This window comes from Neofelis nebulosa, chromosome 9, assembly GCF_028018385.1.
Source record: "Neofelis nebulosa isolate mNeoNeb1 chromosome 9, mNeoNeb1.pri, whole genome shotgun sequence".
Lineage (NCBI taxonomy): Eukaryota > Metazoa > Chordata > Mammalia > Carnivora > Felidae > Neofelis > Neofelis nebulosa.
Genome location: NC_080790.1, coordinates 57,701,179 through 57,989,536, shown reverse-complemented (window position 1 = coordinate 57,989,536; position 288,358 = coordinate 57,701,179). Strand labels below are relative to the sequence as shown.

Sequence of the window (288,358 nt, the reverse complement as noted above, 5' to 3'; positions counted from 1 at the left end):
AACAGGTGTGTTTCAGTCTGATGTCTCTGCAGTGCTCTGGGGGTGGTAGGCTGCCAAGCTCTGTCTCTCCAGTTGTTTCAGTCCCAGCCCCTCTGGCAAGCAGTGCCAGATGTTCAAGGGTGTCCTCTGTACGAAGTGCATGCACCTTCTGGGTCTGGTGGGGCAGGGCAGCAGTGGAGGAGCACCTGGCTATGGTGTGCCTGTCCATTGGCTTTCTCAGGGCAGGGGGCCTCAGTGGACAAGCTCTGGGCCAAGTCTGGCAAGGTGGGGCCTCAGGAGAACACTGGGATGCGGTGAACCATGTTATCGAGGAGGATTGAGAGTGCCCCAAATGGCATCTCCCAGCACTGGGCTAGCAAGGAGAAAGAGAGTTAAAAAAAAAAAAGTTCCTGCTAGCACCTCTGTCTTTAGAGAGATCTCCAACAGACCCCTGCTCTTCCAGTCAGTGAGTCTCCTCACACATGGCCCAGGCACTTGTCAAGCTACCACTTTCACATTGGGACTTGTAGCAACTGAGTCTGTGTGTGAGCCCTTCAAGAGTGGAGTCTCCATTTCCTACAGCCCTCCCGCTTTCTCAGATGCTACTCTGTGGTTTTGAAAGCCAGTCATTTCGGGGCTCACTTTTTCAGATCCAGGTCTGACAGGCTAGGGTGCTTGAAGTAGGGCTCAAACCCCTCACTCAGAGAGGAGCCATGCATTTGTGCTATGCCTTCCTCTTGTGGGTAGTTTACACTAGGGGTGGGGGTCCTGACAAGACCACTTTTCTGCCCCTCCTACTTGTTTTGACATGGCTTGCTCCTTCCTTCCTTCCTCTCTCTCTCTCTTTTCCTTCCTTCCTTCCTTCCTTCCTTCCTTCCTTCCTTCCTTCCTTCCTTCCTTCCTTCCTTCCTTCCTTTCCTGTGGAAGAGGTAGTGGAAGAGCTATTCTGCTAGTCTTCAGGTCTTTTTAGGAAAGAATTATTCAAAATGTAGTTGTAACTTTGGGATGTTGAACAGAGAAGGTGAGCTCAGGATTTTCCTACACAGCCATCTTGGACCCTCTCCTTCCTTGGGAATTTTTAAAGTAAATTTTCATTGACATATAACATACAGAAAAGTTCACAGCGCGCACACACACACGCACGCGCGCACACACACACACACACACACACACACACACATCATTAGTGTTCAGCTTGATGAGTTTCTAGGAAGTTCTCATTTTGATGTAATGCTCATAGACCATAAAACGGAACGTTATCACAACCCCAAGAACCCTGTTGTCACTGGTACCAGTCACAATGCTCCCTAAGTTAGTCATTCCCTCCCTTCTGATATCAGATTAGTTTTGCCTCTTTTTAAACTTTATACAGGGGCGCCTGGGTGGCTCAGTCGGTTAAGCGTCCGACTTCGGCTCAGGTCACGATCTCGCGGTCCGTGAGTTCGAGCCCCGCGTCGGGCTCTGTGCTGACAGCTCAGAGCCTGGAGCCTGCTTCCGATTCTGTGTCTCCCTCTCTCTGACCCTCCCCTGTTCATGCTCTGTCTCTCCCTGTCTCAAAAATAAAATAAACATTAAAAAAAATTTTAAAAAAATAAACTTTATATAAATGGACTAATACATTTTGATACCTGGCTTCTCAACTTTAGGTTTGTGAAGTTCATCTACGTGTTGCACACAGCTGTCGTTTGTTGATTCTCATTGATACATAGCCCCTGCCATGTGTGTATACCACAATTTACTTATCCATTCTACCATTGATGGGTATTTGGGCAGTTTCCAGCTTTTGGTTATTATGGATACTTTTGCTTATTATGGATACTTTTGCTATGAACACTCTTAAACCATTGTTTACATATTGAATACATATAGAATATGTATACCTAGGAATGGAATTCCTGGGTAATATTCACAAAATGACATATACACATATGTATACATATTTTTCATATTAGTAGATACCGCCAAACAGTTCTCCAAAGGGATTGTGTGAGCATTCTTGTTGCTGCAGATCTTCACCAGTACTTAGTACTTTATATCTTTTTTTAAATTTTAAGCACTTTTTTTTAACGTTTATTCTTTTTTTTTTTCTTCTTCCCCCCTAATGTTTATTCATTTTAGAGAGACAGAGAGAGACAGAGAATGAGCGGGGAACGGGCAGAGAGAGGGAGACACAGGATCCGAAGCGGGCTCCAGGCTCTGAGCTGTCGGCACAGAGCCCGATGCGGGGCTCAAACACACGAACTGCGGGATGCTCAACCAACTGAGCCACCCAGGCGCCCCTAAGTACTTTTTTAAAATTTATTTATTGTATTTACTTATTCTCTCTCTCCTAGGGAGGCAGGCTCCACGCTTGTCAGTGCAGAGTCCGATGTAGGGCTCAGACTCACAAACTGCAAGATCATGACCTGAGCCGAAGTTAGACGCTCAACTGACTGAGCCACCCAGGCGCCCCTATTTTATATCTTTTTAATTTTAGCTGTTCTGGTGGGTATGTGGTTATATTACATTGTAGTATTTTTTAAAACTTTTTTTGAAACATATACATAGTGAAAAATGCATGCATCATGCGTTCAGAGCTCAGTAAATTTTCATGAACCAAACACAGCACAGCTATGTCATCAGCACCCGGATCCAGAAACAGTACATTACCACTATTCTAAAAGCTTCATCATGTTTCCGTTTAGTCACTACCTTCTCTCCCACAGAGGGATAACTTCTATGCTGATTTCAAACCCACAGATTAATGTTGACTGGTTTTTTGTACCTTATAGAAATAAAATCATACAGAATGCCCCTTTGTATGTCTGATTTTTATCACTCAATACTGGTAGTATAAAAGAATTCTTTCTTTCCATGTGCTCACTAATACTTGGTATTTTCCATCTTTTTAACTCAGTCTCTCTGGTGTATAATATATCACACTCGAATTTTATAGAGGATCACATTGTAATTTTAAATTGCTTTCCTTTGGTAACTGATGAAACAGAACATCTTTTCACATATTTATTGGCCATTTGGATTTCTTTCATTATAAAATCTGTTCAAGTCTTTCCCTGATTCTTCTATACAATTTTTTTTTCTTATTTATTTGTCAGAGTTGATCATTTTCTCATAAAGTTAAACATATTCCTACCCCATGACCCAACTATTCTACTTCTAGGAATTTGCTCAAAAGAAATAAAAACACATGTCTACAAAATGAGTTGTACATGAATGTTCATTGCAGCTTTACTCACAGTAGTAGGACATTGGAACCAGCCTAAATGTCTATTCACCGGAAAACAGATAAAGTATAATATATTCATAAAGTGAAATACTACTCAGCACAACAAGGAATAGACTTTTGATAACATGCAACAATATGAGTGAATTTTTTTTTAATGCTGAACTAAAGAGGCAAACAAACCTACTGAATGATTCCTTTTATATAAAGTTCTAGAAAGACAAAGTTATCAGAATGAAATCAGAAGGGTGATTGTTTCAGGAGGCTAGGGGAGAAAGCACTAACTAGAAGGAGTTACTTTCTGGGGTTTTTGGGGTATGGTTTGTGTAGGTTTATGTGTTTGTCAAAACTGATCAAAATATACACTTCATATCTGTGCATTCTACTATGTAAAATTAAAAAGTAGTATAGGGGCACCTGGGGGGCTCAATCAGTTAAACATCCGACTTCGGCTCAGGTCATGATCTCACACTTTGTGAGTTCAAGCTCCACATTGGGCTCTGTGCTGACAGCTCAGAGCCTGGAGTCTGCTTCAGATTCTGGTCTCCCTCTCTCTCTCTGCCCCTTCCCTGACCGTGCTCTGCCTCTTTCTATTTCTCAGAAATAAATAAAACATTTTTAAAAATTATTTTAAAAAGGTAGTATAAAAGTTTTTGTATATAATGAACCTTATTTACATAACCCCAAAAGGGGTGCTTGAAATCAGTTAGGATTAAGAGGTGCCTAGGTGGCTCAGTCCTTTAAGCCTCTGACTTTGGCTAAGGTCATGATCTCGCAGCGATTCCAGACTCTGGGCTAACAGCTAGCAGCCTGGAGCCTGCTTAGATTCTGTGTCGTCCTCTATCTCTGCCCCTCCCCCTCTCGTGCTCACTCTCTGTCTCTCTCTCTCAAAAATAAATAAACATTGGGGAGCCTGGGTGGCTCAATCGGTTAAGCGGCCAGCTTTGGCTCAGGTCATGATCTCGTGGTCCGTGAGTTCGAGCCCCGTGTCGGGCTCTGGGCTGATGGCTCAGAGCCTGGAGCCTGTTTCAGATTCTGTGTCTCCTTCTCTCTGACCCTCCCCTGTTCATGCTCTGTCTCTCCCTGTCTCAAAAATAAGTAAATGTTAAAAAAAATTTTTTTTAAATAAATAAATAAATAAATAAATATCCAAAAAAAAAAAGAAGTTTAAATCAGTTAGGATTTAAAAACCCAGTTACGTGGGGCACCTGGATGGTTTAGTCTGTTAAGCCTCTGACTCTTGATTTCGGCTCAGGTCATGATGTCACTGTTTGTGAGTTCAAGCCCCGAGTGGGGCTCTGCACTGACAGCACAGAGCCTGCTTCGGATTCTCTCTCCCTCTCTCTCTGCTCTTCCCCTGCTCATGCTCTTTCTCTTTCTCTCTCTCTCAAAATAAATAAACTTAAAAAAAAAAAAAAACCTGGTTAGTTGGAGGGAAGGAATTCCAACACCCTTACAACATAAAGCCAGCTCTGGAGGCTAAAGGTGAGCTGTTAAAATGAATCATTTGATAATTGATGTATTTTCTAAAGAAAGGATACATTTCACAAAATTGGGATAATTGGGATAATATACATTATTCTGTCAAAGAAAGAAGAAAATTTACAATTAATACATCAGTTAAGACGTAGTGGCAGCCACTGCCCAGATGGGACTTGACTCCATTGTGCACCTCACTCCATTTCCTATGCAACCCTGCCTGATAAACCTGATATGGCTGAGATTGAGACATTCAGTAAGTCGAAATTGAAGACGACAGAAATGCAAGAGAAAACTCCACTGCCTTCAAAAGAAACAGCTGACTAGGAGAAGCCAGCAGACGAATTGTAATGAGGCGTGCGCTGTACATTCCATAAGCATTGCCTTCTTATTTTACTTCTTTTAACTGTTTAACTTTGTAAGATGCAAAGGGTGTGGATCAAGTTTAAACGGTTGTCCCCTTTTCATATCAAAGAACCAAGAACTACTGACAAGCAAGGCCGGGCCTGCTTCTCCCATCTGACTGGCTGGGAAAGAAAAGAACTTGTATTGTGGTGAAGGAAGAAGCTGGATGGGACAACAATGAAATCTAGAGTAAAAACCAAGCTGGTCCAAGGTGTCCTGCAGGCTATAAAATGCAGTTTAATCGGAGTGGCATTTTTTTGTTCAAATGATTTTAATTATTAGAATGAACACCTTTTAAATATGCAAATAAAAATTGTAAAACCCCCAAACAAAATCAATACATCAGTTAATTACATTCGTAATGTTAACACTTTAGGCAAATGAGAAGAATTCCTGTTCTTTATTACTGTTATAGTCTGCTTTTCAAGGGTTGGGTTTTGGATTTGTAAATATGAACAGTGTTTGTTTGTTTGTTTTCAATTTTATTTTTAAGTAATCTCTACACCCAAGGTGGGACTGGAACTTACAACCCTGAGATCAAGAGTTGCATGTTCTACTGACTGAGCCAGCCAGGCACTTCTAAACAGTGTTTTTGAAAGATTCTAGATAGGCATTTTGAAATAGACCAGGAATTGTTACCTAATTTATATATCAGGTCAGGGATACACATAATAAAACCCTGTGGAAACAGTAAGACCATATAAAGCAAAAGTGGAAGCTCCTGCTATCTTATTGTAATTTCACTTCTAACAATTTATCCCAAAGAAATTATTGAAGCAGAGCAAAAATAAATATTAATACAGCTTTCCTTCCAACACTGAGTATGGTATATTTTTAAAAGTGAGAATAACCTAAGTATACAATATTAGAATAGTTCAGTAAATTATGGTGTATCAACAGAATGAAATATAATAAATTAAAATTATAATCAGAAAGACTTGGAAACATGAAAAGCAGAACATGAAATCAAAAAAATATTATGAAAACTCTTTTTTTAGGGTTTATTTCTCTTGAGAGGAAGAGAACATGAGCAGGGGAGGGGCTGAGAGAGAGAGAAAATCCCAAGCAGACTCCATGCTGTCAGTGCAGAGCCCAAAACAGGGCTCAATCCTATTAACTGTGAGATGACAACCTGAGTCAAAATCAAGAGCTGGATGCTCAACCGACTGAGCTACCCAGGTGCCTCATTATGATAATTCTTTAAGAATTATTTATGTAAGTAAAAAGTGACACACAAAAATTTAGAATAATTGTATTACAGTGGTAGCCTTGTGAATATTTTTTAATGTTTTAAAATTATATCTTACAAATTGTCTAATGAAATTTTTAAAAAGTTTTAAGTTTCTCTTATTCATAAATTTGTACATTTTCAGAGGTTTCACATTTTAATTTTCCTACTAATAGCCTCATTAACATGAGGTATCTTGCCTGGATACATTGGGAATTTCAAAAGAATCAATGCTTATTAAAAATAAGCCTTTGTAAAGTGGGTAGAAGTTATTGATAATCATAGTAATAGCTTTGATAAGCTTGTCCTCCTTGCCATAAACTTGTCATGTAATTAGGGATCCAGTTAAGGTGGCTCAACATCTACTTTGAAAGCATATTTTCCCATGAAACCATTAAGTCATTGGTAATGGTGAATGTGGTGGTTTCTCCCACAACCCTGTACCCCTGCCTCCTACTCTCTATCGTCCCCTAACCTCCCTCAGCACTAGGAAGATTCCAAGGAGCTAGTTTTGAAGAGCACACCCTGTAAACCATCTTCTGACTTGTTTGTGTGGATTTAGAACGAAGAAGCAGAAAAATAAGGCAACTCCTCTACCAACCCGAAGAGCTAAAATAATACTGTCAAGTTTTCCTGCTTTGTTTCAAACTCATATCTCTTTAAATTTTTTTTCTAAACATAACCACAATATCTTTATCATATCTTAACTTTATCTCCAAAATCACGTTCCCATTAGTGACACCCATTTCAGTCCCACTCTGGCTACACATGTGCTCAATCCAAGAGATGCAAATAAATCCACTGCTGCTTAGCAGCCTAATTGGCAAGCTATAGCTTTGGGCTGAAAGTATTGTGCCTCTCCCCCAAAATTAAGAGTGTGTCTGTCTCAGTCATCTTCCTGCCAAGCACCTTGTTCAATCTTTACTTGGTCTTTATAATCGTACCATCAGTCTGGAAGACTAATGTGGCAGAAAGGGAGAGAGAGAATATCCATCTGGACATTGTATAACATAGATTTCAGGTAGCGTGGTCCTCCATGTGGCTCGGACCCATTCATAAATGTCTCAGTCTATCTCATCTCTTACCTCTCATTTTTTAGCTGTATGCTTTAAGGTGATTCAAAAAACTGTGATTTTTTTTTTTTTTTTAATCTGTGAACCTTTCTGCACCATGACCTACTCTAGGATAGCTTGCCTGGTAGGATGCTTGGAAGTCACCATTGCATCAAGTTAATTTCCCACATTATGGATTTAAAGCCAGGCAATCTGATTCCAATGTCCACTCCCTTAGAATTATGCCATACAGACTGCTTAAAGAAATCGTATATGCTCAAATTCTGTTGATTTCCAACAATCAAAACATTTTATTCAAGGGAGGAAAGGGTACTTTCCAAAAACCCAGGTAGAAAAATGAGTGTTTAAGACCATAAGAAGAGTCACAAAGAACTTGGGGAAAGCAAGACATTTTAAAGTGAGATAATAGAATGAGATACATTCCTCAAATGAAACAATTAGAATTTTTGTTTAAAGTAGCTTTCTGGAAAAGCCTACAGATGACTCAGTAGCAAACACCTTGAGCAATTAGATTGTAGTTTCTAAATACAGTTTCCTACTAAAAGGAACAAAACTTCTTGAATAAATGGCTAATTCCAAGTCTGAAGTAGAATATATACACATTGAGACCTGAGATCCTACCAGAAAGCAAAGAAGTTATCAAAGATTAATAGAATCGTGTCAAAATGATTCAGAAGCAAACTTCAAGACATTCCTACTGGCCCAAGATGAAACAATTTAAGCAGCAATAAGAAATAATAGCTGTAATTAATTCAAACCCATGAAATATGGATACATAGTAAGTTCAAACTATTCATTTAAAAAATGTCATTGGCCATCTTTGGAGAGTGCTGGAGAACCAATTCATCATTTCTAAAAAAAAATGGACTGTAGGTAAAAGAGAACCTAGTAAAGCTGATTAATTTAGTTTCAATAAAAACTAAAAAGATCATTAAACATTAAGATGGAGATTATTCTGTCCTATGCTGTTAATAGTTTACTGAATTCTGTAAAAGACACAGGATAGATAAAAATGCTTTTACTGTATTTTAAACAAATTCTTACAGATTCATATCTCAGGTAGTTATGTAAAAATGTGCATAAATGATGACAAAGACAGGAAGAGGCATCACCATACATAGTTAAACAAAACATTTTAGTCTTCTCTAACAGATTGCAACCCACTAGTCATTTATGTTAACTTTCTAGGGAAACCTCCATTTAAATTTGCACTCATGTGGGAGTGCCTGGGCAGCTCAGTCAGTTGAGCTTCTGACTCTTGATTTAGGCTCAGATCATGATCTCATGGTTCATGGGTTCGAGGTTAATGGGTTCAAGGTTCATGGGTGCGAGGTTCATGGGTTCAAGCGCTCCATCGGGCTTTGCTGTGACAGCACAGAGCCTGCTTGGGATTCTCTCTCCCTCTCTCCCTCTGCCCCTCCCCCTCCCCCACTCTCTCTTTTTTTTTTTTTCTCAAAATAAATAAACATTAAAAAAATAAAAGAAATTTTCACTCATATGTTTTACAACTTTCATTAGGGGCCATTATTCCTATATGTTTATAGTAGTAACTGCAGGAGACAAAAATATTACAGCATGACATATTTTTAAAAGGGCCATCCAAATGAGATAAAATGTCATGACCTTTACTTCTCTTTTGTAGGCTTATTTTAAACTATCACTTTATCCTGCATAAAGCAATTTTTCAAAGGGCATGTGATTTTTCCATTCTAATAAACTTCTTTAGACTTGCACCATAAAGAGAACTAACCTGCCTCCTTTGCATGCTACTCTATAATTTTCTATCCTGTCCTGTGGGGGTAGAGATTACTCTATTAACTCGATGCCTTATTAGGTCAAGTCACAATAACTGCCATGGCTATCGTATATGTAGCCATCCCAGAATAAAGGGAGTTTGAGGATGCAAGTTATATCAATTACACTCTTCCAAAGAGGGACAGGAAAATGGACTCTACAATGAGTGAACTAAGAGAAAACAGGCGTCTAGAAGTCTGCTCCTAATTATCAGGTCTTAAAGGGTATACACATGGGAGTGGTCACACCAAGGGTACATATTACACTTTTTTTTTTTTCCATTCCTCAAAGGCAACAGTATTCACAGATAAGAATAAATTCAAGAAAACAAAAATCCCAATGTTGCCAGAAGGTCGTGTCCAGCATCTGTGTTAAACATCACCTTGAAAGGCCCTGTGCTGTTAGAGTTACTAGAAAAAAGGAAATATAATCACTATTCTCAAAAGACTTCTACATATAATGACTAACTTTGAGTGCTTCTCATGTACCATGCTTAGCACCATAAATATATATGTGTATATATACATATATGTGTGTGTGTGTGTGTGTGTGTGTGTGTGTATTAAGGCCTCACTACAACCTCCTCAGATAGGTATTATTATTTCCACTTTAGGGATGGAGAAACTGAAGCTCAGGGAAGTTAAGTGATTTGCCCAAAGTCACACAGCAAGTTGAGTGTTGGACCAGGGTTTAATTTTTTTTTTTTCAACGTTTTTTATTTATTTTTGGGACAGAGAGAGACATAGCATGAACGGGGGAGGGGCAGAGAGAGAGGGAGACACAGAATCGGAAACAGGCTCCAGGCTCCGAGCCATCAGCCCAGAGCCTGACGCGGGGCTCGAACTCACGGACCGCGAGATCGTGACCTGGCTGAAGTCGGACGCTTAACCGACTGCGCCACCCAGGCGCCCCTGGACCAGGGTTTAGAACCTTAGCAGCCTATCCCTGGAGCCTGAGCGTTTAACTATTAAGTTATCTTCCTCACTGCAAGTTTGATTAAAAGAACACTAGTTAAGATACACAGATGGGTAAATTAGAGATTTTGGTTTTAGTCCTTCCTCTGACATTTTAGTCAATTCTCTTTGTGTCTCATTTTCTTCATCAATCAAATAGGAATTCTAATGCTTATCTTACTAATGTAACCTATCTTATGCAATTATTATGATAATGGAGTGAAAGTTCTCTGAAGTCACAAATATTATACAAAGTGCTATATATATATATAACAACAGAGGGTACCTCATCTGTCTCCTGTCTTTGTGGGGTCAAGTGCTTGGTGTTTGTATGAAAAACGAGCAAACCAGATATGGCCACTGCCTTTGTTGAGTGCACAGTCTCATGTCAAAGACAAACATTAAGCACACAAGTACACAAAGATGGGTATAATTTTACATTGTGTCTTGAAAGAAATAAACACCTCATCAGGAAGGAGAATAAGAGGATGGACTTGGAAGAAATGACTTTCGTACTGGTGTCAGGAAGAACTGAAAGTGTGGGGTGAGCCATGTGATGTAGGAGTCAAGGTAGAAGACGCATTAGCACAGGACTAGTCATGCAAAGCCTTGTGGGCACGAGAGTGGGTTTTGTATTTCATCCTAAGGGCGATGAGAAATCACTAATGAGTTAAGAGCTGGGGTCTGGCGTGGTCAAAGAGTTGAAGGTGTTTGCCAAAGTAATTGTGTTGATGAGCCACGTTGTCAGGCCTGAATAAGGGGTCAGTGAAGAGAGGAGGGGACAGCAGGATGGAGAGAGAATGGTGGGTTCGATGACATGAAAGGAGCGTTGCTGGTGGTTACTTGCAAAAGTGGAAGGATAGAGCAGTGTGTTTGAAGGAGGGAAGAAGGCAGTGAAGTTTCTGGTCCATGGCATGATCATGGGAGTGGGTACTGGTGACAGAGTAAAGCGTAGCTAGAGATGTGAAGTCAGAGAAGTAAAAGACCAGGACAGGTTGACTGAACTGGTAAGAAAGTTCCAACTCTCAGAAAGCTCCAGCCTCTGGGTTTTGTACAGGGCTGACCCCTGCTGGTAAATTCTAGGAAGAAGTTCTGGAAGCCACACTGCTGGCTGAGTGGAACCCTCAGAAACTTAGCAAAAACGGCAGCCACAGGCAGCAAAGGAAGACGGCTATTTTTACTTAGACATAACATTTTCACTTTGCGAAATGTCTTTTCCAGGGGTATTGGACTCAGAATGTCCTCACAATTAAAACACTCCTTCTAGATAAGTCCAGGCCCGAGTTATCAAATAAAGAAAATACAATGCATTAATAGTTGTGAGAACATGACTTTCTCCATAAATTTTGTTTTCACTTTCTTTCTTAGTGAAGTGTAACAAACGTTATAAAATGCACAAATTGTAACTATACAGCTAGACTAATTTTTTAAAGAAATGTATGGAACTATCACATTGCAAATGCAACCATCACTCATATTAAATATAGAATATTCAACTAACCCAGAAACCTCTCTTGCCCACCCCTAGTCACTACTTACTATACTATTGTGACTTCTAACAACAAAGATTAGTTTTGTTTGTTATCACACATCATATAGATGGAATCAAAGAGGGTGTACTCCTTTGTACTTGGCTTCTTTTCCTTGACTTAATGTATATCTGTGAAATTTACCCATATTGCATAAAGCAGTAGCTCATTCCTTTTTCAAAAAATTCCATTTAGAAAATACACCACTATTAATATTTATTCTCTTGCTGATGGGTATTGGGATGTTTCAAGTTTATGACCATTACTCTATATGTCTTCTATTGATCATATATATATATATATATATATATATATATATATATATTAGATATATATATATTAGATATATATGTATAGTAGATATATATATAGTAGATATGTATAGTAGATATATATATATATATAGATATAGATATAGATATATATATATATATAGTAGATATATATATAGTAGATATCTAACTAGATTTAGGGTTGCCAGGTCATGTTAAGTAGATGATGTCAAAGGTTTTCCAAAGAGGCATTCCTACCACCAGTATATGATAATTCCAGTTGTTCCACAATTTTTTTTTGTAACACTTGGTATTGTTAGGTTTTTGTTTTGCTTTGTAATCTAATGTGTATGTCCTCCCATGTTAGCCAACTATTGGAGGGGCCTTTAAGGGAACCCCTTGGAGAATTTGACGTGTGTCTCTTGGAGTTTGTGTGGCAGAGAAGCAAGTGCCAAACCTAGTTCTGAAAAAATTCTCCAGGCTAAAGCAGTAAGTGGTGGCAGAGTAGAGAGCGCTACACTAAATGTGGACCGCACTCCCTCTGAGGGCAGGGCAAGGCATTGGTGGTTCTTATGGACCGAATGCAGGTCCTAGGTCTGTCTTGGATTCTGTCCTGGAGAGATCATCAGTTCCCAACAAAGAGGTGGCATGAAAGACGAAAGAGAATAGTCAAGAATGGCAGTCAGAGGAGGGGCATTGCCAGGGTCCAGGGAGCAGTCATCAAAGAGCCCAGCACAGGAATCTCTGATGGACTCAAGGAGGAGGCCCATGAGAGGAAGAGATCTGCCTTCCTCAGTGGGCACCTCCATGAGGTGACTCTCAGTGAGATCTTTCTGTCCCTTCCTATCCTGAAAGAAGAGATGAGTGAGAGCCAAGAAAGAGGAGGAGAACCAAAGTTGGAAAAGAAGTACAGAAGCTGACCATGCCCTGTCCCCACTGTTGCCTTTCCAGCCTAAAGCAAGCCAGAGCTGAGAGAAGGTTCAAATTATGTAAAAGGGTGAAGTTGCGATTAAGACACTAGCCCAAACATTTTCATTACTAAAATATCCCCGATTAACCCCCACATCCTAAAGCTTGCTCTCCCTGCAGAACTGCCTACTTTATTTAATGGCAACACCATCCCCCCAGTGGCTTCAGCCCAGAGCCATCAAGTTATCCTCATGTCTTCTCACAGCCCATAGTCTATCCATCAACAGATCCTGCCATTTCTACCTTAACATGTTCTATGTTTTATTTTTTTATTTTTATTTTTTTAAATTTTTTTTCAACGTTTTTTATTTATTTTTGGGACAGAGAGAGACAGAGCATGAACGGGGGAGGGGCAGAGAGAGATGGAGACACAGAATCGGAAACAGGCTCCAGGCTCCGAGCCATCAGCCCAGAGCCTGACGCGGGGCTCGAACTCACGGACCGCGAGATCGTGACCTGGCTGAAGTCGGACGCTTAACCGACTGCGCCACCCAGGCGCCCCAACATGTTCTATATTTTAAAGAGGGGGAGTGGTCAAGTATGTTTTTGGTGTTTTCTGTACTGAGGATGTCCTGAATTACTGTTGGCCAGCTTTTAAGAAGATAAGAATTAGTACAGTTTGTAGGTTTGCTGTGTTTACAAAGACATGCTCTGTCTCTTCTTTTGCACATGCTTGTACTATTAAAGGCTAAACCATCAAAATAGAGACCAAAACTTAAGAAAGGAACTAAAAATTCATTAAAGTGATATGATTGTGGTTGCTACTAATCCATACAGTCTAATACAAAGGAATTGTTGGTACAGGATATAAATAACATATATCCTAAGGAGATGAACTCAATTCAACTAGTAGATGAAAGTTTGATTTGGACATAATTATGTATGAACATGGGTTTTAATTTTTTTTAACATTTATTTATTTTTGAGAAAGCGAAAGAGAGACAGAGTGTAAGCTGAGAAGGGGCAGAGAGAGAGGGAGACACGGAATCTGAAGCAGGCTCCAGGCTCTGATCTGTCAGCACAGAACCCCACATGGGGCTTGAACCCACAAACCATGAGATCATGACCTGAGCCAAAGTCAGACACTTAACCGACTGAGCCGATCAGGTGCCCCTGAACATGGGTTTTAAAACAAATATACAGCCTTAACTTAGATTTTCATTGTGTTTTATAATCATCACTGCCTTTATGTTTATTTTTTTCTTTCATAATTTTTTATTGGTTGTTCTGAGGATCAGTAAAGACATTTCAATTTGTACAAGGTTCTTTTTTTTAGTTAAAAAGTTTTTTTTTTAATCTTTTTATTTGTTTTTGAGAGATAGAGACAGAGTGCAAGTGGGAGAGGGGTGGAGACAGAGGGAGACACAGAATCTGAAGCAGGCTCCGGGCCAGCAGCACAGAGCCCAATGTGGGGCTCAAACTCATGAACTGTGAGATCATGACCTGAGCCAAAGTTGGATGCTTAACTGACTGAGCCATCCGGATGCCGCCCCCCCCCCTGCTTTTTTTTAAGTAGGCTCCATGCCCAGTGCAGAACCCATCGTGGGGTCTGAACTCATAACCTTGAGATCAAGCCCCTGAGATCAAGACCTGAAATGGGATCAATAGTCGGACCCTTAATCAACTGAGCCACCCAGGTGCCCCCGTGCACAATTCTTAACAGATATACCAAAAATCTAAAAAATCACGTAGTTGTGATTTTTTTCTAAAAGTTATTCCAGTGGGGCACCTGGGTGTCTTCGTCGGTTAAGCGTCCGACTTCGGCTCAGGTCATGATCTCACACTTTGTGAGTTCTAGCCCCGCATCAGGGTCTGTGCTGACAGCCTGGAGACTGGGCCCTTCTTGGAGTTCTCTGTCTCCCTCTCTCTCTGCCCCTCTCTCCTGCTCGCGCTCTGTGTCTCTCTCTCAAAAATAAATAAACATTAAAAAAAATTAAAAAATAAGAACTGCTTTCTCCAATTGACTTGTTACTTTAACCATTCTAAGATTACTTGCAAAAACTAAAATTCAAGGGACTCTCGTTCCAGAATAGCAGCTTGGGGTACTACACGAATCTGTTCCCCAGCAAAATAACTGTAGCTGAAGAAGATTACAAAAACACCCACTTAAAGTCTCTGAAAATTGTGCTACGGTTATACAGCAAATAAAAAAAATAGTTATTCAAGGGAGTCTACTAAATTTCAGTACTAACAGCAAGAATCTGTAGTGCTTGAGCCACAACCTGCTTCTTCTCTCCCCTTCTCCAGCTCAGCTTTGTGGAAGTTCCACTTTAGGCAGATTTGGCCAAGAAGGCAGGGGCTTTCTTTCTCTTTAGTTTCCATTCAAGGAATACAGTATCTTGGCGGGAGGTGCTACCAGTATCTCTCCTGTCCTCTATCTCAGACTTCAGAGGCTATATTCCTGATGAGGATAGCCAAGAAACTGAAGAGTCCTTTCCTCTGTGCAGCTTTTACTTATAGGGCAGAGGCTCTCCCCCAGGGACTGCGGACAGAATAGTGGGGCTCCATCTCACAAACCGCGAGATCGTGACCTGAGCGGAAATCAAAAGTCAGATGCTGGGGACCGCTGGGTGGCTCAGCCCGTTAAGCGTCTGACTTTAATTCAGGTCATGATCTTCCGGTTTGTCAGTTCGAGCCCTGCATCCGGCTCTCTGCTGACAGCTCAGAGCCTGGAGCCTGCTTGGGATTCTGTGTCTCCTCCTCTCTCTGCCCCTCCCATGCTCATGCTCTGTCTATCTCTGTCTCTCAATAATAAATAAACTTAAAAAAAAAAGAAAAGAGTCAGATGCTCAACCAACTGAGCCACCCAGGTGCCCCAAAACTATTTTTTAAAGCAAATTTTCCATATAAATTTCCAAAAGGATGTTGATGATATGATAATTCAAAATAATAAAGAAAATGGTGCTTTCACATAACCTTACTTAAAAGGCTATGAGAAGATTTGAAAAATTATTTGTCTAAGATTTTTGAACAATGAGATATCAAAAATATTGATTATGACATTTTTCCACTTGATCATTTTCTCTCCTCCCCTTTTTCCTTCACTCACCAAATCACATTGTTATGTCTTTGTCTTATACTATATTGATTTCAAAGTCTAGTTCACATCAAATACGACTTCGTGAACAAAAGACATGGAAATAACTGAAGGGAGTTATTTTATTATACATATATACGTTTAAATTATTATACATTGATATAATATGAAAAATGGTTCCAGGTAAAAGGAATATAATAGTTCTCATTTGAATCTACCCTCAAAAATCTATTATGGTATTCAAAAAGTCTAATTTTCCCCACAGGTTTTATCTTTAAATTGGTTTCTTAATGGGAATAAGAACCCCAGTCAGTCAAATGAAGTTAAGGAAATTATTTTTTAAAAACTGATGGTCTGTGCTGTCTGAGAATTATGTATTTGTCTCCTTTGATTAGGTCTAAATTCTCTACCCAAATTATGGCTTTTTCTTTCTAAACTCTCCCTTTATCATTAGCAATTGCCACACTTTCAGAATTGTTAACACTTTGGCTGTACTTTATGGAAGTCTTTTTATTTTAAGCTTATTTAGGTCATCCCCCCGGGGCCTAATAACACTCTAGAATTTATGTAGATTTTCCTTTATATTGTGCTCCAGAAACCAAAACTGAGGCTGAAAAAAACCCTATGAGGCAAAGAAAGTTTTTTCTCTCGTTAAAACTTTTGTAGTTATTATATTTCATCTTCCCGATTCCTGTGGATGAGAACTCTTTCACTGGGGTTTCGTTCTCTGTTACTTTGAGGCAAGAGCATCTGAACATTGGGAATGGCTGTAGGATCCATAAGGAAGGGATGGAGACATGACAAAAAGAGCCTAGAAGGTTGGAAAAGCATGTTCTGCTTCATGGGATTGGAGAAGACAGTTATTGAAAATGACAGAAAGGCATGCTGTCAGCACTGTGAGAGTTTTCTCTCTGGAACTTAAGAGGCATTGACCTGAGAGACAGGAATCATAATAAAAGAAGAAAAGCAGAGCAGAAAAAGAGAGAGAGAGTGGTGGACAGCAGACCCAGAGAAGGCCAGAAATGGCCAGCAAAGAGTAGAAGCCAGGGGGCTGCAGGTGAAGAACACAGTGACAGTGAATCAGGTGGATGTGGTGGTGGACAAAAGAGAAAGCAGCTTTGAGAAGGAGGTTGAGCCTGACCACTGATGGGAGAGAAGAAGAGGCTGAAGCACAGGCAGCAGGTCAATAGCCCTCAGCTGTGGGGAAGGTGAGAGGGTGAAAGGGAAGGGATTGAGGTGCCGCACATACACTTGGGTATTTTTAGCACCGAAAGCGGGACACTCAACAGTTTGGGTGAAGCGGAGAAAAACTGGTGGAGGAAAAGTTTACAGAAGGTTTTGACAAACTGAATGACTCATTCCTCTTCCTAACATTTCCTTTATTATTCGATCTGGGGTTTTGTTATACGGGGTGGGAACAGCATGAACAAAAGGGCAAAGATAGGAAATTGCAAAACATAATGGGAGATAGGGAGTAGATAGATGAATTTAGTTAAAATGAAAGATATTCATACACGGGAGTGACGGCTGAAAAGACTAGAAATCTGGGGCAGAGTCAGGTTGTAAAAGTCCTCAGATATCAGAATAAAGAACCAGTCCCCAGCAAGGGGACAGGAAGGTTTTTCAGCAGGGAAATAAAATAATGAGCACAATGTTTTTGGAAAATAAACTTATCCACAAAAGACAGAATGGAGGGAGAGAGAAACCAGAGGCAGGAAAACACGTTAGAAAGCTAAGGTGTTTTTAGCCAGGAGCAAAGGCCTGAAAGATGTAGCTATGAGGCAATTCTGCTTCTGGGAATTTACATCCTAAGGAAATAATTATGTATACAAAGATTTAACTACCAAGGATGCTTACTGCAACATTGTTATAAAACATTTATAAAATGTTTCTAAAAACACTTTAAAGAGGATGTTTAGCAGCTAAATCGTTGCCCGCATTCCTCACTGTTTCCAAAAGCTCAGTCTGCAGAGTAAACATCTCCAACCTTACTAATGAAAATAAATCATCATCTTTCTTAGTTCCACAATACTAAAATGACTGACAAAGATATATCTACACACACACGCGCGCACACACGCACACACACACACACAGTGCTATATAAACTCCTGAAGATGGAAGTATCAATGTATTGTTCATAGTATTGGTATTGGAATCAAGAAGAAATTACAATGTCCTATAGACGTTGGAGGTTTCCTGCATAACCACCATTTAAATTTACATAGAAGCAGGGCAAGCGGTTAAGAGGAGGACAAGAATCCTTCAGAGGGGATGTCAGGAGAAATTACTTAAATTAAATTTTCATATCTATATCTCATTTCTAAACTACACTGTAAATTCAATGAAAGTTGAGCTATAACACAATCCAAATAAAACAGAAATATAATTTTTTCAGATTTTATTTTTAAGTAACCTCTACACTCAACGTGGGGCTCCAACCCACAATCCCAAGATCGAGTGGCACACTCTACTATGTAAGCCAGCCAGGTGCCCCCAAAAATAGAATTTTTAAATCTTCAAAATAAAGTTTTTTCCCTCATTGGGCCAATCCTGACCCAATTCCAGTGGTCAGCCAATCCCATGCAACTGGCTTCTATTTAGATTATCTAAATCAATGACTACTACAAAGGGAGGAAGAATTACCCCGATTGAATTAGACCCCTCAGACCCCTCCATGGGACCTGGAGATTATGATCCATCCATATGTCCCTGGAGTCTTATAGCTGGTACCTTATTTGCAAGATGTGGATGGATGTTGGTAGAATAACTATGTTAAAGATGAAATTGAAGCCTATGATGACAGAAATCAAATGTCAAGAGAAATGGCACTGGATTGGAATAAAAGACTTTGCAAACATGATCACAAAACTGCTAATCATGATTTGAGAAATCTTAAACATGAAATATAGAAAGACTGGACACATGTCAATAGTATTATAAGGTGTGGGGAAGGGATGCTGAGGATCCAACTCCATCAAGTAATATATCAGCTTTAACTATATGACAGAGGTTCTTAATTTTTTGGTATCTGTGAGACTTTTGAAAATACTACAGTTCTGGGCATCTGGCTGGCTCAGTCTGTTGAGTGTTGGACTCTTGATTTCTATCCCAGCATCATGTATGGCTCTGCATTGAGCTGTATTGGGTTCTGCATTGAGCGAGGAACCTGCATAAGATTCTCTCCCTCTCCCTCTCTCTCTCTCTCCCTCCCTCTCTCTCTTTTCCCCTTTGTCTCCCCCCCCCCAAATAATAAACAAAAACCCACCAGAGTTCTATTCTTTTTTTGTATGAAGTATCTTTTTATTGTGTGGGTTTAGTAACACAGGGGTTCAAATAATTTTATCCTTATCCCTAGCTGCCAGTTTGTAATGGGCTTAAAAATGGTTCGTAATAAGATTATACTGTATTGGATTTTGTTTTCAATTATCTTTTAAAATTTTAATTCCAGTATAATTAACATACAGTGGTATAGCAGTTTCGGGTGTACAATACAGTGATTCAATAATTCTATACATTACTCAGTGCTCATCACGATAAGTATACTGTTAATCCACATCATCTATTTCACTCATCCCTCCACTGACCTCTCCTCTGGTAACCATCAGTTTGTTCTCTAGAGTTAAGAGTCTGGGTTTTTTGGATTTTTTTATTTGTTCCTTTTCTTATTATTTTTTAAATAATCCTACTTTCATTTTATTTATTTATTTATTTATTTATTTATCTATTTATTTATTTATTTAAAGTAGGCTCCATGCCCAACATGTAGCTTGAACTCATGACAGCAAAATCAAGAGTTGCATGTTCTACTGATTCAGCCATCCATGCGCCCCTCTTTTTTTCTTTGTTCATTTGGGGTTTTTTCTTGCCCATTTCTTTTTTTCTTAAGTGATCTCTTTAGTTTTTTAAGTAGTATCTTTATTTTTAAGTAATCTCTACACTCCACGTGGGGCTCAAAATCACAACCACAATATCAAGAGTCACATGTTCTACCAACTGAGCCAGCAGGCATCCCTACGTTTGTTTTGTTTCTTAAATTCCCCCATGAGTGAAATCATATGGTATTTGTCTTTCTTTGACTGACTTATTTCACTTAGCATTTTACTCTCTAGATCCATCCATATTATTGCAAATGGCAAGATTTCCTTCTTTTTTATGGCTCAGTAATTCATTGTGTGTGTGTGTGTGTGTGTGTGTGCGCGTGTGTGTTGAGCTGTATAAGTTCTTTATATATTTTAGATACTAACCCTTTATTGGATATGTCATTTGCAAATACCTTCTCCCATTCTGTAGGCTGCCTTTTAGTTTTGTTGGTTGTTTCCTTTGCTGTGCAGAAGCTTCTTATTTTTATTTAGTCCCAATAGTTTCCTTTTACATTTGTTTCCCTTGTGTCAGGAGACATATCTAGAAAAATGTTGCTTATGGCCAATGTCAGAGAAATTACTGCCTGTGCTCTCTTCTAGGTTTTTATAGTTCCAGGTCTCACATTTAGGTCCTTAATCCATTTTGAGTTTTTGTGTATGATGAAATAAAGTGGTCCAGTTTCAATCTTTTGCATGTAGTTGCCCAGTTTTCCCAACATCATTTGTTGAAGAGACTGTGTTTTTCCCACTGTATATTCTTTCATGCTTTGTTGAAGCTTAATTGACCATGTAATTGTGGATTTATTTTGGGGCTCTCTATTCTGTTCTATTGATCTATGTGTGTGTGTGTGTGTGTGTGTGTGTGTGTGTGTGTGTGTGTGTCAGAACCATAGTGTTATGAATACTACAGCTTTGACGTATGTCTTGAAATCTGGGATTGTGATGTCTCTAGTTTTGTTCTTCTTTTTCAAGATTGCTTTGGCTATTTGGGGTCTTTTGTGGTTCCATGCAAATTTTAGGATTATTTCTTCTAGTTATGTGAAAAATGCTCTTGGTATTTTGATCAGGATTGCATTATATCTGTAGATTACTTTGGATAAAATGGACATTTAAACAATATTTGTTCTCCCAATCCATGAGCATGTAATATCTTTCCATTTGTTTGTGTATCTTCAATTACTGTCATCAGTGTTTTATAATTTTCAGAGTACAGGTCTTTCACCTTTTTGGTTAAGTTTATTCTCTAGGTGTTTTATTATTTTTGGTGAAATTGTAAATAGGATTGTTTTCTTAATTTCTCTTTCTGCTAGTTCATTATTAGTGTATAGAAATGCAACAGATTTCTGTATATTGATTTTGTATCCTGCAACCTTATTGAATTCACTTATCAGTTCTAATAGTTCTTTGGTGGAGTCATCAGGTTTTTACCATGTATATATATATGTGTATGTTCATTTGGGGTTTTTTCTTGCCCATTTCTTTTTTTCTTAAAAAGATATATATATATATATATATATATATATATATATATATATATATATATATACACACACATATACATATAGTGTCTGGAAATAGTGAAAGTTTTACTTCTTCCTTACCAATTGGGATGCCCTTTCTTTCTTTCTTTCTTTCTTGTCTGATTGTGGTGGCTAGGACTTCTAGTACTATGTTGAATAAAGGTGGTAAAAGTGGCAATCCTTGTCTCGTCCCTGATATTAGGGGAAAAGCTCTCAGTTTCTCACCATTGAGTATGATGTTAGCCATGGATTTTTCATATATGGTCTTTATTATGTTGAGGTATGTTTCCTCTAAATCTGCTCTGTTGAGGATTTTTTTTTATCATGAATGATGTACTTTGTCAAATGCTTTTTCTGCAGCTGTTGAAATGATCATGTCGTTTTTATCCTTGCTCTCATTGATGTGATATATCTCATTAATTGATTTGTGAACATTGAACCACCTTACATCCTGGGAATAAATCCACTTGATAGTGGTGAATGATTTTTTAAATATATTGCTAGATTCAATTTGCTAATATTTTGTTGAGGATTTTTACATCTGTGTTCATTAGAGCTATTGGCCTGTAGTTCTATTCTTTTGTAGTGTCTTTATCTGGTGTCAATATCAGGGTAATGCTGCCTCATAGAATGAATTTGGAAACTTTCCTTCCTCTTCTATATTTTGAAATAGTTTGAGAAAAATAGGTATTCTTCTTTAAACTAAAAAAAAATTTAATGTTTATTTATTTTTGAGAGAGAGAGAGAGAGAGAGAGAGAGAGAGAGAGAGAGAGAGAGAGAGAGAGATAGAATGAGAGTAGGGGAGGGGCAAAGAGAGGGAGTTATAGAATCCCAAGCAGGCTCCAGGCTCTGAGCTGTCAGCACAGAGCCGGACGTGGGGCTCGAACTCACAAACATGAGATTGTGAACTGAGCTGAAGTTGGACGCTTAACTGAGCCACCCAGGCACCCCGCTTCTTTAAATTTATTTAATGTTTATTTTGAGAGAGCGAGAGAGAGAGAGAGAGAGAGAGAGAGAGAGAGAGAGAGAGCAAGCTCTGAGGCGGGGCAGAGAGATAGAGGGAGAGAGAATCCCAAGAAGGCTCTGCACTGACAGTGCAGAGCCTGATGTGGGGCTCAAACTCACAAACCAGGAGATCATGACCTGAGCTGAAATCAAGAGTTGAATACTTAACCGACTGAGTCACCCAGGTGCCCCAGGTATTTCTTCTTTAAATGTGTGATAGAATTCACCTGTGAAGGGGCACCTGGGTGGCTCAATCGGTTAAGCACCTGATTTTGGCTCAGGTCATGATCTCACAGTTTGTGAGTTTGAGCCCCACATTGGGTGAGCTCCAGCCCCACTTCAGGTGAGTATGAGTCCTACTTCAGGTGAGCTCAAGACCTACTTCAGGTGAGCCCGGCTTCTCTCTCTCTCCCTCCTTTTCTCTCTCTCTCTCTCTCTCTCTCTCTCTGCCCCTCACTTACTTGTGCCCTCTCAAAAGAAAATAATAATAATAATAAACAATAAATAAATAAACAAACAAACTTTAACAAATTAAAAAAAAAGAAGTTACCTGTAAAGCATTCTGGCCCTGGACTTTTGTTTGTTGGGAGGTGTTTTTTGTTTGTTTGTTTGTTTTTTATTGCTGATTCCATTTAATTGGTAGTAATCGGTCTGTTCAAATTTTCTGTTTCTTTCTGATTCAGTTTTGAGAGGTTATATGTTTCTAGGAAACATTTCTTCTAGTTTCATTTCTTCTAGTTTGTCCAATTTGTTGGCATATAATTTTTCATAGTATTCTGTCATAATCCTTTGTATTTCTGTGGCATTGGGTGTTATTTCTCCTCTTTCATTTCTGACTTTGTTTATTTGAGTCCTCTTTTTTTTTTTAATGAGTCTAGCTAAATGTTTATCAATTTTGTTGATCTTTCTGAAGAACCAGCTCCTGATTTTATTGATCTGTTCTATTGTTTTTTTTTTTTTAATTTCTGTCTTATTTCTACTCTAAGTCTTTATTATTTCCTTCCTTCTACTGATTTTGGGTTTTGTTTGTTTTTCTTTTTCCAGCTCCTTTAGATGTAAAGTTAGGTTGTTTATTTGAGATTTTTCTTGATTCTTGAGGTAGGTCTGTATTGTTATAAGCTTCCCTGTTAGAGCAGCTTTTGTTACATCCCCAAGTTTTTGGATCATTGTGTTTTCATTTTTATTTGTCTTCATGTATTTTTAAATTTTCTCTTTGATTTTTTGGTTGACCCATTTATTGTTCAGTAGCATGTTATTTTTTTCAAAATTTTTAATGTTTTATTCTTGAGAGAAACAGAGCATGAGTGGGGGAAGGGCAGAGAGAAGGAGAGAGAGTGAGACACAGAATCCACAGCAAACTCCAGGATCCAAGCTGTCAGCACACGGGACTCGAACTCATGAACCATGGGATCATGACCGAGACAGAGTCTGACTCTTAACCAACTGAGCCACCCAGGTGCCCCATTAGCATGTTATTTAACCTCCATGTATTTGTGTTCTTTCTAGATTTTTTTCTTGTGGTGGACTTTTAGTTTTATAGCATTATAGTTGGAGAAGATGCATGGTGTTATTTCATTTTTTAAAAATTTGTTGAGATTTTTTGTGACCTAATATGTGATCTATTCTGGAGAATGTTCCACGTGCACTGAAAACAATGTGTATTCTGCTGTTTTAAGATGGAATGCTCTGAATATATGTTACATCCATCTGGTTGCATGTGTTATTTAAAGCCACTGTTTCCTTGTTGATATTCCATTTGGATTATCTATCTATTGATGTAAGTGGGGTGTTAAAGCCCCCTACTATTATTGTATTACTTTCAATTATTTCCTTTGTGTTTGATTTTAGTTGCTTTATGTATTTGGGTACTTCCATGTTGGGTGCATAAATATTTATAATTGTTATATGCTTTTATTGAATTATTCCCTTCTTTGTCTCTTGGTATAGTCTTTGTTTTGAAGTCTATTTTATTCAATGTATATATTGCTACCCCAGCTTTCTTTTCACTTCCATTTGCATGCTTTTCCATCCCCTTGTTTTCTTTTTTTTTTTTTAATGTTTGTTTATTTGTTGAAAGAGAGAAAGAGAGAGATCGTGTGCAAGCATGAGTGGGGAAAGGGCAGAGGGACAGAATCTCAAGCAGGCTCCATGCCACCAGTGCATAGCCTAACTTGGGGTTTGAACTCATGAACCATGAGATCATGACATGAGCAGAGACCAAGAGCCAGACGCCCAACTGACTGAGCCACTCAGGTGCCCCACATCCCCTTACTTTCAATCTGCATGTGTCTTCAGGTCTGAAATAAGTCTCTTGTAGGCAACATATAGATGTGTCTTGTTTTTTTATCCATTCTGTCACACTGTGTCTTCACTGGAGCATTTAGTCCCTTTACATTCAAAGCAATTATTGATAGGTATGTACTTATTGCCCTTTTGTTACTTATTTTACGGTTGTTCTTGTAGTTTTTCTCTTTCTTCTCTTGCTCTCTTCTCTCACAGTTTGCTGGCTTTTTTTAGTGATGCACTTAGATTACTTTCTCCTTATTTTCTGCATATTTTTTTTTACTAGTTTTTGGTTGGTGGTTACCATTAGATTTAAATATAACATCTTATGCATGTAGCACTCTATGTTAAATTGATGGTCGCTCAAGTTTGAACCCATTCTTTACCCCTCCCCCACACCATGTTTTAGGTATATAGTGTCATACTTTACATCCTTTCATTTTGTGACTACCTTGACTGATTTTTATAGATACACTTTATTTTTCTGTTCTTGTACTTCCGACTTTTCTTATTCCTGCTTATGGTCTTTCCTTTCCACTCGAATAGTCCTCTTTAACATTTCATGTAGGGTTGGTTTAGTGGTCATGAATTCCTTTACCTTTTGTTTGTCTGAGAAACTCTTTATCTCTCCTTCTATTCTGAATAATAGTCTTGCTGGATACAGTATTCTTCGTTGCAGGGTTTGTTTGTTTGTTTGTTTGTTTGTTTCCTTTCAGCACTTTGAATATATCATGCTACTCCCCTCTGACCTGCAAAGTTTCTGCTAAAAATTAGCTGATAGCTTTATGGGGCTCACTTTCTATGTAACTATTTCCTTTTGCTGCTTTTAGAATTCTCTTTATTACTAATTTTTGCTATTTTAATTATTACATGTCTTGGTGTGGGTCTCCTTGGGTTGATTTTGTTGGGGGATCTCTGTGCCTACCAGGTCTAGATATCTGTTTCCTTCTCCAGATTTGGGAAGTTTTAAGCTATTATATATTCACATACACACATACATTTTCTGCCTTTTTTTTTTATCTTCTCTTTCTGGGATTCCCAAATTGCGAATGTTATTATGCTTGAGTTGCCTAAGTCTATTGCATTTTTCATTATTTTTTTCTCTCTACTGTTCATTTTGATTCCTTTGATTACTCACTCTCTCTACCAGGTCACTGGTCCATTCTTCTGCTTCCTCTAGTCTACTATTTATTCCATCTAGTGTATTTTTTCTCTTTTCTAAGAGACAGAGAGCATGTGTGTACACACAAGAGGAGAGGAGGGGAAGAGCAGAGAGAGAGAGAGAATGAGAATTTTAAGCAGGCTCCACACCGAGTGCAGAGCCTGATGTATGGCTTGAGTTCATGATGGTGAGATCATGATCTGAATTGAAATCAAGAGTCAGACTCTTAACCAACTGAGCCATCCAGGTGCCCCCAATAGTGTATTTTTAATTTCAGTTATTGAGTTCTTCATCTCTGATTGGTTCTTTTTTATATTTTCTATCTCTTTGTTAAGGGTCTCATTGAGGTCCTCCATTCTTCTCAAGTCCAGTGAGTATCTTTATGATCATTACCTTAAGTTCTCTATCAGGCATATTAATTATCTCCATTTCGTTTAGCTCCCTTGTTGTGATTCTGTTCTGTTCTTTCATTTGGAACATATTCCTCTCTCTCCTCATTTTGTCTAACTCTCCGTGTCTGTTTCTATGTGTTAGGAAAGTCAGCTATGTCTCCTGCTCTTGAAAGTAGTGGCCTTATGAAGAAGAAGTCCTACAGTGCCCTGCAGTGCAAAGTCCCTCATTCACCCAAACCTGGCATTTTAGGGGTGTTTCATATGTGTGTTGTGTGCACCCTGCTATTGTGATTGAGCCACTTTTATCTTCAGTCCAGTCATCAGCAATGTCTTTCTTTGCCTGTTGTGGGCAGGGTTTGGTCCCTGTGTTGTTAGTGGGGCCAGTCGGGGGCCTTCTTGGGCTTGAGTTGAATCAGATTAGGTGTTTGCCAGAGATGGGGTGACACCAAACTGTGGGGCTCTTTCCCTGTGTTGTCCCCTGAGAAAGTTTCATTGGTGTGTGGGGCCTGCAGTCAGACCCAGCGTCTGCCCCCAGCCCACATCTGGGGCTACAGTTGGACTGGTATGTATGGGTATCTTCCCCTCTCCCTGGGGTAGGAGTCACTTTGCAGTCATGCTTGTCCCTGTCGGGGCTGCTTCTACACTGCCACACTTGTGGAACCGTTTTGGATAGCTCCAGCATGGGGGAAACTGGAGAGGGTAAGTCTGCGGGAGAATTCAGAGCATAGTATTGGTGTTAGCAAGGTTTATGCCTGTTTGCTATGGACAGGACCTGCTGCTGCCAGGACCAAGGAAGGCCAGATTGAAGGGGGCATATGCACAGAAATGTGCTGGGGTGGGGTCCTCAGTATTAGCCAGGTTTACCAAGGTCTGCTATGGGAGGGCATCTGGAGCCAAGGCCTGGGTGGAGGGGGCATGTCTGCAGAAAAACATAGGCCAGTGTGTGCTTTTAGCAAAGTGAGGTAGCAAGTGTTAACACTGTCCTAGTTCCAGCAGGAACTAGTCTATGCGTCCAGGCTTCGAGGGGTGGGGGTGGGGATGGTGCCTGCTAACTCCTTTGTTCCTGGAGAAGTCTCCCAAAGATCCCTGCCCCTCCAGCACATGCTCTGAGATTAGTAAAGAAATATCCCTCCCATATACCTTAGAAAATTTTCAAACTTCTGTTTCTATGCTGTATCTCCACAGGGCTGTTTGTTGTACTATCTCTTTAGAGGCAGGGACTCAGTTTCCTATTGCCTTCCTGGCTCTCCCAAAGCCAAGCCTGCTGCTTTTTTAAGTTCAAAGTGTTAAGCCCTGCTGATTTTAAGAACTCACAAAATTCATATTTTTTTAGGGACGCCTGGATGGCTCAGTTGGCTAACTGTCCAGCTTTGGCTCAGGTCATGATCTCATGGCTTTTGAGTTTGAGCCCCAAATCGGGCTCTGTGCTGACAGCTCAGAGCCTGGAGCCTGCTTTGGGTTCTGTTTCCATCTCTCTCTGTCCCACCCCCACTCATGCTCTGTCTCTCTCTCTCAAAAATAAGTAAACATTAAACAATTTTTTTTTTAAATTTTTTTTTCAACGTTTTTTATTTATTTTTGGGACAGAGAGAGACAGAGCATGAACGGGGGAGGGGCAGAGAGAGGGAGACACAGAATCGGAAACAGGCTCCAGGCTCCGAGCCATCAGCCCAGAGCCTGACGCAGGGCTCGAACTCACGGACCGCGAGATCGTGACCTGGCTGAAGTCGGACGCTTAACCGACTGCGCCACCCAGGCGCCCCAACATTAAACAATTTTTTTAAGAACTCATGAAATTCAGTGCCTCTGGTTTCCCAAGCCAGATGTGATGGGGATTCATCTTCCCATGCAGGTTCCCTGTGCCTGGGGTTCCTGGGGGGAAGGTATGTTTCTCTCCCCTCTCCACACCCTCAATATCCCTTCCTCCCACAGATAGTCCCATGGGTCCATTTGGCTCCCAACTGTATCTCTGCCTTTCCTACCCTCTTCCATGTGGCCTTTTATCTGCATTTAGCTATGAAGAGTCGTTCTACCAGTCTTTGGGTTATTTCCCGAGTTGTTTACACTGATGTGGGTGTTAATCTAGTTGTATCCATGAGACAAGGTGAGTGTAGGGTCCTACTACTCCACCATCTTCTCTGGAAATCAAAATACTACAATTCTTGGGGCGCCTGGGTGGCTCAGTTGGTTAGGCGTCCAACTTTGGCTCAGGTCATGATCTTACGGTTTGTGGGTTCGAGCCCCCATATTGTGCTCTGTGCTGACAGCTCAGAGCCTGGAGCCTGTTTCGGGTTCTGTGTCTCCCTCTCTCTCTGCCCCTCCCCCATTCTCTGTCTCTCAAAAATAAATAAATGTAATAAAAATTTTTTTTTAAATACTACAGTTCTTGATGGTACTTGTGACTGGATTGGAAGGGTCAAGGTTACACGAAACAAGTCAGCAGTAATTACAAGGTAAGAGCTACCCAGGATAAACATGTCTGACATCCATTATGTAGTGTGGACAGCTGTTTTCTTGGTTTTCCATTCTTCTGGCAACATAGCATGCCAGAACACCCAAACAGCCACCTCTCAAGCCATTTGGTTGCAATGCTAGGGGGGCTCCCTAAGTCAGTAAGCAATTCCCATCCTCTTGACTGCAGTGATTGGCCCATGTCTGGCCAAGAAGAATAAGAACCAGGAGTTGTGTTTGGCTGTGGGAGGAAAGAAGCTCTTTCTCTCCTTCTGGATTTGAAGCAGAGGATGCAGAGACGAGCTCCTGCAGTCATTTAGGCTCTGTGGAGTGTGGGCAGAAGAGGGAGCAGTGGAGTCTGGGACTGTCAGGAGCCACCAGGTGGAGCCTGAGCATGATGCAGAGATAATACTGTGTGTGTCATGTCTAGCTACACCAGAAAATTTATTTCCCTGGAATTTTCAGTTACGGGAGCTATGTTGATGTTACTTTCATATTTCCTGTGTTTTGGATGTTCTGGCACTTGGGGCTTTGATCCTGGAGAGACTGCCCCTTCTGGGACTAGCTAATTCACCCCCAAGGCTAGGTACAGACAACTAGAGATCATCCCTATAGTCCAGAGCCTACTGAAATTAATCAAACTATTCAGTCTTTTAAAAAAAATTATTCATTTTAAGAAAGAGAGAGAGGGAAAGAGAGAGAATGAGCGGGGGTGGGGGAGGGCAGAGAGAGAGGGAGAGAATCTCAAGAAGGCTCTGTGCTGCCAGCATGGAGCCCAACGTGGCACTCAAACTCACGAACCAAGAGATCACAACTTGAGCTGAAACCAAGAGCTGGATGCTTAAACGACTGAACCACCCAGTCGCCCCTCAAACTATTCAATCTTAAGATAACTCATTGTACCCACTCTTGCTTTACCCCTTTCTTCTCACAAAAAAACCCTAATAAAGGCTCTGGACCATGCTCTTCCTTCTCACACCTCTCTCCCTCATGACCAGCCCTAGGGCTTCCTCACCTGGCCCTGTGTGGCATACCATGTCTCCTATTTTTAGGGGTCTATGAGTATAAACTTCTTCCTACGTGATGATCATTTCTATGACCGCATGTCTTACCATATCTGATTAAAACAAATCCTGGGTACGTTTTTGAACAGGAGTTAAGAAATTTCTTTCTTATTTTGTGAAAGGCAATTAGAATTTGATTTCTGGTTGTTGTTGTTACTTGTATCTGAAAAAATCCTGACTGATACATATCATTGTTGCACTACGGTGGCCTCCTATGGCACTTTGCTTGTCCGGCACACATCCATTTCCCCTTCCTTCGGTAACCACAATCTGACTTCTTCTTAGGGATTCTTCCTCTTCTTAGTCTATGTGTGGCAAAAGGTACCTTCCCTCAATCTGTGACCAAGACCAGCCAAGAATTGGAATTCCATTCCCCTGATTACAGTGATTGGTTCAGGGCAGGTCATTTGACCAAATTTGCCTAACATGGAGAGAAACTTCTTTTCAACTAACTTTGAACCCAGAATGTTATAGGATGGAGAACTGCTGCCATCCCCCTTTCTTTTTAAGTTAATTTATTTTGAGAGAGAGATAGAGGAGAGAGTGTAGGGGAGTGGAAGAGAAAGGGAGAGAGAGAATCCCAAGCGGACTCTTCACTGTCAGCACAGAGCCTAACTCTGGGCTTGACCTCACAAACCACGAGATCATGACCTGAGCCAAAATCAAGAGTGAATACTTAACTGACTGAGTCACCCAGGCGCCCCTGCTGACATCATCTTACCGCCTCAAGGTAAAAGCCTGCCTGAAATAAAGCCAACACAATTCAAATGTAACCAAGAGATTAAGAGAAATTGAGTCCTGATGTCATTATTTGGGTCCCTGATCATGCTCTGCCTGAAGTCTACTCCTACACCTTTCAGTTACAAGGCAACTATAGATCTTCCTGGACATCCCAATAAACCCATCATAAGTTGAAAATAGATTGAATATACCTAATCAGCCGAACATGGTAGCTTAGCATAGCCTACCTTAAACATGCTGAGAACACCTACATTCGCCTACAGCTGGACAAAATCATCTAACCCAAAGCCTATTTTATACTAGAGTGTTGAATATCTTATGTAACTTATTTGATACTGTCCTGAAAGTGAAAAACAAAATCACGGTATGGGTACAGAGTGGGTGTAAGTGCTATGGGTCGTTTCCTCTCGGGGTCGCATGGCTAAGACCTGCACTCACCACAGCTGCCCTGCGTTACCAGAGTGCCTTACGTGTGTTGCTAGTCTGGGAAATGGTCAAAACTCAAAATTCCGAGTACAGTTCCGCTAAATGCACGTTGCTTTCGCACCATGGTCAAGTAGAAAAATCCTAAATCCGAACCATTGTAAGCTGGGTAGTCTACCGTTCTGTAATTTGAATAGAACTGTTTACTTTTCTGACTTGTAAGCGCTGGAGAAATTTTGATGTGGGTGCCCGGGCTAATTAAGACGAACAAAAGATGCTAACAGAGGGCAGAGGCAAACATCACACAAAGACAGCTCGTTATGAATGTTTCACAGCTAACCTTTCTAGGGAAACCATAACCCAAACCGTTGCTAACACCTTGAGGCAGCACTTACCTAAGGAAAGGAAAACAAAGTTCTTTGTTCCCAGTGTTTTTCTTTTTCATCTCTTTCCCGTTTTCCTTATTCTATAAATCTCATCTGTCGGCGTTTCACTCTTACATACAAATAAAATAGCATGCTAATAATTAATTCATTGAATTGGTTTTTGATTTTTCTTTGACAATCTTATTCTCCCCAAGCTAATGTATTAATGTTCTAAACAGTCTTGCTTTGGTGCCTGCTTTTTGTCACATTATAAGGCAATTATCTCAATGCAAATTGTATGCTGCTTTGTGCTATCTCGTATCACCTTCTTTGCTCCAGGTCATGGCAGACACCATCATGATCATGTATATACTCAGTTATGGAAAATACTAATTCTTTTACATTACTTAAAATTTTGCAGCACTGTGTTTGTTTTAGTACGTAGGATGAGACTGCACCTCCCCCCACACAAAAAATGTGACACAGAATGAATGCTTTATCAGAAATCTTAATAGAATGATATGTAAGCACAGAGGAGAGATATCAAATGCGGCCTGGCTATAACTATTCAACGAACTATTATGTCATCATTACATATGATGCTTAAGAAAATTCACGATAATATTAAAAATGCTTACATAGGTAAAGGGGAAAAGGACACAAAATTATATCAAGATTTTTATCTTCACTATGAAAGTTTAATCAAAAGATGCATAGAAAAGTAGTAGAAGAAAATGCATCTAAATTTTAACAGTGTCTCCGAGTAGTGGGTTATGAGCTATATTTTTTCTCTTACCTTTTTTTTTTTAACTTTATTTATTTTGGGAAAGAGAAAGCCTGCAAGCCGGGGAGGGACAGAGAGAGGGGGAGAGAGAGAATCCTCACTGTCAGCACAGAGCTGGACGTGGGGCTCAAACCCACGGCTGAAATCAGGAGTTGGACAGTTAACCTACAGAGCCACCCAGGTGCCCCTCTCTTATTTTCAAAGCTTTATCCTCACCTGCCATGTTTTCTATTACTTTATAATTAAAAACACTTTAAAATTTATTATAAACTTTGGCAGAATAGTAAAAAACAGCAATGAACTCTCATGTGTTTATCTTCTGGATTCAGTGATTGTCAAGATTTTGCCCATTTGCTGTATCTACCTCCCCCCTCACCCACCCCACCCCCCGAGTATTTACAGAAAATTCCAGACATCATATAATTCCACCTGCAAATACTTTGGTAAGAATCTTTCTTTTGGGGGGCACCTGGGTGGCTCAGTCGGTTATTCTTCTGATTCTTGGTTTCAGCTCAGATCATGATCTCACAGTTGGTGAGTTTGAGCCCCACCTCAGGCTCTGCACTGACAGCTCAGAGCCTACTTGGGATTCTTTCTCTCTCCCTCTCTTTCTCTGCCCCTCCCCCACTTGCTTGCACTCTCTCTCAAAAAAAAATCTTTAAAAAAATGTTTATTTATTTATTTATTTATTTGGGAGAGAGTGCACATGCAGGGGAGGGGCAGAGAAAGTGAGGAAGGGGCAAAGAGAGAGGAAGAGAGAGAGAGAATCACAAGCAGGCTCTGTGCTGTGAGCTCGGAGCCCAATGTAGGTCTCGATCTCAGGAATTGTGAGATCACAACCTGAGCCGAAATCAAGAGTTGGGTGCTTAACCCACTGAGCCACCCAAATACCCCCAATCTCTTTTTTAAAGTGGACATCTTTTCACATAACCACAATTCTTTTAAAGCACTTATCAAAATTAACAATAATCCCTTAGTATCCTTTTATATCATCTAGTAACAGAAAATCCCAATTCCTTGCTCATCTCAATAATGTCTTTTTAAATAATATTTATTTATTTTTGGGAGAGCACAAGCAGAGGGAAGGGCAGAGAGGGGGACAGAAGATCTGAAATGGGCTCTGCTGACAGGCTAACAGCAGTGAGCCCAATGTGGTGTTCAAACCCATGAACCGTGAGATCATGACCTGAGCCATGGTTGGATGCTCAACCAACTGAGCCACCCAGGTGCCCCTGAAAAGTGACTTTTTTACAAGCTTGTTCAGGAGCTCCTGGGTGGCTCAGTTGGTTAAGTGTCAGGCTTCAGCTCAGGTCATGATCTCATGGCTTGTGAGTTCAAGTCCCGAGTGGGGCTCTATGCTGACAGCTGAGAGCCTGGAGCCTGCTTCGGATTCTGTGTCTCCCCTTTCTCTGCCCTTCCCTGCTTGCACTCTGTCTCTTTCTCTCAAAAATAAGTATTTAAAAAAGCTGGTTTATTTAGGGGTGCCTGGGTTGGTGGATTCAGGTTCGGCCGTCATTGGAGTCTGCTTGGGATTCTCAATCTCTCCCTCTCTCCCTGCCTCTCTCCTGCTTGTGCACGCACTCTTTCTCTCTCTCTCTCTCAGGATAAATAAATTTTTTTAAAATGTGGTTTATTTAAATTCAGGTACAAATAAGATCTCATTATAATTGGTTGTCATGTCTCCTAAATTCCTTTTAATTTAGAGAAGTCTGTCCACCCCATCCACACACAAATACATGTACACTTTTTTCATGGCATTGATTTGTCACAAAAACCGTGTTCATTGTCCTATAGAATATTCTACATTATGTATATATCAGTTGCTCCCCTATGGTATCACTTAACTATTTCTCTGTTCCTTTTATTTGCTCTAAATGGAAGTTAATACTAGAAGCCTGATTAGATTCAAGTTCAACATTTTTGGCAGGAATACTTTACAGGAAGTGCTCTAAAAACCCTTGTGTTTGAAATAAGTATCTATCTCAACATGCTGAAATTACGGCCTCAAGTCAAGATGACTTAATTAACCAGAATAAATAAAAAGACACCATTTTAGGTTGAAAGATCAAACTGCAAAGTACAGATTGAGGACACCTTGATTAACAGTCAGGGAAGATATCCAGAAAATTCTGAACCCTGAACACTAATGCAGGCAGCAGCACATCACAGTGGTTGAGAACATGGGTTTCGGGGGCGCCTGGGTGGCTCAGTTGGTTGAGCCTCAGACTCTTGATTTCGGCTCAGGTCATGATCCTGCGGTTGGTGGCACTGAGCCCCATGTCAGGCTCTGCGCTGACAGCGTGAAGCCTGCTTGGGATTTTCTCTCTCCTTCTCTCTCTGCCCCTCCTCTGCTCACCTGTGTGTGTACTCTCTATCTCTCTCAAAACAAACAAACAAACAAACAAACCAAACAAAAGACTACGGTTCAGAATTGGACAGGATGGGTTTGAATTCTGACTCTGCCACTTACTGGCTGTGTGACTTTTGGTAAGTTAGTTAACTTCCCCAATCCCTCACCAGTCATAACAATATGATAGCCAGTGCTCAATAAACATTGATAGCTAGTATCCTTATTACCTCTAAGAACAGGAAATATAACAGTAGAAAAATTTACCCATGTGTACAACAGGTCACATACAAGACTATTCATCACGGCAGGCTTTGTAATAAGAAAACATTGAAAAAATCTAAATGTTCATACATTGGGGAGGGATGAAGAAAATGTGACGTATTAATATATTAGAATCCTATGCGGTAGTTACAACACCTAGGTGTCTATATACAAATTTTGAGTGGATCTCAAAACAAATGTTGAGTGAGAAATCATGTTTGCAGAAGGATACTTCACGATGATAGTATTTATGAAAAAAAACCCCACACAAAAGTCAATACTAGATATTTTATACAGGAACGTAAGTGTATGCAATGGATATGTTTTGAACTTGACTTTTTAAATTTTAAATAATCATAGATTAACAAGAAGTTGTAAAAAATGATATAGAAAGGTCTCATGTACCCATGATCCATTTTTTTGCCAATGATAATACATTGCATAAATGTAGTTTAATATTAAAAACAGGAAAGTGACATTGATATAATCCACAACTTTATTCAGATATCACTACTTTTAAGATCTTTAAAACTTTTTAATTTATTTTGAGAGAGAGATAGAGAGCTTGTGTGTGCACAGAGCAGGGACAGAGAGAGAGAGAGGGAGAGAATGCCAAGCAGACTCTGTGCTGTCAGCGGGGAGCCCAACGTGGGTCTCCGTCCTAGGACCCGTGAGATCATGACCTGAGCCCAGATCAAGAGTTGGACCCTTAGCCAACTGAGCCACCCAGGTGCCCTACATATATCACCAGTTTTATATACACTCCTGTGTGTGTGTGTGTGTGTGTATACTTCCATGCAATTTTATCACATATGTAGATTCATGTAACCACCACCACAATCCAGATAGTCACTCCATCACCCAAAGATCTCTCATGCTACTCCTTTGAAGTCATACCCAATATGCTCCCCAGACCCCATCCCAAACACCTGGCAACCACTCATCTAGTCTCCGTCTCTATAATTTTGTCATTTCTAGAATGTTATATAAAAGGCATCAAATGGTATGTAGCCCTTCTGAGACTTTTTTTTTCACCCAGCATAATTCCCTTGAGATTCATTCAAGTTCTTGTTTTGTGTATTGATAGTTTGTTTCTTTTTACTGCTGTGTAGAATTCCATGATAGGGATGAACCATACATTGTTTGACCATTTGCTTATTAAAGGACATTTGGGTTGTTTCCAGCTTTTGGCTATTGCAAATAAGACTGCTATGAACATTCCTGTATAGGTTCCTTTGTGAAAGTATGTTTTCATTTCTCTGGGGTAAAAGTTAAAGCATGAAATTGCTCTTGCCTGGTAAGTGATGTTTAGGTTCATAAGGCATTGATAGACATATTTTCTAGACTCACTGGATCACTTTACATTCTGGCCAGCAATGTCTGAAAGATCTCATTTCTGCATTCTTACTAGCATTTGATGTTATCGCTATTTTTTATTTTAGTCACTTAATAGTCTAATAGGTGTATGGTGGTATCTCATTGTGATTTTCATTTTCATTCCCATAATGGCTAATGATGTTGAATAGCTTTTCCTGTGTATCTAATGGATCGTCTAAGAATGATGTCTAAGGATCTTCCAAAACTTAAAGCAATGTTATTTCTGAGGAAGGTGAGAAGGAACTGAGATTAATGATGAGCTTAAAGAGGGGACTTCAAGTGTATCTCTAATGCACCATATGTTGAAAGAAGAATGAATTCACATTGTATCTATGTGATTAACTATGAACTAAAACAAACAAAAAGCACAGAAGGATAAAAAACAGCTGCAGTGTTTTATCATGGAAAGAACTCAGACTTCAAATCAGACAGACATGGGTTTGAATTCTGATGTCCCTACCAGGCGTGAGGCCTTCCGAGCTGACTTTAACCTTAGTCTCACTTCTCACCAGTGATACTAGTGGTCACTCCCAGGATTGTCGTGAGAATTTAGTTAAGTTCCGTAGTATATTAAAAGGGCTCGGTGTATGAGGTGCCTAGGTGGCTTCATCAGTTGAGCATCCAAGTTTTGAGATCAGCTCGGGTCATGATCTCACAGTTGGTGGGTTCAAGTCCCATGTCAGGCTCTGCACCGACAGTGCAGAGCCCCCTTGGGATTCTCTGTCTCCCCCTCTCTGCCAATCTCTCTCTCAAAAATAAATAAATACACTTTAAAAAAAATAAAATGATAAAAGGACTATTATATAGTGTGTGGCAGAAACAAGTTGCTCAGTAAACAGTAAGCTATTGTTCCTACTAAGAATGAGACTTTATGATTTTCTTTAGAGCTTTATTTAGACCTTCGACTCCTCTTAACTCCCAATAAGTGGACTAGTGTTCATTTTCAGGAGTAATGTTATGCTATCACATGCTGAGTGATCTCATTCCGTTCTTCCTGAATGAGTAATAGATTGTACCTTTCCGTTGTACAAAGTTGAGAGCAGCAAATCCCTAGTAAACTCTTTTCCTTGAGGTCTTCAAAATTTACAAAACTGTCTATAATGCTTCTCAAAGCCTTTTTCTACATTAATGTGATTGTCAGACCAAATCGACAATGGAAAGTCTTTCATCTTAACCAGAGTAAAGAGCAATCATTCATCCTTAAGAACGCCCAAACAGGTTTGAGCAGGTCTGTTTCTGTGGCAACTTCACATTCCAAGATTAAACCATCCAGATATTCAAAAGGAAATTCAAGTTCTCTGCACTAGGTGTTAAGTGAGAGTGCCATGTTCCCAAAATTATGGGACGGGTCTCCAGTATGAGTTAGTCTACTTGAGCATACTTAGGTTTCTGTGCCACCAGAGATGATGGCACCGAAGGCAACCTTCTCCCAGGCACCGGTGTATTACATTTATAATCTATAGGGAACTCAATTCAAGTGTAATGTGTCAATATCTACATTTACCTGAACAAATATGAAGAAGTGATCACATTTCTAGAAATGTTAATACAGGTCATGGGGGTAAACAGGGAGAATCTTATTCTGCTAATCAAGGGGAAAAGGAAAACAAGGGAAGGAGACTGAGGAAGGAACAAGTATATGAGGAGCAAGTAACGCTCATCCTACTTAGAACATCGCCAATGCAAAAATAAGAGTGGGGGCACCTTGGGTGGCTCAGTCAGTTGAGTGTCTGACCCTTGATTTCGGCTCAGGTCATTATCTCACAGTTCGTGAGTTCAAGCCCCACGTCAGGCTCTGTGCTGGCAGTGTGGATCCTATTTGAGATTCTCTCTCTCCCTCTCTCTCTGCTCCTCTTTCTTTCTCTCTGTCTCAGAATAAATAAACCTAAAAACATAAAAAGTCCGACCCGGATCATAAAGCTAAATCTTCCTAAAGAAGACTAGAAGTCAGGCCTTCTAATTCATGGTTCAGAACGCTTCCCGCTCGATTCTATATTCCATGATATAACTGTATTCGTTATTCCATCATTTAACTCTGTGTGCCTCAGCTTACTCATCTTTAAAATAAGGGGGTTGTGGGGCACCTGGATGGCTCAGTCAGTTAAGCATCAAACTTCAGCACAGGTCTTGATCTCACGGTTTGTGGGTTTGAGCCCGTGTCGGACTCTATGCTGACAGCTCAGAGACTCAAGCCTGCTTTGGATTCTGTGTGTGTCTCTCTCTCTCCTCCTCCCCAGCTCGTGCTCTGTCTCTCTCTGCTCTAAAAATGAATAAATGTAAAAAAATATTTTTAAAATTAAAAAAAAATAATAATGGGGTTGTAACAAATCTGAAGGTAGTCACAGGTAGCTGAGGGCTATTTTCAATATTCTGCAAAAGAACAGTGATACTGTTATTTCATAATAGTGATACTGATTATTTCAGGGTGTGCCACAACAGTTATTGGGGCACATGTCAGATAGTCACCTGCTTAAACTGAGCAGAGAGAGTGTGTGCTCTGCCTGGCAACGCTTTAGAGCAACAGCCAAAATTAAGCAGCAAAGTGTATTCAAAGGGATCTTCCTGCTGAAAAAGTTGGAAACCACGAGACTAGATGGCTAGGATTGTTATGTTGCTTTCGCAGTGGCATCAGAGAGTTAACTCCCTGCTCTGTCCTCCTGCTGTCTACACCTTATCTGAAAGCCAGGTCTGGAGGTGAGTCATCGTGGAAGAGAGCTTACAGCTTCGCGAGGGAGATGTGGGTGAAGATCTCAGCTAGACTCACAAAGACCATAACACAGATAAGTAATCTCAAGAAGCAGAAGAAACAGATCATAAGCCTCCAGGCCAATGGAAGAGGCAGGGCCTGTGCTTAGTCTTATTAGGTTCCATTTCATTTCTATAAACTCACATATTTTTATTTGAGACTTGCTTGTTAAGCTTCAAGGCCTGGAACAGCTTGTGACAAAAGCTGTTCCTCATGCTGCTGTTGGGAGATTTGGGCATTCAACAGATCCCTTTTTAATCTTTCATTAGAGATTTAAATTTATCACTGCCCCCGCAAGCTTCGTGTTTCTTTTCCATAGCAAGCTATTCCATCAGATTTTAATCACAGTGTCGAAGTGGTTGAGTATCTTACATAGGTTAAACGTATATAAATTCTGAATTCAATCAAATTGTATGCATTTTATCTAGATAATTCAAAGGATTCTTAAATTAAAACTTTTGTCTAAAACCTCTAATAATCTTCACTAAAATTATTTGTCATTTTGTAACACACCCTAGAGACACAAGTTTTATCATATATGTTATATTGGATGTGCATTTAGTTTTATATATATGTTATAATATGTTATATAATGTTATAATAAATGTTATACATTTTCTTATAGTATAGATCTTTTTTTAAGTTTATTTATTTATTTTGAGAGACAGAGGGCACATCCAGGTGGGGGAGGGGCAGAGAGAGAGGAGAGAGAGAGAACCCTAAGCAGGCTCCACACTGTCAGTGCAGAGTCTGACACAGGGCTCAGTCTTGTGAACCAGAAGACCATGACCCGAGCCAAAACCAAGAGTTGGCTGCTCAATCAACTGAGCCACCCAGGTGCCCCATACAGTATAGATCTTTAATACAACTTGTAATAAAATTTATGCAATAAAAGAGTCCTTGTGTACCTGTAGGTCAGCAAACCTCAAGGACAAAAAAAATTATACTTGGAAATAGAAACCTGTAAGAATCAACACTAAGTAGCTAAGTTGAGGTAACAATGTATATAATCAAGTTGCAAAAGTTTGTAAAGTGGTGCTGATGAGATTATGCTAGGGTGTCTTCCATATTGTACGTAGAAGTCTAAGGAAGCTCTCAAATCCAGGGTTAAAATTTAATTTAAGCAAAATACAGTATCTCCACTATGATATTGCAATTTATGTTGCAGAGGGTAAAGAAGCTTTGATAAAAATAAAGCCAAAAAGCAAAAAAAAAAAATAAAAATAAAAATCAGCCATTATTTAGTACTGTGTATTCCACCTACATCTACACACACACACACACACACACACACACACACACACACACACAGGTTAAAAAGTCAAATGCTTTTCAGGGAGTTCTGACAGCGGCTGCTGAGTGAGGGTCTGCGGGGGTAACTGACTGGCTGTCTCCATTGTCGGTGTCTCTCCACAGGAGCTATATATTGAAGACAATGTCTGGAAGCTTCTACTTTGTAGTTGTTGGCCACCATGATCATCCAGTGTTTGAGATGGAATTTTTGCCAGCTGGGAAACCAGAATCCAAAGATCATCATCATCATCTGAACCAGTTTCTAGCTCATGCTGCTCTCGACCACATAGATGAGAATATGTGGCTGTCAGACAACATGTACTTGAAAACCGTGGACAAGTTCAATGAGTGGCTTGTTTCAGCATTTGTTATGCAGAGCATATGAGATGTATTATGCTTCATGAAACAAGGTGTGACGATGGAATAAAGAACTTCTTTACTGGGGCACCTGGGTGGCTCAGGTTGGTTGAGTGTCCAACTTCGGCTCAGGTCATGATCTCACAGTTCGTGAGTTCGAGCCCCGCGTCAGGCTCCGTGCTGACAGCTCAGAGCCTGGAGCCTGCTTTGGATTCTGTCTCCCTCTTTCTCTGCCCCTCCCCTGTTCTCTCTTTCTCTCTCTCTCTCTCTCTCTCTCAACTAAAATAAACATTAAGAAAAAAAAGAACTTCTTTACTGGTTTTTATGATTTATACAGAAAGTTTGCAATGAATCCATTTTATGAAGCCATTTCTCCTATTCCATCAAACGCATTTGACAGAAAAGTTCAGTTTCTTGGGAAGAAACACCTTTTAAGTTGAATGCAGAAAAATTTGGAAATAAACAATGTCACTACAATGGGGTATTCTGAGGAATGTGGACATTGTAAGTAACCTGATTAGTCTGGGAAGGTTTTAGGGGAAAAAAAAAGTCAAACAGTTTTACAAAGCTTATAATAATGAATATCAGGTCCCAGCCCTACCCTCTCAACTCTCAGTTTCTGCTTCCCCAAAGCAACTACTTTTAACTCTTTTAGTTGTTTCTTTGGATACTTAACTCCTTATTTCTGAGCATGCTTCTTCAGCTATTTCTTGATCTTTTCCAGTTTAAACATCACCCTTTAACCATCTACTATTAACGATCATTTAACTCCATTACAATTCCTTCCCAACATACACACGCTCCCTCATCCTCCTAGCAGCAACACATCATAATATTTGATTAGATCATTATTTGGGAGTTACACCCATACTGAGCCATGTAGAATACATAATAACATTCCTTTTGTATTACAATTTAGATTTTTTTCCCTGGATTTAATCATTGTCTGGTTTTTCCTCTGTTTAAGAAATAATCACTAGTTTATCACCAAACTCTCCACTAAAAGTACATATTTATAGCTCCCAAAGTCTTAAAATACATCAGATGATCGTGTGTGTGTGTGTGTGTGTGAGAGAGAGAGAGAGAGAGAGAGAGAGAGAGAGAGAGAGAGAGAGAAAGAGAGAGATGGAGAGAGAGATTTCCCTCCTGAAATACCCTGTCCTGATTCAGACTCTAGAGTGATGCACAACAGATTCCTTGGGATTTATGTTCTACCATCAATCATGGAATTCTTATCTTTCTTCTGTCTTGAATCCCTGGTCTCCTAATTCTTCTGATTTCATATTTCTTGAATAACTGCTCCCATTTTCCAGAAGTACATCCTTTAGTAACTTTCTGAGAAATGGGACGTTGTCTAGAAAATTGTTTCTCAGTTCTTAGAATTAATCTTGTCTTATTTCTCAAATTCTTTCTTTCCTTCTGTTTTCTGTTCTTTCTTTCTGTAAATTCCATTATTCTGATAGTAAACATTCTAGCCTGAGCCTCCAATTTAATTTTTCCGTTTTATTGCCTTTTCACTCAACTTTCTGGAAAGTTTCTTGACCTTTATGTTCCAACCTTTCTTTTGAATTTTTCTCCTATCCTGTTTAAAATTTTCTCATCCCTCTCAGGATGCAAAGACATTAATGATATTGATTTTTAGAAGTTCTCTTCTTCCTACATTGTCACTGTTTTGGTTTTTGTCTTAGGTATCAGAGATTTTCCTCAAGTGTTTGACAATCTTAGGCTGTCCAATGATATTTAAAAGAGAAACACTGAAAAACTGACCGGCAGCTGTGTGTTGGGTACTGAGTCTTGCTGACCAGTGGGTATTACTGTAGTGTGATCTAGTAGAGAGGTTTGACTATTTTTGTTAGAGGATCCCCAGCTGTCTGCATCTATATGAAAACTGATTACTAGTTTGTTAGCAGTTCAGTAGGAAGGAGGCTGGGTGTCTTGCTGTTCTGGGTATAGAATTCCCATTAATTTCCCTGTAGTCCCCAGCTGTGTGTGTCCCTGAGTCCAGAGTCCCTTTGGCTTTAACTCACTCTAGAGAAAATCCAATCCATTCCATGACAGAAGGGGTGGTGTGGGGGGCAGGGCAGGGTGTCATCTGGCTGAAAGGGCTAAAGGGGGATATTTAGGAGTCCAACTAATTTTTAACCGATGTTTAATCAATTCCTTTTCAGGTTTCTGCTTCAAGAAGAAGCTTGCTTTTCCCTGCATCCCAACCTCAGGCATTAAATGTTAAGCTTTCTGAGGTTTGTTTATAACTATCATTCCTCCTTCTGCTCTCCAGCTTACAAATATTTGCTGACATCCTTCTTTTATCTCTTTTCCACATTTCTTGCCCTGTAGGCTTTATTCTTAAAAAACAAACAAACAAGCAAACAAAAATTTTATCTCATTTTAGTGAAATTAGTGAGAGAGTGGAGAAAATGTCTTATGCTTAACTGATATCCTCACCATTTCTCCAAATTCAGTTTTAAAACAAAACCTGCCAGTACTCAACACCTTCCAAAAGTGTGCCACTGTGACTGAAATAAAATCGAATCTCTTCACTGTGATCTATAGACTTCTGTTTCTTGAAATCAACCTACCAACCTCATTTCTTTCTCTCTTTTGTTCATTTACTCATTCTTTTTTTTGGCCTCTGGGTCTTTGTACTTGCAGTTTCCTTCACCTGTAAAGATCTTTCCCCCAGATATTTACATAACTGGTCCTTCTCATCATTTAAGGCAAAGATCACTATTCATTCCCCAACATCTCTTCCTTGGAAAGAGAACCTCTAATTTTTAGCTTGGCACATGGCTGTCTAGAACAAAGACTCCATTTTCCAGCCTCTCTAACAGCTAGATGTGGCTAGCCAAGTCTAGCCAGTGAGACGGAACTGGAAATAGCATATGCAACTTTCAAGGAGGGTTCTTAAAAGGAAGATGCTTGCCCTTCTTCACCATTTCCATACCCCTCCCCGCCCTTCCTCTTTTCTGCTGGCTGGCATGTGGAAATGATAGCTAGAGCACAACCAACCATCAGATACCATGACTGAGGATGGGGGAAGGGGTGCAACAAGACATAGGAGACTAGATCCTTGTTACTGTAAAATGTCATTCAACCCCGGGGCGCCTGGGTGGCTCAGTCGGTTAAGCGTCCGACTTCAGCTCAGGTCACGATCTCACAGTCTGTGAGTTCGAGCCCCGCGTCAGGCTCTGTGCTGACAGCTCAGAGCCTGGAGCCTGCTTCCCATTCTGTGTCTCCCTCTCTCTCTGCCCCTCCCCTGCTGATGCTCTGTCTCTCTCTGTCTCAAAAATAAATAAACATTAAAAAAAAAATGTCATTCAACCCTAGAATTCTCACCTACAGACTTCATTTACATAGCAGTGAAATAAACATCAGGGTTTTTTTTAAGTCACTTTTGCGTGTGCACAAGTGGGGTAGGGGCAGAGAGAGAGGAAGAGAGAGAATCCCCAAGCAGGCTCTGCACTGTCAGCACAGAGCCTGACAAGGAGTTAGAATCCACGAACCATGAGATCATGACCTGAGCCGAAATCAAGAGTCAAATGCTCAACTGACCGAACTACCCAGCCACCCCAAAGGTCACTTTTACTCTGTTTTCTGTCACTTACTGCTGAATCTAATCCTAACGGACACAAAGGCTCAGGTTATGTGCTATCTTCTCAGAGTGGGTTCCCCCATCCCAAGTCACTCTCTATTATTTTCCTTATAGCCCTTTGGTTATCTGAATTCATCATGTTTTTAAGTTCATTTCTTTAATGGTGTGTCTCTCCCAACTAAATGTAAGCTTCACGAAGGCCAAGACTATGCCCAGGTCCTAGAATGGGACCTGGCTTATGGTACATCTTCTAAACATAGCTGTTGAGTGAATAACGACACCTGGTTAAGTCAGAGCCCTACTGGTTTTAGGAAAGCAGATGGAAGTGTCTAGACTTTTCCTGCATAGAATAGTTCCTCAATTATTTCTGTTCAGAGTCCACACTTACCTATCAGAATTCTGGTTACTAATTAAATTTCCTAAGTGTTTGAAACTGGAAAATTAACCTTGAAGAGATGATTCAAACCTCTTGGTCAATAGATATGTCTCCCATCATAAATTAATAAGCTGCCATTGTGGTTTGTAAGTGATTAGGAGGCATAGCTTTGGAGGTGGGCAGACAAAAGTATGAACATTTTGCCACATACAGAAATTGAACTTGACTAGTTACATAAATTTGCTAAGCTTTAATTTCCTCATTTGTAAAAAATGGGACTACCAATACCTGATATAAGGACCAGATAAGATAATGTATTTAAGAGATTGAGCAATTTGCTCAGAGAGTCTGAAAGGAGGGGAGCCAAGTTTTAAATCCAAGTCTTTATGATGCTGGATTCTTAGCCCCTAACCGCTACTTTTAAAAAGTCCTCTGTGGCCATGCTCGTCAGTCTTATAGTCCTAATATGTTAGAACATTCCCCCAACTAACTTAGAAAGAACACTAACATTCATCCATTCAATTTATTTATTCCAGACATCTCAGCTTTATTTGGTGAAGCAAGACTCAGCATTTAGGACCTAGAGTGCTGTTAACTCATAGCATTAGAGTGTTTGGTGGGAAGAATAGCTTTCGGAAGGAGTACTGATAGAATCAGTAATTCAAGTTCTAGTCCACCCTTAATAGTAGAGCAATTTGGCCCTGAGTGGAGTACTTTAGCTTTTATCCTGAAAGGTTAAAAAACAGGCTTCGTGGAGAAATTCACTTATTTAAAATATACACAACACTATATGTCAATTACACCTCAATAAAACTAGAAAAAAATAAGTGAATACTACAGTAGAGTTGTGCAACCATTACCACAAGCAATTTTAGAACATTTCATTATCCTAAAAAGAAATTGCATACTGATTAGCAGTCACTCATTTCTCTGTTCCTTCCCCACAACCTACCAACCTGGTCCTAGACAACCATAATCTACCTTCTGTCTCTACAGATTTGCCCATTCTGAGTATTTCATATAAATGGAATCATAAATTACAAATGGAACTGTAACTGGCTTTTTTCACTTAGCATCATGTTTTCAAGGTTCATCTGTGTAGCACACTACCCTCCTCTCTATGGATGAATAATATTCCATTATGCATATTTGGACACCCTATATTTTGTCTGTATACTCATTGGTTGATGGCCATTTGGGCTGTTTACTTTTTTTGGCTATTATGAATAATACTGGTATGAACATTTATGTACAAGTTTTTGTATGGGCATATGTTTTCATTTTCCTGATATATACCTAGAAGTGGAATTGCTAAGTCGTATGTTAACTGTGTTTATCCTTTTGAGGAACTTCCAGCCTGCTTTGTAAAGCAGCAATACCATTTAACATTCCCACCAGCAATGGATAAGGCTTCCAATTTCTCCACATCCTTATCAACGCTTGTTATTATCTGCCACTTTGATTACAACTATCCTGGTGAGTATGAAGTGAAACCTCATTGTGGTTTTGATTTGCCTTTACCTTATGGTTTCTTTGATGCTAATCATGCTAAGCTTCTTTTCATGAGTTTATTGGCCATTCTATATATCTTCTTTGCATAAATGTCTATTCAAATCCTTTTCCTATTTTTTAAAAATTATTCTAGAGAAAGAGAGAGAACGTGAGCAGGGGAGAGGGGCAGAGGGAGAGACAGAGAGAATCCCAAGCAGGCTCCAAGCTAAGCATGGAGCCCACTGTGGGGCTTGACCCAATGACCCCAGGATCATGACCTGAGCCAAAATCAAGAGTCAGGTGCCCAACCAAGTGAGCCACTCAGGTGCCCTCTCCTTTTCCTTTTTTAAAATTGGGTTAGTTATTTTTTATTATTGAATTTTAGACTTTCTTTATATATGCTAGATACAAGTCCCTTATCAGGTGTATAATTTGCAAGTATTTTCTCCCATTCTGTGAGTTGCCTTTTTATTCACTTGATGGTATCTTTTGTAGCACAAATGTTTTCAGTTTTGGTGAAGTCCAATTTATCTATTTCTTCTTTTGTTGCTTGTGCTTTTGTATCACATCTGAGAAACCATTGCCTAATCCAAGGTTGTGAAGATTTATATCCCCTATGTTTTTAAAAGAGTTTCATGGTTTTAGCTGTTGATCCATTTCAAGTTAATTTCTGTATATGGTGAGATGTGGGCAGGGAATATTAACCTTTTTAATGAGGAATATCACAACTAAAATGCCAACTAAAACTATAGCTTATACACACTAAGTGCCTATGAGATTTGTTTTTTTATTTTAAAAATAATTTAATTAACCTAGTTTTAAAACTATAATTCTTCTCTTGGAAAGCACCTGCAGTGGATAATTAGGTCAAAACCTAATAGACTTGGAAATGAGAAATTGTGGGTCAGGCAAACTATACTTGATTGTTTTCTGGTCCAAACAGGCAACAATCATTGATGACTGCTTGAATCATTAAGTGACAAACTCCTGGGGAACTCTGTAATAGATCGGTGAATAAAACCAAAATCTGCTGAATAATGTTAACATCACTAACTGCGGGACATCCACACATTGTGTTTCTTCAAATGTGGTGTGATAGGAATTACATATCACTGCCCATGAAATACTTTCACCAAAATAGTTGAACCTAGATCTAATCAGTCTCCTAGATCTACCAGTTTATAGAAAATATAGAGGCTTGAGGAACAAGAAAAACAACATTGCATGGATACAATCAGCCAAATCCAGAATGAGGACATTTCAGAGGACAAATGATCCAATTTCTTCACCCAAAATATGGTATAAGAAAAGAGAGGGAAGTGTCATGAATTAAAATAGTCTTAAGAGACATATCAACTGAATACAATATGCAGGCCTTATTGAGATCTTGATTGAAAAAAAACAAATGAAAGAGGACATTTTGGAGATGACTGAGAAAAGCTGAATATGGACTGAATATTAGGAGATAATAAGAATTTGTTAATTTTGTTGGCTATAATAATGGTATTGTGATTATGTTTTTCAAGCCTTTATCTGTTAGAAAACATACCAAAGTATTTAAAGGAGGCAAAACATGATGCCTGAGATTTGTTTTAAAATACTCCAGCAAACAAGAATAGCAAAACTGTGTGTGGAAGGAAACAGATGAAACAAGAACAGTAGAAAGCTGATCACTGCTGAAGTTAGCTGATGGGCTCATAGGGTTCATTTTACTATACTTCTATATGTGTTGAAAATCTCCACACTAAAAGCCAAAAATAGTAATCAAACTGATTATTAAAAAAATAACTTAAAGCTATTAAATTATAAAGCACATAAATTCTCCAGAATTCTTTTCCTCCAATACGGAGATGTACTTATGTTATACAGAGCATCCAAAAGCAAGTAAGAGTCTAAATGAAGTCAGGAAAAGGGTGCTTGGCTGGCTCAGTTGGTAGAACATGTGAGGGTCATGAGTTCAAGCCTCACATTGGGTAGACAGCTTACTAAAAACAAACAAACAAACAAAGGAAATTGGATAGTAAAGCATTTAGTTTATTAACTTATTTATTAACATATTATTTATTCCCTTCCCCAACAGAGATATGGAATCACAGATCACAGATCCCTACTTGTGTGTGTGGGGGGGGGGGGGCGCGCACACGTGCGTGTTCATAATAATTGTGCTCATCCTCGGCTAAATCAAGACAATAGCACTATTTACAGTATTGCAAGATTTTCACTTGTTTCTGATATCAATACAAAGCAAAGAATATCCATACAACACACCTTGCCTATAACAAAGTTATGTATAAATGTCATTTAAAATTTAATCGACCATGAGAAAACAATCAGACAAATCCAGAACATGGGACATTTCTATAGCCAGATGATCTGACTTCTTCAAAAAGTTAATTTCACGAAGAAAAAGGGAGAAGACTTTTCTAGATTAAGAGATTAAAGAGACGTAACAACAAAAACAATGTATGAAGCCTGATTGGATCTTGGTTTAGGAAGAAAAACAGCTGTAAACACTGTAGGGACAACTGGGAAAATATGAATATGGACTGAGTGTTAGGTGATATGGAATCTAACGGATTGCTAATTTTTCCTACATATGATGATGCCATGGTTTTGTAAGAGATTGCTTTATTTTTTATAGGCATGCTGAAGAATTTAGGAGTGTAGTAATGTGATGTCTGAAACACTTTCAAATGGATGAACTTACTTCCATCTAATTTGACTCAACACTTCTAACATAAACGTTTCTCTTAGCAACACAAATGAGAAAGACCTGGAAGAGGTTAGATAATTGATAAGATGGAGAAATAATTTTCCGGGATAAATACAAATCTTTTGACTTAGTGACTTTTAAAACTAAATAATTAAATAAATGACATGGATGTCCTCTTCCTGAGTTCTTCAGGTACAGAATATGCTGTAATTGATTTATATTAAAATTAATCAACTGGTAACACTACCAGTTTCTAAAATGAGTAAACATCTTTGGAGTGAATTAGAGTTCTACTCAAAACATCCCTAAGGGGATTTTTTGCTCATTAATTTAGATACTGCAGATACAAATAACAGTATTTTTAAGGAAACCATTCTTTTGAAAAAAATTAAACAATTTTTAATTCCAGTGTAATTAACAGATGGTATTATATTAGTTTCAGATGTACAATACAGTGGTCCAACAATTCTATGCATCACCCAGTGCTCATTATGACAAGTGCACGCCGTGATCCCCATCACCAGTTTCACCCATTCCCCCACTCATTTCCCCTTTGGTAACCATCAGTTTGTTTTCTATAGTTAAGAGTCTGGTTTTTTGTCTTTTTTTCATTTGTTCATTTGTTTTGCTTCTTAAATTCCACCTGTGACTGAAATCATATGGCATTTGTCTTTCTTTGACTGACTTATTTCACTTAGCATTATACCCTCTAGATCCATCTATGTTGTTGAAAATGGCAAGATTTCATTCTTTTTTATGGCTGAGTAATATTCATATGTGTGTGTATGCGTGTGTGTGTGTGTGTGTGTGTGTATGTCTGTGTATATATCACATCTTCTTTACGCATTCATCTATTGATGGACACTTGGATTGCTTCCAAAACTGGCTATTGCAAATAATGCTGCAATATAATAGGGGTGCATATATCTTTTCAAATTAATGTTTTCATATTCTTTGAGTAAATACCTAGTAGTGGAATTACTGGATCATATGATAATTCTATTTAAAAAAATTTTTTTTAACATTTATTTATTTTTGAGACAGAGAGAGACAGAGCATGAACGGGGGAGGGTCAGAGAGAGGGAGACACAGAATCCAAAACAGGCTCCAGGCTCTGAGCTGTCAGCACAGAGCCTGATGCGGGGCCCGAACCCACGGACCGCGAGATCATGACCTGAGCCGAAGTCGGCCGCTCAACTGACTGAGCCACCCAGGCGCCCCGATAATTCTAGTTTTAATTTTTTGAGGAAACTATACTGTGGAAATCATTCATATCTATAAATTCTGGAGAGAAAAGAGTTTATTATTTTTATTATTTTACTTCAATACTAGAAGACATTGTTTTCCTTTTCAATTCAAGCATGATACATATCTAAGAATACAAGTGTATTTTAACATTGTTTTACTCTATAACCATAAAAATATACCAATCCATTTCCACCTAAGCACAGAGGATAAATCAGGTCCAAGTGAAATGCTAGAATTACTCCAGGAAAGTCATCCCCAACTGGGATGCCAAGTGGGGCTTAAGGTTCATGACAGATCTGGAGTTTCCAAAAATCCTAAGGGTAAACAAAATTCAGGCTTTGGAGTCAGCCAGGCGTGATTAATCATAGTTCGGTTATATTATAGTTAGGTGAATTTGGGCAGGTAACTTAATTTTTTAAAACAACTTTGTTGAAATTATAAAATATATTTTACATATCTCAAATGTACAGTGTGATGATTTTTAGTAAATGTATATAGTTGTGCAAGCATCACCAAAATCTAGTTTTAGAACATTTTCATTTCCCTGTAAAGTTCTCTCATGCCTATTCTCAGCCAAACCTAGATCCCAGCCCCAGCAATCACTGATCCGCCTCCTTTATCTACAAGTTTGCTTTTTCTAGAAATTTAATATAAATGGAATTATACAATATGTAGTTTTTTGCATCTGGCATAATGTTTCTTAGGGTCATCCATGTTTACAGTATGTATTGTTTTCTTTTTATTGCTCGATACTATTGTATCGTATGCATATACCACATGGTTTACTCATTCACAAATTGATGGACATTAGAATTGTTTAACATGTTGCCTATTATAGGTAACGCTGCAATGAACATTTGTGTACGAGTCTGTGGAAATATGTTTTCATTTCTCTTGGGCATATACTGAGGAGTGGAATCTCTGGGTATGCTAATTTTATATTTAATTTTTTTAAAAACTGCCCAATTGTTTTCCAAAGTGGCTGCACCATTGTACCTTCCCACCAGCAATGGAGGGCTCCAGTTTCTCCACATCCAACATGTGTTATTTTCTGTCTTTTTGATCACAGATATTCTAGTGTGGGTACGATACGGTATCTCATTATAGTTTTGTTTTTTTTTTACACTTGCATATTTTCCTCACTGTAATGCCTCCAACTACCACGTTCCCCTCAGTATTGGTGGGTCCTCCCTCTGTCAAGTCATAGTATTCTGGGAGTGAGCAGAGATAGCAAGAGGAGTGGAGGTAGAAGAGGCAGGGAAGAGTAAGAGAGACGGGAAGGACACTGTGGAGTGACTGCTGGCCCACCAGGCAGCTGGCTGGGCCCCCAAACCTGACCTCAGCATGGGAATATCATACTGGCAACAGTAAGCGGTGCTCCTTTTTCTCGGCAGCCTTCAGGGCATTGGTCTGCGCAGGTGCCCCTCCACATTGCGCACCTCCATCTTGTCATCCGTTGAGATCAGGATCGCAGACTCCGACTCCTTGTACGTGGGACTCAGCCCTCCGGCAGTGGACCTTGCTCTCCTCCCTTGAGTCCTGATTGGCTCCCCTTTCTTCTAGTTTAGCTTTCGTCCTCCCCTTTCTCCTGAAGTTGTTCACTCTCCAAAACATCAAAGCATTGACGAGGAAGGGGATGATCAGCATGATGATGGCCAGTTTCAGGTCTGAGTTTTCAGGGGACTCAATAGGGCCACCTTTTCCCACTGATGTGTGAAGAGGATGATGAAGACAACAGACTTTTAAAAAGTCTTGATCATGGTGTTAAAGAGCACACTGCCTTAGGCTCTGCACTGCAGAAGGTCTCCACGTTCATCAGAACGGGGACTCTCACTGCTGCCACTCTATCAAGACGCAGACGGACTTGCACGCCCATGTAGGTGAGCAGCATGCCCACAGTTATGTCCCAAGAGGAAGCTGAAGTGAACAAGGATCCTCTTCAATGAGACCTGCTAGGTTTGCAAAGTGGATGGACAGCATAATTATGGCTTGTTTGGAAGTATCTAAAAACTGTATCTTCTTTCATGCTTTGGTTCTTTGGTTTGAGCTTCAATGTGCTGAAGGCCACTGCCCAGAGCAGCCCTGCAAGAAGATGCTGAAACTGCGCAGGAGTGCAAGGCTTTCACCTAGCAGCTCCTGCAGTCCCAGCTATTCCTGGGGAGGCCCTGCATTGACTGCCTGGCAGAGGGGCACCAAAGCCAGCCCACCTGTGGCCTTGCTGCCTGCAGGCCACCACTCTCATTAGGGTTCTCATTTGTATTTCCTCAAGGATTAATGATGTTGAGCATCTTTCCATGTGCTTGTTAGCCATTCATAAAACTTCTTGGGTGAAATGTCTATTCAAATCTTTCACCCACTTTAAAATTAGATAATATGTCTTACTATTGTTGTTCTTACTTTATTCTGGATATAAGTCCTTTGTTGGATATATGATTTGCAAATATTTTCTCCTAGTCTGTGGCTTCTTTTTTTCTTTTCTTTTTCTTAATACATCAATAAAAAGTTTTAAATTTCTGGTAAGTCCAGTTTATCTTTTTTTTTTTTATGAATCATGATTTTGGTGTTGTAGCCAAGCAATCTTTGCTTACCTCAACATCAAAAGATTTTTCTTGTCCTTTCTTCCAGAATGTATAGACTTTTAGCTCTTCCAAATTTAAATCTATGATCCATTTGAATTAATTTTTGTGTATAGTGTGAAATAAGGGTCAAAATTCTTCTTTTATCCTCCACATACAAGAATATCCAATTGTCCCAGCACTATTTGTTAAAAAAAAAGATTACCCTTTGCCATTGAATTGTTTTAGCACGCTCGTTGGAAATCAATTGGCCATAAATGTAAGAGTTTATTTCTGGGCTATTCTGTACCATTGATCTGCACGTCCATCCTTGTGCCAATACCACATTGTCTTAATTACTATAGCTTTATAACAAGTTTTGAAATCAGTGGAAGTCTGCCACTTTTGCTTTTCTTTTTCAAAATCGTTTTGGCTATTCTGATTCTTTTGCATTTCTGTATAAATTTTAGGATCAAACTTGTCAATTTCTAAAATGAAAGAAAGTCTGTTGGGATTTTGATAGAGATTACATTTGAATTTATAGATTAATTTGGAGAGAACTGTCATCTTAACAATGGATGTTCAACCCACGAACATGGTATATTTACTTATCTAGATCTTCTTTGATTTCTCTCAACAATGTCTCAGTTTTCAGTGTATAGGCCTTGCATTTAATTTATTTGGAGTTTTCTGATGTTCTTGGAAATGGAATTGTCTTCTTAATTTCAGATTGTTCACTAATGACATATGAAAATATATTGATTTCTGTTATGTAAGCTTCTATCCTACCACCTTGCTAACCTTAATTTTTTAAAGCCCCCATTTCTCATGTGTAAAATAGGGATATTTACCTAGTAAGATTTTTGTGTGGAATAATGTATGTAAAATCGCCACAGAAGGCTAGAAATGAAGTCTCCCTCCCCTCCCCCCACCAAAATAATTGCCTTAAAATGTATGATCACATTATTTTGAGGAAAGTGAAATGACCAGGTTGTGCCTGGTGTAGAAGGCAGGAGCCAGTTACCAATAGTACTGAATCTGAATTTGCGTAATCAAGGGGTTTGCTGCATTTTCATTAGCGTAGTGAATATTTGTTGATACTTTCTATCATCTGCATGTATTGTTTCTATAATTGTAAGAAAACAAAAATTATAATTTCTTTAAAAATAAAAAATAAAAGTATGAAATTTAATTTCATAGAGAGGAAAATTAAAAGGACACAGAAATGTTTGAGTTCATTTGCTCAGACCAAATAAATATACCTCCAGGAGGAAAATGGCACAGTGCTAGGCACTGGGGCCACAGAAGGAAGATGTGTAGTTTGTGAACGAATGCACTGTTTAGCAGGCTGAGGTACCTTAACCACTACTGAAGCAGGTGCGGGGAAGACATATTTCCGAGGCCTCCTATCCGTTCTAATTTCTCAAACTTCCAACAATTATGGCAGATTTTAATCTATTTTATATGTTGAGGTTCCCATGTAAGATTAAATTAGAATAAAGTCGCCTATGCCTTTATGACAGTGTAGAAACCACTGGTCTAAGAACAGAACAAAGTGAAAATTGAGAGGCAGCCTAGTATTATAATACTGGACTGAAGGGCTCATGATCCAGGTTTTATTCTAGTCCCTGTACATGTACAGCCATATGAAAGGCACAATTCTAGTTCTCACCTCTCAAAAATGATGGCATTTTTTCTAGACAAATTTTAATATCACTCATCCAATATTTGTTGAGTGTGATAAGCACAAAAATGTTATTCACATACCCACGGTAAACTAATAGTGAAGAAAGAGTAAAGAGCATCTTGAGGGTTATCCAGCAAAGTCTTCATAGATGTGACAACTGGGTTTAGAGCATGAGCAGAAGTCTCCTGATTGATGAAAAAGGTAAAGCATTATAAATAGAAAGAACTATATATTTAAAGGTATTTAATTAATAACAAATAGCCACCACTGAATGGATACTTTATGCATTTTATCCTCACAACCACCCATGGAAGTAGAGGTTAGTATTCCTATGCATAAGCAAGGAGATGTCCAAAATCACAAAATTCTTGAGTGGCAGGGCCATATCTGAAACTCGGGTTGTCTGATTTCAAAGCCGAGACTCTGGGTTCAAAAAGTACATACACTCAAGAAGAGTGAAGCAATGTGCTGTTGGAAGGGAGATGGTGAGCGAGGACGCTGAAAAGGTAGGCACCCACTCCTGCTCGCTTGACTATGAGCAAATTGGGTAAAAAGGGGTTGGGCTGGAATTGGGAGACATCGAATATAAACGCATGATTTCATGTGTGTGTATCCATCCCCGCTCTGCTCATTAAAAAGGCCTAAAAGCTATGATACACCAAGCCATGTTCATTGGTCGTCAGCGGGGAAGTCCAGATTTACTTCCCATGCCCTCCGCCCTCCCGGCCGTCTCTCCTCGCTACATTCCACTGCCATCTCGCAACAGATCCAGGGTCTTTCTCCTGCCTGCACCTTTTGCAGACCGGTAAGCGACCCCCTCAACTCCTGCGACCCCTTTGGCCGACGCATCCGCCAGATCTGCCGCCATTACGGCCGGGAGAAGATCCAGGAACTAAAAGCGGTGAGGAAGAACCTGGGTGGGCGGTAACCCGTACGCCTGAGCTGGAACAGAAGCTGAAGCCAGAGTTGTAGGCGGGGCCTCAGTTGTAGGCTCCATCTCTTATTGGAGCGTACTGCTGCCAGTCTCGGCCCCCTCCCTCCCACCTCCACCGCTTCCGTGCAGGCTGTGTCTTAAATGGCGGGTGGGGCCGGGCAGTGACTTCCGGTTGGGGGAAGAAAGTTGGGCTGAAGGAGGGGCTGTGAAAGAGGAGGAGGAAGAGGAAAGGGCCGGGCAGCAGGGGCTGTAGGTCGTTCGGCGGCGGCGGCTCTCTTCCGGGCGCACGATGGACAGCCAGGGCAGGAAGGTGGTGGTGTGCGACAACGGCACCGGGGTAAGAGCCCGGCGGAGAAGCCGTGGCCACAGGCTCGGGCGGGGATGTGCTAGTGGCGCGCCGGCCCTCGGCGCCCAGGGTTGCACCCCTGGGCCCTCCGGCCGCCGGGGCCGGGGGCGCGGGGCAGCTCTTCCGGCCTCTGCGGGCGTGGGGAGCTAGCGGACAGAGTCCAGCCCTGGTGTCCCCGAGCCTGCCACCCCTGCGGCTCGGGGTCAGGGCGGCGGGCGAGGCCGACGCTGGACGGGGGATCCAGTCTGCTGGCCGGCAGGGGCCGGCTCCGCGCCCGAGCGGAGACAGTTTGGCTAAAGGACTGGAGGGGTAAAAAGGCTGGGTAGGTTTGTTCGTTGAGGGTTCCATTCCCCAGGGTCGCTGGTTGTGTCGAAAGGAGAAAGAACCAAGAGGCCTTCCTCTTCCTGTATAGTGGAAGATACCGAACGGGAGGCAGGAAACGGGTTTAAAGAAAAAAAAAAAAGGGGGAAGTGCTGTCATGCAATGAGCCGCAGCCCTTTCGCAGTTTTTAAGGGGCGGGGAGGGGGGGGGAGTTTAGCAGAGCATCATTTACTTTTTGCTCTGCATACTGGGAATTTGGCCCCGGTGCAGCCCCACAGAGACAGTATGTTCCATTGATATTGGGAGATCTAGGACCTTTCAAGGCCCAAGTGTTAATTTGGGACCTTAGAGGAAGTTGATTAGTTTTGGTATTCCCCCCGCCTTCATTTTTTTCCTTAGGTGCAGAACACAGATCATATTAGATGTTAGATTAGATTCTAAAAGGGAAGTGATTATAAACATCTGGCTAAAACACTGATTTAGAAATCACTTGAAAGTTGTTACTTTCAACCCCCCACCCAAAAGAAAACTTACTTAGGGCAGCACATTAGAAGATAGAAATGTTACTTATTCGGGATGAGATCGATAGTGATCATTTCCCCCTACATTACGGTGATTTCTAACCATTTTGGAGTTGCAGTATTTTGTAACTTTCCTCCTCTTTTCCATGAATGTGACATGTGAATTTAAAAAATAGGCTTCCACTTATGGAATGAGTAAATCACAGGGATGACAGGTGCTGCATAGGGATTATAGTCATTGGTATTGTGATAGCATTATATGGTGATAGATGGTAGCTACTCTTGTGGTGAGTGTAGCATAACATACAGAGTTGTCAAATCACTATGTGTAGCCTGAAAAAAAAAATATTTTACTTGAAATTATTTTAGAAACTGGATTGTTGAGAGGAAAAAAGGAGCTGATATTTACTGACGTAACACTGCCTGTACTGTGCTACAGACTTTTACAAGCAATAATTATACTAGTTTTATATGAACTAAGTTGAAAACATGAGAGTAAGAAGAGTTCTCATATGAGACATCCATATAAAATGGCATGCTTAAAAAAAAGATCCACTGCTATGGAAACATGTCTAAGACTTACTGGTTAAGTTTTTAAAAAGTTTTAGAATGATCCCGTTTGTGTGAGTGTTCTTTATTAAATACGTTTATGTAAGACCACAAACTTGTACATGAAAGTTTTAGAGGGAAAGAAAGGTATGTTCGTAGTAGTTACCTGTGAGACTGGGGATAAGTGTGTATTACTTTTACAGTTGAAGGTGCTTTTAAAAAATATAGTAACCTGATTCCCCCCTGTAGTCTCAAATTGACCTCTAACTAAATTTAAAGCTTCAAAGATTGAATTTAAAATATTTTGTTTTGTAAATACGCCTGATATTCTCTTTAGAAATCATGGGGCGCCTGGGTGGCTCAGTCAGTTGAGCATCCGACTTCGGCTCAGGTCATGATCTCACAGTCCCTGGGTTCGAGCCCCGTGTCAGGCTCTGTGCTGACAGCTTGGAGCCTGGAGACTGCTTCAGATTCTGTGTCTCCTTCTCTTTCTGCCCCTCCCTTGATTGTGCTCTGTCTGTCTCCATCTCTCAAAAATGAATAAACATTAAAAAATTTTTTTTTTAGAAATCAGAGACAGTTGTATTTCAATGGATTCCTCCTCTTTGAAGGGTAACCAACCCTGTGTTTTGTAGTGTATGAGTTTTTTGATATTCAATTAGAATAGAAATGTTAGCCATGAATTCATTTATGTTACTATTTTATTGGTTTACCTTTGATAGAAAGCTGATTGTATGTTACTGATTAGTCTTATGGCTAATCCATAATTTAAGAATTTTGTGCCTTAAAACAAAAGCTCAGTTACTATGACATAAAGGAAAAATGTAGTTAATTTGAACAAAAATTTATGTACTGGTGTTATATTTCTAGTTATTTTAATTTTTTTCCAGATTTTTTATAGACATGATTGTCTTCAAGTGAAGAAACAGTTCTGGTGTGATATGTAGCTAGGAATGCTGTGATATTTCTGAAAATTTAGAGAATCCTAAATTTTTTTTTTAATGTTTATTTATTTTTGAAGGAGAAGAGAGACCAAGCATGAGCTGGGGAAGGGCAGAGAGAGAGGGAGACAGAGAATCCGAAGCAGGCTCCCAGCTCCCAGCTGTCAGCATAGAGCCCGACATGGGGCTCAAACTCACGGACTGTGAGATCATGACCTGAGCTGGAGTTGGACGCTTAACCGACTGAGCCATCCAGGCGCCCCATAGAGGATTCTAAATATAGAAATTCTAGATTTCTTACTGCTTATACTTGATAGTCATCTTGATTTTGTTTAGGTACCTGAAGCTATAGTGAGTTATCTACAATTAAATATTACAGAAGATATTCATATGTGAGTAGTTGTTTTCCGAAAGCAACTTGCCTCTTATACATTTTAGGTTTTAAACTTAGGCTATTTGAGAAGTTGATGATTTTTTTTAACCCCTCTGTCAGGCCCTAATTTGAATGCTCTAAGAGTGGGTGAGTTCTTATGATCACGTGCCAGATTTGGTCCTGCCTCTCTTCCTCACTAGCTCCCAACTAACCAGGGTCTCCCTCATTAGGGTAGCCCAGAGGAGGAAAACTCATCTGATTCCAATAATTTATGCATTCCATCTTCATAACCATTCAAACCTAACACAGAGTTAGCTCCCTCTAAATAGAGCTACTGAAAATGGCCAGATAGGTGAAAGTCTGGAGATCTGCTTAGGTTTAGCTGTCTTTCAAGAGTTGGCCCAGATCCCTGATGTGTATTGTTACCAAAGTTGGGTGATTTTATCAGCACTGAGATAGCTCACTGACCAGGAAGACTTCTGTGGCTACTGTGTGACTGGTACAATTTTTAGGATCTAGTGATGCAAAGTAGCTTATAGTGCTAGAATAATTATACTTTCATTTATAATTCTCAGCTTTGTTGTTGTTTATGACCTGCTTCATCAGATTTATGCTAATTTATATGTTGAACTTGAAGTGTAAACAAACCAAAAACAAATTTGACTTCGCTCTGCAAAATGCTTTGGAATAGAATAAGTATTTTGGTGGTTTAAGATCAGAATAGTCACTAGGTAATTAAATTAATGATTATGTCAACACCATCAAACTAAATTAATAAAGGAAAAATACAAATTAAATAAGCCCAAGTGAGGCTTTGTAAATCCCAGTTTATTATTTGAGGGGATAAAGGTACTTTTAGAGCAAATGTAGATGGATTTTTTTGTTTTAATTTTTGCTTGAAAGAACATTATACCGTTCATGTTCTTACCATTTGATGACTCAGTGGCAAGTAAGGGAGCCAGTTCAAACCACAGTGCTATGAAGAGGAAACTATATATGGTAAAATCTATTTCTTAAACACACAATGAGAGAACTAAGTGCAAGTCTTAAAATGATTAGAGTAGGGGAGGTACTTCAAGGATTAAAAGGATACTAATTGAGTAGTTTAGAAAAGACTATTTTCTTTGCATTTTATTACATGAATTAGTTTTTGTTTTTTTTTTTTAAGTACTGACTTTTTGCAAGAAGGGAAATGCTGGATTGTCTGTTCACTTTATGTTATTAAGAAATAGATTATTTTAATTAAATTCTTGTTATCATAGCTATTAATGCTTTCACATTTGAAATAATGCAAAAGAGTGCAGCTATTGTCGTTTTGACTAAGTATCTAATACCCTGTAGGAGCGCTCTCGCTGGATTGCTATGGCAGCATCTGTTTCCAATAAGCTACTGCTTAAGCTGAATAAGTAATTTCATTAATAAGTGATTGATATCTTTGAATTAAAGCCAAATTTCCTTTTGTTTTGTAAAGCACAAATAAGTAGGTTTACAATTGGTTTTATAGTTTCAGAGGGTCTCAAATTTCAGGGAGGTCTTCTTATGTTAGTCACTTGGCAACTATTTTATCCCTTAAAATATGCTCAAAAAAGAATTTTAAGATATAAACCACCCATCTGAACATTTATAATCAGTAAACATTGACTATTGTGATTATTTATGGATTTGCCATGTTGCATGTTCCTGAGTATGTGTAGCTCAGAATGAGAGGGGAGGCATGTCAACCTTCACTGCCTCCCCCCTGCACCAGGACTTGATTTATTTCCTATGCCAGGCTCATCCTCCCACCTCCAGTTTTTAATGATTTCTCTCTTAAATCATTTATGTTTAATATGCTGAAGATGACCCTTACAAGTTTGTTGATTCTTTTTTCAGTCATTCTACAATTTCTTTAAAAACATAGATAAGTGGGGCGCCTGGGTGGCGCAGTCGGTTAAGCGTCCGACTTCAGCCAGTTCACGATCTCGCGGTCCGTGAGTTCGAGCCCCGCGTCAGGCTCTGGGCTGATGGCTCGGAGCCTGGAGCCTGTTTCCGATTCTGTGTCTCCCTCTCTCTCTGCCCCTCCCCCGTTCATGCTCTGTCTCTCTCTGTCCCAAAAATTAAAAAAAAAAAAAAAAAAAACGTTGAAAAAAAAACATAGATAAGTGAGCATTTTCAGCTACGTGAATGGACAGTTTTGGCCCATGCAGTGTCCTTATCTGTTCATTACTTTGAGGTAAACATAAGAATTTAATATCTGCATAGTATTTACTTTCTTTATTTGGAATATAAGGTAAATTATGACCAGTGCTGATACTGGGCTGATGCTCATAACAAATTTTATTTATATAGAAATTTGGGTATGGTTGGAATAATAATGACAAGAGATACTCTGTCCTTCCGTATCATTTCAGTTCATATCAAGTGAGCTGAATTTTGACTTAAGGGCAAAAGAGTTTAGGATTTAGAAGAGTGTGAGAGGTTTTATTTTTTTCCTCTTAATGTACTTGAAAATATTAGATATTATTCATTTCCTCTGTGGCAGTTGTCTTTCCAACTCCTGGGTCTCACTGATAAATATTTGAAAAGACATCTTGTAAAAATGGATTAGCACTACTGAATTCCATTTAACACTCCTTTAGGGTAAGAATATATTGTAGTTCTTCACTGTCAACCACTGTTCAGGTGGAGAAGTAGGTATGAGCAAACAAGTAATCTGTTCCTTATGCCATCATATTGTACTACTGCCTTGAAAGATAATCCAGTAAGTAGTTTTAGAAATGGGTATCTGTAACTGAAAAATTCCCCAGCCTTGGTGGCTCAGAGGTAAACTGACCAGGACTAGGTTTTGTGGGTTTGGAAGAAAATGTATATGAACAGTATGTTTTATGTAGATTCTAGAATGTAAATATGAACTGAGAAGGTAGAAATTCAGGTGGTATTTCAGACAGATTTTTTTCATAACATTAATCTGCATAAGTCATGACTTTAACATATTTTAAAAGCTCTATTTATAAAAGTCTTACAATTCATTTGAAATTCTGGATGGCAGAATGTTCTTGGCTATTTATAATTAAATGTGGTTCATCAAAATTTCCACCAAGGTTGTTGTAGAGATCTTTGAAATAAGAAAATTCTGTATTTTGGGGAGTTAGTCAAAAGTCGGTAAGTTTAAGATTGTTGCTAACTTTTACCACCATCAAATAAAACTGTTCCTTGTAGATAGTAGCTTTCTGTCAAGGGGTAGGTTAAAAGTTTCTGTCAGCCTTTTTGTTATTGCTGTCATGTGTCACATTTGGGTACTGTTTTTCTCCTTAATTCTCGGAGAATGTATGGTGCCTGGAGCCATGAACAATGCACTTTTTCTCAATATGAAACATATGCTCTGTATTAAAATAATCACACGGGGCATCTGGGTGGCTTAGTCAGCTAGGCATCCGACTCTTGATTTTGGTTCAGGTCATGATCTCATGGTTCATGCGATTGAGCCCTGCTTTGGGCTCTGTGCATGGAGCCTGCTTGGGATTCTGTCTCTCTCTACCTCTACCCCTCCCCTGCTTGCTCTCTCTCAAAATAAATAAGCATTTAAAAAAAATAATCGCAGTATCGTACTCGCAAAACAACAGCAAAACTTCTAGTTTTTATTGATCAATTATATAGTATGCACTTAACTATATGCCAGACACTGTTCTAGACACTTGGGATTCATCAGTAGACGCAAACATCCTTGCACATTGAATAGAGACTTGTTAAGGAAGGGAGTAGAGACTATGATTACATATCCTGTTCTGTAGCTTCCTCCTCTTGCCCTGAAGTTTTAATTGCATTTTCCTTGCAATGACTGCTCTTAAAAGTAAGACTAAACAGACTATATTATTGGTATAAGAATTAAAAACCCTTGGTTTGGGGTGCCTGGGTGGCTCAGTCAGTTGAGCGTCTGACTCTGGATTTCGTCTCAGATCATGATCCCAGGGTCGTGGGATTGAGCTCCGCATCAGGCTCCTCTCTCTCTCTCTCTCTCTCTCTCTCTCTCTCTCTCTCTCTCTCCTCCTCTACCCCTCTCCTTGCTTACACTCACTCTCTCTGAAATAAAAAACAAAACAACAAAAAACCTTGTTTCTATTTTCAGTTTTACTGTAGTTGTTAAATTTCCTAGTGTATCAGTTTCTTAAACATTATCAGAGTCAATGTTATGCCCTCATTGAAGGAGTACACTGTCTGAATATAAAATTATGTTACCTGGTATTACTAACCATCTAAATATGAAAATATAAATGGTTAAAAAAAATGCCTAATGGGGCAGCTGGGTGGCCCAGTCGGTTAAGCGTCCGACTTCAGCTCAGGTCATGATCTCACAGTCCGTGAGTTCAAGCCCCGTGTCAGGCTCTGTGCTGACAACTCAGAGCCTGGATCCTGCTTCAGATTCTGTCTCCCTCTCTCTCTGCCCCTCCCCTGCTTGTGCTCTGTCTCAAAAATAAATAAAAACATTTTTAAAAATGCCTAATAAATGTTTGTGTTAACATGATGCTAGCCCAGATGCCATTTCCTCCCCCCGCTATTTTGATAAATTTTTCTTAAGGGAATTGCCAGAGATGAATGAAAGCCTGCTTTAGAATTGAAGCTTTAGGGGGCACCTTGGTGGCTAGTCAGTTAAGCATCTGACTCTTGATTTCAGCTCAGGTCTTTGTCTCATGGTTTGTGAGATTGAGCCCTGAACTGGGCTCTGTGCTGACAGTTTATACCCAGCTTAGGATTCTCTCTCTCCTTCCCTCTCTGTGCCCTCCCCCATCACATTCTGTCTCTCAAAAAAAAAAAAAAAAGAATTGAAGCTTTAGTTCTGTTCAGTTTCTAACGTTTCTCTTTTAAAAAGTTCTTAGCATTTGTTGAGTGAATCTGTCCATTTCCCACTTGCGTGACCACTGTGTGCTGAGATCTCTTTGAGTCATTGGGCTTCACCATGAACTGCTCAGGTTAAGCTCCCTGCTTTCCTGAGACTTTCTCTGTACTGGGAGACTTAAGCACTAATTAAGCAGTTAACTGGCAAATAAACATGAATTCTGGAAGTAGTCACTGCCATAAAGGAAATAAAAGGAGGATGACAGGTTGGGTGACTACTTTGGATAATTTGAAAGCACCAAAAGTTTAAAATATTGCATAAATGTAAAGTGGTATTTTTCAAATGCTGTTTTTATTTTTATTCTTTATTTAAAAAAATTTTTTTTAATGTTTGTTTATTTTTGAGAGAGTGTGGGGGAGGGGCAGAGAGAAGAAGGAGACACAGAATCTGAAGCAGACTCTGGGCTCTAAGCCATCAGCACAGAACCCGGATGTGGGGCTCGAACCCATAAACTGTGAGATCATGACCTTGAGCCAAAGTCGGATGCTTAAGTGACTAAGCCATCTAGGAGCCCCTCAGATGCTGTTTTTAAATGGACATAGTAAATACCTCGACACTAACCCACTTTTACTGTTCTCTTCCAGTTTGTGAAGTGTGGATATGCAGGCTCTAACTTTCCAGAACACATCTTCCCAGCTTTGGTTGGAAGACCTATTATCAGATCAACCACCAAAGTGGGAAACATTGAAATCAAGGTAATATTTGATTTATTGATAAATGAGGATCAAAACTTGTGAGGGGTTCTTTGAATTTGAATTTAGTAGTTTTAAGATATGATGCCATGAAAAGCAAAGAGGGAGGACTGAATTTCTTGTATTTTTAATTTATATCAACACTTGAAGAAAGGCACAAAAACTGAAATTAATTTCATCTGACTTTAAGTATGACTGATGCCATTACTCTCTGAATGGAGTAAACTCTTAATAAGATTTCTATATTGATGTGAATATTATATTAGTGACTCAAAGTTCTGTTACATATAATGTTTAAAAGAAATCAGCCTGATATTTTTATGTCTTTCAATTCCATATATTTTTCATTATATGTTAGTGTCTATTTGGGACCTAAGACTTTTCATGTTCTCATGGCCTGATGTTCCTACTTTTGAATATAGCTAGTCAGGAAAACATAGGATATCAATTTCATTGGTTTCTTTTTTCACTAATATAATAACTGACTTCCATAGTGTGCAGGAGGAAGCCCCGCAAGTCTTTATTTGGCCTTGCATTATTTATCTTCCCATGAGGAGAGAGGAGGGAAAGTTGTCATTGCCTACTCACTGTACTTAACATGAGAGACTGGACATTAAGGATGATAAGACTTTTCTCTGTATTCAAGGGATTGGAAATCAAGTGGGAGTTACGATATTTTAAAAAAAAGAAAGAAAGAAAGAAAAGAAATAGAACAATCAAAAGGTCGTTGGTCACCAATTGACTTAAATTCTTCAGGTGGCCTAGGGATCTGATTATAAACAATGCAGTCGAATTTAGGGGCCTGTTTACTGAGTGAATTGTGAACAAGGTAGCATTGTTGGTCCTATCTGGACAGTCTGGCAAAACTTCAGTTAGATTATGAGTCATTTGAAATAGGAATTAGGATGTACCTCTTTGGAACATTGGTTTGAGATATCTAGGAAGATGATAATAGCTAGTAGAGATTAGCTACTTGGTAGCTCTCTGCCCTTGTTACTAAAGAATTGAGTTACACAGTGAATAAAAATACAACTGAAACTTAGGTTCTATGTTAAATTCTTAAAGACTTAAAATAATGAATGATTCTGGCCCCTGTTTTGTTATTTTCAGAACATTCAGCGTGATAATGGTTTTTTTCAGGGTCTTTTGGGAAATTTAGGGGATACCTTATTCTCTTTTTGTGAGTGCCTTTCATTCTGATTGCATTTAATCTTAAATGAACGAGTTAAAATTTAACTGATAATAGTGATAAGGACAAACTTCTTTTAATGAAGTTGGAAGTCACACTTTTCATTCAGTATCAGGCTTTTAAAGAATGTCTTTTTTATATACTTTATGGATAATAACATTTTTGAGGTGTAAAGATACGTCATGTCTAACCATTTTTATTCTCTAACATGGCAGAAATAATTACATATCTTTTCACTCCCACTTTCTTGCTTTTTAAGGCCAAGTGATAGAAATGAAACTAGCCCATATTCTACGACATTTTTGCTGAGGAATTCCCCAGTAGCATTTGCTTGTATGGTTTGTCATCCTGTGTTCTGTTGGCTCAGTTCTGTTCAATCTGCTCAGTCTTTTAAGTCTCTCAAGTTAATTTGTTCTTCCAGTAGAAAATAGTAAAAGAAATATGTGTCAAGTTTAACCGGACTACTAGCACTTGGTAAAAGCAGTCTAAACTCACCCTCTGCCTACTCAGCTAGACCTTTTCTGTTATCATTTATTTTCCTTATTTAAGATTCTTAAATTCAGTAAAGAATTAAAGAAACTTGACTTTTTGGAATTCCTGTGCCTAGTGGATTGACTTATACTTTTTGTGTTTTGTTAGCTAAAATGTGGTGATAGACTAAAAACTGGAAACTTAAATTGTTTAATGAGTTAATTTTCATTCAGGAGTAATAACTGTCCATGTTACTTTGGCCCTAATTATTAACTCCGTAAAATATAGTACTGCATCTGACCTCTACCTAATTTGTCTCTATTGCTTGTTATGTTTAAAAATTTCAGTGAGGATTTTATTTAGGCCTTTTCTGACTCTTACTTCTACCTTCTCTTTCTTCACCTTTCTTGACCTGTTGAAGTAGAATAACAAAAAGATGGTAAGTGAGGTTACACACATGCTCTCTGTTTGTTTTCCACTTTTGCTTGATGGGACAGTAGTTGTTGTTTTGTGTCCCTGTAGTATTGGGGAGGGGGGTGATTCCATATTTTAATTTTAAGTACTTTGATTTTTAACCTTTTTCATTGCTTCAATTGGGTAGCAACTAATTAAGTCCTGTACTTTCCTGATTGCATACAATGGACCAAACCAGAACTAATTACTAACATAGTTTTGAATTGTTTTCCTTGTGTTTCTTGTAGATGAATGTTATAATTAAAATGGAATGTGGTGTGCATAATATTAGAAACCAAGTAGCTTTATTTAGGATATGTATGATCCAGAGAACTGGGATGAAGTTGTTACATTTGGATAAATCTATTTTATTGATCGATGTTAAATTGAACATTGCCTATCATAGTCTGTATATTTTTGCATTCCAGTTTGGTAGCACATATAGCATAGTATTTAAGAAACTGGGCAAAATTTTAATAAGCAAATGAGCTATAGATAGTAAAAGGGTAGGAAAAGAGGTTGACTTGTTTCCTATACCATTTTTATTGATGAGCAGATTTTACAACATTACTTGAGAATAAATAAGAAAAATGTGAAAGTCTTGAGACTTTTCCATAAACAACAGATCTTCCCCCTAAATAAACACCATTGTGTGGCTCCTTTTTCTTTTGAACTCAAGATGGGCACATCCCAGACAATTCACTCTTTTAATATATATTTTTTGTGATAGTCCTGAAGTGCTTCAGTAGTAGGTATTTTCAGGTTTGTCTGTTTTTGATACTATTTGTGAGCAGCTTTGACAGAGACTTTGGTTTTAAAGTGTGTTCACTGTTTTCCAACTTGAGGTGACATTGTTCAAAATAATTCTTGGCAAATATAAGCTACACTGCCTGCTTTTCATAAAATATAAATGCCTTTGAAACAGCATCTCTGACAGTTACTGTGATTTCTTATTCTTTCAGGTAGTAGGTGATAGTTTAGGCTTGAAGTCCAGTGATGAGATGGGTGGTAAAAATCTAAGGTTCTGAGGTATGAGGGCAAGTTACAAAGCTCTTGGCACTTGTAGTTTTGGAAGTTGAAATGTTCTAGGGATGATTATATGTTTTAGGATATTTTTAATTAAAATTTTTAGATAGAGGTGAATTTTAAAGTAGGTGCTTGAACTATTCACAAATATGTGTACTAATTTAATCGGTTAACACCTGTTTTCCATTTTAACTGTCCCTCCTCTTTGTTCAGAGGATGGTAAAATATTCAATGCCAGATGTTTCTTTCAGTTAATTCTTTATAGTATGTATGTTCTAGAAGTAGATAGATGAGGCTTTTATTTTGAGTTGGTGTTGGGTCAGACATATGTAAGTCCCTATTCCTGCATGGGAAAAAAAGTAAATATTCTGATGAAATCAGATCAGACTTATTCTAAATTTGTTGAACTATAATTGTGAATGTATAATGATTATATAAGCCATCTAATTAATGAATTAATTTTGTGCAACCCGTAGAAAGATACATTCTAGAGGAAAGTAAGAAAATTGTGTATTATATTTGTTAATGGTCAATAGTAATACATGTTCTTGTAGGTATAGATTTCCCCCTTAACATTTTATTAACAAGTATTTAGAATGTATAGCAAAGTTGAAAGAATTTATAGTGAAACCCATATACCCATCACCTAGATTCTGACATTAATATTTACTCTACTGACCTATCACATATTTATTCATCTCTCCATCAGTCTATCTCATTTTTTGATGTATTTCAAAGTATCCATGTACTTCTCCCTAAATAATTCAACATGTGTGTCATTGACTAGAATTCACAGATATGGATTTTTGTTTTGTGTTTTCCTATCAGATGATTTTAAACAGTTAATATTTAAGTTACAGTACATTTGAGTTATGGTAAATTAACTTTATAAGAAATTAGTTGCAACAGAGAAGTTTTAGTGAACATTTCTAGCATCTGCTTTAACTTTGTTTTTCCTTTTTGTTGTTGCTTTCAGTGGATTTTCCAGAAATCTTTTTTCGAGACCTCGCCTGTTTTTAATTATCATTTTCAAAAGTTTTAAACTCCTATATATTTAAACTTCATTTTGAGACATTTTATGTTAATTTTAATGTTTTTTTTTTCATTTCTTCATGTTTTAAACTTAAGGTGTTGTAGCAAATAGTAGCTATTTCTGATTTTTGTTTTTTGTTGAGTTCATCAGTATATGTAGAAATCAAGATTATTTAATATCTTGACTAGCTGATTTCTAAAATAAGCTTAAATTCTAGGACATCATTAGCTCTATTATACATACAAAATTTGACTTTTCAAATGTGGGTCATCTTAAGTGTGCTCTCATTGGAGACAAGACTTGTGAGTACTCCACTTCACGTGTGATCGCATAGTTTTCCAGTATTATACTTTAAGATTGAAAATGTTGCTCATGAGATGATTTTTAAAAATTGTTTCCCTGTGTCTTAATTTTTTTGTAGCTCTACAAATTTTCATTGATCTTGGTGAGGCATGTATAGAAACTCAATTTCAATTCTAACTTAGGTATATGCAGGTAGAAATTTGTGAAATTTGCAAGTTATGTGGTGCATATCTGCATTATTACAGTATAATAAAGAATCATTTAATTTTAGCTTCTTTCATTATGCTTTATAGTCCATTAAAATGTATCATTTACCCTTACCATTTCGATATTTAGTACGAAGAACTGTGCTGCATGCATTGAGCATTTTTCTACAAGTCTTTTTTCCCTGATGTGCTATTTCACATATCACAGGCCTTTTTTTTGAACATTTGAGCAAAAGAAACAGATGAAACCTCATACAAAACCCTCCAAAATATGAAAATGTGGGGTTTATTTGTGCTAATGCTCTTCTTTTGGAAACATATGTATTAAAGGTAAGGTCCATTTATTGATTTAAACCACGTTGTACATAAAAATTTATTATTCATGATTAAACTTTCCAAGGCATTGTTCTTGAAAGAAAAGATTTTTTAAACTTGTGGAATGAAGAACTTTATCTGAAAGTGCCAGAAAGATTAAAATTAATTATTCCCAAGTTTTCCAAAATATCATGGGAATGTAGTTTTCTGAAGATATTTTATGCAAAAATTTGGACTAAAGCTTTGATATTATAATTTTCTAGGATCTTATGGTTGGTGATGAGGCAAGTGAATTACGCTCAATGTTAGAAGTTAACTACCCTATGGAAAATGGCATAGTACGAAATTGGGATGACATGAAACACCTGTGGGACTATACATTTGGACCCGAGAAACTTAACATAGATACCAGAAATTGTAAAATCTTACTCACAGAGCCTCCCATGAACCCAACAAAAAACAGAGAGAAGATTGTAGAGGTAAGTGTTTTTAGGTGGGATATGTACATATGTGTTTCTGTGATGTCATGTTAAAGCAAATGCTCTTTCTTTTATCTTACCATTGTTGTTAAGGATAAAGGGAATAGGGGAACCTGCCTGGGTGGCTCAGTCAGATGAATGTCCAACTTAGGCTCAGGTCATGATTTCACGGTTTGTGAGTTCAAGCCCCACATCAGGCTCTGTGCTTACAGCTCAGAGCCTGGAGCCTACTTCAGATTCTGTGTCTCCTCTCTCTGCCCCTCCCCTGCTTGCTCTCTGTTTCTCTCTCTCTCTCTCAAAAATAAACATTATAAAAAATCTTTTAAAAAATAAAGGATCAAGGGAATAAAAATAATTGTTTCCCCTCAGATCCTATTTATTGAGCACCTAACTAGTCATTATTTCTAAGTAGAATATATCAGTATACAAAACCCTGCTGCTATGGAACTTATATTCTGGCAGGGGACAACCCCCCCACCCAAAAGTGAGTTAATTGAATGGTTGGTTAAAAGATAATAGATGCTAAATGTGGGGAAGTTGTGGGAGATTACATTTTTCATAGGGTGTGGGAGTAGACCTCCCCGAAAAGGTGATATTAAAACAAAGACTAAGGGAGTCAGCCAGGATGTGTGAGGGGAAAGCATTCTAGGCAAAGGAAGTAGCTAGTGTGAAGGTCTTAAAATGGGAATAAGCCTGGTATGTTAGAGAGTCAGCAAGGAAGCCGGTATGGGAGGGCAACAGGAGATGAGGTCAGAGAAGTAATGGAGCCAGATCATACAGGGCCTTGCAGGCCCTTAAAGGGAATCATTCTTTTACTCCAAGTGAAATGAAGGGCTGTTACACAGAAGGGACATGCTCAGATTTAGGTTTCTGTGGCTGCTAGGTTGTGAGTAGACCATAAGGAGGCAAGAGTGGAAGAGAGACCAGTTTGAAGGCTTTCAGTTATCTAGGCAGAAGGTAATGATGGTTAGGATTAGGGTAATAGCAGTGGAAGTAATGACAAGTGGCCAGATTATGTATCTGTTTTGAAGGTAGGGCCAAAGATGTTCTGATCCATTAAATAAATATGGGTAATAGAGAGGAGAGTCAGGGATGACTTCAAACGTCTTGGCTTGGACACCTGGAGGATGACGTACCATCAACCAAGGTAGGAGAAGACGAAATAAGTAAAACAGGATTTGGGGGGAAGGATCGAGAGTTCAGTTTTGGACATGGTAGGCCCTCATTAGACATCCAGTCAAAAATGTCAGGTAGATAATTAGAGGTATCTCCCACTTTTCAAAAGTTCATGTTATGCCACTTTGCTTTTACCAAAGACCTACGCTAGTACCTGTTTTTGCTAACTGAACAAAGTCTGAAGATTTTCACTTCTATGAAAAAGAGGGAAAAGCAAAAATTGGATTCAGCATTGGTTTTGCAGCAAGCTGTTAGAGAGGCAGCGTGCACCCATAGCAGGAGAGTGGTGCTGCCATGCTGGTTCCCCAGGACCACACTCAGCATCTGAGCATCAAGGCGCCCTAGCTTTGAACTGTGTCAGTGAGCATCTGTGCTTTATCTCGTTTTATTTTGTGCATCCATTAGCAAGATGTGCCCTAAGCTATCAGAAGAGCCTAAAAGAAGTTATTTTTGACATCTGGAAGCACTCATAAATTAATTTCCATATAAATTAATGGTCATTGCTTCTTTGATTTACAACATTTCAGCTTCACCAAAGGTTTCATGGGATTACTCTACTTTCAGATAGGAGAAGTCTGTAAAAAAGATCAAGATCAGAAGAAAAGTCTGAGGCTAGACTAGAAACTTGGGAGTCATCAGGATATAGATAATCCATTCACCAGGGAAGAGAGATCAAACATTGGTGAGAAGGCTAAGGACTAAGGAGAGGGAAGCTAGTGAGAGCAGATTGAAGGGCTCTGAGGGAGCAGACACAGAGAGCAAGAAGTCTGCATCCTTCATAGTTCAGATAAGTAACTTTTCAAGGTTGTCTTTCATTATATTTGCTAATATATGAGGTAAAAACTGTCTTTGTTTTTTGTTATATACGAGGTAGAAACTTGCAATAATTATTTCTGTTTTAGGAGCTTTGCAGACACTACTTACTGTAAATATTTTGTTTTGCTCCATAACCATGTTTAGGTGTTGATGGAAATTTTGGAAGGATTTCAAATGAGATGGTTGTGAGACAATATTTTTAAATTCTGGATAAAAATTTACGTTTCATATTAAGTGTTTTAAAATGTTAAAATCCTGGTTTTAGTTAGGAAATCCATGTCATTTCCTTATGGCTTATAACTACTAATACTTTTGATGTATAAGTAGTGATGTGTCATTGGTATTTATTTTTAGCAGTGCATTGTAAGATCAGAGTAGAGGCATTTTTGCATTAAACTGAAAGGTTCCTAAACACGGAAACCTCTTTAGGAAAACAACACAATGTCAGAATTAAAACCAAGTTTTCGTTCAAATCAGATGAAAAGTCAGGGAGACGATGTTATTCCTGGATGCCTCTTCCACTAGCTAGCTATTTGACCAGGACACGTAGTTTTGGGGGTTTTTGTTTTGTTTTGTTTTTTGTTTTTTTTAATCTGCAAGAATGACAAGGATTGGTCTCACTGTGCTGTAAGGTCTCACCTTAGTTTAGTATTCTTTTTTACTTGTGGGTGCAAATTTGGCTGTGACTGATAATGCCCTACTTTAATCTCATCCAGAAAGTTGATTTAGTACTAGAAATACTTTTTCACCATCTTACTGATGAGAACAAATTCTAACGGACTTTCAAGATGACAAATGCAAATACAACTTCACGCTTCCATTTTCTTCTCTGTGGAGGGGGAGTAAAGGATGATGGAATAGAATAATGTTTAGAACATCTAGTTGCTTAATTGATGAATATGTGTTTCAGAGTTACAGCGTTTCAATCCTCTATAAGTCTCATTGTGACTTATAAAATTTCTGAGTATCTAGATTTTCAGAGTGGTAGTCAGCCATGCCAGTCAAGGAGTGGTCACTGTAGACGACAGAAGAAGTCCTGCAGCATGTTCCCAGCCCACCTGGACTACAGAGAATGAGCATGGTTGTGACCAGAGAGGGCACAAGGAAGCTCCTCCCTCCATCATAGCTCAGCTGAGAGCAGTGCCACAGCCAGGGCTCAAGCAGGGAAGGTGGGAGTACCAACCAGCTAGGCAGTTTCTGTATCTGCCAGCCTTCAGGAATTACTGCGTACAGTTTTGTCTTTCTGCCCTACTGTTTTCCTACCTTCCTTTTTTCTTCTTTTTTTCATTTTTTTGACTGCTGAAGGTAGAGCCACAATCTTGGCTCAGCTTAGGGGAGAGGAATCGGAGGGTCAGCAGTTAAGCAATTTCTGTAGTTTTTCCTTGAATTAAAAGATATTTCCATGATGAATCACTGAATTCTCCTCCTAAAACCAGTATTACACTGTATGTTAACTAACTAAAATCTAAATAAAAATTTTAAAAATAAAAGATATTTCCATTAAGGGACATCATTAAGAAAGGCTTGTTTAAATGCAGAAATCTTTCTTCCACTCTAATTATCCATTGACTAAAACACTCAAAAATCTTTGCTTTGGGGCACCTGGGTGGCTCAGTCCATTAAGCGCCTGACTCTTGATTTCAGCTCAGGGCATGATCTCGCGGTTAGTGGGCTCGAACCCTGTGTTAAAGGGGCTCAATGTGGGTGGACGTTGAGGGGTTTTCTCTCTCTCCCTCTCTTTGTGCCCCCCCCCCACCCACGGTCTTTATTTCTCTCTCAAAATTAAAAAAAAAAAAAATGCTTTGTAACACTTATGAAATGCTTGAGAACTCGGTATTTATCCAAAATCTGTTCCCATCATTGGAGCTCTGTGGTAGCTGAGGAGAATGGAGGACTCTTATAGGTCCCTTGATTCTGTCTTGGCAACTAATCCACTCTGTGACAATCAAGAAAGCATAAATATTTATTATGTAACTTCTAAATACCAGTATTTCTTTCTTTCTTTTTGCATTTTCAGGTAATGTTTGAAACTTACCAGTTTTCTGGTGTGTATGTAGCTATCCAGGCGGTTCTGACTTTGTATGCTCAAGGTAGGTGAAACTTAATTTTTAGAACAACAATTCAGACATTAAGTGCATTTTATGTCACAGGAATTTGATTTTATGATAAGTTTTGAATCCCAGAAAAGCACAGTATTATAGATTTATTCAAATATTTTCATAATTTCTAAAATTTGTCAAATAAAATCTCACATATATTTTTATTTCCTTCATTAAACAATGAAAAACCTAAGGTAAGAAGAGAACTTCTCAATTTTTAAGAAGTAGGAGGTTCCCTCTTTTAGACTGTATTAAAATAACGTCTTTTTGTACAGTGGAAAACGAGCATGGGATTTGTCCTTAGAATTGGCAGAGTTAAGGAAAAAAATACAGAGATCCAAAAAAGTTAGTAAAGATCCTGCCTGCCTTATACATGGTAGATGAAATACAAAGGAGAAGGTAGACATTTGGCAGTGTCTTCCTAACTTACATGTTTTCTTGGTGCTGCCGATAGTAACTGCCTTCCTTTCTATTGAGAATAAAAATTGGCCATGTGGGGAGAGCTCTTTACATTCTGATGTTCTGATGGTCTTATGAAGAACTTATGGGGCTGTCAGATATGTGCCACACAGTCTCTTAGGTACTTGAAATGTAAAGATGCCCTCATAGAATATGGAATCTAATGGGGGCAAAGATATTGAAACAGATCATTTTGATTCAGCATGTCAGAGAAGGTTTCTGAAGGAAGGGACACCTGAGCTAAATCTCCAGCCTTAATAGTTAGCAGTGTATGTGACATAGTGCTTAGAAAACTCTTTTTAATATCATGGAGTGCCATCCTATTTTATACATATTTAGTGAAAATCACCTTGTAAAAATACATAATGGCTTATTAAACCATCTTTAGTACTACATAGAGATTCTTAGAAAATACTTACTTAGGGGAATTAAATTTTTAAAGAAGCTTTGTTCATTCACCAAGTGGAATGTACCTTGCACTCTGTTTAGTGCAGAGTATATAGCAGTGAGTAAGCTGGATGTGGTCTTCTTGACCTTTTTTTTTTTTTAACGTTTATCTATTTTTGAGAGACAGAGTGCAAGCAGGGGAGGGGCAGAGAGAGAGGGAGACAGAATCTGAAGCAGGCTTCAGGCTCCAAGCTGTCAGCACAGAGCCTGACGTGGGGCTCGAACTCACAGACTGTGAGATCATGACCTAAGCCGAAGTCAGATGCGCAACCTACTGAGCTGCCCAGGCGCCCCGGTCTTCTTGATCTTAAGGTGATTACAGTCCAGCTGTGAATAATTTTTCCTTTGAGGAAGGAATTAAAAATTACTTGCTACTTTACAAGGAGCGTTTGTATCCAGGTAATTTTATTTCATTTTTAGAAAAATAAATTTTAGAAATTATTTTAGAAAATACCTTGGAAAAAGTAGATATTAAAAATTTTGAATCTAAGCTTCGAAACTGGTGATAATAGTTTCATTTAGGGGGTGAGGATGGGACAGTTCTGCTGAAATGAATTTTTGTTTGAACTATATTTGAATAAATACAATTGACCATAATGGATTTTTCTAGCGATATTCATAAATTTATTTGCATCCAATGGGAAGATACCCTCACTTAATTCCTAATATTTAACCATTTTTGTTTAACTGTTGATTCCTTAGTTTGAGAAATGATAGTCTAGCAATGAACAAAAGAACTCCAATAAAATTCTCCTTGAAGGTAGCTAGTGCTGTCAGTTACAAAAGCAAAGGTAGGAAGAAGTATTCAGCGCTGTGGAAGGGTTTTGAACAAGAGAAGTGACACAGTGGGTTAGGAAGCTATGTTTGACTACACGGCGCACACACAGGACTGAGGAGAATGAAGGGAATTAGGGGATCTGGAGGTTAGAATTGTCAGGAAAGGTGTAAATGAAAAGGTATGAACTAGATTGAATCTTAAAGAATCCGTAGGAATTGAAGTGGAAGGAATGAGTAATCCAGTGAAAAAGAGGGGGGCACTGAAAATGGATCAGATTATACAGGGAAAGGCTAGTGTGTAACCTGGTGGGAGTGGGAGAAAATAAGAAGTTGCATGAGAAGGTCTGTTTGTAAAATATAATGTAAATCCCTGCTTTAGTTGATATTACTGGGAGTATTTTTGAATTAATGATGTGGATTCCTCTTTTTTTCAATGAGAAGTTTCTTGTTGAAAGGAATGCAGCATTAAAAGGTACTAAATGGTTTTTATGAACCTTTTTATGAAGATTTATGTCCACCATCAATCAAGGAGAGACATTATATGAGCCTCCAAAGGAGGTAGATTAAGTAAATGTATTCAAAGACAAATCATTATGATGAAATATTATAGTACATTCAAGTTTGTATTAATAAGAAAGAGGGATTGGGCACCTGGGCGGCTCAGTTGGTTAAGCATCTGACTCTTGATTTCAACTCAGGTCGTGATCTCATGGTTTGTGAGATCTGCGCTGACAGCATTGAGCCTGCTTGGGATTCTCTCTCTCTCTCCCTCTCTCTCCCTTCCCTGCTAGCTCTCTCTCACTCTCAAAATAAATAAATAGACATTTTTTGAAAAAAGGAAGAGGGAGGGGTGCCTGGGTGACTCAGTCGGTTGAGCGGCCGACTTCGGCCCAGGTCATGATCTCGCATCAGGCTCTGTGCTGACAGCTCAGAGCCTGGAGCCTGTTTCAGATTCTGTGTCTCCCTCTCTCTCTGACTGTCCCCCGTTCATGCTCTATCTCTCTCTGTCTCAAAAATAAATGTAAAAAAAAAATTTTTTTTTTTTTTTAAAAAAAAGGAAGAGGGAGAGGTTCCTGGGTGGCTCAGTCATTTGAACCACTGACTCTTAATATTGGCTCAGGTCTGAGATTGAGCCGTGTCGGGCTCCACCGTGGGCATGGAGCCTGCTTAAGATTCTCTGTCTCCCTCTGCTTGTTTGTGCGCCTGCATGTGTGTGCTTGCTGTCTCTCACTCTCAAAAAAAAAAAAAAAAAAATGGAGAGAGCCTCTTCAGGGATGTGAAAATGATAACATAATGGTTAAGAAAGTTACAGACATTGCATATTCTATAGAGTTAAAAAAATTTTTTTTTTTTGGTTAAAAACATTATTAGACTGGGGCGCCTGGGTGGCTCAGTCAGTTAAGCGTCCGACTTCGGCTCAGGTCATGATCTCGCGGTGTGTGGGTTCGGGCCCCGCGTCGGGCTCTGTGCTGACAGCTCAGAGCCTGGAGCCTGCTTCCGATTCTGTGTCTCCCTCTCTCTCTGACCCTCCCCCATTCATGCTCTGTCTCTCTCTGTCTCAAAAATAAATAAACATTAAAACATTTAATGTTTAACATTTAAAAACATTATTAGGCTATTAACTACTAGAAAATTTGAATTAGAAAAAGTTATGTATTTTTTTTCCTGCATTAACCCTTGTGCGGAAGGTAACTTTTGTAGTCATTCCTATCAATAGGAAATTTTATCAATAGGAATTAGAAAAAGTTATGTATTTTTTTCCTGCATTAACCCTTGTGCGGAAGGTAACTTTTGTAGTCATTCCTATCAATAGGAATTTTTCCAAAACATAGTTTTGAATATATGACAAAAATAATAAGTACATTATATCAACAAGCTTCACTATCAACTTGTGTAGTATTTATCTCTCACAATGGTTTTCATAAAAGTTACCATGATGCTTTAGAAAATTGCACTTGAAAGGAATTCGGGGATGAAGATTAAATTGGAAAGAAGAAGAATTGTACTGAGCTTTAAGAGACATTCCTCGGTCTCAGAGTCTGTTTCTTCCCATCTCCTGGGATGGCACATAGACTAAGAGTCTCTCTCACAAGAGACATGTGTGAGAATACTCACTTTAGTGTCCAGATACTAGAAGTAAGCTGCAGAATAGCAAACAATAAAATGCTGGCTTCTAGACCATTCTGGTTGGGGAAGTTTCTAGTTTGGCTTCTCTGCTAATTTTTGAAATTTGCTGGTTTGATTTTTTCTGGTCTGGCTTTTTATTTAAGACTTCATGGTTTTCACACAGGTTTATTAACTGGAGTAGTGGTGGACTCTGGAGATGGTGTGACTCACATCTGTCCAGTGTATGAAGGCTTTTCTCTCCCTCACCTTACCAGGAGACTAGATATTGCAGGGAGGGATATTACCAGATACCTTATCAAGGTAAGCAAAAGAAGATACTGTAGAAATTAGCTTTTGTAGTTTGTGTTTACTGACTTAACACAATGTTTGAATATATCATCTCAGGACCATAGCAGATCTTCTGTACCACTGGAGGAGTGATACATTTACCCCAGTATTCGTATAAAAATCCAAGTAAGATTTATACACATGCTCTCCGGTATAGTAATGAGAATAGAACACATCATTACATAATTATGTTTGCTATTCCCAGGGACTGGGCAGTGAGGTATTTCAAAGATAGAAGAGACCTTAAAACCTCCTTGAACAATAGAGGCAGGCTTTTCTGCCATAAAACCTTTCTTTGACAGGTATATGTTAAAGCCATAATCCTGACTGGGTTGCCTTTTCTTGTCCTTCCCCAGAAAATACAGTGATCGCAAATTAACGATATTTGTTTAAAAACAGGGCCCCGTTGCACCAGACTTTAATATTTAGTAGTTTTCATGGAATTAACCCAGTTTTTAGTGTTTACTATATTAAAGTTTACTTCTGGGTATAATTAGTTATAAACATTGCTGGAGAAAGTGTATAAGGCAATTATTTGGAGGCATGTATATATATTTTAATATTGGGAGAAAAAAGTCTAGTCTATATCAGAATTCTGTTACTTAGAATATTCTCTCCAGGTCAGTGGCTCTCTGCCAAGCTGATGCTGTCCCCCAGGGACACTTGGCAATGTCTGGAGACATGTTGTGGTTGTTAACAGCTGTGTGGGAATGCTACTAAACATCCTACAATGAGTGGGGCAGCCCTCCAACAAAGAATTGTAAGGTCCACAATGTCATTGGTGCTGCTGTTGAGAAACTATTCTAGGGTGATATCTGTGTGATAAAATGGGTCGTATTAAGTGTTTACCTTGACATTGGGTTCTTTTTGTCTCATTTAGAGTAATAATGAGATTAAGTAAATGAGAATTATACTCTCATTCTAGGCCAGAAGTTCTGTCTGAGGACTTTCCAAGGATTTTCTCACAAAGATTAGCTAATGGGACTTATTTTTAAAGTTTTTATATGCAAAGTCCAGTTTGTTTATGCTACATATTATGGTATAGGGTTTTTTCTGTCAGCTACTTGAATTCTTATCATTTATGTGATTCACAAATGCTCTTGCCCATCTAGTACGTGTCAGATATAATACTAGAAGTTAGGGATAAAACTTTCTAAGACCTAGGGATATTTCATGAATATGGCATTGATTGAGCAAGTGGCAGATTGTGGGAGTACAGTACTAAAATAATATGTATTAATACGTAGAGTTTTGGGGTGCCTGGGTGGCTCAGTTGGTTGAGCATCCAGCTCGATTTCCACGCAGGTCATCATCCCAGGGTTGTGGGGTTGAGCCCAATGTCAGGCTCCGCGCTGAGTGGAGCCTGCTTAAGATTCTTCCTCTCCCTCTCCCCTTCTCCCCTTCTCCCCTTCTCCCCTTCTCCCCTTCTCCCCTTCTCCCCTTCTCGTTCTTGCTCCCTCTCTAAAATAAAAATGTTTAAAACTTAAGACTTGATTATTTAACAAAACTGTCTGAACATTGGTACTCAAACAATAGTCTTTTTTTTTAATTAGCTTTTTTTTTTTTAGCTCTTTTACCCATTTATTATTCATGAACTGTTAATAATTCTTTTACTCTTTGTGAAACAAATATATATCCTTTTATGGAAAGTAATATTTCCCATTTCTGAAATATTCAGTGAGTCCTAAGGATCCACTGTCCATTGCATTTGTTATTGACATGAGCTATTTAGTGGGCAGTAATCACTTTTCCAGAGTTGAACTCAATTCAGATTAATTGTCAATTTACTGTTTTTTTTGTACCAGCTGCTTCTTTTGCGAGGATACGCCTTCAACCATTCTGCTGACTTTGAAACAGTTCGCATGATTAAAGAAAAATTGTGTTATGTTGGGTATAATATTGAGCAAGAGCAGAAGCTGGCCTTAGAAACCACAGTATTAGTTGAATCTTACACAGTAAGTATTTCCAGTGTATAAAATGTGTGGTTTTAAAATGGAACACCATGACTATTGGTGTGTGCTTAAAGAGATTTTCTTAGAATCAGTATTTTTGTTTTGAGTTGTTATATATATATATATGTGTGTGACCTTATGTCTTTCCACAATAAGATCTTTGATTTAAGTTATTTTAGGATACCATATAATGTGAAATAAGGCAAGAATCATAAATAGCCTTTCTACCTTAGGCTATAAATTGATAAGAGATGTTATTTTGAGATTCTAATATCTGGAATAGCATTTTCAACATGCACTTTACAGGATGTTATTTCCCTGAGATGTTAAGTATTTTCACAAAAATTACAGTGGAGTATACATTGTCCAGTAAGTTTGGGAGTGTTTCGCTTTACTGAAGGACTTTTCAGAGCCTTTGATGTGCTAATTTGTGTGTGCCTGTGAGAATATAGCATACTGCGTGTTTCTCAACCTTATTAGACTACAGGATTCCAGCATTTCATGAGACTCAAACGTTCTACGAAGCATGCTTTGGGAAGTGCTCATCCTGTAATATTGCTCTAATAATTCACTAGGTGGCAGTGTTTTCCTGACCTTGTGTTTTCATAATGCGATCTTCAAAACATGTTAACTTGAAAGTGTAACTAATAAGAATTAGAACCTAGTTATAGGTTACACCACGGGAGTTGGTCCTACCTGAATTTCAAACGTGTTGTTCTCCTAAGTCTATTATATTCATCTGGGTATAAAGTACTTTCATATCTTGTCTTTGATCTAATTATTACTAAAATAAAAGCAAGTAATAGGCAATAAAAGCAAGTACAGTATTCTTAAACTATTTGATTCATAAAAAAGATAAATAAAAATAAACTATTTGATTCATGTAAGCTCTACATAACACAAATATGTAAAAAATAGTCCTTTTAAAAATAATTATTAATTTTATAAATTATATTGTTTGATTTTTAAACAATACTGATCCAAATAATTGATAAGCAACTTAGTGATCTCACGATTTGCCCTAGGGATTCTTTTCTGAAGCTTTTTTGACAGTTCCTCTAGATGTATAATTTTTCATCTACCTGACTTGTTGGGAAGGAAGAAAGTGGCCTGAGACAAAGGATGAGGGAACTAGAAGTGTACATATGTTTTGTTAATTTCTCCCCTCCTTTGTCAAAGAATTTGAGGTGGGTTACAAAAACATCTACAGTTGACTCTTGAACAGCACAGGGGCTTGGGGCACCAACCCCCCCCCCCCCATACAGTGTGTGTAACTTTCGACTTCCCCAAAACTCTACTAATAGCCTGCTGTTGACCTTGCCAATAACATAAACAGTGAATTAACACTTATTTTGTATGTTAGAGGTATTTTATACTGTATTCTTACGATAAAGTAAGCTAGAGAAAAGAAAATGTTATTAAAATCATAAGGAAGAGAAAATACATTTACAGTCCTGTACTGTATTTATTGAAAAAAATCCATGTGTCAGAGGACCCGTGCAGTTCACACTCATGTTGTTATAACAAACATGTTATACGTAATTCTTACTTATTTGTCATTTGCACAACAAATAAAACCAGTACACTGGTGAAACTGATAAGTAAGTGAAGAGGGAGAAAGGATGGGATAAGATTTGGTGCAAAAAGAGGAGAATCCTACAGTCTTAACAGTCAGCATTTAGAGGTAGGTAGTTCCCAGGCTGGGTGGCCCCACGCTGGCCAGCAGCCAGAGTACAGGAAGAAGCCACTCTGGCAGAGAGGCTGGAAATGGGAGCTACAGAGGTTTTACCAATAAGTGTGCTGTGTAAAGTTTTTCCAAATATCTTAGGTGATTTCATGTGGTTCCTAAACTCACCTGATGGTTTTATTTTGTTAAGAGTAAATGTTTGAATCAGTATCCTTGAGGGTTTTTTTGGTTTTGGGTTTTGTTTTGTTTGTTTAACTTGATACAGTTTATTTAAAGACAGTTGTGGAAGTTTTGAAAAATGTGATTGCTTTTGCACATATCTGTAAACAGTTATAGCAAACATGGAGTAAATGTTTTAAAAGCTTGGTTTGTGGGACTTTGTCATACTGAAAAGTCATTTTTAGAATCTAAATACAATTACTGTATTATAAATATACTGTGAGAAATGTTCATGTAAAACTAATTCTGGTATCTCCTATAGAAATGGGTCAAATGCCAGCATATACAAGCATGCTTAAAACTTAGGTCAATCCAATGAGTTGTGAGGTGGTTTTAAGAGAGGGAGTTTTTGGGATGCTTGGGTGGCTCATTTGGTTAAGCGTCAGACTTCAGCTCGGGTCGTGATCTCTGAAGCCTGCTTCAGATTCTGTGTGTGTCTCTCTCTCTGCCTTTCCCCCACTCACACTCTGCCTCTGTCTGTCTGTCTGTCTCTCTCTCTAAAAAAAATAAGTAGACATTAAGAGAGGGAGTTTTGGGGGGGCACCCGGCTGGTTCAGTCAGTGGAGTAATCTGTCTGCTAATGTTGAGGTCATGCGTTCATGCCACACCCTGGGCATAGAGTTTACTAAAAAATAAAAATTTTAAAAATAAATAGAGGAAATTTTTACTTAACATTTCTCATTTAGTTAAACATGATGTGACTTAAGAGTTTTCTATACAAGGTTATGTTGTAATGATGTCAGACCTGTTGTTTAAATCTTATTTGCTTAAATTAAAATTATGTTTATCCATTATTTAAAATTTAATGGGGGCTAGAGGGGAGCCTGACTGGCTCGGTAGGTAGAGCATGCAACTCTTAATCTCAGGGTTGTGAGTTCAAGCCCCATGTAGGTGTAGAGATTATTTAAAAATAAAATGTAAAAAAAAAATGTTTTAAGGGTGCCTGCTCGGTCGTTTAAGCATCTGACTTCGGCTCAGGTCATGATCTCACAGTTGGTGAGCTTGAGTCCGTGTCAGATGAGCTTGAGCCCCACTCCGGGCTCTGCACTCTCTCTCCTTCTCTCTCTCTCATAAACAAACAAACAAATAAATAAAATAAAATTTATTAACAGGGTCTAGTAAATAGGACACAGAATTGCTTAACAAAAGTAGTCTAGGGGCGACTAGGTGGCTCAGTCAGTTGAGCATTTAACTCTTGGTTTTGGCTTAGGCCGTGGTCTCATGGTTCATGGGATCCCATGGAACCTGCTTGGGATTCTCTCTCTCTCTGTCTCTCTCTCTGCCCCTCCCCCCTTAACCATGCTCTCTCTCTCTCTCAAAAATAAATAAACTAAAAAAACACATTTTTTGGATTAAATGATTTGACAGAAGTTTTACACATGATAAGTGTTTTGATGGCAAAATAGTAATGTTTCACGGTATAATTATTTGGTGAAAGAAATTAACATTTTTAACTATATGTGTCTATGCCACATGGTAAAAATATCCATAAAATCACAGATGTGTTACAATAGAGAAGCAGCATTGACACCAGCAGTAATCCAAATGCAGTGGTTTATGAACATTTCCTTTTTATGCTTAGCTGCACACAGCAAAGGAACGTAATGCACTCGTGCCTTGGTGGTTGTTCCAAGAAATTCCTGCTGTGTTGGAGCATGGTGTGATGGCATGTTCTGCATTGAAAAGCAGAACAGCTATCTAAATATATTTTATTTTACCTTTTTTTTTTTTTCAAGAATTTATTGTGGGAATAATATGTTGCTGGTAATGATTTTGGTTATAGAATAGATGTGTTTAATAGTGTTCTAGAGAACACTGGGAAATTTTTTAATAACGTTTTGCTGACTAATACCTGGTTATTCTTGGTTTCTAGCTCCCAGATGGCCGCATTATCAAAGTTGGGGGAGAGAGATTTGAAGCACCAGAAGCTTTATTTCAGCCTCACTTGATCAATGTTGAGGGCGTGGGTGTTGCTGAATTGCTTTTTAACACAATCCAGGCAGCTGACATTGATACCAGGTACGTTATAAATGATGGCTTCCAAGTTATTTATCAGTAGATGGAATGTGTGTAGTTAAAATGACCAAGTTGTCTATTAGCTCACTCATGTTTTTGAACAGGTAAGGCAAAATAATTTTTTTGAGGGTGGCACTGGGTGTTGAATATATATCATTATGTCTCAGAAACCACTTAAAAATTTTTTTTAATAATTTAAAACTTAAGGAAAACTTTCAGGAATAATACAGATAACTCATGTATACTCTTTTTTCAGTTTTGCATTCTACTGAGTTTAACATTCTGCATGTTCTTTCTGTCATTCTCTCTTTTTTTTTTTTTCAAAGATTTTTTTTTAATTTTTTTATTTTTTTTTAAATTTTTTTTTTCCAACGTTTTTTATTTATTTTTGGGACAGAGAGAGACAGAGCATGAACGGGGGAGGGGCAGAGAGAGAGGGAGACACAGAATCGGAAACAGGCTCCAGGCTCCGAGCCGTCAGCCCAGAGCCCGACGCGGGGCTCGAACTCATGGACCGCGAGATCGTGACCTGGCTGAAGTCGGACGCTTAACCGACTGCGCCACCCAGGCGCCCCATTCTCTCTTTTTTCTTGAGCCATTTGAGAATATGTTGAATGTATAAGTCCTCTCTACTCCTTAATATTCTCTTTTTATTTCCTGAGAACAGAGGTATTCTCTTCTATAGCCACAGTGCAGTTATTGAGCTCAGGAGATTGATAACTGATACACTGTCATGTGCCATCCATTTGTCACTTTCATCTACTGTCCCAATAATGCCCTTTATATAGTTTTTCTTTTCCCCAGGAGATTATCAAATTGAGGATCACACAGGGTATGTAGTTGTCATGTCTCTTGGGCACAGTTCTTCAGTCTTTCATGACATTGACATCTTTTTAGAGTACAGGCCAATTATTTTAGAAAACTTTTCTCAACTTGAGTTTGTATTTTTTCTCATGAATAGATTCAGGTTATGCATTTGGGACTAGAATACTACTTAAGTGATGAGTCCTTCTCAGGGTTTCACATCCAGATATGAGATCTGTTGTTTCCTTTTTGGTGATGTTAGTATTAAGCTCTTAATGAAGTTTCCTGTTTAGTTTTTGTAGTTTTTCTTTCTTAGTTTCTAAGTAATTTGTGGGAAAATACTTTGAGACTGTCTTGATCTCCTGTTCCTCATTAAACTCTGCCCCCCACCCTTTTTAGCATCTATTGATGCTAAAATGCCTAAATGCATTTTTGTTGTGGTTGCAAAAAGGTGATTTCCTAATTCTGTCATTCCTTTTATATGTATTAGTTGACACTCTAGCATAAGGAAGCACTTTTCCTTGTTTTATTTGTTATCAGCGTGGACTCATGATTTTGTATAGTGGATTATAATTCATTACCATTTTTATTTATTTTAATGCTCAAATTGTTCCTGATTTGGCCAGAGCCCCTTCAAACAGGGTCTTGCGTCCTTTGATGTGCTGTTATCTTTTTGAGCACATTGTGTTTTGTGGCACAGGATATTCCTGGCCTTTCTTTAATTTTGTAGGTGAAGCATTACCATATAGTCAAAACTATACAAAAAGTATTCTTTGAAGTATTATTACTCTCCCTGCCCCTTGTTCTCCACCCTAGTCCCCCTCCCTCTTATAGGTAAATGGTCTCATTAGTTTCAGGTTTATCCTTTCTATGTTCATTTTTTCTTACACAAAAGGGAGCATAGTAAAAATGCTTTTTTGCCCTTCTTTCACTTAGTATGTCCTAAACAATCCTGTACCATTTCCTAGGGATCGTCCTCCTTTTTCTAGTATATACATATCCGTTTATTCCATGAATCTTGGTTATTTAGGTAGATTCCAGTATTTGTGCAAATAATGCTGCAATTAATAACCTTGTGTACGCTTTATTTTTGTATTGTTGGGCATGAACATTCTGAAAAAATTTCTAGAGGGGGAGTTGTTGGGCCAAAAGGTAAATAAATGCATGTAGTTTTGTTAGTTAGTGTAGTTAGTTAGTTAGTGTAGTTCCTCACTGTGCGGGTTGTACCTTTCTCCTTCCCACCAGCAACAGGTGAGGGCACCTGTGTCCCCACAGCTTGTTCACAGTGTGGTGACTTTTTAACTTTTATGCCAGTGTGGTGAGTGTAAATGATACCTCAGTGTAGTTTTAATTTGTATTTTCCTTAAGAGTGGAGTTGAGCATGTTTTTCTTTGTTTAGGACTGTTGTTATTGTTCATGGCTTTTGCTTATTCGTGTATGGAATTTTTGTAATATTTTCCCCTCACGTTTTAAAAGTTCTTTTGCTATTATAGCTAGTTCTGTGATCCATTGCAGATACTTCTCCTAATTTTCCATTTGTCTCTTGCTTATGGTGTTTTTGGCTATGCAGAAATTTGTTTTTACGTAGTTATTAAGTTCATATCTTATATTGCATCTAGAATTGATTTGAGTCATATTTGGAAAGCCCTCCTATATAGCTAGGTTATAGAGGAATTCACTCAGAAGCATTTTGTAAAGCAGGTGTTTGCTTACTTGTCTTTTTAACTTTGCATTAAATAACCACCAAACTAATTTTTGTGGGATGGCTGAGGAGCAGGATAATAAAGGAAATTAATAAAAATCGCAGTTGGCTTATAACAAGCTATAAATTTGATGGAAGACGATCAGAAATCTAGACTTGGAGTAGGGAGTAAATTCCCTTAGTAAGGATTAGGTAGACGCTTTTGTCCCTTGATTTAATGATCACTGATAGTAAAATTGCATTTAAAAGTGCATGCCTCTCAGTGGTGATTCAGGCGTTGGCATGCCTGAAACCCTGGACTCAGGTTCGGTACCCTTTCGACGGAGCTGGCATTAGGAAGTGGCACAACTCAGCTGTTTTGTGTTCTGCATTTTGAAAGTGTTCATGTAAACACTAGTGGGTACATGTCACCTCAACTGCTTGGCATAGGCTACGTTCACGTGCATACTTCTGCAGGTAGATAAAAAAATACCGCTCTCCTAGAAGCTGGGGTTAACAAATTGAGAATTTCTTCCACTGAGAACCTAGATGCCAGTTTGAATGAGGCCAAAATAAATGTGACTCAGCTCCTGAACTAACTTTACAATGAAAAGAGTTCCTCAGACCCTCATTCGGTTAAATCACTTTTAGTACATAGCAGTTATTTTAGATTTGATTATCGGTATGATAAAAGCAGCATATTCAAGGAAGAGAGGACTGCTATATGAAGCAAAACACATCAGTCTAACCAAAAATAACAGCGGACAGTCTCAAGGCAAAGGAACAAAAGGGAAAACTACAAAAGGCAAATGTAAACATTGAAAAGCAAGAACTGAAATCATAGTAGAAAATGGTTAATTATAGTAAACAACCACATCACACAGTGGCTCCGGGGAAGCACTGTGATAACACAGTCCGAATATGAAAGTTTGTAATGTGAACTATGGTCGTTATTAAAAGGTTCGGTTACATTTGCAGGAACCTGTGTCAAGTGCTTTAGAAGTATTCTCATTAAAATTATAATTATTTTACATGCAGAGAGGGTTTGTTATAACAGTATTAATAGCAAACATTCAGCCCTGTGATTTCCATGTTGGATTTTATTTAATTCTCCCAGCAGTCCCCTGAAGCTGACAGACAAAAAGGAGCTCTGAGAGACTATTTTCCCCATCTGAAACCCCAAATGAATACCTTTTGTGTCCTTCTAGATCTGAATTCTATAAGCACATTGTGCTTTCTGGAGGTTCTACTATGTACCCTGGACTGCCGTCACGGTTGGAACGAGAACTTAAACAGCTTTACTTAGAACGAGTTTTAAAGGGAGATGTGGAAAAACTTTCTGTAAGTATCAATCAATAATCCAGCTGTTAACATACTTTTAAAACCCTGTAAAGTAGCTTGTGAATCTTGACAACCACCAGAGGGAGCATGAAGTCTTCCTAAACTAATTATTAATACAGTCACTTGCAGCCTTGAAGAGATAAGAGGAAGTGAATGGTTCGAGGTAAACTCTCTTTCAGAATGCTCGTGCCACCTGGTCACCTCACCTACCTGGTCACCTCTGAGTCCAGGGCCAAATGTTCTGATTCATCTGTGACAGCCTGGAGTCAGGGTGCCTCTAAATGCACGGGAAGAGCCTGCCTTATAGGAGTCCCCCCTTTTCTGCGGGGGATACGTTTGAAGGCCCCCAGTGGATGCCTAAAACCGCAGATAGTACTGGATCCCACGTATACGATTTTTTCCTATACGTGAATGCCTGTGATAAAGTTTACTTTCTAAATTAGACATAGTAAAAAACGACGATAATAAAATAGGACAGTTATAACAATATACTGGAATAAAAGTTATAGGAATGTGGTCTCTCTCTCAGAATATCTTCTTGTACTATACTCACTCTTCTGTGATGATGTGAGATGACAAATTGCCTGCGTGAGGAGATCAAGCGAGGTGTTCTACGTAGGCCTTGTGAATGTAGTGATACATCAGAGAGAGGATCATCTGCTTCCAGACCATGGGTAGCAAACCACAGAAGACAAAACCGCAGATAAGAGGGGACTGCTGTACTATGGAGAGAGAAATGCCTCTTTGGGGGTTTTGAGTTTGTTTGTTTTTTTTTACCTTTTTGGATATGTAACCAGCCTTCAGTGCTACCCTTGGACTGTCTCATTTCTGATTCTAGGCTATTTTTCTGGCTGTTTCTTGCATATGTCTTATCTCCCTAATCAGATTGTAAAACACCATGTGTCAAATATTTTGTCTCCCCAGCTATCCTGGCTCTTGAAACAGACTTAAATTGGTAGTTGTTGATGTGTAGAATAGAGAGAGATTTTTAAACTAGTATGTAATAGTTGATGGTTATTTGGGATTGATTTTTCTTCTACAAACACTGGAGTGTGTGAAGTACAGTACGTTTACTCTGCATTCAGCCAGAAGTCATTCAGTTCTGAGTTCTTCTCTTTGTCCCAACAACTTTGATTGGCTGTTAGATAATGAGATTACATATTACAGAGGACTTGTGGAAATTAAATTGAGTACGGACTCACATACATTAAACAAATTAAAAGACTCAAAAGGAGCCATGTTGTCTAAGTACTCCGCTTATTTGTCTGATTTTATTGAGTTATACATACAATTTAAAATTAGCCTCAGGTGATTATTTCCTTATTCAGCAAAAATTTCTTGACATCCTTCTGGGTGTTAAACACTTGTCTTAGGTGCTAGAACAATCAAAACAGTGGTAAATAGAAACAAAATCACTGCTTTTATTCTATGAATAATACTTCAATAGTAATAAGCACTGTGAAGAAAACTAAAGTGAGGTCAGGGGCTAGTAAGTGGTAGTGATTGGGGAGATGGCTTGATCGTTCGTGTTGTGTGGTCAGGGAAAGACTCTGATGAGATCAGTTCTGAGCAGAGAATGGAGTGAGCAGGTGAGCCATGTGACTACCTGCGGGAAGAATCTTCTAGGCAGGAATACCAAATGCCAAAGCCCTGGGTTGTCAGGATGTAGGTCTTTTTCAGACACAGTAAAGGATTTAGCTTTAGTCCTAATGAGATAGAAAGCCTTGGGAGGGTTTTGAGCAGAGAAGTGATAAGATCTGACTTCTTTTTTTTGTTTTGTTTTTAATGGTTATTTATTTTTGAGAGAGAGGGATAAAGTGCAAGCGGGAGAGGGGCAGAGAGAGAGGAAGACACAGAATCTGAAGCAGGTTCCAGGCTCTGAGTTGTCAGCACAGAGCCTGATGTGGGGCTTGAACTCAGCAGACCACAAGATCATGACCTGAGCTGAAGTCAAATGCTTAACCGACTCAGCCACCCAGGTGCCCCGGATCTGACTTGTTTTTAAAGAATCACAAAGCCTGGGTTTGCCTGGGTGGCTCACTCAGTCGGTTAAGTGTCTGACTCTTGATAGCTCAGGTCTGATCTCAGGCTCGTGAGTTCAAGTTGTTTTTTTGTTTTTAAAAAAGAATCACTAAGTCTGGTGTGAATAGATTGTTGGGGGAGGGAGGAAGAAAGAAGGATGTAAAAGGATGCGATCGCAGGCTCAGAGGGAGGAGACAGGAGACGGAGGTTTATGAAATGGAGGAGGAGGTGTGAAATGGTTGTGTTGGAGAGAAGAGAGAAGACATGTAATGGGGTTGCCATGCTGCACTGAGGGACTCAAGTAAGGTAAGCGATGCAGTCAAACCAACACTTTTGAGTTTTTCACCTGTTGTGTTCAGTTCCTTGAGGGCAGCTACAAAGTAGAGAGTTGAACACCCAAGTCGGTGTTTTGAGAGGCAGAGGACAAAGTCACTAAGGATAACACCAGGAAATGGTGGTGAGAGCGTACCCCCATGCACAGTAGGAGCAGGGATGAGAGGAAGAAACCTGGGGGTCCTGTAGGTGACTTGGCAAGGAGGAGTGGTGGATGGAATGGTCTGATAGAATGAGCTTCAACTTTGGAGTTGTAGGGAGGAGGGAGAGAGGCGCAGCAATGAAGAGCAACAGTTGATCAGAACCTCCAAGGTTAGGAAGGTGGTCGTGTGAGGAAACCAGCAGCCAGTTGAGAGAGCTGCAGGGGCAGCAGGGTCTTGAGGGGCCATTATTTTTTTAGTTTACATCCAAGTTAGTTAGCATATAGTGCAACAGTGATTTCAGGAGCAGATTCCTTAGTACCCCTTACCCATTTAGCCCATCCCCCCTCCCACACCCCCTCCAGTAACCTTCTGTTTGTTCTCCATATTTAAGAGTCTCTTATGGTTTGTCCCCCTCCCTGTTTTTATATTATTTTTGCTTCCCTTCCCTTGTGTTCAGCTGTTTTGTATCTTAAAGTCCTCTTATGAGTGAAGTCGTATGATATTTGTCTTTCTCTGACTAATTTCACTTCTGGCTGTTTTTATAAATAAAGTTTTATTGGAACACAGCCAGGCCCCCCCTTTTTTTTATGTAAGTAAACTGGTGTTTTTATGTGTCATATACTATCAGATCTCACAGTTCCATTTATGTGACGTGAAGACAACTTAACATGACATAGTTTACTTGGAGTCTTGCAGGATTTGTGGCACAGTAAATTAAACCATGGCATTTTAAGGTTTCTCTTTGAAGCGTGGACTGATCACACAGATTGAGGTGTATTTTTATTAGGCAGTCAATAGTGGCTAAAGATTATAAAACTTTTCCCACTTATCTTTAATTTTGGTTACTGTTTCGATTTTTTCCAGCATCCCCAAGGTTTATTTGACTATACTTGGTCTTGTTTATTTTGAGAACATTTCATTTCAATTTGAAGCAATAGAAAGTGAGCTTTGCTTATAAGAAAAGAATTTCGGTCTTACTCTTACATGGGACTGCAATCAGAGGCGTTAGACCTTGAAGAAACCATAGAAGTCCTCTTACCCAAACTCTTGACTTGACATCTGGCTAAATGGTTTGCTCATGTGGTCATCACCAGTTGATGGGAAAACCTGCCACAATCAGGACTGTGGTACTTGGGCTCTGTCAGTAGGCTGATCGTGGAATTTGTTGTCCAAATCAAGACACTTCTGAGAGTGACAGAGGGCATTGTTAATAGTGATGCGGCAACAAGTGTAAATCAGGACTGCTCTAAGCACTCTGGGGTGGATGTGTGATCTCCTAGTTGTGAGCTTTTGGCAGATTACAAAAAATATCTCTGTACCTCAGATACCAAATCGCACCGTCCTGCTTACCTCACAGGACTGTTGTGAGAATTCAACAGGAGAATGTATGAACAGTAATTGTCATAAAGCAGAAAGCATTATGCACGAGTGACACTTTGTGATCCCCTCTTTCTCCTTTAGAAATTTAAGATCCGTATTGAAGATCCACCGCGCAGAAAGCACATGGTGTTCCTGGGTGGTGCAGTTCTGGCAGATATCATGAAAGACAAAGACAACTTCTGGATGACCCGACAAGAATACCAAGAAAAGGGTGTCCGTGTACTGGAGAAACTTGGTGTGACTGTTCGATAAACTCACTCCAGAGCTTGCTCGCATCACACCCCTAATGCTTTCTTTTTTCCTTTTTGCCAATCTTTGAACTCGTTCAACTCCAGGACGTGGAAGAGTCCTCTCTGTGCCCTTTGACTGGAAAGGTCAGGTTTTATTCTGGTGTCTTGGGGGAAGCTTTGTTAAATTTTTGTTGAAGTGGGTAAATCTGTTTAATTCAGCCACTTCCCTACAAACACAACGAGAGGGCAAAGGGTCCCCCTGTCTGCTGCTTTGTTTCTTCTAAGTAGGCATTTAGATCATTCCTGTCGGCTTCCTATTTTCACTTTACTGCTCTAATGCTGCTAGTTTTAGTCTTTAGCACACTAGGTGGTATGCCTTTATTAGCATAAGAAAAAAACTTTAACAGGAGCTTTTACATATTATTGGGGTGGGGGTGGTAAGGGATGGGTGGGCAGCTGCTGAACCCTTTATGGCATTTCCTCTGTGGTGTGGTGCTTTCAACAGTTACTGCACAGTTTAAGTACCTTAAAGCTTCTGGAATTAACATTGTAGGGAAATGTTAGGCTCAGAATTAAAGTGTTTGGGATGGGATTTTGCGTGGGGGGAAGGGGTGGTCTTTGGACTTTTTAATTTTTGAGCTTCTCTGCTCTGAGGTATGTAAGATGAAATCTATTTCCAGTCCTTTGATTTGGCAGGTTTTCTTCGACTTTCGGTCTGCCTGGAACTGTTTCCATTTGATGTAAAGAGCAAGTGTAATACTCCATTACCATGTGGCTTAGCGATTTTTTTTTTAATTTTTATTTTTGAAATCAACCATGTTAGCTGGGAATAGACTCCCTAGAATCTATCAGTGGACAATTGACAATTTAAAAATGCTTTTGGAAATTCCAAGTACAGATTAGAAAAGTGCTTAAGAATGCTTCTTTCTATACCAGAAGCATTAAGGTACTCCAGTGCCAAGTACCATTCTTACAGTTACTCTTTGACATAACTGACCAGTGCTGATTTAATAAGAAGAAGTAGACACATATAAATAATTACTGGCGGTAGGTTACAATTTGGGGGTTAAAAATAACATTGAAATATGGGACCTGTTGCCAGTTGGGTAATTTTCATTAGTCTTTTTATTATTTTAATTTGCAGTCTGGAAGTGGAGTATAATTTGACTACTTAAAATGTTGTTGGCAAAAAAAAAAAAATCAAGATTTAAATTTGTATTTGTGCTGAAAAAGGAATCGTAACTAGTAAGTCTCAGTCGTCTTATGCCTGAAAGAAGAATTGTTGGTATTTTGTAAGTGGTAGCAGACTTTTCTGTGTCAGAAAATCATATTTATGAATCTGTTGGTACTGCTTTGTATCTGAAAAAAATATCAAATAGTACTCAGATTTGAATTCTTTCTAAATTTGAAAAATAAAGGAATAAGAAACTCTATCATGCTAAGTACAAAATGCAGATTCTGGGGGAAAAATGTTTTCCTTCATTTCAAAATATTCTTTACTAATAATGGCTTTGAAAGAGGAAGCTTAGTTTTTAGGTGACTACATTTGGAAAAATTATTGACCTTAAGACCTTTTTTGTGAAAAAACTTAAAAGTCAGTTTACATGAAATAAGCAGCAAAAGAAGGTTAGTTTTAATAATGCAGCTTCTGTTCATATTAAGTATTTTTTGTCTGTTTTACCTCACTTTGAACAAGTAAAAGAAGTTAACCTGCATGCTGGACATGCCTCAGTACACGTGAATAGCCTATGAATAAAGTGTACTAGATTTTAGGGACATGGGTGTCAGTCATTTTGGAATTTTCAAGTGTTCCTAAATCATGTTCGAACTCCCCCTAGCCTTTTGAGTCCTGGACTTGTTAAAGGACACACATGTAGGACCAGTACCTACCAGCTGTTCATTTCAGGTAAATTGGATGAACTCTTGGCCTTTGGTCGTGATTTTAATATATGGGGGTAGAAAACAACAAGGACAAGGATGGACTCTTACAACAATGAAAGAGCATTTATCATTTGCCCCTTGAATGTAGAATTTGGTTTTAATTTCAGTATTCTGCTAGCAAACAGGACAGTTAAAATGGTGTATTTATATATATAGTATAATTTTAAAATTCCATTTTCTAATTTTCCTATTCCAAGGCAAAATAATGTATTTAGTTATTTGGGGGGTAGTTGAAATATTAGGTTTGACTGGAGTTGTCAGGTGGAAGTCCCTCAAACTAACATATTTTCTGTTTTAAAAGAGATCTGACTTTTAGCTCTTGAGAGCCATTGTCACTTAAATTTCCAATAATGATTAAAATTTCTTTTTAAATTAGAATTGCCAATGCCTTGACCTTTGAGAAGGGTTTCTTAGAAATAAGTCCTACATTTAAACTTCTTTCTTTAAAACATGGTATTGGATGTTGACTTTTACACAGTTCTGAGCACTGTTAACAATATCTGGAAAGTGTTTTGCGAGATCAATGGAGAGTTAAACATTCTACATTTAACGTGAATACACTTCTTTTTGATTCAGAAAATAAAATCAGATTTTTGAAAGTAAATTTGAATTTTATCTTGGTTTTGCCTGTTAACATTTTTCTCTTTAGTTTCATTTTCGTATTTTTATTCATGTTTTCATTTTTGCTAATGCAACATGGATTGACAATTCCATGCTAGTTGTTACGCCAAGTTCTGTTCAATGTTGTGTTTTTATTTGGCTAAAAAACGTCTTTATCTTTGGTGTGATTTTAAATAAGGAAAGGAAAAAACTAGCAGTAAGAGCAAATTACAGGTACAGCTGTATTAGAGGGTCCCCCCTCCCTCCACAAGCAAACTGTTTTGTTTCCTGAAAGACTTAAGGTGGCTTTTGCAGTATTAGGAAAGCTAGACAGATATATATGTAACTTGACCCTTTTCAAAGACCTTTTAGCTCATTTGCAGACTTTTGGCATATTATTTTTAACACAACTAAAGGGTGAACTTTTTAAAAACTCACCTTCCTTTACTTTCATACTTGTCTTTGAGGATAGAATTTTTGTTTATCCTTCTTCATGAACGTGTACGCTTGGATTTCATTGCTCCCTTCATGGCCACGTTCCCCCAGGACTTCCTGAGGTTTGCCTCTGGTGTCTTACCAAGCTCTTAGTTGCCAGAATAATGTGACAGCCGTCCCCGTGTGTTACAGAGGAAGAAGTTACTGGGCACTGCTCCTTGGTCTCCTTGGTGATAGAATGAGTGTTTTAATGCTCTTCGTTTGTTTTTCTTCACCCATAAACTTTGACCACTGTATAATTACGTGTGGAACTGCACTAACTTTAGAACCATTAGTAAGAGCACCCAACGACAGTGAACCAGAAGCTCAAGGAATTATTTTAGCTCAATATTTAACGTAATCTAATCTTGGACTAATTGACCAACTACCCACAATACCCGGAGTATTTGTAGGCTCACTTTTTTCTCCAGCTCAAATTGACCTATTAAAAGCTTGAATACCTTGTAAAGGCCAAATTGCTGACTTTAACCACTATATTGTATGTAACCTTAGCTATAGAATAGAAAAACTCGTGTTGGGGCTGTAAATAAGGCAGCTGTTGTATAAATTCCACCGATTTTTGTAGTAAGTATTTTAAAAACCTCCTAAAGCATCTTGCTCTTCATTGTTTAAATAACATCTGAAGTTAGGGAGAAAGAAGCTATTAAACCATAGTTACTTTTGTTTAAATCATCTGCACCATGGCAGTGACAAAAAAAAAATGCTTTGTGCCTATTATAAGTATTTTACTTTGTGTTGTGTAAAACGTGTTCTTTTGTGTTATTTGCACCTATCATAAGCATCTCATGTTGTGTTAGATGTAAAATCTCTATCTGGGTAGGGGGAATCCAAATGATTCTTTAGGAGAACAGTTCGTGTCCTGTCTCATACCTAGCCTCAGTTCCTCCCCAGCCACTAGAGGAAAAAGACTGGGAAGGACTGCAAATAATTTTCCTTGAAGTAGAAGCATTAGTACTGTAACTATGCTTACATGTGTCAGCCAAAAGGTTTGGGTTTGGGACATGCAGGAAAAGCAGTCACAAGGTTCGTAAAGTCTGGTTTTTAAGCCCCAGGTAGACTCCCAAGAACACTGCCTCTGGCCATTAACATCAAGTTGAGCTTTTGCCTGGTGGATGCTTTGTTTTAAAGATTAGTGGAAAGGATACTCTCCCAAGCCTCTTTGCTCTTCCTTGAATGTGGGTTTGGAAAAGAGGGCCCTAAGTCTCAAGAATTCAGAGTTCTGTGCACCAATAAAGTAATTATAAATATTTGAATGCAAAGGTATTAATATCGAATGAAGGTTGACATTTTAAGCAAGGAAACTGACGTTAAGACCTGCCACAATATTAATTTGATCTTTTTGTTCATTGACTGCCTTGATGTTGTGTGCAGGGATTGGGGTTTTTTTGGTTTTTGGTTTTTGGTTTTTTCAGGCGTATCCTAAAATACGCACAAAGAAATTGCAAGGCCTGTGTTACTTTAGGAAACCAAATCTAAGGATTTCCTGAGTGAGGAAGACTTCTCTTAACTGCTCTTACATTTTCCTATCTCATGGCAACTTAGTATTTGAAGAGTAAGAAATTTGGACCTTAACTGAGGCTCAAATGTCAAAAATAAGTTGGTGACATACATTTGACCCCTTGATTTGAAACCTTCATTGTGACCTCCATGTGTGTGGGGTTTGTTTGGTTTTTTTTCCTTAGATCTAAAGCTTCTGGCATTAAATTTTAAGAACTGTTGAAAGGAATGTGGGTTTGGAACCTAAAACTCTGATGATTAGGTACAATTCAAAAGACCTTGATGATCAATTAAAGGGCCATTTTGCTTGTTTGTTTTGTTTTTACTTAGAGCTTTAGGCGGAATTTAACATACTAAGTATCCTATAGGAAGTGATATAGGTAGAGTATAATTACCTGAATTTCAAAAATGATTGAATTACTTGCCCCCCTTGATATGCCTTCCTTGATATGAAGTCAATCTCATGAAGTGTTTAAATGTGAAGGTTCCTGGCCTCACTCTGGACCTACCGAATTTGGGGCGGAGGGTCTGCCTGCTTTCCAGCTGCGCCGATGGTCCTGCTCCCCATCAAAGCTCTCACTCCCCTGCGGTACAGGCAGCCCCGGAGAATGGGCCTTGCCCCCGACGCACACCTGCATGCCCTTGCCTCGCTCTCCTCCTGACACCTCGCACAGCCGTCAGCAGATGGGTTCAGAAGTGAGATGGGAACAGGCCCTGGAATCCAGTGTGCTGGTTTCCTCCCCCTCCCCCAGACAAACCTCACCCCTCCCCCAGACAAACCTCACCCCTCCATCCTGGTGGGTGATAGGAGCCTTTCCTCAAAATGCGAATTCTTCTGGGAAGGTTAAAGCACCATTAGCCATTCACACATTTGTGTGAATTAAAAGGAAGTCCAATGACTCAGATTGACACCTAGTGAAGATTACCATCTGTTTGTGATTTAAGGCAAGTTAGGTCTGTAAGTTTGGCCCCAGGAGTGCCTTGGAGAAAACAGGCAGACTCCAAGGAAATGTGAAGTTACTGGTTGATTACCTTTTAGGGGCGGTGAAACAACCAGACTACACGGCTTACTTCAACATTGCTTTGAGAGAGGTTTTCCCCTCACTCTGACTTGCACACTTCCCAGCTCCCCGAACTTAAGCTCCTACGGCTAGTGCTGCAAGTCAGCCATTTGACGGATGAAAATGATTTGTAGACTGGCCAAGCAACCCACCTACCAGATGTAGCTTTACTTCTGCGGAGAAAATACCTGTTGCAACTTCCTTGCAACTGACGTACAAACGAACTTTTGGATGCAGCTTGGAGACCCACCTATATACACAGAGAGTTAAGTTTTGATTTTTTTGAAAGTAGAAACCCAGTTCCAAAATTTGGAAGTTTATGGCATTCTATTATCGTAGAGTGATAGCTGCTAGAGAGAGAAATAAAAGCTTACCTCTGCGTTTGCTCTTTTAGGCAAGGATAATTTTATTTATTTATTTTTTAGTTGTTTTCGTGTTTAAAAGAATACCATAAATTTATCGTCTCACAGTTCTAGAGGTCAAGGTCCAGAATCATTTTCACTGTGTTCAGGTCAGGGTGATGGCAGGCTGGCTTCTTTGGAAGACTACGGGAGAGGAATGATTTCCCCGGGCAAGGATCATTTTAGCCAGAGATTTAAATGAGGAGGAGGGAGGGGGGCGTGCCTCTCCTATACATTAAAATTCAGTAGCTGCAGGTGAGTGCATGCACGAGGAAAATTAAATAAGTGGCTGCAGGTAAGGAGGTGGTTAGTTTTCCGTGTAAGAACCCTCTCTCAGAAGGAGTTTGATGGATCCTCTGGGTGAGTAGAAAGTTACTTTTCTCTTCTGAACCTAATTCTTCTACAGCCCATACAAGAAAGCTTCGGAGCTTTCTCCAGCTGGAGAGTGTGCAGTTGATGCTGGGTTCATTTTCTTGCTCTTTGCCGGCCTACATATCTCCTAGTGTTTTCACCATGAGAGCTTCTCTTAAGTTTTCTGTTTCAATCCAGAGCGCACAACAAATCGCCTCCAGCCTTTCGAGCACCACCTCTGACCGTACAGTTAGCTAAAAATGCATGTAGAGTGTTTATAAGCCTCGTTTGTTCCAAATGTTGACCTGAAATTTGTCCCAAAGTGGAAGTGCTTAACTGCTCATAATGATCAATAGTCCTTTAATGACTGCTATAAATACATTTCTTACCACGTAAAAGCTGAAAAATCACAAGGTCCTCTAAAGCAGAATGCTGTTCATGTGGTATGTTTGGAGGTATCGGTGTTTACTACTTGGCTTTTCTTAAACGGGTGGAAGCGATGTTAGGAAAACTATCTTCTGAGACTTTAAACTACTGTTCTTTTAAAAAATTGTGTGACGGGGCGCCTGGGTGGCTCAGTCAGCTAAGCGTCCAACTTCGGCTCAGGTCATGTTCTCACAGTTTGTGAGTTTGAGTCCCGCGTCGGGCTCTACGCTGACAACTCGGAGCCTGGAACCTGCTTCAGATTCTGTGTCCTCTCTCTCTGCCCCTCCCCTGACTACACTCTCTCAAAAATAAATAAACATTTAAAATTTTTTTTTTAAAATTGTGTGACAAAGTTACTTTGGTTTTGGTTCATTCTGCCAATCTCAGAAAAGAGTTGGCTGAAAATTACCTTTCTCTTTTCCATCTCCTATATGTAGCACCATTTATGCCTTAAACCTTTTTTCTCCTCATACCATTCAAAAGAAACTAAGATTTGTGATGTGAGCCCAAGAAATCATCTCTCAGGTGCTTTTGAAACAACAAAAGACTTCCTTGAACACTCTAAATGAAAGTTTTCTTTGTCTTGTTGCATTCGTGGGTCTTTTGAACAAATACGTGAGGGGAAAGATTTATGGAATGAAATTCCCATGTTTAAGAGTCTAAAGAGGTTTGGATTTATGGTGCCCCCAGCCCCACCGTTGAGTCACTGAGACTGGAAGGCTTTTGAGCAAACTAAACCAAATGGTAGCTCTCTCCACTAGCTGATTTCATTCAGAAGCTGGGGCTGAAGGAGGGACTCTTCCCACTAAATGTCAGTACAGTTTACTACTTTAAAGAATAGGTCCTGTTTTCTTCAGGCTCAGAGCTCGTCTGCTAAAGTCATTAGCTGTGAGGCAGATGGGGGCGAAAGGCGGGACGAGGTTAGGAGAGGAGGAGGAGATCCGCCCCTCTCTGGACTCACAGCTGCCCACCCTGGGAACAGAGCTTGCCAGGAATATCCACCCTGATTTATGGAGGAGAAATGAGGAAACCATTTGCCCCAGATATCTTGGATCTGTGACAATGTCGGCATAAACTATTTTCATTTAGAACGAGACAATTCCAAGTGTCCCAGGTGTTCCCGCCCCCACCTTGGACCCTCCCCTTCTAGTGTTTCTGGCAGCACCCAGGCCAGTGGCTCTCCACACTGGGGCACCTATGGCAGCATAGGTCCCAGGCCCCACTTGCAGGAATTGAGGTGATGGTTTTAGAAGGGCTCCTTTGCACCTGGAAAAACATAAATCAGAAACCACGGTGTTTTGTACAGGATTCAGTTGCAGCCTAAATGCTAAAAACCTGGTTCTGTTTTCCCAAAGGTTTTGCTTAACTTTTCTAAGAGAATGAAGACCAATGCTTTCTGTCTAGAACTTAGCTACCAGGGGCCCTTGGACTCCTGGTTCGTCTCTTTCTCTTCCTCTCTCATTCCTGTTGTGTGCCTTGAGAAAGTCGGCTTCCTTTATTACTCTCAAAAGTGTTGCCAGTCTCCTCTGTTTCAAAGGGCCTTTGTTTCGAACCCCTTTTGGAAAAGGAGAGCATTTTTCTGCCTGGGTTTACTGCCTTTCAGAAAACAAGAATGCATCGTGAGCCAGTGTCGATTGAACTTTTACATTTCCTTGACTTTCTGTGAGCTGAGCCAACAGGGGTCATCAGGCCCAACATGAATTAAAGGAGTCACCTAGAAGCCATAACAATTATGACCCACCAGAAAGCTGTAACGCTCACTGCCCAGGACTCACTGAGTACCAGGGGCCGTACCCTCAGCACTTGTCAAGTACTCTCATGCCATTCAGGGAGGGATTGCTATCCACACTTCATAGATGAGAAAACCTACCCCAAAAGAATAACCAGCACAAGGACTCAGAGCTAGGAAATTGTAGAGGCTGTCTAACTCCTGGGTCTCTGGCTACACAACTTGGCTTCAACCCCCTGCGATGGTTCTGCGTGGTGGTCATCCGTGTCTGTCGGACTCTCTTTCGAAGGTTTGATCAGCTCAGGACCCTATCTTGATTCTACCCTCCTCACTCAACGGCCTTGGGAAAAGCACTGGTCTTTTGTGTGCCTTAATTTAACTCGGGCAGATGAGTAGAGTGCCCTCAGCCTGGAGTGGTTGACGTCCCGAGTGCCATTAGACAAGCGCTTTGATATGAAGTGCCCCATAAGAGCTTGCTCTTCTGTTTATAGCGAACCATTCCCATGAAGAAAATTAAGTGGGAGCTCTGGGAGTGAACAAGCGAATGGTCTTCTGGGCACAGGCATTTAAGTCCAGAGGAGCTTGACACCATTTCAGGATTTACCTAGTTCGGCCTTTAAAAAAGCTTTTTCCAATAGGCTTAATTTTCACCTAGCAGGTGTTCATTCTGGTCCAAGGCTCCGAATTTAGAGCAGAACTGGACAAATTAGTCAGTGGAGTTTTCAGAATCTGTATTCACGACAGGAAGGCGAGAAATGGAAAGAATGTCAATTATTAAGGGTGAGCAGTGGCCCCTGGAATCCAAATGGCCCTTGAAAAGAACGCTTGGGGAGAGGAAACATTTGAATCGCTAAGTCTGCTAAGAACTTGCCCCGTGTGGAATGCTGAGTGGCGAGTACATGAGCAAGCTCTCAGAGTGACTGTCGTCAAGGGGGACAGCCTACTGGAAGGCCGTCTGGAGGGGCTAAAATGCGCAAGGGGTGTTTGTTAACTCTGTTCCCATGTAAGAGCAGCTGTGTGTCACTGAAGCAGCAAGGATTCGCTATCTGAATTCAAGGATGTTGCCCTCATCTCTGTACTGTGAATAGCAGTGTTGTTCAAAATGGCTATTGTTTGCTTCTATCCTTCTTTGGCCAGGAGCAGAGGGAGGAGCCTGGATCTGGGTCTCCTGTCCTGCTGCAGGAGGACATGATTAGTGGTTAGCCTATCTCTCAAAGCCCTGGGGAGCAAAGGACAGGAAGGAAGGAAGGAAGTTGTGTAGGATAAACAAAACAAAGCAAAACCAAAAAAAGCCGCAAGAAAGTACTTCAGATGTGCAAGAATCTATAATTCACATACTCATGGGATAGTTGAGGCTTAGGAACTGGATTAAATACTTTCATATGGATTGGAATACCAAGAAGAAAGCAACCAAGAGTATGTAGTGACTGGCTTGGTCTAAAATCAGCCTGGAAACAGATTCCTCTCCTGTTTCTGGATGTTTAGACCTATCAAGGCCTATATGTGAATTCTTTTTAAATCTATGCAGCAAGTTTTACCATAAGGCCCTTCATATTGTCAGTTTGCCTTAGTTTTTCGTGATAGGATTAAATAGGTTTTGTGACCTTGTTGAAAATAATCCATCACTTAAGAAAAAAACTGCTTTGGGCCACCTGGGTGGTTCAGTAGGTTAAGGGTTCCACTTCCGCTCAGGTCATGATCTCATGGTTCGTGAGTTCGAGCCCTGCATCGCGCTCTGTGCTGACAGCTCAGAGCCTGGAGCTGGCTTCGGATTCTCTCTCTCTAAATATTTTTTTAAAAATTTTTAAACTTTTTTTAATTTTTTAATGTTTTATTTATTTTTTGAGACCAAGAGAGACAGAGCATGAACGGGGGAGGGTCAGAGAGAGAGGGAGACACAGAATCCGTAGCAGGCTCCAGGCTCTGAGCTGTCAGCACAGAGCCCGACGCGGGGCTCGAACCCACGGACCATGAGATCATGACCTGAGCCGAAGTCGGACTCTCAACCGACTGAGCCACCCAGGCTCCCCTTTTTTAAACTGCTTCAAAAGAAGTGAATATACCGATAACAAGTATGAAATGATCTTGAATGTTGATAATCAAAACCCATTCCAAGTGCAGGAGTCTTCATCAGACACTATTTTAGGATAATGGGGCTGCAACCTTGCAACCTTCACAATTCTGTGACTTTATCAAAGACTACATTCCTTGGGACTGATGCTGTGTGTCACACCTCATAGATGGGGTTTTTCAACATCTTGATGGCCCTTTGGATAGAACCAAACACCTTTAGAAAGTAGGAATGGTGGGCATTGTGATAGGCTGGTCAATTGTCTCCCTAGAAACTACGCCAAGGATTTCTAAGCCAAGTGCGGTTGGAAGTTGTCAGCCTTGTGCGGCTGTTCTGGAGAGGGGCTTGCGGGCCAGCTCACGTAGGAGCCAAAGTTTTTGCAAGTTTTGTGTGTGTATATGTGTTAAATGAATGTGAAGTTGAACTTGACAGTGAACCAGAAAATGAAACGAAAACTAACAAAAGAAAAATCAACTCATGACAATGTTTTAGTTTGTGCAAAATAAGCATATTTGAAAGTAAATTGATTTTGTAGGAAAGCTCTTGTTTTCTCCTCGGATAACGTGATTATGTTCTGTAATAACTATAAGTCGGTTATTTTAACGTCAGGCTTGCATGTAAGGTCAGGGGCCCCATTGTTTAAAGATCACGAGCTTTGTTTCCGAGGTCAAATGGCAGCAGAGGTAAAGCAACTTCCTGAGACGGTCAAGAGATTTGAAAGAGACCGAACTCTGCAGTGTCCTGTCCCCTGCCACCCACACCTTCCCTTTTTAAAGCACCCCTCAAAATTGGTCTGAAACCAGTGACATTTAAAATCACTTGTAACTGCATGGGAATCTCCAGGAGTTTTGAATCTGAAGAAATGTTCTGTGGGGTTCTAAGGCACCATGGGGTAACAGCACTTCCCCGAGGGTATTCTGTGAAACCCAAGTCCCAGCAAGGTGCCTTGCACCCCAAGTGTGCTCTGTATGGCTGAGGGAAAGAAATCTCCCTTGCAACATAGGAAAGTCTCCGAGAACTCCTGCAGGAGGGACACCGAGAGGACCTTATCTGGTGCAAAGTCACTCTCGTAATCATCACCTCCTTTTCTGCCTGGCCACCAGCTATTAATACTATGCAGAGCACGCCCGGAGAATCCTGGACCTGGCCAGTAGCACAGACACAGTAGCTGTGGCCCCTTTTCCTAATCTGAGACTGACAGGTTTCAAGGTGCTTGAAATAGTTATTCTAGCCTCTTCCTCAGAGGTCCACATTGGAACTAAGATTCGGGGCTTTTACAGACTTTTTTCATACTCAAATAAGCCTTAGAAGGCCAGAGCAGCAGCCAAGGAGAAAGGACGTGATGACTGAAAACAACAAGCATAGGAGACGAGCGAATGCATAGAAAATCCGGCAACTGGGAGTTTTCCCTGGCTTCACTGGTCCATGTTGGTGCCCTATTATTGGCGGACGCTGGTCATGATGCTCGAGGCCACCACGCATCTTTTGAACTCTTTGCCCACATTTAGGGGCTTTTCTGCATTGTCAGTGCTCCCTCAAGACAGAAGTCCCTAAGTCCCCATCCCAGCCTTTCCGGCAGTGGAGATCTATCTGCCCAGGAGACACTCGCTCCCACGTGGGAAGCAGATACCCAGAGGAATCTGCTCTGGCCAAGGCTTTGGGGCACAGTCAGGGCACCTGGCGTCCATTGCCCGTTGTCAGATGTGAGCATCAGAGGCTCTCCCAGAAGGGGAGGAGGGGGAGTCTCCGCCGAGGGCCTTGCTCCTTCCTGGATGGCCTTCAACTGGACTCTGCCTTTTCCTAGGGCTTCTGTGAGCTCCTGAGGATCCCTTAGGAATCATTCTGCTTTTCTGCTTAATTCATCCAGGGCACGTTATGTTGTTTGCAGCTAAGAGCCTGACTAATAGAAGTGCATCCTGCCAAAAATGGCTAGGATGCAGTTCTGTCTTCATAAAACTGGTGCCTAGCAATGAAGGACCCTGGACGTAGTTTCCAAACATTTAGTTCAGTAACCTAGAATGTGTTTATTCTCTCAAATGTCTGCGAGAAGTGCTCTGTCTACCACGCGTAGTAGAGGCTGGCTCAGTGTTTGCCGAATCAAAGACAACTTTCTTTCTCAAGTGAGAGACCCGACTCTGTCCTTTCTGTCTGGTAGAGCAAGAATCTGATTTAAGATTTTCATAGCAGCAGGTCAGAAGAGCAGAGAACGTACGCCGTCATATCCTAATGAGTTCATTTTTTTCGCCCTACGAGTACGGTAAGAGTACTAACATCCCAAATACGTCTTCAGGAAATCTGGAGGAAACATCCAAATGATAACACAGTATGACAAATTCACAGTAGGGTTTTCCCCTTAAAGGAGCTGAGGGTGCGGTGGGGAGGCGGTTGGTGAGGCATCGGCATTTCACTGTCTGAAATCAACAGAAGGGTTCGAAACCCAGAAAGTCACTTTGAAAAGTATTTTCCTTGAAGTCAGGAAACCGTGGGATTATTTAATGAAATAAAAAAACAAGATTTTTTTTTTTTTTTTCATTCCCTATCTGCCATGGGCTTCGTTCTCTGCCAGCTTCTGGAAGGAATACCGCAGCAATACTTATTTTTTTCGGAGCCATTGGAGAGTAGCTTGAGACCCCACGCCCCCTTCTCTCTTCATACCTGTATGTATTTCTGAAGAACAGGATATCCTCTTACACAGCCACGGCAGTTATCGGATTCTCGAAACGTAATGCTGTTACAATGTTTCGTTGTTGCTGTTGTATGCTCTACATCCTAAGTTTGCCGATTGGCCCAGTAGGGCCTCAAAGCACGTCCCCGCTCTGCCAGAGAGTCCAATCCAGCACCACATACAACCTGAAGACGTAGCGTCTCTTTTGTTTACTCTGGGACAGTTCCTCTTTCCCCGTTAGGACATTGAAATGCTTGGAGAACAGAGGCTAGTTATTTTACAGAATGTTACTCAATTTGGGCTCCTCATGAGTAGGTTCAGGTTATGTGGCCCTGGCCAGAAGACAACATAGGTCATGTTGCCTGATGTTTATCTGCTAATGTTTTGATCAGCTGGTCAGTGTGGTCAGATTCTTCCACTGCATCATTACTGTTTTTTCCTCACCACTAAGAAGCGATCCCTGGGGCGACAGACCCTTTCAAGGACACGCCACCTTACTGGAGGAGCCTACGCAGGACCGTAGTGAGAACTGGCTTGAATCCTGACTCCCACCCATGAGCTGTGTGACCTTGGGCAAGTTCCCTAACCTCCCAGATCCTCCATTCCCCATCTGTGAAATGGGATACGAACATTCCCTTCCTGTGATGTTGAGAGGATAAATAAATCTGTAAGGTACTTGGCAGATAGGAGGCATTCCACAAATTTAACCCACTTCTCGTTCTCCCTTCCTCTACCTTTTTAAAGTTACTTTGGGGACAGTGGTTTGTTGATCTCTTACTATTGTTTTTAGTGCCATGGAGGGACCTCAAGGGCAAGCAAGTAATCCAGTGTAACACCTACAGCACATGGCATGAAAAACCAGATATGCAATAGAGACCAGGTGTGGGAGAATCTTGGAATTCTTTTTGGAAATGCCAGGAGTGTGTGTGTGTGTGGGGGGGGGGGGGGGGTGGCCATATGGCCGTCTTAAGGTGTGTGGTCATGCTCATCTTGAGTGTCAGCTGTAAGGAAAATGGCAACAGGACACAGATTTTGAGACTGATGTGGGCTCCAGGACTCCACGTCTTTTTTTTTTTTTAGGTGTATTTAATTTGAGAGAGATAGAGACCACACGAGTAGGTGAGGGGCAGAGAGAGAATCCCAGGCAGTCTCCATTCTGCCAGCTGCGGAGCCTGAAGTCATAAACCATGAGAGATCATGACCTAAACCGTATTCAAGAATTGGATGCTTAACTGCCTGAGGCACCCAGGCGCCCCCGGGACGTTACTTCTGCAGCATCAAGGACCCAGGGCCTTCACCCTTTGCCCAGACCAGAGGCTGGGGCTGCAGGGCAGAATCTTCTCTGTCCCCAGCTGTGCGTCCCCAGGAAAACCACCAGGCTTCTCTAAGCCTCCATTTCCACATCTGTAAAATGAGAGGTTTTGACAAAGTCTGTAGTTCTCCGTCTTGGCTGAGCATTAGAATCAGTGGGGGAGTTTTCAGAAAATGTCAATTCCTGAGCCTATCCTCAGACCAATTAAGTCAGAACACACACCGGAATTTTTCAAAAGTTCCCCAGGTGATTCTACTGCAAGCTAAATTTGAGAACCACACGCCTAAATACTCTTAAATGTCCTTCCTTAAGTTCCTACAAGTCCATGAATGGGATATTCTGAGGAACTGAGTTTTCTGGTGAACTTAGAATTCACCACCAGAAATTCCTTCTTGTTTCTGTTCCTGTTTTTGAAAACATTTCTAAAGTGAATAAATCTTGGGGCGCCTGGGTGGCTCAGTCGGTTAAGCATCTGACTCTTGATTTCGGCTCAGGTCATGATCTCACGGTTCATGAGTTTGAGTCCGGAGCTGGGCTCTGTGCTGACAGCTCAAAGCCTGTTTGGGATTCTCTCGCTCTTTGCCCCTCCCCCACTCATTCTCTCCCTCTCAAAAATAAACATTAAAAAAACAAACAAACAAACAAAAAACCTTTAAAGTGAATAAAGCTAAATAATCTTTTTAAAAATGTTTTATTGAGGCTCCTGGGTGGCTCAGTTGGTTAAGCGTCCGACTTCAGCCAGGTCACGATCTCGCGGTCTGTGAGTTCGAGCCCCGCGTCAGGCTCTGGGCGGATGGCTCGGAGCCTGGAGCCTGTTTCCGATTCTGTGTCTCCCTCTCTCTCTGACCCTCCCCCGTTCATGCTCTGTCTCTCTCTGTCCCAAAAATAAATTAAAAACGTTGAAAAAAAATTTTTAAATGTTTTATTTTTTAAAATTCCGGTATAGTTAACATGGTGTTCTATTAGTTTCAGGTCTCCAATCTAGTGATTCAACAATTTCGTACATTACTCAGTGCTCATTATAAGCGTCCTCTTTAATCTGCATCACCTATTTCACCCATCCCCCCCACCCGCCCCAGTCTGGTAAACCGTCAGTTCTCTATAGTGAAGAGTCTGTTTCTTGGTTTGCCTCCTTCCCCCCCCCCCCCCCCCCCCGCTTTGTTCATTTGTATTGTTTCCTTTTTTTTTTTTTTTTAATGTTTATTTATTTTTGAGAGAGAGAGACCGGGAGAAACAGAGTGTAAACTGGGGAAGGGGCAGAGAGAGGGAGACACAGAATCCAGAGCAGGCTCCAGGCTCTGAGCTCTCAGCACAGAGCCTGACGTGGGGCTCGAACTCACAAGCTGTAAGATCATGACCTGAGTGAAGTCGGACGCTCAACTGACTGAGCCACCCAGGTGCCCCTTTTTGTATTGTTTCTTAAATTCCACATGTGAGTGAAATCATAAGGTATTTGTCTTTCTCTGACTTAATTTCACTTAGTATAATGTACTCTAGCTCCATCCATGTTGTTGTAAATGGCAAGATTTCATTCTTTTTATGACTGTGTAATATTCCTGTGTGTGTGTGTGTGTCTGTATACGTACATACAGATACATACCACATCTTTATCCATCCATCTATAGATGGACAAATCTAAGTAATCTTGAAGGTCATTCCTACCTTAATGTTTCTATGACTACATGAGAAGCTGATTCTGAGGAACTGGTGTTTTCTGTTAATTTAGAATTCCACCAAAACTTCCTTTTCAGTTTTACTTCTACTTTGGAAAATGTTTCTAAAGTGGACAGTTTCCAACTAAGGGATATAAGGATAATAACTTCTTAGCTTGGAAGATGCCAGAAGCCCTCTTCCTAGCCAGGACAGACGTTACTAATTGATGATGACATCTCCCGCTTGCCTTAAAAATCCTCCTCAACCCAGGGTGCCTAGGTGGCTCGGTCGGTTGAGCATCCAACTCTTAGTTTTGCTCAGGTCATGATCTCACAGTTCCTGGGTTTGAGCCCTACATCGGCCTCTGTGTTGACAGTGCAGAGCCTGCTTGGGATTCTCTCTCTCCTTTTCTCTGCCCCTCACCTGCCTGTTCTCACTCTCTCTCTCAAAATAAATAAACTTTGAAGAAAAAAAAAGAATGCTGTAAAAAAAAAAAAAAAAAAAAAAAACTCTTAAAAAAAAAATAGGCTTTGGAGCACCTGGGTGGCTCAGTCGGTTAAGTCGGCTCAGGTCATGATCTCGCGGTCTGTGAGTTCGAGCCCCGCGTGGGACTCTGTGCTGACAGCTCAGAGCCTGGAGCCTGCTTCGAATTCTGGGTCTCCCTCTCTCTCTGTCCTTCCCCCACTTGCCCTCTGTCTCAAATATAAATAAACATTTTTTAATAAAAAAAAAAAATAGGCTTCATGCAATACTAAAAAAAGAAAAAACCTTTTCAACCCTAGGCAGCCATGGCCAATCAGAAGACACTTGAGATGAAACCTATTTGCCATTCTGGCTAAGGGAAATTTAGCTCAATATTTCTTTCATGATGGAGTATCTTTCAGGGCTCAGAGGCAGGATTCCAAACAGCCTTTCCTCCATTCCAACTCCACAGGAACAGGACTATTAAACTGGTGGTATTGGGGGGCCATGATTAATGTATACTGAATCTGGGTAAACTTTGGGTGTAATTACGTACAACTTTTTATAAAAGTATGCTTTCTGCCATTTACCTCTTTTACTTAAATTGAATACAGAGAAGCCAGCTCTGGGGAAATAGTACAGCAACTAGAGGAAGAGCCAGAGTTCAAATTCTAATCCTGTCACTCACTAGTTGGTCACTTTGGACAAGTTACCCAAACTCCCTTGTGTAAAATGTGGCTAATAATAGTGTCTACCTCACAGGGCTGTTGTGAAGTTTGAATGAAACAATAGACCTAAGTAAGACCCAGGGTGTGACACACAGGGAACTCTTGACAGCTGTTACCTTGTTAACACCATTTGTTGAGGGTTTCATTGAGTTATGATTAATTAACATTGCATAGAAATATTAGAGGTAAAAGAGGTAACAGTAGTGGAGACAGGAGAAGTACCCCTATTTTGTGCCCGAAACACCAGCTGGTGGCAGGAACGTGTGAATCTGTGCCTCCGACGTGGGTGCTTGTCAGTGTCATCTTGGGTGGCAGTGACCTACATCTGGGATGTGGTCATGTAAGTATGGGGTAATCAACAGGAGCTGTGGTGCCCCAGAACAGGCATGCTGGAAATTAGTGGGTGTGCTTTTTTGTTGATTGTCCCATTGCATTTGGGGATGGGTGGAAGCTTGATGTCCGGGAATGTTTGGAACAGTCCCATACAATGAAAAATGTCTCCTGTCCCACACGGCTTTTGAATGTTCTTCCAGACGAAACTCATTACAAATGTAAATCAGCCATACTTAGAACACAATCATTATGAAAATAAGTTCTAAGAGAAGTTACTTGAAGAGCCTAGTAATCCAGAAGACCATTCCATACAGAGAAGCTTCAACGGAAGGAAGATCTTGTCTGGAAATTACCGTGTTATTTACTTACACTGTGCAGGCGGCCAGCCCTGTGCATTAAGCATTTCCAGCTGCAAATTCTCCTGGAAAGGGTTTCAATGCTGTAGGGCAGTTAACTGCACAGTGAAACCAACTGAAAATCTGTAACAGAGATCTGAGATTTCCTTGAACAGACTTGAGCCTGCTATAAATAACACAACCATGAAATAAAAGGATGCCGCTAAATTTCACTAATGTTTTAAGAAAATTAAAAATATTGTTCTAATGGCCATCTATATACACATTCTCTTTACTAAGTAGCACAATGACAAGAAATCTAGGTTGTGGGCATTACACTCTAAAATTATTTATTTCCCAGTTGCCTGTTCTTTTTCAAGAACATCATTCTGATTCCTTTTCTGGAGTCCTCCCCACCACTCCCTCTTTCTCTCCATCCTCACGGGAGAGAACTCCAAGTTCTTCTTAAGCATGAGAGACCCTGTCGCTAGAGCTATACCACTGGTCATAACTATCCTGCTGCTGATACTGCGTATTAGCGTAACATTAGTTTTTATTCTGATGTCCACCCATACCTCTGCCCTTTCATTTTTCTGTTCTTCTTGTGTAAACAGCTTCTTATCCTCTTAAATCCCAAACCTCTTCCTCATCAGTGGGTGCAGGCAGCTGGCTGCTGCGTCGTGTCCCTCAGGGCAGCCATGCCTGAGCCTTTAGATTTTGAAATCCATGTTACTTTATTATACATTATGTTTTTATTGATCCTTTTTGTTAGAAGAGTGGTTCTCCATGGGGGAGATTACTGCCCCTCCCCCCCCCAGGGACATTTGGCAATATCTGGAGACATCGTTGGTTGTTGTCATTGGGGGGGTAACGTGCCGCCGGCACCAGGCAGAGGCCTCAGATGCCGTGAGCCACTGTGCAGTGTCTGGGACAGTGCCGCAGGGGTTATGTGGCCCCATGCCAATAGTTAGCTTAAAAACAAAACAAAACAAAACAAAACCCGTGTTGATTTAGGGTATTAATCACATTAATTTGTGTGTAGATAACTTACATAATCCACCACTTTCATTTAGGGTATTAAGAGGACTTTATAAAAATATTTGTCATACAAAGAAGCTGTAAACCACTAGCATAAATCAAAATAAGAGGAAATAGTCTGGGTAGACTTTGGATTCCCCACTTCTACCATTGGCCTTGAACCAGTTATATAAGTAAAATAGGACTCTGGATAAACCTCTGTCCCCTAATCTCACGTGGAAGCCAAAGGTGTCGTGTGAAACTCCAATGTGTCTGAAGTGCTGAGCTTCCATCCTTCCAGCGGCATGTCTCAGACGTCTGTCACCGAACATCCTTGTTTTGGGAAACATTTGTTCAGCACCTGGTGACTCCACAGTCTTCTCCTCTCCTGGTTTGCTTTTAGTTATTATGATTTTTCTTAAGTTTGTTTATTCTGAGAGAGCATGAGCAGAGTAGAGACAGAGAGAAAGGGAGAGAGAGAGAATCCCAAGCAGGCTCTGTACCAGGAGCACAGAGTCCAACTCCGAGCTCGAACTCATGAACTGTGAGCTCCTGACCTGAGGCGACATCAAGAGTCTGGTGCTCAACCGACGGAGCCACCCGGGCGCCCCTCCCTTTCCGTTTTGATGATGAGTTTTTAGAACACTTGAGAGGGTCTAAGTCCTCCCACAAGATTGGGTAGAAACCCTTTCCTCTCGGTGGGCACCCAGCTCTGAGTCTCTGTCACAGATCCCGAGCTAGAGGAGCACAGCTGCAAGAAGGCAATGCGAGCTTCCTCCCTGTGCCGCAAGTATCGCGACAAGGTCTCAGAATGATTTAAGGGCGTAGCACTTAGTATGGCTAACACGTGGGAGAAGTGAGTTTGTATTTGGTACCATTTAGCACATTCCTTCCCAAGATGCATTAGGAAGCCTTCACTACAAATGGCGTCAAACAAATGAAATGGAAAATTCCAGAGTCTGCAAAACAAAATAAGGGTGAACAGACTTTCTAGGGGCTTCTCATGCTCTTTCGATGCAGTAATATGGCAGCATTTGAATTCTGGCTCCACCTTTTGTCATGCTGTGTGACTTTGGCCATAACCTTATTTTTCTGGGTCCCAACAGATGTCCTCTCTGTAAAAGGGATACAAAGCACCTAGCAGCTGTCTGGCACACGAAAGATGTACCATGAGCTGCTTTTGCTTAATAAATACACTCAAGGCTGTACAGTATAAGGGAGAGCTGGATCCCACCCATGTCAAAACTGGAGCCTGCTTTAAATGAGTTCTATCTGTGGCAGAGTGGTTAGCGTTGGGGAAGGGCCCCTGGCATGAAGCCAGCCCTATACTTTGAGCCACTTGGTGGCTACTTACTCAATTGGACCTTCGAACCATTTTAAGGCAACCCTTGGTCACTATGAGTGCTTGCTATATGCCAGACGATACACGTATAATCTCATTTTATTGTCATGATAATAATAATAAAAAAAAATAGGTGATATTGCCCTTTCTGGTGGACGAGGAAAGTGAGGCCCAGAGCAGTGGAGTGATTTGTCCAGGCTCAGGGCGGCAGGGGCCTTGGGGCCAAGACAGGACTACAGCCCAGGCACGGCTCTTACCCGCTGCCTTTGCACTTGGTCAGGGCCTCATTCCTTCCTTCTGGAGAAATCACTGCCAAAAGCCAACTCACACACCTTGCAGGAGGGGAGGCTTTCTGAAGTGGCCAGCCCTTCTTCAGGACTCAGCTCCTGGGGCCTTGTGCTGGCTCCCGCCAGCAGCCCGGCCCTGGGCCCCCCAGGCTTGGCTCCCCACTACTACATCTGCTTGGTGGAGAGATGGGCGGGGCCCCAAGAGCAGATTTATTGTGTCTCCTGCGCCTTGGGTTCCATCCCAGCCGCGCAGAATTGGAGCGATGACAAGGATAAATGTGTTTGGCTCCAGGCTCGGTCACTGAGAATTTATCTAGCACCTGCAGTAATAAAAACTAACCCTGCAGCGTGCAGGGCACTGCGTGGGCGTTCGGGAAGACACGGAGGAGGTGCTGAAGACCCTCGCTTGCCCTCTCGCCGCCTGAATTCTAGTGGCGGATCGTAGCTGGTTCCCGGGGAATCTCCCAGAAGGAACAAGGTGGGGCAACTCTGAGATGAGGAACCCGAGAGGGCAAGGACTCTGAGGTCACACACAGCTAGTGAGGAAGCAAATGACAGCTGTGGGTTCTGTGACACTTACACGAGCTTTTTTTTTTCTTTTTAAACACATGTAGAAAAATAAAATTGTATAGTTTAGCAAAAAAGGAAAAACCCCCCCCCCAGATCCCACTGCCCAGAGATAACCACCGTCACTCCCCAGCTTCTTTCTCCACGCAGATGTACATGAACATGCCCATGGCACATGTTGCTATTTTACAGAGTTGGATCTTGCACAAACTGTTCTGGAACCCTGTCTCCTTTACAATACACACCAGCTATTTAAATGGCTCCCTGCAAAGAGGCGCCCCCAGGGCAGGGAAGAGGGAGCACTTCTGGGCTGTTTCTTGGCCCCTGTGGCTGCCTTGGGCTCCAGGAGGGAGGAAGCCCTCCCAGCCAGGGCATCGGGAGGTAGGTGGGTGAAGGTGAGGTCTGGAGGGAAAAGATGACCCAAGTGAGTCTTGAAGGGAAGCACTTTGAGATGCTGAAGGAAGTGGGTTCAGGTCCAGGGACCATGGAGGGGGCAGATTGTAGAGAGAGCTGTGCTTCAGCCCTTCTGTGGGGAATGGAAGGAGCTGGTGAGCATGGCTTTGTGGAAAGGAGAGGCCCTTCTCTGGGTTCTTTAGGTAACCAAAGCAACCGGCTTTCCTGCAGCTTCCCACACACCTATTCAGGAGGCACTTCAGCCAGAAGAAAGCACGAAGCCTGTGTTTTCTTTTCTTCTTCTTCTTTTTTTTTTTTTTACTCTTTATTTTTGAGCGAGAAAGAACATGTGTGTGTACAAGCAGGGGAGGAGCAGAGAGAGAGAGAGAGAGAGAGAGAGAGAGAGAGAGAGAGAGAGAATCCGAAGCCAGGCACAGAGCCCGACTTGGGGCCTGAACCCACGCACCACGAGATCATGACCTGAGCGGAAGTCGGCCACTAAATCGACTGAGCCACCCAGGTGCCCTGAAGCCAGGGTTTTCTAAAATGCATCCGTGGGAACACAAATCCCATGAAAGTGTTCTCTGGCCAAAGGGTTAAAAGAAAGTTTGAGAAATGTGATCTACAGTCACCCTACCTTGGAGAATCAAAATGCACAGAAGCTACCTGTGGCCCTGAGAAGAAAGGACATCTTAACCCAGGGTTTCCCAAATTTATTTTCTCAGAATAGCTCTTACTGTCTATGGAATTTCCCTCTTGCTCTGGGCCCAGTGAGGCTGGAGAAGACAGCAGAGCCCTGGGCTGGGGGGTCTCCCTCCTCAGGGCAGCTTCCTTACCAGCAGCGGAAAGCCCCAGGCCTTGCAGGTGTCAGACGCCCTCGCAGGGCCCTTAGAGGGCAGAAGTCCAGGCTCTCAGGGACTCCTCCAGCTCCAGAATTCTGTTTCTGAGATTCATGACCATCAAAATCTTACTCCCAGAGAACACCCAGTGGGTGTGAAATTCACCCATTTACTCAACAAATATTTGAGTTCCTACTGTGTGCCAAAGGCATTGGGGATCGAGGAGTGAATAAGAACTTTTCTCTTATTGCCCTAATGGGGGAACAAGCTATATTATATGTCACTTAAGGGTCACGAGGAGAAATAAAGTAGTGTAAGCACAGAGTGTAGGGCAGGGAGACTGACAGGAAATGCTATTTTATTTACTTTTTAAAAACTTTTCCCTTAACAGGGCTTCTTGTTTATTAATAGAAACATGCTGGGCTAATGAATTTCATTTGGATATTACTTTAACCTTTTGTAATCCAATCTGAGGGTGTTCTGTTTTGTAAATTCCAGTAGAGTTAACATACAGTGCTATGTTAGTTTCAGTTGTACAGTATAGTGATTCGACACTTCTGTCCATTACTCAGTGCTCCTCATGCTAAGGGTACTCTTTTTTTTTTTTTTTTAAATTTTTTTTTTTTCAACGTTTCTTATTTATTTTCGGGACAGAGAGAGACAGAGCATGAATGGGGGAGGGGCAGAGAGAGAGGGAGACACAGAATCGGAAACAGGCTCCAGGCTCCGAGCCATCAGCCCAGAGCCTGACGCGGGGCTCGAACTCACGGACCGCGAGATCGTGACCTGGCTGAAGTCGGACGCTTAACCGACTGCGCCACCCAGGCGCCCCTAAGGGTACTCTTAATCCCCTTCACCTATTTCACTCAGCCCCCCACCCACCTCCCGTCTGGCAACCATCACTTTATTCTCTAGAGTTAGGAGTCTGTTTTTTGGTTTGTCTCTTTTTTCCTGTTAGCTTGTTTTATGTCTTAAATTCTACATACGAGTGAAATCATGGTATTTGTCTTTCTCTGACTTATTTCACTTGACGTTATACCCTTTAGCTCCATCCATGTTGTTGCAAATAGCAAGATTTTGTTGTTATGGCTGAGTAATATTCCAGTGTGCGTGTGTGCAAACCACATCTTCTTTATTTATTTTTCCCCTTCCCTATCCATTTATCAATGGACACTTGAGTTGCTTCCATAATGTGGCTATTGTAAATAAGACGGGTTGCAATTTTATTTTATTTTTGAACACTGCTCTTTTTTTTTTAAATGCTTGTTTTTGAGAGAGCGAGCGAATGAGCGGGAGGGGTAGAGAGAGTGAGAGAGAGAGACAGAATCCCAAGCAGGCTCCATGCTGTCAGCACAGAGCCCGACGTGGGGCTCAAACCCACAAAGTGTGAGATCATGACCTGAGCCGAAATCAAGAGTTGGATGCTTAACGAACTGAGCTACCCAGGTGCCCCAAGGGGAATGCAATTTTAGATAAGGTAATCTGGGAAAGCTTTTCTGAAGAGGTGACATTTAAACAGAGACCTAACGTAAGCGAGGGTAAAATGCTGAAGAGCTCTCCAGGCAGAGCATTTCAGGTGGCGAGAAGAGCAAGTGTAAAGGTCCTGAGGCAGGAATATGTTTGAGGAACAACAAGGAGGCCAGTGTGACTTCAGGGAGCAAAGGAAGGGGAGAGTGGTAGCAGATGAGGTCACAGAGATAGTGGGGCCAGAGGCTGTAGGACTCTGTGAGGGTCCCGGTAAGAACTTTGGATTTTGTTCACAGTGAGACAGGAAACCACTAGAAGAATTGAGCAGGGGAGTGACACGCAGCAGAAGGGAGAATTTCTGCTTTCTAATGGGCACGAATAATTTTCTAAATGGTAAGAGCCCACTCTCTGCCTGTGAAAATAATAGAACTTATGAGAAGTAATTGGCTTTTTATTTGACAACTGAAGGAAGATCTTACAAGGCCCCTGAATTGGTCGTGTGTACATTATATACTCACAGAGCACCTACTATGTGCCAAGTTCTGTGCTAGGTACCAGGGATATAAATGTAGTTCATAAGACGTTTTAAAAATACTTCTAAATAATCTCCATACCTAACATAGGGCTTGAACTTACAACCCAGAGATCAAGAGTCACATACCCTGCCAATGGAGTCAGCCAGGTTTCCCATGTAGTTGATAAGACTTTTAGTTCCCAACTTTTGATACAAAAAAAAAAAAAAAAAAAAATCACAGTTACTTCGTTCCCCTAATGTAATAGAATTTCAAGCTCCTGTGGTGGCATGGAGGTCCATCTCAGTCATTTCAAGAGGTAGAGGTCTTCCCTTTCCTTCATGGTTCTGTAGAAATCCAGTAATTCACAGGTGCGTGAGCGGGGAAGGGCCTCTGGTCTCCACTCTGTCGGGGATAATGCCGAGACACTTTTGACCAAAGCCCAGTGGTATTCACAAAGGCAAGAAGCTCCATCCCTTTGTACCAACCCACGCTCCCATGATCCTTGTTCCAGGATCACAGTTTTTAAGAGTTCAGTCTCCCTGTTGTCTACTTACTGCTCTCAGTGATCAGGTCACTGATGGTTGCTGCATGGATGCATTAGGCCCCGTGAACTTCACTCAAGTCTCTTATACCCTGGCTTAGATAGACAAGTAAATCAGTATTTCTGGTAGGTGAGCTGGGCTGGGTCTGTACAGTGGGATAGACTCTAGAGCTGTTGGCCTTACAAGGAATGAGCCAGAGCAGACTACACAACCCATGTCCTATAGTTGCTTGTGTGTGTGTGTTTGTGCGTAATATGATCAACACAAAAATTATTCATTTTCAATGTTGTGTGATAAGAAAAGGTGCACAGCAGGCTCCTTCTGTTTCTTGTGAAAGATGCTGAATTCATCATGACTGTAGAACAGAAACGGGTTTTTGTTTTCTTCTTGGAGATTAAAGGGATCTTGAGGATCATTTAGCAGAGATGAAAAAACTGATTTTGTCTTTAACTTTTTGTCCTTGACCTCTTGTCCGTGACTTCTCCAAGCCTTAGTTTCCCCATCTCTTTGTTTCATACTTCAGAGAATATGTACCCTAGATCACAGCCTGTGTTTTCTAGAAGCAATCACTGGTTGAACAGAATGTCAGTTGTCTGATTCGGCAGCTCCTGACTTTGCTTCATTCCCTAGTTACTAGAAGTTTCTCTGTCCTTCTTCACTCTTGGACCCTCCTCCTTTCCCTTTCTATTCGTTTACCAGTTTATTACAAGGGATGTTTTAAGGGCACAGCTGAATAACTGGGTGAATAAAGAGGTACAGATGGTGACGTCTGGAAGGGTCTTAAGCACAGGAGCTTCAGTCCCTGTGCAGCTGGGGTGTGGAACCCTCCCCAGATGTGGGTGCCTTCACCAACCTGAAGCTCCAAGTTTTGTTTTATGTTTTATTTTTTTTAGGTTTATTTATTTATTTTGAGAGAGACAGAGACAGTGTGAGCAGAGCAGAGGCAGAGAGAGAAGGAGAGAGAGGGAATCCCAAGCAGGCTCCACACTGTCAGCACAGAGCCTGACACGGGGCCTGGACCCACAAAACCATGAGATCACGACCTGAGCTGAAACCTAGACACTTAACCGACTGAGCCACTCAGGCGCCCCTATCTTTTTTTTTTTTTTTTTAATAATTTATTCAGATTTTCTTAGGTAGGTGTGTGTGTGTGTGTTAATTTTTTTTAATGTTTTATTTTATGTTTTGAGAGACAGAGACAGAGCATGATCAGGGGAGGGGCAGAGACAGAAGCAGACCTAGAATCTGAAGCAGGCTCCAGGCTCTGAGCTGTCAGCACAGAGCCTGATGTGGGGCTTGAACCCATGGACGCAAGATTGTGTTCTGAGCTGAAGTCGGATGCTCAACCGACTGAACCACCCAGGTGCCCCTTCTTTTAATAGAAGCTCTATAGCCAACATAGGGCTTGAACTCCCAACCCTGAGATCAAAAGTCGTATGCTCTACTGACTGAGCCAGCCAAGCACCCCTCTAAGTTTTGTTTTAAAGATCACTTTAAACTCTGGGTGATGGGAATCAGGCTGGGATAGGTTAGTAGTGGGTCCCACAACCTCAACTGGGCCCTCCACTCAGCCCTCAAGGCCCCAGGTCTCCTTTGTTCAGGGGGCAGGAGTGCCACAGCGACCCGCCACAGAGGAGGCTTGTCCTCTCCTCCCTACGACAGTCTGAGTAAAGGGTGGGACGTCGGCTGGCAGCAGTCCTGCAGCACTAATGAAGTTTAGGAAGTGCTTAGCTGAAAAGGCCACGGACCGGGTAATTGAATTGGTGTCAGACACATAATGGCTTTGAGAGTCTTTTCTCCCTCATTTGGTAAGAAGAGCCTTTGCCCTCACATCCTCCGTAAAAGCTCAAGGAGAAAAGGATGTTCACCCAGCTATATATCAACCCTGTCTATTCAGCAGGAGTTTTGGGAAACCATATGGAGAAGCACACTTTTTAAGAAGGCTTTGGGGACTGTTAATAGCAGGCTGGGCAGGGCACAGGAAGAGGCTGCGAATGAGTGTGTTCCACAAGATGCTGCCAGGTGATAAAATATTAAAACGAATACCAACCCTCGCTCTTCAAGGAATGGTCTTAATGATTGTGTCAGATATCTGGGCTCTGTGGTCAAATGGACAGTGAGCTTTGGGCTTTATCAAAAATAGTTTAATGGGTGCCATGAATGGATGCCAAGAATGGTTAATGGGTGCCAGGCCCTGTCCTAACCTCTTATGCATTATCTCATTTAGGCCTCCTAACAATCCAACAAGGGAGGCACTATTATTGTCCCCATTTTACAGATGGAGAAACCGAGGCTTGCCTAAGATCACACGGTTGTGATGTAGTGAAGCTTGGCTTGCAATCTAGGATTGGGGTTCTAACACCAGTGGGTTTTTTTCTTCTTTGATAAAAAACTTACAGGAAAACAGAATATGTCCACGGACAGTAAAAGGTAGTACTCAAGAGTTTACAATGAGTTAACTCCGTCCCACCAATCCAGACCCCACTCCAGAGGCAGTCAGCATTGCTGGCTTCTTGTACTGCCTTCCAGCTATACAGATCACACACACAGATACATATGTGTTCATATGTCTACACGTGAGTATACAAATGGTTGTGTGTTACCTACCCTATCTGTGCCTTGTTTTCTTTACTTCGACTCCTTAGGACTTTCGAGACTTTTCTGGTGTTGTGGCCTTTCTGTATGTTTTGCCATCGGTAACGATGTTGCCACAAGCATCCTCAGGCAAACGGCTCCGCAAATGTGTGTGAGCGACACGGTGCTTTTGACCACAAGAGCAAGATGATCTGCAGGGACAGTTGGGGTGAGTCACTAGTCATTGGCTCAGGGACCACACTTCTATCCTCTCCAGGGTACTGGGGATGGCAACCAGGGAGCCATATAGGCTTTGAGACATCCCGTATGTACAACCTTAGGTTTGATAGTGACAGACTTGACCACCCGGTGCCCCAGGGACATTTCTGAATGAGGACAAGAATGTGGGTAGCAGAAGTTCCTCTCTGCAGCCGCCATCTCATCACAACCCCCTTGGGGAAGCCAGGAATTGTAAGGGTCATGTGTTAAGCCTGCTGCCCCAGGCAGGTGGAGCCCCATCATGCCTGGTTCACTTAAGGAGGCGGGGCTGAAGCCCAGAGATGAAGCGGCTTGCCCAAGGTCACACCGTAAACATGGTGGGGAGGCCAGTGGGTTGGGGCTTCTGTCTCCTCTGCACTGCTCCCTCCATTGCCCCATCTTGGCTCAACGAGTTCCGATTAACAGAGCTTTGCCTCTTCTCTAGCTTGTCCTAAGGCTTGAAAAGTCCCTGAAGCCACTTCTGGGCCTGGGGGACAGGGTGCGGGCTGCCCTTTTGGCACCTGTTTGCCTTCCCTTCACTAGGGTGAAGCTGGCTTTTTGTCTCATGAGGTTGGTGTTGTGTATATAAAGTGCTGCTATCTTAGTATCAGTTAGGACGTCTTTGGTGGTGACAAACAACCCCCAAATTATACTGGCTTCATACCTGGATTTATTTTGTACTTACTCATGTACTCCCTGACTCAGGCCTCTCCCCATGCCAGCCGTTCTCTGTAGTGACTCAGTGCCCCCATGCGCTTTCATCTTGTGGCTTACCACCACAGTGGGTGGCCTCCATGACTGCTATGGGGTGGGGGCGGGGCTGGGGAGGGAGCGTGGAGCATGGGAAGATCACACACTCACTCTTGAATGCCTCTCTCTGTCACTTCCACTCATAGCCCACTGGCCGGAACTAGGCATGTGGCCACGCCTAATTGCAAGGGCCTGGGCAGCGTGGAGGTGGACGTGTCATGTGTGGAATTCTGAGCAATACGTGTCTCTGCCAAGTCCTCAGGCTTGGGGGGGGGGGGGTTGGTGGGCGTGCAGGTAAACACGGGCTGCATTAAGCAGGGCAATGACCCCAGGCCTGTGGGGGCTGATTGTGAATAACGGATCTGGGGACTGGTGGTAGCTTTTAGGTGCTCCTCAATTGCTGATTCAGCTGCAGAGGACTTGCGTTTTTCTTAACCGTCTTCCTGTCTACTGAAACACATGTGCAGAGAACTCCACGCAGCAAATGTAGAGCTTGACTTTGGTAAATTCATTATAAGGCATATATATAAGCTTGAATCTGCCTGCCAGGGCAAGAAGCAGAACGTAACAGAGTTAACTGTTACAACTTTTGGACTCAGCACTCTATGCCGCCAAACTTGAGTCTAATGGAGCTTTGGAAAAATGAAGCTTTGAATTTCAGAGGTACAGTGCTCCACTTTCTGCTGAGGCTGTCTAATCTCGACAAGGAACTTGCACTATAAGGAGCCGGAGGGAGTGAGGAGGCCCTCTCCCCCACAGAGAATGCGTGGATGGGGCGCGGGGAGCCTGTGGCTGGCCGGCCAGCAGCCTGGGTGACGGTAGCCAGGCTCTCCCCGTCTGCCCTCACTGTGCACTTGGTTCCTGGGTCAGTCTGCTTCTTGTGGCCCCAGTGCTCCCCGGGAATGCATCTGCCCTGAGAGGCCACCACACCCACCACGAGGCCTCTCCTTCAGGCCCAAATGCAGCTTGGAGGTCAGCCTGACCCCGGGGACTCCCAGCTCCGGGCAGAAGCCCCATTACCCCTGCCAAGGTATGTGTCAGCCTAGAAGCAGCACTCCATGTTTTGGTAACTTGTAAAAGCCTAATCCTAGAAAGACTGCGTGTTCCTGGCGGCTGGCTCACCCCGCCTCCGGGGAGCCTGCCGCACCTGCTGGGAGGCAGCACTGGGCGGGACCCTCCCCCCACCCGCATCTAGATCTGTCACTGCATATTTCCAGGCCCAGGTCAGACTCGGGCGAGTATGGCTTTCTCCCCTCTCCACACCCTGGTCTCCTGCACCCATGAAGCTGCCGACCCAGTTTCTGATGGGAAAGTGAGGATCTCTGCGCAAAGTCAGATGAGAGGAGAGGAAGCAAACACTGTGCTGCCTTAACATAACACAGACACGACCCTCCTTCTGAGCGAGGGGTGAGGAACCTGGGCCTTCCCACTCAGAGCGTTTGGAACAAACTCCCAAAATACCAGAGGCTCAGTACGAACCTCCTTTGCTGTCACCAGGAGGAAGGATGAATCATACCCAACACGCGATTTCCCTCGTCCCCAAACACTGCATGGATACTTACATTTAGTGGCATTTTACATGTGCGAGGTATTTTTTAAGAAATTCTTTTCTCTCTGTCTTTTTTTCTAAACCAAAACACCAGCTGTAAAACCCACGGCTTCCTTCCCCTCTAGGTCTGCCGCGGTAGGAGGCGGCAGCGGCAGACAGCCGGCCCCCTGTGCTCTGAGTCAGGCCTCCCTCTCGGCGGCTTGCTGCCTGCAAAACAAACTTAAAAGCTGGTGAATGGCACTTAGGGGCCCACAAGCACGCAGGGAGGCCTAAAATATTTGCAGAGCACACACTCTGCTCACAGAATGAAAGGCCACTATGTAAATAGCTGGGCTCTGTTGGGGTGAGGCATCTTCAAAGCGGCTTCTGCTTGTCACATCAAGCCAGCAAGGATGCAAAGACATTCATTCAAAAGCAGCACGCAGGAACCACACCATGACTTCCTGGCCCCAGAAGGTAGACTCAGAAAGGGACCACAGCCTGGAGTCCCGTGTTTCTTTTCCTCGCCCTTTCTCCTGCGCTGCACAGTGCACAGGGTGGTTTTGTGAGATGGCTTACAATGTCAGCTTTCAGGGCTGGGCAGACATGATCAGTTTTCTCTCTTCTGGGGAAGGCTTTTCTGGAAGACGCTCAAAAGGCAACCATAGTTACTAATGGAGCATGGCAAAGCATGAGACAGAGGTAGTTATTACCCAGGCTTGACAAAAGGAACGTGGGATGGTTTTTGCATCAAGCCACAAATACTAATTCCAAAGACTCCCAGGTGAGTGCAGGAGCGGCCCAGACACACGTGACACCCCCTTGCAGCATCCCCCGCGACTCCCAGAAATCCCACACCAAGGTGAAAACCGCCAACAGCCCTGTGACCACACGGAGGCTGTGAGCCAAAATCCAGGCAGAATTTTCACTAACCACACTGTCCACTGGGATGCGTTTAGAAGAATATTCTTGGATTTCACACCATTTGTGCTGGCCCCTCTGAACCAGAATAGGACAGACAGCCCCCAGAAAGGAAAGAAATAGTTTTGTTTTACTCTGCCCCTTTGTCAGTGATGATCTTCCACCCAGGGAAGGCAGGAATGGTCTTCCTGTCAGGCACAGCCTCATTTCATTCTCCTTTTTCTGCTTCTCTCCAAAGCAACAATGACCGTGATTTCCAGCATGCACCACAGTGCAAGAACGGCTGAAGGTGTGCACTGTTTCTTCAGACGTTTCATTGCTGGAGGAACCTCAACTGGTACAAAAGGTAAGGGGGTGGGGAATGGCTACTCAAAGGTCTGCAGACTACCCTCGGTTCCCCAGCCTCACCGGAGTCCAAGAGTGGAGCAGAAGAAACGTTGGCTGGTTTCTTCTGATTACCTGGCTGAAATATCCCAGGTAATCCTCAGCAGGCATGAACACCTGAGCTAAGCAGGCGTAGATCCACAGAGGAAGCTGCCAGTACCCAAGTGGGAGGCTAAGGATGTCACATTTACCTTGAGTGATGGACAAGGCTGAGCCCTTGGATAGAGGGCTCTCCGTGCGAATACCACCAAGGGGCCAATGAAAAGAGGGTGGAGCCTGAAGGAGAGGAAAACCACTCTCCAGACTTGGGGCAGCAGGTCTCTCTGGACATTACTGTTCAATAAGAAACACATGCTAACCTCAGATAGCTGCTGCAAGAAGATATGGCCTTACTGGAACTGGCTAAAGAAGGAACTAGAAAGACAAAATAGTCTGAGCTAGGAAAGGAGATATAAAGACTGCTGGCTAAAATCAGATAACATAAAGTACCCAAAAAAGAGAAGAGCCAGATCAAAGCTGCGTTTGAAGAGAGTAAGGGCAAAACTAAGAAAGAGCCTGTTAACCACGGAGGGGAAGAGGCCACAAACTTCTGGTTCTCAAGGTCCCTCTATCCTCTTGAAAGTTACCGAGGACGACAAAAAGCTTTAGTAGCTCTTGGTATGTCTATAGAAGAAATTAAAATGGAGAAACTTTTAAGACATTTATTAAAAAGTTATTTTAAAACAATAAGCCCTTTGCATGTGAACATAAATAACATTACTAATGAAAAATAACCATGTTTAAAATTTTTAAATGAGAGTCACAGGCTTTTTGCAGATTGTTTTCATGTCTACCTAAACAGAAGACAGTTCTATTCTCATTGCTGCTGCTTTATTTTTTACTGAGTTATAATTACTGTATTAGTTTGAGGTGTACAACATCTTGATTTGGTATGTGTATATAAGGCAAGAGATCATAATGATCTAGTTAACATCCATCAGCACATGTCGCTACAAATTTGTGTGATAAGAACTGTTAATATCTACTCTCTTAACAGCTTTCAAATACACAATATGATAATATTAACTATGATCACCATGTGATACATTACATCTCCAGAACTTACTTACAACATGATGGGATTTTGTACCTGTAGACCACTACCCCCCACCACTTCTGGCAACTACCTCTCTGATCTGTGTCTGTGGTGTTTCTTTTTTGTTTTTTAAGATTCCACATATAAGTGAGATTATAAGATCTGTGTGTTTCTTTCTGACCTATTTTATTAAGCATAGTGGCCTTCAAGTCTATCATACATGTTGTCATAATCGGCAAGATTTTTTCTTAATGGCTGAAAAATACCCCAACGTGTATATAGACTACATTTCTTTACTCATTCAGCCTTCAGTGGACACTAATGTGGTTTCCAGTATCTTGGCTACTATAAGTAATGCTGCAATAAACATGGGGTGTACGTATCTTTTCAAATTAGTATTTTTGTTTTCTTCAGATAAATACCCAGAAGTTGAATTGCTGGGTCATATGGTAGTAACATTTTTAATTTTTTTGAGGAACCCCACAGTTTGCCACAGTGGCTGCACAAACTTACATTCCCAACAGTGCACAAGGGCTCTCTTTTCTCCACATCCTTGCCAACACTCATTATTTCTTTTTAAAAAAAAAAAAAAATTTTTTTTTAACGTTTATTTATTTTTGAGACAGGGAGAGACAGAGCATGAACGGGGGAGGGGCAGAGAGAGAGGGAGACAGAATCGGAAGCAGGCTCCAGGCTCTGAGCCATCAGCCCAGAGCCCGACGCGGGGCTCGAACTCACGGGACCGCGAGATCGTGACCTGAGCTGAAGTCGGACGCTTAACTGACTGAGCCACCCAGGCACCCCAACACTCTATTTCTTGTCTTTTTGATACCAGGCATTATAACAAGTATGAGGCGATATCTCATTGTGGTTTTGATTTGCACTGCCCTGATGATGAGTGATGCTGAACACCTTTTCTTGTGCTGTTGGCCACTTGTGAGTCTTTGGAAAAAATGTCTGTTCAGATCCTCTGCCCACTTCTTTATATATATATTTGCTATTGAATTATGAGTTCTTTATATATTTTGGATATTAACCCCTTATCAGATATGGTTCGCAAATATTTTCTCCCATTCATTATGTTGCCTTTTCATTTTGTGATGGTTTTCTTCAGTGTGCAGAAGCTTTTTAGTGTGATGCAGTCCCATTTGTTTATTTCTGCGTGTGTTGCCTTGGCTTTTGGTGTCAAATCCAAACAAACATCACCAAGATGCATGGCAGGGGACTTGCTGCCTAGTTTTCTTCCAGGAGTTTTATGGTTTCAGGTCAGTCTTTAATCCATTTTGAGTTAAATTTTGTGTATGGTGTAAGAGTGGTCCGGTTTATTCTTTTGCATGTGGTCGTCCAATGTTCCCAGCTCCATTTATATTCTTGTCTCCTTTGTTGTAAATTAACTGACCATATAGAAGTGGGTTTACTTCTAGGTTCCTTATTCTGCTACATTGATCTATGTGTATTTTTATGCCAATACCATACTTTTAGCCTTTCACCACTGAGTATGATGTTAGGTGTAGACTTGTCATTATGACCTGGGTTTTGTTGAGGTACATTCTCTCTATACCCACCTTGTTGAGAATTTTTACCGTAAGTGGATGTTGAATTTTGTCAAACGCTTTCTGCATCTATCGAGATGACCATATTTCTGTCCTTCATGTTGTTAATGTGGTATGTCCCGTTGATTGATTTGTAGGTGTCGAACCATCCTTGCATCCCCTGAATAAATCCCACTCTATTATAGTTTATGATCTAATGTTTTGTTGAATTTGGTTTGCTAATATTTTGTTGAGAACTTCTGTATCTGTGTTCACCAGGGATATTGGTCTGTAATTTTCTTGTGGTGTCCTTTTCAGATTTTGGTATCAGGGCGATGCTGGCCTCATAAACTGAGTTTAGAAGTGTTCCCTCCTCTTCTGTTCTTTGGAAGAGTTTGAGAAAGATTGATGTTTATTCTTCTTTAAACTTTGGTAGACTTCTCTGGTCCTGGGAAGTTTGTCATGACTGATTCAATACATTCAAGTTTTTAGTTCTTGATTCAGTCTTGGTAGCTTGTATGTTTCTAGGAATGTATCCATTTCTTCTAGGTTGTCCAGTTCATTGGCATAGTATTGCTCATAGTAGTCTCTTAAGATCCTTTGTAGTTCTGTGATATCAGTTGTACGATCTCTTTCATTTGATTCTATTCATTGGAGTCCTCTCTTTTCTTGGTCGTTCTAGCTAAAGATTTGCCAATCTTGTTTATTTTCTCAAAGAACCAGATTTTAGTTTCATCAGTCTTCTCTATTGTCTTTTTTGTCTCATTTTCCTTCATGTCCACCCTGAACTTTGCTATTTCCTTCCTCTACCAACTTTGGGCTTAGTTTGTTCTTTTTCCAATTCCTTGAGGTATAAAGTAGGGCTTTTGAGTTCTTATTTGCTAATACACACATTCATTCTCTGTGGATTTTTTTTTTCTTTGACTCTGGTTGTTTGGTAGCATGTTTTAAAATCTCCACATTATCTGTGAATTTTCCAGTTTCCCTCTTATAATTGATTTCTAGTTTCACACCATTGTGATTAGAAAATGTGACTGTGACAGGATTTCAAACTTCTTAAATTTATTAAGCCTTGTTTTGTGGCCTAACTATAAGAATTAGTTAAAGGAGGGGCGCCTGGGTGGCGCAGTCGGTTAAGCGTCCGACTTCAGCCAGGTCACGATCTCGCGGTCCGTGAGTTCGAGCCCCGCGTCAGGCTCTGGGCCGATGGCTCGGAGCCTGGAGCCTGTTTCCGATTCTGTGTCTCCCTCTCTCTCTGCCCCTCCCCCGTTCATGCTCTGTCTCTCTCTGTCCCAAAAATAAATAAAAAATGTTGAAAAAAAAAAAAAAAAAGAATTAAAGGACACACAAGATAAAATGTAAAATGTGATATCAAAACCAGTGCAATGGAGGGAGTAACAACATAGAGACCTAAGGTGCACTCAAACTCAAGTTGTTATCAACTGAAAATTGACTGTTATTGTAAGTTGTCATAGGTAAGACTCATGGGAACCACAAAGCAAAAACCTATAGTAGAAACACAAAAGATAAAGAAAAAGGAATGCAAGTATATAACGATAGAAAATCATCAAATTGCAAAGGAGAAAAGCAAGAGAAGAAAAAGGAAGAAAGGAACTGCAAAACAGCCGGAAAACTGTGAACAAACGGTCACAAGTACATACGTATCAACAAAACACAACTGGACAAAGTTCTTATTTCCATTGTTTAAGCCACCCAGTGTATATTTTGTTATGCCAACCCGGGGCAACACACGGACACTCTATTTTATATTTTTGTACTATATGACATTTTTATAATGACTATGTATATTACTTCTATAATCAGAGCACCTGCTTCCAACTTCTGATTTTGAAAAAAGAAATGAGAGAAGAGACAGATGAGAGGACAAAGGTACCTCCCAGGCATGGCTATCACAGAACTGGTTTTATTCCTCATTGGTAAATACGGAGCTTCCTCCTTGCTACTTGCTGGGTCCCAGCCCCACCTCCACCCAACCCTGCCCTGTGTGGTCAGCTTGCCTTGAGGGGACCACTAGCCTGGTGGCTGCTCTAGCTGAGAAGACCGGTGGGCCCGGATTCCCTAGGTCACAACTAGGGTCTGGTGTACAAGATGTCACCATAGCCATCTCCCTTCATTCCACACATCTGGTTCAGGCCTACGTAAGCAGGCCAAGTGTGGTGTTTCTAACCATCTCCCCCCACAAACTGGAAAGCCCAACAAGCCTGCAGTAAGAATGCCTGCAAGCAGCTGGCACGCTTACACAAGTTCTGGCCCCTCATTCACAGGGCCGGCTCTGTAGTGCCTGCCTAAAAGCCACAGTAGAATGACAAACCGCCCTGGGAGTTCCTGTAAAACAGAATTCTTGCAACAATTTTTCCCCTGGGAAGATGCCTTGCTTCTGTCTGGGGTGCCTACTGTTGGGGATGTCGGGGTGGTAACCAGCAGTGGGGGAGCAGAGGCCCAGGAGAGGAGGGCACAGACTTGCAGGGGTCAAGGCCACCAAAGGGGGCGGGAAAGTTTAGGACAGCGGCGCTCTGTAAGACAACATGCTCCGATCCCAGTCAAATCCGCTGAGCCGGATCCAGCCCTCTCGGCAGAACTGCTCAGAGGCCACCGGTTTTCTGGCAAGTTGCAGGCTTCGGTCCCTGAGGAACGCAGCCATCCCCTGGGCCATTAACCTACCTGGAAGGGCCTGCAAGGGATCAGAACCCCGTTTAGAACTGCAGAGAGGTTAAGGAAAAGAAATCTCGACACAGAGGTGGTAGGTCTAAATACTCAGAAAATAGCCACAGTGACTTCAGCTTCCTGCGCTTCAAGAGGTGGTTCTCTGCAGCTCTGTTTCCGCAGGTTTCCGGAATACAGGAGGAGCCGGGGAAAGCACCTACTCTGTACTGCGCTGTAACTGCAGCACATCATTTGACCTTCCCGACGTGCCAGGGACAGGTATTCCTCCACTCATACCTGAGACCAAAGGTCAGAAAGGTGAAGTCACTTGCCCAAGGGCTAATGGAGAACAATGGCAGAAAGACAGCCCAACAAACATGATGGAATTAATGGAGTTCATGTCTGCTTTCTCACCTGTTAAGTGCAGATGATCCCTTTTTTCTGTGGAGGTTTAGAGGAGGTGACGTGTGTAACGTGCCCAGCGCCTGGCTGAGCACACAGGGTGCCAGATGACCAGCTAATCCTGAGGCAGCCTGATGGGCCCAAGGGAGCCGGGAGGACTCTTGGCCCTTGCCCCCTTTCTCAAGCCCAAAAAGGAAGGTGAGCAGAGGTATGAGCACGAGGCCAGGACTGGTTCAGTCCTTGCATCACATGACCGTAGTCAAGTGATAGTTATTGTTACTTACCCCTTCTACAGTTCAGCTACTCAACTGTAAGCAAATGAATGATAGGAGGCATATGCCTTATGGGGGGGGCGGGGGCATGAGGGTCAGGTAAGATTTCGGTCCCTGATGCGGCTCTGGAGGTGACTTGCCAGTTTTTTCTCACTTAAAAAAAAAAAAATCGTTAACAATTTATTCAAGGTGTCACAAGTAAATACACACACACTGTCCTGGCAGAGAATAACTTGTTTTCTTAATTCAGTTCTATTTCAGAGCAACCCGATTAGTCCTTTACCATCAAACTTCTTGAAAACATGTTTTACATTGAATGTTCTTACTTCCTCCATGCTGGCTCTTCACCCCACTATAATAATCTATAATCTTTATGCCTCTCGTACTCTAAACAGCTTTCACGTTCTATATTAATCTCTTAATTACTAATCTTTACGAATTCTCTCCTCTTCCTTTCCAATTTCCAGAATCTCCTGTTGTTTTTCACCCCTGCCTATGGCTTGGAAGAGTTAAAACTAAAAGGGCCCCTCGACATGTCTTTTTAAGGCCCCTACTCGGTTCTCCAGAGAGGAGCTGAGGCCTTCCTCTGTGACCCTTAAAAGACCCCACACTTTATTTTCTCCAGAGGACTGTCACTTTTGAGCATCCAAAGAATCCACATGGAAGGGAAAGTGGGCCAAACGTCACTCTGAGGAGACCGGGGGTCTTGCCGTCTTAACCACTGTTCGCAGTGAGAAACGGTCTACCAAACTCCACACATACCCACCCGAGGTTCCGCAGGAACTGGTGGAAAATACCTCACAAGCAGCGCAGCTGTTCCCTCTGAGGAGCACGCGTGGGGGAGGCCAGGCCTGGGAAGAGGGGGTGTTCCCGGGGCTGTGACACACAGCATTCCTTTCCCTTGAAGCATCCAAGCCCGAGAAGCTGCAGTCTCCCCCGGGGACTATGACATAGCCACGGCCAGGAAGGGCCTCACCAAAACAGCAGCGTCCACGCGTCCTTCTCCAGAGGAAACCCCTTCCCAGCCTGTGTGCGAGAACTCTCGCATGTGCCAAGGCTCTACCGCCCCTCCCACCCTTCTGCCAGACAAATACCCCAAAGTCAACGGTCTGATAGGATGTGTTTATATTTACATGGTACATCTTAAAGCAATGGCTACATTGGTCATACATATTAGAAACCATAAAAAAAAGTTAAGAACTAAAATGTACATCATACACTTGTATATATATTTTTTACACAGAGGTAAAAAGGCTTATTATAAAAAAAATCAATACAACAGGTTTTTTTTTAGTATACAGGTGAAGAATGAATTATGCTTCAGGCACTTTAATTTGTTAATGTGAGCAAATAGCTGGGGGGTGGGGGGTGGTCAGAGGAAGCTTCCAAACAAATCTTTTGGTTAATGTTTTGTTACCACAGATACAAAAATAAAATCTGAATAATTTCTCTCAAATGATTGACGTCAGTATGGCAAAGCTGACTGGGAAAATACTACACACTGTTCAGCTGCAGTGTGGCAATTAGAGAGAAACGTATTTACATAAATGTCCCCATGGCTGTCCTTGTGCCCTTAACCGCTGCCTTCACAAACCAAAACGTATATGCGAAGTAAGATTCACTAGCATAACTCTTCAAAAGGGTGGAAAAGGACAAGGGGTAAAAAAAGATAGAAACAACAAGTAAATAGAGACTACAAACAAAAAGTGGCGGGGACATGTGTATTCTTACTGAAATAAATAGGGGCACTCGGAACTGAGGTCTAACAAAACATACATTAGTGTTGTGCTTTGTAGAGAGGAGACCTTGAGAAAGGCCCTGAGGAAATACCTCAGGATTGGAGAGTGGGGGGCAATGGCCTCTCGACAGCATCTGGAGGCTGGCTGAAGGTTTTCTAGATGTTTTCCAGACTGGGAAGCAGTTCTTTTTTCTTCCATCACCAGACTGACAGCTCTCTGCAACTTTTCCAAACTGGAAGGCCACACCATTCACTCCAACCTATGAAAATGTCTACCAACTAACTCGTAAGCACACTGGGTATTTACATCGACGATCTGACTAAAGAAAGGCGGCGGGTGCTCAGATGAGCTGAAAATGTTCCATGAAGGTAAGCATGGCTCGTACTTTCCCAATATGATTGGCAGACTGGAAAAAAAGTCTCTTTCCTTGAAGACTGATGCCCTGTGTGCAACAGAGAAGGGATGGGGGGAAGCGGAGACACAGCAGGCTCTGCCCTGAGCTGGCAACTACCACAGGAAGATCATGGCGGGAAGAACGGCCAACTTTGACAAGCCTGTCCCTTATGGTCTCCATGACGTTCTGATTGTACTATGCTAGGTACCACTCACTCTTCACTTTTCTTTCTGCGACAAGATTTGGCTGCTCCTTGCAATAGACTAGAAAAATACTCTTTTCCAGCTAATTAGAAGCCTCCTACATGGCAAGGTGACAGGTAGACCCAGACTGCTGACCTAACCATCTGTGCACCCAAATTGGCAAGTCTGGGTTTTTGAGATGCAGGAGAAAGACACTTAGGCATTGGAAGGGTTTTTACATATGGCCTTGTTTTTTTTCCCCCAAGTATAAACAAAGCATTTGGTGATGTGAAATTCAGTCCAGGATGAAAACAAGAACAGAAACCCACAAACAAAATGCAACCCACCACTCTTCAAATTTATGACATTTAAAATTTCCCCCCAATAAGAGAAAATAGCCAGTGGGCGTGTGGGAGGAAGCTCCTTCTAATTTTCTTTACCACAACTTCAGTGTTTCACAACTGGAACTCTTTGGAGAACACTGGTTTGTGTGTGAATAGTCTATCTTGTGTGCAAAACAATGAGCAGAACTTCATTAGTGTTTTCTTCTAATATTGCTAAATTTTTAGAAGTGGTGGTACACAGTTTTAAAAAGTTCTACTTTAGGGGTAACTGGGGAAGCTCAGACAAACCTGAAATCCCCTTTTTCTACCCCTGGTCTAAGAGGATGCAATGCAGTTTATGGAATTTCCTGATTCACACAAGTTAATCTGAAGTTAAGGCTCAATTCTCATTTTTGTGGGTGAATGTTTTGCATCAGTAAATAATTGTCAGGTTTTTAGGGGGAGGGCACAGGAAATGTTTATGGGCTCCAAATAGAAACTGCAGCTTACGTGGCAAATTTGGGTTTACAAAAGTTAAAGCGATCTTGTTTTGTGGTAGACGTTTGTTAACTAGCTCACCTCCTATACATAATCTGACTGCAGGTTACAATACTTCTGGTAGGGTTTCATCATTCTGACGTTACCTATCTGCAGGAATCCGCTGCTCCTTGGCAACCAGCAAGCCGACCCGTGAGAAAGATCTCCTAGAAAACCAACTACAAAACCCACCCCAAATCAGCAGTTCCGACTGCAGGTGCCTTTGCGCTGGAAGAGGTGGGTAGGAAAGACATGAAATCAACACATGTATAAGACAGTTAGCTTGATTACAGATTGGTAATAGTACACAAGTGTCTGTGCGGAGGTTCCTTTCCTTAGAACACCGTGTGCCTACGTGTATGGGTGTGTGGTTGATGCAGAGTGGGTGGCTGGTGGGGGCTGCGTGGGGAGAGGGGAAAGTGCAGAGTTCACCAGGCGGGCTCCCCAGGCTGGAATAGCGCCTCAAGGTACCAGGGAGCAAGAAAGAAGGTGAGAGTATGTCAGAGACAAGTTCCCCTGTGGCTGTGGGAGGAGGAAGGGAGGGAGGGAAACCGAGTCACACGGCCGCTTTGTGCTTCCCCCCGCAGCACCTGCACATCACCCCGCAGTGGTAGCAGGCCCGCAGGGGCAGGTAACAGCACATACAGGGGGCCAGAAAAGACAAGGCAATAAGAGCCATCCACCGGAGGCAAAACTTCTCGTCGCTAGTATCGCACGAGCACGGGTCTGTATAGTCTCCCTCGGGGTCCGACATACAGTGATAGAGCATGCTGTCCGCACACCACATACAGCTCACCCGGCGGATGCAAGTTCTCACAGAGTCGGGCGCGTCCTGACAGTGGCCCCTCCGGTTTTCCTCGTGGTTGAACATGTCCCTGCAGTACTCGCACCGGGAGCGCTCGCCGTCCTCCTTCCGCCTCCGGGACTTGCCCCGGGACGGCTGGGTCTTGATCACGCCGCCCCCGCGCCCTTTGGGGTCCTCGCCGAGGCCGAAGTCCGAGGAGTCCACGTAGGGGTAATTGTAGTCGTGCTTGGGGACCTCGCCCTTGGCGAACCGCACGTAGGAGTCGGCGTCCTCCGAGGCGTCGGGGGATTTGCCCCGCACTGGCGCGTGCCGGTAGTCCTCGTAGCCGGTCAGCCAGATCTTCTCCCTGGGATTGATGCGCACAATCTCCTCGTCGTCGTCCGGGAAGCTCACCTGGCGGTAAGGCCTTGGCATCGGCTGCCCGGGGGGAAAAGGAGACATGGTTGTATAGCCGCGCCGAAAAGAGAAAAAACGCTCCACTAGGTACCTTTTGCCTTGACGAAGGCATTTCTGGAAGAAACTCACTGCTCCTATAACTACTGAACATCCCCTGGGTTGAAGGTGTATTTCAAATTGTGATCCTTGATCCATTCCTGGGTCAGGACATCTTTTTTCCCTTTTGTGTAAGTACTACCATAGAGGGGGGAAAGTGTGCGTATTGGAAAAAATGCACTCTGAATTTTCGACAGCTAAACACACCTAGCTCAAGAAGCAGAACTTGAGAGACCTCCCTAGGACACTGCCCCTCTCCCTTGAGTTCCCTTCTACGCCTCAGGTGTGGGAGGACCACTATCCTGATTTCTAACAGATTAGTTTCACCTGTTACTGTACAGTGTGTTCTTTTCTAAGACCTGCTTTTTTCCCAATGAAACGAAAATACTGGAGTGCACTGCATGTTACAAGGGTAGCATATGTGGGTTATCTGTGTGTAGGGAATATATGCATTCCAGGTCACAATACAAGATACATTTTGCACTGTGGGTCATGTTCAAAATAGCAAAAAGGGATAGTAGCAACTATGATACAAGTACCTTGTCATCTGGTTGGAAAATATAGAAAGGGTAGGAGTGCCGATCTGGAGGCGGACTGCCTGGGTTTGAATCCCACCAGGATCTCACAGATGGTCCAGCGCAAGCTGGAATGTGAGCTCAGGCGAGCTGGACCCGAGAGCCACGCTCCCTTGTTTTCAAAGCCCTCATATCTGCATTCTCCCCCCAGGGTGACACCGGCATCTCTGTGGGTCGCTAAGGCTGCCTCCCCCGGAGCACCCTCGTTGTGGCAGTGTGAGATCTTCTACTCCTGAGGTCCTCCGAACGGCTCTGAGGGAGCCCACCAGAGTAAAGCCGCAGACTCAGATTCTCTCTCAGCACAGGGCTACCTCGAGAACGATGAGAATCTGTGCAGCGTCCACACAACTGTCAACAGGATGCGGCTGACACCTGTTGCCATTACCGTGATTAGAATATTGCCATAGAATTTATCTCATGGCAATTACATTTATCCATCACTCCCACCAGACTGTGAGCTCCTAGAGGGCAGGGGCCATGCCTCACACATGTTGCCTAATTCCTGTTAGATTCCTGACAGTTTCGCAGAAAACCACAATCTTAGATTAATAAAAACAAATCTTGGGAGCAGAAATAGATTTTGCTAATTATTTTGTGAAGTAAGGTGATTCAAAGGGTCAATTCCCCTCTCTAGCTACATAATGTGATTTTGTCTTTTATATGTATACATTATATAAATGTTTATTTTTGAGAGAGCGGGAGAGGGGCAGAGAGGGAGACAGAGGATCTGAAGCGGGCTCTGTGCTGAGAGCCCGATGCAGGGCTTGAACCCACAAACCGTGAGACCATGACTTGAGCCCAAGTCGGATGCTTAACTGACTGAGCCACACAGGCACCTCTGCCCCTCTCCTGCTTGTGTTCTGTCTCTCAAAAATACATAAACGTTAAAATTTTTTTTAATGCCAAAATATTAGGAAGCACACAAAATTTTTTAGAGTCTTATAAATCTAGCTTTATGTTAAAAAAAAAAAAAAAAAACTAAACCAAAACAACCCTGTGCTCCCTTTTTCTTTCCAAAGCACACCGGTGGCCACATCACCCCCACAGGCACCAGTCCATGCCCCACAGTTTGGGAGCCTGCTCTGCCAAACAGCCGCTTGGTAAATATTTGTTGAATTACTGAATGCCAGACTCCAGCTACATCCCCCCAAGCAAGCCTGGGCCTGTAACCCGCGATGCCAGGGTGCCTGAGCCAAGCGGACAGCATTCTTTAGTCCCGATCCTGGCTCTGGGCTTTCACACAAAGCCAGGAAGCCCTCTGGACAGAGGAACTCAGGAGATAGCATAGCCCCGTGGAGAACCCACGCCTGCATTTGAGACTTGTTCCATCAAGGACTTTCTCTCTCTAAACCTCAGCCTTCTCTTCCATCAACCGGGGATGCCCAGGACCTGCCCTGTGGGATAATTTGTGAGGACTCAATGAGATTAAGCACACGGAAGGTTTAGCAAGGGGTCTGGCACACAGAAAACTAAGGACGAGCTGCTGTGACCACCGTCAATACGGGGAACAGGGAAGGCCTGGGCTTGAGCAGCGGGCTACATGGAAGGAGGAAGAGGCTGTTCCAGATCAGGAACCATCCACCCCATGCCCTCAAAGGAACCAGACTGCCGCGCACCTGTTCGAGGTGATAGTGGTCCGTGGGGTATGGGTCATGGAGGTGGCCCAGGGTGTAAATCCTCCGGTGCTCACAGGATGTGGGAGAGGAGATTGTCCGAGTAGGTTGTTCCCTCTTCTGGGAGGAATTAGAAGAACTGTCTGTAGCTGTCTGTTTAGAGGGAGGTAACCAAGAGTTAATTAAAATGAAAACAAAAACCAAACCCACATACCAAAACCTAACACGCCGTCTACCCCCCACTCTGGTGTCTTGCCGGACTTCCCGAAATCTGGAGTTTATCTTGGCTGTGGGAAGCACCAGGACCCCTGAAGGGCCAGATTGTCTAAACATGATGTGGCTGGCTCAAGGGGCAGAGAAACCCAGCCACCAAGACCCTGGAAAAGTTGGGTTTGTTTTCTCAAATGTGGGAGCAGCCACCAGGCTTTGGGGAAAGGGCTCACTACATCAGGCCTCCCGTGGGTACATCCCAGTTTGATCAAGAACGGTTACACCACTGGTAGCCCTGGCTGCAAGGGACTGTGGTGAGCAGAGGAGATGCATGTAAGCCAAGATCAAACCCAAATGTTTCTGTGCGGAGCTGATCCTGGCAAAGTGTCAGAAATAAGGCTACCTCAAGGGTATCATAGGCACTGGCTTTCCAGGAAGAGATGTTGTAATCTTTGCGTTGAAGGCAAGCCTTGAGGGTCACTGTAAGCTGGAAGTGACAAAGACAGCTGCACAGAGAATGCAGGCCCCTCTCTTTTGGACCTGAGTGCAGAACTCCTCTCCTGGTAGAGACGAGTTCAGATTGGATCCTCTGTGACAGGGTCTTTGGAAGGTGATGGATCTGATGGACGGTGGCCACCACCTTCAAAACCAAGAATCCTCAGAACCACCCACCCGCCCTCTGCATCCTTAGAGTCACAGATCCTTTTCTTCCCCAAACCAATGAAAAGGTTTTCCTTATATCTAGGTGTCCTATTTTTGGCAAGTATCGACGAACTCCTTCCTGGCTCTCATTTCTCAATCTTATATTCCCCTTGTCTCATTTGCTTATTTCTTTTTTTACACCCTCTCCCCCAACTTATTGAGTAACGAATGCCCAGAAAAATGGGACAAGTATTTAGGACAAAGACACCCATATTCCCATTATGCAGCACAACTACGTTAATTTTGAAAACTTAGTGGACATGTGTGGCATCCCTTTGGCAACCCAACCCTCCTGATTTTTTTTCTCCAATTCTGTTTGGTCCAAGTGAGACAGAGCTGATGCCCGTTTCTGATCCCTCCATCCAGAGTGACTAATTCAGGTATGGCTACACGGTCCTCTCTGAGGTTAATACGGAGATTTTTCATGGAGAGGTCAGAAAAGATGCTGTCTTTTTCTCTGAAGTTAAGATCTAAGGGTCCTAAAAGCCTGGAATCCTGGCCAGGGCACAGGGAAAGCACCTTCCAGGGAAGAAGTGAAGCAAAACTAAGAGAAGGCAGCCCCTCCACCCCCTCCCAGAGCCATCTGAGCTTGGATCCAGTCGAGGCTGCAGCCTGCGATCTACCCTAGGGTGTCCCAATGGTGTGGGCCGATTCCCTTTGGTAACTGAAGCCCAGATGCATGGGATTCATCGCTTGGGTGTGCTTTCCCCTCACTTTTGGCTCCTCCGTGGCAGTTCCGCCCGCATCCCACTCCTGCCTGTGTCCGGCCCTCACTCCTCTCCACTGCAGTGCAAGAGGAACCGGGCACGCAGCGTCTGCTCCTTCTCTGCTCTGCCTCTTGGGAGCCACCTGCCTGGCAAACAGCACGTACTGGCAACCACTCTGGGGACTGTGCGGCCTGCTTGGAGGCCAAGGGCCAACCCACTGTGGGAGGCTTTGGAGGTCCAGCGCCCGTGCCTGGTGGGGCAGGTCTGTTTGATCGAGAGGTCCCACCCAGCCCGAGACGTCTGCTTCCCGCAGATGTCAGCCAGGACTGGCATCCTCACTCATTAAGGGTCTCCTGTCTTTTTTTTCCCCTCAGTAGTTCAGAACTTGGGGAAGAAATGCTATTTACTCCTCAAATCCCAGCAACTGAAAGAAACCAAACTGACGCTCAAGGAGTTTTGACTCTCTTCTGGAGTCTGTCTTGTCTTCGATCTCCTGACCCGCTCTTTCTTCACGTCTTCAGAGGTACCGACCGAACACACAGGGGAGGGGGTTGTGGACCAGACAGAACAATAAAGCAAAGAGCCCTTAGTCGTCTCAGACCGTGCAAGTGCATACAGTGTGCCAGACCCTGGCGACACGGGGGCACGGGTACAGGTGGAATACTGTCTCCACGTCACAGGCCGGAAAACAGACTCTGAGAGACCATGGCGGGGCAGCCACTGCAGAGCAGGACTGAAATGCGGCCCCTGATCAGCAAGCCCAGTGGGATTTCAGTATACAACACCTCGGCTTCTCAAGTTCACCCAAGTCTTTTCCAATGCCTACTCTGAGAGGTGTTTTACTGTGATTAACACAAGTACAATTTCTCCAAGTAAGAAGGTGCACCCTGCTTTACACAAACCCAGGAGATAAGGGGATGGATGGGGTCTCATAATACAAAGTTTCTGAAGATCTCGATAAACACTTCCTGAATGAGTAGGTAAGGGCCCTTCAGGGTGATTCAAATCTCAAGAGTTAAATTCTTAACCAGCGCCCCAAACGACAGTCATCTCTTACGTTAGAAGCTACCCTCGTATCGAACACTGTAATATGCACTCGGCATCGTGGTCACCTCTGTGTTAATCATCTGTTCACCCTCCTCCACCCTGTTTGCTGTGAACTATGTCCAGGTTAACAATGTGTAGAGAGTCATTCTGAGAAATGAGGCGTGCCCATGTTTTCCTAGCGTTCATTAGCTAACCAGATATGCCACCTTCTGATGCACCCAGCCTACCTCCCTAACCCTGAACAGCCTCTTCCCACTGCACAATCAAGTGCAAAGCTTCCTGGACATTATCAGAGAACGTGAGAATGAGCAAAGCCGTTAAGTATCTCCTAATCTAATGGCGAATTCGTACGAGGGAGCAAGAAGGTTAGAAAGCTTTGAAGTGTGTCCACAGTTCACTGCCTACTGCAGGCGGAGCTGACACCCATGCCTGGACTGCTCTGGGTGTGTCTGGACTCTGAGCAGGACAGCATGCAAGAGAGCCTCCATTAAAGCCAAGGCTTATTCCACATCTGTACTATCAGACAAATCTTGCCATGCAGTGTGACCTACAAACAAAAGCAGTGAACTAGCAGGGCATCTCCAAGAAACAAGGGGGAAAAATCTTTTTTCCACATGCACTTCTTCTTTTATTAATCTTTTTTTAAAAAGGAAATATGAACTTAAAAAAATTTATTTATTTATTTATTTATTTATTTATTTATGGAGAGAGAGACAGAGAGAACGAGCACAAGGGGTAGAAAGAGAGGGAGAGAGGGTGGAGCACGGGCAGGCTTCAGCTCACCCGATGCGGGGCTAGAACTCACGAACTGTGAGATCATGACCTGAGCTGAAGTCAGATGCTTAACTGACTGAACCACCCAGGTGCCCTATTAAGTAATCTCTATACCCAATGTGGGGCTTCAGCTCACGACCCTGAGATCAAATGTTGCCCGTTCTACCAACTGAGGCAGCCAGGCTCCCAGTCCACTTGCACTTCTGAACAGACTCTCCCATAACTCTTCTTGTGGCTTCCACACACACTGGAGAAAAGCCACCCACCTAAGCTATGCACACACACTCTCTCAAGCAAGACTCCTGAACATCTGTTATTTGTATGCACAAGCTAATGATACCTACCAACCTACCAATCTGACAGCTTCACCTTCAACTCATAAAGACTCTTGGGGCGCCTGGGTGGCTCAGTCAGTTAAGCGTCCGACTTCAGCTCAGGTCATGATCTCGCAGTCCGTGAGTTCGAGCTCCACATCAGCATCGGGCTCTGTGCTGACAGCTCGACAGCTCAGAGCCTGGACCCTGTTTCAGATTCTGTGTCTCCCTCTTTCTCTGACCCTCCCCCATTCAGGCTCTGCCTCTCTGTCTCAAAAATAAATAAACGTTAAAAAAAAAAATTTAACATAAAGACTCTGATGTGCTTTAAACTCACCTTGCTCTCCAGGGGTTGTCTCTGTTGTGGGTTTGAGCTCAAGAAGAAAAAATGTGGAGGCTTCAACAGTAGGCTTCCCCACATCCAGGGACGGAGAGCCTTCTGTACCACCCACTGTGGACGGAGAGGGCAGGCGCTGCTGCGGACTTGGGGAGGAGGGGTCCTATGCAACATGATACGGCGAGCATAACCACTGCCACCTGCAAATGTAGCCTCCAGAAAATCCTGCCTCTGGGTCTGGGTTGGACGCTGAATCAGTGTCAATGCCCATTATTAAAAAGATGTTCCATTAAGAAGTTTGCAACCTAATATGAGGTACTGAACAATAGAAATGCAATTGAGTATTCTAATGCTGAATAATAAGGTCTCAGCTCAGGAAGACTGGATGTGAATTGTTCTCTAATTAAAAGTCATGCTGAATTTGTTCAAAGGAACAAGGTTTGTGGGGCCTGGTTCTAAAGCCCTCTAACAAGGCAGAAAGCTGAGATGACTTTGATAAGGAAGAAACTCGAAGGAACAGGGAGGTGAGAAAAGGGAGGTGGGGAGGATGGGAGCAAGAGTCAGAGGGTACTGAGATGAGCGGGTACTGCCAACCTTAAAATCAGGAAAATACAGACACGAGTGGCCTGATGGAATCCACCTTTGATAGTAAAGGCACCCATTCCTTGCCTGGAAGTTTCTTGGGTTTGGGCTGGGTGCTCTGTGGGATGTGGGTTCAGACATAACAGGGGGACACGGGCAGGGGCAAGGCCAGGTGGCTTCCCTTCTAGATGGGTGGACAAGTCAGAACTAGGCTCAGAGGAAGAGAAAAAGAGGTTCAAGTTTACCAGTGAACATCTAATAAAATTCTTCAAAAAGAGCAAGCTTCCAATGGCCAGACTCTGAAGACCTACTTATTCAGTTATTTCCCATAATTCCCCAGAATTTTAACAACAAATGAGAGAAAAACACCAGAGCTTCAAAAGTTGGCACAGACTTTCCTTTTGCATAGCTGGCTTTAATGTTATGATATCTGAAAATAAATCAAAATCCGAAGTGCAAAAGATGCTGGGAGGAGGCTACCTGTTTCCCCAAGGTCAATGCTGCCCGGTTTGGGTGGAAATTGGACTGGATGGGGAAGGGAGACTAGAAGATGCATGTCACATGTTAAACCTGTAGCTGGCTCTCTCCTACTGCATGGGCATATCTTATAAAAGGATTTCTTACTCTTGGAAACTTGGCTGTTCTTCCCTCTCCTTGGGTCTACCTGGAAGTTCTTAAAGAAGCACATGCATCTGTTCGCATGCCCTGGGTCTGGGAATGAGCCTTCTTCATTTGGAAGGAGAACTTCTTTGACCAAGGGAAGCTCAAGAAAGGAAGGAGAGAAAGAACCAAGAAGCCAGAGCAGCTGAGGAGGCAGTCTGCTTAAATTACCCGTCCTGGGATGGAATCCTGGCTGTTGACCAAGGGCTTTTTGGGGCATCCAGCGTGGGTCAGACTACGCATTTCAAAGTGAAACAAGTGTTTTCAAGGCTGTGTGTATCCCTTCAACTCCCCTTGGATTTTCCTGCTAAATCTTTGTTTACCAAAGGGGGTAAGGGCAGAGCATGAAGGCAGCAGCAGTGGGCAAACAATGCCCGCAGGAGAGGAAAGATGTGCCTAGGGCAGGACTGTTCTTTCCTGGACACTTAGAACTACTAAGGGGCACTTGGAATGTCCTACTCAGTGTATCTATGACTATGAGAAGGTTGGCAACTGGCAATTTCCTTCTCCGTCTTGGGGATGGAGACAATGGGGATGAGGCCCACCTTCAGTAAGGCAAACAAGTAGTCACTTCATCGTCCCTGTGTCCCCAGGAACACATGAGGTGATAGAAGCAAACACACAGCGCAAGGAGCCAACCCTACTCTGAGAAACCCCATCAGGAGGTTAGCAGGCTGACACGTTTTAAACAAGGCATAGAAAACAAAGGTTAAGAAATGCTTAAGAAGCCAAACCATGTCATCTGGAAATCCTACAGCAACGTTAGGCACAAACTGCACCAAGAACTGATTCCAGGCCAGGTTAGGCCATAGGCGTTGGGCAAGTTGTTTAACTTCTCAGGGCCTCAGTTTCCTCATGTGTAAAATAAGGGGGGGGGGGGCAATCAATGATCTCCAAGGTCTGTCTGAGCTCTAACAGTGTCATGAATAAACCTCCTTCCCTCCTCTTAAGAACATCCAAGGGGTTTGATGGAGACTGCTACTTAGCTCATTCGAGGGCCACAGGATTCCCTCAGATTCATTAAATAGCACTTCTGTCTTGTCTGTAGATGCTGCTGCTATTTTGCATTTTTAAAGGAGCCTACCTAGTAGTTATGACCACAATTTGTATTATTTTTACTGCAATCTTCCACCAAAATAGATCTCAATAGCTGATGCAACCAATGCCAATAGCAATCTTTCCATTGCAAGGCTTCTCATTTTTAATGTTTTATTTTATTCCTTATTTGTGGGGGGGAGGGAGGGGGAGAGAGAGAGAGAGAGAGAGAGAGAGATATGATGAGTGGGGGAGGAGCAGATAGAGAATCCCAAGCAGGCTCCACTCTCACAGTGCAGACGGACATGGGGTTCGATTTCATGAACCTTGAAATCATGAAATCTGAGCCAAAGTCGAGTTGGAAGCTTAACCAACTGAACCACCCAGGTGCCCCTCATTTTGTTTTTTTTAAAGGTATATACACACACTAAATATAAGTATGTACCATTCCTCTCAACCTTGGGCTCAGCAAGGAGACTAAGGACACAAAACTCTGGGCACCTCTGCTTCTCAGAAGGCAGTACACTGGATAGTTAAGTGCCTCAGAAGGCACCTGGCTCGGGTGGCTTGATGAGCTGTTGTCTCTCTTTAGTACAGCACTCCTTTCCCCTTGGCACCTGTTAGACCTTTTTCCTTTGGTAAACAGGAAATTGTCACCCATTTTATCAACAGGTTTTTGGGAACAGGTAGCACTAGCTCACCTGTCCTAAGGGCCTACATAGGTTCCAGGTGTCCTCTTTCAAAAAGGCAAGCAACCAGCCAGGCACATGCTCTTTCATGGCCCAGCTAGCAGGCGGTCTGGGTCTAAGAGGCAGCTGCAAGAATGGGGGAAAGAGACGACTTTGGCCTTAGACTCTAAGACATCATGCTTTCTGGGGCCCGAGGATAAAGTGGGCATTCTTTCACTGTAAAGCAAACAACAAAAACAAAACTCCTACTCACCGAAAAAAAAGTCTTATGTTTCTAAATTTTAAAGTTAGGTGAGGGGCGCCTGGGTGGCTCTCTGTTAAGCATCCAACTTTGGTTCAGGTCATGATCTTGCCATTCCTGAGTTGGAGCCCCACATGAGACTCTGTGCTGACGGCTTAGAGCCTGGAGCCTGTTTCAGATTCTGTGTCTCCCTTTCTCTCTCTGCACCTCCCCCGCTCTCTCACTCTCTCTCTCTCAAAAAAAATAAACATTAAAAAAAATGTTTTTAAACTTAGGTGAAATTTTCATATGAAAGGAAAGGACTCTGATACACCCACAGCTTGATTTACTGGAAGGGGCTGAAGGGTTGCCAGCAGGAAGGCGGGCTTTCAGGTAACCCTGAATATGTCCTCTGTATGAATTAGTAAAATGCAAAGAACAGTATCCTACTACCCACAACTTAAAAAGATGAGATAAGGTGCATGTAAATGAAGAAAGACTCAAGTGGGAGGGCTAGCAAGAATGCCTTTGGGCTTCTTGAAATTGAGAGCATTTCAAAGCTTTTGTTTGAGCCTCGGACATATTAACTGCTTTAATTTAAAGCCACTGTAGGTATTACATGTTGAATAAAAAGATCCTCCCCTCACTATGTAATGTGAGCTTGGTAATTATTGTCATTTAGAAGATAAAGCAGCTCCCTCCCATTTTCTGAGACCTTCCACACCACCCAGTGCAGTGCTGGGTCTCAGCCAGCAGCAGTTATGGGACACTGCTTCCTGGTGTCAACCACAAAGCCTATGGCTGCCCCTCCCCCAAAACATTTTTGCTTCTCTTAACAAGCTACCATAGGTCAGTTTCACTAGTTAAACTTTGTAGAAGGAGCTTACATTTTCAACCTATTTTCTCTTTTATTTAGCTTCTCCCCACCCCAGTCTGCCCAATCCCCAGATTCCAAAGGTAGAGACAACAGGAAACATTTCTTTTTTTTTTTTTTTTAGAGAGAGAGAGCGCAAGTCAGTGAGAAGCAGAGAGAGTGGTGCCACAAGGGGCTGAGAGGGAAAGAGGCGGAGTGGGAGAGAAAGAGAAGCGGGGCTCCTGTTCACCAGATGCGGGGCTCGAACTCATGAACCGTGAGATCATGACCTGAGCTGAAGTCAGAAGCTTAACCAATCACCCAGGTGCCCAAGAAAACATTTTTAATCAACTGATCATCTAAAATGCGACTGAGGCTTTCGAGCAGGGGCAAGGGGAACTTCAGACCTTCACTGAAGTATTTTTTTGTTTTGTTTTTTTTTAATGTTTACTTGAGAGAGAGGCAGAGCGAGCAAGTGGGGGAGGGGAAGAGAGGGCGAGAGAATCCCAAGCAGGGCCTTGCTGACCATGCAGAGCTTGGTCCCATGAACCAGGAGATCATGACCTGAGCCGAAATTAAGAGCTGGATGCTCAACCGACTGAGCAACCCAGGCGCCCTCCACTGAAGTAGTTTTAAGCCAAGGCACTAGTTGAAAAGACCATCATTTAGGAAGCTACTTTGCAATGAAGGGAATCTGATAGATTTAAAGAAGTAAAATTTACTGAAACTTACTGAATACATGCTGCCTTTTGTCAAACTTCTCTGAAAGGCAGCAAGCAGATCAGAAGTTTGCATTCTGGGTGGGCAGAGTATAGAACAGAGTATAGGTTGCTTTGGCGCTCGGAGTCTTGGTGATTTTATCCGCAGAAGAGGAAGTGTCAGCATGTCCCTCACAGGGTGGTTGTGAGGAACAAGCTCAGTCACATATATGAGAGTGCAGGGCACGGTGCCACACCACAGTGCCTTTTCTTCCCTTCCCCGAGGCCAGCAAATAGAGGCTCAAAGGAAATACATTCAACCTTGAGAAGACTGTGGGTCCAAAGGATCAGTGATCATAGTGAAGTACTGGCAGAACCGAGTCTGGAATGCAGGCCTCTCCCTAGCCTCTAAACTCTGCATACTCAGTGGTCACACGTCATTGCTTTCTTAGAAAAAATCAGTAAACGAGCCCCATTTATTACAAAATAGGTAGATTTGAAAAAAAAACCCCACAAAATTGGTAGATTTGCCTTCAGTTTTAATGGCTGCTGGCACAGATTAGGTGGAAAAGACTTCAAAAAAAAAAAAGGGAAATGTTGTGGCAGGCTATACTCTTCTGCTTCTGTAAACGAAACCTTGATGATTACAAAATATAATGAATTCATTTTTTCCTACTTAATCAAGAATGACAGTAAGTATATGCGGCACCTGGGTGGCTCAGTTGGTTCACTGTCTGACCCCTGGTTGCAGGTCATGATCCCAGTTCTGCACTGGTGGAGCGGGACCTACTCGGGATTCTCTTGCTCCCTCTCTTTCTGCCCCTACCGCACATGTGGCACGCACTCTCTCAAAATAAACAAACTTTAAAAAAAAAAAAAAGAAAAAGGAATGAAAATAAGCACAACTTGTAAATGCTCAAAAGCCCATCCAGGACAAAACAAATTGCTTCTTAGTATTCTGGTTTCAAACGCTTGCTCTAGCCATACTTTAGCCCTGGGGTGGGTGGGAGGCGTCAGGGATGTCATTAGGGACAACTGCTCTGAACAGCCAGAAAGTAATAAAATGCAGCTTGTAGTAAACAGGATGTCAAGGGTTCAAGCGTAGGGCACGAGGAAAGACCAAGTTCTTCCAGTCTAGGCAAACATGGCTGGAAGCTGACGACGGTGTAAAAGACATGACGTTTTTCCTACATGAAGGAGGGCTGCCTGCCTAAGGTACGATCAAATGCCAAACGTAATCCAAATATCAGCCTTCTTCAGCTGGCTTCTAGGAGAGTGTTCAGACCCACACAAAATGATGTGAATTAAATCTTCTCAGTTCTGCAAAGGATGGTACACAGTTTAATACCATTCTAGGTGCACAGGAGAGTGGTGATCTCATTACACAGGATGAATGCCTTAAGGCACTAGGGCTTAATTAGGAATCGCTACTGAGAAGGGCCTCCCAGATCCAGAAACAATACTTAGGTCATGGTGGTAAAAACGTACAAGGCAGGCAAAAAACAAAATCAAAGCCTTATATAGGGGTAGGGGCACCTGGGTGGCTCAGTCGGTTGAGCATCCGACTCTTGGTTTTGGCTCAGGTCATGATCTCACAGTTCGTGAGTTTGAGCCCCACATTGGGCTCTGCATTGACAGTGCGGAGCCTGCTTGAGATTTCTCTCTCTCTCTCCCTCTCTCTCTCTGCCCCTCCCAGGCTTGCTCGCTCGCTCGCTCTCTCGCTTAAAAAATAAACAAACATAAAATAAAAAAACCAACAACCTTACATAAGGGTAGGCTTTCCTATAGTCAAGCTTTGAGTTGCTATTTTGGGGACCCCTGGGCTGCAAAACTCACTCAGTAGGCTCCAAGTCTGTCACATTAATGGGCCACACAGGCCACTGCTCTTAAATTTATCTTCTTTTCTCTCCCCTTTCCAATTTGGGTTCAACAGAACCCTAAAATACAATGCCTGTACTTGGTTGTTTAAAAAATAGAATGGCTGGAATATCATAAATAGAATTATTCAACAGAAGAAGAGAAAAATAGCAGTGGTGAGCTGGAAAGGCTGGGGGATGGTGTTCCTGGCTCCTCCACTGTGAACTAGCTGTGTGACCTTCGGCAAGTCACCCAGTGGACCCTGCGCTGCTTCCCCAACCGAGGCTGTCAAATGAGGCGAATCCTACTTCATTTGCCAGAAGGAAGCAGGCTGGCTCATCTGATAGGAACTCAAAATCCCTTCCAATTCCAAGACCTGTAATTCTAAGGAGCTGGCATGTCTGCAGCTAACCTTGTCTCCCCGCAAGCCAAACATTTGCAGCTAATTATCTGCACAGTGGACATACTGCTTCCTAGCACCAGGCAGAGAAAACAGCGGGAGGAAGAGAACTTGCAGCCGCAGACCTCAACCTCTGTTGTGTCTCTTTAAGGTCTTTAAACCCCCGATGGAGGGGGACCCAGGATTGCTGTAACTAAGGCATCTCTCCCGATCCCACCTTCTCCCTTGACCGCCCGCCTCCCACAGTCCCCATTCTGAGAAAACCCCCGCATTCTTCCTTTAAAAAAAAAAAAAATCAATACACGTGTATCATTTACTCTCTCAATATCAATTCTGCTCCTCCCCATCTCAGCTCCTGCGCCAGAGAAACACACACTTCAATTCTTGTGGCTCTTTCTTCTTCCACTTCTCTCCATTTTTTTTTCAACGTCAAGTGGTTACACTACTATTTCCCGATTTGCAGATTTAGATACTCTTTCGGGACTTCTTATTATGGAAGATGAAGACTTAGCTATTTTACACACCCCCAAGTATCTGTCTATAAAGCAAATATTTCCCTAATCCCCAAGCTTTAGAGCCAGAATCCAGCCACTCAGCACAGTGACAGCTGAAGCGCCAGCAACACTTGACCGCAGAGTCTAGATGAGCCTGCTCTAGAAGTATACACACACTGTGGCTGTGTTCTCCCAAGATCGTGTTGAAATTATCCTTGTCTAGCTATGAAGATGCTAATAACAGTTAAAAAATGATTTGAGAATTTGGCAGCAGTAAATAAACCACCAGGTTTTAAAGGACCTGACCCTACAAAACAGGATTTTGGAAAATTGTTCATGAAAGGGCCATAAAACCCAGAGCCACTCTAGTTCTATACGGTCCATTTTCACTATTATCTCCTTTTCTCCGCCACCCCCCCCCCCAACCCCCCTCCTTGCAGGCTCCACATGCTCTGGTCTCAGGGTCTTCAACTGTGGGGGGCTGGGAGGAAGCGAGTCCTAAGTTAGGGAGCAAACCAGTTCAGCTTATCCACAGGGAGCTAGACTGGTCCTATCTCAGGCTGACAAGGGGCCTCCTCCACAAGATAAAAGTACATGTCTTCTCTGCAAGACAAAAGCACAACACAGGGAACAGACTCAAGGGTCTTTCCATTCTGTCCCTTTCAAGTCTCCCCAGCCCTGAAATGAAAGAAACTAAAAGCTGTCAGAGGCTCCAACATGAGTGTGCCAACTCTTTCTTTTTTTTTTTCCATGTTTACTTTTGAGAGAAAGAGAGAGAATGCGAGCAGGGGGAAGGACACAGAGAGACGGAAACACAGAATCTGAAGCAGGCTCCAGGTTCTGAGCTGTCAGCACAGAGCCCGATGCGGGGCTCGAACTCACGAACAGCGAGATCATGACCTGGGCCGAAGATGGCCGCTTAACCAACTGAGCCACCCAGGCTCCCCATGAGTGTGCCAATTCTCAGCAATGGCAAACAAACAAACAACCTCCTGTTAAACAGAATGCTAACTGTTGTTGTTGTTGTTGTTGTTGTTTATATTGTTTGCATTACTTATCTTCCAAATTTGTACCAAATGGCTCAAGCCTCATACCTGTATATTCAACGCTGAGCACACCCTTGCCATCTAGGTATTTGTGTTCACCTGGGTCAGTCACTGTAACTGAGGTCCAGGAAGAGACAGTACTGCAAAGGGTAGAGAGTTCACGGAAGGGCGAGAAGGTACGTGTGAGCAGTCAAGAGCTCACAGCGAGTGACGATGCTAGGAGCACAGCTCCCATTTGTAGACACAGCAGAAAACAAAGCTAGAAAAACAAGACATGAAGCTACCGAGAATCCTTCAAAATCACCCAACTTTACATGGCCCCCCAGGATAACAACAAAGCAAATGAATAAAATATGGAAACCTATGACTGTTACACACTATATCTAAGGTTCAGACCACCCGTTGATTGAGCACCTTTAGAGCATAGCTTTACAGGGATGCAGAGACTACCATGACGAATGTCCTGCTTCTAATTAGATAAAGATTCATTCATTCAGTAAAGAAAAAAATCTGAAAACAGAAAAAGGGCAGGCTTTCAAGTGGCAAGACAGAAATCATCAGCAGAGTGCCTTGGAATTTTAAAGGAGAGAAAACAATCATAATTGGCGAAGGGAGAAATACTAGGACACACACAAATGAATAAACAGTCCACACTCAGAAAATCAGAACAGTTGCTCATCGGGAGTCTCTGCTGGTGGCTTGGGCAGGAAGGATGTGGCCACACAGCCGGCTGGTAGCAGCAGAACGAATGGAGAGGCATGGGAAGACTGAGGGGGCAATGGTGTTGGCGAGTGGCCACAGATGCACGGGCAGGGTGTGCGATGGTGTGTGTGTTCGCGCATGTGCACCCACTCGTGCACACGCCAAGCAGGACGCTAATTTTACTCTGAGGAATTACAGCATGGTTTCTCAATCCTGAGAAGCCAGGAGGACAAGCTGGTTTGGGGGATGACCATGAGAGCTGGGACAGTGTGAGCAGAGACAGCCCGTACTTGGTGAGTGCCCAACAACTCCAGGGGGAGCTGGCGGGTCTCTTCCTCCACTTTATTCCCCACCATAGAATGTGCATTAACGTATTGTCCACAATGTCCTGTTTTCCTTCTAGCCCCAAGGAATCCCCTGAAACAGAGGGAAGCCCCTGGCTCTCGTGGCAAAAACAGAAGTTATACTCCCTGGTTCCTCAAGTTATAACCATACATACACTTGCTGTCCTCCCAGAAAGCCCTCATAATTCGGGTCCATCATGAGTTGTTAGAAGGTCTTATCACCATTTATACTCTTTCTTTCTTTCTTTTTTTAAATGTTTATTTATTTTTGAGAGAGACAGAGAGAGACGGAGAGAGACAGAGTGTGAGTGGGAGAGGGGCAGAGAGCAAGGGAGACACAGAATCTGAAGCAGGCTCCAGGCTCTGAGCTGTCAGCACAGAGCCCAACACGGAGCTCGAACTCACGAACCGTGAAATTGTGACCTGAGCTGAAGTGGGATGCTTACCCGACTGAGCCACCCAGCCACCCCACTATTTATACTCTTTCCACACTAAATGAGTGCTGTGTTCTAAATATCTGTCCTATCAATAAAAGTTTTAGAACACGACAAGCTTTGGGAAGCTATAGACTACACAGGAGTCAACACAGCAGCTCACTTCCTGGGCTCCGGGTTTCAGATACCTCACTTTCCATCTTAGGACAGAAAGTCTAGTGACGGGAAGCTCAGGATCCAATGGGAAACCTGGCGCATAAGCCCCTGATGACTCTCCCCCATCCTTACAGGGGAGGAGTTCCTAACAGTCAATGGCTAATGAAGAGGCCATTAGGGAAGGGAGGTGCTATTGTTAATAGGCCCTTGTTGGTAAACACATGGAATGAAGGCAAAGATATGTCAGGGCCTACACGGAACGCAATTAAGTGGAGCTCCTTCCCCACTGAGTTCCAGTGTCTGCAAACAGCAGGGCTGTTTCTACACTTCCTTGCGGGCATTCTCTGCTACCCTAGAGCAGCAAGTTGAGCCCCTGTGGATTAAAGGACAAAACCAGGAGGGATGCTGGCTTCCATCACCCCAGTCCCCCTTGCCCTCTCACGATTCTATAAATCACTTCTGGCAGGTAGCTGGGAAGCAGCTGCGAATGACAGTTTTGCTCTGGAGCACAGGAAGCCACCTTTTAACCCGCCTGCTGTTGTTTGTCTCTCGAAAACGTGACAAAGGAACAGATGTAAGCAAATGCCAACTGTTGAGAGGATCTGCTTAGAGCACTATAGGAAGCCTGTTCTGAGCCACAATCACACCAGCCGCTCAATGCAAAGACAACTGAGGTCATTTCCTGACACCCCTATGCACGCTCTGTTCACATCAGGTTGGGGCCCGCGGCGCAGAGGCAACTCTCCGTGCACATCCCTGCTTCCGCCTTTGCCCTGTGCTTCCCAGTTTTGAAGCCCCTTCCCGAGCTGGGTTCCAATGCCACCGAGGAATACGTCAGCCTCACCTCCTAGCGGTCTTCTCTGATCCCCAGACCCCTCCCTGTAACGTACCCTGGACTAGAGGACTACACAGTGGGTGCCATTCTCCAAGCCTCCCGTGGGTCCATCTTATCTCTGCCCAAACCACCCTGTTATCTCCATGAGGGCTCGAGGCATAGTTTCTACACCTCTCTGCTACTAAAGTAGCGTTTTTCAAATCACTGGTTCCATGATGAGTGCATTAGGACACACATTTAAAGGGCTTGCAGCCGGTATTTACAAATATGAAATAAAAACAGCTTATGAAAGATACTCTTGGGATAAGGGAGGAACTAGTGGGGAACTATTAGATGATATTAGGGAATCCCTATTAATTTCCCCAGGTATAGTAATGGCATCACGCTTGTGGAAGAGAATGCCTTGCTTTTAGGCGATGCATGCTAGAGAATTAAAACATCGAGGTGACTTACTTTCAACTGGACTGGCAAACAACAGAAACAATCACGTGTGTGTGCCTGTGTAAGTATCTACAGGTACAGATAAAGCAAACAGGGCAAATGCTGAATGTAGAGGTTTACTGTGATATTCTTTAAATTTTCCTGTGTGCTCTAGAAGTTTCATAGTAAAAAGTGGAAGAAAATGAAACAGAAGAGAAAAAAAATCAGAATGCAGAACATGAAATAGGATCTGATTTCAGGTGTGCGTGTGTCCTAGGTTACAATGCAAATGTATCTCTTACTGTGTGTGGGGGCCAAGAGTTTGAAAACGCTGCCCTAAAGCTTCCTCCCTGCACCAAGCACACAGCAGGTGTGTGATGAACTGTTTGTTAATTAACTTTTAGAAGCACAGGATTTCAAAGACGATGCAAGCTGAGAAATCGTTTTGTTTCCAGTAATATCCCATTAACTCCTGCTGTGTCAAAAGAGCCAAGCCCTTTCCTGCCTTAGCATACTTGCGCCTTGCTCCAGTTCAGCCTTCAGGCCTCTCTTATCACAGATGTTTAATTACTCTTCAGAAAGGCTACTCTGGCTTTTTCCCTGATGCCAGAGAAGGAGTTGTGTTAACAGAAGACTCTGAGTAGGGCGACCAGTTGTCCCGGTTGGCCTGAGACTGAGGTGTTTTGCCAGCTAGGGACTCCCAGTGGTAAAAGTAGGACAGTCCCAGGCAAGCCGGAGAGTTGGTCACCCTAAATCTGGGGAAGGCTGTGAGAGAACCTGGGACAGGTCGGAGAGAGGTGCTGCAGTCGTGTCAGGCGGCCAATGGTACCCCCACAACATGGGCAAACCTAGCACAGCCAAAACTGTGACAAGACAGAGATCTCCCCCATGGCCTCCCAATAAGAACGGCAAATGCCAAATTGCAAAGTGCCTCTCACATCCTTAAACAGAACCTCTCTCTGATTATTCACCAACTCATCCACCAAGCAAAGGACAAAGGGAACTTACTGTAAAAACGTCATCATCGCCAAGCTCAGCTTCATTATGGATGGTGGAAGATGATGTGGTTGAGCCTAAAAAGACAAAAAATGTGATAAAACACAGTTCCAAAGAAGGTGAGTCAAAACCAATCATTTAAAAAACATATTTTAATAAAACCACATTCCATTCCTTTCAAATGTGAGTCATCAGCAGAAATATGTAACCTGGGAATTAAACGTTTTAAATTTATTCCTCTTTAATTGACTCTAGTTAGGACATTCCCTAAATTAACCCTGCCTACTGTTGTTCTTAATCCCTCAAGCTTCTGCATGGGCCACTTGAGAACACGCACCCGGAGAGTCACCTGGGCGTGGAGAGGAGAGCTAGCCCACTGCTCTGAAGCACCTGCTGAAGCCCAGACTCTGCCAGTGTCCCCCCAGACCCCTACAGTGTAGTGGGGAAAGCACTAGAAAGTGACACCCGCAACGGTCTCCGTGTCAGTTTCTGGTCTTTCCATCTGGCAATACGAGGGTTTGACTAAATAGCTTGTTTGGTCACCTCCTGTTCTGAAATTCAGACACTGGACTCAAAAACCCAGACTGTGGGAGCTGCCTTCAAAGCAGATACCCACGCAAGGAGGTTTTCTTTTGCAATATTGGGGCATCTGTGAGTTGTCCGTTTCTGCAGGCCAAAATTTGGGCTCCTGTCAGAAAACCCAGTTTATTCCATTATGGAATGCTTTGGTCATTTAGGGTTTGATTTATTACTTACTTGTTCATCCCTTTCTTCATTCTGGCATGCAAATCTGTGTAACTTCTTCCTTTGCCCCTCACAATACCCAATAATGCATGGACCAACTTAACGGATACTGTTAATGGCCAAAAGGAAAAACATTGAACTCTGCCTAAATGATACGTATACCAAAAGGCAAATTTCTTCTCTATCTCCTTTTCTTGGTTAGGTCTTTAAAAATGTGCATTTAGGGGCGCCTGGGTGGCTCAGTCGGTTAAGCGTCCGGCTTCGGCTCAGGTCATGATCTTGCGGTCTGTGAGTTCGAGCTCCGCGTCGGGCTCTGGGCTGATGGCTCAGAGCCTGGAGCCTGTTTCAGATTCTGTGTCTCCCTCTCTCTCTGACCCTCCCCTGTTCATGCTCTGTCTCTCTCTGTCTCAAAAATAAATAAACGTTAAAAAAAAAAAATTTAAAAAAATAAAAATGTGCATTTAGAAAATATTTTGCTATTACATTCAGCTGAAATTTAAAAAACTGCTCAGAAAGGGATGAGAGCTATTTAAATTTCAACCGGGGGACTGCAGGAGAAAAAAGTAAGTCTTCTGCACAATTACTACTGATCTTTCAGGACTTTTCTCTACTAGTTAAATTATTCCAGTCCATCAACATCTGAGGAAAGTTTGACAGAAACAGCTAAAGAGAGTATATAGAGAGAAAAAAATTACAAGTAAGAGAATCAAATTTTGTGTGTACCTTCACAGAATAAGGGGACTTACTGTACAATTCTATCAGTAATATGGGAGCTACTTTCTCTCTACACTTTAAAAGCTATGTTTCATAACAACGTTTTAAATATTTGCCACCTTACGTCAGACCTAGAATGTGAACGTTGGCTTTTAATTACCTTTTTGGCTATCACACGTTGTAGTGAACAGACTCATGTTCTTACTACTAACGTTAAGCAAGTTTCCTTTTTAAGATTTGCTTTTCGCTCTTCCCCCAAATCCACAAAGAAGAAAATGACTTCAGAACACTCTATGTCTTAAACAAATGAAGCATACATTCTTTTGTAATTAGTCTCCCCAAATTCTGGATTTGGCTTTCCCATGCCTTGCTTTATTTTTTTTACAGGGCTCTGGCTATGGCCACTTTAATTCTCTGAATGGATAACTGAATGTTAAGAGTTTGCGTGTTTGCATCTGTGGACTCTAGAAAAGCCCGTGAGAACTGACTGCCCAAGAGCCTTCCAGGCCACATTCAGAGGCAACACATTGTCTCCTACCCACTCACCCACAGACCAAGCCCTACACTGAACCAGGGCTCCAGGACTTACAGATCCCCTTCCTTTTCAGTACAGCCACACACCGTGAGCTCTCATTACAGGACGGCAGTCGCTAGGCCTGGCACCTTCCGAGCCAAGACAGATCAGACCGAAGCCATTTCAATAGTCAGGGAAAAGTGTAATCTGTCAAAAAGTCATTGACATGGAAGTCCAGAATTTGTCTTTCCAGAGCAGAGTCTGAAAACCAACTGGGATCACTTCTTAGTCTGAAACCCAACTCCTTTCCCCCTGCACTGTCACTTAGTAATTGTTCTCTGTGGATGTTCCTCAAGTTTTGCCATCTACTGACCTGCCCACCCCAGGCCTCCCTCAAATAAACCACAAATATATGATGGCAGACAACTGGAATAAAAAAGACCTTGGAACATTCCCACTGTCCCCCTAAGAATGCAGTGACAAAATTCAATACCTTCTATAAGGTCTTCGATTGCTTTCCTCACTCCCCTGTCAAAGGCTCGAGCATCAGCAGGGCTTTGGAAAGTAAGTCCAAACTTCCTATTGTCGACCTTCCAATGATGAAAGGTTGGGTTGGCTTTGGTGTAGACCAAGTCCTTTCTTACATAGCATTCCAATACCACCTGAAGGATTGAAACGCACAGGCTGGTTACTTGTGAAATAGCCGTGATGGTGTCTGGTTACAAAAACCCAACTAGGAACCATCTATTATTGCTGGCGACTAATGAAAACCCTTCATCCCTGCCTTCTCATATCTGTCTCTCCATCTCCAAAGAAGCCTTTGCTTGCCTTGCGGACCATCCATTCTTTGTTGACCCTGCCCTGCTCGCCTTTGGTGATGTCCACTGGACTTCTTAACCACCCTGGTTCTCAGTCTTTTTAGTTCCTCCTGCCCCTAACTGGAGGGCACTAAGGGGAAGCCCAGGTCTCAGGGCTTCAATCTGTTTCAGGTTTATTGCTTCTATGTCAGGACCTTTGTACTAATGGTTCTCAATCTTCCCTCCTCTGTCCTGATGGGTGTTTCCTAGTGACCTCACATGCAACATGTTGAAAAAATTAACTAACCTGTTCTGAAATTTCTGCTTCTCGTTTCCTCTCCCAACTTCCCATATGTAGCAATGCCAACCCCTCTCTGTTCATGCTATCTCAAAATCCCTGTGGTTGTCTCTATCTCTTCTGCTTTCTCTAGCCCCTGTATTATTAACCATGAGGTCCACTTCATTTTTCCTTGAACATCTTTTAGATCAATCTCATTTCAGTTGCTCCCACCCTGATCTGTTAAACTTTTATCTAGATTAGAACAACCTCTAAGTTTCTAGTGATCTAGTTCCAGAAATGCCTTTTACTAAGCTGTAACTTGGAGTAGATTGTTCTTTTTACGCCAGTTCTTCCTGTGACCCTCACAATTTAGTACTTGATTTTACAGTATTTTCTAAGTTTCACTAGCCTTGTGCTCCTAACCAGACTGTAAAAGATCAAGATGTGTTACAAAATAACTCCATGACCAGCACAGTGCTGTTGTTGATAAAGATACCAGAGTTTAACATTACACAAGAAAAGCAGCATTGCCACCCCACGAATGTAAACGTCATTCTTTATTCATAAAAAAACCTCCAAAATAGCGACGATATTTATTCCTATGGCTTTATTATGTGCACCAAAGGGATTCTGCTAAATTTTAATAGCTTTGCTCTTGTGCTGGCAAAGCTCCACATTTAACAAAATCTTATTACTTTTAGACTAAGCGAAGGGAAAGAGTGAAGCTTTGCCTAAGTTAGTGTAAGTTCAAATAAGAGAAGAACTTTGAATGAGTACGACTTTCAAGACTACATCTAAGCAAACAGAAACTAAGTGCTGCCAATAAATGTTCTCTGACTTAATAAATAGATGAGTATAATAGTCAAATTGGTATATCAAATAGCAGTCCCAAGCAGTTCACTTTATTACATTGTATTGAAAGAAGACAACACTCCCCTCACACAGTTCTATTTATGATTAAATCGCTTATTATGGCCATTTTTCTCTAAGAATAGTGCAATGATTAAATGTCAGCCCAGCCCCATTCCAAATTGGGGAAATCCAAATAACCAAGGCTTTAACCAACAAATGTTATCTATTTTAGAATTTAATAGTCTCAATTCAAAGTCTCAAAATAAACTTTTTGTAAAAACAAAGACTTCCAGTTTCTCCGTATTTTTTTTTTTAAAAGTAAACTCTACCCCCAACGTGGGACTCAAACTCACGACCCCAAGATGGTGACCCTGAGCCTCTTGCTCTACCGAATGAGCCAGCCAGGTGCCCCTCTCCATATTTTTAGGGTGAAAAAAATTAGCTTTTGGTTCATGTTTTCCAAGCTTAAGATTACTCAGTGGTAAATTTTCTTAAAGACGTTCTAAAATTCTTAGAAAAGTAAAGTTCAGCCACCTAAAATAAGTGAGGGGAAGGGGATCAGGTACCATCTCTTTACATCCTGTTAAGCAAAATAACATCATTACATATCCAAGTTTAAGGACAAAAATGAAAGAGTTCAGACGTGTTAATCTTCACAGGTCTAAACCCTAGTGAGGTTTGGCATTAACTTCAAACTCGAGAAGGGCTTTAAAAAAGGTACCTTTGAAAATGAGATGCACGGGGAGGAAAAAGGTGATTATATATTCTCGTTGGCAGCTTTAAAAAAATAGACACAAGAACTGTATATCGTCCAAGACTTAAGTAATCTACACAAATATGTGAAGGCTCCACACTTGCTTGCCTCTCCGCCCCCACCCTCAACGCCTCTCCTTCTCTTGAGTCAGCCACTATCAGTATGGTGGACACAACGCCACGTTCCTTTCTGTGGCTTCTTTATATACACACATAAGTTTGTGTGTGTTTTTAAACATGGCCATACCTATAAAAGGCTCTGCAAGTTGCCTTTTCCTCAAGGACATGTCTTAGAGGTAGATACAGAAAAATACCAAGTTCTGTTTAATGGCTCAGTGGACACGTTGGAATTAGTCATTCTCCATACTTACTAATGGGCATGTAGATTATTGCTAATCAGCCACTTTTAGAGATAGTGCTGGAATGAACACCTCTATACACGATCTCAAATTTTGTTCTGTGAGCTCTAGGGAGCCCTCCCTCTCTACCTACTGCAGGGGCTCCAGGATGGCATAACTATTTTCAGATAGTAGGACATTTTGCCATTTCATTGTGTTGCCATTTCTACCGAGGGTGCAAAAGGCACAGGGGGGTAATACTGCTGTGCTGTGGCATGCATCAAGGCAGTGTCGTGGCACCAAACTGTACTATGGTCACCTGATTCATCACCGCCACACGGTCAAAGCGAAAAATGCCAGTTCTGTGTAGGATGGCCCTTGATGAAGAAGCTAAAAATCATTACATCTTGACCCTTGAATACACAGCTCTTAGCCTGTGTGGTGAAATGGGAGGTGTACCTAACTGGATTCTCCTATCTGCTTCTTCATTCAATCTGCCATTATATGCTGCTTGGGCTGATGTATATGAAGAAACTTTGGCTTTGCACAAATGCATAGATGAAAAGGGAAGGGCATTTCTAACAGCCTTTTCACTTCTGCCGCCATACGGAAGAACGACGCCCGTCTCCAGGAAAAAGTACCTGCGCAACGGTTTCAGTAGTGAGTTGAATTTAACTGCCTTTTTCATGGATCACCAGGTTTACTTGAAAGAGCAACTGACAGATGAACTATGGTTACTCAGACCCGGTACTTAGCAGACACTTTCTCGAAAATGAACACAGTGAGCCTGTCACTTCAAAGAAAACAACTGGAGGTATTTGTTGCCAATAATAAAATCTGAACTTTCAAGTGAAATTAGAATTTTGGACAGCTTCCAATACTTAACGACTTTTCTAATGATATTAGTGGTGATGTTAAGAAATGGGACTTTTTCATGATGTAGAATTAGATGTAGCAACATTTGGCAGATCTGCTGAACTCAGTAAACCATTATTTTTCAAATGACATGATGTTCAAAAAAAATCAGGAATGACTAAAAGATCCACCATTCAAAGTGAAAGATAAACCAGTAGTTTTTAATGTACCACAGTATGAAAAGTTCATTAATGTGGCTTCAGATTCCGCATTTTAGAAACTATTACAAGCCGAGTTTTGGTGTCGTATCCAAGAAGTACATCTACAATTACCTGAAAAGGTTTTCCCTCTTTTCCAACTACTTATCTGTGTGAAGCTGGATTTTCTTCATATACTTCATCCAAAACAACATACTGCAACAGCTTGAAGGCAGGAGTAGATAGTAGAATCTAGCTATTTTCTATTAAGCCAGACATTTAAAGAGATGGCAAAAATATAAAGCAATGCTAGTCTTCTCTCCAATTATTGTTATTCTGGAAAATGGTTCTAGAGGGATGTCATAAATAATTTTTTTACATTTCAGTTTTAATTTCTAATAAGGTAAAAATAAGTAGCTGTAACTCATAAAACAAAAGCTTTTGGGGGTCCCTCAATAAATTTTCAGAGTGTAAAGGGATCCTGAGACCAAAAATGTTTGAGAACTGTTGCTTTCCTTAAATCTTTGTGTATAAGTCTATTTCTATAGGATAGGGTTTAAGTACGAAACTGCCAGGTTAAAAAGTATGTACATTTAAAATGAATATCCTGGCAAACTGCTGTTAAAGAGCTTTACCAGCTGGAACTCCTACCAAATGTGTGTGTGTGTGTGTGTGTGTGTGTGTGTGCGCGCACGCACGTGCATGCTCACAGACCTGCACATGTACAACCAATGGAACGACCAACCTTTCAGATTATATGATTCATCTTCATAAGGTGATTTCTCATGGGATTTAAGGAATAAACTTCTCTAGTTCATTTAAAATGATTCAACTCAGCGGCGCCTGGGTGGCTCACTCGGTTAAGTGTCCAACTTTGGCTCAGGTCATGATCTCACGGTTCATGGGTATGAGCCCCACACTGGGCTCTATGCTGACAGCTCAGAGCCTAGAGCCTGCTTCGGATTCTGTGACTCTCTCTCTCTGCCCCTCCCCTGCTTGCACTTTGTCTCTCAACAATAAATAAACTTAAAAAAATAATTCAACTCAGAAATTTTAAATTTACACATAATTTCTCAGGAAAATTTGATTGTCTCCAACTTAAAAAAATTATCCAAATAATGACTTCTTAATGGATGTCTGGAACACAGATTTTTTTCCCATAGAAACCATGGAAATTCTGTTCATAGGCTTCAACACAGAATTCAAATAATAACAAAAATCAATGTGCTAAATTCTAGAACTGCACTACATCGGAAAAACCAGTGGTAACACTGTTCCTACCAGAGAAAGCATTTCTTGTCCTATCTAGTTAGAATACTAGGAACTCTGGTGCTATCCACCCACTGTATTTCAGAAATGATCTCCACCCTCTCCCCACTATTCCACCACTTAGAGAGGAGGTCCTTCCACAACGTATACCATTTGCAAGCTCCCATGTGGGTTCATACCATGTGGGCAGAGTGCTGCATTATGGAAGTATGGAGTCACCCTATCTCCAAAGGGTGTGTGTGTGTGTATTGTGGGACAGGGCAGGGGGTCAGAGTTAAGCAGCACTGGATACAAGAGTCTAGAATTTCCCAGAGTGTGAGGGATGGAAAGATGGGAAAGCACAACTGGGTATATGAGCATGTGATTTCAATACGAGTACATATAAAAGTCTGGAAGTGGAGAGTCACAGAATATAAAGGGGACAGGAAGAGAAATGGAGTGACAGAGAAACATGGGGGGGGGGGGTGGGATGGAAATGAGCCAAGGCACACAATCCTTGTGCAATAGCAACAGATTACAGAAGCTGGTTCACAGCCACGACTACCCTATTGCTATGCAGAATTAGTATGAAGGGACCAGGTTGGGGATTCACAATGAAATGGTTCCTGATGTTGGCTCTGCTAATAACCACATGCCCTAGACTGAGGAAACGGATCATCACTTCTTGGAGAACTGAGTTTCCCCACTGCGAAACAGAGATAAAAGTATCCTCCTCCTTAAGAATGTTACAGGAATTTAACTGAGGGCTTTGCTTTGACCAAAATGGTAAAAATTTACGATTATTAAGTGCAAGTCAGTGGTAAGATACAAGTTTCTAAAATATATTTCTAAAATGAAGGGGCTGGATGAGACAATCTAAAGGCCATTTTAGGTTGACATATTCTATGATAAACCATGAAAATACCAAGAAAAAATAGATCTAAAAAGATTTAACTGCTCAGGCAAGATAATTTGCTAACACTTAAGTAATAAAAAAAAAAAATACAAAGGGAAAAAGTGAAAAAAAATTTATCAACATTTTTGTTAGAAAAAGAACACCAACTAAATAAAAAGGCAAGCAACAAACTAGAAAAGTATTTGCAGTAAATATGGCAGATGGAGATTAATATCTTTCTTACATAAGAGGGCATATATATCAAGGAGAAAAGTAAGGCCCCTAATAAATAAATAAGCAAATGACATTAACAGATAATTCACTGTTACAACTGTTAAACAACTGTTTAACAAACAGAAAAACATTGATACCATTAGTAATTAATAATATGATACTACTGTTACTCTGTCAAATTGGTAAAGATTTAAAATATATGACTCTCGGGGCACTTGGGAGGCTCGGTCAGTTGAGCGCCCCAACTCTTGATTTTGGCTCAGGTCATGATCCCAGGGGTCATGGGATTCTCCCCCTGCACCTGCCCCCCATTGGGCCGTGTGTCGGGCTCCACGTTGAGCATGGAGCTTGGTTAAGATTCTCTTTCTCCTCGTGCTCTCACTCTCTCAAATAGAATAAAAATAAAAAAGATTTAAAATATATGACCCTCAAGGTATTAAAGGAAATTCTCCTATATGCTGGTAGCAGTTCTTTGTACAAGTATCAACAGTCATAAAAATTTGACCCCAAATTATTCCAACAAAATAGTAAAGGTGGAAAATGCAGGTAGGTAATACTGCAGGGGGTGGGGGAGGGGGAGAGGAGGGAAAGAATCTTAATATTTTTATTTTTTTTATTTTTTATTTTTATTTATTTTTGGGACAGAGAGAGACAGAGCATGAACGGGGGAGGGGCAGAGAGAGAGGGAGACACAGAATCGGAAACAGGCTCCAGGCTCCGAGCCATCAGCCCAGAGCCTGACGCGGGGCTCGAACTCACGGACCGCGAGATCGTGACCTGGCTGAAGTCGGACGCTTAACCGACTGCGCCACCCAGGCGCCCCAAGAATCTTAATATTTATAATAACCCTAAGGAGATCACCAAATAAACAATATTATATCAACCTTATACAGCAACGAGGAAAATTCCTTAGAGAATGTTAAGGCAAAGCAAATGAGACACAAAATGGTTGACAAGCTCTGTTCGGAGCTATGAAAAAAGAGAAATATGCACGAGGGGGAAAAAACTACACTAAAAGGCTAAAGGTGGTTGAGCACATGTGGCTTGGCTCAGTTTTGGGGTCAGAGTGATGGAGTATCAAATACTAGTTACATGCTCTCAAGATGGGTCACGAAGAACAAGGAGTTTATCTAAAAATCTTAATTTTTTCAGTTATAATTATACAGGCTATTGTAAGGACACAGTGAACTAAAGGACTAGCATTGTGTTTAGCACATGTTAGCTAAATGGTGTTATTTTACTTTTTACTGGTAATATGGCTACATTGTAAATAAGAATGCTTTAATTATTTGACTAATACATAGGGAATTTTCTGAATGGACACACTTCTTAAAATGAGCTATGTTCTCCCTTTAAAACTTTCATTCATTTTTGGAAATGAATCAAGCGTGAAAATAGCATTTCTGTTAATCTATATATAACACTTACAAATTGTTCTGTCTTATCTATTTGGTAACTTTTTTAAACAGTAAGAAGTGGTTGCAAAAGCAGATTACATTTGTACATTTAACACGTAACACTCAACAGACACGCTCGCTGTTAAGGGTCTCAAATGTCACAGTGACATTTCCTGTGCTGTCTTTGTATTTTTTCTGTTGAGATCCAATAAGATCCTGCACATTTTGAAGCAACAGTTGGCTTCTGAGTATACGCTCCATGATCAAGTACAGATAGGAGCAACGTTCTTCCAGGTTCAAGGCTACCAATTAAAAATAGCAACTTTTCTTCATATCATGGATTCCTTCATAGCTCAGAACTGGACATCCACGTTCCTTCATGACACTCTATGTTATGAGCTACTAATGCTCCACTCACGTGAGAGAATATTACTCTCCAAAGTATGCATTTAACACGCATGTAGAATTATTACAGACATGGGATACCACTACATTTTCCAAACATGTTTTATTCACTAGTATAGGAAATAAAAGCTACAGTATCTTTTAGATAAACAGTATTTACAAATAACCAAGTATCAGGTGACATTCTGCCTTTGCATTTGACCTTTTACCATCCAAACCTTGACGGCATGCTCCACGAATAAACCCTACATTTTTAAAAGCCCAGGCTTCACAGCTCACTAGAATGTGATTCATGACAAAGAACACACTTCTGTTTTGAATATCTTGTTACGGTGACAGAAAGACAGCTTAATTAACCAAAGACGCAAACAAGATGGCCAAATATACTAAGCACCTGCGTTATCTGGTGTGGTAAGAAAGGACTTCACTGGAAAGTCAGGGTTATGTTTTGTATTTGGCATCAGCTCCAGAGTTGTAACTTCCGAAGCTTTCACAACAGTTTGAAGTCAGAGAAATAAGGGGGGGGGGGGTGCGGGAGGAGACAAACAAACCTATGAGAAGAGGGCCATGATTAACGGAAAGCAATCAGTCGTTGCTGATTTAACACCACGCATTGCATGTCTACCATTACCAGTTTGTCTTTCTGTCGTTCACCGTGGATGAGAAAGCCGCTTCGTCCATTGCCTTCGGGGTGCATGACCTTACAGACACCCACGCGACTGATCCCGCCTCCTTCCTGTGGGAACCATCCCCCGCTGGAGTCATCTCTGGTCATAACCACAGCCTTGACACGCACAATATAGCTGTCACTAGAACGACAACAAGAAGAATGGGGCATGACAATGGTCTGGTAGCTGCAGGACATGTTTCACAAGGCAAGATGACCACCAGCCAGCACTTTTCTAGACCCTTCAAAAGAAAATCGATGCCTGGCAGCAACCTTAAAAGGTAACCCTTCTCCACTTTTAGGGAAAAAAACAAAAAACAAAAAACACTTAAACTAAATATGGTACAAAAGCACATTTTTAAATTTGTTTTTTTTTTTTAACGTTTATTTTTGAGACAAAGAGAGACAGAGCATGAACGGGGGAGGGTCAGAGAGAGAGGGAGACACAGAATCTGAAACAGGCTCCAGGCTCTGAGCTGTCAGCACAGAGCCCAACACGGGGCTCGAACTCACGGACAGCGAGATCATGACCTGAGCCGAAGTCGGACGCCCAACTGACTGAGCCACCCAGGCGCCCCGAAAAGCACATTTTTAAAAAGATACCCAGTAATTGCAAATATCTATGTGTCTTTGAAGATGTATGCAGGCATAACATTCTCTACAATCTGGGTCTAACTATTAATAATAAAATGAGTGAGCTAACTGCTATAATTTGTTATCTATAAGTTAGGAACCAACGCATGACCTAGGCTTAACACTTTATAAAGCTAATAATCTTCTGATTTAGCACAAAATAGGATAATTCCCTTCCAAATCGCAAATCCACCACGCAATCATTTGCATAGGTGGGAAAATGTTTCAGTTCCAACACCCTTTACCCATGTGTAGCCTTCTGTTTACGATTTTATTTTTTCCAGTCTAAACTTCAATTTCGCAGTAAGTTCTTCTGCACATTTGCCAAAAATCCTCTTTCTTCTCCAGAGACCAACTCTAGCTTTTCATTCTTCATCACTTTTGGGGAACTGTATTTGGATTTTTCAGCAAGGCCACTTAAATTCTTTTTTGCTGTTTTCTTTCTTTGGATAGAAGTCATTTTTTTTATCCATTCAAACATATATTCACATCTTCTACATGCCAGGCGCTGTGCCAGATTCTAGGGAAACAGAGATGTAGAGTACCACAGAACCCCCCTCTTTCCTTGGGACTCAGGGGAAGACCACCACCCACCCCAGCGCCAGGCAGAGCCCGGCCACTCCATCTTCAGTCTCCCAGAGATCATTTAGACAGTCCCTCTGCCCCCAACCCCTGCTCACCGCACTCACCCTCAAAAGGGGAGCCACCTAGGTCTCCCATGACTCCCTGCGGCTCACCCTCTACTGTGCCCCAACTCCCTCCACAGTGCCCCTGCACTCAAGGTCCAACATCCTTTCCTCAGATCATCCCTTTTATTTTTAAACTGGTAAAATACATGTGAGATAAAATTTACCGTTTTAACTGTACACTTCTGTGGCATTACGTGGATCGACACTGCTCTACAACTGTCACCAACCATCCCAATCCAGAACTTCCTTCATCTTCCCAAACTCAAACTCCATACCCGTTAAACATGAAACTCTCCGTCCTCCCCTCTGCCCAGCCCCTGGCAGTCGCCACTATACTCTGGTCTCTATGAATTTGACTAATCCAGGTACTCAGACGTTCTTTTCACTCTCTTAACCTGAATGTAAATGTGCTCTGGGCTGAGCTTCTGGGGCCCACTGACATGAGGCCACATTCTCTCTCCTACATCTCTCCATGCTTAGCCTAGATGTGGGGCAGGGTAGTCACCTCTGCTCCAGGCTACTGGCCAGCTCTCCAGTTTCTCTGAAGCTCACAAGCCTGGTTGTGACCACACTACCCTTCTTCAATCTTCTACAGACCTCTGGGCCGCATCCCTCCCCTCATCCTTGGAAGACGTTGGCAAACGGGCTCACTGTCCCTCCACCTGTCCACCATGATCCCTGCCGTGACTCTTGACAATTTCCTTATTCACACAAAGGATCCGTACAATTCCTTGGCCTCTCAGTTTCTGGAACTCTTTTCCAACGCCCTTCTCTTACAGCCAACCTCAGGTACCCATGCCTACCTCACACACACGACCTTGTCATTACTAACATCTGCACAACCTCCTTAACCTCAGTTTCAAGCATCTTGCTCTCTGGCTGCCACTTCTCAACTTTGCAGCTCACTCCCTCCAAATTCCTGTAATTCTTCACCTCTCTGGGAACAATATCTCTTTCTCTGACCACCTTTCCCTTTCCCCCCTTCCCCACATCCTTCATGTTCTCACTTGATTCACTACTCAAGTTCCACAGTCTATCACGACACTCTTTTGTACAAAACATAACACATTGTCCTCTCTTTCCCCACCGTAATGCCTGGTGAACCCCAACCCCGATGAAATTCCAACTCCATGCCCCCTCCCAGGCTGTTGGAATACTCCTTTGGTCATAGATCTAGTTTTAGTCACTAACCTCAGGCGGGGAGTTCTTAAGTGCCTCCCAGTATCCTGTTACGTTTCTCTGATCTGTCCGTCCCCAAGAAGATAATTTCACAGGTCCACCTACCCTGTCCCTCTCAGATGATGGATGAGCTTCCTTTAATTTCCCTGTGAAAAATAGGCAATCAGAAGGGACCTTGTACCTGCGCCCACTAGCACGCCTATTACTTGTGACCAGTATTTTCTGCCTCTCCTCTAACTATGGCTAAAGCACCCAGGACCCACACCAAGCACCTTCTAAAGGCGCTAACAGTGCCCAAAATTCACATTTCCACCCAGACCTCTTCCCTGAGCAGATCAACTGCCTAAGGATTTCTCTCCTTGGGTGTCTAATAAGCATCTCAACCAACATGTTTCAGATTGAACTCTTCATTCCCCATACCTTATCCTATTGGTTCCCTCTTCAAAATATATCCAGAATCTACTTTTTACTACCTCCCTCGACACTGTCCTGATCCCAGCTGCCAACACCTTTCAGGCTATTTCAACAGTCTCCTAACTGGCCTCCTTACTTCCACATCTGCCCAACTTTCTATGACAATAGAAAGGTGAGCCAGATTATGATACTCTACTCAAACAAACTATTCAATAGCTTCCTACATTACTCTGACTAAAAAGCAAAATTGAGCACTTATTGTTCTCCTGCTTGCTCATTCTACTTCAGTCCCATTGTCCTTGTCCTCCACATTAAGCACACTTTGACCTCAGGGCCTTTGCACTTGCTATTTCCTCACTCTTTCCCCCCATATGCCGACTTAGCTCATTTCCTTATTTCACTCAGTTCTCTGCCCAAGGTTATTTTATCAGAGAAGATTCTTTGTCCACTTTATATAAAGTAACACCCTCCATCCCTCTTAAATCTTCTCATTCTTCTTTGTCTTTCTACATGTTACTAAAACAACATCTGCCCTATTTGCCCACTTTTGCCAACTAGAATGTAAATGCCATAGGAGCAGTGCCTTTGCCCTTTTTGTTCACTGCTCTGTCCCTAGAGCCTACAACACTGCTCTATGTGTGTGTAGTAGGCTAAGGAACAAACGGGTAAAACACATTTTATAAACAGATGAAAAAAATTATTCTTAGCTAACAAAATCTCTGAGAAAAAGTAGAGCCTTCAATATTCATTTGCGTATGAGCCACAATAGCTTAACTGGGACAGGATAAAGGTTAACAAGAAAACTAAATTTAATAAGCACATGTTTTCTATCGTCAATCCATCCATCTCAGGATTCAAACCCATATTCCTTTAGATCGAAGACATCAGGAACATTTGATAACATTTGTGTAGATTAGTTACATGCAAACAATTTGAGAATATGCATTCCCCCCCACCCTGCCCCATTTATTCTAGAAAAATGAAGGATCCCCAGGATTTGTAATTCTCTAGTATGAAACACAGCTTTCTCAAATCTTCTGGGAGTATGCTATGGGTTCATCCCAATAGGAAACGGCCAAGGCGAGTAACTGAAACTCTACACACCTCTTGTGAAAACATGCTGTTTACTTTTTTTGTGTTGCAGCTGTGTGTTCTCCCTTCCTTTGAGGAGATTAAGTAAACACGAAAAAGGGAAGTTTGTGTTATATTGGTGCCATAAACTCATTTCCAAAGAGTATTCATTTATTAGAGACTAAAAACAATACCTCACCCGTTGGCTTCTAGTCTACAGGGGCTGTTCATTTTGGCCTTTGCTCGCAGCCTGCAGCATCCTCTTTCTTGCCCTAATTCCTCTTGTGGCCCTTCTCAAGAGCACAGACTTGTCTGATGGGGTGTGTGTATGTTGGGAGCAAGGGAACAGAACACCCAGCAGCCCATCTCCTCTGGCAACAACCCCATCAGCCAGCATTAACCGAGGCATCTGGCTATTTAAAACAAGGCAGGGGATAAAGTGTTGCACTAAAAGCTGTGAAGGATGTCTGGATAATCCAGCTGCATGGCCATTTGCCAACTGCTTCCTATCTGTGGTGTATTTATGTTACTCAGGCACTTCACCCCACCCAGAACAGAAATGACAGTGAACTCTACTACCACAAAGGTATAAAGGAGGAAGACTCCCTTCCCACCTTCCCCTCTCTCTTTCTGGAAAGAATCAAACAACATGTTTAAGCCATATGTTGGGTTTGTTTGGGGGAGGATGGAACAGGAAGGGCAAGGGCAGATTCGTTTTTTAATGTGCACAGAAAATGGTGGTGGTATGCTTAAGAATTTCAAAAAGTGCTATTATTGTCAAAAATAACACAATTTTAAGAAAATGCTTCTGCAAGCAGCAACCGCTAAACCAGTATAACTGATTAGGAACTGGTGAAGTTCCACACGTGGATCCAAACACCAACTGAATGGAATCCTAGTGTCTGACCTTGAGCTAAACTGCCCCCAAAGACTCAGTGTCCTTACATATGGGATTTGACTACCATTACCCAAACATTACCATATTCTTTCGGTGTATTATGAGTAAAAGTGGCTTTTATGAATTGAACTGGAGATCTGCCATTTAAATGTGGTTTCTTTAAGGAAAAAGCTTTGCATTCCCAACATATGGGCTTAGCTGTAAAAATAAGACTTGTCCTGTGATCACTCCATGTGCAAAAGAGGTAGGTGATATCCTACGGTAGGATGGGGAAGCAGGGTAAGAACAATTCCAAAACTAGATTTTTATGGGGGGGGTGCTGATGCACAGCAAGCTTTAGATCTCCGGCTTTTGTGTTGTAAGCTCTCTCCAGATTCAAAGTGGACCCTGTGTGGACCTTGTTACAGAAGTAAACAAGGTAAACAAAGGAACTATAGGAAAGGGTGATGAGGCAGCATTCAGAGCCAGACAAGTCCAGCAGTGCCTTGACCTTCTCAGTAGCCAAAGAATCCTCTAGTGCAGCTTCAGATTCTCTCATTTGCAAAAAGCAGAGATGGGATGTCCTGAGGGTTAAAAGTAGTGCTAGAGGTCAAGTGCTTGATACAGACAAGTTTGGTAAGTTGTAGCCATCATCATTATTTTTGCTGAAAGCCTGACTTTGATTACAAAAAAAGGTCCTTTAAAGACCAGCTCCCCTGGCCACTAAGAGTGGGTTTCCAGACTGCCTGCCTTTTTCAGCTATCAGACAGCAGAGGAGCGGGCCGTCAGGCTCTTGACAACAGAAGAAAATCCAAACGGACCATCAGCAATTATCAATGCAAATCAGATTTATAAAGACCTAGTATGAGCCTACATTTCAGGCACACCTGTAGCGGAAAATAATTCCATCTGCCATCTGTGAATTGGCCCTGTGCTCCCACCCCTCCCCCACGCAGCTCCAGAGATGGAGACTGGAACTTTTATGTACACCCCCCCCCACTTCCTGGCCCCCTCCTCACGGCCAGCCTTCATCTGATTACAGGGCTCCTATATCTCTCCATTATGCTAAACATTACAGCTAACTTCCTCCCTGAGCTCTTTTCCACCCTTTACTACTTCACCAGACCTTGAGAGGGATTAACCAAGATCCTAGCCTCTCAGGCTCCCTCTTCTACCTGGCACAACCACCGGCCGCCAGCTGAGCCAAATATAACACAAGTCCTCCAGGGGAGCCAGGCACACTCTTTACTGCATTTGTATCCTGCACCCCACTCCACCAGTCCCCGTCGTGCCTACAGATTTACAAAGTCTGACTTCATTATTACATACGTATATCAAGTTTTGTATGTATGTAGAACACAGAGTGTATATGAAATATGTGTCTAGTCATTGAAAAAAAAAAAAGAATCAACAAAGTCTTTCAGAATCAAATGCGTTCAAAAGCCAGATATTGGTCCTATTCTATTTAAGCAGGTTTCGTGAGTGGCTCTTTCATGAAACATCAACTACTTAAGATTTTTTTTTTTTTTTTTTTTTTTACAGGGGACTGGTCTCGTTTTATAAATGTGTATGTTCCAAAATTATTGGCAAGGAAGTTACACATAATGTAGGTTTGTGCTGTGTGGTAACAAGATGTTCAGCTCTGTTCCAGCCACTAAAGGTAGGACACTTGCTCTGCCCACTTACAGGTCTGCCTAAATGTGTACTGCTTGTACAGTTGGGCCATTATAGAAAACAGCGGTAAGAAAAGCCCACTGAAGAAGCTCAATCTGGCAGCAGCCAATTCTGGCAAAGGCACCAGCTCTCCTCTCAAATGCTGACGAGCAGGCACTATGAAGCAGAGAAGGAATTTTCTGAACATCAAACGTTTGCTCATAAAGAGAGCCTTTTGGGTGATGGTGGTAGTAGGTACTCGTCTTAACAATGACTAGCGATAGTCTTCACCCAGGAACCAACAGACTGAAACCCAGGGGTCCCGTGGGAGACGGAGAGAGGGTGGGCAGGTGGGGGGTCTGGGTATGGGGCTGGGGATAGGTTTTCCTCCTTTACTAGGTGTGGGCTCAGAATCCTTGAGTGAAAATAGGAGAAAATGTTTTAGGAACCCCCAGTATAGTCTTGCATCATAAGGCAGTGAGTTCTGCTGTACACAAGGTCACTGGAGCCCTCCATGTCCAAGCCCTACCCTCACCCAGAGGGGGAGATGTGGGACACGTCCATTCTCATCCTCAGATGCCACGTATAAACCCAGCATCTTTGTTGTTTATGCTACCTAGCTACACTGAAGCATATAAATAGACCCACTCACCCACACACCGTTTTCTTCTGCACACAACACAAAGGGTAGCTTTTTCCACTACTGTGAAGGACACTGCCAGCAAGACTGGTATTTGAAATAGGAATGATTGCTACATTTGGTAGTATTTAAAAAATTATTTTTTAATGTTTATTTCTTTTTGAGACAGAGACAGAGTGCGAGTCAGGGCGGGGCAGAGAAAGAGGGAGGCACAGAATCTGAAGCAGACCCAGGCTCTGAGCTGTCAGTACAGAGCCCGATGCAGGTCCAAACTCATGAACCATGAGATGTCATGACCTGAGCCGAAGTCAGCAGCTCAACTGACTGAGCCACCCAGGCGCCCCTTTTCTATTGGAATTTTATTTTAAAAAAAAACAACAAAAAACTCCTTTAGAAAAACTACCACAAACTCGTAGTTTATAAGCCAGTGATTCTAGGATTCAAAATAAATACCCATACGCTGTTTACCAAGGAGTGCTGATTTAGCCTGCTATGTGCCTCTATAGCGTCTTCCTTTAAGTTACAATTCACTGTAAAAGGACACATCTTCTAATCTTAAGTACTGCTTTACACTTTCCGGCCATAAGAGCCAGAGCAGCACGTGCACTGAACATTCTGGCACATTCTCTCTCACATGGGGCCAAGGCACCTGCCCTGTGGATGTCCTCGGGAATGGACGTTCTGCAGGGCTGGCTCAAGTGGAGGGTACTGGGCAGTGTGCCATTCACCACTCTACTCCCTCTTTCTTCGCTGCTGTGTCCTGTGACCCACAATAGCCAAGAAAAGGAAATGAAGCAAAGACAAAAAGGAACAAAGATCAGGACTGGAAGTTAAACTCATAAGCTTTACCGAGGCTTAAAGAGGCCTTTGAGGAAATAGTTGAGGAAATACCAGAGGCAATTAGGGATCCTCTGACGTCCTTGCAGCCTGGGAGCACTGACCTGGGAGCACTACTGACACTTCTAACGCGCCGGAGAAATCAATGGCTGGCCAAGGCAAGTCAGAGCTTCCGTGCCCCTACCTGGGCGATAGCTTCAATTCTAGGGGCAAGACTTCATGGCCTGTGAACAGAAGGTGGCGGTGCCCATAGCAGTGTGTGGGCATGCTAGCCATTACTTTTGTGAGTCTCCTGCTCAGCAAGGTTTACAGAGTTATATTAAACTCACTCCACTGGACTGTGTGCAAAATGAAGTTTTTCATTTCACCTCTGACTTTTATCGCCTGTAGTCTGAACAAGCATAAATCTTCCACAGGAAAAGAGTGATTCCGCTGGATTCTACTTATACTCGCAGGGTTTTTTTTTTTTTCCTACCGTAAAAATCTTTTGATTTTACTTATTTAACATATCAAATGTCTTAGGGATAGAATTGTAGTTTTTTAAAGAAAACAAAACTTTCCCTCCCAACATTTCAATTCAGCACTTAAATTCAGAAGCCACAAGAATGCTAAATATATACTATCCATGATGATGAGCTGTCTTACAGCTGGGGCACAATAAAGATAAGGCATTGGGGCTGTTCTGCTAATATATAACCTCAAACCCTAACACGGAGCAGTTTTAAACCCGGATAATGAAGTGCTTGCTGAAGGAAATCTTAACTTCAGCACTCGAAAAGGCGATCTTAGAAGTCGTATCTAAGACAGATTTTTTTAAATGGCTCTTTGGCAACCCTCCCTGTGTCGATAGAACTTTCCTGAGCAAGTACCTCTTGGGGTGAGGAATGCACGTAACTAGAAGAAAGGCCCCAATGAGGTCAAGCTTGAAGCAATGGGGCAGGACAGGCTTGGTAGTTTATTGTGGGGCGGGTGCATAATCAGTGAAGAAAGGAATCATTTTTCTTAAAATTTGAAAACTATTTGCTCTAATCCCTACTAATAGCAGAAATCCTAATTTCTCTACCCTAGGGGAAATTAGGGAACTGGAGACTCCTGGGCGTGAGCCCTTCAGTCCTAGGGTGAGTTTCCTGGTCAACCACTTGGGACCTCTGTATCCTTATATGTCAAGTATCTATACAGTGGGTAATTAATTACCTTAATAGCAGGCTGTGGAATACACTTTAAATTATTTGAGTTTTAAAACACTGGTTTTAGGACATTAACCAACAACAACAAAAGTAAATATAATTTTAAATAAAAAACTGTAATTCCATGGAATTCAACAAAATCAAAACCATCTTTTTTTTTTTTTTTGGAAAAGATTTCTTCTGTAAAACTTAGCATCAAATGACTCTCTGCCCTGTCACAAGTGAAAATTATACTAGCACAGGGGGATAACTCACATTTAGACTCTTGTTTTCCAGGCATATCAATACCAGACAAGGTTTCCAAACCCAACTGGACATGTCACCAGTCGGCCTCCTCTCCTCAACCTGTGCACCTAGGAATCTCATCCACTGTACCCAGTTACCGAAGTAACAAGATAACACGTACATGGGTATGTGTGTGTTCTATTTTAACATTAATTCTATCACACATCATGCACAGGTTCTTAAACGGTTAAGTTAACGTGGGAATTTCAGGGTCAGACAAAACATTTTAGCCAATTACGGTAAGATTTTAACACAACAGTTCACCTAATGTTCTGGACATCTATTGAAGATTTCGCAGTTTTTGTCAAAAATCACCCGAGAAGGACAACTCTTGGACGTGGGTAAATCACTTAAAGAAAATTTATTCAACCCAAAATAGAATGAATCTACTTCTTACAGACTGGAAGTTTCTATACTGAAGGGCTGAATTTCTGGGTGATCACCCAGTGTGAAACGGGGGTGAGGGAGGCCTGGGAGGCGAGAGGCCCAAGTCTGAATCTAGGTTTATGATTTTACTTTTATTGTCGGCTGCTTTGCTGAGCCCGGAGTTCAGTGGAGTTCATAATTAATCAAGATCAAAGGATTGCCAGCTTAAAACAAACAAAACAACCCACCCCTGAAGAATCCTTTCTTCTTCTCCTACTTTTTAGTCTGAAAGCAAGAATTTTCTTTGAATTTCCCTGTTTTACACACCCTTCCGAAAGTGGTATTTACAATCCACATTTAAACCCCCAAAGGCCAGCTAATGGAAATGTTCGATTACTCCAGAAAATGAACTCTCACCACATGAAAGTACACACGTAATAGAAAAACTGGCACTTCAAAACACAAATGGCAAAGGGAGTTGTTTAAAGTTAATAATCTCCAATTCAGGTCTTTAAATTGCAGCCCTTGAACTTCCAAGTCCAACTTTCTCAGAATATCTTTGGTTGCTTTCTCACTGAATTGGAGAAAAGAAAGGAAGAGTGGACTTAATGATCGGCATGCTGAAATGTTTAGGGAGAAATGCAGTAGTATCTGCAACCAGTCGGAAATACATTAAAAAAATAACACGGAGTCTTGGATGGAGGGATGGACAGATACATACATGTGTGACAGAGCAAGAGCAGTAACATGCTAGTTGCAGACAGGATATAGTGAGTGTTGGTACACTTGTTTCAACTTTTCTCAACAACTGAAAACTTTCATAAAGATGATGAGAGAGAACATTCATAGTGCTCTACTATTCTAAATGGCGATCAACACTAAATCAGAAGTTGCTGATAATGGTACTAAAGTCAGGTTACCCCTCCTCACTCAGTCCAGCTCACACTTCCCACTTTTTACTTGCCACTCCCCACCCCGCCGGCCCTAAAACAAAGCCCGTGCTGAAAAGGTCAGGAAATTACTTTACCAAACTATGTTTGTTACTACCAGTTCTAAATCTACAAAATCCTCTATGAGCCAGTCCTTAATAAAACCTGCTCTCACACAAAAGAAGGTGATAATTTAGCCCACAAGGAGGAAAGGAAGTCAGCATGTGGAGCTAACAATATGCTGGCTAGATTTTAAGAGCCTCCCTGCTTCTGTCCCCAACAGATCTATTGGACAAGGATGCCGTTTCAGGCAGCAAGAATTACCAATTCATTTATTCCCTTTCTTCTAGGATTCTGCCACCTGCTTCGACAGAGATGAAGAGCTTAACACACAAAGAAAGAAAGAAACAAAGTACACGCAAGGCATCTGTTCTCCCCGAAGAATTCTGGATCTCTTCCTTTCCCAGGTAGAGCCCAGGGTACAGGTGGGCCTACAGGTGGAGTTTAGGTCTTCAATCAGGATTAGCAAAGAGCCACACAAGTAAGTTAGAGATACACTTTTTTAAGCTAGAAAAAAAAATAATCACAGAAACCATCTACTAGACCCCTCACTTAGAAAAATTGTAATTCAGACAGGAGAAGGGACTTGTTCAAGGTCACTGGCATTGGGAACAAATACAGGACTAAGATCTCATCTCTGTAAACAGCCCCTTCCCCCACTTTTTAAAGAGAGGTTCTATGTTGTGGCAAAGATTTCCCACATCTAACTTAGGTGATCTAGAGGATATAAATTATTCTCATAGGTCTCTTCAAGCTTAATGTATAGGCAACTGATTGTTGGAGAACTAGAGGAGGTATCGCTAATAACACAGCCACATGAAAAAAATGGCACCGCTGGGGAGTGGGGCTTGGAAGTCCTCCTTGGCTTGGCAACACTTCCCAGCAGCGGAAGCAATCTTCATTTTCAGATGGCCAGTCTAGCTAGTTTCCTAGGTCAGCAGACATGACCTCTACTGCCCATCTTCTTCTCCTTTTTGGGTGAGACACCCCAGACTCTAAAATCTGAGAGTGAGCCTCAGTTTCTTCATATGTAAAATGAGGGGTAAGGGTCCAATGACCTTTGAGGTCCCTTTTCAACTTCGGCCCCCGTTTTAGCTTTTGTGGTTGTTTCTTTTTAAAGGGCCTTAAAGTCCTTCAGCTCTGCCAGAGGGCTTAAGCAAACTTAAGCCACCCAAATATTCTACAAAAGCAGATCAGAAATCATGCAGCAGTAAAATGCAACCGAAAATATATTTTGATTTGGGGGAGAAAAAAACCCCTCCAACTACAAAGACCTGAAACCACAACAAACTAACAGATACGTTCTCTCGTTCTCTCGGTACAAGTATTATTATGCAATTATAAGGTTCCCAGGAGCAAAATGGGTCTATCAAAGTATTTCTAAAAAACATGAAAATGATGAAAATTGTTTCAAGAAGTTTAGTAAGACCTTTGAATAACGTAGGCACGATGCAGCCATCTAGCTGGGTTTACGCATCCACAAACATGAGATTCCCTTTAGCCACATGGAAGAAAATCCCCAAGACATATTTATAGACCAAATGCAGGCAAAGAGAAGAGGGATGTACTCCCTTTCTCCCAAATAGTTCATCCTCTATGTTTTATCAACTGACTCAAGACAGATGTTCCAGTACAAAATCTTCATTACCTTCAGAGAGAAAGGGAAAAAAGGTTAGGAAAAGGTAATGAATCAACTGCCTAACTTAAAAATGGGGAGAGATATTTATTACAGACTTTTGATAAAGCAACTCTGTGCACTTCAAGCTTCATGTTTGGTCCAGGCTCCTTCGAGGTCACAAATGAGTTCTGATCTAAAAATTTTCTTGTAAATCAGTTTTTTGAAACTGGAATGTACTTTTCCCATAGGAAAAACCAAAACCGGTTGAGCACCAGGATTTCCAATCTAGTCCGTGACAGCCTCATCAATTCCTAAAATACCTGAATCATAGTTATATTCCCAAATGGTTTTGATTGCCTCCTAAGAGTGTCCTTAAATAGAAGCTTCATTCCCAGGGCACATGGGTGGCACAATCAGTTAACCATCGGACTCCTGATCTCGGCTCAAGTCATAATCTCAAGGTTCATAAGCTCAAGCCCCGTATCCGGCTCTGCGCTGATGGTGCAGAGCCTGCTTGGGATTCTGTCTCTCCTCTCTGACATTCCCCCACTTGTGATCTCTCTCTCTCTCTCAAAATAAATAAATAAACTTAAAAGAATAAAAAGAAAAAGAAAAAGAAAAAACGAAGCCTCATTCCCGACCTTCAGTGGGACTGGCCAGTTCTATTTAGTTCTGGAGCTAAAAGGGTTCCTATCTGGGTATGGGCTAGGGGAGAAAGGGTAAGCAAGGAGGAACCCCCAAACTTCTGATTTAGGCTTCATCAGGGACCCCTGGAATTTGGCACCACTGGACCCTGACCAGCCCTAAAAAGGGCCAACTTGATGATCGTCTGCTAATAACACTGAGAAATCTTTCACTTAAGCAAGCAAGCACACAAACCAAAAGGAAAGCACTTAAGTTAACCAAGTTCCTAATGACTGGTTTAAATGCAAATATAACAAGCGTATCAGTATCAACATTATAGTTTAGGAATTCCAAATTAGGTGTTACTGGGGAAACTGCTCTTTCCTTCCATGGTGGCAGCGACTGTTGCTGAACAATCAGAAGGGCGGGGACAAAGCAAGTTTCAGGCTCACAGGATGATCATGCAGCATTAGATTCTTGACTAGTTCTTCACCACAACAGAGACAGGATTTGACCTACGAAGGCAATTTCCTTCCGAGTTATTACAAAACAGCTGTCCACTCAGTACATGTGCTTCTATTAAGTTACTCTCCTGCCATAAAAGAACGGGGCAAAAAAGGAGAATGCCAACACCAACTAGCTGCCAAGCTTGCTCACAGTTTAACCAAGTATTCTTAAAATATTATTTCATTTATGGGAGAATATTCTAGTTTCATTTCAAAAAGAACTTCCAGGGAACACTAGAGCTGTCCCCACATGACAAAGTCTACCAGCTTGTGGAAGGACTAGAAACTTTTATTACAAGACTCACAATCTTCACAGATAACTGAGACCTTTGGAGGCTAAGCTGTTGAACCGGGCTTCCCTGACCATCACCAACATGCATATTCCACGGAGCCCAACCAGGTGGTAGGTCATGCATTCAGTGGTGGCTGAAGACTACTGCCTGAGGCAGGGCAACCAAGTGGCCACGGCCAACCACCCAGAAAGCTTTACTGACAAAGTGGCGGTCTGTACGGCCAAGCTGATGTAATTACGCTACCTTGAAGTCATGCTGTCACTCTTGGCAGCCATTTAATATTGGAAGAAAGAATAAAAGGGCCCCTGTCTTAATGTCATTCAAGAGGAACTACCCACAGCTCGTTTCATTCACCAGTGTGCTTCAGCAACCTCCTAGGACTAAGCTCATCTCTAGGAAAGTCACGATCCCCAAAGGCACTGCGCATACACCATCCCAGACCAAAAATTGCTACCTACCCAACGATTTCCTACAGTGAGTAACTTGGCATATGGAAGCTCTTGTGTAAACTGAAAAGGCTGGATAAACATAAGGTGACATGACACAATGGCACTTTTTCTTGTGTGTTTGCATATACAGGATTAACTCTAACACTGAAAGTCAATTATTTTCTCAAAAGGTAATTAATTTCACACCTATGTTCACTGCAGCATTATTCACAACAGCCAAGAGGCAGAAATAACCTAAATGTCCATCAAGGGAGGAATGGATAAAAAAAATGCAGTATATATACATAAATTATTTTTCAGATTAAAAAAAAGAAATCTTGCCATTTGCTACAACATGGTTGAACCATGAGGGCATTATACTAAGGGAAATCAAGCCAGTCACAAAAATATAAATACTGTCTGATTCCACTTTCTAAAGTAGTCAAACTCATAGAAACAGAAAGTAGAATGGGGACTGTCGAGGTCTAGGATAAGGGAGGAATGGGGAGTCGTTTAATGGGTGTAGTTTCAGTTTTGCAGGATGAGAAAGTTCTGGAGATTGGCTGTGCAACAAAGTGCATAATTAACACAAATGTACCGTATACTAAAAATGGCTAAAATGGTCAGTTTTATTTATTTGGCCTTTAAAAACATTATTTATTTATTTATTTGGCCATTTGAAAAAAAAAAAGACAACTAATTTGAGAAACAAAAAGGGGACACTAGAAATAAGTATACTCAGGAAGGACCCCAAATGCAGGAATTTGGGGCTTTGGCTGAGGAACATTTCTGTAGTCCTTAAGAAGTAAGGACTTAAGAAGTAAGTCCTTAAGAAGTAAGGACATTAACACTTAAAAATAAAAACAAAACAGGGGCACCTGGCTGGCTCAGTCAGTGGAGCATGCGACTCTTGCTCTCGGGGTTGTAAATTCAAGCCCCCCATTGGGTGTAGAGATTACTTAAAAATCTTTAAAACAAAACAACCCACAAAACTCCCCCCTAATTATCAAGACAGCATATGTCCATTGTGCAAACTATATACATCGCTAAAGACCTTCTCAAGGTAACTATAAAAGGAAAATCTTATGCCTCAAATATAAATGTAAATGTGGCCTATGCTTTTTTCTTTTGTATACAAGACAAATCACATATATGAAAAACACAAACCTTTCCTTTGTAATTGGTTTCACTGATAAAAATGGCTTTTCTTACAAAATCACATCAAAGAACAGGAGAAAGTTAAATGTAATAGACTTTCCCCTAATTGTTAGCTCTAACAAACTCCCCTCATCCTTGCCCAATTAGATTTGAATAGAATGCGTATCATGTTTACAACAGAAGTGACAGAATCCCCCCAAAATATTTTATATGGTGAGTCCCTTCTCCTCTGTTCAAAACCTTAACCTCTGTTTCAAAGATTACTAAAACACACACACACACACACACACACACACACACACACACACACATACACACAATCACAAAGATTCTCTAATGGTTCCATTTCTTCAACATGGGGGTTAGTGATGTTTTTTAATATTTCTCAAAACAGAAAAAAGGGGCTGTTTTATTTTTCTTTGGAACAAGTTCCTGCCAGATTTTGCACATTGCAGCTCTTTGGCGATGTGATGAGAACACACGCCCACCCACAGCCACGAATTCTGCTCTTCACCCTTCCCAAGCAGCCCTTATGACACATGCTGTCTGCGCTCTGTTTCATGGAATTCAAGAGGCCCAGTCAAACAGCAGGCCTCATGGGGCAATGGCAAGGGCAGGCAACCCATCTCTTTCATTGGATGGGTACAAGGAACATGTGTTTAAAAGAAAACCACAAAAAAGCCAAACCCAGCTTGGACACCTCCAATCTGAAAAATCTTTGCATCTGCATGACTTAATAATACTGAAAGCCGAAAGTCATCTCTTGGGTTGAAATCTGGACAGAGAAAGCTGGATTGCTGCGACTCTGGGCATGCTGAGCTCTAAATGAAGACAATGTAGCTAACTCCCCGTGCTGCTCTCAGAGTGCACAGCAAGGAAGGTAGAGTTGTTGTCACGTAAGCCAAAAGCTTTCAGGAAAGGCTGAAGTGCCAGCCTGGTCTCAAGCATCTGCTTTCTCTATGGAGATCATTAATTACAAAGAAATGCTGGTGATTAAGAATCCAGCTGGGAATGGGCATGGCTTCTGTAACTGTCCCACAGTACCCAAAAGACAACCTGGGCACAGATGTCAATGCAAACGAGCTGTCAGCAAACATACTTGGAAGAATGCTCAGGACTAATGAAAGTTGATGCTGATTTGCTAACAGAGTGTTCATTCACTCCATTTATGTGTCCTTAAGAGTGGGGTTTATGTCCTACAAAGGCTGGTCCTTGCGTGTCTCTGGCTTTTCTGAGATACAACAGGAAAGTTGTTATTTCTAGATAATGATACGAGATTTATCTACAAGTGCTAGTAATCCCACCCACTACGTAGGCAGATTGACCATAAACCCCGGATGTGGGGAGGGCAGTTTAACAGATCAGTGGGAAATGGACACCAGGCAATGGACAGGTTCAGCTCTCCCCCTCGGGGGGCCATAGTTATTGCCACTCATCCATAAATCATCCACTTGTACAGCAAGAAAAGATCATAAACTCACTCAACAGGTCTCTTGAAATACAAGTATTTTTAAATGTTGATAGATAATCTACAGTGATTTTATTTTATTTTATTTTTTAGTATTCTCTATACCCAACATGGAACATGAACTCACATCACCTAGATCAAGAGTCCCATGCTCTTCTGAGTGAACCAGCCAGGCGCCCCAACCTATAGTGATTTTATTTAAAATAAAGTGATTTATTTAAAATAAATCTGTTTTTATTAAACGGTCACTGAATTCATTATAGTTTTGAGTCATTAAATATAATTTTAATAGATGCTAAACAGGGAGGGGTCTCCAACTCTCAAAGACAGGGAAAAACGGTCCTTGATGTTTTCTAATCTGTTCTAATACAATATCCTGAAAGCTCTAAGCTTTGAGGATTCAAATGCGCTCCCTGACTGCCATTCCTCTCAAGGAAGAAAGCAAAAAAATAAGTAAATAAATAAGTCATTTGTCTGAGGTTGTCACTCTATTTGGCTCAAAAAAGAAGGCCACCAAAACTATCGAATGAATTTTTTTTATTAGGGCAGCTCTTTCTCGATACCCATCCAAGAAGAGTTAGATTTTGAAAGACCAAAAGGGAATAGCTAAAAGTTGCTTCTACGTGGAGTGATTAATGGCTCCAGATTATAGACTCCAGTAGATGTATGAATAAAAGAAAGCCCAAGAGGAATCTATTGCCAGTAATGATGAATCCCCACTGAAGAGGGAATGAAATCAAGGACAGGGCTGGGCCCAGATCACAGGCATTTTTTTCATTTAACACCACCCAGCACATAGGTCTGAACATAGGCAGCATCTCACTCAGTACCTACTGATCACTTCCAAGTTGAATGACAGGAGATCCTTGGTACTGGCCATGGCTCTGGATTCCTTTTCTTTTTTTTAAAAAAAAAAATTTTTTTTAACGTTTTTTAATTTATTTTTTGAGACAGGGAGAGACAGAGCATGAACAGGGGAGGGTCAGAGAGAGGGAGACACAGAATCTGAAACAGGCTCCGGGCTCTGACCTGTCAGCACAGAGCCCGAAGCGGGGCTTGAACTCATGGACCGTGAGATCATGACCTGAGCCGAAGTCGGCCGCGTAACCGACTAAGCCACCCTGGATTCCTTTTCCCTCAAAAGGCAAAGAAGGAATCTAAAGACGGCTCATGGTGCCTAGCAGCACAGGGGCCTCTGGGAGCAGCGGCCACATCCCTAGGGGGGACTGTCATTGCTGAATCAGTCATCAAGATGCCCTGAACAAAAGTCATGCTGCCCTAAAATTATTTGGAAAGGACCTGGGTGAGTCTCAACTACACAAATCACAGGGAAAGCAAGACATTTTCACTGAAAATGCCATACATCAAGAACTTTAGATGAAATGTTTTTATATGCCTGCCTGGAACCATTTTCTGTAGCACTTAAGGGGAAAAAATGATATAATGGAACCTAAGATTTCAGGGAAATCAGAGCAAACAACCTATGCTGCCTTTAATTCATATTTTGAAATCACAGTATTCTTCTGATGACTTTTGACAAAATGAAACTTGAACTGATGGCACCCGGCAAAGCAGCAAGAGGGGACATCATCTACTAGAAGATCACAAAATTCAGGTTTTAGTTCAGGCTAACATTTTCAAAGTAGGTTTTCTCCTAAAACTTAAAAAAAAAACAAAAAACAAAAAAAACCAGTTAATGAGAAGGAATAAAAAGAAGGTTTACTTTGAAACTGAAGTATTTTTTTAATACCACCAAATGCTATTATTAAATATGCGCTATATATGCATGTATACACATACACATATAAAAATAAGCACTACAGATGTGGGCAGGAAAATTCTTAGCAAAACCCCCACATATTTCAAATACTGTTCCTCTTCATTATTGTCCTCTACCATAATTAGCATGTTACAGCATAACAGGTGGCTTTCATTTATAGAATGCAAAATTAATGAAATTTGGAGATGGTCCTGTCTCCAAAAACAAACTGGCCATCCTAAAAAAAAAAAAAAAAGAGGGCACCTCTTAATCTACAGAACAGAAACAAACAAACTCCCTTCAGGCTGGCTTTCCATATTATCTGCATTTCTGAATGTATTTAAATAGGCCAAATTAATACATTTACGGACAGTTTAGAATACATGTACCTCAAGGAACAGAAGTCATTATTATGGGCTTTACAAGAAAGGGGAAGAGAGACAAAGACTGCCTACTTTTCCAGCTCGGTAAGCCTTGATCTGTTTAATGCTCTCTCTGAGTGATAACAGAAATTACCCCATAGACAAGGCTGCTCCACAAATACTAAACCTTAGGCAAATTTGTGCACAGTTGTGTTTTAAGTCCCGACCCAGCCATTCTGGACAGACCCACCAGAAAAGCAGAAATAGCACTACTATAAACTAACTATATCATCTGTCCCTAACAAGTAGGACACAAAAAGTATTTTTTAAAAATATGAGGAGACACTGAATGGACTGTCAACACACAGAGGAATGTTTAATATACTCAAATAAACAAGATCTGTGCCTTAACGAGTCGGGCATGGTTTAAATTTAGTGAGTGAAGAAAGAGAGAAGGTCAGACAGGCAACACAGCTTCCCAATTATGCAGAACAATCCTTCAGATCATGTGAAAGCTATAATTAAATGTTGTTACCAAACCCCCACTACCCTTTCTCCCACCTAGTAAAGTTAATGCATGAATTCAGTATGAGCAAATTATGATTTGCAAAAATTAGACATATTCCCTCTGTAGGGGGAATAAAGCTTTCTTGCATTAAGTCATGTATCTTGGGGGTAAGAAAAAGCATAGTACTGAAAATAAATCCAACATAATAGACACGATAGTTACTATTAGACCACATCCTTTAGCTCACCTTTGCTTTTTCTTTCCTTTTTAAAATTTATTTATTAAAGTTGTAAACCACCCACCCAAAAGGTGTATCACCTCTGCAAGCCGTTTCCTGGGCAGCATCTTTTAAACTCAGGGCTGAGTTTCTCTGAATATCTAAGGAGAAATTTGTTTTCAGAGAGGGAGATGAGTGGACAAGACCTCTGTGTCCATCCAAAGACCAGTGGTAACGTCTCCGTCTTTGCATGTGAATACACACACACACACACACACACACACACACACACACCCCCTTCAGTTCCTTCCAATTAGAATAATTTTCCCCCTTAAAAAATGTCAAATTATCGGAAAGGTTAGGCAGAAGAGAACAAGGAGAAAATAAAGTTCATGTAAACAGTAAGCACATACCTGCCGGGTGATGCCATTTCCTCTACATTGTAGAGCCCAAGTGCTGGATATAAGCATTATTGCTACTATAAAGCTTCCGATAAAAATGGATTGTCTCTTGCGGACCTGAGAACCAGCTGGCTGCCTGAAAAGTGGTTTCCCCCATATATGATTCAGTCTCCTTGACAAATATACTGCATCGTACTGGATGAGTCATCCGAGGGTTAGTCCGCATTTTATAGGCCTGTTGTGTCATTACTCACATTCAACATCCTGCTTCTCAAAAGTGGAAGCTGGAAGCCTGACAGCTGACAGATGCTTTTTCCAATTAAAATATTGTTTAAAAAAATTCCTGTAAGTTATGATTATCAATCATTGATGATACTGTGAAATGCCCAGGAAGCAAATGGCACAGCTCAATACCTGCGATTACAGACGTAGAACCACAAGTGCGAATTGCTTACCCGCCCCATCTCCAATCCGAATAATTTTGTTCACAGCTAAGAGCAAGGATCCCCTTCTTTTAAGATATCCATAAATTAGTATTGGCATGGACTCTGTTGATTCTCACGTTGCAAGGTGACCTAGTCGCAGGAGCTCTATAAAAACTAGATCTCAAAATTTTGGTCCTGGTTAATTTTGCCAAGTGGGAAAATGGCATTGGATTTATGAAATGTCTACTTCTTAGAGAAAACATGGTAGGGATGAAATGATGTGATATCTGGGATTTGTTATTATGAGTATTTTAGCCAAAAAGGGGAGGGTAATGAAATGTGATAAAATCTTGATCATTGCTGCATCTGTAGTAAGTAATATAGGGACTGACTTTATTATTCTCTGTTCTTTTGAGTATCTAAAAACTTTCGTCATAAAACGTTTTAACAACTAAAGAAAAATTTTTTTCTCTCCCTATGGTCTAATGTGTATCCAGACAAGGCACTTTTCCAGTTAGGTGTGAACATCCTATATGTGTGAATGGTGCCCATTCACACAGTGCAACCAGTGACCATGGGCGTGGGAGCTTCCAGGTTGAAGGTAGGACACGCGAGTCCAAAGGCCACTGTGAGGGCTGCATCCACCCGCTGAACAAATGCCTGGCGCTCTCTCCTCCCAAGACTATCTGGTGGTGTTCCTTATGCTTCCTTTGGGGACACAAGCTCCAGCCTCATTCGTGAGCTCGGTGTTGACACTGAGGTGACTACTTCGAGCCTCCTTATATGGTTTTGGAAATACTCCATGAGAGGTTACATCACATCACATCCACAGTCCCCTTACACCAACACATCTCTTTGTAAGGTAGCAGCGTTCGCTTGACTCACTTTATGTGCAAACTGGGCTATACTTAAACCATCTGAAGGAGGAAGACAGCTTTGATTTCATGGCTGGAAAAAAAAACCAGATATGGAAGCACCAATGTATGCTAAATAAAAGCACTACTGAAACTAGATGTCATTTAAGAAATCGTCCTTGTTGGGGCGCCTGGGTGGCTCGTCGGTTAAGTGTCCGACTTCGGCTCAGGTCATGATTTCACGGTCCGTGAGTTCGAGCCCCGCATCAGGCTCTGTGCTGATGGCTCGAAGCCTGGAGCCTGTTTCCGATTCTGTGTCTCCCTCTCTCTCTGCCCCTCCCCCGTTCATGCTCTGTCTCTCTCTGTCTCAAAAATAAATAAACGTTAAAAAAAAAAAAAAAAAAAAAAATTAAAAAAAAAAAAAAAAAAGAAATCGTCCTTGTTGATATGTTATGAAGGTGTGACAAGTCGCCACAGGACACTTAAAATATAGAGGTCCTATGAAACCCTAGGACCTCTTGACTCCTCCCTTTAGTTCTGAAACTAAAGGACAGGAGAGTGTCTGGTCCAGGCTTCCATCTCAGCTAACGGCCAAGGCCAGTCCTCAAAGAACACTGCCCAAGTGGACTAAAAACACACAGCAAATGGTTGTGATGGTCCCCATACACATCAAGTGACAACCTCACAAATCCGAACTGTGTGTGGGTCTGAACAGAAGCCTAAGGAATATTAAACTGTTCCCTTGCAATTTAATGAAAACCCTTCACACACTGGCAAAGCGGGATTTGCCTTCATGCAACAGGTAGAAATGGGGGGGAATTAAGCTTCTAGCCTAATTTGAGTTTCTGTAAGTATTTTCAAGAAATGAATGTATAGTTCATTAAAGAACTTGTAACTGAAATTTAACTAAAAACACAAAAGTAATGGCAATAATAATGTGTACATGTACACACACACACACACACACACACACACACACAGAATGAGAAAATACCAATTACGGTAAAATGTTAACAAATGGGGAATTGGATTAGGAGAGTCCCTCATACTACTCTTACAACTCTTCTGTGAGGATGAAATACTTCAAAATAAAGTCAAACACATACACAAAAAGAAAGAGAATATATGACCCCTGTTTAAAAAAAATCTTGGATTGTAAAGGAAATTTACCAAAATGTAATAAACATGAGGAAATGCCTCTGGGTTAAGATTTCTCAAAGGGTGTTCCTTGTAAACAATTTTATAAGAGGATCCAAAAACAAAAGAAAACAACCAAACAAACATTTTGAGAACACTACATACTATATCCTCGAGAATACTGTTTGTTTAGTCTTGCATTTCATAACTTATTTGACCACAGGAACCCCTTCCCCCATTACCATCCCTTTAACCTGAAGAAAGCACTTTGGGAAACACTGCTGTAGGTGATGGGATATAGGATATGGGATATGGGATACGGGATTCCCTCCCACCTCCCAATCTTTTTACTCTAAGCTTTCTTCAGAACACACCTTACTTATTATAACAACAAAAGACATCCCAACTTGGTTTCTGCCATCTTTTTTTTTTTAAGTTTATTTATTTATTTTGAGAGAGAGAGAGAGAGAGAGAGAGAGAGAGAGAGAGAGAGAGAGAGAGAGCACAGTGTGAGCCAGAGAGGGGCAAAGAGAGAGGAAGAGAGAAAATCCCAAGCAGATTCTGCACTGTCAGAGTGGGGGCTGATGCAGGGCTCCAACTCAGGAACCCAGGAAGTGAGATTATGACCCGGCCTGAAACCAAGAGTACGACTAAGCCACCCAGGTGCCCCGCTTTCTGCCATCTTTAATGAACATTTCTATTTGGTCAACTTGCACGTAAATGACCATCACCAGTCAGAAACAACTTGCAGGTTGCGATATCCAGTCTCCCCTGACCACGTTAGCTCGGCATACCTCCACTGGTAACCGAGGAGCCTGCCCCCATGTGTACAGCGGGCTGACAGCTCATGTCAGTGTTGGCGTTAAGAGGCAAATGGCCCCAGGTGAGGCCGTCCCAAGGGGCAGTAGCTTGCTCCAGGCCCAGCTCCATCTCTACATTTTCAGAGCACTAGATCTTGGAACCTCAAAACCAGTGTGGATGCCACTGGCGTGAGATCCCCAGGCCTACTCATCTCCCACGACCCTTGGGTATTACAAAGCAAAACTAGCCAGGAAGCATAGCAGAACTTGCCTTCCAATTCATTATAACTTGTTAATGGACTCCTTTAAAAATTTTTGCCATGTATTAATTTATACAAGAGTTTTTAGCAATAATCTGTTTGCATGTTTTGGGCTTTTAGGGGAAGATGGGGAGAAGCCAAAGTCCAAATACTGGCTAATGGCAAGATCTAAAGGCAAATATGGATATCATGATGTTATCTAAGGCTGTCCTGTGCAGTGGTAAAAGAGCATGAAACTGGAGTCAAGCTAACTTAGTTCAAAATCCAGCCTGGCCCTTACTTATGTTATTTACCTTCTCTAAGCCTCTGCACTTCTTTGTCGGTAAAATGGGTATAATATTATTAATGACTTCACAGAATTGTTCTGAATGGGATAAATGTGATCACTCACAACAAGTACTTAGCGTAAGTCCTGGCCACATACAGAGTACTCATTAATTTATGCAAACAACAATGATGAGGATGTTTGTAAGTTTTATAATTTAGACTGGCAAGAGTGGGCAAATTATGACCAGCCACCACACTGGTCTGTTTACGTATTGTCTATGGCTGCTTTACAGCCACAAAGGCACGGCTCAACAGTTTTGACAGAAACCTCATGGTCCCCAAGGCCAAAAATATTTACTAACTAGACCTTCAAAGAAATTTGCCAACCTTGGTGATCAACAGTTGAGTGGATAAAGAAATCACTGGGTTTTTCCCTATAGAAGTTTTGGTCACTGGTCCTTTATTGTTTAATATGTCTCAATTTAGAAACCAGACACACAAGCGTATTTAGGGTGATTTGGTCCACATGAGCTGAGCTCATGCTCTCTCCTTGCAGTGGAAAACACATACCACAGTGTTCTGTCTCGTGTTTGGAGGGGAAATCTGGAGGGCCTGAGGCCGCCTGTTGGGTCTTTTCCACCTCCGCTCCTTCCTGAATGGCCCACTCAGAGGATGACCTCCCTCTTTCAGAGTCCAGCTGATGTGTGCGAGCCCACAGCCATGCCTCCCCTCCCCCAAGTCACATCTGTACATTATGTCAAAACCACATGTGTCCCCAGAGCTTGAAGCAAGAGGTGAAAGATGATCTGAAAGAGGCATTCAGGAAAGTGAGCAAACAGAAATGAAGGATGCTTTCAAGAGGGCTGGACAGCCACGGGCAGGATTAATACAACTCAAGGGGCCTTCAGAAATGAGGGCTGCCATAACATCATCATCACCGACAAGAACCCAGCAAAGAGACTGAGGGCCAACCCAGAAAAATGAAGAACACGCCTTACTCAGATGCAGGTCCCAAGACACGTCCCTGTATCCAAGAGTGCCGCCTATGTTCTCTGGCAAGAAAACTTGTTTATTTGGGGAAAATGAGCCCATTGCATTAATGGATAAGGCAGGTGAGGGGAGTCCTGGGGACTGGTCTCCAGGAGAGGAAATTTGAACAAAAGAAACCATTCTAGCTACATTCAGTTAGCTTTCTTATAAAAAAATTCTTAGCCAGCTGTTCAGACAGAGATGAAATCTGAGGTATATCCAGATACACAGGCTCTCTGGTGGCCACTTGTTGTTGCCTTACTGGCAAATATCAACTTGTTTACAAAGTCAATCCAATAGAAAATTGCATATGTTAAATACCAAAGTGAATTTGGCATTCACAGCTGGGGCTGTTCAAGAAACGGAAGGGGTAATGGGTAAGGGTCATTAAGGAATCTACTCCTGAAATCATTGTTGCACTATATGCTAACTTGGATGTAAATTTAAAAAAATATAAATTAAAAAAAAAGGGGGGGAGTCAGATAATTTTTTTTAACTTTTTTTTTTTTTAACGTTTATTCATTCTTGACAGAGCATGAGTGGGGGAGGGGCAGAGAGGGAGACACAGAATCAGAAGCAGGCTCCGGGCTCTAAGCCCTCAGCACAGAGCCTGACACAGGGCTCGAACCATGAATTGTGAGATCATGACCTGAGTCGAAGTCGAACACTTAACAGACTGGGCCACCTAGATGCCCCAGATAATTTCTATTGTTACCTGAGAGCAGGATTTCAGAGATGTATGCACAGTGACAAATCTTACTTGAGACCAAGCCAGTTTTCAGCCACATTCCTTAAAATGTAACTGGCTGGCACAGGGGTAAAATAAGGCTCTTTCCAAAGCTCACGGTTACTGTGGGGATGTTCAGCTTGGTTAGAGCCAGAAGACCTACACTGATAACATGCATATGAGCTATTATGCTAAGCAAATTTTTTTTTTTTTTTTTTAAGATAAGAGACTCTATGAAGTGAGGACCTTTCAGTGCTAGGCTTGTGTACCTGGCAAGATTTCTTTAAAGAAAAGTGAATGGAACTCACATTCACCCAGTGCCCACTTGGTGTGGGGTATTCCATACGGTTATATCAACACACCCACAAATTTTGTGCCTGGCCTGTGTGGAGGAAAAACAGGGGAGCTGAACTACTAGGCCAATTTACTCTAGAGAGTCTGAATTTCTCCAGCATAAGATGTTACACAAACAGGGCAAACTGATAAAAGTGGAAGAAGGAATCCAAACTGGATCAGAAACATGGGAAAGTTACTCTAGGAAATTAGGGAAGGAGCCAAGGGCTTGATGAGCAAGGATTCCAGGGCCTTCAGAAATGAGGGCTGCCATAACATCATCATTGCCAACAAGAACCCAGTAAAGAGACTGAGGGCCAACCCAGAAAAATGAAGAACTCGTCTTCCTTGTTAGCCCTTGAGGCTTGGAGAGCAAACAGGGCAAGAGGGCCTGGCCTCAGACACATGGGCTGCAGAGAGAAACCAAACCTAGATCTGGGGTGGAATTTTAAGCTCAAGGGTGGGAGGGGGCGGAGAGAAAATAGGGAGTGTCCAATGGGTGACCAGTTAGTGTATTTAACGTTTGCCACGCTGAAGGGTAAGGTCTATGTTTGAAATCTGCTTAAGGGTTGGATAGCTTCATTCCTCGAGTGATCCTCGCACCATGAGGATCACTGCACAGACTGAGTGTGCCGAACCCCAATCTGCCACCAGCCTGGCCCAGTCCACTCTGTTGTTTCCCTAACTTCAGGCCACAATTAGGTCGGAAGCTGCTGAAAGGCTGTGTAATCTAGGAGCAGTCTTAAAATTTTTTTTTTTTCAATGTTTTTAATTTATTTTTGGGACAGAGAGAGACAGAGCATGAACGGGGGAGGGGCAGAGAGAGAGGGAGACACAGAATCGGAAACAGGCTCCAGGCTCCGAGCCATTGGCCCAGAGCCTGACGCGGGGCTCGAACTCACGGACTGCGAGATCGTGACCTGGCTGAAGTCGGACGCTCAACCGACTGCGCCACCCAGGCGCCCCTAGGAGCAGTCTTAAATCTACCACTTACCGTGATGTTGGCTACAAAAAACTTATCCAAGACAGCGGTAGCGTCCTCGCTAAGCAAACCTTCCACGTGGAAGCCACCTCTGTCAGATGGCTATACAGCTGTTAAGTTGTGGAAATGGAAGTCTCTTCTGAGAACACTCAACGATCCTCTGTAATTGTTCACCTATGTAAATAGCACACATAACTGGAGGTAGAAACCCTGCAAATTCACTCTGTTGGGGGGCAACAGTTTGGGCCTGGCTTCACCACTAGTTCTGTGCCTTTGGGCACAGCTGCTTTTCTTGCTGCCTCAATTTCCCTTGCCTGGAAAATGTAGGGCTTAAACTGGCCCAGGCCTCGAACCTCCAGAATTCTACAAGGCATAGATTGGTAACACCTACATGAGAAAACCTACTAATACAAGTAAGTGGACAGGGAACAGAGAGAAGTGGAAAGAAAGCTGGCAGTGCTGGCAGATCAAGACCAAAGGACTTGGGGTAAAGCTACGATCTGACCCTGGATCTAAGAGGCCAGCCTAAACTAACACACCAGTTTAAAAGGATGCGGATCTCACCCCAAAGCTAGAACTGTCTTTTCTTTACAAACAACATTGGTCAACAATGGCAGCTAATGTCAACATTGGCTATGGCTTTATCATATGCAAGCAATGAGCCTTGCAATTTCACAGGGCTTTTATCCTAAACAGAGACCACAGATAGGAAATGGAGTCTCTTCTCTGTCTTCATGGCAAGCAATGCCACAATTACAGCATTTTGTTGTGACTTGCACGTCCCCTTTGCTTTTGGACCTGAGACTCTCAAAAAAAGATGGTCTTCTTTTTCACTTTTGTAGCTCAGTGGCTGACAAATGGTAAACCCTTGGTAGACCTGAGTCTCTTTCATTTCATTCAACGAACACAGATTAACCTTTATTGGCTTAAATAGGGGGTGGAGATGAAAATTATATAGAGGGAGGAAATAACAGAAAGGTGGCAGCAAACTTTTGTAATGTGTATTATTCTTCATGATAAAACGTGCTAAGTTCACTGTAGAATACTGAGAAAATGCAAAGGAAAACATTCACCTGAAATGACACGTAAGTGGTAGAATTTAAGAGCATTTTAGGCATCCACAGTTATGTGATACATATTTGCTAGTTTAACGTATTCTTTCTCACTGTCTGAACCCTATTAAAAATAATTGGAAAATATTTCCCTATTTTTCTATTTGTTCATTTCTGATAAAAACAAAAGGTATATAAGGCTTACAAGATTTTTTTAGTTCTTTAATTCAACACTGCAGGGGGGCAAATAAATAATTTACAGGTTTCACATCTTATGGACATTAGATATTAACTAAATAACTACAACAGCAGCCTAGAATCCTAAAATGAACCATAGGAGATAGCTAATTCTAGACTAATCACAGTTGACATGTGAGGAAACTGTTTCTTGCTCAATTTTAGTTGTAGGAGCCAGAACGGGGCTCACAACTTTTGACTCTGAGTCTACATTACTGACCTAGCTAAAACCAAAATCATCCCTCAACTCTGTCACACTGTTAACTTTTGGTTTCTGAAAGGCTAATCAGAGATGATTCCAGAGCAAGAGAAGTAGATGACAGTGTCCAGAGTACTTACCTGCTCTAGAATTCCCAGGTTGCCCGGTTAAATAAATCATCAAAAGGGAAGCCAAAGCTACTGATTACTCTGAAAATTGTTTCTGACTTTGCCATACACAGTTTAGTTATATCAGAAATTTATTTATTTATTTATTTATTTTTAATTTTTTTTTCCAACGTTTTTTATTTATTTTTGGGACAGAGAGAGACAGAGCATGAACGGGGGAGGGGCAGAGAGAGAGGGAGACACAGAATCGGAAACAGGCTCCAGGCTCCGAGCCATCAGCCCAGAGTCTGACGCGGGGCTCGAACTCATGGACCGCGAGATCGTGACCTGGCTGAAGTCGGACGCTTAACTGACTGCGCCACCCAGGCGCCCCTAGTTATATCAGAAATTTAAAAAACGGACCAATGAATCAGAGTTAGGGCTCGCTAGTCAACAGAGAACAAGCTATCAAATAAGGCTTACAGATCACTGACTTCAGCACCACCTTCCTCCCCATGGTTCACCTGAATTCTACATAGGGAAGGCACAGCTGGTGAGCATCCACCTTGTTTCAAGGATCTTCCCCTCTCAGGAATCCCCAAGGGTGGTCATAATAAAACCTGCTGAGAGAGGAGAGGAAAGGGGAGAATCCACAGTATCTTACCAAGTGCTCTCTGTGGTAGTTAAGAAGTGCCTTACAGAGGAATCTCATATACACATAGTTAACTTTCCAAATTCAGCCAGAGAACAGAAGCCAGAGTCTGAGTACATTTAAAGAGAGATGAGGCTCTTCCTCTCCAAGAACATGTACCCCGGAGTTGGTCAAGATTTGGGGACCATGTGCTTCTCTTGGTCTGTTGCTACCCTTGATAGGACCCTGGCATTTAAAGATGAAGTACACATTCATCTTTCAACATGGACTGAGAATGCTAGCCAGCTACCTCATTTAGTGCTCCATCACAGAAACAGTGATCCTTCCCAAGACTGGAGGAAGAGGTGAAAGGCTGTGTGCTGGCCTCCTATAGAACTGTCAAGGGTAATTATGACCATATGCAATTTTCATCGTGTGTACAACTGTACTCAAAAGAGGAAGAGGCATGTAGGTGAGGTAACAAGTCCTTGATCAAACCTCAACCCGATTAGTACTCATCTCTAGAACAGTATTCACTGTAGTACTCATTTAAGGAAGAAAAGGAGCCAAACAGGGCTTATCCACTCTCTACACTTAGTTGCCAGTTACAAGGACGGCTTTCAAGTTTTATTTATTTTTTTTAATTTTTTTTTTAATGTTTTTATTTATTTTTGAGACAGAGAGAGACAGAGCATGAACAGGGAAGGGGCAGAGAAAGAGGGAGACACAGAATCCGAAACAGGCTCCAGGCTCTGAGCTGTCAGCACAGAGCCCGACACGGGGCTCGAACTCACGGACCGTGAGATCATGACCTGAGCCGAAGTCGGACGCTTAACCGACCAAGCCACCCAGGTGCCCCACAAGTTTTATTAAGTATCAGATGGCTAAAACAGAACAGTGAGGAGAATGGACAATGAATGTGGGCCCCACCTAGTTTATAGATGCAAAATCAAAGAGTAAGCCCCAAATGTACAAACTGGAATAAAACATAAAAGGTACATTTGTGGCAGAGCCAAGAATAGGTCCTGAGTGTCCTTGAATTTCATCTTTCAAAACACTTTTAAACAAAGTTCACTCCTAAATGTTCTTTGCTTCAAGTCTCCCCAAAGATTCTCTCCACCCCTTTCTCCCCTCAAGAGGGAGAAAATTGTTCCATGGATTTCATTTGTTTGTTTCCTGTGAGCCCTAGAGGAACTGTTCCTAATACTAAGAATGTGCCAAATGTGAAGAGCAAGTCTTAACATTAGAACATTCCTAGCTACCAGGGTGGGACCAGTTCAGCTCAAAAGGATTTTGCTGCCACTCAGTAGAAGCTGAAAATAAATACAAACACACAGACAATATGGCGCATGGGATGCCAAGGGAGAAGCAAAAGACTGCATAGACAGACGAGAAATGGGAAGGGAAGCCATCTTAATCTCCCCACTCCTGCCTGCAGCTTCTCCCATGACACCTCCTCTTCCTAAGAGGGCAACTTACTGTGCTGGAAGACATAGGCAGCCCAACTTCCCTCCCTGTCTTCTCTGGATAATCTTTAGATGTCAGCTCAGTTTATATTTCAGGATGAGGAAGGGGGAAAGCTCATGCGCTTCAAAAGAAGCAAATATTTATAATGTTATTGAACAAGGTATCATGGGAAAAATATGGCACCCATTCCATGGGCTGGTCATAGCCTCACTGATCCATTTCAGAACACAACAGGTTCTGAGGTGTTTAAGTACAGATAAGGAGGGATCAGAAGCTTGCAGAAGATTAGCTGGGGCATGACAGGCCATCAATTTATCTGCATGATATAGGTACAGATGTATTTATTCTTATATTTAGTTAATTGTCCTGCATAGGTAACACATTCATGATTCATAAATCAAAATATAAGAAGGTATACTCCCACCACTTCCCATCTGCCCTGTTCCCTCTCCCACCCAACAAGCCAATAGTAACCACCTTTTAAAAGATTTTTGTGTATCCTTCCAGGGTTTATGCAAATATATTATTCCCATGTTCTGGACCTTGCTTCTTATCTCTTGGGGATCTTTCCATATGGGAACCCAGAACAGATTCATCCCCTTTTTGCATCTGTACAACATTTCACTATACAGGCATACCGTGATTTACTTAACAAGTCCCTTATTAAAGAACATTTAGGTTTTTCTGAACCTTTTGCTATTGAAAACAGTCCTGTGAGGAACAACTTTGCAGATCAGGGTTGCCTTTATATATTAGGATGCTTGTCCACTGCTCTTTAACTAACCTGGTCATGATATAGAGAAAGAAGGAATAAAAACCTTGCAACTGCAAAGCCACCTGAAGTCAAGACAAAGCCCTTCTAAAGCAAAAGAATATGGTTAGGGAAAGAGAAGATGAGATTCTGATTTGACACGATGCATATGGAGTACGCACACAAAGACATATTTGTGGAAGGAACCGGAGTTCAATTATTTAGGTTGCCCATTCTCCACCCTGATCTTTCTCCTGCTCACTCCCCCACAAAGACTTGCCACCCATTCATCCCAGGGGCCATCCAGTCATCTGCCCCTTTAAGAAATTCTGACAGCAGGGCGCCTGGGTGGCGCAGTCGGTTAAGCGTCCGACTTCAGCCAGGTCACGATCTCGCGGTCTGTGAGTTCGAGCCCCGCGTCAGGCTCTGGGCTGATGGCTCGGAGCCTGGAGCCTGTTTCCGATTCTGTGTCTCCCTCTCTCTCTGCCCCTCCCCCGTTCATGCTCTGTCTCTCTCTGTCCCAAAAATAAATTAAAAATGTTGAAAAAAAAATTTTAAAAAGAAATTCTGACAGCATTCTAGCTACCAGAGGAGAGACAATGTGCCAAAGTGGTGACTGGTAAGTGTTGGTCTTTCTGGCCTCGGAGGGCAGAAAATAACCCTCTCCTCCCCTAGTCATCATCTGGACCTGAACTCAGACATCTAGCTGGAGGCAAAGGCTCACAGAGCCATCTACACCTTAGGGAAGGAGGGCTTAGCTACTGCCTGGTCCCTGAGTCAGAGCACAAGTCCAGGGTGGATCCCCAGGGATAACCAGCGAGGCAGGACCCCTCAGCAGAGACCGGAGAGGAGCCCAAGAGGCAGTTCCAGCCCTTCCCAGCCACCGCCTTTAGCAAAGGAGCAGGAAATTCGAAACTGTCCACCGAGCTGACTCATACTCTCTTTCCACAAGCAGCCTAAGGTTCTATTCTAAGTTCACTGAAGGAAATATGCCTTCAGGCAGAAGCAGAGCAGCACAGAAGTGATTGGAACCAGCGCCTCAGTGAGCACTCAGTGAGTGACCTCTGTGACAGGTCAAGGTCTCACCAGAAGGGCTAAGGAAGGTAAAGAGCCAAGAGAGACCATCGTGTAAACATCCGATGCGCTGAATGCCATTTATACTTTTACCAGACCTGCATATGCATCATTACCTGTGTGCGTACACAGCGATGGTTTAATTACCAGGGTTAAAGTCAAACTACTAAAAATGAATTATACTTGTTTGGACCCTAATTGGAACAAACCAAATGTATAAATGCATTTTTGTGACAAATTGGGAGAAAAGTGAACTTTTTTTTTTTTTTTTTTTTAATTTTTTTTTTCAACATTTATTTATTTTTGGGACAGAGAGAGACAGAGCATGAACGGGGGAGGGGCAGAGAGAGAGGGAGACACAGAATTGGAAACAGGCTCCAGGCTCTGAGCCATCAGCCCAGAGCCCGACGCGGGGCTCAAACTCACAGACCGCGAGATCGTGACCTGGCTGAAGTTGGACGCCCAACCGACTGCGCCACCCAGGCGCCCCGAAAAGTGAACTTTAAAAGTGGCTTTTAAAGACCTGTCGTTAATTTTCTTAGGTGTGATAATGGTATTATGGCTGTTTTTTTAAAGTCCTTATCTCTTGGAGACACACACTCAAGTATTTATGGATGAAACGATGTTGGGATTTACTTTAAAATACTCCAGCCCACCCCAGAACGTGTGTGTGGTGATGCAAAGGAAACATGAATGACCACTGGGTGATGCGTGCATGGGGATCCCTAATACTATTCTCTTTACCTTCGTGAATGTGTAAAATGTTTCATACGAAAACAGGTTGTTATGATAGCTATTCGCCACGGGGACCTCACTACTGACCAGAACAGGCAGTTCAACCCCTAGAGGGGACACCTTGGCCTGAGATGATTTGCAAAGGATAGAGTGAATGACTTCACCAACGCAAGTAAACTCAGGGAAGTAACTGTACCAGGAGACTGTTCATTCCATCACCCGAGGCACTGCTTCCCAAACTTGGCTGCGTACTGGAATCACCTGGGAGTTTTGCCTTTTTTTTTTTTTTTTTAAACATTGGTGCCTAATTTAATTGGCTGGGGCACAGTATGGATTTCCAAATTTTTCAGAGTTCTCCAGGTAATTCTAATGTGCAGCAAAAATTGAGAATCAGAGCTCCCGGAACCTAACAGGATGCTTCAAGCAAAGTCAGGATTAAGTGTGAGAGGCTAGTGGTGGCAGCACGCTCTCTGCTGGAGCCTGCCTGTGGCCCTGCTGGCCTAATTCTCCGTCTCACCAGGGCCCCCGAGTCAGGGATCCAGGCCAAGCTTCCTTGAATTATCAGCGCGATCAAGGATGACGCTAGAACCATAGTAAAAACTAGGGGCTGGACAAAAATGAGAAAAACCTGAAGGTAGGACTCCTTTAAATCCAAATAAGAAATGACCTGTTATCAATATCAACAATGCAGTTCACATTGAGCATTCCATTAAGTGCCCGAGCATGAAGTGCCAGTGTGCATCCTGCCGAGGCTGCCTATGTCAGTGACAGGAAAGCTTTTTTTTTTTAAGAGGCCGAAAGGGTCTTAGGCAGCTTAATTTGTTAGAGATGCTGAGCGTTGGAGCCTCAACAGCTGACCTTATTCAAAGAAGGGAAGAACTGGAAATTCTCTTAGGAATACAGGCCTCACCTCACAAAAGATTGGGGACATTTTTCTGCAGCAGGTAGCATATTCTGATATACAACTGTGGGCCACGGAGTGGCAATGGGGTTCATTCTAATGTCATTCTTTTTTTTTTTAATGTTTATTTATTTTTGAGAGAGAGAGAGAAAGACCGAGCATGAGCAGGGGAGAGGCACAGAGAGAGGAGACACAGAATCTGAAGAATCTGTGCTGACAGCTCAGAGCCCAATGCGGGGCTCGAACTCACAAACTGTGAGATCATGACCTGAGCCGAAGTCTGACGTTTAACCGACTGAGCCACCCAGGGGCCCCCATTCTAGTGTCGTTCTGAGGGCCTTGGAAGAGGTGGAGGGTTTGCATCTGTTGAGGCTCTTCATATACGTGACTCTTATGACCCTTTTCCACAACAGCCCTAAAATGGAGTTCCAGTTTTACAAATGAAAGAAATGAGGGTTAGGCAATTCTAGTTTTGACACCATAGTCATGACACCCAGCAATAGAGAGCAACACTGGAGCTCTACCAGGCAAATTCCAAAGCCCTACGCTCTTTCCACAGCCAAGATAAACTTTAGGATATAATGAACACGGCAACTCTCATTTCCACCTGTTGGAAATAATCCAAAGGTTGCTTGGGGGCCCAGCCCTTCTAGATGAACCTATTAGTCATCATGAACCTGAAGATACAAAACCCTTGAACTTTCATCCATCATTTTCCATGCGGACACGCATTTTCCTCCACTCCCAGTGAGCCTCGGCTCAGTGGTGCTTTCTAGCCACTCAGTAGTCCAAGGAATATAGAAGAAGAGGGCTTCCCCCATATCCAGCTTTAAAGTCCTGGCCAAGGACACCAACCTGAGGGCCTTCCCTTAACACATGCTCACACTTTCAGATCTGAATTCTGTGTATCACAAAGGGCGAACAGACCTGGAATGCAAGTCAACATCCAAAGCCAGGTTTTGGCCTCTACTCCTTTGATGCAGGGAACCTTCTGCCCCTGGCCCCGTTACCAGCTACACAAGCCCCAAATGCCAACTTCGCTGCGGGTGTTGCTTAACACAGTAGGTATGAAGTTGAATTTGTACTCCAAAAATATAATCTTATAGGTCTGAGTCAACACTGCCCCACTCACCCTCAAGCCCCTGCCTTTAAAGCTTTTGCTCTGGAGCCTCTACTAGTGTTCCAAAGATACTGGCCCAACTCTGGAACTGAAGCTGCCTGAAACCCTTCTTCTGGGGCTGCCTTCAAGCTAGTCTTATAATAAATGAGCCAACCATTAAAATTGAAAACAAAACAGAAGAAACCCAATCCTTACTTTTTAATTAAACACCAGTTTTTAACTTAGAGCAGATCTACCACCAAAGTTTATTCAACTTATTCACCAAACTTAGCTCTAATGAACTTCAGGGCATTTCCAAACTTAAAATCTACTTTCACAATTTAAATACTTAATAGAATCATCTTCCCCCCACCCCCCGCCTCCCCATCTGAGAGTTCCAAAAAAGGAAAGGCTTCTCAAAATGTTTCAAGCAAATGGTTGGGAGATCAAGATATGCAGACTGCTTCCTGAGGTGAGGTCATAGCTTTGAAAGATACAACACTCAAGTACAAAGGTACATATTCAGGTACCAAGGTATATATATTCTGATATGTTTGCCTTAGAACAAAAAACTCAGGCCACATGATCATATTTTCTGGTACATGTTGTATGGGCCTCTAACCCATCCTACAGCATTAAATGGCATTAATGAACATGGTAATGAAATGCTAGCTGACATTTAACTGATGTGCCAAGAAACTATACCTTTGTGCGTCCTCTTGAATGTGCATAGCAGTTATATGAGACAGGTACTGAGTATCTCCGTTTTCTAGTTAAGGACACTGCCACCCGGAGAACGAAGAACCCAACCCATGAAGCTATCAACAGGTAGAACAAACAGCCTGACTCCAGAGCACATAGCTCTTAGCCCCTTTGCTTATTTCCAAATGTCACCAAGTCAGCCAGCCAGCCATGGAGTTGCCCTTTCTGCACCAATACAAAGCCGCAAGTCACCCTGGAGAGGCCAAAGGAACATCTTTTGGACAGCCCTGGACCCTCCACTGGATGCAAAAGCCATGTTGGGAGAAGGTTCTGTAGCATATAGCATTTTAAAAGCCATGTGAGAGGGTGTCCTTCTAGTAGGGCTCAAAGACACTCACAGTACTCCTTAACTCTTAGCTCAGTTGTTGCCACAACCCAGAATCGAACCCTCCCTGGGGACATGTCCTAGCCTGCACCAGCAGACATGTTGATAAACAAACGCATGTGCAGAACTGAATAACGCATTTGTGGGCTGGTCTGGGCAGTGCAGAATGATACCCTATGGTTAAACCCTCAACTATGGAGTCCCACAGCCCAAACCGTACTCCCTGCCCCACTGATTTCTAGCCATGAGTTCTCAGATAACTTACTACATTTTTCTAAACTCAGTTTCTCCATCTGCAAAATGGGGAAACAATGGCTCCTACTCTGGGGTGTACTGGAGTTTGTGATACCAATTAACTGTACATGTAATAAAGCACATCACACAGAACAAGCACTTAAGACGTGCTGGTTCTCATGTTGATTATTCCAGCAGAAGTTCGGTATTCGATGGACAGAGGTGTGGACGTTTTCACTCAAGTAACCACTCCAAAGGCGGGGTAGGGTGGACTGGTCTGAAATAGTGGCTTCTCAGGCCTAACTGGGTAGTTTCTGGGTTGGCAGCTACTGGAGCCTGACCTGGGGACAGATGAATAATCTAAACAAGAGCATAAAACAAAACAGTAAGATCCTATGGACAACATCCCTGCAGGTTCCATGCCGATAGGTGGAGTTCTGAATTTGGAGGTGGGGAGGGGAAGCTTCCAGTAAAGAGGCTGGTATGCAAAGCAGGCTAAGAAAAAAATATTAAGCCAGGAGGTGTGCTTTTGCAAGGATTTTAAAAAATTCCTGCTGCTGTTGGGGAGCCTGGGTGGCTTAGTTGGTTAAGTGTCTGACTTCGGCTCAGGTCATGATCTCACAGTTCATTGGTTTGACACCCCCCCCCCCCCCCCCCCGCCCTCCAACAGGCTCTGTGTTGACAGCTCAGAGCCTGGAACCTGCTTCAGATTCAGTGTCTCCTTCTCTCTCTGCTCCTCCCCCACTAGCACTCTGTCTCTCTCTCAAAAAATAAACATTAAAAAAAAATTCCTGCTGCTGTTTATTGAGTTATTAACTCTTTGCCTAGAAGTAGGCTGTCCCACCCACCACCCTACGCAGCCGAAAGTTAAGGCTGGGTCTCCCCTCAGCCAGGCCACCAGGGAGAGAGGGGCCTCCCCTCCCCTCCCAGCCTCTGGAAATGTATTGCTTTCAAAGCCACAAGTGGCAGCTGATCTCAACACAGACTGGCAGTACTGTCCTACAGAAATGGAACGTAAGCCCCATATGCAATTAAAATTTTTCTATCAGTCACATTATAAAAGTAATAAACAGGCCAAACTAACCAGGATAATATAGTTGACATAACCTAATATATCGAAAACATTTTCGTTTCTGCAAGTAATCAAAATGAAAGATTTACTAATGAGGAATTATTTTACATTCTTTTTCTTCATAGTAAGTCTGCAGACTCCAATGTGTTATTTTACACTTATACTGTATCTCAGTTCACACTAGCCTCGTTTCAAGTGCACAACAGCCCAGGTGGCTAGTGGCTAGTGGCTCAGGTGCTGGACAGTGTGGGTCTAGAGCAGTGGGCCATGTTCTGGCCCAAAAATTCCCAATCCAGTCACCTGAATCACCAGGGGGGAGGGGTGGTGCCCTGTGCAAAATGTGACATCCCTGCCCCACCTCGGAAGGCCTAAGTAAAAGGCAGCTGGCTTCCTTCCAAGTTCCGCTGCGGCACAAGCCACCACCCACGCAGCCCGGTCCCCACAGTCTCTCTACAAGAGTCACACAAGGAGGCTTACATTTAAAAAATACTCACCAGCATGCTAGCTTGGTATCTGTATGCACAAAAAGGTAGGAGACCAAAGAATGTCTCCCACAGGCAGGGGGATTTACTGGGCCGGTGAGTTAAAATGCCCTCCCTTCCTTATGCAAGCTCGTCTATTTGTCTATGGGGTCTGAACTTGGCCCCAGCTTCAACATGGCTTTTCTCTTTTTCTTTGTGCATAGTCATGAGCACCAGGGACACTCTCTTCCCCTTGTATTTGAAAGCATAAAGATGGAAGATGTTTTAAACACAAATTATGGTCCAATGGGGGGGGGGTATTTTAAATTCTTCCAAGGGGCAGAAATATTTCTGGGGCTATTATTCCCCTGTGGATATTCAGTAGGGTGTTTCAAATTCCCTCAAATCGGGCCCTCTGCAGCCATCACTTTATCTCTCTCCCGGGACTCTGGCCAGAAAGGAGCCCCTTGAACCTGGAGGAGGTAAACGGAGGATGCCTATGAACACCCACAGCAGGTCACTTCTCCCGCCCCCATGGTACCCGGGTTTCCTGTGTTCTGGGGTCAGCCTTTCTGGTTTTAGCCTTACTAGCTGGGGTGCCTAACTGAAACCTCTCAAAGGAAAAGTCTGACACACCAGTATGGAAAAGTTCTCTTATCATTTGGAGAAAATAATTTAGGGCTGGGTAGATAAACATGTACAGGAAATACTTCTATAGAGGTCTTGATCCTCTGAAGATTAATAACCCACGGAACTGGAGACCAGCCTCAAACTCAGAGGAAATAGGCAAGTTATAAAAACAGGAAGAACGGGAAGTTTATTTTTGGATGAATATTTGTTCTAGTGAAGCTCTTGATACTGACAAAAACCTTGATCTGCAGGTCATTTGCTACAGCTGAGCAGCTGCAGTGCATGTTTCCACAAGCTGTCCCACCAGAGATTTCCGGGTCTTTCTGGAAAGGGCCTCACCCCACTCCTGCAAAACATCTGCCTTGCTGCCACTGCCTTAAGGATCCCTTTCCCCTGCATTCCTGTTGGTGAATGGAGTCTCCGGCCTCGCGAGAAACCCCAGCCATCCTCAACGACCCGCTCCACTTTTGTCCCCTGCCTCGAGGCAGCCCATCTCCACCACCTGTGTCAATTGGAGCTGTGCGCATCTGCCACCTCTGTTCCAGCACGACTGGGGCAGCCTCCCTCCACGGACTGCCAGCCCCCCGGGTCTCACCAGCCTCTCTGGTTCTCCTCTACAACCCTAACACCACCCCCAGCATGCTTCCCACTGCTTCTAGAATACAGTCAAATATTCTCCAGTTTGACAGACACAGCTCTTCATAGTCTGGCTCAACCACCGTGACAGCCTGATCTCCAAATGCAGGACTGACTACACGAATTGCAGGGCCTCGTACAAAAGGAAAAACATGAACAGAAAGAACTTCAGGATGGCAACCTGAACATTAAACTAAGCAAGGTGGGGCCCTTGTAAGTGCGAGGCCCTCAGGCCCCTTCCTATGTCTCCCTCAAACCCACCCCAGAAGGCAAAAGGCACTACCATTACCGATAAAAGCCCTTCTCACCTCTCTTCACCCTCACTGAAACTCGTCCCTCCTCTCAAAGAAGACTTCAAGACAAGGAAATTGGCTCCCAATCTTTTTTTGTTTGTTTGTTTTTATTGAAATTCCAGTTAGTTAACTTACAGTTGTAATATTAGTTTCAGCTGTACAACATGGCAATTCAACACTTCCATTCGTCGGCCGGTGCTCATCACAAGTGCCCTCCTTAATCTCCTCCTCAGCTGCCACCCACTTAAGTGACCCATTCACGTGCCCCTGGCACTGAGCTCTCTGGTCCTCATTTACAGTATGGTTATTTATTTACCTGTCTCTCCTCCACACCTGAATCAGACCAACAGTCCCAGGGCTCTGAGTTCACGGCTTAGTCATTTGTGTGCCCTCCCTTCCCACCTTTCCAGAGCAAGAGTTGGTACGCGTGAGGACTACAATAAATCTCTACTGAATGACCACTAGGAATATTGCCCTCTCCTTCTAATGGTCACTTATGGGGCCTCCTCTGACCTTGCCAAATGACCAGGGAGAGGAGAAATTTTCAAAATCCCCTGAAGACCTTGCTTTTACATAAGAGAAGATGCCCGGGCCCTCCAGAGACAGAATTACACAACGAGCTTGAGGGCGTCTGAACAGGAACTTCCATTAACTACCATTATGAAACCTACTGGCCAGACACAAAGGCTGCACATGTTGACTTTGGCAGCGGCTTCACAGGTGGCCCAGCTGGCGCAGTGGCAGAAAGCTCACCACCTCCTTGGCTGCTGCCAGCACCATGGGGGTCATGGAAGAGGGATGGTAAACAGGAGAGCCAGCACTGCCTTCTTTCGTTTTACCCCATGTGACAGAGGGGTGGGCACAGCCCGGAGAGGAAGAAGGTGATCAATGTTTAATTCCCTACCAACTGCCATTGGGAAGTAGAACAAAGGCATAAGCCTTGGGGTTTTTGTTTTCACCTAGAAACTTTAAATGAGATCTCATTTCCCTTGAAATGATTACCTCTTCAGGGAAAATGCTTGTGAACCCATAAGTTCTCTTTGAGCATAGAAGCAGAATGAGGTAGGGAGAAGAGATGAACCGTGACCACCACTACCCCTTAAATGCGAACTTGCTTTATTATTCTTTAAGAGGAAGAAAAACATTGGAAATCCCAAATAGCTTCCTAAACATTCAGGCGAAGTTGATTTTTCCAGCAATTGGCAACCCACCATGCTCATGGGAGATGGTGAGGCCAAGAGGAGGGATGATATCGTTATCAGAATAAGCACAGGCATTAAACTGTGTGGCTCTAATATTGAAGATCTTCCCCAAATTTAGTCAAGGAACATCCCTCCCCCAACAGGCCATTCAATGACAATAACAACAGCAACAGCAGCAGCTACCTTTTACTGAGCCGGTGAGTAAGGGCTGAGTCAGTTATTCTCCATCACGTCTCTGCTGGCACTGGGGACGATCTGCACTCTCCTTGTTGACTGCCTTCCCCACTCAGTGTGCAGCTCCCCCATAAGCGTGTAAGGTCACCTCTGAAAACCCAAGACCCAGAACGGTACTGCCAACCTAGTAAAGTCTCAATGCGATCTCAGATTTGTCAAAAAACAGATCATCTCCATCCTTCCAGGGCGGTTCCCATTCAATAAAAGAAGAGAAATCAAGTAACACACTCAGGGTGTCTAAGGGACGACATTTCAGGTTTTGGTCCTTCAGCTACCATTCTGTATGTTCAGAACAGTTTGTTTCAGAAGTCCCGGGCATTAAAGCATCCTTTACAATGTTCATTGTAGAGACCCGTTTTCTCTGCCACATTTCACTCAGCAAACGTTTCCCACATATAGTTCCTTAAGAGCTACTTTCCCCCCACCCCCTAATTTGAAGCTGGTTTTAATGTTACAGAAAAAGACTTGGATTGCAAGGTAGTCACCAAATGCCCTAAGTACCTAAAAACCCCAAGGTAGGGGGTGGGACTCTTCCCCTGTGACAGGATGATTCTGTGGCCAGTATGCAAAAAAACCTCATGTAGAATGGCTTATGTGGTAGGCACTCAATTGATGCTGATCCCCTCACTTGCTGTCATAGGAGGTGACAGGAGGTGAAAGTCCAAATGGCTACCAGAACAAATCTCCCCCTTAGTCTGGACTCACAGCTCTTGGCTGTGCTTTCTCTTTCAGGAATACAGTCACTGTTCTCCACTTCGGAAGCAGGAACTCCCTCCAGAGGCTTCTAATTTTCCTATCTAATAATCTGTAACCCTACTCAGTTAGTTTTTAGTCTCAGTTTACTGACAGAGAGCAACAGCTAAATATATTCAATTCTGATACTAATGAATGAAAAACACACAAATTTCAAAACATACCAGGTAAGTGCTTCAAAATTATTTTTGAAGTAAATAGGACCTATGTAGCAAGGTTAGGTAATTGTGTACATGTGAACTCCAAAGAGAAGATACTACAGCATTTGGTTAAACTTTAAAAAATCAGAAATATTAAAATAATTAACCCTACACAAAGAATGCATATTTGTTTCCAATTTAGATCTAACCGTTTAGACTACTCACTAAAAATGCTAACTTTAACCTAAAATACGTGTTGACGTAAAAAGGGAACTTACAAACTCTGTAAAACCAGGGAAAGCAAACACCTCAAAGCCACCATTAGTTAGCAATGAGGCTCCTGTCTTAAAAGGACAACGCGAGGTTTGGTGCATGACAGAGCCAAAGAACGAGGCCAGAGCCTCACCCATGAGCTATTTCCATACGTGTTTAGGAGGGAGAAGTGAACCTGAGTGCATCTAGAACTTACGGAATTCTGAATCTGAGCCCTCGAGGTAAGGATCACATTATCCCCCAGCCGGGGCAGAACCAGAGACTTATCAGTGCCTGACAAACAAGGCTGGGTGAGGTGATGCCAGCCCAGGGCACCATGTGGGCGGGCTGCCCCACCCAGCCCATGCCTGCCTCCCAGCTAAGGTCTCTAAATTAGCCAAGGCCCGTAGGCTTGTGACTCCATTTTCAGTGACTTCTGGAGCCCACAGAGTGAGGACCCTCATGAAAAGCTCTACTGTTTGCCTTGATGAGGGTGACATGTCTCCTCACCGGGGTGTTTACTGTGTGCTCTTAGGGTCTGTTACCAACGAGGCAGTTAGTCAGGCCCTTCCAAAGACTCTCCCAGCAAGATGAGGGACCAAAACTACTGGGGGTTGGGGAGATGGGAGACAGTTCATCCCCCCCCCCCGCCCCCCACACACACTCCCTACTGTGTTCTTGGTCGTTTCCTAGTACCCAAAACAAAACCTAATCCCTGAGCATGTGGTCCAATATCATACATGTATATGTTACATTATAATATTATATATTTAGAATACATTATAATTTAAATGATCTCTCTCAGCCTAGCTCCTAGCCCACCTTCCCCCCATTGTCCTTGGTTTAGAGGTAACACTACTCTATTGGGTAGCCACACAAGCCACCAATTCAGCCAGTACCCACAGGCAGTGCTGGTGAATTACCTGGGGCAGCTGATTCTGGTTGGGGGATGGGGGAGATTCTGCATTTCTAATGACTGCCCAGGGATGCTGATCCTGCGGAGGGAGCTGTGGGTACTGGGCTCTGGAAATCCTGGCTGGCCCAATCTGTCCCCTTCTATCTAGCTTCTCAGGCCTCCACCCCTTTTTCCTCTGAGGATGAAAGGTCCTTTGCTCTACGGTTCTACTTCAGCATCAGGAATCCACCTGACAATTCTCCCCTGTTCTCACCCTAGCAGATGCCTCCTCACCCTTTCAGAGACATCAGTACAAAGATGTATTAGTCCTTTTTTTTTTTTTTTAGGAATATCGTCCCTTGGGAAGCATGGTCTTTCCTTTGAACACTAAAAATTCTGAAGATACTCTTTTATAATTTAGAAAGAATAATTTTGCTACATTACTTCCCTCTTCCCTCCCAAAAAAGTGTGTTAAAGGGAGGGAGGATGACTCATACTTTTGAACTTTTCAGAAAGAAGAAGATAAAGAAACACACAGGCTCATTGAAAATACAACACACAAGGTCCAAATTTAAATTTCATTTGAGCTTAAACACCGCAGTCCCCATGAAGTACCTAAAACTTTGTTATCTGTCAAATAACAGATTTCTAAGATTTAAAGGCCAAAAAACATTCCCTGCCCTGCCCCCCACACACCTAAAAAGAAATGTACATTTTGTGCTTCCACATCATGGGTGAAGAATGCCAGTGCCCTCTCATTGTTCCATTAATGTGACAAAACAAACAATTAACCAGAAACTCTGGCAGGATTCTCAGCAAGGTACAAGTTCAGACAACAGCTGAAGGTATTTCTTTTTGGTAAAGAAATGAAGTTGCTCTAACTTGAATGAGGGTTAGGATGTTCTTGGCCATGCATGGATTTTGAAGGCTCTGAAAATTCTGTAGGAGTAAACTGCATTATAAGAAAAAAACTGAAATACATTTTAAAAATCTAGACGGCAAAGCAAAATTTTTGAAGAAATATTTAAAACAGGTAAGTAGGGGCGCCTGGGTGGCTCAGTCTGTTGAGTGTCTGACTCTGGATTTCCGCTCAGGCCATGACCCCAGTGTTGTGCGATTCAGTCCCAGGCCGGGCATAGAGCCTGCTTAAGATTCTCTCTCTCCCTCCCACCTTCCCTCCCTCTGCCCCTCTCCCCAACTCATGCTCACTCTCTCTCTCAAAAATAAATAAAACAGGTAAGCAAAAAGAATAAATACCACCTGTGATTCACCATCCAGCGATCACCACTGCTAATGAAGCAGTGACACATGCAGTGACTGGCATCTTAGCTGAGCAAAACTTAGAGGATGGATATTCTGATACAGTTCACCCCCTCCCTCTCCAAGCTCAGACTCATCTGGAAATGTGCATAGGGTCCAGAACCATCATGGAAGATTCCAGCACCTACAGAAATGTCTTGATGGTCTGGGCAGAGGAGCCAAAATCACCTTCAGAGAGAACGGCTGATGAGCCACACTCAGCAAAGCAAAGGAAAAGGAGAAGTGTTTCCAGAAATAACTAAAGCTGCACCTGGACCCAGCCCTATGCCACAAGATCATGTGGCAAAACTGAAAGAACTCTATCACCAGAGGCCAGCAACTCTGCTATGGAAATCCCCACCCCAGGCTCCGGACGGGGAAGGTGTTTCCTCTGTTTGAGGTCAATGGCAGTCCTGGCAGTACGGCTGGAATGAACAGCAAGAAGTCAAGTATGGCCAACGCAAGTGGCATGGTATGGGCAAGAACGACGTCACCATCAAGGGCAGCAACAGAAGTGACTGGAGTAGGGGCTCTGTAGAGATGCAGACAGTGGTGAACAGCCCAGAATGCCTGAGCACAGATCCAGGCACAGCTGTCCAGAGCTGTGGGACCCTGGGCGAATTACTCAATTTCTCTATGCCTCTGTAAATGGGGATGTGATTACAGTACTTACTTCCTAGGGTGGGAGCGATTAAAGAATGTTAACCACCAAAAGCATTTGGAACAATACAAGCCACATGTAAGCACCATTTAAGTTTTTGCAGATCTACTTTTTCTGAGGTTTTCTAAAATAAGCCCTATTAATTTTATCACCAGAGAATCTATTGCTCGACTCCTACACAGGCCCCATCAGCTTGTCACTTGTCACTTTATCTTTGGCCCTTCCTGCCAAATGGCATAAACTCATCTCAATGTGCATCCATGTACGCTAGAGCGACCAACTGTCCTGAGCAGGACTTTCAGTGCTAAAACCAGGGCAAAGCTGGGCAAACTGAACAGTTGGGTCACCTCAATATATGCATAAAAGAATAAAGAAAACAAGAGACATGGCTATAAAGCCACAGCTCAGAAATGACCATAACCAGGGCTAACAGTGTGATGTAGTTCCCTCTGGTCCTTTTGTTATACATATGTTTTAGGGCAAAATTTGGATGGGAAGATATAGATAGAATTCTGTACCCGGTTTTCAGCCGATGCTGCATTCTCCATCTGATTACTAATTCCTTGGACGTACTGAGGCCGCCTACTATATGGTTATATGGATGATCCATGTGGCTGAACCATTCCCCTATGCTCTCTTATCAACATTTTCAACTTCTATAACTTTAAACACCACTGCCCGTAAATGTGTCTTTAATTATGATCTTCAAGTTTCTAGAAGAATGTTTGAATAAAAAAGATGAATTGAAAATAGATATATTATCAAATTGCTTTCCAGAAAAAGTATACCAAAATCTACTCCCAATAGCAGTGTATGAAAAATGTCACCTCACCAAAGCCATATCAGTTTTTAAAAATATTGTTCCTATTTGATAATTAATAGCAATTGAAAAATGCTATTGTTTCATTATATTACTTTAATTTGTGGGTCTAACAATTTTATTTCATTTTTAGCCAACTATATTTTTCTTTTAACCAGTCACTTGGCATGTTTAAAGTATTAAGTTTTCTATTTTTCTAGTGGCTATTTTAGTGTCTTCTTTGGTCATTTCCTAAACTTTTCACAGTTTTATATTAACTCCATAAATCACAATTGAGGCAAAAAAAATTTTTTTTTTTCATCTCTGTCTGTTAAATTTGTCCATGGTATCACACAAGTAGAAGTTTGGAAACTTATCAGGGATTCTCCTGCAATTCCTTCCAATACTTTGATGTGTGGGCAACCCTTCCTTTAGAGAGGAGTTAAATATCCACCAATGTGTTCAGCTAGCTTATTTTTTAAAGCTTTTTCTTTTCTATTTACCTCATAGTTTTGAAATAAAATGTGAGGTGAGGCTCTAAATTCAAAGGAAATCATAAAACCCATGGTACAATGGACTTGTGTTGAAATGAGGAAATTGTTAAGAAATTAAATCCGCAGGATATAAACTGGGGATTTGCATGAGACCTACTCTCAGTAATGAATCAGCTCATTAAAAAGCTGTACTTGACAATGAATAGGATTAATCAGAACATGCCAGGGACGCTCAATCCTTTTTCTACCCCAGGCCTTACCTAGTCTTCCTACCTATTATTTTGGTGGATTCTTGGGAGCTGAACAGAAAGGATGCGGGAGAAGGGGGGGGGGGGGCGGGTAGAAGCAGAGGGCGGCCCAGAGGGAGGCTGGGGTCCTTCAGGCACTTCCGGCCACAGAGATTCTACCTCTGCCACTAAGTAACAGGAAATAAGGAACAGCGAAGGGCCTGTCAAGAGTTGAAAACACATCTCTCCACCTCCTTTTCAAAAGGCAAAAGAACGGAACTAGCTATTTTTCTTACACAAAGTTACTGCTACAGAGATAAAAATGAGGCAGCATGTTATCCAAAATAATGCTGAATGAAGCCTTCCCCCACTCCTGAGACACACGCACACAGCTGTAGTACTATTGTGGTGATATGTGGGAAAGGTGGCAACTCTCCCCAACCTTCTCTTCCGGCTTCATCTCTAACTCCTACCTCCTTTCCCCAATCCAGAGCCCAAGAGTGCACCCCTATTTGCTGAATAATCAGTTTTGTTTTGTTTTTACTTTTCCTTGGCAATAATAAACATAACAATAAAGGGATTTATCAAATTGAAGGATGATTTTTTTAGTGTCTCCTGGTCTGTGGTCCCTTGTCCAAACATTCTCTCAAATATTCTCTCATACTACAGGACCTATAAGCTACATTTTTCTTTTTGTTTTTTGAGAATTCATTTATTCATTCAATAATTGTCATTGCCAATTCTCAGACCACTCCTGATAATGAAAGCAGAAAGCCATGGTGCAGTCAGAGCAATCTGGGTTCCAAGGGTTCCAATCCCAGCTCTGGCACTTACCAGCGAGGGAATCTTGAGCAAGCTACTTACCTTCCGGACCTGGGATCTTCATCTCTAAAATGGGCTTAAAACCACACAAGGAGAAAACTGTTGTGAGGACTACTTAGAATGTGTGAAAAGTACCCAGGGGAGCAAACTGTACAACGTCCATCAATAGTGACTGCTTCTCGGAAACAAAGCTTTCCCTGTGCCATACGTCCCAGTGGATGAGAGATCTCCTCACATGGACAAAATTTTGAAGTCCAGCAAACAATTTAAATTCTCATTTCCTCTAGGTAGCTAATCTCCTAGAAATAGATCAACCAAGTTCAACAACTGAGCAATTACACATCATTAGGTTTGGAAAGAGGACACCACAGACAAATCCCTGCTTTTAAATTTCACAGGCTTCTGGCAAAGACTGCTGCTTTTACAGGCTGGTCATACACAGGGGGTGGCTGTGGATGTCCCGCACAGGCCCCTCGTCTGACGGAAACCTGGAGGCCGTCATGATGGGTCCTGAACAAGGGCTTAACAGACCTTCTATTTCAAAGAAGCCTTAATAAACCCCCAAACCGAGAATTAGCTCTGGGCCAAATCTGAGGAACACACACTATATTTACAAGACTGATTTCTTTCACAGACATGCAATTAAACATTCCCCTGACCCACTCTAAGAGAGGAACACACCCTTCTGCCCCTCCCCTAGCATGTACTAAACACGCATGGGGACAGGTCTCCTTCCTACATGTGAGCACCTCAGTCCCACATCTCCGTGCACTTGTCTGTTTCCGATACTAGGACTGCTAGGAGCCCTGAGGTACCTTGCTTGTGATCTCAATTTTCCGGCACACCAAGCCCACTCTGATCACAGTCAGACTCAAAGAAGGTGGAATGCAAAGGACTCAATATTCAAGTACTAGCCACCAGGGTTTCTACCCTTTATATGAACTGAAAAAAATTTTGAAGCAGTCTATTTTCACATTGTGTTATTTCCATGTCTTTTTCTTCGGCAAATCTATACCGATCATAGGATTTCTTCTCCGAACAAGGAAAATGAGAGACTGCCTCGGGTTGGGGTTGACTCTAGCAGCAAGTGTAAAAGGTACACAGAGGTCTATGACCAGGCCTGTGCCAACATTCGGCAAGTTCTCTGCATTACCAGGCCATCCTGAGATACTCCACCCTTGGCTGCCCCTCCACGTGCCCCTCCTTGACTTCTTTCATTTTGTCCCAGGTTCTTCTCCGTTCTCAGATCTAAGTGTTGAGCACTGCAAGTCTGCGTCCCCAGCTCCCCATTCTCCACACTCTTCCTTTACCACTTTTAATCCCTGTGCACTTTACCCATCGCTAAGTCCAGTCCTCAGCATCCTAACCTGACCATGTGGGTTTGGAAAGGAAGGTGACTGCCTCCCTCTTCTGCTCCCGCTGCCCTAGGGATCTCCCCAGCACCTGTGCCCCACAAGATGGAAGTTAGAAACTTGCCATGCCAAATCTCTCACCTTGTTTAGCTGCACCCCCCATCTGTCACCCCCACTGCTCCCTCTCCTCCCCTCCCAGCATCACCTCTGTCTTGCATGGGCTCCTGTGGTGGCCTAACTGGTCTCTCTGCCTCTGACCTCAAGTCTATCTTGCACATCATTCTCTGTTTCACTTCTAGCAAGTCACTTAACCACCCAACTTTTACTGTTCCCTTATGGTAGGAAGGGGGCATCCACAGCACCTATGTCATAGGGCTGTTAGGACTGTTAAATGGCATCAGGGGTATCAGGCACCTGGCCTAGTGTCTGGCACATAGTAAGGAACTCGGATCTTTCTGCCTTAGAGTTGGCAGCCTTGCTGGGGCCACGTCACACCCCATTAAACACCTTCAATGGCTCCCTGCTGCTTACAGAGTAATTAGCTCAGCATTCAAGGTTCTTTCTTCCATCTGCCCCGAGCCACTCCTTTTCCCTTCAAATTATCTTTTGCTCAAGCTTATGCCTGCTCCATCTAAGAAGCTAACAGTTTAGATTTGGAATCAGACTGTCTTGGGTTCAAATCCCCACTCGTTTCCTACTTATGAGCTTTGTCGGGCAAGTTATTTAAATGTTCCAGGCCTTAGTTTCTCAGCAAGAAAAAAGTTGCTATTGGGATCAAATGGGATAACCAAAGTGACACCTCAGCCAAGTGCCTGAGGTACAGTGAGAACTGAATAAGCACTGATGGCTCTTTCTTCCAATTCTCCAAGATCCTTGCTTTTGTAGCTCACGTGTTCTATACCTCTACCTAAAACACCTCCTCTCTGCAAAGCTAAGCCTGTCCTTCAAGGTTCAACTCAAATGTCACCCTCTCCAAGAGAGGTTTACTTGAAACCCACCCATCTAACTCATCTTGCCTTTCCAAACACCTATAGCATATGGTGCTATTCTTGGGCACTTCATGGTAAAAGCTCCCGTGTGGCTGCCCCACTGCAAGACGTCCTTTATTTGACTGACGACATTTATGGACAGGCCCCGTGTCTGATTCATCTTTGTGTTCTCCACACAGTCCTGCATATGGCAGAAAGTTGGTAAATATTTGCTAAGCGAAAGAACAAATTTTTGGAGGAAAGGCAAGAGGGAGTTCCAAGCTTTGAAGACTAAGGACCCAGCACCACAGTGTAACTGAGCAACAAGGACAGAGATGGATTTGTCCTGAGACACACTAGAGAAGTAAAGAATGTTTTATTCCAAAGGAGCACTGAAGCCAAACTATACAAAGTAAAGTGAAGTCAGCCTCCTCCTGTCTACTCCAAGTGAAGCATGGCTGCCTCTCCAGAGCCAAGAGTGGCCGCCATTTTAAACAAATAAGTCACGCTGCCTCTGGGCACAAACAGCCCTCAATGCTCCAGTCTTGAGGGGAGGGACTCTTGAATATCATGCACTTGAAAAATTACATCTTTGATCCCAAGAGGCTATTCTAAACTTCTAACCAGGCCCGTCTGCTTAGCAGTTCACTCCTTAAAAGCATGTGTTGGTAGCAAGTACAGCTGCATTCTTAATCACTTACACCCCACAACCAACTAAAGATAGCTTGAAGAGGTCTGCCATATGCCAAATTCTTCTTTTAAATAAGAACACAAGAACCGTTCATGCAAGAAAAATTCAGTCATGGCCATCAGAAAAGAAAAAAGGAAAAAGACTTGACTTTTCTCTTTGTTTTGAATGAAATACAAAAGTAGAAAAATTCTGATGGATAAAAAGATGCACTACATCTTGGTACCCCCCCATTCACCAGCCTTATATGATCTTACATGACCTTGCCGGAACCCCGACACTGATGAGAATCCTGAAAATGACCCAATCCTGCCACATATCAGTCAACGGTAGCGCCAAATAATAAGCCCAGCCCTCATGACCACCATCTTGAACAAATGACAGGGTTAACTTTTCTCACTGGCAATCAGAGTGGGCGTAGATCCAGCTCTTTTCCTTTTTACCCAAACCCTACTGAGGGATTGCCATCAAGGCAAACCTCAATTCCTTTCTCTTCTATGAAGCTTCTTGGAACTGCCTAAACCAGGATCATCCCTCCCTTCCCTCCATCAAATTCCTACAGTGTTTCTTGTCACCTTTTTTGGCCCTTTGCTCACAATACAAGGTAATTTGTAATTATATTTAATTACAGACTATAATTAATCACAGACTCTGGCTTTTCTAACTTGATTGCCAACTGAAGACAAGTCTTAGCTAGACTTCTTTAGACATGTCACTTCCTCCAAAGAACAGCACCTGACAGGGCTGGGCCCAGCACTGTAGAAGATACAGGTGTGACTGCTTTCCCAATAAAGCCACAGATGCACAACCCTTCTGATGTCCATGTTAGCGCTCATCTACTGGTCTTCTCAGGTTTAGTGCACTCCTACCCTGGTTCCTCCACAACTCTCCTCCTCATGCCTTCTTGAATAGTTATAGGACATTTTAATTAAACCAAGATTTGGTGATACCCTGGTATAACTATGTATTTAGAGCTGACTTTTTACAAGGTCAAATTGTATCAAATTTTACAATTTGATAGTTACATCTTTTTTGTAACTTTTTATTCCTACATTAAAAATGGCTTCCCTGTGCTTATACGTGCTCCTATATATCAATTACTATTTCATCTACCAACTGGGCAAGAGCTGAAAAGCATTCTCTTGATAGGATCAAAAGCATTTTTGCTCTTAGTGCCATCCCTCCTGGGACCACCTGTCCTGCATCCCTGCCACCTAGATGGGCTGCTCTCAGAGCCCAAGTGGGTGGCTGCACTGCTGGGGATTCTTCCCTTCATTTCTAGTTTCTGTGTTGGACCGTATCCCTCGATTTCACGGTGTTCTCTTTTTCTTTTTTCCTTGCTCTGATGGACTGTTCTACACCCTGTTTTTGGTTCGGACTGTATCTGGAATCCTCGCCTTTAGGATTCTGTAGCAAAAACTTCCCTCTATCCCACCCCCAACTTTGCACCACCCACCCACCCACCCACCCAGGCACGCAGTTCGGTTTCAGCTTTCTCTGCTCTGCTACATCAGCATTCATGCAGTAGCATTCCACCTTGCAAAATTTGGCTGAGATATCTTCGGGAGGTTTCTGGGTTTATACTGTGTTTATTCTTTACCGTCATTTTATTAGAGCTTTGGGAGGAAGCAGAGATATATACACTTGTTCAATTTATTACGTTTACTCACAAGTCAACAACTAAATGTTTACAAGCAGAATTATAAGGTCAGTCACCAGGTCTCCTACCATTTTTTCCCCTTCTGGCATCAAATATAAAAGATTTACAAATAGCAAGAGCTCAGGAAGTATTTGCCAAAAAACGGTGGGTCAATATTTTAATTAACTAAATGCTAACATTTAGACCACCCACAGATTATTAATTGCAATTCAAGAGTATTAAAACACACAAGCATCTGTTGTTATTATTATTATTATTTTAGGTAATTCTAAAGGCACACTGGTTTCCTGGGAACTTTGAGACATCACTAGAGAATCAGTTGCTTTATGCAGAACTGTAGCTGCAGGACTTCACCTTCTAACATACTCTGGAAATTTCTTCCTTACAATGCAACAGAGGAAAGCAAAAAAATCCTTAGAAATGCATGTTTATTTTATTATTTTACTTTTCGCCCCAACAGTAGTAAATAAATACCACTGCTAGTAGAACTCTAAAGTGCTTTGCATTTAGGGTGCCTGGGTGGCTCAGTCGGTTAAGCGCCCGACTTTGCCTCAGGTCATGATCTCACAGTTCGTGAGTTCGAGCCCCATGTCAGGCTCTGTGCTGACAGCTCGGAGCCTGGAGCCTGCTTCAGATTCTGTGTCTCCCTCTCTCTGCCCCTCCCCCACTCATACTCTGTCTCTCTCTCTCTCAAAAATAAACATTAAAAAAAAACGTAAAGTGCTTTGCATTCATTACAGAGGCATTCATTTAAGTCAACAAATATTTAAGATTCTGCTATATTCAAGTACTTTCTAGGCACTATTATGCACTAGAGAAAAGACAAAGGAGGTTCCTCCTGCTCATGGATATGGAGACAGACCATGAACATATAACTCAACAGAGAGTGGTTAAATGAAGTCCTGCACAAATTTAAAATTGAGTAACAGGGTGATTGGGTCAGGGAAAGCTGCCCAGAGGAGCTGCCATTTAAACTCAGATACAATTATGAAGAAAGAGTCAGTGATGGGAAGGGCAGGAGGAACAGCATTTTAGTCAGAAGGAATGGCCAATGCAAAGACCCCAAGACAAGAAAAGAGCTGGCCCGGCTCGCAAGAGAATGGTACCCGATGAGGAGAATGATGGATTCAGGCTGACACAGAATCCAGGGATTGGTAAAGCAGGTCAGAAGTTCCCAGGGAACCAGAGACATGAAACAATGTGGTTTCTGTAAAGATCATTTGAGTACTCTGCAGGAAATAAATGTATTATACAGTGGCAAGACTGACATAGAGTGCCAAACAGCTCCAGCAATGCTTCAGGGGAGAGATCATATACCTCCCTGACCAAGGGAGGTAACTGCAAAGAGAAAAGAGGACAATTTTATTTTGTTGTGGAGGAACAACCATCTTATTGATGAATTAGATGTGAACAGGGGGTACAGGAAAGTGGGATCAAAGATACCATGAGATTTGGGATCTGGACCGTTGAATGAATGGTGGTGTCATCTGTGAAGACAGGGAAGGTCAGGAGTGGGCTGCCCACTTTTCAGGGATCAGAAGTTGTTCTGGACATTTACGTTTAGACGCATGCTAGACATCCATGTGGCGATTCTTATACAAGCCAGGAGTTCTGGGAACGGCCAGCCCGAAGAAATCAATCTGTGAGTCATCTGCACACAGATGGTCCGCAAGGCCATGGGACTAGTTACCACTCACGCAGCCCTGTCAAGAGAGACAGGGCAGGTTTGAGCCCCCTGGTGTTCCAGCGCCCAGGAGGTGAAGCCTTAGTGAATGAACAGTAGTAATTCCTGTCAGAGTTCACTATGCCATCAGTGCATCCTAAAACAAACTAGAGGTTAAACTCACACCTGGATTATTGCCTGGATTAGAGTAATGAAATTCCACAGTGGTTGCAACTGAGGAAATTCTCTAAAAATTCCGAAATTATTAAAGTCAATAGGCATGGCATAGACAGGGCAAAGAACTGTAATTAAGGTTGTTCTACAAGACAACAGAAAGTGTGATTCAGTGTTCACCAAAAAAGGTTAGACAATGAGGAGCACATGTGGTCAAACTGAGAAATAAAAACGAATGTACCCTGTTCGGGGGCATTTCACACCTCTGCCCAAGAACTTTATTGGCACAATCCATACTTTTTGCCAACACTGCCACAAGTAACACTTGGTTTACATCCAAAAGCCCAAATACATTCCCCAAAGCCAAATATAAAGCATCAGACTTCACTAAAGGTTTATGGCGCGTCCTGAAATGTCCAAGCTTCTCGGAGGGGCTATATCTGGCAGGGCTGTATTAACCATGTGCAGACCAAACAACGGCCCTCCTAGGGAAACGGCTATTTCCAGAAGAGATTAAGTATAGAAAAGTCAACATTTAGAATAAGATACGCTAGACATCTTTGGAACACAAAGGAAAAATCTCAAAACACTAAAGACAGATCGAAGTCTTGTACCTCAAAGTACGGTCCCAAGAGAGCAGCAGTAGCAGCATCAGAAAACTTAGAAATGCAGACTGTGAACCCCTCCCCCCCACCCCCCACCCCGACCTGCTGAATGGGAACCTGGAGCTTAATAAAACCCCTGGGTGATGCCCATGCACAGCAAAGCCCCGGTCTAGGGGTGCCTGGACCTCCTGGCACTGGTCTGTCCCTGCAATAATCAGGTGAATATAATACTTCAACACTGGACTTTTCGGAAGCAGCAGCCTCATCGGTTTCTGAAAAAGGGATGTTCATGCGAATAATGTCTCTGTTAATTACTTTAAGGGTTGTGTACAGGCAGGCAACACTGTCAAATGAAGTTAAAATCTGTAATCAAATATATCTGCCAAAGTAATCACATATATTAAATATATTAATAAACTGCACAGTAAGTAGGTATACACACAAGTATATACAACTCGTCTATGACCAAATGTTTGAAAAGCATTTTCTCCTCTGTTGATAGGATGGCTAGACAGTCTCAGCAATGCTAATTTTCTCAGGGCGTTTTCTCAAGGAGCACATACAATTTAATGTAGATATTCATTCATACTCTATCCCAATTCATTCATTCGGCAGATACTGCCAGGCTCCTATCATGCCGGGTGCTGCACACAATGCACAAAACAGGCAAATGCCCTGACCTCTCAGAACTAGACCCTGCTGTGCACAGAGTAGACCCTCAAGTCTCTGGGAGCTGGCGAGTCAACAGACCCAAGTTGGGGACACAAGATCACAGAGAAGCACTCATCAGGCAAAGAATGAAGGTTTGAAGACTACTAAACCACACGTCCATTTCTAGCAAATGTGCAACAGCTCATTCATCCCATGCACCACTTCCCCAGCCTGGACATCACCCTTTCCTTCTGCCAAACAAACCCCTTCCTCCCCAACAACTGGCCCAGGAAACCTCTGGAGGACCAAACTCGCTTAGTTCCAGGCATGCACTCCCCAACAGACCTTGTCTTCCCTACTTTCTTTGCTTATAAACACAATGTTATAAACATGATTAGAATAATTATGATAATGGCAGCTTGCTAACATTTAGCCTTTGTGCTTTCCTCTGTTCTAGGTGCTATCTCATGTAACTGTGCATACATCAGCCCATTTTCCAGAAGAGAAAACTAAGGCTTGGAGTCGACTAGCTTCTCTAGGACACATGACTAACAAATGGCAGAATCAGGGCCCCAGTTGCCTTACAGCACTTTCAGCTTGGTGGACAAAATACTGATAGAGGGAGTCGTTTTGAGTTACTGAAATACCTTTTTCACCTTTTTATCAAATAGTAATTAACAAGGGCCAATGGCCAAAAATCATCCTCAGTTTTTCCTCTGGCTTAGATCTTATTTTATTTTGACTTCAGATAGTCCACTAAAATGTTTAGTGGTGATTCTTTTTTCCTTCATCACAAACTTGTTACAAATGCAAACTGTGAATGACTGTCCAAACGAGCAGGACAAAAACTCCCCAATTACATCCAATACACACACCTGAACTTACTGGGACTTCAACACCCCCCCCCCTAAAAAGATTAATCAGCACCACAGGGCTCCCGAGACCACAAAGGCTATTTTGTGGGAGTAATGCCGCGCTGCAATCTTCTTTTCTGTGATTACACCTCATTTTATAACAACGTTCAGACATTTGGTTGGAGCAAGTATAGTAATTACATTTCTCACTTTGAACTAATTTAAGCAGCTACATCTGAGCTTCTCCACAAATCCTCGGGCTCATCCACCCTCCTCCTCCTCCCTCCCCACCCCCACCCGGAGCATTTCTGTTCTAGGAGACCCAGGGCCTCTTTGTTGAGTGACTGTTGCCCTTTCCTTCAGGAACTTTTCCAAATTCCAAACGACTACCCCAAGATGACCCCCTTCAATAGACAGCACACCCCCAAACCTTTCTTCCAGGGATTTATTTGGATGGTCCCTGTGGGAAGAGAAAACAGCCAGGTCAACCACACTCTCACTACCCAATTGTGCAGGTTTAACTCCAAAGCCTCAGCACCTTTATCTGTAACATGGTACTTCCGGCCAAGATGTTGTTGATGGACACTACTTGGAGCTGCTAATGGTGCCCGTAACTCAGAAGAGAGAGCGCCTCAGCCCTGGGCAAAATACCAGAGCCCCAAACACCATCCCAGAGGCAGAAAAAATGTGCCCCTAGAGAAAATGTGAGAAAACAGGATTTCCTAGTCCTTAACACCCAAACCTATACCCACAAACTTTCTGATCCTCCAACCCTCTTCTTATAATTCACTCTTCACAGTGGTCAAGAATAATAGGTCGAAATGTTAAAAACAGCAGCATCAGCCATGTGTCTCCTCCCTTCCCGGATATCAAAGAGCCTTGTTTCGCTCAGCGAGACCCAATGTTCTACCTGCTTCTGTCTGTGCACCTGTTTATCTCCCAGATTGCAAGAAGCTTTTTACAGGCAGTGACAGGGGCCTAAATGGTTGTGGAAATGAAGTCAGTCATTATATTCTCTGTGTACCACACCTGAAATGTCCTGACTTCTTAATCTCTGGGGAGGACTGGGTGGGGGTGGGGGTGGGGGTGGTCTGTGGGTAATGGAAGATGCGGGCAGGTAGCAACACAAAGGTCGGCGTATGCTATTTCACCTTCCTTGTGGTAGGCAAATCAGCCCTCCTTACTGCAGGTGTGAGACAGGCCAGAAATAGTTAACATCAAATTCTCCTTTGCTGGGAGCAAACCTGTTCCGCCAGAATGGCCTGATAAAGGGAGCCACCACTTCCTCAGAGATAAGATCCACCTTTCCTGAGAGCTCAAACTCACAAATGAGGCAGCAGGGCTCGCCACCAAGCCACCTGCCTCACACAGGCTTCTGGTCCAAGTCACTGGACACCACTTGGGGCAGTGGAAAGTTTAGTCTTTTCTCAAATGGGGCACTCAGCTCCTTTACAGACAGCTCAAAGTCCCAGGACAGAAAGTCTCTGACTCCATAGCTACTGTGAGCTAACAATGAGAACACTCTCAAATCACGACTTCTTAAGAGAAACTTGAGAGGGCTTCACATCTGTATGGAGGGGCGGGAGGGTCAGAGTATGATTAATACTATTCCTGAATTCAAAGAAAACACCATAAGCAGTGAAAACCCATCAAATGATAATCTTAGGGCCATTTAAACGATCCTCCTCGAGTAAAACTGCAGCGTGAGGGGCTCGTCTATTGCAATGTGGCTGCAGATGCAACAGAACTGCTGGTAAACCAAAGAGGTGGACGCAGAGCATGCGCAAAATTTCCCTCAGCTCAAGGTGGGGGGAGGGGTGCTGCTTATTTAAAGCGACTTGATGCTGAGTCTTTGTGTGCAGTGGCTGTCACACACACCGGCATCCGTGTGCTTTGCAAATCTCGATTCTGGTGTCTGGTTTGCTCCAATGATCAACTTGTGTTTCTTCTCCCAGGCTGGCTGACTCACTTGTCCTTGTACCTCTGAAGACTGCATCCTCTCGGGCTTCGCCTTGGGAGCACGGGTAACCCCAGAACTCCATTCTGAGGACAGTTCTCCCTTTGGCTCTCAGGAGCTTCTTAAAATACTACAACACGAGAATATGAATGCTCTAAGCAGTCATTTTCTTTTCCAGGATGAACGAGAAAAAAATATTGAAAGCTGGCAAGGAAGCCAGAGAACTAAAAGGGGCAGGAAAAGAAAAATGTGATCGAAAAGTTTATGACCCAGCCCATGTGTGGAGGGTAACTCCCCAACGTGCCACCAACCCACGCTGTGCCCCCCTTTCTTCCTCTTTTCCATTTTTGCCAGAGTCCCCTCTGGAACCCTGCATAGTCACAAATCCTTGGCACAGTCTAGGAGAATCTTAGTACTCAATGAACCAAATGGATGAGTGGTTCTAGACCCTCCACGCCCATTCACTTGGCGTAGACAGGATTTATCAGTCTGCTTTGAGCTCCAGGGACAGGTGAAGAGTTTCTCACAAAACCAGTCTCAGGGGCCCCTCTCCTGCTGGTTCCATCTTTCAGGCTGATCAGAGGGGCACGATCCCTCCCTTGTGTTTAGCCCTCAGGCCCCCTCGACAAGGCTTCAAGATGAAACTTCATTCTAGATGCCAGTAACATTCACGGGGAATGTCTTAGGTACCTAAGATGTGCCAGATGCCACAGCAGTCACTGCCATGTGCTGTGTCTAGCAGAATCCTCACAAGCCTCATATTATTAGTACCATTTAACAGACGAAAAAGCCAAAGTTTGGAAAGCTAAAAAATACAATATAAGGGGCAGTCACAATTTGAAACCGGCTCCCCTGCCTCTGAGGCAGAAAACAGTTTTTATGATGCCACGGCAATTCCCTACAGGCCTTCTTCTCTGAACTGGTCACAGAGCTCTAAGCAAATTGCTCTGACCAGAACTACAGCCCCCTTCCAATGCTTGTGTACAAGATCCAAGGCCAGAGGCCCAGGAATCGGTCAGGTTTTTTGAAATCCTTTTTCAGCCCGTAAATATCACCCTCATATTTGCTTTCATCATAACCTTACATAATCATACCCATAATCACACCCTACATGATAAACAGTGGATATCTCAAAATTCATAGAGGACATTTACAGAGCACTTCTTCATGGATCCATCAGTTTATGTACATACATCGTGTGAACTAAAACTTCAAACAGCCTAGGAAAGTAGGTATTGTGGTCCCTATTTTACATCTGAGGCTTTGAAAGGTACAGGTAATTTATCCCTAGTGGAGCAGCAGGGTGAAGTTCACACCCAGGTCTGCTTTAGTCTAGAGATGCGCTACCTAATACAACAGGCAGGAGCCACATATGCCCACTGAACACCTGCAATACAGCTGTCCGAATGAGATGGGATACAAGTGTAAACCACTGCGTTTCAAAACTGTGATGGAAAAAAAATGCAGAATAGTTCATTAATAATTTTTTTAAGTTTATTTATTTAGAAGAGTGAGAGAGAGTGCATGCGTGCGTGCCAGGGTGAGAGCAGGGGAGGGGAAGAGGTAGAAAGAATCTCGAGTAGGGGTGTGTGGGTGGCTCAGCTGGCTAAGCGTCCGACTTAGGCTCAAGGCATGATCTCACGATTCATGGGTTTGAGCGCCGCATGGGACTCTGTGCTGACAGCTCAGAGCCTAGAGCCTGCTTCAGATTCTGTGTCTCCCTCTCTCTCTCTCTCTCTGTCCCTTCCCAGCTCGTGCTCTCTCACTCTCAAAAATAAATATTAAAAAAAATTAAAAATTACAAAAAAAGAAAGGAAGAAAGGACGACTCTCAAGGAGGTTCCACACAGTGCAGAGCCCCACATGGGGCTCAATACTACAACCCTGGGATCATGACCAGAGCCAAAATCAAGAGTCAGATGCTCAACTGACTGAGCCACCCAGGTGCCCCTTCACTAATAATTTTTAGATGTATTGGATTAAATAAAATTAAAATTAATTTCACCTGTTTGTATTTACTTTAAAAAAAAAACACTGCTGGGGCGCCTGGGTGGCGCAGTCGGTTAAGCGTCCGACTTCAGCCAGGTCACGATCTCGCGGTCCGTGAGTTCGAGCCCCGCGTCAGGCTCTGGGCTGACGGCTCGGAGCCTGGAGCCTGTTTCCGATTCTGTGTCTCCCTCTCTCTCTGCCCCTCCCCCGTTCATGCTCTGTCTCTCTCTGTCCCAAAAATAAATAAAAAATGTTGAAAAAAAAAATTAAAAAAAAAAAAAAAAACACTGCTACTAGAACACCTAAAATTACTTACATGACTCATATTATAGTTCTACTGGACAGCGCTGGTCTAAATCCTTTGGTTTCTACCAAGAAGCCACTCCTGCCATCCTCTAACACAGCTCTTAGCAATTTGCACCTTGGACACCATTAAAAAAAGAATAAACGCCCTCACTTAACAGCCTCACTTCTAGTAATGGGAATTTTGTTTCCTGATGAAGACTAGTAACAGTTTTAAGTGTGAAAAAGTAATGACATAACTCATGTGCTGATGCCAAAGAATCTGTAAACAGACTGTACTGGGCTGCCCCTCCTCCCTGCCCATGTTGGGGTCTTTTTTTTTTTTTAATTTTTTTTTTTTATGTTTGTTTATTTCTGAGACAGAGACAGAGCATGGGCAGGGGAGGGACAGAGAGAGACGGAGACACAGAATCCGAAGCAGGCTCCAGGCTCTGAGCTGTCAGCACAGAGCCCGACGCGGGGCTCGAACTCACAAACCGTGAGATCATGACCTGAGCTGAGGTCGGTCGCTCAACCGACTGAGCCACCCAGGCGCCCCATGGGGGTCTTTAGCATGCTGGTGACACTTGATTATACCTTCTCAGGCAGAGTCTCTTTTCATGTCACTGCTTGTACTCAGCATCCCAGTTCTTCACCTAACCCAAACTGGTTCCCAAATCAAAAGAGGACCTAGCTTTTTTTCCCCTAAGGATGAGGCTTTTATAGGTATGAAGTTAGGTTGAGAGACATCACGCACAGAGTCTACAGAGAAACCAGAAGGAGGCTGTTGCACTTCCATACCTTTCCTTTGAGGAATGGTTCTCAGTGCAGGGTGCCCAGCTGGCGTCTGGATGGGGACCGGGCAGGGTCCGGACCGCTGCGGGAGGACCTGAGGCTTCACTGCGCCTTCACTGTGGAAAACCTAGCAACTGAGGCTCTTGACCTAGTGTAACTGCTAACTTAAAGGGTTAGTTCTCTTTCAGGGCTTTCAATTTCTGTCATCAGCAGCAGCCACAGCAGCAGCAGCAGCTGTAGGAGATACCCATTTTTAAATGGTCTGCTTTCCACGTACCAGGCACTGTGCTGAGCATGTGATCCACGTTATCTCAATTAATCTTCCTGTAATTCTTTTGAGGAACTGCTCTCCGTAAACAAGGAAATCCCGGCTCTGGACTTCGGCAAGACTCATTCAACAGGAGGCTGTGAAAGCCACACTGAAGGAGCCCAGGAGGCCCTGCCCTTCTTCCCCAGCATTCCTGATATCCCCGCTGCTGGCATTGGGGAGGGCGATTCGGTCGGTGGCAAAAGGGCTAACATGGCATCATTCCATAGTTGCTTAAATTACATGCTTTTAGACAGCACTCCCGCATGATGACGTGACAAATGGCATATTTACCTGTATGCAGTAATGGGCCACACATGTACAGGTTATGTGAAGTAACTGGCGTGAAGGGACTTGTAAAACTAAGCAACAACAAGGGACAAAGTTGCGGTCGGAATGTTGGCCTGAACAGCTCACTTCCTTGCCTTAATTGGCGTCTATCTTGGTGTTAATTGACTTTGAGTTAGGAGCCTTTCATACAAGTCGAGGAAAACTGACCTTTGGAGCGCTGGTGCCTTGTTGGGTAAATGTGCCTTTATGGGCTTCATAAAATGCAGATTGTGTAAATACATACTCAGGAACTATTAAAAGCACTGAATGGTGGCTGGACTAAGGCTCAAAGGTGGCCTTTAAGATTCCTGAGTACTCAGTAGTCGGACGTTTATGAAAATGAACATCAAAGATGGAATTACAATTTAGGAAGTGGATCTCCTGGCTTGCAGTCAGAGGCATCACCTGGGGGAGCTTTTCAAAAATGCAGATTCCCTGGGCCACACCCCAGAGAGGCTGGTCCAGGATATCTGCGTGGGCTGCAGACGTGTGTATTTTTAACTAGCCCTGCTGACTACTGACTCTGAGTAGGTGGTCCAGGACCAGCTCTGAGAAACAACAATTTCAATGCTATTAGCACCTCCCTCACCTTCTTGCCTGGCCTTCTGCACCCCTACCAAAGAATCCCATCCAGGGAGTACAAAAGACAAGAGTACTGTACCTAGAAGTGGAGAGCTCCTTTGGAAAAGGAACGAGTGCCCTCCCCATCTGTGCCCAGCACACCAACAGCCAACAGGATGCCTGCACGCTCAGGCTGGCACAAGGAGGGCCTCCTTTTGGCCCTGTCACAGGGAGGGAGGTCTACTCTTCTAAAGCCCACAGCAGCTGAGGGTGACCAACAGATCCGTGAAAAGGAAAATCAAGGGTGAAGGCTCAGCATGAAGCAGCCAGCATTTTTGATGCAAACGGTCTGGTGCCCTTATACCGACCTCCAGCCACCCTAGACTGCATGAAGAGAGGCAACTATCACAATGTTTAAGAGTCTGCTGCATCTGGAAAAGCACCTCCAATTCTGGGCCCCCACTTTATGAGAGACCCGGTTGAACCTGACCCCTGATAAGGAGCCTGGGATGATGCTTGGCCAGCGGAAGAGAGCAAGCACTGCCTTCACGTATCAGCAGGCTGGTCAGAACAAGAGAACTAGTTGTTGCTGCTGAGGAGGACAGTGGTTTCACAGAGGAGCTTGCCGACAATCAGAGCTGTGTGCCCAAGTCACCGGGCACGGGGGCTCCTTATCGCAGAAGTGTCCAAGCAAGGACTGAAGGGCCATCCAGCGCAGTAGAACAGGGCATGCTTCTTAGCTCCCTGAATTGGTAAGATCTTCAGATCCTCTGTTTCAGTCCTGGGAGGGGGAGGAGTGCGGGGTGCTTTCCTATGGGCAACTGTGCCCTCGACCATGAAAAACGTTATCCTCAAAAGCTTATCACGGCAGCTCACTACAAGATTTGTTTTTTCCTACTGGACACAGAGATTACCAAATTAAGTATCAAATGTGGTAATGTGGTGACTTGAGTATTCCCAAGGCCAGCAAGTGTCAAATCCATAAACAGTTTATGAATGAGCATAAATTTTCAACAATCAAGAATGAGCACTTGTTGGTAAGAGTTCGTGTGTAATTTATTGAAAAATCCACACAAGTTATATAAAAAGTGGCCAGTATTCCCACTGTAGGGGTATGCTGCCTCAGAAAGGCTAACGATCCAATTTACACCAACATGCTACTAGTAAAACTACTTAAAGAGAAACATCTAGTCTTAAAAACCCCAAAAAAGGGCCTAACGTTTTCAAGGAGCAGATTGTTTTCTTATGCGCTACAGCACAAATTTGTTCTCACACGTTTGTTTGAATTAAGTGATTCTTAATTTCACCTGCCAATTTAGCAATCTGCTGGTCTCCAAATAGGGGAAAGGAGGAAGGGCCGACTTGCTTGATCTTTACATGTGTGTTAGCACATTCTTTTGCATTATTATCCCACACAGCTGTCCCAACCTCCGAATTAGCATTCTTGCTCTACTTGAGAAATACTGAGGCTCACGGGATGTGAAGTGCTTGCCCAAGGCCAAATTGGTTGGTCACTATTGAATGAGCTGACCCTCAACCCTGGTCTCCCTGGCTGGGAAGGGTTCAACGCCACACCACCCACAATGAAGACCAGCTGTGCTGTTAGCTCTACAGCAAAGCTGTTGGGACCTTTAGCACTTTCTCGGAGGTTCCAACCCCTTGTCAAGACACATTAGTACAGAAAGAAATGCACATACTCAGTCAACTGCAGGAACCGTTAGGAGTGCCACTGGAGTAATCCCAAGTTCATCTGTCTCAGGCTTCTGTGAAGGGAACTTTTTTGAGGGGAGGAACAGAAGAGGGGATGGTAGAGGACTTAGGGATCAACAGGAAACTAGAAACCTACAAATGAGGATTCTACATAGGAGATTCAGAAAACATCAGGCCCAGAAAGTTGTGCTCACCTGCTATTTTTCTGGAAAGAAGTCTCTGAGCTCTTATTAAGTCATTAAGTTGACTCTGGTCCCATTTTTTTGGTTTAATTTTTTAACTGTGGCAAAATAAGCATCACATAAAATTTACCATTTTAACCATTTTTAAGTGTATGGTTCAGTGGCACTAAGTACATTTACAATGTTGTGCAAGACTGTGTCCCATTTTTAAGTGTCTGCGCTTCACATTTTCTCCTACTTCTGGGTGACAAGCTACAATTTTAAAACATGGCATCGGTTTTTGTGCGAGACATCTGTTTTAAGTCAATGTATTTTCATTTCTAGGTAAAAGCATATGATTCTATAATTCTGTTTTCCTTTAAATTTGAGCAAATACCAGTCCCACGTTAACAAAGGTTTGTCAAAAATCAAATGCGAGAACTTGTTCCCTGCAACAATAACTGGTTCCACTCCACCAAAGAAAAAACAAAACAAAACCTATATTTACCACTTCAACTATTAAAATAGATCATTTTGTATCCTAAAGGCATCTGGGTTACATCACCAAGTTAATAGGTCTTTCAAAGTTTCGGCAAAACCTTTTTTAAAAATAATAAAAAACAGTCATAATATTGGACAGCTGTAGGTGATCTTTTCATATGCTTTAGAATTTTTTTTGTTAAATAAAACAGCTCTTGGATCAACAATCAGAATTTATTTCTTGTCTCTTATGATCTCACCTCACATGTAACATCAATTTGGTATCGTCTTCCCTTAGCAATTATTTGTTATCCAACTTAAATGAGATGGAACCAAGAGGAAAGGGCAAGAAAAGAAGGAGAAACATTCCTCAGAATATTCCCGTTCGCTGGTATGGATGTGTCTTGCCTTCTGAATACCTTCCAAAATGGCAGACTACTCCAAATGGCAGATAAATTAATGGTAGTGACAGACTGGGTGGGAGAGTCTTTTTTTTTTTTTTTTTTAATATAATTGACACATAACATTATGTTAGGTTCAGGTGCACATGATTCGATATTTATGTCTACTGTGAAATGATCACCACAATAAGTCTAGTTAACATCTGTCACCCAGGATCTTTAAGAAGAGGAGATTCTCCCTAGTCGATACCAACTTGGTTGGTTACAACCCTACAGAGGTTTGGCTGGCCATTCCCCTCTTCCCAATCCTGTAGTGTAAAACACATTAGACTCTCCGAGGTTTATTTCAACAATGACACACAGGGTGGAGATGAAATTCTAATTCAATTCATCTGGGGATGAAACAGATAGGACTAGAAAGTAGGAAGGGCACTGCATCCTCAACAGCATCCCAAACCACCCCCAGACATGCTCCACCTTGGAGTCTCTTGTGATACTGAGAATCAGGACATTTGCTGGGGCGCGGGGGGGGGGGGGGTCTGTTTTAGGGTGCATGCCAGGGGCGGTGGGTGGACCACACCTGTCTAATTCTCCTGGTCACTGTTGTGCTGTTCGTTGTGGAACACGAGGAATGTGGAAGGGGGAATCCATCATTTACGACCAAAAGATCCGCATCATTTGGATGATCCAGAAGCACTGGAAGTAGGAGTCTGAAAACTCCACACTGGAATCTTTAGGCTTACAAGGGACCCTTTATAAGTGAGAAGAATGCCTGGCTGAAGGGGATGAACAAGAAGAAACAAAAGGGAGGGGTGGACAGAAGCCCAAGAGAAAGAAATTTTTAAAAATACAAGTTTCCTGTCCTACACAAGCAGTGTGAATCTTGTTATCCCAGGGGGAGTCCTGACTGAAAACTGTAGTTTCAAAGCCAGAATGGGGAGCAGATCAGGTCTCACCCTGGCAGAATAGGGTAAGTCCTCCCAGCCTGGCCGCTGGACCTTTGGTTCTTGGGGATTGTGTCTTGGTCTGGAGATTTATTTCGTTCCTCTCCAAGCCTAGGTTTCTAAATGCCCTTGGCCACACTGCTAGCTGTGTTTGGTACAAAGGATAATCCCAACTTTATCTGGGTTCAACTCATGCGGCAGAGACCTTAGAAAAACTTAGAGTAAAAAGCTACCATAAAACATGCTCTTATATGACCAGGTGATCAACTCTTCCCTTCCTTTCTTAGCTGCAACAACACCTGCTGGCTGAGAAGCGTGCCACGTTCTCACACGAATGTGCCAAAACCGCCACCCTTCCCATCCTGGCATCTACCTACCCCCGCCCCACGAAACCTGCGTATCAAATATTACTTCCTGCTGTCTATGACCACACTGCCTTGGCAGTTAACATCAAAAGCAAACACATGGGGTGAACAGAGGCACTGGCGCTGGGAAGAAAAAACAAGCAGGGGTAATGTTTCATCAACTTTTTTGCCGGTGCCCAGGTGCAAAAACCTTTGACCATCACATGTATTTCAACTTTTCATCTAAGGGCTCATCTCTTCTCTCGCAGAATGGTGAGCTGAAAGAGGCCCTATTCTGTCTCTACTCCCTGCCCTTTTGTCCCTGAAACACAACACGTGGAAGCCAGACCTCAGGACCCCTACCTGCCATCTGCAGGCGAGCCACACAGGGACAGCATTTGGCAAGCTCAAGTACTGCAACCTACTGCACGGGAGCAGACCAAAGCTAGCGATCTGTTCTGTCCTGATGGTTCACCATCTACACGGACCATGTTTACCTGAACTGACTGTTTCCACCATCTTTTTCCTGTCTCTCCAAGGTTCCACAACTTGAGGGCAGCAATTGTCATGAATATTTAACATAGAGCCCCAAACAGGACTGAAACCAAGGCCAGATGACATCTGCTCAGGGACATATCCCAAACCACCAACTAGCTGTGTGACCCCAGGATACTCATTCGACCTCTCCAGACTGCAATTTACGTGTACAAGAAGATAGCTGAGATGGTATTTTCTTAAGATCCTCTCCAGTTCTATAATTTAATGGTCTAATTGCAACCATTTCACTCTGTTGAGAAAGGGCAATGTATCCTCCACTTTCACCAGGGCAATTTTAACAGATCAGTGCTGTGTTTCTGCAGAAGTAACAATACTAAAAACAAAAACAAAAAAACCCGCTTGGGTTATTCCCAAGTTGTAGACTTGATCTACGAAGTAAGTTGGTTAATTTTGTTCTCAATTTCACAGCCCACTTGACCTTCCTCCAATAAACATAACGACACCCTCCTTGGAACAAAGCTTTCTGCAGCAATGCCTCTGCATTTAATTAAGGCCAGAGAGAAAAGTCCTGCCCAGGTATGGTAGAGCAACAATTATTAGCAGCCTCTTTGACTCCGGCCTAGTCTGCACCCTCTAACTAGTTTGACTAATTTGAATTTACCAACCTACCACTTCATCATCTCTTTGCTTCAAAACCTTAAACAGCTTTGTCCTACCTAAAGAACAAATGTTCAAATGACCACTTCGTTAGCTTGGCACTCAATAGCCTCCCAAAGTTAGCCTCAGCGAAGTCAACCAGCTCTTTCTCTGAGCTCCCCCAGCATAAACCTAAAAGAGGAGTTTCCTGCCTATGGAAGAAACCTTTGGACAAGAGATGCTTCCTCTCTATATGGCTTGACCTGTGCCTCCCCACAAAATACCACCACCATCCTTACCTGAGTCCTGTAAAATTCAAGTCCCTTCCTGTTAAAAGTGAACTCTTCCTTGACTGGTGCAGCCAAAAGTACTTACATTCTGCCTGGTATTTTTCTGTTGTAAAAAAGAATATTATGCCAACAAACACATGAAACGATGCTCAACATCACTCATCACCAGGCAAGTCAAAATCACAATAAGATATGGCCTCACACCTGTCAGAATGGCTAGTTTCAAAAAGACAAGAAATAACAAATGTTGACGAGGATGCGGAAAAAAAGGAACACTTGTGCTGTTGGTAGGAATGTAAACTGGTACAACCATTGTGGCAAACAGTACAGGGGCTCCTCAAAAATTAGAAATTGAAATACCATACAATCTAGTAATTCCACTACTGGGTATTTACCCAAAGAAAACAAAACTCTAATTCCAAAAGATATATACACCCCTACATTCATTGCAGTATTATTAAAATTGCTAAGCTAGGGAAGCAACTCAAGTGTCCATCAATAGATGAATGGATAAAGATGTGGCACGTGCATATGCACTCACAGCAGGAGATATTCCTCAGCCATAAAAAGGAGCTGTGGCCATTTGCAACACCCTGGTTAGACCTCAGGGTATTATGCTAAGTGAAATAAGTCAGAGAAAGACAAATACCAAAGATTTCACTCGTATGTAGAATCTAAAAAACAAAATAGACAAAGCAGAAATAGACCCATAAATACAGGGAACAAACCGGTGGTTACGGGAGGGGAGGGGGATGGGCAAATGGGTGAAGCGGAGGGAGAGGTACAGGCTTCCAGTTAAGGAATGAGTAAATAAATCACAGGGTGAAAGGTACACCATAGGGAATACAGTCAATGGTAGTGTAATGGCATTGTATGGTGACAGATGGTAGCTACCCTTTGGTGAGCACAGCGTAAGGTATAGAGTTGTTGAATCCCTAGGCTGTATCCCTGAAACGAATGTGACATTGTGCATCAGCTATGCTTCAACAAAACAAAAAAGAATATTATGCTTACAAATAAATACGAATACGTTTTTTTAACATTAACTCTCCCTGCAGTATCTGGAACTAGAAGAGTCCTTCAATATTGTCATGTTATACAAACCCTTTATTTTAGAGATGAGAAAGCAGAGTCCAGAGAAGATCGACAACTCAGGTCGCATAGGAGGTTAATGGCAAAGAAGGAATGGGAACCTAAGTTTCTGGACTCCCAGAGCTTTATGCATACGGTAACACAGTACCCATCTTCTTTGCTGCTCGGTATCCATCTGAGATCTGCACAGCACAGGTTGGATAACGCTGACTGTGGGAACAAAAAGGGGCAAGAACTGGAAGAGAATCAGAAGACCCCACATCATGCCAAGGCTCTAGGGGAGATGTCCTGACTCATTTCCAACTTGTCCTCGTCCAACTAAACTTGGCCCCTACCTTCCTCAGACCTTCCAACCAATCTACCCTCGAGTGGGAACAAACCCTCTCACGTATGAGTCCTCTACAGAATGACCACACTTACATTCTTACTTCCAGAATGAGGGCCACAAGGATTCCCAATTTTCTAAGCATAAAGACTCAAAGGGAGAAAATTCAAGGACCAGCTCCCCTCCCCAGGGATTACAGTTGTATTTGTTAGTATCTGTGAGTTGAGAAAAATATTCAACAAACATTCACCGTGAATTGTGTTGTATTTTGATGAGGCTGTGTTTTATTATTCTATAAATGCAGCTATGTACACTGAAAGAGAGGAATAGATAAAAATGGGTGACATTATATATTTGGATCACAGACACCTAGAGTGCTTATGGGTTCTCAGCCACTCGTTTGGGAACTGCTGGGTGGTGGCATCAGATCAGGACTTCAGATGGGGTGTCTAAATGCTGGAGGAAGGGGAAGATCTTTAGTCTCCTATGTCCCTCCTGTCTACGAAAAATATGACAGGCTAATGAAGATACAACGAGAAGATCTACAGTCCGCTCCTTTCAGATTTCCCACTGCATCTGCCTCCATGTTGCAGTTATTACCATCATCAGTGCTGGGGTTTCTAGTACTTCTGTTTTGGGGGAACAAAGGGTCTCTCACCTCCATCCTCTGGCCTATTCTTGGCTCTCCTAGCAATGCTGCCTCAAAGTGGATTCACATTCCAGTCTCTTCCCCATCTCTCACCAGGAATCATCTCTAAAGAGTAAGCACTGACAAGTGATGGATAATTTGCATTTTAACCCTATTCAAATTTGGGTAAATGGTTTAATATGCATGCTAATATTCCATCATTATTCCAATTAAGGAAACTATTATGTTAAAGTGTTTAATCAGGAGAATTAAGGACAACTCCAGACACTTAAAATTAACCTCTAATAGTCTTGACATTCATTTCATTTAGGTGCAATTTGCCAAGCTCTAAGCAACTCCCTGCTTAAAACTTCTGCCTAGGCACGTGGGTATTCCTGATAAGACCTAAAAGCAATTCATTTCCTAACTAGATTGCTGTCTAAAAGAATAAACTAAAAGGGCTGCAATTTAAATACAATCAAATCCCCAAGCAGTCACATTCCAGAAGACTTAAATACCAGCATCTGGATCCCTAGGAACAACAATGCTATTCGCATCAGAAACAACACAACCACTTCCTCTTTCTCTGACCTTCTCTGTTTAATTACTTCCTGTGATTTCTTCTAGGGCTGAGCGCGCCCTGGAGCAGCAGGCTTTCCATACAAGACGGATTTGTCCTGGAAGGTGCCGCATGCCAGCTGACCCCAGACATTACACACAACGTGTTAAGGGCTCTGTATTTCTTTTAAGTGACGGATCTGTTTGGCCTCCTGGCATTCACCAAGAACTTTTTTTTTTTTTTTTAATTTTTTTTTTTTTTCAACATTTTTTATTTATTTTTGGGACAGAGAGAGACAGAGCATGAACGGGGGAGGGGCAGAGAGAGAGGGAGACACAGAATCGGAAACAGGCTCCAGGCTCCGAGCCATCAGCCCAGAGCCTGACGCGGGGCTCGATCACCAAGAACTTTTTTTAAGCCGTAAGAAAAAAATTCTTCCAGTACAAGCCCATCTGAAATCAAGCTGGATCTTAAAGCCGGAAACCCTGCCAGGGATGGGGAAGTGGCTGCTTGATAATCTCTCTGTGAATAAGCAGCACCATCTTGTCCAATGAGCTTCTTCAACAAATGCCAAGTATGTGAAGTCGCCTTTGAAGACACAAACCTGGCAGCTGTGAGCTTATTATCATCACAAGCACAGATAGGCCCTTGCTACTCATAAAGTGGGGTCCATGGAGCAAGAGCACCAGCAGCATGTGGAAGTCCATTAAAAATGCAGAATCTGAGGCCTTACTAAATCAGATGCCTCATCTTGCAAGATTCCCAACGCAAGTTCATGTTTGGTCCTCCTCTCAAAATAACGAGGCTAAACCACAGGTTCAGGAGAACACTGTGCACGGTTATCCATTCTGCTCATAGGGACTTCCAAGGATAAGGTGGCTAGTTGTCTTTCCCAAAGAGGTACCTATAGTTTCCCTTTTTGTTTATTTGCTTATTTATTTATTTTGAGAATGAGAGTGAGAGAGAGAGAGACAAATGAGCAGGGAAGGGGCAGAGAGAGAGAGGGAGACAGAGAATCCCAAGCAAGCAGGCTCTGCACTGACAGCGTGGGGCTTGAACTCACGAACCATGAAAGCATGACCTGAGCCGAAATGAAGAGTCAGGCGCTTAACTGACTGAGCCACCCAGGTGCCTCCACCCTTCATATCAGTACAGAAAAGGCCACCTCTGTGGGCCCTGCTTCCGTCTTCAGAGCTGAAAAGGAATGCAAGGAAGAAATGTCACCTCAGTTTTGAGGTGTGTTTTCGGGATCCAACGTGAGTTCTAATTTCAACTGCTCGACAGGAATATAAATCAAGCTGTACACACAATTTTTTTTATACAAGAAAACTAAAGCTCTATGAAGGGATACTCTACAAAAGTGGGACCTGAAGTCAAAGGACCTGGACTAAAAACAACAAATTCTGCTGTGTCCTCAGACAAGTTACTTAACCTCTCTGAATCTTTCCCTTGCCTGTCAGACATATTCCGTCCACGTGTGAGTGCACGTGTTGTGTACACAAAGCGCACACACACCCTAAAAATAACTTGAAGGATCTGTTAGGGGGGTTCTGGGAAAGGCATGTGGCTCCTTTAATGATCTGGATAACAAGGTCCTCCCACCCCAAATTTGGGATCCCAATGCCTGCAGCTCTAGGAGGAACCCTGCAGAAGCAGGGGAAGGAAAGAGAAAACAACTCTGGCAGTCAATCATCAAGATGATGCTGTCCTCACACCCCTAAGGCATATGAAAGTGCCCAGCACTCTAGAACGTAAGTTCCCTAAGGACAGAGACTCTCCCTGAGTCACAGCTCTGGTACCGTCTGGAAGACCGGGTGCCTGGTGCATTAGGTGCAGTAAGTGAATGGCGCTCAACAGCCGGGTCACTCCCTTTCCTCAAGCCTCACCACCCTGGTTATTTTACCCAATGAGATAATTTGTACACGGCTTTGCAATTAGAGTCCAAGGATCTTCCACAGTCAAGTTCTTTAGGTTCAAAGTCTACCACACTCAAAACGGATACCTGTAATCTGGTGTCCCTGAATCCCCTTGGCATAAATGGATGGTAAGGGCCTTAAAGCTGGTTTAAAAACAGCAGACTCCGGATCTGAAACCCGTTTAAACACAGATTAATAAGAAGGCAACCATTAGGCCTTCGGGGCCAAAAGTAACACTGAGCCAGTGAATACTACTCTGGCAGAGCAGACCTGCTTTGGAATTTTGAGCCTAAGAAAAAGCACAGATTTGATTTAACCTATTAAGTGAAGGAGAAAGATTTAATTACTACATTAAGACTATATTCACACTTACACAGCTTTAAAAGATCTGTAAAAATGAGTAAAATTATTGGGATGCTGATGATTAAATGAAACCTCTGCTCTAGCATTCACTTCATTTCTTTGCTGAAAATATAAAACATAAACACCAACATGGCATGCAAGTAGACAAAACAAGTCATAAGCCAACTTACTCCTAAAAGAACCTTCAGCCCCCGCCCCCATCCCATCCGAAGACTACTGACTCTTAGAAACAATCTGAATGACATTGGTGATGGATTTCTAGACCACAGACAGGGATGGCAAAAAAGCCAAGGATGCTCCTATACGTAAGTGCACTGACAGTAAGAGAGGAAGCAAGCTACTACAAAACAGGAAATAGCCAGCTAGGATCACTGAGTAAAAAAGGCCAGTAGTCAGCTGGGCCTCACCGATATTACAGCACCAAAACCAAAGTGCTACTCTAGAAGGACCTACCAGCACAGCACTGGAAAGCCAAATAAAAAGCAGAACATGACTTCTAGAGTCTAATTCTCCTAGCAACTCCCTTGAGCAGGTCACTTCAGCTCTCACAGGCATAAAGTGAGAATCTTGTCTCTAGCCGCAAAAACGTGAAGGTAAAATATTGTTAATGGATATCCTCTACCTTGTAAATTCTGAAAATAAAGGATACCTTGCTATATGATGTGAGACACTAGAGGTGAGGAAGTCCCACTGAATTCCCAATTCATTAGGCACTGTGCTAAAATGCTTTACCTTCACAATTTCATTTCCACTTTTTAACAGCCTATGAATAAGACAATAGAGTGAGCTTCATTTACATTAACCCAGGGCTCCTGGCTTAAAGCACTGGCCAGGAGCCTTCAGTCAGTAGAAGGCAGAGGCAGGGCGTGAGCCCCAAAGCTGTATTTCTTCCACCCCTCCTGGAAGTTTTGAAAAGGCAATCTCAAAGTCTTTTTAGATGTAGGTACAGTAAGAATACTACTTTATATTTTGATATAAGGTAAAATTATGTTTCAATTAATGAGTACTTGCCTTAACCAATTAATAAACGTTTGCAGAAAGCCTACTAAGGGCTCTGCACTCTGCAAGGTTATGGGCCTAAGGGTGAATAAGCTCTTATTCCCACACCTAGAAGGGCAGATGAGCCAACCTTCTTTGTGCATTCTCAGGGCGGGAGGCAAATACAAAGTAAGTAGTGCTTATCTGAAAAAATCAATACTGGAAGCCAGAGCCAAAGCAACGCCAAGGAGAAAAAGAAATAAGAGAAATAAGTAATGAAAAGACAAAGATGTCATTACCAGATGAACTAGGAAAGACAATTAAAAAACTTAAACTGATAATTAAATTTAAGCACTTAGGAATGGACCAAAGGGAATATATCTAAGAATGAAAACAACCAGATTTGAAAAATCATCATTTCAGTACACACAGGAGCCAAAGCCATACATTTTAGAAGCTGCCCTTGTTCTAATCTCCAGCTCTAAAATGCTAGGATGAAGTCAAGATCCATTTCTTCACCTCTGCACTCTACGTGAATGCAAAGGCAGAAGTTTTGTTTTTACATAAATATTAAACTACCCTTTATGAGTAGCATAAATAACATAAGCACAATTTGCTACCCTGTATGTGATATGCCACAGATGAACACACTGCTGACAAAGACAACCTGAGAAATTAGTTATACAACAGCTGCTACTTAATTTAGTGAACTCCTATCCTATGCCAGTTACTATCAAGTATTTTACCAAAATCCTGGCCTGACTTCCTTCCCATGACATGGGACACATGTCAAGCCATGGCAACAATTCTTCAAGCATCTTAGGGCAAGCACACAGAAAATGCATTTTGCTCCATAGGGCACTGTGTGCACTAGTATAAATAGTCCTTCTATTCCAGTGACTGAAAGCCCCAGGAAATGCCTTAAAAAAAAAAAAAAAAAAAAAAAATCAGTGTTCTGGCCTTAAATATTGATTAAAAAGAAACATTTACAAGAGCTTATCAATATGACTGCGTCTCAGAAAAACCAACAACAACAACAACAACACAAGAGCCCAATGTATTTAAAAACCAGCCAAAATAACCACACACGCCAAAACATCCTGCTCTGCCTCTATTATCATCTTGTTCAGTTTCTGAGGATTTTGCTGTTAGATTGTGTAGTTGTGTTCAGTCCAGTAAAATAGGAAGTATGCCAACGTTGGTGTTCATCAGCACGGCCGTCTCCAACTTCAAGTGTTAAGACTCCATCAGAACCCTGCAGCTACCGCAAATTGTTAATATTGTGATTTTCTGCAGAGATTTTCCTGCAGAAGCAGAAACACAGGCCCCGGCTTATTGCACTCAAAATCTTCCACATCCCAACTCCTACAACAGTGACTGGAATCAAAATGGTTTTGAGTTATCAATCACAGACCACTACCACCAGAGTTCTGCACCCAATTTCCACAAAATGAGCCAAAGGATACCTGTGAACATGGATTTTCTCAGAGGGGGCTTATACACACTGCAAGTTAACCAAATACAATGATTGTAATCGTTGCATTCTGCATTTGTTGGTAGGGACAAAGAATTTTAAAATAATTAAATCCATTTTTTCAAATTCAACAGACATTTACAAAGCAACGTGCCCAATAGTATTGAGCCAACAACTAGAAAACTAAGCAGTTGAGAGGTAATCCTGAATCCAAAAAGCTCATATTCTACTAAGAACCTAGAATCTAGCTACTAAGAACCCAACGCTAAATGGTGACAACTGCCATACGGTGTGGGGAAAAAATGCTCTAAAAAGTCCTCAGTTTTGACTCGAAGAGTGGAGGGTGAGGAAAGTCTAGGAGGACTTCATAAAAGGAATGGCCACAGAACTGGGCGGGGGGGGGGGGGGGGAATGAACAGAATTTCACTTGTTGAAGGGAAGGAAGAAAGAAAATTTCAGAATAAAGAGCACGAGTAAGCAGACTGTTGAGGCAGAATAGTTTTGGTATTTCTATTGATTCACTTTGTATATGTTTTATTTGGCTAAAGGAAGTGGAAAGCAAAGGGGATCAAACATAGCTAGGAAAGAGGAAGCACTTGCTAAATCCCTGTGGAAACAAGCCTAGCAGATGGAGAGAAGCCCAAGCCCACCACCTAGAGAAAGATGGATGGCCTCAAAGTAGGCACTTAATTTTATACAATGATAATGTCCTGGCTTACAGGCTTGTTAAGGTCTTTCCAAGTTTTGTTTTGTTTTTTTTTTGTCTTGCTTTCAAGATCTTCTGATGAATGGACCAAGATTCCAATTCCACAGAGTCAACTCCATGTTTTTAACATTTAAGGATTCTGTTCATGTGGAGTAAAACATCCCTCTAAAAAAAAAAAAAAAAGTTTGTTTGTTTGTTTATTTGTTTATTTATTTATTTATTTAGAGAGAGAGAGAGAGAGAGAGAGAGAGAGAGAGAGAGAATCCCAAGCAAGCTCAGCACTGTCAGCGTAGAGTCCAACTCCAGGCTTGATATCACAAACCTTGAGATCATGACCTGAGCCAAGATCAAGTCAGACGCTTAATGGACTGAGAGAAGCAGGCACCCTGAAACATCCCTTTTTTAAGGCTGATGCAAAGAAACTAGATCAATATTTGTCGTACCAGGTCTAATTATTTACACAACCGTTATTTCAATAAATGTACAGCTAATGTCCAGCAATAACCAACTCTGAATTCATACGATTATCTGAAGGTGTATCAAAGAATTTTCAAGCCCATGTTTGCTTAAATTTACTTTTGAGAGACAGAGAGAGAGAGAGAGAGAGTGTGAGCAGAGGAAAGGAGCTGAGAGAGAGGGAGAGACCGAATCTTTTTTTTTTTTAATTTTAATATATGAAATTTATTGTCAAATTGGTCTCCATACAACACCCAGTGCTCATCCCAAAAGGTGCCCTCCTCAATACCCATCGCCCACCCTCCCCTCCCTCCCACCCCCCATCAACCCTCAGTTTGAGAGACCGAATCTTAAGCAGTTCCACATTCAGTGCAGAGCTTGAGGTAGGGCTCGATCCCAAAATTCTGGGATCATGACCTGAGCCAAAATCAAGAGTCAGACACTCAACCAAGTGAGCCACCCAGGCTCAGTATGTGAGCCTCAATTCACTTTAATTCCGTATGTGCCTTGTATCATTTTCAGGGAAGATAAGGGAAGTGGAAAAAATTACGGCATGACAGACTGTCACCAATACCAAAGAATTAGGGACAGACTGACAGAAACAGTGTGAGCTCGGAAGTCAGAATGACTAAGGCTGGCCACCCTGTCTTCTTTTCAGACAGTACCTCATGGTGGTTAAAAACAGTCCATTCTGAGTCAGGCTGCTAGAGTCACAATCCAGCTCCTTCACTTACTAATGATAATGACCTTGGACAAGTTACTCAACTTCTCCCAGCCTCAGTTTTCCCATCTATAAATAGGGCTAGTAATGCCACATCTACTGGGGGGATTGCTGGGAAGAATAAATGAGTAAAGTACTATAAAAAAAATGTTTGCTATCTTAGGCAAGCAACTTTATTTAAGCTTTCTCATCAGTTAAATGCAGTAGCTCCTTCATAGGGTTGTGTGAAAATTAACAAGCTGAGCCTGTAAGAAATCTATCTCAGGGCCCTGCAAAGAGCCAATACCAAACACCTGTTTTATGCCTGGTGCTGAACCGTAAGCTTTACATGGGCTATCTCATTTAATTTTCACAACTCCATGAGACTGGTAATATTTACTCTCATTTTATTCACTCAGATAAAACCAAGGTGATATGTAAGTAACTTGCCTTTGATCAGAAAGTGAGCAAATGGCTGAGCCTTGAGCCTTAAGTATAAATTAAATGCATTTAACTCAGGATCTTTAACTGGCACCTGGCTGAAATGGCAGTTGTAAAAGACATTTTTCAATTAGGCTGAATGTTAAAGACAACAGGGAATGATTCTTAATTTTGTAAAGCGTGATAGTATTGAGGCTTCGGAAGAGCATCCTCATCTTTTGGAAAGCTAAAGTATCTAGACATAAGGTGTTCTGATGTCTAATTTCTTTGAAATGGTTCAGCAAAAATATTTAAATTTTTTTTAAGGGGAGACCTTTCAATATTAGGAAAAACAGGACTAAGGACAAAGCTACAAGTCCATTCTCAGTGAGATATGTGTTTCAGAGAAGAGTTTATGAGAGGAACAAAATTCCCAAAGAGCACCCATGTCTCCTGAGTTAAGCTTGCTTGAGAAGGGTTTCTTCATTTTGTCTATGAATTTCCAAACCATTCATGGCCATAATCAAATGCTTTAAAGATAGACAAAATGCACAGGATTTAAAAAATGTTTCCACTCTTATGTACAAAAGATCACTTTCAATAGTTTTCCGATGCTTTTTACTTTTGAATTATAAAAAAAAAGTCTGTGGAATTATAAACCTTAACATGCATTTCTAGATGGAGGGGGATCCGAGAGTGGTCAGAGTAGTTTCTATATGGAACCTATTTTTTAGGGCAATCGGCAAAAAGAGCAGACAAGCTTTCCTGAACTACCATATATTTACTAGCGGAGTTTTAAATCACATGGAAAGGAGCATTAGAAGACAAAACATTTATTATTTTTTAAAATTAGGCACAATTTTGCCACTTGCAAGATTCTTATTGTACTGTGATGCTAAATGTGACATTTATATATCTGTATCACTTAAGAAAAACCTCAAATATATATGGACTATCAAGAAAATCTATTTTACCTAAAGCATACATATATCTCCCATAAGTCTCCAGTTTGAGGTCACCAATTCTCTTTATATGTAACACTCCTCGTCTACTTCTAAGAGGTATCTGCGGGAACTCAAACATAAAGCCATTTGACGAGAAAATAAAAGATCAAAATTCATACAGGGGAGGGGTAAATAAATCTAGCAAAAACCTAGGCTACTATGACTACTGTAATCAAGCAATGATTTTAGGTTGGAGCTTCCAGACAGAACCCCACAACAACAAAAAAGCAATCACAGCAAAGCTCTGTAACCCAGAGAGATACCTTCTTCCAGGCATTAACATTTAAAAGGAATTTTTCAGATGGGTCATTACATAAGAACTTGAAGAATATAATGGACAGTGTCCACAAATGGCAGTTTATAGCCCATGAAGCCTGTTTTCTTACAGGCTTACATTTCATGTCTCAGGCCAAGGTCACTGCATTAAAAGTAATCCCGGGAAGGCCACTTCTGCAGTGGGCTAAGGTACCACAGCTTTCTGCTTCTCTAACTGAAACCAGAACCTGTCCTCAAATACCCATTGTCTTAACTGGGCTTCTGACAGCAGTGGGGGCAGCCAGTTCCATGCTAAGCTGCTCTGAAAGCAGAAAATAGAGATAGTCATTTCTTGCTGGTGATTCCACCCAAAATCCTTTTGCTTTGGATATAAGATGGGGTAGGATGCAAAGCTGATATGCTCCGGTGAAAAGGGAGAATCCAGGCCAGTATTCCCAAGAGATGGAGCCAAGGAACCCAATGCAGGGCAAGTAGAACCAATCTCCAACAATAATCCCCAAGTCCAGAGGTTGCAAGGTAATGGTCCCTCCCTGCTACTACTGCTATTTGTGTGCAAAGACAAACGAAGACCCAGAAAAATACTTGTTCTTTAGTCAAGTCCCAAAGGGAGGAAGGCCCAGCAGCATATTTCTTCCCCTCCATATTTCAGCCCTACAAGCGCAACTTTTTTCATTTTACCGTTTCAAGAACAGTCTATGAAGACAAAGCAAAATACCTAAAATAGAAACACCGGCATAGGTGGTGGGAGGGCAGCGACAGGCACACAAGGCGGATGCTCTCTAGCTGCGGGTGTCTGGCAAACCAGGGGTTACTGCAAATATCTCTGGGGACCACAGGAAGGAAATTCCCTTTCCCAAACACCAACCCTCTCAACACCCCCTCCCGCCCAGCCTGGCAACAGCAGACACCAAAGGATAAAGGGACATTTAAAAAAAAAAAAAAAAAAGTGAAGTAGATTCTTAAGAGTAGAGCACAACATTCTGTCACCTGCTGCAAGAAAAGCCCTCCCCGTCATCCAACCCTGAGTCACTTCCCCTCTCTGCACTCTCAATGCTTGCAGGGGCAAAAGACCCCGGAGAGCAGCTACCCGAAGCCCCTATTTCCCCGAAGACAAGCTCTGGGCCTCCCCCCAGGGCGCGTCCTCACGGCTGCCAACAGTCTCTTTACGCCCAAGCCAGCTCCACTGCTACCTTGGCTAATGGCAGCTCTGAATGAAAGGAGCCGAGGCAGTCTCCGGATTTATGAATGTGCAGGGGAGGAGGGGAAGGATATCATGTGACAATAAAGGAGAGCGTCTTATTCACAAAAAAAAAAAAAAAAAAAAAAAAAAAAAAAAAAAAAAGTGGCTGGTGGCGGGCACAGCCACTGAGCAGCGTCAACAGCCACCGTGCGGTGACCACTCGGACCCGAAACCGACGACCTCAGGCGCCGGGCCCAGGAGCCCGGCCTCCGCTTCTCCGGCGATTGGAAACGCCTCGGACGGGGGTGGGAGAAAGACAAACGCGATTTCGCGACCGCAAGGCTGCAGGGAGCCTCACCTTGGCCTGCGGCTGGGAAAAAAAGGCACCCATCCCGCGGAGGGCGGTGGGTCAGACCCGGAGCCCCTCCAGCGGAGTGTCCCGAGCATTGTTCCCCTCGGGCTCGCGGGCCGGGCACGAATGCCTGTGCACGCGCGCGCGCACACACACACACACACACACACACACACACACAGGCCCGCAGCACGTTGTCCCGCACGCTCTCGCCCGCCCCCGCCGCACACGACTCGGATCCGCCCCCGAGCTGCCCGGACCCCGCGGGGCGCCTGTCCCGAGCCCACAAGCGTGTGCACACACGCTCACACGCGCCGCGGGACCCCTCGGGCGGCTCCGGCGCGATGACCCGCCGGGGGATCCGGGCTCACGCAGACCCCCGCGCAGTCCGCGCCCAGTCCTCTCCTCGCTCCGCCGTGTTTTTATGAATGAAAATGTGGTATGCAAATGAGAGCGATTCAAGAAAACGAAATGGCGGAGCCTGGGCCCCAGTGGGCTCCCTAAGGGACCCGGGAGGAAGGGGGCGAGCGGTGGGGCAGGAGTCACAAAGTCACCAAGTGAAAACCCACCGACCCCAGGAAGCCGGAGAGGGGGTGTCAGGTCTTGGGCTCCGGCCGCCAAAGATTTCGGGGGGGAGGGGGTGTTTGTGAGTCCCCGGAGAAGGAGCGGGGACCGCCCCGAGGTCACCCGCTCGCCCTTGGCCCCCGCCGCGGCCACCAGCTGGCCGACCCAAGGCGCACCCCCGCCGGCCCGCAGCAGTCTTTGCCCCCTCCTCACTTCAACAAGGGTAGAAATCTCGCATCCCGAAGCCCACAGGCCAGCGAGTCGCTGCACCCCATGCCAAGTTCACCCAACCAGCGTCCCCGCCTGCGTCCTCAGCCCCGGCCCCCACGCTGCCCCCGCGGGGCACCCTCTTCCCACCCCGCGGCCAAACTTACTCGTCCGGGTGTGTTTCTTCGGTCATTTTCCTGTTCACCTAGACGCCTGTCCCGCGGCGGGCAGCTTTGCTCCCTTCATCTTCCTGTCCGTTCACCCCCCTTCTTCACATCTCCGGAGATCGCCTGATTTGGTTGGGGAGGGGGAGCCGCAAGAGATGAAGGGGGCGCCGCAGAAGGCAGAAGGGGAAGCTGGGCGACAGGAGCGCGAGGTGAGGTTTGGGGAAGGGGTGCAAAGGCAGGCTGCCGGAGGAGTGAGCGCCGCAGCGCCGCGGGCGAGGCAGGAGGGGCTCTGGGGGCTAGGCTGCGGGCAGAAGGGGAGAGATTTGGGCAGGGGACGGCGGTGGGGGAGAGGAGAAGAAAAACAAGCGCGCCGTGGAGCGGCGGGGACTGCTGAGAGGAGGAGGAGAGGAGGGCCGGCCGGGGGTGGGGGCTCGGTCCGGGGTCGCCCCCGGGGGCCGGGCCAATCACGGTTCCGGGGAGCGGTCGGCAGCCGGGGGAGGTGCGCCTGGGAGGCGGTGCAGGGCGCCCCGTCCGAGCCCCATCTCTCGACTCTACCGATTTACTCCATATTGGATTCTCACCGCCGCCAACAGGAGGAGGAAGTAGGGCGGAAGCGATGACGTCTTCCCAGCGGCCAGAGGTGGTGGAGTGCAAAAAGCTTCCTACTTGCGACCGAAAGAAAAAAAAAAAAAAAAAAAAAAAAAGGGAGGAAAAAAAAAAAAACTTTGTCCCGCCTACTGAGCATGCCCCGCTTCCTTTCCCCCTCCCTACTGGCTTCCACTCCCGGAGGAGCAGCGGAGCGGAGTTGTTTGTGCGGCGTCTGTCTAGCTCCGGATCCTTTTTCTCTCACGTTCCGGGTTTTAAGATGCCCAAGAATAGGGAGGAGGCGGGAGCCGGGGACTCGCACACATCTGGCTCCAGTTTGGTTCCCTCCCTCGATCTAAACCCCTGGATTAAAAATAGTGGGGGGCGGGGGCGAAGACGCGGAGATCAGGGGAGACGCCGAGGGGTGCTCGGGCTCAGAGGACCAAGTACCCCTAACCATGGAGCAGGAGGGTGGGGGCGGCACAGGTGCTTTTTGCGGGGTTCTGAATGGCAGAGGCCTTTTTCTCAATTTCACGTGAATCTTGTGATCTTTGTCTTGCTAGCGGAACGGGCGTTTTTGAGGAATCGTTATTTGTACATTAAAAAAAAAAAAAGTAAATCCAACACAGCACAGCCCAGAAACGTTTGCATTTCAGTAGAAATGATGGACTTCCTCGGGTTAAAAGGTAAGCCCAAATACATTTTAAAAATTATTTAGTAAACCTCTCTAATGTTGGTTGAGGATGCCCCTTGTCCCAGGCCCTTGAAGGCCGTAGTTACTGGGCCAGAGGTTACCAGCCCCGTGGGCTTTGGCACAGATGGGGCGATGGAGAGCTTCTGGATCCATCCCCCCCCCCGCCCCCCCCCCCACACCTTTGTCTTTAAATGATTTTTCTTGCCTTGTCCTGGGACTATGGGGCTGGGGCTGGGTGGGCCCATGCTCTCCAAAGCAGCACTTTCTGGGCAACGGACAGGACTGGCTTCCTTGGCATGTAACCTGTCCAGTTACACAGGGATCTTTACTTGGTTTGAGTGTCCGCTGTTGCTGTTTTTTGGTTTTTTTCTCTTAATGTTTATTTACTTTTGAGAGAGAGAGAGACAGAGTGTGAGGGGGGAAGGGCAGAGAGAGAAGGAGACACAGGATCCCAGGCAGGCTCCAGGCTCCCAAGCTGTCAGCACAGAGCCTGATGTGGGGCTCAAACCCACAAACCCAGAGATCCTGACCTGAGCCGAAGTCAGATGCTTAACCAACTGAGCCACCCCTCTCCTGTTGCAATTTTGAAATTATTTATAGTGTTGGAACAGGGGTCAATATTTTTACTTTGCAGTGGGTCCCACAAATTACATAGCTGTTCAGTATTTCCTTCTGATCGTCTTGCTAGAGAGCAAGAGATACAGCCCCCGCTCCTTCCTACTCTTCAAGCACAGTAGACTTTTCCATCCTCCTGAATGTACCAAGAAAACATGCAGAGGTTTTAAGTAAATAGCAACCATGGAACAAATTAAGAGATTAAATATATGTCTCAAATACAGTTAGTATACGTAAGGGGTATATACATGCATTTGGAGAGCTATAAGTGTTCCAAAGATAGATAGTAAGAGTATCACCTTGAGTCAAGGAGAAACTAGTGGTTTACCCTAGGTTCACGCTTATCACAGCCATGATCTTTGTGGACATGGATTGGTGTTCACCCACCTTTGATGCTGAGTGCTGGTATGTAGTGCTGAAAAGAGAACTAGACGGGAGGAATGCTTGGGTTCTGTTTATTTCCTAGCAGCCCTGAAACCTTGAGTAAGACTTAGCAATTCTTCAGTTTCTTTATAAAACAGGGCTAACAAGGCCAATCTTGTCTTTCTCAGGTTTGGGGGCCATTGACAGTCTATGAGAAAGCACTGAACAAAGGAGGATCTCATTGTTCTCTAAATCCCCATAAGGCTAAGGCATCTATCCAGTTCTCACCTTTGGGCATTGCTTTTCTCCTGGAGGCACTGAAAGAGATCCCACTCAGTTATTCCTGAACTTCCAGGAACAGACATTTGTCCATGTCAGAAGTATGCATCCAATGGGCATCTCTATGGCTCCACCCTCCACTTTCAGAGTACCCAAATGGCAACGTGGCAGGTGAGATGAATTAATTTCTGCAGGTAGGCAAGTGAATTGGTGTCATCACCACTCATTAATCCAGTTCCCTGCTAATAGCAGTGAATGGCCCAGATGGCAGACCAGGCAGCCAGAGGAGCAAAGGAAAACATTCTAAAGTCCAGGAGTCACCAGGTCCCCACTTGGATACCCTGATGCCAGATTCCAGTTCTCTGAGCTTTGGGTTCGGCATCTGTAGTGTCAGGATAATACCACAACGTAGGATTGCTGGGAAGAATAAATGGCTACACAGTGAAGATAGTGTGTTAATAAGCAGCACACTGCAAATAGATTGGTGGCAACCCTTTCTTCTCTCTAGCCAATTGTATTACCAAATGCCACCCCCCTTCACTCACGGTCCGTCATGTTCCTGTAAAGAAATTCTTCCAGTTCTCTTCTTCCTTGTTTGTCACCCAAAAGGACTTTTTGATGGAAATGTTCCTAGCAGGTCCTCCCCATCAATTACTGACTCCTGCAGCTCCGTAAAATAAATGGCAGTATTGGGCGAATAACTCAGATGTGTTTATTGATCTGAATAGCAGGGTGTTATCCAAGTCTGTAGAATGGTTACTAGAATACTAGGGATTTAGGACTTTAACTTAATAACGTTACTGAAAGCTTAAATACCCACATCCGTGTCTCTCCCCCATAACCAGCAAAACGGGGCAGATAGCTCTGAACACGATCAATTCATGGGTGTCGACTCAGAGTGAGATCGGACAGCTTCAAAAGTAGAGTCGGTCTTCTCACAACTTGACGCACACCCAGAGGAGCCCCCAGGAGGACCCCCACCTACCCACCCCTCAAGCCCGAGTCCGGGGCATGGAAGCACCATTTCCCCCACACAACCCCCCCCCCCCCCCGACTCGGGTCCTTCCGCCGGCCGCGGGGAAAGCCCGGAGCGCGGAACCGGAGCGACCCTCGGAGGCCACCGGATGGGCATGCTCAGTAGACCCGCAGGTCTCGTTTCACTCGGAAGCCGGCCGCAGCCCCCGCTCCCTACTGCCCTGCACTGGCGCCGGGAGAAGCGGACATTTTATCTTTCTGGGCGATCCGCTCTCTCGTTCGCGTCCTTCGCCCCTTCTCTGCGTCCTCCCACCCCACCGGGGTCCGGTAGGGCCGCGAGTGTAGATCTTCCCCGGGTGGGGTTGCTGGTGGGATCTGGTAAATCACTCCCTCCAGCCCCGCCGGGGGCGCGCGCGGGGCGGGGGTGACTTGGAGAGGACTCGGCTGTGCCCTAAGGTTTGTACCGCCCGACCCGCCCGGCAGAAGGCCCCACTGCCGCGGCGGGCTCGCTCCCCGCCCCGCGAGGCGCGCGCAGCTGCGCCCAGGCCTGTCCTCACCTCACCCCCGTTCTGCCCCTTCGGTATTTCTCAATGACCGGCGCTAGGAGGACACTTCCGACGGGGGAGGGAGCAGGTATCATTAGCGCTGGGTTTATCAGTTCCTTCCGGTCTGCCGTGAGCCCAGCCCCGAGCGCCACTCGGCCGCGCCTCGGCGTCCCGGTGCCTTTACTATGTTTAAGTAAGCGGTCGCGTGTGCCAAGTGAGTTTGTAGCCCAGCTGTCTCTCCCAAGACCGGCCGGCAGGAATGGAAACCCAAGCTCTCGTAATGAAGGGGATGATGCAAACTTAGAAACTGACCCGGAGCCCGGGAATGATGCGCCCCCCCCCCGCCCCCCCCCCCCCCCCCGCGGCGCGGGGCGTCCCAGTCCGGGCATGAATGGCTGGAGCCAGATTGCATAATCTCCGCAGTATAAATAGCCGGCGGGCGGGCCTCTGACGCGCTCGCTCGTACCGTTATCGTGCCATACTTGCCCCGATGCCGCTCACTCCCAGCTCATTTTCCTTTTCGGTCGCGCTGCTGGGATTTTAAGTAACAGAGATGAAAGGCTCTTGTCCCTGTCTCCCTCCTCCCTTGAGGTCATATATTATGAATGAAACGGCAACCTCGCGGCTCCCCGAGGTGCCCTACTGCAGGTAGGAGACAGGCTCAATGTCAAGTGCAGCGGTCCACCAAAATTGTGTGTGCGCGTTGGGGAGGGAGAGAAAGCAGGGAATGAGTGACAGGGCTGGGAAACCTTTTGGTCGAGAAAATGTAACCGCTTAGGGTTAGCCTCTGGAGTTTCAGTCTACCAGCCTCAGTCGATTTCAGAGCGAATTCAAAGGGTCTTTCGACTGTGGCTGCTCGCTCTCCTAACGTAGGCCGCCGTCTCTGTAGAAGTACTGTTTCATTCTAGAACAGCTGGTTCCGTCTCTCCTCCGAGGCAGCCAACAGTCCTGACAGTAAGAGTCCTGGGACCTTTGAGGTTAGACGGGGTTGAGACGGGGGGGGGGGGGGGGGGGGGGCGGGGAAACTAGTGCAAGGAGTCAGTTCAGCTGTTCTCCAGTTCTAGAATTCATAGAACTCAGTTATGTCCAAAGCTGAGGAAGTATAAACACTTATTTCTTTGCAACAAATATTTCACAAATGTGTGGTCATTTTAAAAATGAAAGTATGCAGAGGGTTCCCTCCAGTCTTCTCTTAAAGAAGTTTCAATTTTTCTCAAAAGTTACCAGTTCTTTGCCAATGGGTTTCTAGCGTGTGAAAGGCAATGGTTAGGCTCATTATTTTTCAAATTCGAGGCCCATTCCTCCAATCTGCACTTAAAAGTGTGGGTACTCTATGAGGCAATGAGGATACAGAGGTGAGGAAAGAAACCCAGGGTCCCGCCCTCTAGGGGTTAGGTCGGGTGGGACAACAGGCCTTTAAAGAAAACGTTAGGGCAGTGGGGTACCCCTCTAAAACCTGGAGTAAGCCGGGGGAAAAAGCAGAAGTTGGGGGAAGGAAGGCTGTCCAGAGAAAGGGGGTGCTTGAATCCGATCTTGAAGGAGGGTGTGAGTGTTAATTAGATAACTCAAAGTAAGGGCCTCTGGAATAGCCCAGTGAACACAGAAGCCCTGAGGTGTGAGACATGTGGGGGAATGCGGGAGTAACAAGTCCCAGAGAAGGCTAGGAGCCAGGTCAGGGAGGCCACGTAGGCCACACTAAAGGACTTTAGACCGTCTTGAAGTCAGGGAACCTTATGTAGCTGGTTCACAGTTGATCTTTGTCAGCCCCAATTCTTTGCAGTGGCCCCATAGTTATGCAAATGTGAGACAAGTGGGCATTCATTGTTCTAGGATTTAGGGCATAAAACCGCATCCACAAACTGATAGCTCCAGGGCCAGATAAGGCACTAGACATGTTTTGATTCTCCTGCTTAAAAATAAAAATTAAAATTAAGCTAACAATTTAAAATCAGAATGTTTCACTTAAAAATTAAGATTTGTGGCTCCTGAAAAGATCCAAAGGTGTAGCTACTGTGAGTGCCAAATTCCTGCATGGTAACAACTGATTGTTTTGGGTGGCCTCTGCCTTATCTGTCAAGCTTCAGGCTCCTACAGGCATTTGTGTCTTTGACCTCTGCATGAATCTTTTATGACTGGATTAAGGCCCCTCTATGAGACCCCACGTAGGCAGAATTTGTCACTGGGTACAGCAATTTGAGTGGGGGGCTCTGGGCCTCTTAGGAGGAAAGACACCAATTCCCAATCTCCTGCCCAAGACTGTAGTATAGACTGGCAGGCAGACTGAGTTACAGTGAGCATAGCCACAGACCAAGTGGCAGGGAGCAGAGGTCCCTAAAATAACAACACTTACCCCTAGCTCAGGCTCTGTTTCTAGGGAACTCTATCCAAATTAACTAGGCTTTCTACCAACCAAGCAGCAAGGGGTTCAAGTGATTGGAAAAATCACCCAGTGGGATCATGTTTGTACCCCAGTTTTATAAAGCAGTTTACACAAGTTACATAACCAAACTTTTTTTTTTCTTAAGACTTTATTTTTTAGGTACTCTCTACACCAAACATGGGGCTCCAACTCACAACCCTGAGATCAAGAGTCACATGCTCTACTGAGCCAGCCAGGTACCCCCATAACCAAACTTTTTCAGCAGGGAATGCTACACTCAAATTTACATTTTTTATAGATTCCTCCAGGCATGGAGGATGGTTTGTAGGAAGCAAAACAAAGACTGGTTAGGAAGAAACTTTCTTCTTCCATGACAGGGTAACAGTGCATGACAACGCACAGTAGCAGTGGCCGTGGAGAGGGAAAACCAATTCCAAAGACACAGGTGGGGTAGAAATGACTTGGCTTTCAGATCTATTAGAGGTGGGGACTAACAGAGAAGTCTGGGATAACTTCCAAGTTTTTGACTTGGAAAATTGGATGACTCTTGGTGCCTTTCATGTGATTAGGGTAACTGGTGGGGAAGGGGAGGAAGGTTCGGTCTCCCAAAGATGAAGAGACATAACTGACAGTTGCCACTACTCAACTCTAGGACCTACAAAATAGGTCTGGGATTAAGGGATACAATGAGGCTAGCACAGAGGAAAGCAGAACCTGGAGACAGAGACAGAGAGACAGTTCCCTGAGGACATCATTTGAGCAACTGAATTCAATCTCGTCTAAAGCTTAAGGATGATCTGGACTTTGAAGATCAAATTTGGTTTCTGTCACTTATAGCCAAAAAAAATTCTAACTACCAAAATAGAAAGCCATATTTGGGATCGTGAAAAAGATTTGAGAGGAACTAAGGAATGGAACAGAAGGGGAATTTTAGAATGTGTGTTTGCAATTGAACATAGGGACATCTGGGGTCAGTGCCAGGGAGTTTCATAGAGATTCCGATTTTGTAGAGTGACCTTCTCCCAGGAAGTTAGCCACCACTGTATGAGTTGTAGCGACGTCTCTTTTTGGTGTCACCATCACCTCTGTAATTCATACCTGTTCCTCCTCACTCTTAACATCATGCCTCATTTTTTCTACCTTTATTCCCCACCCTCTTCTTCTGTAAAGACCATACTGAGAAAAGAAGCTTAATCCTGAAAGAGAATCAACTGAGCTCTTAGAATTGGAAGAAAATGAAAAATCATATTTGGGGCAACTGTGGCTCCAATAAGCTCAGTAATGTATGGTTCTTGTATCAGTTCGCTTTTGCTGTATAACCACCACAAAATTTCGTGGCTTAAAACAATAAACATTTTATTATTTCTCATGAGGCTCTGGTCTGTTGACTTAGTGGCTCTTTTGGCCTTGCCCAGCTCAGCTGGGGCTGGATGGTCTAGGATGGTCTTTAATATATCTGGTGATTTGGTGAGCTGATCTATCTCACAGGGGCCTGAGCTAGACTAGCTCATCTCTGCTCCACATGATCTGTTATTCTCCAGGAGGCCAACCCAGATTAGATCATATGGTGGTGTGGCAGGGTTCCCAAATCAGTAAGAGAGGGCAAACCCCAAAGTGCGTGCATTTTTCAAGCCTCTGTTTGTGGCACATTTGTTAATATCCCAACAACAAAGGAAGTCACACTACCAACCCAGAGTCAAGAGTCAAGGAGTGGGGAAATAGACTCTCCTTGATAAGAAGAGTAGCACAGTATGTAGCAAGCAAGGGATGTACATGCAAGGATGAGAGGAATTTGTAATCGTTTTTACAGTCTACTTCAGTCTCTAACCCAAGTTTCATAATTAGGGAAGGATATTTATAATAGCAGTATACATTGATCACATTTATAAGTATTGTATATTTGTGTATACAAATACATGATTCACATAAAATATATAAGTGTAAGTATATAAATATATGAATCATTTTTATATATGTTACTATTTATATATAGGACTACTATTGATAGAATTAACTTCCACCTTTATAGTCACTGATTTATGACCAAGTAACTAAAACTGCTTAATGTTGAGTAGATTTGTGTGTGCCAAAAAACTCTTCTCAATAATTTTTTTTTTTTAATGTGTATTTGAGAGAGAGAGAGAGACAGCTCAAGCAGGAGAGGAGCAGAGAGAGAGGGAAGCACAGAATCCAAAGAAGGCTCCAGGCTCCGAGCTGTCAGCACAGAGCCCTACACAGGGCTTCAACCCACGGACCTCAAGATCGTGACCTGAGCCGAAGTTGGACGCCAAACTGACTGAGCCACCCAGGCACTCCAAAACTCTTCTCAATAATTTAATGAATAAGGAAAAAGTCCTTTTCAGCTCATTATGCTTGTCCTCTTTCTCAGCATGAAAATCCTGTCTGTGATGTGCCTTGCTTCTTAAAATAAGTGTATTCCTAAAGAGATCTGGACAGTTAAAATGTTTGTAAACTGGGGTGCCTGGGTGGCTCAGTCGGTTGAGTGTCTGACTCTTGATTTTGGCTCATGTCATGATCCCAGGGTCATGGGATCGAGCCCTGCATCGGGCTCTGTGCTGAGCATGAAGTCTACTTAAGATTCTCTTTCTCCTTCTGCTCCTCTCCCCATCTCATGCTTTCTTTCTCTAAAATTTAAAAAAAAAAAAAAAAAAGTTTGTAAACCAATGCACATATAAAAAAAATACTAGGGAAGCAACTACTTAAGGTTGCTGTAGATTGAATAATTTGGAAAAGCAAATCCCCTAATTTGTTCATTATATTAGCTCAGACTTTATACACACTTTCGAGATTAGTTAAAACAAGGCTTACTTGTATACTTTTTTTTTTTTTTTTTGATAGAGACAGAGGGTGAACAGGAGAGGGGCAGAGAGAGACAGAAACACAGAATCTGAAGCAGGCTCCAGGCTCTGAGCTGTCAGCACAGAGCCCGGCATGGGACTTGAACTCGTGAACCACGAGATCGTGACCTGAGCCGAAGTCGACCGCTTAACCGACTGAGCCACCCAGGCGCCCCTACTTGTATACTTTTTTGATGGTGGCAGAGGTGGTGCTCTTGGTGGTGGAGGTGATAATGAAGATGTTGAGGTGGTAGTGATGTTGATGGTGGTGGTGGTGGTGATGATGGAGGTGTTGAGAGGTGATAATGAAGGCAGAAATGGTAGTGGTGTAAGTGATGGTAGTGGAGGTGGTGGAAAGATCCGAAATAGAAACTGTCAGTTTGCTGCAAGAGTTTCTCCGTGGTGCTCTCACCTGATCCCAGACATACAGACATCTGGACACATGCATTGAAGAAAGGAATAGAAAAACAATACGTCAGAGAAAAGAAAAGCAAATAAATTACAGGGTGAGATGCCCTGGAGGCCAGGCAATTTCCCACAGTGCCATGAGGGCCAACCAAGTACTTTTCTTCCTGGCATCCCTTGGGTATCACTTCCTCCAGTGAGGTTCTGTCCCCTCCCCTCCGTGGGGCTAGGTGCTCCAGGATACAGCGTCATCTTCCTCTATCCTGGGCTTCTTTGTGCATTATGTAATTGTGTATCTACTTATCTCTATTACCTTACCACTAGATAGTAAGCTCTCTGACAGCAGAGACTACTTATTCTCTCTTACTCCATCTAGAGTCACTAGGGCACATAGTGGGTGTCCTGTAATATTTACTACGAATGAATGACAAGCCACTGTGGCTTGCCCTCTCTCTTTCCCTCTAAAAGTGCATTTTGCCCCATGGCATCCGAAAGCGTACCCTTCTGAATAGCTTTCCACGTGTCACTGGCCCAACTTGCTGATGTCAGATAAAGGGCTGGGAAAGTCCCAGTTGAACAGTAGTATAAAATCTTGTAGTACTAGAATGCAAAGGACATTTTAAAGAACCACCTGTTTTAAGATGAGGAAGCGGGGGCAGATAAGCCCAGATAAGCCACCCAGATAAGCCACATGACTCAATTAAGACCACATAGATAGGCAGGGTCATATCTAGAACCATAACACAGGAATTCAAAGTCCAGGTTCCATGACTAAGGTGTCTTTGTTGGAATACTTCCAGATGTACCCTTGGTGCTTCTAATTCTAGCTCACGGGAGGCAATGTTGCTTATTAATGTTGTAGCTCATTCGTGAAGGAGAAAATGAAGGCTTCTTTTTAGCCAAAGTCTACTCAGGATTTGGCATTGTGGCTCACATTAAATTCTACTGGACACTGTTGGTCTAGGGCAATAATGGTAATCCTTCTCTCCATTCTCAGTTTAGGGGTGACTCTGGTATTTTCTTTCGACTATAGTCCCCCCCCCCCAACCCATTTTTCCTTACTCTGAACTGTGACACTATAGCCAATAAAATGTAGGAAGATGTCTGGTAGGGAAATTCAGGTCTGGGAAAGATTTGAAGCACTGGAAAAAAGAGAGGTGGAGTGAGGGGAGAATGCCTTGCTTTTCCTGCCTTCAGTTCTCATGTGAGGCAGTGATGTTCGGTGCTAACCAGAAGGAGAAAGCCAAGAAAGTCAAAGGAGAGCTGACCCAGAATCCTGAAATTGCTGAGCTACTGAGTTAACCAGATCTGGAACTCACCTCCTTCTGGATTTCATGTTCTGTGAGACAGTAAATCTTTATTGCTTAAGTCACTTTTTACCAATGTCTTGTTGCTTGAGGCCAAACTGAGTAGTTCACATAGTATGCATTCGTTGTGTACACTCCCTGTTTTAAGTAAATCCCAGTGTTTCAGTGGCCGGTGCCTGGATGGTTTGCCACCTCGCAGAAGAGAACTAACCAACGGAGTTGACTTCTACACACGTCTGTTTGAGATGTTGTCTGCTGACATTTGTAGGCTGAGAAATTTTTGTTGCTATACATGTAACAACTAAATATTGGACAATCTATAAAAACATAAACACCTCGAGTCTCTGTGTGCTTGAACGTACGCATGCCGAATGCTTGTAAGAAGTGGTGGTTAAAACTCCGTGGTTTTGTTCCATTGTTATTTGTGACAATAATGTAAGCCCTGTTCCTTGTACAAACATTTGAAGCACAAAAAAGGATAGTGAAGAAAATAATATCCTAATAATCCCACTGTCCAGATATAACCCACTAATATTTTATTTATTTATTCTGAGAGAGGGAGAGAGAATCTCAAGCAGGCTCCACATTCAGCACAGAGCCTGACACCGGACTCAATCCCATGACTGCGAGATGACAATCCAAGCTGGTATCAAGAGTTGGATGCTCAATGGACTGAGCCACCCAGGCGCCCCCGTTAATATTTTAAATGTGTATCTTTACAGACTTTTTCTATATATAGCATATATTTTAATGTAATATGCAGTGTATACTTTAATAAAAACAAGATCATATTAAACCTAACTCTTTTGTAACCCCCTAAAAAAAAAAAAACCCTCGGTAATAATATGCATGTATTCAGGGTCCTAAATGTCTCGTGTTTTCCAAGAAGCAGCTGTGAGTTGATAACATTCTGTTTCGTCTTCATGTACACAATGCATAGGTGTAAAAATCATTGGCAAAAATAGGTGACAGATGGCAAAATAGTTTCATATAAAATATTTTATTCTTCTGTGCCTCTGCTGTATCCGTCTGAACTTCTACCCTAGTATCTATAATAAATATTGAACCTATTTGCTCAACTAGCTTCTTCACCAACTAACTCTTAAATTCCTGGATGGGATGGGGAAAGCAATGACCAAATAAACTAAATTCTTTCTATATACACATATCTAAATCTACCAGAATGTGTAATACATGCAAAGGTTTATGGAATGAATAAAAAAAATGCTCGTATAGGTTTTTTTGGGTTATAATAAATGTGCTATAGGCAAATTTATACTATTGGTTGCATTGAAATCTCATTTCAAACCAATTAAGTTCACGCAATGATTAAGATCACAAAAGAAACAAACGTTGCTTTACTATCAATATCATCATAAATCTTTTAATGGTTCTAGACTTGAAATTTCTGCCTGAAGTTCTGTTAGTTATGGACTTGAATTTTAACCATTGACATTTTACCTAACAATAAACAGCTGAAAGATATGCAGAAGATCCATCACATACCCCAATATTTCAATAAACTTGATATTTTGGGCTAGTAGATTTTTAAAAATTCCAAGTGGCAGACCAAGTGTGTTCACTTTTATCTCAATACTTGCTGTCATATAGTTGTCACGTTATAAATGTATAATCTCTACTTTCTTCCTCATTTTCATTCTCTCCTAAACCCACCACAGTCTAGCTTTTGTCCTCACCGTTTCATACAAGTTGCTCCTTGGTCAGGTCACTTCATTTGACTGCCAAATCTGACAGTCTTTCTTCAGTATTGATTTGTCACCTAATATAGCGGCCGACTTCCACCTTTTTAAAACTCTTCCTCCAGTCGCTTCCATGACCCCAATTTCTGGTTCCTCTTTACTTCTGTTTATTCATTTATTCGGCAAAAATTCTACTGTAAGGGTGTGCAGTGATAATAAAGTGGGCATCTATTGAGTGCTTACTAAGTATCAGGCAATGTTTTTAAATTTTAAACACTTTACATGTATGAACTCAATCTTACCAGGGCAGGAGTAAGCCAACTTTTCCTTAAAGGTAAGTATCTTCTTAAAGTAAATATCTTTGGCTCTGTAGGCACAGTGATCTATGTTGCAGCCCCTCAACTCAAACCATTTTAGCATGGAAGTAGCCATAGATGATCTATAAGCAAATGCGCATGGCTGTACTCCAATAAAACTTTATTTACAAAACAGGTGGCTAAACTTGCCGCAGGGGCTGTAGCTTGCCAACCCCTGCTCTAAAATCTAATATAAATTCTGCGCCCCCAGGCGCAAGAATTTTTGTCTGTTTTGATACACAATAGATAGTAAATATTTGGTAAATGAATACTCTTCTTCTAAGATAGGAACTATTCTAATCTCCATTTTCCAAATAAGGAGATGGAAGCATAAAGGTTAAATAACTTGCCAAAAGTCACCAACTGATACGTAACAAATCCAGGATTTAAGCCCACACGGTCTTATATCGGAGCCCGTACTCTTCATCACTACACTGGACAGTGGTGGCACAGAGGAGAAAGTCGCGCAGCTAATCTCATGAGAATCTGGAGAAGTTTTTTTAACTGAATCTTGAAGGATGAAGAATTCGCCAGGGAGAAGAGGGGAAGGAGAGGCTTCATGTTCTACTACGGAGAAACTGCAGGTGTATGAAAAAGGGGAGACTGATACAAAGTGGCATTATGGGCAAACGGGCAGCAAAGGAAGATTGCTGCTTGGAGAATGCATTCACTTGTCAGTAGTTCACATGGCTGGACACAGGCCATGAGATGAGAAGTTGGTGGAGATGAGGCTAAACAAGTATGCCAGGGTCCTTGTGTGACACGTGAATAAATTTGGATTTTAACTTGGCAGCATATGGGCTACTGAAGTGTTTCGAGCATGGGAAGGAATGACCATATTTGCATTTTAGGTCGATTTTTAAAGTTACATTTTGTTTTAAAATTAGATGATACAAGCATCTTGTAGGACATTCAAAAGCTGGAAAGGTCATTCTCCTGCCCTCCTCCTGCCATCTAGCTCCTTGTCCCAGAGGCACCACTGTTTGCCGTTAGAAAGACCTTCACTTATAGCAGGAAGAACGGATTGGGTCAGGGTGAGCTGGATGTCTTGTTAATTAATTTAAGTTAATTTAATTAGTAAAATTAATTAGTAAATTAATTTAAATTTTCTCCTTAGGGTAGATGATAATGAAAAAAGGGTGAGAAAGACTGCCTTACACCTTCGTAAATAGTTCCTCTATTCAATCCTCTTCAAAGGACTCAAGTTGAGTGTGCATCTGTTTCTGCCCATGTACCTGACTGATAATAGTGAAACTAGGATGGAGAGTAATTATCCACGTGGTACATGATCATAAAGAAAGGCCATATAACATCTTGGCAAGCAGCATAGACTGCTGGGATTAGAATCCTGGCTCTGCTGTTTACTAGCTGTGTGACTTTAACCTCTCTGTGCCTCTCTCCAAAATGGGGATAATAATGGTAGTTATCTCCTAATGGTTGTGAGGATATCATTCAATGTGTGTTAGCTAATTGCTCAAAGAATCCTGATGATAAGAGCTTCAAAGGAGAAGGGGGTTTTGCAAGAGTGAAGGTGTAGAAATAAAATTAAGGAATGTGGAGAATGTCAACAGAACTTCCCATGCCCATGGGTTGTGGGCATGAGAAAAGAAGTAGCAGCCTTTCTAGGATTCAACAAGGAACATCCCTCAGGGAATATATTTACTTTGCAGGAAGGCAAAGAAGGAGCTAGGAGGTTGTGAAAAGAAGTTTACAATTGAAGGGAAGTTCTGAGGCACAGAGGAAAGACCTGAGAAAGAGGAAGGCAAAAGGTACACACAAAGCCCAGAGCAAGGTGGCAGATTTAGATTAAGGTGAGGGAGAAGAGACCTAGCTGGAGGCAGGGCTACCATATATGACAACTCAGGTGGAACAGGGAAGGGAGTGGGGAACTACGGTCATATCTAGCCAGCTGCCTATTTTTGAAAAGCCCACGAGCTAAGAATTTTTTTTCACATTTTCTTGTTGAGAGAAAGTGCAAGTGCACATGCATGTGCAAGTGGGGGTGGAGCGGGGGGGGGGGGGAAGAGAGAGAGAGAGAGAGAGAGAGAGAGAGAGAGAGAGAGAGAATCTTAAGCAAGGTCCACGCTCAGCGCAGAGCCTGACTCAGGGCTCAGTCTAATGAACTGTGAGATCATGACCTGAGCCAAAATCAAGAGTCAGATGTTTAACTAACTGTGCCCTCCAGGTACCTCTGGTTTTTACATTTTATATAATTTTTTAAATTGAAAGAATAACATTTCACAATACATGAAAATAACGTGTAATTCAATCTCAGTGTCTATAAATAAAGTTTTCTTGTATCATGGCCATGCTGACTCATTTACATATTTTCTATGGCTGCTTTCACACTACAATGTCAGAGTTGAGTACTGGCAACAAAGTCCAAATGGCCCACATAGCTGACAATATGGACCATCTGGCTCTTTATAGAAAAAGTTTGTCAAGGGCGCTTGGGTGGCTTGGTTAAGTGTCCAACTCGATTTTGGCTCAGGTCATGATCTGTGATCTCACAATTCATGGGTTTGGGCCCCACATCGGGCTCTGTGCTGATGGCGTAGAGCCTGCTTGGGATTCTCTCTCTCTCTCTCTCTCTCTCTCTCTCTCTCTCTCTCAAAAGTAAATAAACTTAAAGAAAAGAAAAAGCTTGCCAGCCTTTGCTCTTGTGTATCATCCATAGTCTACTATATGAATGGCCCCCCCCAGGAGTTGTGCAACACAGGAGACCTGGCCTTAGGAGCACTCAGTTTGGATGGTGATAAAGGATTACAATGAGGAAAGACATGGATGAATTACATGGCCTCGAGCCTCTTTTTGGAATGTGGGCACAACGTTGTTTTGTTAGAACAAAGCAAGGCTGTCAGCTGGATTCAAGCCACGGCTCTTGGCTGGTGAGGAGCAAGGTGTGGTAGACACAACTGGTTGCCCACACAATCTTCATTCCTCCTTTTGTTTTCTACTAACAGAAGCCTGATTCTATCAAGGAGGTAATGCGCACTATTAAAAATAACCATCTCAAATAAGAAAAGTGCTCAAAACCTGGTGGGGGCAAGTCAAAAGGACACAGAAGTCAGATTAAGGGGGCTCCCCATGGCCAATCTGCAACAACGTGAGCATCAAAACAATGATGGCAGTGGGTATAACCCATTGAATAGAATGGGAATCCATGAGTCCATACTGAAACAAACAAATGGAGGAGGAAAAAAAGTTCTTCTGTTTGGTAAAGAGCAAACTAATAAATTAGAGGATGAATGACAGAATTAGAACGTCACCATTTTGCAGTGACCATAATATTATTTCAGGCAAGATCATCAATGGATGCTAAAACTGGTAGATGAAAGTTTGATGAGAAACATAGTTGTACAATCTGTGAAGACCTCCTACAGATTCTCATTACTTTAATTTCAAAGGGTAAAATAGTGACTTTGTACTAGGAAAATATGACCAATGCTACTATATCACCTTAACCAAATGATCAAAATTGCTACCATTAGTAATAGGACAGACCAAATTACATACCTCCTGATATGCCCTGAGAAGGACACCACATCACATCTGTAGTATTCAGGCCAAAAATACGTAACGTGAATCATGAGAAAACATCAGATAAATCCAAATAAAGGATGTTCTACAGAGTAATTGGCCTGCAGTCTTCAACAATGTCAATGACATGAGGGATAAAGACAGTTTGAAGAACTTTCTAGATTAAAGTAGATTAAAAACAACATGAGAACAAAATGCAATGTGTGATCTTGGATTGGTTCCTGGACAAGGAAAAAAAAAAAAAGACTTTATTTGCAACAAAGGACATCGGTGAGACAATTAGCAAAAGCTGCAGATTAAACAATAGCATTTTATCAATGTTAATATTCTGATTCTGATCACTGAAATATGGTTATGTAAGGGAAGATCTTTATTTGTAGGCAGCACACGCTGAAGTATGTAGGAGTAAATGTTCACGAGAGAGAGAGAGAGAAAACAATTAAGTATTAATATGTGGGAATTTGGGGTGAAAAGTATACAAGAATTCTTTGTACTATTTTTTGTAAATTTTTTGTCAGTTTGAGATTATTTCCAAAGAAAAAGTTGAAAAAAAAAAAAAAGAAAAGAAAAAAGAAAACACCTCATCTCCTCCAGGTACCCACATAATGAGATATTCATACCCCCAATCCTGGCTGATGAGTTGCAGTTTTTAGTTTAGTAGATGGGGCCTCTCAGAAAACTATTGCTTTCCTGATAAAAAGGGGGAGGCTTGCCATATGCCTTTGGCTCCTTGCCCTTCCCCTTCTTCCTGCTTGGAATGAGGGCTTACTGGCTGAGGTGGAGCAGCCATCTTATGGCCATGAGGACAAAAAGAGCTGCAAGGAGCATGAGTCTTGCTGACTTCATTAAGCTCTGCCTGGATTGCCTTCTGGATAAATTAGTTGATTAACCCACTGTTATATGCAGCCAAATGCAATTCCAATTGAGCTAGAATACCTAGGGCTCCCGGTGGTGTTTAGAGTTTGGAGTCTGTGTGTCTTCACTCCTCAGTCTTCTTCATGGGCAACTGTTTCCAACTGCCTTTAAATGTTAATGTTCCCTACATTTGGGTCTCAGCCCTCTCCTCCTGGATATGGTCTCCTTGGATTACCTCATCTACTCCTACTTACCATTAAACTCTGATGACACTCAAATTACTATCTCTAGCCTGGAATTTTCTGAATTGCAGATTGCAGACCATGTATCCAGTTACCCAGTGGAAACCTGTACCTATGGTCAGTCACTTCAATAGTTACAGAGCTGAATTCTTCTTTTCAGACAGACAGACACACACACACACGCACACACACACACATTCTCCTTCTCTTCTTTCAACCACCATCCAACCACTTTCCCAAGTCAGAAACTCAGGAGTCATTCTCTCCTTTTCCTATTTCTCACCCCCTACATGCAATTAGTCATCCAGGTCTTGATGACTCCATCTCCTAAATAGTTTCTGAATCCATTTCCTCCTCTTCATTCTCATTACCCAGATAGATGCCTCATCATCTCTCACTGGTATTTTTCATTAACCTTCTAAACAATCTCCCTGCCTCTGTCTTCTGTTCCCCAAATACAAACTATTGTCCATTATCTTTCTAAAATGTAAATAGGATCACCATACTTCCCTACTTAAAATTTTCCTGTCACTTGAACTGCTTATGGTAATTTCTTTTCTTCCCCAAGTTCCTAATATGGTATGACAATAACCTACTTCTCCTGACTGCCCTTCTGTGCCATGTCTCTGTGAGGAGATAGCTGACTGTCCTGGCTAGTTTGTTATAGTCTTTGAAGGCAACTTCTCCCACATTCCAATAAACCAGCGGTCTTCCCTTGCTCCAATGCTCTCACATTATTCCATGTCAGGTGACTTCCAACGCTCTTTCATTTGTAGCAAAAATAATCTTATATGTTGATTGAAATGAGGTGTTGGGGCCATTGTGTGGGATAGAGAGAGTTGAGCCTTGTCGCCTGAATCCAACAAATATCATTCATACAGATATTTCAGCCTGTATATGGTAGCCCAGGTAGAGAAGCTATAGGGATGTTATAACACAACCTGGCTCCACACTGTGGGTCTCCTATTGCATTGACCGCTTTTGAATTAAGCAAGCCTGGGTTCCTGAGACTGATCCCTTTATTTTCTGAAGCCAGCTGCTGGGGCTTGGGTGGGATGGGAGTGTCAGCAACAGAACAGGAAACAAAGTTACCCAGCTTTGCAGGTGCCAGCCATCAGTCTCCTCCTTTAATAACCTCCTTTGCTCTGTTCCTAGAGAAATACTTTTTTTCCCCTTTTTTCAACCCCTATCAAAAAGACCCATTTGACCCTTCCCTCACCCAGGCAGTTAGACATTCCTTCTAGGAGTTCCCCTGATACTTACCACACTACAATGAAATTATGTCTTCGTATGTCCATTTCCCTGCTTTTGGTTACCAGCATCTGAACACAAATCTTACTGTTTTTGGAATGTTCCCCCAACCCCGAATATATGTTCTCATAATAAAGCCTGACATATGGGAAATAATCAGTAAATGTTTGTTGACTGATTCAATGAATGGATGTTTCTTCTAAGTTCCAGGTAGAACAGAATGGAAAGAGCAGAGATCTCATTTCCAGTTAGTTCCTCCACTATTTAGCTTTGTGACCACAATCTCAACAGCTCCTTTCCCTCATGAATGAAGTAGTGACAATAACACTCACTTGGTCAAGAATTGTTTTGAAAATTAAAAGAGTTACTGCTTATTGAATTCATTCAGTTGCAGGGATATAGTGAATGCCTTTTATGAAGCAGGCACTGTGTTAGGAGGCAAGGGTATAACATTGTCTTTTCCTCATAACGCTTTCCATCTAACAAGAAAGATAATTAAAGATAAGATAATTTTATTATAGATGCAATAAAATGTAGTGAGAATTATAATAGAAGAAGAACAAGATACAGTGGGAAAGTAGATCAGGGGTCATAATCTAGTCTAGGGTTCACAAAAGACCTCCCCAAATGCTATAAAACAACTGTAGAGTACTAGACTCATGTCAGGAGGATATTACTACTATAGATAAGGACTGCCCTTGAGTTCAGAGGAGGCAGACATCACACTGTGTGAAATAAGACTTCCTAGAAAAGGTGGGATGTTGAGCTGGACCCAACTTCCTTTAATATTGCTGACCAGTCTTTCTTAGGAGGGCATGCTCTTTGACTCAGGGATGCATTTGTTTTCATGTGTCAATATCCAACTTACTTTGTGGCTCTAAGAAACCAAGCCCTTCAGTTAAAGAATACAGACCACAGAGACAGGGAATGCTGAGGGAAATCTGAGGGGCCAGTGAGGTCTAGAGGCCAGACAGCAATATTAACACTCTTGACTTCTGCCTTCAAATGCATTCAGAATCTGAATGCCAACTCACTACCTCTTCTGTAACCCCCTGGTCTCGGCCACCATCATGGTCACTGGGGCCATGACGAAATCTTCCAAACTGGTCTTCCCATTTCTACCCTTGTTCTTCTCCCATATGACTTCACACATATTTGGCTCCTTCCTTCGGGCACATTAACTTAAAGATGACCAGCTATTTGCAAGGAAAGTGGGGCTTGGATGAAAGAGGATGAAGGGATCTTGTGCCCATTCGTGGGATGAGGAAATGCAGGGAAATGCTGCCTGCCTATTTCACAGTGGGAACCTGTGGTAGGTAAATAAACAAGCCCAAATAAGCCTTCCCCTGTTGTTTTTGTTTTAAAGTGTTTTTAGATAAGCCCCTGCTCCTTCACCCTCCCCCAGACTCCCGTCCTCCACATTTCCCACACATTCCCTGAGTTGTTTCCCAGCTGCAAACATCCCATCTCTCTGCCCCCTCATCTCCTTCCCAGTCTTTTCCTGACTCACCCTTCACAGTCTTTTTCAGCAATGCACAAATATCCTGTTGTCTATCAAAACCAGCTCTACAAGATCATCATCATGTCCAACACTGGGGGCAGGAGCAGGGAAGCCAGCACCCCATCTGGTCAGCTCCTGAGTGTGCCAAACATAAAGGCTGGACACTCAATGCGTGTTTGCAGTGAGACCGGTTGACCCAGCCCAGGCTTCAGATAGGACTTCATCTTCCAAGGATGATCTATTTCAGATCTTGGCATTTTCCAAATGCCTGCCAGGCAAGGAATGGGCACACCATCTATTCCAACATCTTTACTTTTCTTCCCCCATTTTTTTTCTGATTTTTTTTTAAATGTACAATCAAGTTGAAAGGGAAGGTAATGAAATCTGTGGATTCTTTACCTAGATTAACAATTGCTAGCATTTTCTTTCTCTTTCTCTTTTTCTCTCTCTTGCACTTTCAAGATTTTCTACCATGTCTTTCTATTATATATAGTTATATAAGATATATCTATAATTTCTACTACATTTAACATTAGTACATAGTGTTAATCTAGAATATGGTCCAAATTTTTCCAGTTGTTCAAACAATTTTTTTTATTTTATTTTTAAAGTTTATTTATTTATTTTGAGAGAGAGAAAGAGAGAGCGAGAGCATGAGCAAGAGAGGGACAGAGAGAGAAGGAGGGAGAGAATACCAAGCAGACTCCATGCTCTTAGTGTGGAACCCAAGGTGGAGCTCGATCTCACTGACTGTGAGATCATGACTTGAGCCAAAATCAAGAGTCAAACGCTTAACTGACTGAGTCACCCAGGTGCCCCCAAAAATATATTTCAAAGCACCTCCTCAATCGAATCAAGGATCAAGTGTTGCATTTTTGCATTTTTTTTTTTTATAAATCATAATATCACAGTTACAACCCTTTATTATCATTATTTTTAATGTTCATATTGTTCCAAATTTGGCCAGTAGAGCCAAAACCTTTAACTTTTGATTACTTATATTGACTTCTAGGCTTGTTGCTCTGCAGACAGTTGTTTTCTGCTGTTGTTTTGCTTTGTTTTTGGAATGGGGTTTGGGATTAGATTTTGGATAAGAAATTTAAACAATTAACCAAGATCATGTGTTCTGAGATCTATAGCCAATTGAAGAATTTCTAGTTGGCTTAAACCACATATGCTCATGAAATATGAATCAGGAAAAAAAAAAACAAATTTATTTAACAGCAAAAGATGAAGTCATTGAGGTATACCCAGAAATCAACATTTTCATTGCACCACAAAGTTAGCTGACATTAAAGAATATTTTCTTTTAATCTAGAACCTTGCAGGGCAATGCTAAGCTTATGAGAGCCAACATGGTTCATGAAGACAGGGCTTTGTATCTGAACCCAACTGGCTCAAATCCCAGGTCTTTCCCAGCTGCGTGACTATGGACAAATTACTTCACCTTTCTCACCTCAGTTTCTTCATGTGTAGAATGGCAATACTGTTAACCACTCTGAAGATTTTGTAATGACTGAAAATAATGTAGTTTTAGTGCTTATCAAATAGCAGGAACTCAGGGCAAGTTACTCCTTTCAAAAGGGAAGTAGAGAAGGGAACTAATTGGGTTACATGAATAACTAAAAGCCTGCATTGTAGCAGCTAAACAAATGTGAGCTGTTAAGATATTCTAAAACCATTTCCTCTATCCACAGAAGCCGGTAGCAAATGCATCTCACATACCGGAATATAAACTCCATGGCGCAAGGAGTTCCACATGCTTTATTCACTGTTTGGTCCCCAGTGTCTAAAACATAGCAGGTGCTCATTAGATACCTTTTGAATGAAGAAGTGAATCAATACAATATTCAGTTCAATACCGGATAAAATAGAGATACTCACTGCTTATGTAACTCAAAAGTATCAGCCTCTACCCTTCTCCCCCTTTTTTTGAGTTGGATTCCTCTGACATAAAGTAGCTAACATATATCAGTTAGCTACTGCCACAGTGAGGCTGTCTAACAAATTATCCTGAAGCTCAATTACTTAAAACAATGATCTCTTATTCTCACGCTTCTAGGTCTACAGGCTGGCTTGTGTGAGGTAGGCTGGCCCTTGGCTCTGGACTCCAAGCTCCAGTTTGGATTCAATTGTGTTTTATGGGTCTCTCACCTCCAGGACCAGTGGCTACCTGGGGCATGTGATCTGTTCCCTATATCTCATTCTGGGGCCCAAGGTACAGGGTATGAGTGTTGGTGTGGGAATGGTCTCTCTAAGCTGAGTTAACTTTTAGGTTTTCCCATCAGTATAGCTACAGTATGAAAAGTCATTCTCTTGACAATTTCAGTGGGTGACTTTTGGATCTGCTGGTACAGATATGTACACACACTTCCCAGTCTCCTCTTAAAGACACACATGAATTTTCAGAGACAGTATATCTCCTAGAAATAAGAAAGGAGCTGTGTACATCTTAATGGATGTTCTTTTCATCCTGAAATTTCTGGAAGGGATTTGACTAAATTCTTAGCCAAGAGCTCTTGTTCTCAGTTTTCATAGAGGTAAGAGCAGGGAGTGGTTTATTCCCTAAGTTATACATGTATAATAAATAGATCACGGTGGGATGAAGTAAAAACAATGTGATTACAACAAACCTGTATAGTTCTCCTCAGTCCTCCATCCAAACCCCAACTCCCTCATGCCTTCCATCATCCCTGACTTAAAACAGATGGCTTTACAAGTAAAGCCATCAGAGAGGAGATTTTACAACCTGTAACCATTTCTTCCACATCCCCATCCATCTTCACTTTCTTCTCTTTTCCTGTCCAAAGTTAATCCTGCCATCTCTACTAAAATTCCATTCCAATCTCCAGTGTCCCAAGTCACCCCTTCCCCTCATCTATCTTCAATTTCTTTCTCACCAAGTGCTTTTTTTCCTCTGGTCATTTAAGTCTGTTCCATCTTAAAAAAAAAAAAATTCCCACTCTTGACCTTCTATCTCCCTCTAGAGATACACACCATGCATATAGAGATACATGCCATACAGAGTTGTCTACGGGAATCTAACTAAAGAAGATAAGAGGATTCCTACAGGAAATGGCAGCCCTTGGGAAATAAAGCTGGCCGAGAAAGGGGATGTTAGATAATGAAATAAACATATCATTGTTTGATGGTAAAGGAAACAATCAACAAAGAATTAGATTTAATAACTGAGTTCAGAAGGGTTGCTAGTCAACATATAAAAATCAAACATTTGTCTATACTAGCAATAATCATCTAAAATGTAATAAAAATATAAAAGAATATTTAATATAGTCATCAAAAGCCAAAAAATACCTAGAAATTAGCCTAACCAAGTTTTATGGGCTGAATGGTGTCCCTCAAGTTCATATGGATTCTTCTGCTATTTAAAATGGTATGGGGACGGGGCGCCTGGGTGGCGCAGTCGGTTAAGCGTCCGACTTCAGCCAGGTCACGATCTCGCGGTCCGTGAGTTCGAGCCCCGCGTCAGGCTCTGGGCTGATGGCTCGAAGCCTGGAGCCTGTTTCCGATTCTGTGTCTCCCTCTCTCTCTGCCCCTCCCCCGTTCATGCTCTGTCTCTCTCTGTCCCAAAAATAAATTAAAAACGTTGAAAAAAAATTTAAAAAAAAAATAAAAAAATAAAATGGTATGGCGACAACTGATGAAACTTGGAGTCCCAGGATTATCAGATGAAGATGTGTCAGTATAAATGTCCTGATTTTGATTGTATATGAGGGTTATGTAGGAGGATATCCCCGTTTGTAAGAAATATACTGTGTCATATCAAGGCATGATAAAGGCATCTGTTCAGAAATGACTCTCAAATGACTCAGAAAGAAAAAATTCTTTATTTTATCCATCCCCATTTTCTGTAAGTTTATGATTATTTCACAAATTCGAAAATGAAAAGAAAAACTCTAATATAGGACATAGAATAAGATCTCTCTCTCTATATATGCATGCTCTGTTGGATAGATTGACTTAATAATATAGAAATATAAATTCTCCCCCAATTAATCCTTGAATCCTATGCCATCTAATTCAAAATTCCAGTTAGATCTTTTGAGGAATTAAAAAAAAAAACCTACTCTACATGGAGAAATAAAGTTGTGTGAACAGGTAAGTAAACTTTATATTGAAATCATCATATTTTATACTGTATATTATGCAGTATGGCAACCTTTAAAAATAAAATACAGGGTTTTCCCCTACCAGATATTAAACCATACTAAAAGGCCATAGTAAGAGTAGAATGGTTGTTGCCAGGAGCTGAGGGAATAAGGGGGGAATGTGAAGATGTTGGTCAAAATGTACAAACTTTCAGTTATAAGATGAATAAGTTCTAAAGATCTAATTTACAGCATGGTAACTATAGTTAGTAAATAATACTGTGTTATATACTTGAAGTTTGCTGAGAGTAGAGCCTAAGCATTCTTATCACAAGGGGAGAAAAAGTTAAGTATATGAGGTAATGAACACATTAATTAGCTTGATTGTGGTAATCATTTCACAATGTATATGTTTATCAAATCAACATGTTGTACTTAAATACGCAGAATATTTTGGTCAATTATTCCTCAGTAAAGCTGTGGGGAAAATTTTTTTTTAAACCCACACTAATAAAAACAGTACGGTTTGGGTGCAAAAATAGGCAAATAGGCCAATAAAACAGAGAGTTCAGAGACAATCCCATGTATGTAAGAGAATTTAGTTGCCACAATGTAATTCATAAATCAATACGCAAAGAACAAATTATTTACTAGATTGGGTTGCCTTACCTTATGGAAGAAAATTGAATTCATAGAAAAGAATGTAGACTATTTTGTGACCTAGAGTTAAGACTTTCTTAAACAAATCATAAAAAGCATAAACCCTAAGACAAAATATTCAATAAATTATATTACCGGAACATAGAGGGCACCTGTTCAATAAAGGGCGCTGTGGACAGAATGCACAGACTGCTGAAAGAATGGAAGAGGATGTTATTTACAGTGTCTGAAACAAACCAGGGATGGATAGCTAAAATGGACAATGATGCCCAACATCACGCATCATCAGGAACATGCAAATCAAAACCACAGTGAGATATGGTCTCAACACCTGTCAGAATGGCTAGTATCAAAAAGACAAGAAATAAGAAGTGTTGGCGAGGGCATGGAGGAAAAGGAACCCTCGGCCTCTGTTGATGGGAATGTAAATTGGCACAGCCACTCTGGAAAACGGTATGGAGTTCCCTCAAAAAATTAAAAATAGAAACACCATACGATCCAGTAATTCCACTCCTGGATATTTACCCAAAGAAAACAAAAACACTAATTTGAAAGAAACATGCACCCCTATGTTTACTGTAGCATTGTTTACAATAGCCAAGATATGGAAGCAACCCAAGTGTCCATCTACAGATGAATGGATAAAGGTGGTACGTATGTGTGTGTGTAATGGAATATCACTCGGCCATTAAAAAATGAGATCTTGTCATTTGCAATAACATGGATGGACCTCAAGGGTATAATGCTAAGTGAAATAAGTCAGACAGGGAAAGACAAATACCATATAGTTTCACTTATATGTGAAATCTAAAAAACAAAACAAATGAACAAAAAAACTCGGAAACCAACCCATAAACACAGAGAACCAAACTGGTAGTTGCCAGAGGAGAGGGACATGGCGGGGTGGGGGGGTGGGGGTGTGATGAGCAAAATGGGTGAAGAGGAGTAAGAGATACAGGCTCCCAGTTATGGAATGTATAAATCATGAAGATGAAAGATACAGCATAGGCAATATAGTCAATGACATTATAATAGCATTGTGCGATTATAGCTATTCTTGTGAATTTAGTGTAACATACACATAAACTTTTCAAAATCACTATGTTGTACACCTGAAAGTAATGTAACATTGTGTGTCAACTAGACTTCATTAAAAAAAAAAAAAAAGAAAGAAAAGAAAGAAAAAGAAAGTGCATGGAACGCCTGGATGGGAAATGCCAATTAAGAGGAAATAAAACTGAAAAAAGAAATGCCATAAAAATAAATAAAATACACAATGAACTTCTAAAAAATCAAAAAGGAAAAGACAGCTACTCCAACAGGAAAACAATCAGGTCATGATTATGGTAATTTTATATGGGGGGCAAACCGCTCAGAGAGGCTGCAGTCTGAACATTCCTGCTTCCCCTTGCTCCACAGTTTAGCAGACAAAAGATCAGAGAGGGTGGCAGTGAAATAGTGGGGGCCGGGGGGAGGGGAGGTGAGCAGTCTCAGATTCAGACATAGTTTAAACAGAGTCAGTAGGATCTGCTAATACATTGAATGTAAGGTATGAGAGAAATACGTCATGGGTGACTCTAAGGTTCTCAAGCTGAGAGACTGGAAGGGTGGATCTACATCAGATGGGGACATGGAAGTCTGTGGCTGTAGCAGGTTTGCATGGGGGAAGATCGGGTGTTCAGTCTTGGACTTGTTAAGTTTGTGATGGCCCTGTCACCGAATACTGCGCAAGTCACGTAACAGTTCTACGCCTCAATGCCTTAATTTCTCTTTCTGTCAAGTTGTCCGGTCTTAGAGTCTTTCATGTGGAGTGTATTTAGTCCATCTCCTGCACTTTACAGACGAAGAGACTAAGGCCCAGAGAAGGAAGCTCTAATATTAGGACTATCACCCCAGCCCCCATTTCCTTTCAGCAACCTCTCCTTTATGTGGTATCGCTTCTCTGCTCAAACCAAACAAAAAGAGGGAGAGAATATAGAAGAAGAACTCTGCTCTGAATAAAGTGGGATACAAATGCTAGGTATGGATGTTGTGATGAGGGTCAGGAAGTGGCTTTAAACGTCCTTTTCAAATTCGCTATGACTCATTAACAATTCAGGCAACAACAGATGTTGGTGAGGATGCAGAGAAAGAGGATCCCTTTTGCACTGCTGGTGGGAATGCAAGCTGGTGCAGCCACTCTGGAAAACAGTATGAAGGTTTCTCAAAAAGTTAAAAATAGAACTACCCTATGACCCAGCAATTGCACTACTAAGTATTTATCCAAAAGATACAGGAGTGCTGTTTTGAAGGGACACACAAACCCCCATGTTTATAGCAGCACTATCAACAATAGCCAAAGTATGGAAAGATCCCAAATGTCCATCGATGGATGAATGGATAAAGAAGTTGTGTGTGTGTGTGTGTGTGTGTGTGTGTGTATATATATATATATATATATATGTATACATATATATATATATGTACACACACACACACACACACACACACACACACACAATGGAGTATTCCTCGGCAACCAAAAAGAATGAAATCTTGCCGTTTGCAACTACGTGGATAGAACTAGAGGGTATTATGCTAAGTGAAATTAGTCAGTCAGAGAAAGACAAATATATGACTTCACTCATAGGAGGACTTTAAGATACAAAACAGATGAACATAAGGGAAGGGAAGCAAAAGTAATATAAAAACAAGGAGGGGGACAAAACATAAGAGACTCTTAAATATGGAGAACAGAGGGTTGTGGGTGGGGGGGATGGGCTAAATGGGTAAGGGGCATTAAGGAATCTACCCCTGAAATCATTGTTGCACTATATGCTAACTAACTTGGATGTAAATTTAAAAAATAAATTAAATTAAATGGTAAAAAAATAAAAGGCATATTTTATAGATTAAAAAAATTCGCTATGACTAAAAGATAAGGGCAACTTAGTAGGTCATAGGATCCCTCCACCTCCCTCTTTCTTGGGTGCAATAATACAAGTGAGAACACATTTCTTCAGGCACATACTTTCCCCTTTGCTAAAAGGCAGGAGGCCACCTCATTTGGTTTGGAGCCGCGCTCCTGTCTCACCAAACAAAGCAGATGATTCTTCCTCCCTGTAAGCATGAGGCCACCTGGTGAGTGGGCACTTGGCTTGGACTTGGGGAAGAAAGCAACTGCCCAGGGAATCCCACCTTGTCCACAGCTGTGCTTGAAATACCATCATCAATAACTAATATCTATTGAGTACTTATTATGTGCCAGGCACTGTTCTAGGTATGCCATGTGTATTCATTCATTTAGCCTACCAGTTGTCCTATGAGCCATGATACTATTAATATCAACCCCCTTTTAAAATATATATATATATATATTTTAAATGCTTATTTGTTTATTTTGAGAGAGAGAGCATAAGCAGGGGGAGAGAGCGTGAGCAGGGGGAGGAGCAGAGAGAGAGGGAGAGAGGGAATCCCAAGTAGGCTCCTCACTAGCAGCATGGAGCCTGATGCAGGGCTTCACACAGGACTCAAAACCTAAGAACCGAGCTGAAATCAAGAGTTGGTTGCTTAACCGACTGAGCTACCCAGGCATCCCAATATTGACCCCTTTTTAGGGATAAGAAAAACTAGATACAGAGGGGTTAACTAACTTGCCTAAAGTCTCTCACTGGTAATTAGAGGTGGAAGCAAGATCTGAATCCAGAAAATATGGCCGTAGGGCCTAGGCCAGTATTAACTACATTATAACTGTCCCTGGTAATTAGACACTGCACTGGGGACTGACTTCTCTAAATGTTGTCTTTTGTTGTTGTTGTTAAATGCAGCCATCTACACTGAGAAGCCAATAGGGAAATCCATTTTAATCATTCACACAACTGTGTAACTTATATTCTTAGATGATTTCCTGTCTACTTGAGAACACATCACCAAGACACCAGAAGTTTGTTTTTGTTTTTTGCTTTAAGTAATCTCTACCCCAAATGTGGGGCTCAGATTCACAGCCCCAAGATCAAGAGCCACATGCTTTACTGACTGAGCCAGCCAGGCGCCCCTAAACACCAGAAGTTTTGATATTATAGAGGAAGTGTTTCACACACAGAATTAACATTTATTGGGCACAGATTGGGACTTGACATATTTATGGAACCCTCCAAAATCTCCTGCAGGGTAAGAATGACCCCCCTTTGATGTTTGAAGGGAAATGGGGCTTCCAGAGAGGTTGGAGCCTGAGTTTGGTCCCTGGGTATTCCCAGCGGCTGTCAAGGCCCTGGGAGCCTCGTGGCTGCCTCGGAAGGTGGAAAACCTTTCTGGAAGGGAGCAGCAGGATGCGAGAGCCAATCACAGTTCTGAGTAGCTCTGGGCCTGGGAAACACAGCAGTCCACAACCTCCCACTTCTCAGGACCCTGTGTACCAGGCTGGAAGATGAGGCTATGGCAGTGTGCTTGGCAGTCACACTATTGTGCCACAGACTACTTCCCTGACAGGAGCGTTTTAGTGGGTGAGGACAGAGAAAAGAGAACCGAAACTAATTTATAACTTTAAAATGTGTCGTTACTTTTGTTACTTGCCTCCAGTCTTCAAATACAAATACCCTGCCTGCATGGCTTTATATCCAGCTGCAGTCTGAAATCGATGGCCCTACCACACCCTACACAGACCATTCTTTGTTTTGAGAAGGAAATTTATCTTCTGTGCATTTCAGTTTAGTCTGGAAACTGCTTTGCTTGAGATGACCACTTTTGGCTTTTTTTTTTTTTTTTTCTTTTTTTTCCCAGAGGCCCCAAAGGGATATCTCGGGGCACCTGGGTAGCTCAGTTGGTTAAGCGTCCGACTTCTGCTCAGGCCATAATCTCACAGTTTGTGAGTTGGAGCCCTGAGTCAGGCTCTGTGCTGACAGCTCGGAGCCTGGAGCCTGTTTCAGATCCTCTGTCTCCCCCTCTCTCTGCCCCTCCCCCACTCACACGCTGTCTCTTTCTCTCAAAAATAAATAAACATTAAAAAAAAAGGATATCTCTGGCACATTCAGTCTCTCTTATGTTTCAAGCTACAAACGTGTGACCCCAGGTCATGGTTGATGTGCATTTCTGGATTTAGGAACGGATATTATGGATGAACTAACTGACCCGCTGACAGAGACCCTGGTGGGAGCAGGAAGAGAGCACAGCCAGGCTTTGCCATGCACTCACCATTCAGAAAATCTCTCTGGAGGGGTGGCTGCAAACTGTGGACCACCATCCAGGCATTGAAAAGGCAGCATACAACTCTCCATTTGTAGGCACCTCCCAAAATAACCCTCAACAGGATATGGCTCATTATATTAGTTCTGTAATTTTATTTTCCAAATGATGCTTGTCTTTGAAGCTTGGCTGGGAGAGCTGTAGCTGAGATGAAGTGGGGTTCAATGTTTTGTGACAATACTTCCTTAGATTTACACATGACTTTGAAAAAACGTATATTTTTTGGATCTCTTAAAACCTGAGACACAAAATATTGGATCATCTCCCATCCTGTCATTTGTTTCCTGCATTTAATACAAGTATTGAGTGTCTCTTACTCATCAGGCCCTTCCTTCACTGGAGCTGGGAAAGACACAACACTGAACAGACGCCAACCAGCCTCTGATCTCAAGGACCTCAGAGCCCCTGGGGAGGAGGAGGAGAGGTGGACCTTAATCCAAGGATCTTACAAATAAATGTACAGCGCAGCTGTGACATGCGCTAAGGAGGCCAGGCTCTGGTGCTAGGAGAATATGCATTGGAGCAATCTGGTAGAGTCCGGTAGGTCAGGGGAGAAAGGCTTAAACTAAGATGGAGAACAGCACGTGCAAAAGCCCTGCACTGTGTCCAGTGGGGCCAAGCAGAGCCAGGGAAGGAAGGGTGCTGGCAGATGGGATTATAGAGGCAACTAGTCCGTGTGATTTTTACAAAATTTAGTATCCAGGCCCCACTCACAAAGATTCTGATTCAGTTAGAGGAGGAGATTTTTTATTTTTTAATACCTAAAAATAGGTTTGTTTTGTTTTTCTTTAAGTTCCCCAGGTAAAGCAGCCCGGGTTAAGCATCATTTGCCTAGGGTTATCTGATCTGATCTAAGGGCCATAGGAACTACTCAACTGTTGGTAGCAGGGGATGACATGATTCAGACATAGTCCTTGTGTCCCTAGGATGTCTGCATATACATGTACCTAGTGGGGAAAAAAAAGGGAAAACTTAAAAAAAAAATTAAATAGCTTTCAACTTTACAAAGAGGATTTTTAAAAAATTTTTTTTTAATTTTAACGTTTATTTATTTTTGAGACAGAGAGAGACAGAGCATGAATGGGGGAGGGGCAGAGAGAGGGGAAGACACAGAACCAGAAGCAGGCTCCAGGCTCTGAGCCATCAGCCCAGAGCCCGACGCGGGGCTCGAACTCTCGGACGGTGAGATCATGACCCGAGCTGAAGTCGGATGCTTAACCGACTGAGCCACCCAGGCGCCCTGAGGATTTTTTTTTTTAATATGAAAAAATAGAGGTGACCATAGATGTGTGTTCTTTTCCTTAATGCTACTTAGGTATATGTTGAAGTCTCTGGCATTAGAAATTTTGAATTCAAATGGAGTGGCACAAATTTAAATCTTCAAAGAATTCTCTATTTGTCCTCAGGAATTTCTACCTTATAGGAGTTTTTCATCCTCTAAAATGAAAATCTTCTACTCACGTAGGCTCTTTATTTGTATTTCCAAAATGTTTCCATAAAAGAGCTATAGGTCAGGGGCGCCTGGGTGGCGCAGTCGGTTAAGCGTCCGACTTCAGCCAGGTCACGATCTCGCGGTCCGTGAGTTCGAGCCCCGCGTCAGGCTCTGGGCTGATGGCTCGGAGCCTGGAGCCTGTTTCCGATTCTGTGTCTCCCTTTCTCTCTGCCCCTGCCCCGTTCATGCTCTGTCTCTCTCTGTCCCAAAAATAAATTAAAAACGTTGAAAAAAAAAATTAAAAAAAAAAAAAGAACTATAGGTCATAGAGATTGTTCTGATTTGAACACTTTTGTTGCAGCACGGAATTTGTGGTGTTAGAATGGTGTGATATCTTTCAACATAAATTGTCTTCCGAACAAATCAGTTTGCTGATACAGGAAGTGTTTCCATAGTAATATCACATTTGATCCTTACAGTGACAGTGTGAGGAAACTGAGGAACAAGGACATTAATGAGTCCTTCCAGGTCAAAGAGAAGTAGTAGTCAACCAGAGCTAAGCTTCAGTTCTCCTGGCTTCTAGCTTCATGGCCTTCCCCCCACCCCCAACCCCACCCCTACCTTATGCAAAACCTGGGAAATTGAGATCATAATCAGGACTTTTCAGAAGATTCTGGGGATGTGATTATAATAATTGTAACATGCAATTCCCTTTTGTAAAGTCTTCAGACATGAACGCAAATGAGTCTCATATTCCACTTCAAGGTGAGAATTATTTCCCTTTCATCTTTGTTCACACAGGTTCAATGTCTTCTCAATTAGACAGCCAGCTCCACAAGGGCACGTTCCATGTCTGTTTTATTCAGTGATGTGCCCCCAGCCCCCAGTGCTCAGCATAGGTAGGCAGTCTATAAAGATGTGTTGAGTTGAGGCACCTGGGTGGCTCAGTGGGTTAAACATTGGACTCTTGATTTCAGCTCAAGTCATGATCACGTGGTTTTGTGAGTTTGAGCCCTACATCGGGCTCTGTGCTGACTCTGCAGAGCCTGCTTGGAATTCTCTCTCTGTCTCTGTCTCTGTCTCTGTCTCTGTCTCTCTCTCTGCCCCTCCCCAGCTCATGCTCTGTCTCTCTCAAAATAAACAAACTGAAAAAAAAAAAACGTTTTAAAAAATGTATTGAGTCAATAAACAAATGAATGATGGAAAGACTAACTCAGACTGGAAATTCTTTGAGCATAAGAACTGCAACTGTGCTTTTTAATTTGTTTTATTTATTTATTTATCTTTAAAGTAAAGAATATTTCTGCATGTTTTTTTTTAATTTTTATTTTAGCGAGAGAGAGAATGCACAAGTAAGGGAGAGAGAGAGAGGGCAAGAGATAGAGAATCCTAAACAGGCTCCACGCTTAGCACAGTGTCTGATTTGGGGCTTGATCCCACAACCCTGAGATCATGACCTGAGCAGAAATCAAGAGCCAGAGGCTCAAGCGACTGAGCTACCCAGGAGCCCCAGCTTTTTAATTTGTCTTAATGTGTCCAATGTATCCATGGGTGGACTCTGGGACCAGTAAATTCTTCTTCTTCTTTTTTTTTTTTTTTTAGTGTTTATTTATTACTGAGAGAGAGAGAGATAGATAGAATGTGAACGGGTGAGGGGCAGAAAGAGAGGAGCAGAAAGAGAATCTGAAGCAGGCTCCAGGCTCTGAGCTGTCAGCACAGAGGTCGACACGGGGCTCAAACTCCCAAACTGAGAGTTCATGACCTGAGCCCAAGTCAGACTTTTAACCGACTGAGCCACCCAGGAGCCCCTGGGACTAGTAAATTCTTAACTAACTAGGTAGCCTGCTGAATTAGCCCAAACTTTAAAAAGATTAGGGATGTCACCATCTCTTCTATTCTTAGGATGGTCAACCATCCTGGTTTGCTCAGGACCATCCCAGTTTAACACTGAAAAGTCCTGCATCCAAGGACACCCTTCAATTCCAAGACCAGGATGGCTGTTCACCCTAACTAGACATGGAACATAAGATTTTCACCCGTACGAATGTACGTTTTAGGCCAGTGTTTCTGTAAGTGTGATCCCTGGACCAGCAGCATCAGCACCTCCCATGAATCTACAGGAATACAGGCCAGTTTGGGGGCCTCTCCCCTGTCCTACTAAATCCAAAATCATGAGGGTGGGTCCATCAATCCACATTTTAACAAGCTCTCCAGGTGACTTTGATGCATGACAAAGAGTCAACCTAAGCATTGTTTGATCAAACAGGAAGTAAATAAAGCCAAAATGCAAACGCTCAGATGATTCCAGTTCTGTTCCTCTTTAGCTTCAATTTTGGTTGCTTTAAATTCTAATTCTGGCTAACTTCTCTGACAATTGAAGTGGTAAGGTAGGCCTGGGTGGGTACTTCTTAACCCATCCTGAGGCTTCAAAATTTGAAAAATTTGGTTTACAATAGTTTCCAAGTAGGGCCAATTTCAGTGGCAGCATTGCTAATTATTTACTGGGCACAAGTGGAGCAAATAAAATAGCTCAGTTTATGAGCAAGAATATGCCATGAATAGGTCCATGAACAAGAAGACAGCAGTACTATTTGAGAAGAACATCTTTTAGAAAGGTTATGTTCATGATTTTCTTTTTTTAAACCTCCAGTTTCCCAGAGACATGAAAGACAGAGCCAGACCTAATGCCTACCCTCCACATTATCCAGCTACTTAAATTCCTGAAACATCAGTGAATCCAAAGTGAACTGGGCATTTTTTGCTAGTCTCTGTAACACTGGGCACTTTGGATAGGATTCTTAGTTACAGATACCATAAACTCCCTAGGGAGACAAGTAGGAAGTTAAGGCACTGAATGTTTTCTTTTTGAAGATAAGGAAACTAAGTGGTTAAGTGACTTTCTCAGATGACTTTTAGAAGGGGCATCTTGGCCAAGGAGGGAAGTCAGGGCCTTGGGGCTTCTGCACAGGGCTGGGGCCATTTGAGCTGACAAGACATTCATCTGTAAAGACCTGAAAATGGTAAGCTTTTTTCAATGGCTTATCAGACAGATGAAGTGATGGCTTCCAGCCACAGAACTCACTCTGGGTAGCTGTCAAGGTTAAAAGTTCTATTTGCAGGTCTCCTCCATCAGACTGTTTTTGTTTTTTAAAGTATTCCTAACATGGCTCCTAACCGGTTTGGATGGCCTGGATAATGACATCGATTCACTGCTCTCTGGAATGTTGACTATGTAGGGGTAAAGGTGTGGGCGCCATGCCAGAACATAAGCTTGTGAATGGTGCCAGCCAAGACCAATTTCTGACTCACCAAGGAATGATGTGCTAGGATCCCTTAAGATGCCAATGTATTTTTCTAGGGCAATGAATTGACCAAATGACCTTCAAATCTACCTCCTTCCCATCTCTGTTTTCTCACAATGTTGTTCCTCCATTAACTAGAAATGAATGAAATATCCTCTCAAGTTGACCTCCTAATTTAAATAAAGTTAAAATAGTAATAGGAACACATATAATGCTTACTATATGCCTCTTCAAAGTGACTTACATATATTCTGAGTTCACTTAATCCTTACAATTGCACTCTTACAGATGTCATGTTTTTACTCATATGTGGATCTTGAGGAACTTAACAGAAGACCACAGGGGAAGGGAAGGGGAAGGGGAAAAATAGTTACAAATAGAGAAGGAGGGAGGCAAACCATAAGAGACTCTTAAATACAGAGAACAAACTGAGGGTTGATGGCGGGGGCGGGGGGTGGTGGAGAGAAGGGAAAATAGGTGATGGGCACAGAGGAGGGCACTTGTTGGGATGAGCACTGGGTGTTGTATCTAAATGATGAACCACGGGAATCTACTCCAAAAACCAAGAGCACACTTTACACACTGTATGTTAGCCAATTTGGCAATAAATTCTATTAAAAAATAAAATAAAGTCAAAACAGTGCACCAAAAATTGCCTTCTTAGGCAGGTACTATTACTATCCTCATTTTACAGATCAGGAAACTAAGGCACAGAGAGTTTAGATTACTTGCCCAGGATCACACAGCTAATAAACAATACAAGTAGAATTTGGACCCCAGGTAATTTGATTTCAGACTTTGTGCTCTTAATTGCTTCCCCTAAGCATCTACTTTATAAATTTTTTTTAATGTTTTTATTTATTTTTGAGACAGAGAGACAGAGCATGAGCAGGGGAGGGGCAGAGAGAGAGAGGGAGACACAGAATCCGAAGCAGGCTCCAGGCTCTGAGCTGTCAGCACAGAGCCCCATGTGGGGCTCGAACTCATGGACTGTGAGATCATGACCTGAGCTGAAGTCGGACACTCAACCAACTGAGCCACCCAGGCATCCCAAGCATCTACTTTATAAAGGGTAAATTAACCTGAACTTCCAATCTTAACTTCCCCACTGTAAATGTATCTACAATATGTTATCATATTGACCACAGCAAACATTTCCTTTGGACTCCAAGGACAGATTGATGTCACCTACCCATAAGTAAAATATAAGCTGTTTGAGGGCCTTTCCCTAAGTCTTCCCTGTAGACTTAACACCTCACACATAGGAAAAGCTCACGAAGTGTTCCCTGAATGTTATGCAAAAGCACATGAAAACTCTGAAGCACTTCAAAATCTTTCTACAAATGCTCTATACACCCATATCTGAGTGCCAATCAGGACTACCATTGTCAGTACAATGAAAGTACGTTGAAAGTACCGTTTCCTTGTCCCTCTCTCTCTCTCCATATACGTGTATGTGTGTGTATATATCTCACGTATGCTTTGTGCAGACATTCTTCAACAAAGCTTTGCCAACTACTCCTCAGTCGCCCTGTGGCAGCATTGTAGACGCACCCAGCTGTAGTACCTGAATTCTCGGCTTGCTCCCCTCTGCTCTCTTTCCTCCACTTTCTCACCACCTAGAACACATATCCATATTACTGGCTTGGCCTAGTCAGTGCTTTACACAAATTATTAAAAAGTTAAAAATGCTCTTCAGTGGTTACAAAACAGTAAAGTCAGTTAAAAGTTAACACTACTGTTGGAGTGCCTGGGTGGCTCAGTCAGGTGAGCGTCCGACTTCGGTTCAGGTCATGATCTCACAGCTGGTGAGTTCAAGCCCCATGTCAGGCTCTGTGCTGACTGCTCAGAGCCTGGAGCCTGCTTCGGATTCTGTGTCTCCCTCTCTCTCTGCCCCTAACCTACTCGCAATCTGTCTCTGTCTCTCCTAAAAATAAATAAACATTTAAAAAAATTAAAAAAAAAAAAAAGTAATGCTACTGTCATTGTTGCATTCGTTGGAAATTATGTGAAATATAATGAACACAAAACTTTCATAGATTAAGAAAGTGATTCTCATTAATGTGATTTCTCTTCAAACTTACATTTAAAATAGAACTCAACCATTTGTAAAATGAATTTCATTATTGGGGGGCCTGGGGAGCTCAATCGGTTAAGCATCTGACTTCAGTTCAGGTCACGATCACATGGTTCATGGGTTTGAGCCCCGTCTATGCTGACAGCAGGGAGCCTGGAGCCTGCTCTGGATTCTGTGTCTCCCTCTCTCTCTGTCCCTCCCCCACCCCTGCTCATATGCTCTTTCTCTCTCAAAAATGAATAAACATTAAAAAAAAAAAAACTTTTAACGTTTATTTTAGAGACAGAGCACAAGTGGGGGAGAGGCAGAGAGAGCCAGAGGCAGAATCTGAAGCAGGCTTCAGGCTCTGAGCTGTTAGCACAGAGCCTGACACGGGGCTTGAACTCACGAACCATGAGATCATGACCTGCGCCGAAGTCGGACACTCAACTGACTGAGCCACCCAGGCACCCCACATTAAAAAACTTTTTAAAAATTAATTTACTGTTGAGACCTAAATTCAGCTTTTATTGCCTAAGCAGCCATTTGTAAATGGATCAGCCCACTCGTGAATGGGCTAGATTTTTTGTGTCTCGCATAGTACCACATGAAAAACTAACAGATGGATAACAAGCCTCATGTTTGTATTTCTACTGTCTGGATAATCATTTAATCAGTCATCTCTTATATAAATATCAGTGCCTTGACTAAAAACTCAGTTCTTAGGGGTCTGGCTCCAGAACTTAGAAGTGACCTCAACCCTGTGAAGCTGTGGGGGTCAGGAAGGTAAATCTGAGGAGGATGGTGGATGGGCTCCAGGATCCAGGCTCACCTGCCCTAGGCTGGCTGCCTGCACTCCTGGAGATAATTGTGCCACCATCATGAGAAATTTGGAGAGCTATGGGAAATGGGACACAAGCAATAACCTGGGAGAGACAGAGCAGGATAGACAGGTGGGCCCGGAACGTTGAAGAGTTAAGGGCCAACCGGTGAAGACCAGGTCTTCTTCTTTTTTTTAATTTTTTTTTTTTTAACGTTTATTTATTTTTGGGACAGAGAGAGACAGAGCGTGAACAGGGGAGGGACAGAGAGAGAGGGAGACACAGAATCTGAAACAGGCTCCAGGCTCTGAGCGGTCAGCACAGAGCCCGACGCGGGGCTCGAACCCATGGACTGTGAGATCGTGACCTGAGCCGAAGTCGGCCGCTTAACCGACTGAGCCGCCCAGGCGCCCCAAGACCAGGTCTTCTTAACTAACAGGCTGAAGTTGTCCCCAGGCAGCTTGAAGCCTTCTTGGGTATGATCTTCAAACCTCATCTCACCTGGGTCTATCCCACCAACACCCTGCCTATAATTTCCTTCTGCTAATCAACCACACACGGTCGGTGCTGCTCTCTGCCTTCCTGTTTTCTGCCTGCCTGGTTGACGACGGCCCCTGTTCTTGGTCCCCTGAGGCTTCCACTCATAGTTCTCCAGTTCTCTGACTGTGCCTTTTGCTCCAAAGTATATATCATCACAATCTTATATTTACATATGCTAATTTATGATGATAGCCAACATTCTATAGCATTTACTTTGTGTCAAAGACTTTAAAAATTTTTTTTAATGTTTATTAATTTTTTGAGAGAGAGAGACACACACACACACAGAGACAGAGCAATGAGCAGGGGAGGTGCAGAGAAAAAAGGAGACACAGAATCTGAAGCAGGCTCCAGGGTTTGAGCTGTCAGCACAGAGCCCAGTGTGGGGCTTGAACTCACGAACCACAAGATCATCATCTGAGCCGAAGTCAGATGCCCAACCGACTGAACCACCCAGGTGCCCCTTGTGTGACCACTCTGTCAGCAAAAGTGAGCCAGTCTCAGACAGCTTATAAAACAGATTACGGGTCCCCATCTCCAGAGTTTGATTCAGTAGGTCTGAGTTGCAGCCCAAGAGTTTGTATTTCTAATGTTCATTTATTTTTGAGAGAGAGAGAGAGAGAGAGCACGTGCGCGCACATGAGTGGGGGAGGGGCAGAGAACGAAGGAGACACAGAATCTGAAACAGGCTCCAGGCTCTGAGCTGTCAGCACAGTGTCTGACGTGGGGCTCAAACCCATGAACTGTGAGATCATGACCTGAGCCAAAGTCGGACACAACCCACTGAGCCACCAGGCACCCCAAGGATTTTTATTTCTAACAAGAGCAGATGCGGGTCCAGATGCCACAATTTGAAAACCTCTATTGTAGAGGATCAGATAGCCCTCAGGTGGGCTTGTTATAAATGCTCCTATACAAGGTTAGAAGGGCATTGGATAATGTTTCTTAATAAAGGCTGGAAGGAAACCTTCATCATAGTTCTCTATCAAGGCTTGGATATTGATAGATCATACCCCTCTAGAGTTAGAAAATCAGTTGGTTCTTATGGGCCTCAGCAATTGGATTTCAGATGCAGGTGGAAAAAGCACCAGCATTGGTGGGTGCCTGCTGTGTGTCAGGCACTGTACTGGGCACCTGCTTCCATGACAATCTCATGGAGGAATCACCAGTGTGGTTGGTATTAATCTCCCATTTGGCAGATGAGGAAACTACGCTTTAGAGATCAAAGGGTCTGCAGCAGACCTTCTCAGTTGGTGTGCTGGAATAGCTCATGTGCACTGAGTTCTTAATCCCCTCATCCCCAGTGATGCCAGGCCTGGAGCATCCTGCCAGTCACCTCCTGAGGAGAACAGAACCTTCCTCTAGCCCCACTAGTTGACCCTAGGGTGCCCTGGCCTTAGGACAGACCTTCAGTGAGCTCAGATCCAGGGGCAGACACTGCTCCTCTGTTCTCTGACACTCAGAACTCTGAAGGGCAGGGGCTGGACTACAGGGGCAACCTCGGGAGCCTTTTCATGGACAAAGGCAGAGCAAGCCTGGAGATAAAAAGATTTCTCAGGATTAATGCTGAGGTTGAAGCACTAAACTGGTAAAATCCTACCAGGTATGTTTGGGGAAATCAGACTCCTTTTCTGGTAAGAAAACGAAAGGTCCCTGAGGATACTTGAGCACCCTAATCATAGGATGCAACTAAGAGAGAGAGCAGGAGAAAACTGGGACTCAGCTCCATGGAACTAGCTCTTAGCAAGGCCGGAAGATTGCCAGACGTTGTCCTTGGTGAACTGTGGCAGAACCAGAGATTTATGACCCATATTTTAATAGTCTCTTGATTGGATGATTGGAACTCCCTATATTTTTGTCTGCTGGCTAAGTAGCTTGGTGTCTGTACAAGATCCAAAGTGCTATAGCCAGACTCTGGACAGTCAATGGCTATACAGGTTGGGGGAAATCTTAAGTAACTTGATTGACTTTCAGTTGTTGAGAGCATTGATTTTTTTTTAATTGCTTATGGTTTACAAGGCCCAAAATAACCCTGGACAACAGAGCACAGGTTGCACTATTAGTTCTTTAGGCAATTCTTGACATATTTCGTCCTCTAAAAGGGCCAGTTAATGTATCAGTTAATATATTAGGAGCTTCTAGTTCAAGCCAAATCTTCCCTTAATACATCTACAGGACAATTCTCAATCATTCCCATGGGAAGGCAACTTTCAGAAAGTCACATGTCTCCACAAAGGTTCTTGGAGATGTTCTGCCTAAATGAGATCTGTCCGGGGGTTGTGCAGCCTCTCTTTTCTTCTGAATGTGATCTGCTGGCACTTGTTTTTCTTTCCCGAGGGACTTTTGTTCTTAGAACCTCCACCAGCTCTTGTGGGGAAGGGAGACATTTTCCAGGGATACTAATCATTCCTCATGTTTGTTTAGTACTATCTAGCCTTTAGTGTTACAGAGAACACTAAAACATCCTAGGCTGCTTCTGCTTTTATAAATAAAAATTGAGGTCTAGAGAGATTAAGTGATTATCCAAAATGTCACAGCCAGCAAGAAGCAGGGCCAATGATTATAAATCTAGGGTCCTTGCCAGGACATCAGACTAATCTATTTACGGGTAGGGGATCCAGGCTCCATGAGGTCCGTGGAGAGAAACTCTTATTAAGTTTATTGAGGTATGTTACTTCTCTGCTATCTTCATATATAGGATTGGGGTGAGGAGATAAGGACTGACACAAATGAGAGTGTGGGAGAGGAACCACTGCTCCCAAGTCCTCTCTTTAGGCGGGGTTTGGGAGGCTATAGGAAGGTTCCCCCTTCCCCATATTTCTTCCAATTCAGTTACTAAGTCAAGAAACCAAAGCTAATGGAATCAACATAAAATCAATTAGCTTTTTCATTGCCCTAAGTAGTCCAGCTTAAGAAATGTTTAGGAAAGATTATACCAGGGATACGAAGGTACTTATCCAATTAAAATATGAGGAATATGAATGACCAAACTCTTTGAGGTGGCACTTAGCTGAAGGGCAGCCATATGTACCAGGTCTGGCATAGGAAGATTGCAAGGGCTGGACGACAGGTGTTTTGATATAGATAGATAGATAGATGAATATTCCTCAGGACTGGCACTGGTTACACAGATATACCCTAGAGAAGAGGGAGAGAATTTTACAGCCTCCCATGAATTCATTCTGGAAAGATTTATAGAGCAGGTAGTGTGTGCCAGTGAAGGATGTGTAGGCATGAAGACTGCAGGGTCCTGTCTCTATGAGTTCTTCATCCTGCTGAGAGATGACAATGTGGGGGCTAGAGGTGAGGTGGAGCCCAGATTTGGAGCAGCTATTGTCAGCTCATCTGGGGTTGAGAGTGATTAGGGCTGCCTCCCAGCAGGGCAGGGTGGCTGTGATCTCATTAGATCTGCAGCCAGTAAGGCTCAGTGTTGACATGGTCTCAGAGGAATCACCCCCATGTTAGCTAACTGGTCCCCTAAAGAAATTCAGTTCCATTGCAAGAATCAGTAGACTTTATTTTATACCCCCTTCCTTGCTCAGAACCCAAGACATTGCTTAGGGATCACATTTTCACAGCCAAATGTCAGTATACCTGCTCTAATACCTGAAGATGAATTTGCAATCAATGACAACATTTTTCCAATCTTGGAAATGTGGTTTTAGGTGTTGTTGACTAAAAGCTGTTGCTTAAAGCAATCTCCACCCCTAATCTCTTTAATAAGAAAAGCACCAGACATTTAGTACTTACTTTGTGACAGATGCTGTACATGCATTAGCTCATTGAGTCCTCCTAACAAACCTCTGGGTAGGTCCTATTATTATTCCCAGTTTATAGATGTGTAACTGAAGCTGAGAGAGTGAATGATTAGCTCAAGATCACATCAGGAGGAAATGGCTTAGAGAGGATTTGTAACTCCTGAGCCCATGCTTTGAGTCTAAGTAGCTTAATCACCGCATTAAACTGGGTCTTTATTGGAAATAATGGAACAACCAAGGCAAATTTCTGTTTCAAGCATTTTCAGAAGGGTGGGAAGGGCTTCTCAGTTGTAGAAGAATATATAGTTTGGGGAATTTGGGTTTATCATAATATTTACTATATAATTTTATTTATTTATTTATTTATTTATTTATTTATTTAGCAGGGGGAAGTGCAGAGAGAGAGTCGGACAGAGGATCAGAAGCAGGCCTCATGCTGATAACAGTGAGCCTGATGTGGGGCTTGAACTCATGAACCATAAGATCATGACCTGAGCTGAAGTCAGATACTCAACGAACTGAGCCACCCAGGTGCCCCTATAATTTTATATTTTTTAAAAATGACAATGATAAAGACTCTTTCCTATGACCTTAATTAAAGGAGGGCACTCATCTATAATAGCCAAGTGGGGAGAAGCCAGAAGCTAAACATCTCTCCATGGTGCTGGCAGCAAAGAAGTGGAGAATAGTCACCATCTATAAAGTGGGAGGGGTCACAGCACCTGCCCATTAGGGTGATGGTCAGTATTAAGTGAGGCAAGGTCTGTAAAATGAGTGCTGTGTTCAATAAGTAACTATAATTGATCACTCAAAGTTTTAGGGAGAGAGATAATGTGACTAAGTAATAAAAAGGTGTTTCTTGTTAAAATAAATGGACATGGATAGGACTAGAATGAAAACTTTGCACATATTTGAAAAGGTACATAGTAGTGTCTCCTTATTTAAGACCCCCAGAGGATGCTTGAAACCTCAGATAGTACTGAACCCTATGTATACTTTTTTCCTCTCCATACCCAGCTAGGATAAAGTTTATAAATTAAGCACAGTAAGACATTAACAGTGATAAAATAGAACAACTGTAACAAAATGCTGTAACACAAGGAAGTGATTTAAATGTGGTCTCTGTCTCTCGAAATATATTGTGCTGTACTCACCCTTCTTCATGTGATGATGGGAGATGATAAACTGCCTGCGCGAGGGTAGCGTAGGCATGTGATGTAGCGTTGGCCTGTTTGTCAGAAGGAGGATCATCTGTTTCCCAACCACAGTTGACAGCAGTAACTGGAACCGAAACCGCAGATAAGGGGGGACTACTGAAGATCAAACTTCAAAGATTTGCTGCCTGTTATGGGACCCCTTTGGGATCTGCCTTAGACATTTATCTCTCTTCTGCTTTGGGAGCTGCCTCAATGAAAATGGCTAAGTTGCCAGGCCCTAAAACATCTTTTCCTGTCAAAAGCCTACAGCACCCACAAAAGGGGCCTGTAACTTTCCTTGACATGTAAATGAAGCCTTTGAGACCTGGGCACTGAAAGTGGAAAGTGGCCCATTTTATTTGTTGTTTTCCAGAACTCCCTGGTAGCTACTGAAACCCCGGAAGGCTGGGGGCAGGGTCTGTGTTCCAGATACCATCTAAAAAGCCCAGTGAGGAGAAGGGATACTTTCCAACAAGTGGGGCAAGTCTGAGGAATCTTGGTAACTTCCTCTTGTGAGTTTATCTCCTTTCTGTCTCCCTTTAGAGATTAGCATTAAGACCCATCCAACCACTCTTGTGAAAGACACCAACCTAATACCATTATTTCCTTTTCGCAACTCAGAGGCCCCGAGAGGTTGTACTATCCCTCACAGTCACACAAAAAGTTAGGTGACCGAGAGGTTCAAGAACACATCTTCTGGGGCACCTGGGTGGTTCAGTCGGTTGAACGTCCGACTTTGGCTCAGGTCATGATCTCATGGTTTGTGGGTTTGAGCCCCGCATCAGGCTTTGTGCTGACAGCGTGGAGCCTTCTTTGGATTCTCTCTCTCCCTCCCTCTCTGCCCCTCACCCACTCGTGCTTGCTCTCAAAAATTAATAAATGTTAAAAAAAAAAACAAAGAACACGTCTTCCAACGTCTATTCTCGTACACTTGCCACACTAGACCACTTGGCATCTCAACAAGGGCCCTTCTAGAAATCACGGCGAGGAGTTCTGGGCATGGAGAGACACAGATCAGAGCTGGAATCCCAGCTCCACCTCTTACCGGCTGCACAACAGTGGAACGTTTCACAACCCTGTTAAAGCTTTAGTCCCTGCCCCCATAAATGCAGGGATAAAATGAGATGCTCTACTTAAAGGCTGAGCACAGGGCCTGGCAGAAAGTAATCCCTTA

General features: G+C 42.5%; 3 protein-coding genes, 3 long non-coding RNA genes and 1 pseudogene across 8 annotated transcripts; 4 read left to right on the top strand and 3 right to left on the bottom strand.

Annotated features, from left to right (window-relative positions):
• The first annotated feature begins 28,548 nt into the window (after positions 1 to 28,548).
• Positions 28,549 to 40,624, top strand: LOC131486207 (trafficking protein particle complex subunit 2B-like). 2 transcript variants are annotated; one of them, XR_009249235.1, is made up of 2 exons: positions 28,549 to 28,620; positions 40,146 to 40,624. XR_009249235.1 is itself a non-coding variant. In XM_058686348.1 (2 exons), exons 1-2 carry the CDS (start codon positions 38,577 to 38,579, stop codon positions 40,405 to 40,407), a joined length of 363 nt encoding a protein of 120 aa, XP_058542331.1. In that variant the 5' UTR covers positions 38,500 to 38,576; the 3' UTR covers positions 40,408 to 40,624. The 2 variants fall into 2 exon arrangements, 1 of the variants encoding a protein (XP_058542331.1); XM_058686348.1 differs by lacking the exon at positions 28,549 to 28,620 and adding an exon at positions 38,500 to 38,677.
• A 9,357-nt stretch (positions 40,625 to 49,981) lies between these two features.
• On the bottom strand, positions 49,982 to 52,683 carry LOC131486318 (store-operated calcium entry regulator STIMATE-like; annotated as a pseudogene).
• Positions 52,684 to 53,956: 1,273 nt separating this feature from the next.
• LOC131485013 (uncharacterized) lies at positions 53,957 to 55,097 on the bottom strand. Its single transcript, XR_009248577.1, has 2 exons — positions 54,834 to 55,097; positions 53,957 to 54,226 (listed from the first exon to the last, which is right to left on the bottom strand). It is a non-coding gene; the product is annotated as an uncharacterized LOC131485013 (long non-coding RNA).
• A 33-nt stretch (positions 55,098 to 55,130) lies between these two features.
• ACTR2 (actin related protein 2) lies at positions 55,131 to 93,647 on the top strand. The gene is made up of 9 exons (XM_058683903.1): positions 55,131 to 55,312; positions 63,484 to 63,594; positions 68,851 to 69,066; positions 73,076 to 73,148; positions 77,131 to 77,267; positions 79,100 to 79,249; positions 83,026 to 83,171; positions 86,862 to 86,994; positions 90,954 to 93,647. Exons 1-9 carry the CDS (start codon positions 55,265 to 55,267, stop codon positions 91,122 to 91,124), a joined length of 1,185 nt encoding a protein of 394 aa, XP_058539886.1. The 5' UTR covers positions 55,131 to 55,264; the 3' UTR covers positions 91,125 to 93,647.
• Positions 93,648 to 129,599: 35,952 nt separating this feature from the next.
• On the bottom strand, positions 129,600 to 244,207 carry SPRED2 (sprouty related EVH1 domain containing 2). Of its 2 annotated transcripts, none has more exons than XM_058683900.1 (6): positions 243,640 to 244,207; positions 162,518 to 162,695; positions 154,129 to 154,297; positions 151,676 to 151,740; positions 135,155 to 135,304; positions 129,600 to 132,888 (listed from the first exon to the last, which is right to left on the bottom strand). In XM_058683900.1, exons 1-6 carry the CDS (start codon positions 243,663 to 243,665, stop codon positions 132,223 to 132,225), a joined length of 1,254 nt encoding a protein of 417 aa, XP_058539883.1. In that variant the 5' UTR covers positions 243,666 to 244,207; the 3' UTR covers positions 129,600 to 132,222. The 2 variants fall into 2 exon arrangements, with proteins under 2 accessions (XP_058539883.1, XP_058539884.1); XM_058683901.1 differs by lacking the exon at positions 243,640 to 244,207 and adding an exon at positions 182,728 to 182,874.
• A 129-nt stretch (positions 244,208 to 244,336) lies between these two features.
• LOC131485010 (uncharacterized) lies at positions 244,337 to 255,921 on the top strand. The gene is made up of 2 exons (XR_009248575.1): positions 244,337 to 244,910; positions 254,536 to 255,921. It is a non-coding gene; the product is annotated as an uncharacterized LOC131485010 (long non-coding RNA).
• LOC131485011 (uncharacterized) lies at positions 248,051 to 251,442 on the top strand. The gene is made up of 2 exons (XR_009248576.1): positions 248,051 to 248,343; positions 250,221 to 251,442. It is a non-coding gene; the product is annotated as an uncharacterized LOC131485011 (long non-coding RNA).
• Positions 255,922 to 288,358: the final 32,437 nt, after the last annotated feature.

Bases quoted from the DNA above. Each gene is read 5' to 3' on its own strand.
- LOC131486207 (XM_058686348.1), top strand. From the start codon at position 38,577: ATGGCTAGGATTGTTATGTTGCTTTCGCAGTGGCATCAGAGAGTTAAC. The intron at 38,678-40,145 runs GTGAGTCATCGT...GTCTCTCCACAG, and splicing joins TCTGAAAGCCAGGTCTGGAG to GAGCTATATATTGAAGACAA.
- ACTR2 (XM_058683903.1), top strand. From the start codon at position 55,265: ATGGACAGCCAGGGCAGGAAGGTGGTGGTGTGCGACAACGGCACCGGG. The intron at 69,067-73,075 runs GTAAGTGTTTTT...TTGCATTTTCAG, and splicing joins ACAGAGAGAAGATTGTAGAG to GTAATGTTTGAAACTTACCA. The intron at 83,172-86,861 runs GTACGTTATAAA...GTGTCCTTCTAG, and splicing joins GCAGCTGACATTGATACCAG to ATCTGAATTCTATAAGCACA.
- SPRED2 (XM_058683900.1), bottom strand. From the start codon at position 243,665: ATGACCGAAGAAACACACCCGGACGA. The intron at 154,298-162,517 runs GTAATGGTAGAC...TCAATCCTTCAG, and splicing joins AACGACAGAAAGACAAACTG to GTGGTATTGGAATGCTATGT. The intron at 132,889-135,154 runs GTGCGCGGCAGT...CCCCCCGGGCAG, and splicing joins ACCACTATCACCTCGAACAG to CCGATGCCAAGGCCTTACCG.